General features: G+C 37.4%; 1 protein-coding gene and 1 long non-coding RNA gene across 5 annotated transcripts; one reads left to right on the top strand and one right to left on the bottom strand.

Moving 5' to 3' along the window:
• The first annotated feature begins 31,675 nt into the window (after positions 1-31,675).
• Positions 31,676-211,345, top strand: Arap2 (ArfGAP with RhoGAP domain, ankyrin repeat and PH domain 2). Of its 2 annotated transcripts, XM_059275891.1 has the most exons (33): positions 31,676-31,798; positions 48,051-49,105; positions 63,623-63,681; positions 64,913-64,989; positions 67,675-67,766; positions 69,347-69,697; positions 86,006-86,075; positions 94,420-94,540; positions 105,429-105,607; positions 119,892-120,007; positions 122,033-122,232; positions 125,869-125,954; positions 126,617-126,799; positions 127,283-127,457; positions 127,858-127,992; positions 137,097-137,241; positions 139,484-139,586; positions 140,237-140,435; positions 140,610-140,673; positions 153,995-154,158; positions 158,295-158,507; positions 162,706-162,811; positions 166,068-166,215; positions 169,096-169,164; positions 171,526-171,600; positions 174,446-174,563; positions 181,251-181,379; positions 190,592-190,719; positions 198,044-198,126; positions 199,064-199,099; positions 200,791-200,854; positions 205,995-206,129; positions 210,946-211,345. In XM_059275891.1, the coding sequence occupies exons 2-33, from the start codon at positions 48,210-48,212 to the stop codon at positions 211,327-211,329; spliced, it is 5,103 nt and encodes a 1,700-aa protein (XP_059131874.1). In that variant the 5' UTR covers positions 31,676-31,798; positions 48,051-48,209; the 3' UTR covers positions 211,330-211,345. The 2 variants fall into 2 exon arrangements, with proteins under 2 accessions (XP_059131874.1, XP_059131875.1); XM_059275892.1 differs by lacking the exon at positions 169,096-169,164.
• LOC131921196 (uncharacterized) lies at positions 165,058-175,097 on the bottom strand. 3 transcript variants are annotated; one of them, XR_009381887.1, is made up of 5 exons: positions 174,958-175,097; positions 173,250-173,459; positions 171,495-171,607; positions 169,683-169,769; positions 165,058-165,236 (listed from the first exon to the last, which is right to left on the bottom strand). It is a non-coding gene; the product is annotated as an uncharacterized LOC131921196 (long non-coding RNA). The 3 variants fall into 3 exon arrangements; XR_009381889.1 differs by having other exon boundaries at positions 169,683-169,740; XR_009381888.1 differs by lacking the exon at positions 173,250-173,459.
• Positions 211,346-256,067: the final 44,722 nt, after the last annotated feature.

Raw genomic sequence — 256,067 nt, 5'->3', positions numbered from 1 at the left:
GGGCATCATCTGAGAGCCACTAAGAGCACAAAGAGCAAGACAAGATTATTGAGAATCACCCACTCCAGAGAAATCAGGTGCTTATCACCAAATTTCTGTCATCAAAAACTAAGGAAAAACTGTCCTGTATACCTACACATTTATAGAGAACAGTTCTCCTAAAGTGGGACATTTTGAGTGACTAAAACTGCATTTTTTAAAGAACAGAAGAAACCAAAATATTGGCATTAAAAAACAAAAACAAAAACAGAAAGTAGTCACATGTTTCAGTTGCGAAGCAATACCTAGACTAGATTAAGCAAGGACAGTAAAGGAAAGGGCACATTTAATGATAGGGCCACTGAGTAGTACAGTAACAGATGTTGAAATATAAACAACCTAATACATTCTCACCAGCAGCTTCAACCAGTAAGGAAGTCCCAGATTTATGGAAAGAACAGTGAAACCACAGATGGAGTAACTATGTAACTCCGAGGAAAAGCCTTACAGCAAAACAGCCTCTGCCCTCCCCTTGGGATTCAGCCCCCATGAATGAACTGTGAAAGAGCTGAGTCCCTTCTCATATGTTACAGCTTGTAAGAAGCACACCCTGTTTCCATGGGAACCATAGCCATGAGGCAGCTACATCTTAAACTTAAGACAAAAGAGTCCTCCAGGTTATCTACCAACCTAACTTTTTATGACAATATTCTTCTGCTTGATCCTGAAACTCAGCTTGTTAGACATCATTCAGCTTGCCTGGTCCAGAAAATGTTTCATGGATATGAGTTTGAACAAAATTCTAATCGCATTTTCTGTGACCTACAACATGTCAGTCATTGAGAGGTTTTTTTCCTTACTCATACCTCTTCCATCTTAGATTCTACTAGAATTTCTATTTCTCTCCTGTTAAGTGCTCATGTGACTTTTCTTCCCATGTTCACCCTGTAGTGATTTGGTGTAATACAGAAATGCAAAAGCAATATTATCAGATAATCATCTGCATAGCATTTGAGACAAATGCTGAAACTCACAGTATTGGGATGTCTTTATAAGCCTTCAGTCAAATATTGTGTCTGTTTCTATTACATAAAAATACCCTTTTCTTCACAGGTCTGGGGAACATATCTTTTGGAAAACCTAAGCATCAAGATATATAGCAGAGTTTATAGTGCTTCCTAAGTTCAGGGAAAATGTATTTCCCACGATTAAAGAATTCCCTTTATAAGCTTTCAGATAAAACATCAGTAACCACATCAACTCGACTTTGATTAGAGCTGATAAATCCAATTTTTGACACTAAATTGAGCAAAAGAACATAAGGCATTTTTATTCCTTTAACATATTTTACTAAAAATTAGCCTTTTGTTTACTTTGACTTACCTGTTAGGCACTGAATAAAACGCCCATTCCTCATGTGTACTCTATTATATGCGTCATGTATCCTGTTTGTGTTTAGTCTACAAGGAAGAGCTAGCTAGCTAACAATGCAAGACTGACTTAAACAGATTTCAAATGTTATATAAGCTTGCCTGTGTATATATACTTGTCTTTAGAGTCCTTTAGTACTACTGGCAAATGAGTAGTTCTTAGCCTGTAGGGGCATGTTTAAAGATAATTCTGTATTTCACAATGAAGTTAATAGTGAATTCTTTCATGCGTAGTAGTTTTGTTTATCTTGACTGTTAGAATAATCGTGAACAATTATGCTTGAAACAATGTGAATTGCTATAGGGTAACTATGGTTAAATAGTTACTAAGACTGTTTTCTCTTATTATCAAGCTTAATATGAGTTTTCCACAGGATATACAAAAGGCATGATTTTAAACTAGTAATAGTTTAAACATGAAATTATTGTGATGATGAAAAATAGTAGATATTCTTGGTCATGATCTCCCATAATGTATTAGCTCTTTTGACTGCTTAAGGGTTTATATTCATAATACCCGATACTTGAATGGAAATTTGAGTTCTTAGAACTCAAAAACATTATTGTGTGAAATAATATTCCAGTTTATTTTGGAAGGAAATGCTTTAGTCCAGTCTATTTCCTGAGAATGTCTTTGTAAATACATAGGACTTTTTGAAACTCCCTCATGGCAATACCATGTCTTATTGCCCTTCCTGGCTGTGCTCTCCCGGGATAATTAGGTGTTTAAATGGCAAGATCAAAAAAGCCTAAATTTAGAAGGAATCACACAGTTCCAAAACTAGAAATAATCCTTTAGGGCTACCTAGTGCTGCTTCCTTGTTTTATGAATGATGATGCTGAAGACAAAATGATGCCTTTTCTGAATGAGGACTCACTACAGACCTCATCATAGCCAGTCAGTTCCATATGCCTGTGCTAGTCAAAGAGCGGGTGTTCATTGTTAAAAAAAAAAAAAAAAAAAAATCTGTGCTGTAAACTCACAAGGTTAGTTAAACTGAAACTATTGACTTACTTACCACTCCCTTGAGTTGTTTCTTTACGTTTGTATATCTGTTTATGGTGCTGAGAATGGAACTCGGGGCCTCGTGGATGCCTGTTAGCAAGGGCTTTGCCAATGAGCTACAATCTCAGGCAAGTATTAATTCATTGTAAAACATTTTTTAGTGGTGTCTAATTGTGGTGTGTACAGAATAAACATTATTATAATGCCCATATATAATTTACTTAAAAGTTTACAGTCTACCTCTTACCCTGCATTTCCAAACAATCCAAATACCTAAGTATGTTTAAACTCACAAACAATTTGACTATTGCAAATGAAATGACAAAGATCAGAAATCATACATAACAAAGGGAAAGATAATACTGGAATTGAGAAAATAACGTTTTTAGGCATGGAAATTGGCCCTGAGGTTTTTTTGGCCAATAAGGCAGAAGATGTTAATTTTTTTTGGTAGTGATAATTTTACCTTCTAGATCTGTATCAAAAAATATTAATATAATGGTCACCAAAAGAAGGTATGAAATGTATCATAATTTTTGCATGTTCCTTGTACTGATTTAAGTGAAAGCATTTGAGCTTTATATTATATTCCTGTGGGGGAGAATTTCAACTGAAAGGACTATTAATTGAGATATATTATGATAATGTCAACTAATGCAGGGATAGGAGTAGTATAATTGAAGAATGAATAGTTACTGATTCCTTACAGTTCTACTTAAATATTAAAAGATCTATGCCTGAGGCCAGAATAGACCTGATGTGGTCCATTCATTGTTCCCTGGAAAATAGTGGGCTGAGGCAGATTTCTACCAAATTGAAATTTATTTTTATTTAATTATTTATTTTATTAATTCATTTAATTAACCATATTCAATTTAATTCAGTTGAATTTGGTTAAAGTCAAAATACTTCCTTGGATATTCTCCCAGTGATATCATCTCTCTAAAGATCCAGTGCAGTGAGGAAGCTTGAAAGTTTCTACAGGGCTCTATCAGCATGGGCTCAAAACAGCAGGATGTTCCTCTCCTAAGTATAGAACTAACTGGCTAGACTGGCATCTGTGAGGGAGAACAGGATGTGCGAACTAGAAGTGTAAACTGAATTTCCAAAAAAAAAAAAAAAACCTATCATTTAAATTCTGCATAAAGAATGAAGTCTACAATCAAGAATCCATTGTTGGTAGACTAAGGGCAGTGTTTCATTAGTTTCATGTTTATTAATTTTCCCTTTAATAGCATTTTGCTTCTCCTCTTGGTTTCTGGTCTTCTTTCCTTTTTCCTTTTTAGTTGTTTTTGTTTTTGAGATAAGGTCTCGGGTAGCCCAGGGTGACTTCAAATTCTCTATGTAGCCAAGGCTGTCCTTGAACTCCTGATCTACTTATCTCTCCCTTTCACATGCTAGACTTACAATTGTGTTCCAATGCCGTCTGCTCTACCGTATTTTCTTAGGCTATAACCATTTTCTTTGCACGTGTGTTTATCTGTATACTCTGAGAAACAAACACCTTACCAGGTTAAATATAGTAGGCAAATTACAAGTGGGAGAAAGAGGAGGGAGTAGGAAGAACCTTGGCCTGATGTTAGATGAAGAAAAAACAAGAAGATAGATGGTGAAGGAAGAAAGGTATAGAAACATGATATACAGATACTGCCAAAAGTTTCTTCCTGGTAAGACTAGGCAAAGTCTACACATCTCCTTGTAAGGTCATAATGACAAACCAAAGTTCAATTCCACCATAGTTCACCCTGGGGAATCGATGAGTTTATTGGCTTGGCTTACAGAGTACGGGTAAGCAGCCACAGTGGAAAATTTTCACGCAGCATGGCTGCTGATTCCTCCATGGCTGTACAGAATGAGCCCTCTTCTCAGTTAATTTCCCCCATTCTATGCACAGCAGTATCTCCTGGAAACCAAGCGGCCACATGTAGTGAGGGCAGAATGGCACACTACTGTTTGAGAATGAACTGGCTGGATACTCAGATGACATCCAATGCTACTCACCCTCCTATCCTTTTCTGAGGGGATCTCAGCAGTCAAGAAGCCTAGTTGTGATTTTTACAAGTAGACATAGCTGCTCTTTGGAAGAAGGCTGTTGTTTGGCTTGGAGGTTAGTGCTATACAATGGTAGGCCTTTCGGTTTTAGAGATGTTTCCACATGAGTATTTGTGCTCAGGAACACACTTGCCAAACTTTCACCACAATACCCAGACCTTGACCTGGGCACCGAGCTGAAGAAGGAGTTCTGACACAATTGTGGCAGTGGGTTCCAGAGTTTAGGGACTGGGACCCTTGGTTAATTTTTCTCTCAGTAGTCAGAAAGCTAAGAGGTAACGTCTTGTGGCATTTACACATTTTAGCCGTGATCTATCTTGAGGAGAATTAATTATAAATTTTCCCTCTTTAATCTGATATATATACATATATATATACACATATGTATATATATATATATATATATATATATATATATATATATATATGCATATATACTATGTAGCCTACACTGTTAAAAGCTTTACAGGTTTACAAGTATTTTATTATTCTGCCACTACCCTGTAGCTGGAAGTTTTCCTGTGTCCGGCTGGCCGGCAGTTGGGATAAATCTCTCCCACTCGCATCCCTCAAGTAAGCACACAGAGGCTTATATTAATTATAACTGCTTGATCCTTAGTTCAGGCTTCGTATCGACTAGCTTTTACACTTAAATTCAGCTCATTTCTGTTAATCTATATGTTGCCTTGTGTTCCGTGGCTTTACCTGTGTGCCATTACATGCTGCTCCCTGGATGTCAGCCTTCCTCTTCCTAGAATTCTCCTCATCTGCTTATCCCGCCTATACTTCCTGCCTGGCTACTGGCCAATCAGTGTTTTATTAAACCTGTGTACAAAATCGTTATCCCACAGCACTACCGCATTATGATTTACATCTTAAAATTTATGTAGTCTAGTGTCTCTCACAGTCTGTGACAGGCTACTTAGTTACCTTGATTAAGCTAAGAACAGTGGTTCCTTTACTTGTGGTGAATAGAAAAAAAGAATGTCCAAGGGATTTGGAAATTGGAAATTATATTAGCTGCTTTTTTTGTTGCTGTGAAAAACTGCACTGACAAAAGCAACTTAAAGAAGAAAGGGTTTATTTTGACTTATCATCAAAAAGGGATAGAGTCCATCATGGCAAGGAAGGCATGGAAACAGTTAGGGAAAACAGAACAGTTAGGGAAAGAGCTGGATGGTGGCTGACCACATTTCAATACACACACACACACACACACACACACACACACACACACACACACACACAGGAAACAACAGAGATAAAACAGGAAGTTCAGCAATGCTATTAACCTTCAGAACCCACCCAAAGTGATGTTCTACCCACACCAAGGCTCTATCTTCCAAAGGTTCTATAACCTTCCCAAACAGTACCACCAATTGGGGATCATGTGTTCAAATACATGTAACTATCAGGGACATTTCTCATTCAAAGCACCACAGAAGGGATGCTGCAGATTGTCATCTCTAAAAGTTGATTGGCAGGCAAGTAAAGGGACGGAAAGATGAAGTGTCACTCAGTTGATTTCCACAATAACTTCGTTCTCCCTTGCTTGCACATCAAGTCTTCTTCCAGTCTATTGGTTGTCATGGTCCATGGTAGTCTCAGACTTTCATCAGATACTTGCCTCCTCAAAGGGAACAAGTGCCCATGACTTCTCATTTATGGATCCAATTTGGCACCTGGATTACCTGTTTCTCTTAGATTAACTACTTTCTAACTTCTAAGTCCCCTCTCAAAGCTGTCCTTTTCCACTTGTGAGTCCTGTCTGTTCTATTGTCTTAAGCACAAGATGACTCTTCTCCCCTGTCTAGTCCCTGAGTCAGTCCAATTATCTAGTGAATGAGACCTGTGTGGGTTGGCTTCAGACTTGAAAACCCTGTTTTGTCTTGCTAAACCATGCACAAATAATAATATCAAATATGAGAAGAAAACTTGGCCAGCTCTTACTGAAATTTCAGTCCCTCTTTTGATAAAGTGTCTCACTCATAATTTTTAGCACAACTGTTCTTTCTGTCATTTCATAGTGCATGGTACACACCAGAATTTTGTCAAAACAGAGTAAGACCTTCCTCACGTGTACTAGAGCTCTATGTTTTCATGCCCTAGAAATGTAATAACATCTTATTCCCAGTAAATTGTAGGAGTAAACTCTATCAGTCAAGCATAGTACTTCTGGATTTTAAGTGTAGATACTTAATATTTTGGTATGTAAAACCATATATTGAAAAACATTTTCTGAAAAGATGGAATGGCTACAGTTCGTGTATTTTTTTTTTCTGAGAGTAATTGTGTAACTCATTTAAATCTTCTGATTTCATACTTTAAAATTTGAATACAGAATTAGGGATAGAAAAATATTACTAACAGCATCTGGGTGAAAAATTTTAGGGCCATACTGAGAGTCATACACTTTGTGGGGCCAGCCCCCACCTTTTACAGGGTTCCTATGAGAAAGAGAGAGGAATAAGAAACTTGTAGATAGAATGATAGGCCTAGCCGAGAAGAAGAAAGAAACAGAGGATAGCTTTCTGGAGGACCTGGGTCAATACCCAACGACCCAAAATTTTATTCAAAAGGGCTTTTTTATAATAATGCCAAGGGGCGAGGCAAAAGACCTCCCCCTTGCTAGATACAGCCAAGTGCAGACCCTTCCAAATACCTGGTATCCAGGCCCATGGTCCAGTCATCCTCTTTTGCAATCCTACTGGGTAAAGCAAGCTCAGATTTCACTAGGAAACCTCTGTGGGCTCCCACAATACATGTAACTTATCTGTGAGGACTCACTCTGCTTATATGTGAAGCTTTAAATCCATCCTCTGTGTGCCTCTGTGTGTTATGTTTAGTCATATGATGTTCCACTAGTTTTTGCTATAAGAACACCGAAGAGTCTAGAGGTTAGAGAAAGCATAACACCATTCTCCTGTCTGATCTGTGCTACACAGCAATGGTATTTTTTTTTCACACTTTGAAAATTCTGTTTATTGACTTTATGTGTATATTATTGTTATCTTTTATTACAGAGAAGTATCTTGTCCTAATTGAAATATAACATGCTGCCATTCAAAATGTTAACTTTAAACTGGTCACGCTGTATTAAATACTCCTCAAACCATAAAGCAATTTGATTTTCAAGTTTGTAAATGGCTAGATGTTTAACATTTGGGTAAGCAGTGCTGAATACACAAATCTCAGTTACATGTCTCTACAGCTAGCTTTAGGCAAGTTAGGTTGCATCATTTAGGGGGATAGAATCCCCCTCCCATTGTGTACATACTGGGTAAAATGATTTTGAAATCACTCTAAGGCAACCAGGAAAGGGTCCGTTCTCCCATTTGCTTGTTTCTATAGTCACCCTGAGACCTAGTTAAAAATCTTTTTTTTTATTGAAAATAGATTCCTTCTCACACAATCTCCTGATTATAGCTTCCCATTCCTCTACTCTGCCCAGCTCCTCCTTCATCTTAATATAATTTATTTTGTCATCTTTGGCTGTTATCTCTCAGAAGCCTGTTCTTTTCTAAAGAGAGACAGAAAGAGAGTGGGTCTAGAAGTGAGCGAGGGTGGGGTGGTGATACTTTTACTGTAAGATTGCCCATTCATCCTTATTCACTGTGGTATCTGCAGAACACTTGAATTAGACAGTACTGAATACACAAGCATCAGGCATGAGGGATGAGGCCTTTCCTTCTAGATGCTGCTCTGACAAGAGATGGAATCTCTTACCCATTGTTCCCACAGTCCTGGGGGTAACTGGTTCTGCTCTTAGTCACTCTGGGTTTACTCAGTTTTCGCCCACAGACTCCAATACCTATTTCACCATTTCTTACATAAACTCTTTTCTGTCAAAGACCTCAATAGGATAGTTTTCCTCTATACATCCTGTCTAATACATCCAGCATTTTAGGATTTCTACCATATGAAAAGGGTCTTAGATCTATTTACACATCTTGTTCTTCTCTCCAAATACTTTTTAGTGCTTCTGTGATCTGTTTTAATTGTCCTCAAGAAGTTTCCTTTCAGCTGTCAAGAACTAAAAAGCCATGAAACTTCTGTGTGTACAGCTTCTTCCTGCTGACTCGGCAGGTACTGTCAGAATTTCCTGACAGATAGACATCAGTGATATTCCACACAGTTGCTCATTTTGCTGTCCTTACGCGGCTCTGAAAGTATCCTTTGTGATAGATATCATCTCTCCATCCTGGGCTGTTTTGTTCAATAGACTTCGCAAATTATGTTTCTGTTGAGTTTTCGTGTCTTTCAGGCATGTAGGGGACCCATTTCTCCTTTGCAATCTACTTAATTGAAGTTCTTATTCTATTACAGAGACCTGAGTCACGGGGATACCCTGGAAGACAAACTGTATCTGACAGACCTTAGTGTTTTGTACTACTCACATGACAGGAAGGTGCGACACGCCAGCCTACCATCCTCTTCTTCTGCTACGTTATCAATCTCACTTCACTTCCACTTTATCTGAAGACTTTATTTGAACAAAGAACTCTTCTGACACAAAACACATTAAAAACTAGTAGCATAAATTCTCCTCCACATGTGCAGGTTTCCTCTGAATCCAAGGATAAAATGTCTGCATTTTAAGGAGAGACATTCTTTAAAAATATGTAAAACGCTACGTGACCCATAACTCAGAATTCAGTGTACAATTTTCTCTCAGGTGTTACAATATTTTGAGAAGAAAACTATTTCCCCTTTATGTATTTAAGAGTATTGCTATTTGCCTGTAAAGTACACAGAAATTCAAAGTCTATACTCCTTGAAATTGCCCTTGTGGTTTCAAATAATTTATTTAAAAAGGTACATTCAGCGAAACTTCATAACGCCAGAGTACAAGATAAGTTCTTCACTATAAAAAATGATATGTTTAATTCCCTGGATTTAATTAGCCAAACAAGAATAAATTAAGAGACATATTGAGCTCCCAAGATTCTAAGTCATTACATTTTACATTAATATGTATTAGTTCCAAGCAGTAAATGAAAATTATATGTGAAAGGATTTGAAAGTTATAAAGTATTAAAAGGAATGAATTGCATATATTTGAAGCTGTCTTCTCAATATAAGTGAATTCCTCAGAAAAAAAAACCCTGAAAAACATAAAAATGCAAGAAAGTTAATGACAATGTAGAAACGACACTGAAAGTGTGAGTGTAAACCATTTAAAAGCAGGATTCAATTCACTTACCATTCTCAAAGTGGCAAATTCATATTACTGGTTATTAGTTAAGATAAGCAAATATAAGAGCATTATTCTTTAAGCATATTATGTTTGTAATACTTTCTCATAGTATTATATTTAATATATATGCTCCTTTTTACAAAAGTATAAATTTCCACAATATCCTTTATTATCTTATGATATTTTATTCACTCTTTAATAATTTATTACATGTATGCAATGTATTTTGATCATATCCACCACCCTCTTCAATTCCCCTTAGATTACACCCCCCCACCCCACCCCCACCCCCGGCCACAAAGTCATGTCAACTTTCTTTGTTCTTAGTAACTCCCTGAGTTCAAATAGCACACATGGATATGGGGCCATCCATTGTAGCATGGGCAACCTACCATGACCATACCACTAAAACAATTCTCCTCCCCGCAGCATTCATCAACAACCAATAGCCCTCAGTTAAAGGTAGAGCCTCATAAGGCTCCACTTCATGCTTGTGGGAATTCTGACTGCCTTGATCTTTTTAGGTTGTTATGAAGGTAACAACAGCTACGGTAAATTGATGAGAGAAATGCTCATGTAATGTCCATAAGGCAGCATTTTTGCAGCATTCTTTCGAATCCTCCAGATCCTATATTTCCCCCCTCCCTTTCTGTAGTGTTTCCTGAGAGACAATGATATAGATGCCCGATTTAGGGCTAAACAGTCAACACCGAATTCTCAGCTCTTTGACTTGTTATAAGTCTTTGTGTTAACCACTTCCTACTGCAAAAAGCAATTTCTCTGAGCAAGGTTTACAGCAATACAAATCTAAGGATATAAGCATAAAACTTAGATGGCAATTTGGCAACATGAATATTTGGTAAAATTATAATAGTTGTAATAGTGTGTTCTGTCCTAGGGTCCATGACTCACTAGTCATGAGCTTTTGAGCAGATTTCTAGTACCAAGTTTGAATTCCCTCCTGTGTAGCAGGCCACAAACACAGTCAGAAAGCAGTTGATTACTCCTGTACCAAGAACGCCATTATTGCACCACGTTGTACATCCTGCCTAATAGGTTGGTTTTGTAGGATGCAGGCTTCAGTGCTATGTAAGACCATCGATGGCTTTTCTCTCCCATCTAACTGAATAGCACTTTCTGGTATTTTGAAAGCTACCAGCAGGAAGGAAGTTTCCCAGTCAATTCAAGAGGGATTTCTACTATGCCTTACATTCAATGTGACTGGTGTCTTCAATAGAGTTTTGCCATCTAGTTACTGTGTGTAACAGAAAGGGATGCCAATAGGTTATATTGTATTGATGGACTCTGGGACATCCTTGACCAATAACTTGTAGAGTAGTAGCCCAGGCCTGATACTGAGTTTTGTTTAATAATCCATGTCTTATAACAGCCTTGTTCACCTATGCAGGGCTCCTCTGTTCAAAATTATTTTTCATTTTAAGCTGTGTTTTAAATTTCTCTTACAAAAGTGTAGTTTCCATATGGCTTTTTCATATCTTAGTTTTAAGGAGCCCAGCTCCTATCTTCTCCTCTCCTCTGTCCCCTTACCCCAATACTCACTTCAACTTTTAATCTACAGTGTTTCTACCCTTTCCTTCTTTCATGTCATTTGTGTTCTAAAAACCCTTTTAATTATGCTTTTTAATTGGGTTGTAAGATGTATCTTTCCATGTGGCTTTTTTACACACTCATCACTTTTGTTAACCTTTCCTCCTGCCTTCTTTTCCCCCATCCACACATCCCCTATCTGGTCCCAATATTCCCCATCTCCACTTTCATTTCATCTACAGTCTATGCTCCTTCCTGCTTTAGTGAATCATCACCAATGGCTCATTTCTAGTTTGTTGCTCCCCCATATATACTCTACATTTAATGCAAGATACAAAAAATTTGAGCTAGGAACCACATATAACAAAGAAAATGTGACATTTGTTTTATTTTTTAAGCCCTAAATGAAGTTCTGTTGTGAATATGTATATTTTTTCTTATTCATTCAAAAGTTGATAGATATATAGGTTAGTTTTACTTCCTAAATATTGTGAATAAAGCTCTGTGAACATGAGTATGCAAGTATATCTACAGAAACTACTTGATGTGCGTATCTTCTTGGATTAAGAAAGAATTGCTCTAACAGATTTTTCTCACACATACGTTGTACAAATTGACAGGGATGTCCACAAGTTCAGTGACAATCCTCTTCGCTTTATAGATAGACAACCAAAGATATATCTGAAAGGGTTTTGGTTTAATGTAGATCTTTTGTAATTAAATACAATCTACAATTTAATAGCCCTATAGTAATACCATGGATGTTTGTGATCTTTAAATGAATCACATAATAACTTCCAAGTCTCTATAAAGTTTTTATTCTCTCCCATCATCCTTAGAAAGCACAAATTTGTGTTGACACAGACTTCATGCTCTTCAACTTGACTGGTATTGCTCATTAAATCTCTAACAGCTTCTCTGACTCTGAATTTAAATATTGGGTATAGATTTCTGTAACTAACCTGTAGTTCATGTGTATGTAATTAAAACTACTAGTTGTTGCACATAGAGAACCTCTTGTAAGTGACAGAACCTGAGATGTTAACATAAAACCTGAAGACCCAGAATTAAGATCTCACTTTACAAAACAATTGAAGGTAGGTGCGGCTGCTCAATTAAGCCCTAATGTGAAGACTATGGGTAAAAGTAAGAGGCCACTTCTTGGTCTAGTCTATGGACCTGTGGACTGCTCCCTCTTTATTTTCCTTTCGGTATACCAGTGAGGATGTGGATGTGAGGGTGAGAGGAAGAGCGGCCACATTTGTGAGGTTTACCTCATGCTGATAAAGACAGTGCCTTTGTTTTGGTTACTTGGTTGCTATAAAAAGTTATCATAGATTGGGGTGGGGGTGGGGGCTAAACAACAGAAATGTCTCATAGTCTGGAGCTGGAAGTTTAAAATCACCATGGCAGCAAAGTTAACATCTGGTAAGAAGATTGCTCACCCCATCCTTTAGATGGTAGATACCGGGTTTGAGAGCTCTCTGGGCTCTATTTGAGGAAGACAATAGCTCATTCCTAAGCTCCTTAGCCTTATGACTTACTCACTTTCAAAAGTTCCACTTCACATTCAATCCTATCATATTTCTTGTGATAGATTCAACAAGTTAGTTTTGGCAAGGGGCATAGTTAATCTCTAACAGATGTGATGAGTCTGATGCTATCCTGGGCTATACATATGGGAATTAAGAGGGCAACATTCTATCTATTTAGATGACCAAAATTTTGACTTTCTCTACTGTATCTAAACAAGAATCCTAACTCATACAATCAACATATACGAAAGTCCTGTGCTGAGCTATTTAATACAGTGGATGATTCTGATTCACTTGTTTACTTGCTGTCTGAATTTAAACAAATTAATTAAAATTGTGTAAATTCAATTCCTTTACCCAGTGTAAAATGTGGTTTGCTATAAGGAAGAGATAGTTAACCCACATATGTGCTTGCCTCTGTACTTGACAAAAAAAAAAAAAAAAAAAAAAAGCAAACAAAAAAGCCTTCAAAAGTTTTTTTGTTTTTTTGTTTGTTTGTTTGTTTTTTGTTTTTTTTCAAGACAATATTTCTCTGCGTAGCTTTGTGCCTTTCCTGGAACTTGCTTTGTAGACCAGGCTGGCCTCAAACTCACAGAGATCTGCCTGCCTCTGCCTCCCGAGGGCTGGGATTAAAGGCGTGTGCCACCATTTGCTAGTGTTATAATTAAAGCTATATGTCAACTCTTTCTATTGTGTAGATAAACTCTTAGCAAATAATAATCTCAAGTGTTTCTTGGAAGTTACACTTGGTCTGATGACAGCTCTTTAGAATACCCACCCCACCCCCATTACCCTTTTACTAAAAATATTTTTTACGTGATATATCCTGATGACAGTTTCCCTTCCCAGTTCCTCCTCTCCTCCCCTCCCATTTGGATCCAGCCCCTCTCTGTCTCTCATTAGAAAACAAACAGCCTTCTAAGGGATAATAATAAAGTAAATTAATAAAAACAAAAACAAACACATAGGAATAGGACAGAACAAACAAATAGAAGGAAAAGAGCACATGGAAAGACACACATACACACACACACACACACACACACACACACACACAAACAAAACCAAACCAAAATAAAAACAAACAGACATAGGTGCAGGACACACTTCTTTGTTCACTCAGGAATCCCATAAGAACACTAAATTGGAAACCATAACGTATATGCAAAGGACCTGTAGGGTAAAAAAGAGAGGAAATATATAAATAAAAAATTAAAAATAAGATAAAATTGAAATACATACACACACACACACACACACACACACACACACACACACACACACACAATACCCTGACAGGACATTTTGAGACAAGGAACCTCCCAAGATGCCTTTTAGTGGTTTTCTGTCAGACCTCTACTGCTGGGCATGGAGCCTAGCCTTAAGAACACTTTGTTTCCCTCGTAATGCTCCCTTGGGAAAATCTAATTTTTCATACGCAAGTGGTTATCAATTGGAGATAGCTCCTTGGTTAAGGGTGGGGGCATGGACCCACTTCTCCTTTCATCTATAAGACCCCATCTGGTGCAGACTCATGCAGGAACTGTGCATGTTATCTCAGTCTCTGTGAGTTCAAATATGCCTCAGTCCTGTTGTATTTAGAAGGCCTCTTTCTCCTGGTGCCCTCCATACCTTCTGGATCTTACACTCTTTCCATCCCCTGTTCTGTAGTTTTCCCTGAGCCCTGAGAGGAGGGGGAATTTGATGGAGACATTCCTTTTAAGGCTGAATGTTTGAAGATCTCTCACTCTCTGAATATTGTTGTTTGGCTGTGGATCTCTGTATTTGTTTCCATCTGCTGCAGGAAGAAGTTTCTCTGATGATGGCCGAGCAAGACACTGACTTATGAGTGGAGCAGAACATCATTAGGAGTCATTTTATTGCTACATTCCTCTTGTAGAACAGTAGTGTTTAGTCATCCTAGGTCCCTGAGCTGTTTAGTCTCAGGTCCTTGGTCACTGGAGCTGTGTTGGGTATGAGCTCCAACTTGTGAAATGGGCCTTAAAGTCAAAGGAGATACTCTTTAGCTTATTAGTCAGGGTTCTCTAGAGGAACAAAACTGATAGAATCTCTCTTTCTCTCCCTCTCTTCATCTCTATCTGTCTGTCTGTTTCTGTGTGTGTGTGTGTGTGTGTGTGTGTGTGTGTGTGTGTGTGTGTGAGAGAGAGAGAGAGAGAGAGAGAGAGAGAGAGAGACAGAGAGAGGGAGAGAGACAGAGAGAGACAGAGAGAGACACAGAGAGAGACAGAGGGAGAGAGAGAGAGAAGGAGATTGACTAGAATGGCTGTCTACCAATGGAAAGTCTAAGAATCTGGGTGTTGTTCAGTCCACAAAGCTGGGTGTCTCAGCTGGTCTTCAGTATATTCCAGAATCCCCAAGAAGTAGGCTCTTACGCTAGTGAATATTCAGACTTGCCAGTGAGAGCAACAACAAGCAAGGAGAGCAAGCTTCCTTTCCTGCATCTTCTATAAAGGCTGCCAGCAGAAGGTGTGGCCCAGATCAAATGTGGTTGTTCCCACCTCAAAAAATGTGAATTAAAGGTGGGCCTTCCCACTTTAAAGAATCCAGATGAAAGGTAGGCGTTCCCACTTCAAAAGATTTAATTAAGGAAAAATCCCTCACAGGTATACTCATCTGCTTGGGTTTTATTTAATTGCAGATATAGTCTAGTTGACAAGCAAGAATAGCCATCACAAGTCCACCTCTTGTCAAATTGACACACAATCATATCTCTCTATGATATGCTTAATTTCCACATATAACAATAAGCTGGTCATCATTATAACTAACATGATATAACTATCACAAATACAATTATAGACAAATTATATATTCAACCAGGTGGTAATTACACCTAACATGATATAACTACTCCCACACAACCACAAATATATTACCGATTTTAGAATAGGTGACAGGGGACATTCTTTTAGTATTTCAAACTTAAATATGATAACCAATGATATTCTTATTTATTTATTTTTTAATTTTATAATTTAATTTAATTTTACATATCAGCCACGGATTTCCTTGTTCTCCCCCCTCCCGCCACCCCCCCACCCCACCCCCCACCCCCCACCATCCCCCCCGCCTTCCCTCCAGCCCACCCCACATTCCCATCTCCTCCAGGGCAAAGACTCCCCTGGGGATTGAGTTCAACCTGGTAGATTCAGTCTAAGCAGGTCCAGTCCCCTCCTCCCAGGCTAAGCCAAGTGTCCCTGTATAAGCCCCAGGTTCCAAACAGCCAGGTGGAGCTCCAGGAGTCCAATTGGTGAGAAAGAGAAGGGCTTATAGGAGTGAGAATTGTTGAGACCAAGATTGGAAAAAGCACAGGGACAAATAGCCAAACGAATGGAAACATATGAACTATGAACCAATCGCTGAGGAGCCCCCAACTGGATCAGGCCCTCTGGATAAGCGAGACAGTTGATTAGCATAATCTGTTTGGGAGGCATCCAGGCACTGGGACCGGGACCTGTCCTCAGTGCATGAGCTGGCTGTTTGGAACTAATGATATTCTTTTAACTGATGTTACATTGCGTGATAAAGAACTCAAGGAAAGAAAATACAAATATCTGTACAAATACGTTCTTAACAACACATGACAGAAAACTTCATGTCAATTATAATCATTATTTATGCAACTGGTCATGTGGCAGTAGCTGGTATTTATAACTACCTTTCTCTACTATCTAGTTTGTATTTCCTCCAACCTCAGCAAGCCGTGTTTTGCTGTGGATATTGCTCTGTATAAGTAAACACTGATTGGCCAGTGGCCAGGTAGGAAGTATAGGCGGGACTAACAGAGAGGAGAAAAGAGGAAACAGGAAGGGAGAGGAGGGACTGCTTGGAGTCGCCACCAGGACAAGCAAGATGTAAGGTACCAGTAAGCCATGAGCCACATGGCAACTTATAGATTAATAGAAATGGGTTAATTTAACATAGAAGAACAGTTAGCAAGAAGCCTGCCACAGCCATACAGTTTATAAGTAATATAAGCATCTGAGTGATTATTTTATACGTGGGTTGTGATACTGCAGGGGCTTGGTGGGACCTGGGGAGAAGCTCTCCAGCTATAAATGGCGCCCAACGTGGGGCACGAACCCACAACCCTGAGATTAAGAGTCTCATGCTCTACCTACTGAAAATGGCGCCGAGAACTACAGTGTTTCTTTTCTTAGGGGAGTGATCCATACCCTCATTCTTGAAGGGACTGTGCCCTTTGTCATCCTGCCTAGATTTAGTTGTATTTTTCCATTGACTTTAATCACAGGACATGGTAGCACCAAGATCCTAAAAGATCTCTTCTACTCCAGGCACAGTCTTTCTTATTTCCATTGTGGAGAAGCAATGCAGTTTCTCCTGGTAATCTGGATCAATCATCCCTCCTAATACTGCTATTTCTTTCTTAGCCTGGTGCCTTATGGGCATTAGTAGCCCAAAGTGGGCAGGTGGGAGTCTGACCTTCCAGTTCAATGGAATGTTTATTGTGGTTCCTGGCAGGGGCACTCCTCTCTGGAACCAAAACTTCTAGGCCAGCAGAACTTAAGTGCATGGGAACGGGAAGCAAACATTTTCCTGGTAGGTCACTAGGGGTGATTCCTGGACCTGTGAATCCTGGCTATGGGAGAAACCATGTCATATATTGGATGCTGATTTGAAGCATATAGCACCTTCTGTAGAAGTCTGCCCCAGCCCTTCAAGCTGCCGCCACTTAATCGGTGCTGTAACTTGGTCTTCAAAAGGCCATCCCACCTTTCTGTTTGTCCAGGTGCTTCAGGACATTGGAAAACATGGTAAGACCAGCGGATTTTATGATTGTGGGCTCACTGTTGCACACCTCTAGCTGTGAAGTGAATTACTTGGTCAGAAGCAATACTGTGTGGCATACCATGATGGTGGATATGACATTCTGTAGGTCCACAGAGGGTGGTTTTGGCAGAAGCATTAGGTTCTGCAAAGGCAAATCCATTACCAGAATAAGTATCTACTCCAGTAAGGACAAAGTGTTCTCCTTTCCATAGAGGAAGTGGTTCAATGTCGTCAATCTGCCACCACGTTGCTGGGTGGTCACCCCCAAAGAATGGAGTCATATTTGGGGTCAATGTTGGTCTCTGCTGTTAGCAGATCTGGCACTCAGCAGCCTTGGTGAGTGTAAATCCATGTTGTTGAGTCTGCTCATAACTTCCATTTTTTCCATCATGTCTATTTTGTTTATGGGTCCACTGAGCAATGACACAGATGGCTGTGGAAAGGGGCTGACTTTCCTCAGAACAGGTCTGATCTACTTCATTTCTGAACTCCTTCTCTGTTTATGAAGTCACTTTTGATCAGCATTTACATGAGATACATATATCTTTACATCCATCACCCATTTAGAACCAGCTCTTTAGAAGTGATATTGCTATAGAGTTTCCTGTATGAAGTCACCTTTGATCAGCATTTATATGAGATACATATATCTTTATATCCATCACCCAGTTAGAATCAACTTTTTAGAAGTGATATTGCTGTAGCGTTTCCTGGTATGTCTAAACCTGATATCTGAAACAAACAAAATTTTTTAAGTGTGTGAGTGTTTTTTTGTTGTTGTTGCTGTTGTTGTTTTTTCTGCAGTAGGTACATGCACCACATGCATGCCTGGTATCTATGGAAGGCAAAAGAGAGTGATAGATCCTCTGGAACTGGAGCTATAGATGGTAGTGAGGCTCTATGTAGGCCTTGGGAACTGAACCCTGATCCTCTGCAAAAGTAGTAAGTGTACTTGACAGGGAATCAGCAGTTTTGAGCATGTGGTTCAGTACTGTAAGTTTGGTATCTGGATGAAATGAATCTAGAAAGTGCTAAATTAAGTGGGATTCCAGGAGGATTGTTCTCTGCATGGTTCCCTTGAAGACTTTCATACAGCATGTGTCATTAAACCTTCAGGAGAGAGTTTTAATTGAAGAATTTTCCAGGATTATTTAACCAAGTAGCTCCTCTCTTCCTAAAGCCTCAAACACAAATCTGAAATGAGACTCTGGTTTGGAAATTCTACTTGATGTTGCCATCAGGGTCAGGAGAAAGAGCTCTGTGACTCTCTGCTAACATAGCTGTCTTATTCTCTTAAACTGTTAATACAATGCTTTCATGACTCAGTCTCTCTTGCTCCTTAAACTTATCTCAGTATTCTACATAAATAATAACAACTATTACCAGGGTCTGTCCTTGAGCCAAGTTCTCTTTTCTCTACTGTTCCTGACACCCCGGTAGCTAAGGAACTTCATATGTTCAATGCCTGGACATACTATCTTGCTTACTTAGCAAGTATATTTACTTTGAAGTTACCACAATACCAGTGTGGTTTGTGGATGACCTTCCTGGTAATGGAATTGACTCATTCTATTTTCTTTCTCATAAGATAATGTGAGTAATGATGTTATTTCTAATGCTCAGAGAAAGGAATCTGTAAACTAGTATTCAAAATTTGTAGCTTGACTCAAAGAAATCATAGCTAAATAAAGTATGATCAACAGGAATTTCAATCAGGATGTGCTTAACTGTATTATGGATACAATATGTGAAAATTTGTATAATGTGCTGGCTAGAATTCTTTGAAGACCAGAATACTTTGAAGACTTGGCTCTTGTCATTGTTTCCTATTATTTAATAAGAAGATGATAGTCATGTATAGGCCTGTACAAAGGACATGTTTCACTCAGTGGGAGATGGCTATCAATAAAAGAGATCAAAGCTGCAGTTAAAGTCTGTTATCTGGGCAACATCGGTAATAGATGCAAAAATAAAATAAAATAAAATTTAATAGCCAGTTCCAGTCACTAGTTAAGCTAATAACACTCTATCTACAGGGAGATAGGCTGATGTAGTAATTATAGTGAACGAGCTTCTGTATTCACAGTGCTACTCATCTTCAGTTGCAGCTCTACTATTTACAAGTCAGGTGACTTTGCCGAAGTTACTTAAACTCTTATCCCTTTAGGAACCACCAGCTAGAAAATGAGACCAGTAGTACAGTGCAATCCCTGAAGCTGAGGATTAAAGAAATAGTTTGTCTACTGGGTTGGGTTGGGGATTGGGTAGACTTTAGAAAATAAGACTCCCTACAAGAACACACATGAACACATGCCTACATGAATGAAAAACTTCTGTCTTGGCAGAATGTTATGTTGCTATTCTAATTCATATATACCAAATAGTACATTTAGCTAAAAGATCTTTCGGTCACCAACCAGCTCCCAAATAAATACAGAGAGACTTATTATTAATTATGAATGCTTGGCCTTAGCTTAGGCTTGACCCCTAGCTCTTTTAGCTTAATTTAACCTGTTTTTATTAATCTATGTTTTTGCCTGGGGCTTTTTACCTTTCTTTCATTCTGTATGTCCTACTTTCCTGCTTCCTCTGTGTTAGCTGGCCCCTGGTGTCTCCCTGTCATTTCCTTTTCTTATTAGCCCTAGGCTAAACTCTTCCTTCTACTTGCTCTCCCTGTTCAGAAGCCCCACTTATACCTCCTCCCTCACTATTGGCCATTCAACTTTTTATTAGGCCAATCAGGTGCCTCAGGCAGGCAAGGTAAAACAGCAACACATCCTTACAAAATTAAACAAATGCAACACATCTTTGTATAGTTAAATAAATATTCTACAACAGATCTTATCTGTTTTTCTTAATCATGCTATCTAGGTAGTCTTAGGAGCTTTAAGGCTCAACTCCAAAGAAAGTAAGAGGGACAGTTCACCCCCTTAAAGTAAAAACCAGTCTTGTATGTAGAACTTATGCTAGGGCTATGGAGAATGTGAGAGTAGCTTGGGGAGCCCTCCAGAGACAGTGGATTTATTAAACAAAGAACATTTAAAAGGGATGTCAAAGGCTGCTGACAGAGTATTCCCAGCATCTCCACATCACAGCAGGAGTTAAAGGGTGTGTGTGGGGAGATGGTATGGAGAGTTGAAAGTGAAAGTACCAAAGAATCACTATTACACTCACAACCCAAAACATTGACTTGTTTCTCAATCTCCTCCTCCCCTTGACCTGAGCAGAGGGAAAGGAAATATGTTGCTTTTCCTGTCCTACCCATTATCCTATGGCTGGCTTCAGCACTGAAGCAGGCTTGTGGGAAAAGGATGCTGACAGGGGACCAATGAGTTTCATGCACAATTAACTGATGCTCGTCTTGTATGCTAGTTCAGACTAAATATTTTTATCACATGGGTTAGGATATTTTCATCGTTGACACAAGATGGAAAGTCAGGGGGACACATATATTCTAAAACAGAGGCAGGAGTTAGTTCAAAGGCAAACTGGAAGTGGGACTGGATAAAATACTGATGAAGCATTTGCTCATCCATCTGATGACATTTGCGTTGCACTGCTTCTTATGTGTCCTGTGTACTTCATGAAGATGATAGGATGAATTAAACTGGTGGTTTTAAAACACATTGCTTAGTTAAAAACTGTCTTGATCCAGAGCACAGAGAGAAGGAACTAGTTCAATGCCACTTCATTTTGCTGTCTATACCTTGAATAAATCAGTGAAAAACAAAAATATCCATTTCTGGTGCCCTAGAAACTGCATTGAGAAAATCCAGGCATTTACAGCTCAGTGAATGTATAAGTAGTAGTTCCTTCATGGATAGAAGTAACAATTCAATAGGCAGGACTACAGTGGTTTTCTTAAAAGGCTTGCAAAACCTACTGGGCAGATGTTGTGTTTTGAGTGCTAAACCAGACGGAAGCTACAGTAGTGGGGGTGTAAGCACTTCCACAGGAAAAAATATAAAACCATCACACCGGATGCTACGGAAACCATGTGGAGTGAAGGAAATGCAAGCCCGTGAGTTAGGCCTTTGAAGGTCTGCACCTGCTCTTAGATGACTTGAGATGGTGTGTCAGACTTCTCTCACACAGAAGTGGTACCACGTGGGTTTTTAGGAGAATAAGACTACTACCTCTCCAGACAGAGAAACACTCTTACATGGGCATCTGTTTCCTAAAGTAAGAACATAGGAAAGGCTGGTGTGTGAGTAACAGCAACTAACGTACTAAGTTGGTGACTGAAGAACTTCTCAACCCATGTTCCAATTTCTGGAACTCTTAGCTATAAAGAAATTAACTGAGTTAGCATCTCTATTCCCAGATCAACCAAAACTTTCATGAACGACTGGGACATTTTTATCCATTTTTTTTCTCTTCTAAACTAATTTTTGGGACTAGGTTTGGGGATGGCAGTTGAATTTATTTCTACAAAACACACAAAAAAAGCATCTCAGACTTAAAACATAAATATTTATTAGAATTTTACTGTAGAAACTGGAAGTATATATACACTTGCTGGAATCTCTACAGGAATATCAAATATGAAATCTTTTTTTCAAAAGGCTGAAGTGCCTCTGACTTGTTCATACATAAACCCTGTTTTTAAGTTACAACCTGTAAATCACAAATGTCCTTCGATTTCTGCATAGACCTTAGACTTCTGTACACATGAAATAGCCCACAGACTCATGTCCATACTGTAGCTATTATTAATACATTTGCAATCCAACCTCCATGTATTGAAATTCATCCCCCCCTGAAATACTACCAGGAATTGAAAATTATATAAAGTGCAAAAACTAAAGTAACTATGATTTTCCCTCTTAAATCTCTCCAATAGCTTTCCATTTCCTTCTTATAAACCCCACACCCTGTATGTGGCCTGCAAGAACCTATTTATTGTAGCAACCTGCTCTTCCACCTTGTTATGTTTTATATTCCCTACTTCACTGGGAGAGACATTTTTGGTTTTTTTTTTTTTTCAGTTCCTCTAAGGTTCCTGCTTTTTGCTCCATCTAAGGTTTTCCAAATGTTCTTCTTTGCCTGAAACATGCCTTTGCCTCCCCCATGCACGCACAGTACAAATCTCCCACCCACTCCTTCATTTCTCGGCTTAAATGTCACTTGTTTAAAAAAAGACTTTTTTGAGTTACCAATCAAAACTGTTCCTTTTCCTGACTTTTCTCTAGCATAAAATATTGTTTGCAATACCATAAATGCATTACTTGGTTTGAAATGAATGGGCAGATTGAAAGGGATCAGGCAACATGATGACAAATACTACTTTTTTATTATTTTAGACAACATGTCAGACTTGGGAAATTGTGGACAGATTGAGATTTCCTAGGGTTTCTCAGCTAGGAGGAGCTTCATAGAACTCTTATTCCTAAACGGCAGCCCACAAGAAGAGAAAGCAGAGATGAAGGAGCATGGCCCGAGGCCAATGACTTGTGCACCAGATAAATTACCCCCAATCACTGGTCAGACAGTGTGAAATGGGTGGGTGGGTGGGGGCAGCAAGGTTATAATCTCCTACCACATGAGCACACAAGATTGGGGGGGTAGCAGAAAAGCCTTTTTTTTCCATTTCTAATTCAAATTTAATAATTTAAGCTAGACACAAGGAATGTCTATTTTAGACTTTAGAGATAAGTTATCAGCAAGTTCATATGTTTCAAATATCAAAATGCATGTATATGTTATAAACAAAAGAAACATATCAATATGTATGTATGAATGTGCTGTGGAAGAAGTATCATATATTTATTTATTAATATGTGTTATATGTATAGTATATATGCCATATGGGTTTATACATAGTGCACATACAGATGTCTCACATACCCCTGTATACATATCAAATACTATTATTATTTGGTACTGTCTGCCTCTGCAATCATATTGTAGGCCCCAAGAGTATAATAAAGATTGTCTACTTTCTTACGTTCTGCATTTGGGACCCTTCACATCCCAAAATACCCATTAAAATTGGTGGAATGCTCAAAATATTTACTGTGTGGTTTGATTTAAGACTCAATAATAGTGAAGTAGAAGTCATGAATTGTACTGCTGCTCATAATAAAATGATTGGTATTAAAAATTATCGTCTGGACTGTGTTTTTCTAAGATTTCCATTTTAGAAACCCTTAAGCTTACCTCACTGGAAGCTTATCTTTCACTGATAATTTCAGGGAAAAGAATTCACATTTGTAATCACCACAGCTCCTGAGTCATCAGCTCAGGGAGGACCTATGTTTGTGGAGAAAACAGCCAAAGAAAGAATGTCCTGACCAAATAAGAGCAGCCGGTTTTGCCATGCTGATTTGCTTCTTGTTAAAGCAAGGTCAGCAGGCCTTTGGATTCTACATGAGAAGTTAAAAAAAAAAAAAAAAAACCTATATCTTTTAGTGGAAAGCCTCATTTTTGAACCAATTAAAATTTGGTGAACTCTGTGGTCCAAGACTTACGGAGGACTTCCTGCTTTCTGGCTACCCCCAGGCGCCTACTTTGTGACCTCAGCCTTCATTAAAGATGCCTTGTGGTGCACTCTCTTATCAGTCCTTTTCTTGCATTTCATTTACTCCTTACACTGGTACTAGGAGAGCTTTCAAACGTGCTCTTGACAGTGCAGTTTCATTGGTTCGTAAGGAGTCTATTTCTAGCCACGGATTTTGTGTCATATCCCTTATCTTTTGTTTTGCCAAAATCCTAGTTTATTTGAAGCTTTCAGAGCTTTTATAAGGATACTGATTAGCAAAAAGAGGAAAAAATGGAGCCAAACAGCATTTTCAAGCTCTCATGCAGAAGACCAGATTTAAATATATATATGGTAAATTCAGCTTTGAAGATACAGAGAAAAGAACTGACACATCAAAATGATGTAATAATTGTCTGAATAGTAGATGCATCTCATCTACAAATTCTTGGGCCAACAGTAAGGTATTGTGAAGTTTCTCTTAGCCGTGATTTTTCATAAGAGGTGCTGTACCAGAAAACAGTAAAGTTAGATTTTATTTTTGTTAACAATTAAAAATTAGAGCATGTTAACAATTTTAAAATGTGATCTTTTTTTTGCCTATCTTCAACATACTCCTCAGGAAAAAATAACTGTGTCCTAAACTATGACATGTAGTTTTAACAATTATTTAATCTTTTTATTATATATAAGAAAACTCTTTTGAGGTTGTCTAGACACAGATGCATATCAATATCTCACTGTCCTGTTTCCTTGTTTTCTGCTGAAACCTGTTGTAAACTGTTTGAAAACGTCTTAACTGACAAGCTCAGTATCAGTAGAACTGTATGTGTAAATAATTCACAGGAAGTGCCGACAATATAAGTATCGATGTTCTAGTTCATTTGAATGTAAACAATAGCAATTCCATTTTAAGATGAAGTCCCGCTTCCAAAGCAGGAGAGTCTAGAAATATGTATATCATATAAAACTCTCAGCTCTTGGGCCTCAATGAGCTTCTAAAGTATTAGTTTTATGGGAAAACATTCATTACCCATTTTCTTGATATTTAATGGTTTTCTTTAAAATATGTTCTTTCCACAACACCATCACCCTTTGGTGAGTAGCTGAATTAGCTGAACATTGTCCGCAGCTGCCATGTCTATTGTGGTCTGGTGGTACCGACCACTTACTGTTTTCTTGTGGTGAGGAGTTAGATGACGCTTTCTAAGCAACTCTTACAATAACCAAGAGCCACAAGAATTCTACTTGAGGTGTCAACTTAATAAAGCAAACATTTATCCAAGGCCCCAGGATGGGTACTTCAGGAATTATGAACAGCAAGAAGAGGAGTGTCTCTGTAGCTAAAGTGAACAGCTGACTGACTAGGATTTTCCACTCAGTTAAAAACTGCAGGGAGAAACATGAGAGAATACTGCCAATGACTCGGCACCAGGCAGATCATTTCCTCCAGAAAATATTAGCCTCAGAGGAGAAGTCTGTATGGTTGAACTATTTTTTTTTTAAGTTTTTAAAAATTAGCATGCCAACCAATGGGTTTCTTTGGGGTATTTTCATACATACTTTGCTCTGGTTGGTCATCCCCTCCTGCTCCCCTCTCCTGTTCTGTCCCCTCCCCTTGCTTCCTTTCCCCAAGGAACTCCTTCTCATCTTATAGGTCACATTTACTCTGTTGTCTTCTTTCGTCATAGTTTTACTTTTCTTTATGGCTGAATACTTTTAAAGAACTTTCTATATCATCACAGAATGTGATGTGCAAGGCACAGGCTTTGAACTCATATCACGACGTGCTTTTGAATCCTAGCTCTGTTATATACAGATTGTGCATTCTTAGCTGAGATGACTTTCGGTTTCTAAAGGATTAAAGAGGGCATAATTGTAGAACCTAGTCTCAGTCCAATTGAGAGGTCTAAAAAATGTTAGTATGTCAAAATACTTGGATCACAACCATTAATATCCCACCGGGAGCCAGCATATTGTATGGTGCTGGGGATGTCTTTCTGTATGCTGTACATGTGTTGCTCTGATTGATTGATAAATAAAATGCTGATTGACCAGGAGCCAGGCAGGAAGTATAGTATAGGCAGGATAAGCAGAGAGGAGAATTCTGGGAAGTGGAAGGCTGAGTCAGGAGACACTGTCAGCTGCCGCCGCCATGAGAAGATGCAAAGTACCAGTAAGCCACAAGCCACGTGGCAATGTATAGATGAATGGAAATGGGTTAATTTAAGATGTAAGAACTAGATAGCAAAAAGCCTGCCATGACCATACATTTTATAAGTAATATAAGTCTCTGTGTGTTTAATTGGTTCTGAGTGGCTGCGGACCCCAGCAGGACTTGAGAAATCTCCAACTACAGTCTAGGCCCAGGCTGCCACTGAGGGCCATGTCTGGGTCCGTGGTCCTGGTGCAGCTGAGGTCTGTGTTGATGTCTGTGGCCTGTGTCATTTCATGGAGCCATGGAAACCATGAGTGATGGAATCAGAGGGCCATGCTAAGCAGGCCCTGCCCCTTGCTGGATGCTGCAGGAGAAGAGCTGGCATCAATTCTCATGGGAGACCTGGCCCCCAGCACTCAGGAGAACTGGCCTCACCCCTCACCATGGGCAGATGAGAGCTGACCCTGATAGCATGGGCATAGAGGCACTGGCTCCGCCCCTCACCTGAGAAGGGTGGCCACAGTGGCCTGGTCAGACCAGCTTAAGTATCACCCAGGCCCACTCTAAACATCTACTCCATCTAGGACCTGTTGGAGCTTGTAAAGGAACTGGTCCTGTGGAATAATACCCATGGGATCTCCATGACTCTGGGTCAGTTCTAAGAGGAATTTCAGTGAAGATCCAGTGATGATGGTGTACCAGAAACCAGAGGCCTTGAACCAGACCAGTGACTCACTGCAATGATTATTTGCAAGTAAAGCTGATTGGACAAAAGGGTATACTGTGTGACACATTGTGGCTTCTAATGCCACCAGGATGAATGAAGGAGTGTTAGAGAGGCCAGAAAGATGGAGGAGCAGAGGTTCTTTTTGTTGTTGTTTTTCTCTTTGTGTTTGTTTGTTTGCTTGTTTTGTTTCATTTCGATTTAAAAAAAAATTTTTCTTTTGGGAGGCCATTGCAGTGGGGAGCAGAGGATATGGAGGAACTGGGAGGTGAGCAGAACTGGGGTGCATAATGTGAAATTCCCAAAGATTCAATAAAGAAATCATGTTAAGCATAAGAAAACAAAACAAAAACAAAACCACATAAATAGCACAGTACCTCTTTGTTTCCTTCAGTTAATTAACCTGATCACTTCCAAGGCCCAAGGTGGCAAGTATGGCCCACAACATCTCCCGTCAGACTTAGTATGCACACAGAATTTGCTATGGTTTGAATTTGAAGTTTCTGTCACAGACTCACAAGTTGAATAGTTGGACCCCAGCTAGCAGTATGATTTTGGGAGGTGTCAGAACTTCGGTCATCATCTTTATCACAGCAGAAGAAAGTAAATTAGAATATCACCTTAGTATATTTTCCAGAGTAACCTTGAACTGCTGGGGGATAGGGAGTGAAATAATCTATATGCAGAAAAACAATACTGCATGAGCTTTCTTATACATAAAATCTAAAAAAAAAAAAAAAATAACTAGGGATGACACGGTGTTTTCAGAGTCTGAGAATACCTTGTGACCAAAAACAACTTGAGGAAGAAAGGGTTTCGTAGTCCATCACAGTCCATCATTGAGGGAAGCCAGGGCAGGAACTGAGGAGCTGAAGCAGAGACCATGGAGGAGGACTGCTTGGTGGCTTGCTCGCTATGGCTGTTCCATTTTCTTTCTTATATAACCCAACATCATGTGTCCAGGGATGGTACCACCTATAGAAGGCAGGGTCCTGCCACATCAATCTGTAAAGAAAATGGTCCACAGGCCTGCCATAGGCCAACTGGATGGAGACTATTCCAACCCAGGCTCCTTCTTCCCAGTTGACTTCAGCTTGTGTCAAAAGGAAAAAAATAATGGGACAGACAGACAGACTGACTCAATCTGCAGAGACCCTTTTCTGAAAGAGAGAGGGAGAGGGAGAGAGAGGAAGAGAATTCACAGAAGTACAGTGTAGAACAATGGTTACTGGAGAGGCTGGTGGGTAGGAAGGGTTGATGAGATGCTACTCAAAGGATACAAAGTTTCAAGTAGGTAAAAATGAACAAATAGGTTCATTGTATAATATAAAACCAAAGTTAATACCACTGTGTAATAGCAGAGCATCAGAGGGTGGAGTTAGGGAGGAGGGGCAAATATAAGATGATTTACATACAATTCTCCAGGTAAATTTTCATGTTAAATTGCATGTTTGATAATTTTACTTCATAAAATCTGAGTGGAAAGTATAGTACTGGTAAATGAATGTTATTTTGTTTACTCACAAATATTGTGAAATGTTTGCCTGCTGCATCTAGAACTCTAAGTTTTCTATCTGGCAAAATAACATTGGACATTTTATACAAAATGAAAGATTACTTTAAATTTCTTGTGTAAGCAATCCTGGCTACCAGAGATTTTTGCAAATACCTTAAGAAGAAAATGAAACTGTAACTTAGGTCTTGGAGAACCCTGGGAGAAAAACAAAACAAAACAAAACAAAAAACAATAGAGCTAGCTGCACTGAAGAGTTACTATTTCCCAGGTGCCTTAGATGTACAATCACACTGTGTTCTAACAGTCACTCTTATTACTGGTGGAGAAACCAGGGCCCAAATGTTAGTAGAGTGTACTCAAACTGCCTCAGCCCACATGGTACATTCGGCTCCCTCCCAAGAGACAATTCCTGAGCCGGGTGGTGGTGGCGCACGCCTTTAATCCCAGCACTCGGGAGGCAGAGCCAGGCGGATCTCTGTGAGTTCGAGGCCAGCCTGGGCTACCAAGTGAGTTCCAGGAAAGGCGCAAAGCTACACAGAGAAACCCTGTCTCGAAAAACCAAAAAAAAAAAAAAAAAAAAAAAAAGAGACAATTCCTGGAGAAGACTGGTTTGGAACTGTCCCCTCTTAAGGTCTAATGTGATTGTGTAAGTTACTCGTCTCCTATTTTCTTTAGATTTCTTATTGGTGGATAACGCCGCTATGTCTTCCTTCTTCAAAGAGCTGCTGACATCATTACATGTCAAGTAAAGGGCCTGGAGCAGCAGAGGTCATGCAAGTGGTCGGTGGATGCTAGTGCTGATGTGAGGTTAGAGAAAAAGGAAAGAGAGAGAAGAGAGCTAGGAAGCAGGGGTCTCCATTATCACCTCTTTCAAGCCAGTGCATCAAGGGTCAAAAAGGGACAGGGGCACCAAAGGCAGAAGAACAGGTTAAGCAGTTCCATTTGCTCTGTTATCAAAAACCTAGGAAGTAGGGGTAGGGGCAGGTCACCTTGGAATAACTCCAGCCTCCATGGAAAATACTGGGAACAGATATATATTTCAAGAGCTTGGCAGTCCACAGATCTCCATATCTTAATTCTTATAGAAAGTCAATTTCTTTGTCTACTTGGTCCTCTTAATGCCTCACTTAAATAATTGATGTAGTGCTAATACAGCCTAGATGTGCTCAATTTATCTGCTATTTACTACTTAGCCTCTATCAGCTTCAATTAAGCCTGCATTTATAAAACTGGAAGAATTATTTCAACTCAGAATTGCGGCATATAAAATATGTATTGGGTGTTTGGCTAGAGACTGGTGATTAACAAGCAATTAATAAGAGGTAGCTTTTACCATCTTTCCGGAGCCATCTTTTCTTTCCCTTCGTATACGAGGGTTCATCAGGCAGACTTGGCATTTATAAGCAGGGTATGCGGGCCATGGTGGAGGACAGTTTTCCTTCCCACTCCTGCTAGGAAACGAGTGTGCCTTGCAGCACTGAAATCCTTCCCCAGGGAGAGGGCAGCACCTAGAGATTGTTTGGTAGTTGTTTACCTTTGTATCTTCAGTGTTCTCTGTTCAAATTACCAACCAGAACAATGTCAGAAAACTCTAAGTACCCAAATAACAGAACCAAGGAACTAAGACATTGTAAGGAGGCCCCAGACCCTAATAATTTCGTAAAACCAATCACGAAAAGTAAATTGAAGACAAGTTAAGCTTGACCTCCTGAGACACCATAACTGATGTAAGAACACTTGTATATTTATAACCTCTTGTTCAGGGAAGGATTTAAGAAGGCTAATGAAGATTAGGGGGAAAATATGTAAGAACTGTTGAGAAAGAAAGAAAGAGACACCAAGAATACAGCACTAAGATGAATCCAGGAAAGAGTCACGCACAGAAAATTTGTTGTAAACACGGTGGAAAGCAAAAGGAAAATACAGACAAACAAACAAAAACAATTCTGCGGGCTTTGGACAAAGTCAAGGAAATTTGCCTAGGAAATGGGGCCTTTCGTGAAGCTTTTAGTGCGGAAAGAAACAGAACCGCCCTCACAAGGATGGGGGAGCTTTTGGCTGGGGCTGTAGTTTGAAAGCTCTTGGTGATGGGATTCACAAGAGGCCTGGGCTCCACGCTGCGAGTTTCACCCATTATCTTATTTTCATAATAAGGTCTGTGCTTCACTGTAATTGCATCACTTTCGTCAACAGATAGAGCGCAAAGATAAGGACTTTCATGTTTTAAGGGAGAGAGAAATTCAGGTAGGTAATCTATTAAAAACAAGCAAACAAAGCAAACCTCAAACAGTAAAACGAAGCAGATTAGGGATGACCCTACTTGCTCTCAGGTAGGTTTCTGGGATCCTCTCTTTTCATTTTATCACCAAGATCAGGCAAGGACCGGCTCAGAGAAGAGAAAGTCCTTCCAGGTTCTAACAACCCCACAGTCTGAGACCTTTGCCCAGGTGGAGATGTTTCTCTGGACACTGATATTAGGCTGCTCCTCAGATTCATCTTGAAAAGGGGATCTTAGTCTCTGGCCACAGCGGAGACTGGGAGAATCCTACTGAAGGGTTGGCCAATACGCTGATTCCGGGAACCTGGTAAAACCGGTGTCTTAGATGAGTATGAAGTTTGGGAAACGCTGAGGCAACAGGGAAAGTTCTCGGTGGGGTAAGCTTCTGCAATCAGAGGCGGCGGCAAGGTTCTGTCCCTTCAGCGGCCACCAGCCTAGATCAGCGCGCCCAACCCCGGGCACCGGGCAGTAGGAGCCCAGCAAGGGTCCCTACCGGAGGGTGGCAGCTCCGACGACCCCACACCCCGAGACGCGCCCTCCCCTGGTCCTCACTGGGCAAAGGCGCTCCAGGTGGCCTGGGCGGCAGGCGCGGCCAAGCGGTGGCAGGCTGACTCAGCCGCGCAGCAATGCTGCGGAACCGGGACGGCCTGCCCTGCCACCCCCGCCGCTGAGCTCGGGCCGCCCCCGCCGGCCGCGGATCCCCGCCCCCGGGGCCCGGGAGGAAGCACCCGGGCGCGGCGCCGAGCACCTGGGCGGCCCGGGCGGGCGCCGTTTCCGGGGCTGCGCGCTCGCCGAGCCCAGCCGCGCTCCCGCCTCCAGGTGCGGCGCGGGGTCCGCCCGCCGGTGACAGCGCCCCACGGGGACAAGCCGGCGCTGCGCTGCCCGGGCTCGGCGGCCGCGCGCGAGGCGAGTCCCCGGGGTGGGCTGCCGGCCGCGGTTACAGTCCCCGGGGGCGGGTGGCGGGTGGAGAGGACGCCTCGCCGCGCCGCGCTTTTGGGGCTCGCACAGTGCTCGGGCTCTTCTGGATTGCACCGCTTGGATCGCGCTCCCCCGCGAGTGGGCGTCCGGAAGAGAAACCAGAGCCGGTAAGTGATCTGAAGGCTGCACTTGCTTCTGAGATTTGACCCGCCCGGGTGACAATCCAGTCCACCGGCCTCCGCCTCGTCCCTTCCTCCACGCCCCACGCCCCCGACCAAAAGGCAGCCTGGGCGAGTTCCAGGCACCGAGTTATTTTCTTGGTAGAGGTAATGACTTGGGGCTCCGTGCTCCCCCGCACCCTGCTGGTTACACACTTAAGACGGCAGCCCTGTTAATTAACTTTAATTACAATCATTCGGCCTCCACCTGCCTGAACCCAGCACTGTACCCGGGGACCTCTCCAGAGTGCATTTACCAGGCAGCTCTTTCTCCTTTGGTGTGGGAAGCAGTTCTCGTGGGAGAATTGGTGTCCATCTATTAATTAAAGTAAGTTTTATTTTACTTCATTCTGTCTTTTTTTTTTTTTTTTTAAATCAGTCTTGGATTTCTTTGTGGTGATCTGGAGTTACTTTGGTTTGGAAGAAGGTTTGTGGAGTTGTCTTGTGAACCTTTGATAATTAGAGGAAAAATACGAAAAAGAAGTGACTAGCTACACTGTGTGGAAAACTGTCTCAGGCTCTTGGAAGTTGATAGAGCGACACCAAGTTTGTCCTTGAAGTATAGGAGGCTTAGGGGGCATATAAGTTGTTTTTAAAGTATTGAAATAAGCTATTTTTAAAAGTACATTTAATCGGATGTCATTGTTATTACCAATAATAGCGTTGTACTTACGAGCCCAGTATTGATTCTTCTCACTTAAGCGCTCTGCACCAGAAGTGTAGGGAGCATTGCCTGTTTGCAAGTGGTTATGAGTGCAGTAACTTTTGGAAGAAAAGGAATCTCTATAAGAGTGTTATTTATGACTTTTATACACTCACAAGAGAAATGTGGAGGGCGAAGGCACTTGGTATTCCACCATTTAACAATGTTTAAAAGAGAAAAAAAGTGGGTCGTGCAAGTAGGCTACATCCTAAAATGGAAATATCCCCTGGCTCCCATCCAAGGAGAGACTGAACACACATTTAAGGTGGGTCTTCACACCAAGAAGGTGTTATATTGCCTTTATGTGTCAGAGCCAAAGATTTTTTAAAAAATAAAATGTACCTAGAGGGTAAGTCAAATGGCTTGTTAAAACTGATTTATGTGGATCTGCTGTCTTGTATTTTTTCCTTCCTCCCTAAGCCTGTCAGATGGGTTTTATGGGTTGTCTGTGAAAGGAGAGGCTGATGGTCCACTTAAAAACAAATTCTTGTTTTCCTGACATCTCAAGTTCCCAGCTATGAGGCTCATGGGCACCAATGAATGCTTTTCAGATTAAACTGCTTTTAGTTACCATGGTTAAGTAGAACTCAGGTTATAATGAATTACAGTTTTGAAAACCTGCTTCTGGGGATTCTGGGCTGCAGATTTCATGAGGTCCAAGGAGACTGCCTTTTGTTTTGCTACTTTGTAACACACTTCCTTGCAACTCAGTGTGGTGAAGGTGATGTGAAATTCAAAGCATGAATGGCAGCAGATGCTTTAATAGCTCCTGTTCTCACATATCCCACCACCTCTTCAGATTTGTTTATTGATTCACTTATTGGCCTTTGCTTTTGTACGTGCTAGACAGTGGAGTGTTTTGGATTCTTTGTAAAACACTCATCAGGTGGATTACTTCTCATTACTGCTGGAAATATGCCTTTACTTGAACCAAACACAGTGAATATAAAAGTAGAGGGTATGGGATGCCATCTTAAATCATTTCTACTTTAGAGTGCATTATATTAGATTTCAAAATACTAGATTTCAAAAAAAATACTGGTCAGGGGCTGGCTTGATGGCTCAGGCAGTGAAGATGCTTTCCACCAAGCCTAATGACCTGAGCTTGATCCCCAAGACCCGGGGCCTTATGGTAGAAGGAGAGAACAGACTGTAGTAAGTTGTCACCTGACTGCCATACAAAGGCTGTGTCATCCCACACATGTACACACACACACACACACACACACACACACACACACACATAAATAAATAAATGTAGGTAAAATGTCACCCAAGTCAAATGTGTAATAGTAGTGAAGTCATTTGGTTCCCCCCTTTTTTTTCTTGATTGCAATAGCAGTGGTATTCTAATTGTTCTGTCTGTGCAGAAATTTTCTTGAAGTTTTGACTCAGCAGGGCAGACTTTTCTACCCATGCTCAATTGAGAACCACAGTGTTCTGATAGGGGGAAGGAAGGCATTTTGTTGAAAAGCATTGGTGAGAGGTGGAGAGAATTCTTTTCTGACTTAGACTTATGTAGAGGGACTAATCTGGGATGGGTTGTTTAAATGGCTTACCATTCCTGAAGGTTCTCAAAAAACAGAATGTAAAACAAAAACAAAAGCAAACAAACAGAAAGCCTCCACTGGCTATGCTGTGTAGCCCGATAGGAGGAGAGTAAGACTGGGTCTGTGCGCCAACAAGGGAGACTGGTCTTTTCCTGGTTGGTAGATGACTTGCACTACAGGGGTGGAGATCGTCGGAGGGCTGCGCAGAGCTTTTCACGGCATTCTCAAGGAGTGCAGACTCTTCAGTTTTCCAGGTCTTTGGCTAACACCACCTGCCTTTCTGACATCACAACTTGTTGAACTCTAGATCCATTGCACCTACTCTGTCTTCTTGCTGTGGCCTGATGTTTATCTTCTCTCGCTGTGCCTCCTTCATGGCCTTTGGTCTACTTTCAGGTGCTGGCCCTTGTTGTCTCCACCTGTGGCCTTTCTCCTGGAAACCTTCCTTATTCAATAGCACTTACTCTCATTGCAGTATTTGGAAAGCTCTGACTTACTACAGACTTTAAGTATACTCCTCAAGTTGATGGGAGACTTGTAGAATCCCTCATTCATCTTAAAGGATGGTGCCAGATCTCTGTGACTTAAATAAAGCGTTATATTGCAAACCCTGTAAAAGTCAAGGTCACAAACTCTGAGTTTTCCCATTGCCCCAGAGTAAGTGCTAGTTTTGCATGCATCTTCTCCAGAGAACATTGTTCCGTCTCCCCAGTTCTTCTTCACTTGTACTGAGCAATTTGTCCCAGGGCCGGTTGTTTGTGCCCATGCCATTTCCTTTGCGTATTTTCATGTCTAAGCCTGATCTTTTTTTAAACTACTGGAGGGAAGACATTGTATCTTCACTCTGTAGCCTCTGACACTGTTCGAAAAGTAAGATAAGAAGTACCGTTATCTTGCACTGAAAATATTTCCCACTATTCTCTTGGATAGAGCAGTGTTCCTTAAATATTTACTGAAGGCATAAATGTAAACAGAGGGGCATATGAGTTCAGAGACAGTTGGAGTACTTGTCTTTTCATAAGAACAAGAGACTTTAGGAATCACAGCATCAAGAGGAAGCTCTTGAATTCAGTTGGAAAAGAGGTCAGGGCGCTATTTATAAATGCAGAGAGGAAACATTCACAGTAGGCTATTTTGAAACATCTGGTTGTTGGTCTAAAAATGTGGCTCTTAAATTCACAGAGATGGTGAATAGATATTTGTACTACAACAGTGAGATGTAATGCACATATAAAAAAGTATGTTTATATCATAACTCTACATTTAAAGGACTTTGTACTGAACTGTAATATTGTTTCAGTTTTTGTCTGGGTTAATTGAACTTTAAAGCTGTGTTTAAACCAGCCTGCCTCCCAGTTCAAAGTTTCCAAAGCATCAGGTTCAGCTACAGAAGTGCTACAGACTAGTTAGGGCCAGGAAAGGGCCTTTTTCCAATAGAAGCAGTTCTAGGTATTGGAGCACATGGGTGGGCATTGACGTAGTGATGCGGGTTTCTGCTTGTCATTCCTCATGGAAACTGTGGAAGATAAACTCTTTCTTTGATTGTTCCCATATCATGGCTTTACTTCAAAGATTTCTCCATTATAATTTAAGAGAAATTTCAAACCTCAACTAATTAACTTAAATGTAGATGGGAACTTTGAGAGATGTATTGTGGCCAAGGAGATTATCAAGCACTTAACTATTAAGATGATATCTAAAACACACCAATGTAGGCATTTGACATGGCACAGTGCAATAACCCCTCATGCTAAGTAAAGGAGTTAACTTTCCTGGTTTTGACAGAGGTACTGAATTTTAGATTGCAGAGTTGTGTTTTTCTGATTGCACAGTAAGTAAAATAAAAATGTCTCAGAGTAATTTTTTCCCCCTTGATCCAAAAGCCAAATGATTTTGCTTAGAATCTGGCTATTTTAAGATCAAGTTTCACTTATTTTGCATCTAGCAGCTAGCTAATGACTAAATATTTGCTGTTTGCCAGAAACCATTGAAAGGGCCGTGTGCATACGCAAACATTTCCCCCTTAAAAGAGCCTTGAGTTGTATGCATTATTATGTTCCCTGCTCATCAGAAGACGATAGTGAGATTCAAGAGGGAAAGACATTGTTGAAGTCCACAAAGATTATGTGCAACAGAGCTTGGAGCTTTTGTAATCATTGTGGTCTGTGTCCTAAGTCTAAAGTCTTCCAGTCTCAAGACACTAATCATGTCCGTATCTCACTAGGTTAAGAAAGCTGTGCTTACTTCTTATTAAGTGCTTTGCAGTTTATTAGAAAAAAAATTTACAGTCTTCTTTTAAAGAAAGTTGATATTACCATGTAGGCCAAAGAGTAACACTCAGATCCAGAGCATTCATATCATATGATATAATTAAGTGCAATATTGATTATAATAGATGAATTAATAATAACCAGCACTCATCATTTGCTTGCAGTTCATGTTAGATCATTGTGTGTGTGTGTGTGTATACACACACACACTTATGTGTATATGTGTGTGTTTGTGTACGTGTGTATGTATGTATGTATATGCATATACATATTTACACACACACACATATATGTCCATGTAGCATGTATATATGTATGTATATAACTATATATTTCTTTGTACTTGTTTATTGGCATTTTATAATACAAGAGATAAGTTATGCTCATCTTAGAAGTAAGGACTCTTGTGTTTCAGGGAAGTTAAATAATTTTATGAAGATATTCAGTTAAAATGTAGAGAAACCTAGGTCAGGGATATGGTCAGTGGGTAAAAGCACTAGCCTTGAAGACTGATGACTTGAGTTCAATCCTAGGAACCCACATAAAATGTTGAGTGTAGTGGTGCCTTGCTAATCTCGGAACACCTGCTGCTATATAGGAGGTAAAGTACTGAAACCCCCCGACTCCAGAAACTCATGGGCCTGCAAACCTGGGGTATATATATATATATATATATATATATATATATATATTCAACGCAACAATAGAAACACATAAATGCACTCATATGCACTTCCATGTGTGCGCGCGTGTGCACGCACGCACACACACACACACAAACACAAACACACACACTTGCACCTGTGTGTGTACCCCAGTGATAAGGGGAATAAAAGGAGGAAGAATGGAGGGGGAGGGAGGGAGAGGATAAATAATATAAATAAAAATGTAGAGAAGCCTGGATTGGAATTCAGGCATTATGGTATCTAGTGTGGGTGGAATTAATAAGGGATTAAGGGCAGATGGAATAGGAAAATCTCACAGACTGATAGTACTGCACTTTCAAAATGGAACTGTCAAAGGAGGGGAAGAAAATGTACACAGAGTTCATTCTATTTCCCCTCTCCTCTCTGCTTTATCAAATTACCATTTCAACCATTTTGGAAGTGTACAGTTGAATAGTGTTACGCATGTTTACATTCTTGTAGAACAGATTTCTAGAACTTTTTCCTCTGACAAAAACTGAATCCTTATGCCCATTAAACTGCTCCTTACTTCTCTATCCCTCCTTGATGCTCACCAGTTTACTCTTGATTCCTATGAATTCAAGATAATTCTTCAAGTGTGTTCATATGGTGCTTTCCTTTCTAGGACTGGCTTGTTTTACTTAGCAGAAAGTGGTAACAATTCAACATTGCAATAGAATTTTCTTTCTCTTTCTGTCAGCATCTGTATGTGTTATGCATCCTTGTGTGCATACCTGCTTGTGTGTATGCAGGTGTGTGGGTGCACATGCATGTGGGGATCTCAGGGTAATCAGAAGGGACCTAAGTCACTTTTCTGTCTTACTTATTCATGTAGGGTCTTTCCTTTGAACCCAGAGCTTAACCTTCTGCTGCTCTAGCTAACCAGTCTGACCTCAGGATCTCCTGTCTTTTGTCTACTGAGTGCTGAGATTATGGGAAGGCTGCTACGCCCACCTAGTCATTTACATGGGTATTGGGGACCAGAACTCAAGTCCTTATGCTTGCACAGCATGTATTTTGCTGACAGCCAACTCTCCAGCTTTCATTTCTTTAAAAAAAAAAAAAAAAAAGACTATCTCTCCCATTGCTTGTGTACACATTTGGATTATTCCATTCATCTGTCTACATGCACTGGGTTGCTCCATTTGTTCTCAATGGAAGTTAAGTCTTTTTGTGTCAACGCTTTCTCTTGCAGTCCAGATGTATTCTTGCTCTCACCACTGCCTGCTTGTTTAATCAGTGGAAATGGTTTTGTTCTTAATTGATTGACTTTGGCTTAATATTTTGCCGGGGGAATTCTACCACAGTTACACATAAACTATCTTTGTGCAATGGTAGGTGCAAAATAAATGTTACTAAATTGTTTGTTACCATTGCTATATAAAAGGACATCAAAGATGTTTTCCATTAACTTGTTATTGGCTGTTAAATCTGGGGCAATTAACATGTAAATGAACTGAGGCTTTTATATTTAATGATCTATGTGGACACCCACACCCATGGTCAACCTAAGAGTTGTATAAGACTTGAGTGTGCCAACTATGGAATATAATAATATAAGTAGCACTCTTTAATACAGTGGTCTTCAACCTGTGGGTTGTTGACCCCTTTGGGGTTGCATATCAGATATTTACATTATGATTCATAACAGTAGCAAAATTACAGTTATGAAGTGGCAATGAAATGATTTTATGGTTAAGGGGTCCCCACAACGTGAGGAAGTGTATTAAAGAGTCTCAGCACTAGGAAGGTTGAGAACCACTGGTCTGGTGAATCTTCAGTGTTCAAGCACAGGACACAAATGAGAAGAAGGACATGACATGATCACCTTTCTACCATTTGATTAATTGGGCAGCTAAAATGAAGCATCAAGGCCAAAAGCGTGAGTTGTGAAATCCCATCTCTAGAATTTTGGCTTCACTGTTATCTCCTATTTTAAAAGCCTTTGGGTCTAGGACCTGTTTCCAAGAGAGCTGCAAAATAACAGGAGACCCTATACAGATGGTTCACAACAATGGGCTGCTGTTAACAATGTAAGTCCTAGGAAAAAGGGAAGAGAATAAGTGTGTCTGGAGAAATGGGGATGGGCTAGTGGTTTAAATTAAGAACATTAGGGTTGAGAAGATATAGCCTGTGGGTGATCACACTTAAGAAAGATGACCAGGTTGAGGAATTTGTCTTCCTATAAGGAGTTTAATTTTGCCAAATAATCAATTGAGTTGGTAAAGAAATGGCAGTGGGGATGGATAGCGAGCAGTCAACTTTTATCTTATGGCTAAATACACAAGGCCATGACAATAAGGGAGTTAGTTTAGAACTTCAGATTTCTAGTTTGCTTTAAACTATGGAATTAAGTAAAATGGGGAAAAACACATTTTCTCAGCATCACTTTCTCTTCTGCTTGGTTGTGTGGAACAAGATTTTGAATGTGTTGTCTTTATGGATACTTGGAGTTAGTATCTCAGTACTAAACAATAGACTTGCTTTTTGCACAAATATTGTGATACCCATTTCTTGAGACTATATTTTTCCCCAAAGCGAAGGTGAACTTCTTTACACTCCGTGGCATAAACTAGTTTGTGCAGCATCCTATTGACGTGATGCCTTTTAATCTTCCAAGAAATAAGCTGCGTGTCGTCTAAACATTTGCTGGAAAGTTGAAGGCAGAAACAATTTTCTCTTTGACCATCTATAGTTCCCACAACATATGGGGAACTGATTTGTTGTAGGGAGTGAAAATTGGTACCATGATAGGATATATTACATCACCTCTCTTGTCTGTGCTACTCAGTCATTGAGATGAGTAGAAACAGTTTCTAGTATCCTTTGGCTCTAACCCCAAGAGACAGTACCAATCTACTGGGAACTACTGTTCTGGAAGACAATAATCTTCCGTTGTTATTAGACTCTGTAAGACATGCATTGTAGGAAATTGAAAGTTACATTATTCACTTAGCACTCCATCTCTTCCCCCTTTTATTGCTATTTTCGAAAGTTCCTCTTAATCATGTGAGTTTATGATTATTAAGCTTATTATTTCATTAAAATTGCAGCTTCTAATTCACCTAGAGTTAAGGTGATGTGTTTTCATAATGGATTAAATATACACTGAAATTCAGTTCTGCAAATGCTCTTTTTTCCTCTCATAAGGAATTAGAATCCACAAAGGTGATTCCAGAACTTTCCTGACTGAGCAAGCTGTGCCCTTTTATTTAATGAAGTGGCTGAGGTGCCAACCAAAGTTGTCACTTGTTTCCGTTCCTGGTTCAAAGACGTCACCAAGTTCTACTGGGAAAGGTACAGACAGGTGAAGTGGCCTGGTTTTTCTTACATGAGGCAGGAGGAGAGGTTGTAGGTACCCAGCAGATGATTTGGAGTGGCTCCCACTGATTTTCTGCCATATTTGGCTCCTACCCCGAAGCACTCTTAGTAGTTCCATGGATGGGAGGAATTTGAATCCATTCTCTCTCTGGTCCTTAGTAGCTTCCTAACTTAGAAAGACTGAATTTTAAAACAATGAATACTTCCTATCTGTCATCCTGAATAGATAAGAGGTGTCAGGTAGTAAAAAAAAAAAAAAAAAAAAAAAAGTGCATTGGGCACGTTAAAGTAAAGAGTGGTGAGTAGTAAGGCATGCTTACCAGTGTAGCAGGTGGAGGAAGCCCTCCCAGAAAAAGGGACATTTGATGAGACCATGCAACTTATGGAGTGAGCCATGAACCATGGGAATGTGAAGTATACACTGGTGTAGTTTGTTTTTTCACTCTTTGGTATTTAGGGGCCCATCACCCAGCTCCAAAATAAATACACGGAGTCTTATTCTTACTTATAAATGGCCAGCTTTAGCTTGGCTTGTTTCTAGCCAGCTTTTCTTAAATTATGCTATCTACCTTTTTGCCTCTGGGTATTGGTGAAATTATTAAGGCCACTCCATGTAGTTAAAAGGGCGGTTTATTTTGTGGGGTAACTTACAAGTGAATAGATAGTTTACAGAGTCTGGGAAAGGCTTAGCGCAGTCCAGCGGTGTTCTCTGGAGAACTCTGCTTGGTCTACCTCCAGCGTCCAGGGTCCAGGAACCAAGAGAGCAGGCATATCCGGATCTGGGGTCTTCAGGGCCCTCTCTTGGCCCCGCCTTGTAGGTGTGACAGTTACCAAAGCCTCAATGGGGGTTGGAACTTCCAGATCAAAGCTGGAATGGCTACCCACTACATCTGGGCTTTTATCTTTCTCTATTCTATATACCTTTCTTTACTTCTTACTCTGTGGCTGGCAATCTAGCTGGGTGGCTGGCCCCTGGTGTCCTCTCTCCACCTTTTCTAACTCCCCATCTCTCTTCTCTGCTTTCTCTTCCTATTTATTCTCTCTGCCTGCCAGCCACACCCATCCTTTCTTCTGCCTAGCTATTGGCTATTCAGCTGTTTATTAGACCAATCAGGTGTTTTGGACAGGCACAGTAACACAGCTTTACAGTTAAACAAATGCAACATAAAAGAATGAAACACGTCTTTGCATCATTGGACAAATGTTCCACTACATAAACAAATGTAACACATCTTCAACTAATAGTCCACAACACACTGGAGATTGAGAGAGATGGAAGCTCAAGTGAGAAAGGGTCTATGTTAGGAACAGGCTGAGGCCAGTTGGTAGTTGCCAGTGGAGCCAGAAAGCCAGGGATAGTGAATTTGGGAAGTTGTGGGGAGTGTTTATGATGTGACTTTTGTTATAAAATTAACCATAATGCTTCAGGTATTAAGAATCTGGTGTGTGCAGGGAGGGCGCCAATACAGAGTTGGGGATATTGGTTCAGGAACCTACTGTAGTGGTCTAAGGTAAATAAGAAGGTAGATTGAGTGGTAGCCTCCTGTGGCAGCAGGGAATTAAGGATATGTAGTTGAATTCAGGGTGGAGCTTGGCAAGATGATAAAACTGTTTATTAAGTGACACATAGGTCAGGCTTATATCATATGAGTCTAAGTGGTGTTTCCCCTTCTGTGTGCTTCCTCATTGAAGTACATCAGGATAGTATGGTCATGTGCACAGTCATGTTTGTCATGCCCATCATTTGTACCATCCCTCAACATATGCTGTAGGATGTCTATAAACATATTCTTTGACTGGCGTTTATTGGGAAGCTTTAGAAGCTTTTAGAATCAACATCTTGACAGAATGTATTATGGTAAAATAATAATGGGAAATAATAAATAATAATGGGATACCCTGACTTAGCATTATGTGTCTTAGTTGGGTGTTATAAATACTTCAAATGTATTAAAGCATTAACTTCTCATAGCAGCCCAATGGGGGAGGTATAGGAACTGCTTATACCCATTTTCCTGTTGAGGAAACTGAAGTATAGAGAGACTAAATACCCACATGCACAAGGTTTGTATGTGGGGACCTGTTATCTGATCCAGGTCACTTTGGTTTAGACTTTCTGTTTTTATACTGAAGTATCCCATGGAATGTGCAGAATATGGCTAAGACTGGTCTGAATGTGTTCATCCTCTCAGATCATGTGTGTGTGAAAACAGGATCCCCTAGAGTAGCAGTCTTTAAATGTGGGACGTTTGGGAAGTGGTTAACATTTGTGGATAAGATTAGTGAGTTTATAAGATGGAAAGAGGGAGCGTTTTATTTCTTTTGCTCTTTTGCCAAATGTAAGAGCATATCTGGGAGGAGCATACCCTCCCCAGACACTGGAACTCCAGGTCCCTTCCTCTTGAATTGATTGTGTTCCAGAACTGAGAGCAATGCTATCTATTGTTTATAAATTATCTAGTCTAAGGTATTTTGTCGCAACAGCCTAACTAGCATGAAAAAAAAAAAAAAACTTTCTTAGTCTTTGAGATCTAACAGAAACATGGCTTTCTTGCTTCTTTTCTCTACAAAACAACAACAAACATCTTTCCTTCTCCATGTTCCTTCAATTACCCTTTAGGACAGTGATTCTCGACATGTGGATTGAGACCCCTTTGGTTGTCCAAAAACCCTTTCACAGGGGTTGCTTAAGACCAACAGAAAACACAGATGTTTGCATTAGGATTCATAACAGTAGCAATATTACAGTTACGAATTAGTGACAAAATAATTTTATGGTTGGTAGTCACAACAGCATGAGAAACAGTATGAAAGGGTCTCAGCATTTGGAAGGTTGAGAACCATTGCTTTAGGGTATTAAGAGATCAGGATAACCTTCAAATGGAGACTGAAATGTTCCTTTCTCCACATACATCTGTATCTAGCACCCCAGAACTTTATAAATGGTGTGGAACACATTTAAACGGTGGAGAGAAGTTGGTAGGGGTGGTAGAGATGGTGTCAAAGCTAGAATAAAAAAAGAAATAGGGGTGCGTGTGTGTGTGTGTGTGTGTGTGTGTGCGCGCGCGCACGCACACACACAGGCTTGTGTTGCGTTTTAATGCCTAGTTTTTACCTTTCTTTGTCATATGCATATATTCTTGTGGGTGGCTGAATCAAGGAAAGCAGGCCAAAGTCTATACTTGAAACTCTCTCTGTGCAATTTATCATACTGAGTAGGGCTAAAGAACCTGGTTCTTTTTCATGACATGGAATAAGATCTCCTTCCATGGAACCTAAACTCCTCTCTACAATTTTTAACTCTGGCCCTGTACTTTCTCGAAGAATAGAAAGGAATCAACAGTGGGTACTTACAAATAGTGAACATAAATCTTGTAATGGAGTTGAATGTATAGTATGGGTGACCACTAGGCAGTGTGTTAGTGGAATGGCTTCTGCCACTTGACCTATACCAAGGCTCGAGTACATCTGAGTGTTTGCATTTTACAGAAAACGAAACTGAATCATCGCATTGGACCTTTATTTGAGTTCATGCTTCTAGGAAGTGAAGGAGGCAAGACCTGAACATAGTTTGACCCCAGATTTGTGTGCATTGTATTGTGTGCAGAGTGTTAAGAAGGTTTTCCACTCAAGCGAAATGAGTGATAAGGTGCACTAGAGCACGCTTGAGAACTGTAGAGGATTTGGAACTCAAATTACCAAGTTTCAGTACACAACCCAATCATGTTTGGACGGGGTTAAGAGGCATTTCTAGTCCTGCTGTCCGTAGGTGTTGCTGTCTAGCAGATTCCTACACCAGTTCCTGGAGAGCCACTGAGTCATACCATGCCTCCCAATTACCCCTGGGAAGTCAAAGCACAGAGGGCTGCTGCTGTCTCATATTTAAGAGTGGTCCTGTCTCTTTGTATCTCATTACTTTTTTTGGAGCTAAAGTCTCCTAGGAAAAGATAAATGTGTGAACACCATTGGTTGCTCAGCCCTTGAAATCAGACTGTTAAAAAGTCAGGTGACTGGAATACAGATCTAGTATTAAAGTGTAAAGAACTGCAAGGTCTCTGGGTAGAGAGTCTCTTCCATGTCTCCAAAATTGTCCTGTAGTTATACTTAGCATGGTGAATGGTAGCAGAGAGATGGTTATGAGTAGAACATTGATGTATCTGTCCTTGATTCAGACACCCAGGAAATAAAGTATGTACTGTGAAAGGAAAGGCTGTGTACGAGAACAACACAGACGCACACACAACAAACAAATCTAGCAATACAAGTCCTTCAACCACTTCTATCCCTGACCAGTCCAGTTCTATAACTCATATTCTAAGCACTAGTTATAGATACATATGGAGAAAAGGGCATGCTGTTCTATTTTAGGGGTCCAACTGTTACCTACTTAGAGGAGGTAATACCTGCCTCCTCAGAACTGTACATGGTGCATAGACAAGCAGATGCAACATATGCTAAAGGAACAAAAATAACGAGCTTCCTGCCTCAGAGGAAAAACAGTTAACAATGAGGTGAAGTGAATAAGGGATGCTATCAGACTGTTTGAAATAGTTTGAATAAAATAGTAGAGTTCTTAACAGGATTGACTTCCTACAAGGAAACATTTATAAGGCATGATACTTGGCATATGCTTGCTGTTTTCATCAGTAGAATCTGCTGCTATTATTATTATTATTATTATTATTGCACAAGAGGCTAGCATGTGACATGGCACTATAAGAAAGTTCAATTTGACAATTTTGAGACCATGAATTTTGATAATTCACTGGTACGTGGAATGAGGGTTTTATTCAGAAATGGTTGCAGTTTTTTCAGGCAAAAGGTATTAGCAGGTCCTGGGCCATAGCACAGGCAGCAAGAATGGAAGAATATGTGAGTGAGACCAGTTGATACAACAAAATACTACAGTCCGTGTGGCTTAAAGAACAGAAATGCATTTTTCATAGTTCTAGAGGCTGAGTCAAGTTGCTGGCTTGCAGATTCTGATTCTATTCTTGTGGGAGCTCTCTTCTTGCCATGTCCTCAGTTGGGTGGAGTTGTTATGACCTGGTCAGGGAAATAACAAGCTCTGTGGTTTTTCTTATAAGGATCTAATCCTATTGTATCAGAACAGCATCATTTAAGTAATTAGTTCCCAGAAACCACTGTCTCCAAATCTAGTCCCATTGAAGGCTAAGGCTTTAGCATAGGGATTTTAGGGTGGAGGCCACAACTTAGTCTGTAGCAAAGAATAAAATCAGTAGTTTTCCTGTTCCTTGTATGTACTTAGACAAGGGTATGCTGGGGTTTTCAGATGTGGGTCTCAGATTTGGGTGACTGGGTGGTAGATGGATGACACTTATGGAAAGATCTGATATTTTCTTTTTTTTTTTTTTTTTTTGTTTGTTTGTTTTTTCGAGACAGGGTTTCTCTGTGTAGCTTTGCGCCTTTCCTGGGACTCACTTGGTAGCCCAGGCTGGCCTCGAACTCACAGAGATCCGCCTGCCTCTGCCTCCCGAGTGCTGGGATTAAAGGCGTGCGCCACCACCGCCCGGCAAGATCTGATATTTTCTTTGAATATGTATATCTTTTGTTAAAATTGTTTTTTTTGTGTGTGTGCTAATAGGTTTATTTTGAGGGCTGGTAACCATGACTGTGCCATTTGGAATTTATTTTTCCCAAAGGGACAGTGCTTCTGAGCCTTTAAAATTATTAAGCAATTCATTATGTTTATAACTTATAATGTGCTGGATTCTAAACTCACTTATTTTATACATTGTAGCAGTTAGTTCCAGCCAGTGTCCTGAAAAAAAAAAACAAAAAACAAAAAACAAATAAAGAAGAAGAAAGTTTGCACAATCAGCTGTATTGGTAGTGTGGGTTAGCTCCCTCCCCCATACCCGCCCTGACACAGGCATTTCCTGCTTTCCTCTCTGGCATCTGAATTTCTCTGCTTCTGTTGTAAGGCCTGATGAAGGTGGGTGTTCTCTGAAGCTCTATCTTTTGACAGTGTTTGCTGATCTTTTTAAATATTCAAGGCAATAGCTTGTTACATTTGTTCCCTGGAACATGCTGAGTCTATCCAGTGCCCTTTGGAGGGCAACAGCAGTTGTGGTTTCCAGACACACTGCAGAAAGGACATTGCTTAGGGAATTTTATCTTGTTTGTTTTATGTTGTGTTATAACTTTTATGCAGTTATTTTTTTTTTCCCTTGAAGCATGAGGTATAGATAGCTGCACATACTCAACACACCCATATATCTAGCACTGATACCAGTTGGCTTTTTAAAAGGCTGGTGATGCTACACCTGGTGGCACATACCTGTAATGATTTGCTACTCTTGGATGAGTTCAGTGCTTCATAGATTTGTCTAAAGAATCAGTTCAAGACCAGTGAGATCATTTTAAGCTTTATTTACAAAGTAGAAAGGGTAGGGAGTGTCACTCCGTGATAAGAGTGCTCACATAGCATGAATAGGGTCCTTGTCTCCATCCTTACTACTGAAAAAGAAAAAAAAAAAAAGAAAAGGAAAGGAAAGAAAGAAAAGAAAAGAAAATAAAGGAAGGAAGGAAGGAAGGAAGGAAGGAAGGAAGAAAATACAAGTAAGGTTGGAAAAATGCATAAAACTTTGGGAGAAAAATGTACTTGCTATGAACACGTTGAAGGAAAACATGACCTTTAAACTTTTACATTTCACCCTTGTATTACTATATTTCCTGCTAATTAATGTACTTAAGAATTACCTAAATTATCATTCAGCTGGTGTTCTCTTGCGTGTTAATATTGATTGTTAACACATAATGCCACCTGTTCTTTTGAAATGTAAGGTGCAAGAGGGTCTGCCTGCTTCTTAACAGCCAGAAACTAACAGAAGTTAGTGAAGAGAAATTACCAGGAACTTAGACATCAAGACTGTCAGTGTCTTGGGGGCTCTTGTTTAATACACCACCCTGTGAATATTTAATATTAATTCTAAGTCTTGTGTCTGACTGGCCGCTTACTATTTGACTAGAAAGTAAGCCTCGGGAAGTTCCTAGTAGCACCTGGAATTTTATTCAGGGAATTACTATCTTCAGATATTATTGTATTGCCCTGTATATAGAATATTAACCAGGTCTTTATCTTACCCAGCTGTGTGATTCTACTTTTTTGAATGCTTATTTTTTTATTTTTATTTTTTTTTATTTTTTATTTTTTGGTGACCAGTATAAAACTGTTTCACAAATGCTTTGAAAACTGGTCTTTCTTATCATTTTACTTGTGCTTTTATCAGTTAATGATAGAAATAAACTTGTTTTCACATGTATATACCTTATATTTGTGAGACTCATTTTTTTCTTTTTCTAAAATCTTTTTGTATTATCGTATCATTTCTGGTCTGCAACTTTGTGTTAAGCCTAGGGATTGGCTTTCAATGCACCAAAGAATCCAATCTCAGCAGGTAGCAAATGTACCCTTAATGTCTATTTTGTTTTCACAGGGTAAGTTTGGTGTAAAACTAGGCTTTACTAATTGAAGGATCCTGGGCTGAGAATGGAGTTTGGGGGTAAAGTGCTTGCTTAGCATGTCTGAAGATTTTGGCTTGATTCCTAGCACCACTGAAAGAAACTATTTATATAGTTTATATATAAATATATACATATATATTATATTTCATAATAATGAAAATATCCTAATTGTTTTTTTTTCAGGCTTCAGCATATGAACAGGAATGACATTCTAAAACTAGAAAATAACATTCTGAAAACATTATAAAAAGTGATAGAGAGAAAAAAAACATAAGAAGTACATCCTTGTGTGTGTATCATTGTGCTGCTTTTTAAAACTCAGGTAGTAATGAAGCCACCATTATGTCCTCAGTCAGTGAAGTAAATGTGGACATTAGAGATTTCCTAATGAGCATCAATTTGGAGCAGTACCTCTTACATTTCCGTGAATTTGGCTTTTATACTGTGAAGGACTGTACATCGATAAATGATAGTGTGCTACACCAGATTGGAATCTCACCAACAGGACACCGTAGGAGGATACTTAAACAGTTACAAATGATCTTTTCAAAAATGCAAGACATCCCAATATATGCAAATGTTCATAAAGCAAAGAATGGCAACACCCCAGAAGAGCCTCACAATCCTCCATCTTCCAGCAACAACACCTGTGTAGAATTTTCTGATTCCGTTAGTATTCCTAGACCAGGCCTGACACCGTTGGAGACGGTTACAATGAGTACCTTTGGTGTAGGAAATTGCCAGTCTCCTAAATCACAAGATAAGCTATCCCTTTCTCCACAAGACTTGCCCTTTCCAGAAGAAGAGCAACACCAGACTGTGGATTCTTCGCAAGATTCTTTATTTGGTGGTGTAAATGTTAAAATAGATTCTTTGATTACCCAGAAGGCTGTGGACTGTACAGCTGGAGAAGAACAAACAGGAAAAGTCAACTTGATATCAGAAAATTCCAGCAAGGCTCTTAGCACAAACCCTGAATGTCTTCCCTCTGTGGACTATCCAACATCAGAAACACATTCTGGAAATGGTACCAATGGCTCATTAGGAAGCTCCCCTCCAGCCTCGTTCTTTCAGTTTCAAGGAGAGATGGTTGTGAATGATCTGTATGTTCCCTCATCACCAGTCCACACACCCATGAGAAGCCGGAGCAAGCTGGTCTCCAGACCTTCTCGATCGTTTCTGCTGAGACATCGACCTGTACCAGAGATCCCAGGGCCAACAAAAGCAATTTCAGGGAGGTAAGAAGTGTTACAGAAACTTTCTGTATTCAGTATGGGAGATTTTATTCATGTTTAACAACAGTATTTTCAAAGTTTCTTCCTAAGGCTAACCTCTGTGTATTTGACCTCTGGATATTTGAACCAGCCTTTCTGTTGTTCTTTATTTTTCCAGATGTTTTACCCCCATGTTATTTGTACTACCTGTAACTCCCCAGAGTCTATTTCATAGCCACTGGGGAATGTAGCCTTTCCCTGTTTCACTGGGGCAACGTCCATTCCCCTTGCTTCCCCCACCCCCATATTCCTTCCTTCATCCTCTCTCCTCATCCAGTACTGTGTTCCATTAGCATAGGTCACGTGTTTGAATTGCTGACTCCGTCTCTCTACTTCATTATTTACTCTTTGGCAGGGAATGCACTTTTAATGCCAGTTTCTCATTGCCTGGCACAGTGCTTGGCACCGATCAATAATTCAACACAAATCTGTTGAACTTGGAAGTACGTGTGCTAGACAGGGGGCTATAGAAAAAAAAAAAAAAAAGGTTGCAGTCTAGTGCGGAAGACAAGAGTAAAAAGATGTTGGAACTACAGTAGGAAGCCATGTTCATGGGCCAGAGACCTCTGGAAGCCCAATGAGAGGGGCCCTATCAAATACAAATGGGTTGCAAATATTCTGAGATAGCTAGGCAATGTCAGAGAAGCTGCCTTACAACAAAGAGAACCTTTCACCATTTATCAGTTATACCTTAAGTAGTTGGGGTTTTCTCCAGGGATGGATCAGGTATGACTCACCCATCTTTCCACTGATAGCTAACACAGGTCTCTACTGGGCATGCAGATGAGATTCAGGCTTGATGGCTACTGTAGAGCTCTTCAGGCTTCCTGCACACACTCCAGGCCAGCAGGATTTCTGCAGAGGCTCTTTTGCAGCCTGAATCTGTGGCTGCTACTGATTCTTTTGCCCTGTGGGACCCTTAGTAATTGAAATTGTATTTGCAAGAGAAGAGGTAACAAGACATCATTGTAAAGTGTAGCAATGTATGACTTGGTTGAATTTAAGTACTTCTAATATATTAGAACATAGTCTTTGAGAGCAGAGACCCTAATTCATTTCTCTTTGTCATGATGGGCCTGATATCAGTGGCAAAGTCTGGTGCTTCCTGGGAATCAGCAGTAAAAATATCATGTATAAAATACACAGGCCCTAGCTTGCTCCATAATTTCCAGTTTGTTGTCCATTCTTCACAGAGGCCCTGGAAAGAGGGACAGTTCACATTGTGCATTACTCACTAAGTAGCAATCTGAGGTTAATTTTCTCAGGATCTCAGGGGCAGGGAACTGAAATTTTATTGCAGCAAAGTGTCAGTGACATCAGATAGGAAGAAACCTGGTGTTTACCAGAAATCAGTGGTAATAATGTCACAAGCAAGTGCTTAGCTTGCTCTATAATGCCTAGAACCCAACTTCTTTTCCCCTTCTCTTTTGCCATTCAGTATTTATTTTTAGAAATACTAGGCAACACACCCAAAGTAACTTGAGTTTAAAAATCTCCATAACTAGAGACCTGAGGAATATGAGTACTGTAGAAAAAAACAAAACAAAACAAAAAACCCTGAGCAAATAGCACATTCCTCCTTTTTTACAATTATTGGAATATGTTGCCTGAAAATTTAGCATATGAAATATATCTTGAGATCATAAAGGAAGATGTTAGTATATGGGTAAAAAAGATAATGCATTGTAAAACAAAAGTATAATAGTATTAAAATATTAAATAATTTCAATAAAGAAGGTGTTGGTTAATGGTTACACTGGTTGGGTCTGCTTGGTTACACTGCTGGGTCGATTTGGGATCATGACTGGAGCACTGGATGCTAGTGTGATGGCATGTAATTATAGAGCTGTCCTCCCCATAATTTCCAAATTAACAGCTCTAGTAGAGTTACATCTTTTATCTCTTCCCTTTCCTCTCTCCTAAACCTATGTATCCCTCCTTGCTTTCTTTCAAATTCATGGCCTCCTTTTTTCATTAATTGTTGCTACATGCATAAATGTATATGTATTCCTGAATACAACCTGCTCAGTCTGTATAATGTTAATGTATGTATTTTTTCAGGGCTGACCGTTTGGTGTGGGATGACAAATTGGTGTGCTCTTTCTTGGGAAGTCTATTTGTCTTACTCTCGGTATTCCTTAGTTGCCTGTATAGTTCTTTGTGTAGGGTGAGGCCTTGTGGAATGCCCCCCTTCTCCAGTTGACTTTGTCATGGGGACTGTTGTTTTCCTTGTTCAGATCATGTTTAGGCAGTCAAATCAGTGAGACTTTAGAGTATCGGTTCTGAAATTACAGTCTCACAGCAAACGTCCTAACCCTCGACTCTTCTAATCTTTCTGGCCCCTCTTCTGCAGTATTCCTTGAGCCTTAAGTATAGAATTTGTTTTGTAGATGTATCCAGGCATTGGATCCACACCTCTACATTTTGATTGGTTATAGTTTTCTGTAATAGTTTCTGTCTGTTGAACTGAGACTTTTCTTGAATGAGGGGTGAAGACTACACATATCTGGGTAGCACTATTCAGGGATTATGCTGGTTTAGTCAAGTGACAGTTGTAGGTTCTCATTCAAGATTCATGACTTCACTAGTCCTGGGTAGCTGGCTAGGTTTCCAGTACCAAATATGATTTCCCTCTCGTTGCATTACTTCCCTCTTAAGTCTAATTAGAAAGTTATTGGTTATCACCATGGTGTGCATGCCTGTATTACACCCTTAGGGTTATCATGGCATGGTGGCGTAGTGGAACTCAACTTCTTAATACTGATTTTTTTTAAAAAAAATATTGCATATATGTGAATTTGACTCCAGATTGTAGATCACTCATTATTGTGTAACCTTCTAGCTTTAAAATACTTGTGTGTGCGTCTTCCTATGTCAGCAGCTTTCTCTGTGAGAGAGGGGTCTACCGTGAGTGTATACAGCAAAACCAAATCCCTTGGTAGCCCTGGCAGATACTGTGAGATGAGAAACACTAGGTGTAAATCAGGTGGCATGTTCTACTTTCTGCAAGTTTTAGAAACCACTGATGCTCATAAGTAGCTGCACAGGACCTGTGGTGCTGCACCCTCATTCTCTGAGAGTCCATACAGGGTTTAGAATTAGATGGATGCCGGAATAAGAGGAGACAGCATCACTAGCAAGTATAAGATTTGCTGGCACAGGAACCCTTATAGAGAAGAGAAGGATAAGAAACAATGAGCACCCTTACAAATTGAATGGGGTAAAGGGTAGCCAGTTATAAAATTTCTGTGGAAAATGTAAACAAAAGCTAAGGGCTTTTTTTTTTTTAATGAAGTCTGTACAGATTACTCTGTCCTTGATGATAAGGATGCTCTTCTTTTCACTGGGAAATTTTATCTTTTGCTTTTAAGAAATAGTGCCAATGTTAAAGCAGTGCCCTACCACCTGCTGTTTTTAAACACTTACATGAAGTGCCTTTAATTTAAAATAGTTCAAATGCCAGAGTGGTATAGTTTTGACTCCTTTGGAAGGAAACAATCTCCATATCACATGAAAGCCTATTGATATTAAAACTGAGAACCTTTAACATTTAGAAGTAAAATAACATTAAGATTAGTTATAAATAATCTAATGCTGGCTGTCTGTGCATTGTTCACAGTGTGGTTTTTAGACTTGGTCATTGAAATCTCTCCTTTTTTTTTTCTATCTTGGAGTAAAGAGAAATATCCACATGCCTTAGGAATGGGGGAAACTGGGGATGTAGCCCAGTTGGGCATGTTTTCCTAGCATGCAGGTGGCCCTGGATTGGATGACCATCAGCACTGAATAAACCAGGTGTGGTGGTGCATGCTTGTTATCTGAGCTCTTGGGAGGTACTCAGATCATAAAAGGAACAAGCAAATGAAAATATTTCCTGAAGGCCACTATCTGTTTTTCCTTGTCGTCCTCTGCATTACAGATAGCACATGCACAGTTTCATAGTGCTATAATATTACCCTTCAAATACGTCTGTGGATTACAGAATGAGAATTTCTCTTTGGTCAAATAATAACATCTACAAAAGATATTGCATGATTTTATTGTACCAGATAACAATATTTCTTTGTCTCCTCTTTCTGTCCTCTCTTCTAACTTATCAGACATGGTTAACATTCTAGTTCAATGGATTGCTTCTCTTCTTGCCTTGACTTGTTCTGAATTCACACCTGTTCCTTTTCTCTGGGGAGCAGGTCTAGTGTGGTAGGGGAGGGCAGTGAATGTCAGGCTAGCTTCCTCCTTTACTATCTCTACTTTGAGTTGGTGCTGTTTCTTTGGATCCTAGAACAGAAAGTAACTAGCCTCTTGCTGTTTTCTTTACGAATTCTGGGAGTGTCTTGTGATCCCATGCAGGATAGTCCTGGTAGAGGAAGAACATGTGTCTTAAGCCACTAAAAGAAATACATTCCATTCCCTTTCCTCCTTTACTATGATTTAATGGTTTTTATGCATTGTTCATGTAACTGTTTGGTACTTGGCATGGCTTGCAGAAGCCTCTCGTTTGGATAAAGCATCTTTTGAGTGTTTCCAGAAGAACAGGAGGCCTCTGCAGTCATGGGAAGGGGATGGTGCACACCTATGCAATGAGGAGAGTTATCTGCCCTAGAACAGATACAAATCCAAACCTGCAGTCTCTAGCCCTCTTGGAGTTTCTTTAAAACCTTGGGTCTGACATGGTGATTCATGTCTATAATCCCATTAAGTCTGGAGGCAGAGGTAGGAGAATTGAAGGTTCCAAACCAGCCTGGGCTACACAGTAAGAGTGCATAGTAGATAAGCAGAAAAACAGACTTCTCGGAAGACCGTTGTATACATTTTGAGAGCAAATGTAAAGAAGGTATGAAGGAGAGTGATACGCGGTTACTGAATTGAATAAAGCATTAGTTTTGCAGCAAAGTTAAAAGTTGGTTGAGAAAAGGTTCTAATGTAGATTTATACACGACGAGCGAAGAGTGAGAGGAAGGTGAGAGGGAGTGGCAGGTGCCTGTGCACGCACACACACACCCCCCTAAAGGCAAATATGCAGGCATTTCAGAGAGAGAGAATCAAACCAGCCTCTGTGCACACTCGTACGTGCTTGTGTGTGTGTGTGTGTGTGTCTGTGTGTGTGTGTGTGTCTGTGTGTGTGTGTCTGTGTGTGCGTGTGTATGTGCTCATGTATGTGTTTTGTTTAGTTGGTGTTGAGGACTGAGCCCAGGGCCCACTGCAGGCTCTGCAAATGCTTTACCATAGAACCATCCTTTATTTATACCTTTTTATTTTGAGACAGACACCAAGTTGCCCAGCCTGGCCTTGATCTCACTCTACAGCTCAGGAGTCCTTGGATTTAGGATCCCCCTGCTTTACCCTCCTGAGCAGGTGATATAACAAACCTGTGGCACACTAGCAAGTGTGGTTGGTAAACCAACCTTAATGGAAGGGGTTAGGTATTGGTTAGGTAAAGGTAAGGGGGAAGGACAAGGAATTTGGGAATTCTAGGAATGGGTCCAGACTGCCCCAGAAGAGGTAATCCTCATTTTTGGTCCTAAATGAAGTTTTACAGATGTGTCATGCCATCATATACAGGGTAGCACAGGCTAATGACAATGGAAGTGTCACTGCCCTGAAGGATAGGAAAGTTAGCAGTCATCTTTGGTAGGTCCCGTTGGCCCTAGGAGAGTGGAGGTAGTTTTGCTGCAACACAACTCTATGATTGTGTCAATCTTCAGCCCCATGTGATTTGCACCCCCACACCCCTGTGCTGCCCCAGGCTTGTCTAGATCTAGGCTACTTCATTTTCCTACTCAGAGATTTTCGTATTAGGGAAACTGAAAAGTGAAGGAGATCTTTTTCCCATAACTACTCTAGCTGACCCCAGGATGTTGACCTTGCTGTGGAAGGAAAAGACATTTCTGACTGACCTGGGGGTGTCAGCACCACTGCCAGTAACCCTAGAGTTATGAGGGGCTGAAGATATTGCAGTAGTATCTTTCTAGCATAGGCTGTTGAAGTCAAGAAAACACAAATATTAGGTTAAAATGCAGGGATCAAGTGTAGGTTTTCAGTTTGTTGATAATGGCTCCCAGGGGATCCTAAGCATGGTTTCAGGAATGGGGTAGAGTGGGTAAAATCACTTTTACTGCAGTCTAAGTAGTGTTTGGACCCAGACAATAATATCTGTAGGGGAAATCTAGACAGCCTTGGAGCAAGAAGAATCAATGTCATATTTCATGTTGAAGGAAAGCTTTGCATTTTACAGAACAGCAGAAAAATTCTGATGAGTCCTAAAATTCAGCTTTTGTTCTTTTTAGTGCTTTATTTAAAACAATGTATTCTTTCAAAAATTATTTCAGTTTGTTTTATATGTAGAGACTAGAGGACAAATTGTAAGAATTTCTTCTCTCCTTCCATCCTGTAGGTCTTGGTAATCAAACTCAGGACCTCAGGCTTGGAAGAAAGCACCTTTACCTGCTGAGCCTTATTAGCCTTATGAAAAATAAAATAAAATGAAACAAAATCTGAAAAATATTTCAAGAGCTACAAATTTCTGAATTGAACACATAATTCAAATTTAAATAATAGATTTATCCTTAGAGGGTAAGAATGTGTATCCATATGCTTAGGACTTCATTAAATTAGAAGGTCATTAATTTATACTTTCCTGTAAACAAAAAAGCATTTTGCTTAAAATAAGTATATACTAAATCACAAGCTGAGCTAGTCAATTTAAAAGTTTCCATGATAATGTAATAGACTAGGGTGCAGCAGCCCTTCATAATGACCACTTGTTTCTAGTCTACGGGCATTTCTGAGATGCTCATAGGTAGAGATTGACTTGTGCATTATGAATTTTACATTACTGGTTTATGCTGTAGGTAAGCATAGTTTTCTGAACATAGATTTGCCTGTGTTAGATAGATATTATATAACCTCAGGGCACCTTGAAACGGCTGCCTAAGGAATGTGGTTGTTCCCCTTTTGGCTTCAAGTCTGCACTGATCATTGGTTATCATTGTAGTAACTGCAGTTTTAAAAACATTCTTTGAAATGAAGATCCATACAGGGTACGTGATTGATTATGTCTGGGGTTTGACTGCCTTGCCCAAATAGTATGTGTATCAGTGCATTTCTCAGCAATTATCCTGATTAAAAAATCTGTAGAAAAGGGGCTGGAAAGATGGTTCAGTGGGGGAGATCATTTGCTGTACAAGTCTGGAGAACTGAGTTTGAATCCCACCTACCCCTATACAAGCTAGGCATGGCACTGTAGACCTAGCTGAGATAGGTGGATCCCAAGAGTTTGTTGGTCTTTCAGCTGGTTTTTCTTTGCCCTTCACATGTAGATCGTGGGTAAGAACACCTGAACATTCATGCCCATGCTGCACACACACACACACACACACACACACACACACACACACGCACGTTTGCACGCACGCATGCACGCACACGCACACGCACACATACACACACCCCACCATGTAAAAATAACCTCTAGGGTGTACTGAATATTCACTTAATTAAGTTATTCTTTTTCCTTTTCTTTTTTATCTAAAACTTTCATAATCAACAAAATTATTCATAAGTTGGAAAATAACAAGCATCCCAAATCTATGTAAAACAGAGACAGTTACCACAAAACACCACGCAGAAAAAAAATAAATCACATCCTTTCATAGTAGGCCCAAACTTTAGTTGGTTGAGAAATCATCATGTCAGCCTGCTTGGTTCTTCCTGCCATGTCTGAAGTCATCTGTACTCAAGTTTGTGTTCATTCTTCGCTGCATGGTTTTCAGCCTTTGCCACAGATGCAGTAGCATGGCTATAGACCTCTTCAGTTTGGGGAAAGGTCTGGGTCTGTCTCCCTGTGTAACATGTCTGGCCTGTGAATCCCAGTAGTCCTACCATAGTTTCTTCAGTGCCAGACATTTGAGGCTGCCACCACTCCTGACCATTGCAGATGTTTAAATGTGGTGTTCTTCGGTAGCTTGGTGTCTCGGTACTAAAATGAAGACCTTGACATGTTGGTATGTATTGTATACAATAACTTCTATATAATATTATATTAAAAGATAATTTATTCCCCCAAGGCATTGTTGAAATGTTTTCACTATTACAAATGTTGAGAGTTCCTTTTAAAGACTTTCCAAAGCAAATGAACATCTCAGATTTACTCAAAGAACAAACCATTCTTTTCCCTAATAAATATAGTGACAGTTTTTTTTTTCCTGAGCTCTTACATAACCAAACACAATGGTGAATGGACTCATGAAGTATCTTTTTAAATTGCTTTTTTTTTTACTCCACAAAATAATTGAGGGCGGAGAAGGCCAGTCTTCAGAGGCCCTGGCTTCTGGAACCAAGAGAACTTATCTCTGAGAGCTGAGATAACAGAGTCCCACAGCTGCCTCTACACATGCATATTTCCTATCTTTTAATGTGCCTTTTCTATGAATTATATAATACAATGTAGGGAAAAGGGGACCTTGCTAAGTTTGGGCTTATTCCCCAGTTTTGGTCAAACTGTAATATAGTCATCTTTTCATTTTATGTATTTTATCATTTTCTCTTGATCTGAGCAGACAGCTGGAAAAGCGAGGCAGAGGCAGGCTTGAGGCTGGGCCAGGAGCTCTGATAACAATGAGTCACCTCTTGATGAGTGCAGAGCAGTAAGCACAACATGGAAAGAAAAGGGTGAAGGAGGATTCATTACTTTATACAAGTCAGGTGAGCAATGGGGATAACTCTCAAAGTGCCATCTCTCAGAACAAGGAAAACAAAGGCTTTTGTTATGGAGATCTCTTAGTTCTTAGCTTCTAGATGGAACAAATTTAGTTGAGAGATACAAAGGGCAAGGGCAAAGTTTATTTAGCAAAGCAAGCAAACACTCCAGGTGGAGATTGAGGCTTTCTCAAAGAAGGGCTATGAGCCTAGCAGCTTCTGTGTTTTGGATCTTAAATATTTTATGAACATCTACGAAGTGGATGGTGTATTTGTGAGATGAAGTGACCGTTTATTTCCTCCCAAATTATGGCAGACCTGATTTTCCTCGTTGGGTGTTTCATCCTATAATCATCAGGCAGACTCTGAGACTGCAGACCCAGGTCCAACAGTAGCACATGTGCACGGGGAAATGGTCTGGTACTTTATGTCTAACATATTGAAGACAACCTGCTGTGAGCCTCAAGGACAATGAACTAGAATGGGGTATTCCTGACCATCAGAAGAGGAGACAGCTGGCAGGAGAAGAGCTTTTTTGAGTGACGTCATGTGTCACTCCTTTATGAGACTGTCGAAGGTCCAGCGTTGATCACACGAGCATTGTTAAGACATTCTGGTACTTAGGATAAGCCATTTTGCTATTTTTTTTAATTGAGGGTTTTAATTGTTTCAAAATAAATTTTCAGTTTTTTAATGTTAACATACAAAACAAGATGTTTCCTCATGAAATCTTCATATATATCATACATTTTTTTCATATATATCATATAAATGATACATATAGATCATTTCCTTCCCTCTGCTAATACCATCTCCTTTGCCCCTTCCCCATCTCCAGCAGGTTGCCTTCATCTCTAGTTTCCAGGTCTACTCATTTTTGAAAAAGACATTTTATTTTTACTTATGTAGTGTGTGTGTGTGTGTGTGTGTGTGTGTGTGTGTGTGTGTGTGTGTGTGTATGCTTGTGAGTTCACACGTCCTCAGAGACCAGAAGAGAATGTTGGATATCAGGAGTTAGGGTAGAGGTAGTTGTGAACCACAACTGACTGTGTACTGGAAACTGAACCCTGGACCCCTGCAAAGTGCTTTAACCACTGAGCCATCTCTCCGGCCCACTTTTAAATTTCATATCACATATATTCCATTATTCTGTTAATCCTCTAAATATAAAAAACAACCTGCTCCGTCCATGTCTTACCTGTATGTACATGTTTTCAGGAATGACCAAGTGGTATTGGATAACCAGTTGGTATTCTCTTCCCAGATAAGACTATTTCTCTTGCTCTGAGCATTGTTTAGTTGACCATAGTTCTTTGTTTGGGGTTATTAGCATGCTTACTGCTGTCCTCCTTGTTGAGGTCATCTTTAGGCAGCCATGCTGTAGAGACTTCATGGGTATAGTTTTGCTGACATTTCTAGGAGACACAATCCCATAGAGAACTTGGTGTTCCTCTTGCTCTTACAGTATTTATATCCTCTCTTCCACAATGATCCCTCAGCCTTATGTGCCGGAATTGTTTTATAGATGTATCATTTGGGACTGAGTTCCACACTCTGTGTTATGATCAGTTGTAGTTGTTAGTAATGGTCTATGTCTCTTACAGAGAGTAGTTTCCTTGATGAGAGGGGAGAACCACTTGTATTTGTGGTATAAGGACACATAGTTAGAATGTAGTTAGGGATTGTACTCGTTTAGTAAAATGAAGATTGTAGGTTCCCCTTCCAGATGCATGACCTCACTTACCCTGGGTAGTTGCTTAAGTTTCCAGTATGAGACATGATTTCCTTCTTATTGAGTGGGTCTCTAAGACCAACTAGAGAGTTATGGCTAATGTCAAGGTATGCATACCCATATTGAACCCTCAGGGTCATGCGACTCTGGTTGTTGTTATGGTTCATAGGTGCCATAGCTGGGTAGGTTGTTTCCTTCTTTTGAAAACTTGCATAACTGTGCCTTCTGGTACCATGAAAGCTAGTCCTCAGAGAGGAAGCTTTCACGTCAGATCTATCCTAGATCCTTTGGGCCCTGTAGCTGAAGTGTGTGGAGTCTTCAGCAATAGGGACTTATGCTCCACTTCTGAAAGACAACCAAGGGTAATAGCAATAGCCTATAAAGTTTTAGGAGTCTCTTGGACAACCATGACCAACAACTTAAAAGAGGACTTCTCATGCCTGGTGATGGGATTTTTGTTAGTCTATGGCTCTTGGTGGAGCATTGTCAGTCCAGATCAGATAATTTCATTTAAACTATGTATGTATATTTATACACTGATGTGTGTGTTAGATATTTTTAGATACGTAGTTAATAGTTTGATTCCTTATGAGTTTTTCAGACATTTTACTGTTATTTTACCCTCTTCCTTCCTTCCTTCTGTATTTATCTCCCCCTCCCAATATAGAGCCCTCCCATTTTTTTTCTTATTTTTCCCCTCAGATCTCTTGTGTTCTGCTGTTCCCCTCTCTATTGCTCCTTCACCCCTCCAACCTCTACAATGGTCCCTTTTTACTTTCTAGATTTCTGTAGTTCTTCAAGGTTGCTTACTCATATCTGGATATTTGGAGCTAGAAACTTCAGAGAGAGAACATGGAATGTTTGTCCTTCTGGGTCTGGGTTACTTTGTTCAGTATGATGTTTTCTAGTTCCATCTGCTTACCTGCAAAATTCATGACTTCCTTTTTTCTTTCCAGCTCATGGTAAGAATTTGTATATATTTTAAACAAATAATTGGACCATAGATTGCGGAACTGTATCTGGACTGTTTCATTCATTTGGTGTATATCTAGTATTTATTATTGGTTTGCTGATTTGATTAATGTAGTTTTAGACTAAATATTGAAATTACAGAATATGTGTCTTCTAATCCTATTGTTCTTTGAAAATTTATGTTGACCATTCTAGCTCATTTGTATTGACATGTAAACTTTCAAGTCATCTTACTAACATATATTTTTAAATCCTGCTGGATTTTAAAGCCCATTGGAATATTATTTGGGGTTCTCTTTTAGAATTTACACACACACACACACACACACACACACACACACACACTCACACACGCACATGCGTGTACCATTTTGGGGAGAATTTAATTTTAATAACATTGAGTCTTCCAGTTTACAAATGTGATATATATGTTTAAGAATTCTTTTATTTTTTTCCTCAGTAATCCTTCAGTTTTATTGCCCAGGATTTATTCATTACAAAAATTAATTTAGTGTTATTTCATGTTGGCATGTACTATTATAAGAAAAATTAAATTTTAAAAGTTATTTTCCCAGTTAGTCATTGCTAATATGTTGAACTATCAGAGTTCTTAATATTAACTCTTTCTCCTGAGATTTTGTTATATTGAATTGTTTGAGAAGAACCTGTGCTGGCCCTTACCTATTATCCAAAGGCCTAAAGGGTAGCATCACGGCCACTAATTCAAGACCTGACTGGGATACAGTGTGAACTCAAGACTGACCTGAGCTATGTAATAAAACCCTGCCTTAAAACACCAGCTAATTTCCATAGTGGCTGGACTAGTTTTTACTCCCACCAGCAATGGAGGAGTGTTCCCCTTGCTCCAAATCCTTGCTAGCATGAGCTGTTGCTTGTGTTTTTGATCTTAGCCATTCTGACAGGTGTAAAATGGAACAGAGGAGGAAGTGATATGGAGGAGACAGAGGTGGGAGGAAGGACTGAGAGGAGTGAACGGGAGGAGAAATTGTGGTCAGGATGTAATATATGAGAGAAGAATAAAAGTTAAAAACAAAGTAAAACAACAGAAAACAAGCCAACCAAACATATACAGGATGATTCTTTTCATTTTCACATCCGCAGGCTTTAGGCATTTAATATTATTTTGCTCGTTTTGTTACTTAGGCTAAAACCACTGGAATACTATGAACATAAGTGATTGGAGCAGATCCCCTTCTGTCTAGGAAAACACTTAGTTTTCCGTTACTTCTTTTAGTATCTCTTTTATAAAATCCCTTTCTAGTTAAAGAGGCTTGCTTCTAGGTGTTGACAGTTTTTTTTTTATTACAAATGGTTGTGTTTTGTTATATCAATATATTGTATTTTTATTAGATTTTTTTCCACTGTCAAATAAACATTAATGTCTTAGTTGTAAATTTTACTTGCTTATATTATTCTTTTTATGTATTGTTTGACTTGATTTACTAATATTTTGCATTTATATCTTGAGCAATATTTATGTATATGTTTTTGATTAATTAGTTTTCATTAACATTGGGCTAGCAGGGTAAGTTGAGGAACAAAAATTTGTCATCTATTTCCCAATATATTTTTCAGGATTGATATTATTTCTTTAATTGTGTGTTGGAGTTTACTATTGAAATATTTGGGCCTGGAGTTTTTGTGAATGGATGATTCATTACTAAGTTTAACTTTTTTGGAAGAAATAGAACTATTAAGTTTTTGTTTAACCTTTGCAGATGTAATCATTTGAATACATGGGTAATGTCCAGTTCGTTAATGCTTTGGGCATAAACCTTTTCTTACTAACTTTTCTCTGTTATGTTCTTAGGTTCTGTAGTAAAAAAATTCTCTTTTCACTTCTGATATTGTTCATTTTTATCCTCTATCTCTCCATATTTTCTTTCACTGAAATGTATCCATTTTATTGATCCTATAAAAGCCAATTTTTGTAATAGCAAGTTTTAAATTTTGTCCATATTCTATTTCATTGATTCTGTTCTTTTGTTATTTCTTGGCCTCTAGCTCCTTGGGCAAATGTTTATCTAAGAGAAATTAAATATGCCTTGATCCTTCCTTTAGACGCTTCAACCAAACTTTCATGGTGCAGTAGATACTTCATACATCTTTTGTACACTGTCTGCCTCATCATTGCTGTTTTCATGCTATTCTCTCATTGTATTCATGTCATACTGACTTGCAAACTGTGAGCCATTTGAAGAAGAAGTATTTTCAAAATATGTTCTTGGAACATATATTTTTGATAAAATGTAATAAAGGTCATGTCAAGATAGCTACATAAATACTCACATCTATTCCATTCGTTTGTTTTTGACACATGATAACAATTTTGAAATCAAATGCATATGAACACGGACAAATACATTTTTAGAAATTTTGAGTATTGCCGGGCGGTGGTGGCGCACGCCTTTAATCCCAGCACTCGGGAGGCAGAGCCAGGCGGATCTCTGTGAGTTCGAGGCCAGCCTGGACTACCAAGTGAGTCCCAGGAAAGGCACAAAGCTACACAGAGAAACCCTGTCTCGAAAAACCAAACAAAAAAAAAAAAAAAAGAAATTTTGAGTATTACAGGGAAGGGATTTAAGTGACTTGTAATGTCTGATAAACTTTCTCCCTTGAATACTAAATACAAAACTAATTGGTCACAGTCCATCCTTGGTGCATGAACAGGCCTTTTGGAGCACACTTGTATGATGGGACACCTTGTACAGCCTTGGGACAGGGGGAGGGGATTGGACCTGCCTCTACTAAATGTACCTCCCCATGGTAGGCCTTACATTCTTGTAGGAGGGAATGGGGGTTAGGTTGGGAGGGGGAGGCTGTAGGGGTAAGAGGAGGGAAGAGGGGAATCATTGGTATATAAAATGAATAAAATTTTTTTTCTTACTTAAAAAAAAATCATATGGGTAGTATATGTCCTGGATGTATAATTCACGTCAGCTCTACATTTGAGTATTGCTGTTTCTACTTAAATTCTAAGTCTTAGAAGGTTGTATATCTTCAATATACATCCTAAATTCAATGTGGCATAATAACAAAACTTTTCCTTTTGTTTTCAGCTATTTCCGTGACAGAAGAAGTGCTACTACCTCAGCTGGAAAATCTTTGACACTGAAAAGTGAGTGTCTGTGTTAAACTTTCCATAAATTAGTTTAGCCTCATGTGATCATCTTAAAGTAAAGTTAGAGTTGTACATGACAGCAGCCTGCCTGTCGAACAGGGAATAATGCGGATGACTGTCCTCACTTCCGTACTATTTTACAACCTTAAAGATTAGTGAACACAAAAGAATTGAGCATTGAGATTCCTGGAAATTTGCACATGCTCACATCAAAATATGTTTTAAATACACTCTTCATTTATTATTAGTCAAAGGTATTTAGCAAATTTAAAAGTTTTGTGGTGATCTGAGCTGCAGAATAATTATGTCTAAAAATATTTTGCTACAGTGAAAAGTTTGACACGCTTGCTTTGGTGAATCGATCATTTATTGGACCTTCCTATTTGCTATTTGAAAATCTGCTTATACAAGTTCCAGAACATCATATATATATATATATATATATATATATATATATATGCACACATATATACACATATATACATGTATATGTGTGTGTATACACACACACACACACACACACACAGAGACAGACAGACAGACAGAGAGACAGAGAGACAGAGGAAGAGAGAGAGACAGAAAGACAGAGAGAGAGACACAGAGAGAGACAGAGAGAGAGAGAAGCTAGCAAATGACTGGCTACTGGTACTTTTGGAAAAAGTTGCCCTAGAAGAAATGCAAGTATTGAGGATTCTCTTCTGTAGATCAATGCAGTTTGAAGATACAGGACGTATTCTTGAAATTACTTCTCTATAGGTGTGTTAGTAGCTGTAGCTGAGAGGGGTTATGTCAAATGAGGTCTAAGGTTTTAAGTGATACATAGATACTATATTATTGAACTGTTTACATTTGTTTATTGAGTGTTAGATCCGTCTTTTAAAAATATTCTTGTTTTTTTGAACTAGCTTAAATGGCACTGTGGCCATTTTGTTGCACATAGGCAGTGTTCTTGGTTATATTCATGTGGATTTTGGAGGCTATCAGGGCCATATGTAACTGATTCTGATGTCAGTTAGTGACCTCATTGTCAAGTGAGTGATATGTATTAAGACCATGAGAAGAGTTGATTTGGGAGGTAAGAATTGGGCATATCATTTTGGACTCTTGTAGAATAATCTTTAAGTTGTGATATTGCTATAAAATGATTAAACAATGCTTTTATATTTATTTTTCTCACTATTCCACCTTATTCATCTTTTCCATTGTCATTCTGTAATTCCTCCAAAAGATTCAAATGAGGAAAATCCAACTTCCATCTTTCCTTATGGAGAGACATTTCTCTTCCAGAGGCTAGAGAGTTCCAAGGTTAGTCTCATTCATTTTATTTTATGTTCCATGAGCAGTTATTTGTTCTGTAGCTTATTCATGCTTTTTCATTTTCCTATAAACTATTGTAATGATGCTTTACTATGAGATTTGCCGGCAGTAAAACTTCAGCTTGGTCAATTAGGATAATCTATGCCTTTAGATATGGATCTAAATCTATAGGCCATGAAGACACATTTTCACTTTGACTTCAGCAGTCTAGAATAGTGCACTGAAGAACTTCCCACAATGTAGCTTACTACAGTAAAATGATTAAACATTGATAAAGCAATAAACCTCCTCAGACTTTTCTTGGCCTTATTCAAAGAGGCAGTCTTCCTGAGTCTGGAAGTTTGCATTTGTACATTTTGTTCAGGTTAATAACACGAGTTTTGTGTAACTTAAGTTTTCCTGCCTGGCCCACAGTCAGGATATATCTCTTTCACCTGCCAGTCCCACAGCCTCTCAGACCCGACCAAGTAAACACAGAGACTTATGTTGCTTACAAACTGTATGGCTGTGGCAGGCTTCTTGCTACTTTTCTTACAGCTTAAATTAATCCATTTCCTTTAATCTATACCTTGCCACATGGCTCGTGGCTTACTGGCATCTTCACAAGCAGCTTGTCATGGTGGCGGCTGGCAGTGTCTCTCTGACTCAGCCTTCCACTTCCCAGCTTTATTCTCCTCCTTGCCCCGCCTATACTTCCTGCCTAGCCAACGGCCAATCAGTGTTTTATTGATTAATCAGCAACACATTTGCCATACATCACACAGCACTTCCCCCCTTTTTTTTTTCAAAAAGGAAGGTTTTAACCTTAACAAAGTAAAATTACATATAATTTGGGAATTTGGGCATAGCTTCTCTTACTACTTCCTGCTGGAGGGGGGCGCTGTATCTTATGGGGAAACAAAGAAAATTTTAGGATTATGGAATAGTCCATGAGGCTGTATCGTCTGAGCCAGATGCCTTCAAACCATTCTGGATGTTGGATCATCTGGGCCATGGTGTCATTGGAGACCTTCAGGGGGTCTTGGCTGGTCAAACCTGATGTATCTTAATCTTGAACAAATCCATAGCCTCTGGCTTTCTGTGGGAACAAAAGCAGAGTCTCCTTTCCAAAGTAACATATCCTTATATCCAAATTTTGAAGTCAAGATACCTTTAAAATATACATTTTGGCATAACTCAACAGCTTTTACAATCAAATGTTTTTCTGCAGTTAAAAATCCCAAAGACAACACAATCCAGATTCTCTGTGTAATATCCATCTTTACGTGGCTTATTTTATATACTACCTTTACTGTCTCTTTAAAGACTTTACTTTTTAAAAACTATGTATTTGTTTCTATAACTCTATATATCACCTTTTTTGTCTCTTTCAAGCCTACGTATCTTTTACACACATTGTAAACTATTACATCTGAATCTGTCTTATTGTGAATCTATTGCTTTAAACTGCAGCAGCTGTGGCTGCTGGCTCCGCCCACCTCAGCTTCCCAACATGGCTATGTTTACCACCAGCTCTGGGAGCTATCGTGGGTCTATGCTTTTAGCCAAGCAGCATGTAGCCCAGAAACCTCCTTTTTTGTTTTGTACCAGCAAAGGCTAAATCCACCATGCAGCTTAATGTGCCACTTGCTGAGGCCTCATTCCCGCCATATGCAAGTCAAGCACGCACACCAGGAACCCACCAGTAGCTCAAACCAGCAGCTGCCGCTCATTTGAGAGAGACAATTAGGAACTGTTTTTAGCTCCGTTTTAGAATCTTTTTTCTCAGTTTTTAGGTGGAAACTCTTGCCACCACGTTGGACGCCATTTGTAGCTCAAGTTTTCCTGCCTGGCCCACAGTCAGGATATATCTCTTTCACCTGCCAGTCCCACAGCCTCTCAGACCCGACCAAGTAAACACAGAGACTTATGTTGCTTACAAACTGTATGGCCGTGGCAGGCTTCTTGCTACTTTTCTTACAGCTTAAATTAATCCATTTCCTTTAATCTATACCTTGCCACATGGCTCGTGGCTTACTGGCATCTTCACAAGCAGCTTGTCATGGTGGCGGCTGGCAGTGTCTCTCTGACTCAGCCTTCCACTTCCCAGCTTTATTCTCCTCCTTGCCCCGCCTATACTTCCTGCCTAGCCAACGACCAATCAGTGTTTTATTGATTAATCAGCAACACATTTGCCATACATCACACAGCAGTTTTGTTTCTAGTACTTCTCCTCATTTACTATTTTATTTCTTAGACTTCATAAAAAGAAACATGGGAGAAAGGTACATATCAGAAACAGCTAATGAAGTATAGCTCAATGACAATGCACTTTCCTGGCATGTAGAAGGCCTTGATTCTGATCCATAGCTGCTCTCCATAATATAAAACAGAAACAGCTAAAATCCACAGTCAAACAAATCATACAGGGGAATAAAAGTATGTAAGTTCTACTGTTAGTTAACATTGATTATTCTTAGTTAATATAATGAATTGATTTAAATTAAATACTGAGGACATCAGAAATTTTTTGATATTTTCCTTTAAATTGTTTTGAACTGAAAAATGATCTAAGCAATTAAATTTGTTTAATAAAAAAGTCAAATATTGTAGGTCTTGGTAAAGTGGGGTTACAGCATAAATAATTACCTAAACCAAACATGCAAAACAATGAATGTATTTATTTTTTAACAGAAGAGATCTATAAAGAATGAGTTTTGGGCCCATGAGGACTCAGTCAAAGAGGAAGCAGCCACTACAAGAAACTCCATCTTAACCAAGTCCAGGTATGCCTGTGAGTGCTGATGAGTCTCTTTACAGAATAAAAGGCTTTAAGATGTAGATGTTTTGCTCATTGTATAATGTTGCAGTTCTAAGAAAGTAGTTTATCTGGTTAAGTTTGAAACTTTCCTTTCTTTCCTGGATGTTTTCTGGACAGTATTCATTTTAATACCTGACCTGTCATGTGTAAATAAAGTAGCTGCTTTATTTCTAGAAGCTGAGTTGATATTCCATAGTGGGTTATTTTTGTCTCATACTAACTGTAATCATTCATCCTTGTCTAATGTGGTCTTTGGTGACTGTATTCACTTTTTTCCCCAGAGAAAATTGATTTGATATATATTAAACTTAGTTTCTTTAGCTCTGATTGGGCATTAAACAAAGCATCTTAAAGACACAGTAAGATTAAAAAAAATTTATACAGATTGAACTAGGATATTTTATTTATATAGATTGAAATAAAATATCCAAGTACTTTAACTGCAATGAATTTGCTTAAAAATATACATTAAATGCATATTTGACTATAAAGTTTCTGTAATCTGAGTACTACCAAATATGTATTATATGCATTGCAGACATGGGATAATCTTGTAAGCATGTAATAATTTATTCTCCATTAGGTCATTGTTCTCTAACATGGGCTATATATTGGTAGGAAGGAAAAAGAGACAGTGCAAAACCACATTGAGATTAGAATTGTACAAATGTATTATGTTCCTTGCGTTAGAAATCCACCGTTGAGAAGAGTAGATGACTCAGTTATTCTGGTAATATATAAAAATGAAGACCCAAACTTACATTTCATATTTCTCTGAGTTTTAGTTGAACTTAGTATGCTGGATTATTATTCATATTCACTTTACTTTCTACCTTCAATTTCCAAAGCTAATACTGTTGTGGATTTACTTGAGTTAAAAATAAATAATGCATCCTCAGTAAGTGATAAGAATCTTTTATGATATAAAATGGGCCAGGGCTACGTTGCATGACTATTTACAAAACAGTTTTAGAGCATTGTAACAGAAAGATGTATATGACCTATAGTCTGTCTCATCGATTAGCAAAAATCTTCTTTATAATGAGATTTATTTTCTATAAATTATTGAACTTATTTTGCCATTTCTTAAATCCATGGAAATATGCTGAGCAATTATAAGTGCATTCCAGTAACTATTACACCTGACTCAGCTTTTACCTTGTGATACACACGACCCCTCACTTGTTTGTTGGCTAGCAATGTGGTGCAGTGTTTGCCCTCTTGCATTGTAACCTAGTGCTCTCTGATTGGCTAATCCAGCTGGCCAACAAGCCCTGTCTCTGCCTCTCTGGCACTGGGATTATAGACACACATCATCATTTCTGACTTTTATAGGGGTTCAATGCATCTAAATTCAGATCCTCAGAGTTAGGTGGCAAGTCCCTAAAAGAGTTTCTTAAATCACCAGATTGGGTAATTGAACATTGAGGTCTTTTTTTGCCTTAACTTTCTGTGGTTGGTTAGTTTATAAATTTTGAAGATTTAACTGACAGCTTAAATTTACCACGTCATTTTTAATTTGATTACCGTTTGTTTTCTATCTAGCATATATGATAACAGCAAGGAAAAAGTCAATGAAGAGAAAGTGGAAGATATTTGGATACCCCGAGAGGATAAAAATAATCTTCCAAAGGACTCTGCTTCTGAGTCAGAATACTCAACAGTAGAAGAGTGCTTCCAGAGCTTAAGAAGAAAAAATTCAAAGGCATCTAAGTCTAGGACTCAAAAAGCCTTCTACTTGGACCCTTTTAATAGGCACAGTTACCCTTTAAGCTCCACGAGTGGGAACACTGAATCGTCGACCATCTCAAATGCCATCTCTCCCTATGCCTGCTTCTATGGATCTTCTGCAGCCAAAGATAAATCAGGCTGGCTGGACAAGCTGTCTCCTCAAGGGTATGCGTTGATACACTTTATTTCCTCTGTAGCCATTTTGATACATTCAAGCTTCCTCATGTCTAAATCTGCCAGCTTTCTGTACCCATCCCACATTCCCCAAGTTAAATGTTTTTAAAGCGATTTCCAGCACATATTGGCAAATACCGTGTCCGAGGCCTATAGGGCACATGAAGTACAGTGCTGCAGGAAGGTTTGGAATAGCAGAACTTTAAGTTACAAGTTCATCTCTAGATGCATAATATTAGTTTCTAACTTGATAATACAATGTACTTTCCAGTGTCGCACTTCACAGCAAAGCAAAACAGCACAGAGTTATCATTACTCAGCCCACACTGTTTGGATTTTGCTCATATCAGAGCAGTGTTTTGTTTGAGAATACAGTGCTTATTGTAGTTAGGGAAAAGAACATCATTGTTTAAAATTTAGGTCTTTGCTTTTATTGATCCAGTATCCAGTATTAAGAAAAAAATATCCAGTATTTTTTTTCTTAATGTGAGTAAATGATAAGTCAAGGAAACATGTTTTACTTAAAGCATTTTAATGTCTATTTTATATTTGAACACATATTACTAATATAGCTTTACTATGACATTTTTATATTTCAATTGAACAGATTTAGTTTTTATATGTTGCTCAGAATATCAGAACCCTTAAATATAATCTTAAAACAGATATATCATTTGAAATGTTTACAAATAAAATTCTTTCCCTTTTGTATTATATAGTACAGAGAAATCTTTGGGGATAAATGGCATTTTTAATTAGAATTATTTTTTGCTATCCCAACTTTTTGATTTAAAAATATTTATTTGTACTATTCTTTAAGAATTATTACATTAGTTTGGAGTCAAATCTCTTATGTTTAAGCAGCTAATGTGAGATCTGGTGATGTGCTGTTTTTCTCTACTGTTCCCCTGTGACTTTTCTGCAAAGCCTTAGTTTAATCCAAAATAATTTTAGGAGCAAAGATCTATTAGGATAGATCTATTAGGATAAAGATAATTTAGGGGCAAAAAACTGATGCATAGTAAGAGTAGGAATCATATTTCTTTTTTCTTTTTTCTTTTTTTTTCTGAGACAGAGTTTCTCTGTGTTAACAGTCCTGGCTGTCCTGGAACTTGCTTTGTAGACCAGGCTGGCCTTGAACTCACAAAGATCCATCTGCCTCTGCCTCACAAGTGCTGGGATTAAAGGCGTGCGCCGCCACCGCCGCCTGGTGGAATCATATTTCTTAAAAAGTAAAGCTGAACATAATTTGGGCATTAGTCAGGTAATTACTAGCCATGAAATGTGTCCTTGGAAAAGAACATTTTGAGTGAAGTGCAGTAGTGTATGTCTCACTGTTATTTATGTCATTCCTTTCTTCTGACATTGTGATGGCAAACTAGTTCCCTGTGTGAAGGCCAGTATATATATATCCATATAATAAAGTAGTAGAAAGAAAAGTGTGCTAGAATATTTTCCAATGTTTCATGTCTGTAAAGTGTAAATGGTTAAGGAGGTGTAGGTGTGATTGAAAATTGCCACAGGAAAAGTTGGAGGATGCTTGGTGTGGAACACTCTGCAGCTAAGGTTTCCTGGGTGGACCACAATGCCGTTTCACTTTATAGGCTTGATATGTTTATGCTCTAGGCACATTTAGAAAGGTGACCATTTTTGGCCACCTAGGATAATTAGAACATTTTCCTTTTACATTTTTTTTCCATTCTGTGAGAACATGCCTACAGGAAGATGATGTGATTTTAAACTTACATTTTTCTATTTTGGGGAAAATAATTGAGTTTTTTTTCTGGCTTAATCATTATCACTTGGTTACCAGTATGAATGAAGATAAGAAAGAGAAACAAAATGTTTTTTTTTATGCACTGCTTTAAAAACTCTTGTACATGTTAATATTTCTTTGACTTAAAAGAGATATTTGTAGCTGGCCAGAAGACATGTACTAGGGTCTAAGCGGAATCTGAAACTTGCCCTTTCCTGGTTGGACTTTGTGGGATCTTTGAGGCTGTTCATGATGCTCACTGATCTTACAAGGTGACCTTCCTCATTTCTTACACAGAGCTTGCTGAACTTTGACTCATGACCAGTTGACTCTGGTTCGTATTGTACTAATTGACATGACATTCTGAATTCCATAACAGCGACCAGTAAACTTTCCATACAGGGCCAAATGGTAACTATATTAAGCCCTATAGCTATATTCTTTCTATTGCAACTGTTCAACATAGTTGCTACAGCATAAACATAGATATCATGAAGATGTAATGCGGTATAGGAGGCTGCATTCCAACAAAACTTATTTGCAAATTTATTTGCGGGGCCAGATTTCCTTCAAGACCCTTAAAAGCATAAACTTGAGAGATGGTTGGCTCATATCTCATATATCCATTGTACTCTACCTCACTGTATTCCAGATAGGAAAAAAAACAACAGAATAAAAAGTAAAATAGCAAAGTAGGAAAGCTACTTTATGTTCTACTGAAGATAGAAATACTAAAAAGTATGAGATTTCATTGGAGGACTCTACTAGCTCATTTCTACCCAAAATGTACTCTCAGAAAGCATCATGCTCACACTCCTCACCTATGTCTTTCCTTAATGTCTCATTTGTATTTTACATTGCAACAGTATTTCTTGCATATTGACCTTGATCACTTAATTTTCTTCTGAAGGGTTCATATACTATAATCTCTTATTACCTCCTTAGCAAAAGTCATCTACATTACTTTGGCTCACCACATTTCCTTCTCAGTAATCACCTACCACCACATACGTGCTTAGTATTTGTCATTGGATGAGCCCCTGAAAAGCTTAGTGTTAAACATCATTTTCTTTTAATTTTTCTAGGACAGGAATGTTTTAAATCTACAGGGATTTTGTAATACAAGCAGATGAATTCAACGCTGTGTTAGTGTATGAAAATATGCAGGTGGCCTTGAAAACAATGGGTATACATTAGCAGGGCAGCGACCCTTTGGTGCTTTTGTAATTGGTTTCCCTTAAAGCCATGTATGTGAATGATCAAAATACAGTATTAGTAAGATAATAGTTAATACTTTTCCAAGTAGGATTTGCAAGTGTCCTCATTCAGGGGTGACTTTTGAGAAGATAATAAAATATAGAACATGGACTTACTTTATATGAGTGAATACATACTTCCTTTATAAATGGAAAACAGCAGTTTTGTAATCCCAGTGTAAAAATCATCCACAATTTTATAAAGAAAATAATTTGTTGTTATCACATAGCAGAAGAAACAATGAGACATTTCCAGTTGAATTGAAATTATAAGAAGTTGGGCAGACATGGTGGTATACATCTGCAATTGCAGTACTCTGGAGGAAGAGGCAAATGGATCAATCCAGTTTTGAGGTCAGATTTGTCTATACAACAAGCTTTGAGTTTGAGTGGCTTAAGTACAGTGCAGCCTAAGATTATTGGTTTAGGAAATTATGTAGCAAGTTGATTTGGGGATGTATCTTTTTGGTAGACTGTCTGCCTAGCATACACAGTCTTGGCTTCAATTCCCCAACACTGCAGGAAAAACAAAACAAAACAAAACAAAACAAAAAACATTTGGAAGAAGCTTTAGAAACAGGAGTCTAAGAGACTCATAAAACAGTGCTGGCTGTTGCCCTTGCCCTTAATTTCCCCCATTGATGGTAAGTCCTTATTGCTGAAGACACCACACACTTCAGGGACAGGACTTGGATGATTAGAGCATGAACTGACCTTGAAGTTTCCTTTCTGAGAACTGGTTCTCATCGTATCTGAAGGTGCTTTACAAGCTGTCAAGGGGAAAAAACATCAATAATCCTACCCAGCCTTAAAGCCTGTATACCACAACAATGACTAGCATGGCAAGATTTCCCCAAAGGAGCAATAATGCCACTTACATTTTGGAGGTGGGCACAGGGCACAGTTAACCAACAGGTGTCCAGTTGGACTTTCTGCCTGTTCAGTTGAAGGCAATTCATGTTTGTCTGTATCCCCAGCTACCTGTGGCTATGAGGTCATGTACCCTAGAGGAGCACCTACTATTGCATATTCCTAAACCAGCATAATTCCTAACTGTTCTGAATTTATATCCATAGCTAAATGCAGCTCTCACCCATTAACAAAGAAGCTACTTTATTAAGTAAAAAGAGTCCATTACAGAAAGCCATGACTGGTTACAATGTAAACAACTAATCATTGGTGCCCAGCTTCTGTACCTAAGGCTCAGAGAACACTGGAAAAAAAAGGAGCTAGAAAGATTGTAATAGCATCAACCCAGAATATCTATTGAAAGGTAGGATCTTCTCTATATGACAGGTGAGCTGCAACGATACAATCTCAAAAATGTGATTACCTAAATAAGAGCAGCACAGTGAGAGCACCAGTTGATATTCTAACATGGATAAGGGAAATCTCAGAAGTCCTCATATGTAGAAGAGTTATATGATATTAATGGCTGCTGAGAGAGGGAGAATCAATCTTGTCTAGAGACAGTCTCCTGGTTATCCAATCCCAAGTGGTCAGCCCTTAACACACATACACACACACACACACACACACACACACACACACACACACACACACATATTCAACAATGATTCCAGTTTTATTTTATTTATTTTATTTTTCTTTATTAAGAAATTTTCTACTCACTCCTCATGCTATCCACAAACCCCGCCTCCTCCCTTCCACCCCCCAGCTCTCTTTCCCAAGCCACCCTGAATCCCCACATCCCCCAAATTGAGGTCTCCAATGGGGAGTCAGCAGAGCCCAGCACACTGAGTCTAGGCAGGTCCAAGCCCCTTCCCACTGCACCAAGGCTGTGCAAGGTGTCACACCACAGGCACCAGACTCCATAAATAAAAGGAGAAATGTCCATTTTTTTTATCACCCCCCCAAAAAAAAATTACAATGATTCCAGAAGGGATCATGAGTTTTAGAGGGAGAGGAAGAGACAGGAGGAACTGAGGGAGAACAAGGGTTGAAAATAATGTAAATACAGTAGTTATATATTAATTCTTCGAGAAAGAAATAAAAGTACTGAGCAAATACCAGTGTTTCAAGTGAGACAAAACATGAAAAAAACGTATTTGGTGATACTTGGTTAAAAATATCCAATTGGGCTGTGAGGATCAACAGCTCCCCCACTCGTCATTAATCATCTCCACCTTTTCATATCTGTATAGGCACAGGTATGAAAGACTGCATGTCTTTTATTGTGCCATTTCTCCAACATTTCACTTGGAGGAGGAATCCTGAGAATTATAAAGGTCAGAGAACATGGCTGCATGTGCTATGCAGTTTCTAGGAGATGCATGTTGAAACCTTGAAGGCGATCCATAATAGAGAATTAAATTCTAATTTTTAAACATAATCTTTTATGAGTGTTTGTGTGTATAGAATTACAATTTGAGTGCATTTATAAAAACAAAGATTGTATATTAAGGAATTCACATTTCATTTGACAGGATCTTTTTTTTTTTTTTTTTTTTGGTTTTTCGAGACAGGGTTTCTCTGTGTAGCTTTGCGCCTTTCCTGGGACTCACTTGGTAGCCCAGGCTGGCCTCGAACTCACAGAGATCCGCCTGGCTCTGCCTCCCGAGTGCTGGGATTAAAGGTGTGCGCCACCACCGCCCGGCTTTGACAGGATCTTTTAAGGTTTTATTTTATTTTATTTTTTTAACTCTGATGACTGTTTTCAAAACTGTTTTTCAAACCATAGGACTGACTGCCTGACATGGTGTTAAGAGCCTGGGATGATAAAGACTGAGTATATGAGGATAGCATAGCAAGCAGTTTGCAAATATGATTGCTTAGGGATCAGTGGAGGTATACACACAGGATCAAGATGCCTCCTTGGCCTTTCTGTAGTCTCCACAAAGGGCAGAAAAAAATATATAAAATGTTAGACCATTGCCATAGAAAGGGTCAGAGAGTACAGTTGTAAGGTTGCAGGGCATTGAGTAATGCTTCTTCAGAGATGCCTGAGAGGGAGGGAACGCCATTTGTGTTGGACTCAGATAAAACTTTGAAGTGGCATTTTAGGAGAAGCACTTCTGTGGTTGCCAGGAGGGAAAAATGCCCTGAGGCGGGTGATGTGAGGAAATGCTGCACAGTAGGACAGACAGAGTAAGACCAAAGTGGTTGTTGATACCGCTTTATTATAGATGGAAAAAGAAAATGCTCCAGGGCTGGTGGGGAGAAGCGGTCAGTGAAATTAGACTTCCAGTGAAACGGGGAAATGTAAAACAAAAAGAAAAAACAAATAAACAAAAATCAGAGGTCAGATGTCAAGGGAAGGTCAGATCAAACATGCCTTGGGTAATACCAGGTGAGGCCAGCCTGTGATTTCTTGGGAGTTTAGAATCCATGATGTTATGCCTTTGTCTGTGAAGGACTTCTCAGCCCATATCCAGTCATCTGGACTGTTTTCGTAGGGCAGTTCCCCACCCCGATGCAGGAATGTGGTTATCTCAGATGTCCTTGTAATGTAGTGGAAAGAGACTGTAGGAATCTGGCACGTTTATTTTTCTGACCAAAATGTTAAGTAGCAATTACTTGGTTAAACCAAGAGTTGAATCAAAATCTCTGGTTATTATTATCTTTTTTATAGTAGTGAAACAACTGTGCATTTTACAAATCACTTATTACCTGTAAAGGCTGTGACAAGAAAACAAAACACTTTATTTGCAGTCTGATGGGGGAAATATTACTTTTAGTTTCCATTAAAGTAAACCGACTAATTCAGTCAGTCTGGATGCAGAAAAACACATAAGGTCATGGGAGCCAGACCGGTTAAATTAGAACTGCCAAGATGCCATTCTTTCAAAATGTCACTCAAACCTGCATAGAACTCAACACCTGTGTTTCCCACATACTAGTGTAAGGTCAAGAGCAAGATCAGCTGTGTAGGATCCTTAGAGCTGACTCTCAGTTGGTGCTCAGTAAAACTCAGTTTCCTTCTCTTCACAACACTTTTATTGCAGATGACTGTCAGTCCCTTTACTGGCAGAGAGTCCTGGTCATTTTCTTACCTTGGCAGACATAAGGTCAAGAAATCATCTGTTCACCTTGAACTTTGAGAGCCCAGCTATAGCAATAAGGTTTCTCTGGTCCCACCCAGCCCAACAGTCCTGCCCAGCCCCATGTCCCGCAGCTGCTTATAAAATAATCACTCAGAAGCTTAATATTATTTACAGACTGTATGGCCTATGGCTTAAGTTTCTTGCTAGCTAGCTCTTATAACTTAACCCATTCCTATTAATCCATAAGTTGACACATGGCCATGGCATTACCGGTCTGCTGACATCTTCCTGCTCCTTAGGTGAAGGCTGGTGTCTCTCTCTCTCCTCTCCTTTCTTTACTCCATATATCTGCTTGGATTTCCTGCCAGCCTCCAAGCTGCCTTGCCACAGGCCAATTCAGCTTTATTTTTCAAACAATCCGAGCAACACATATTCACAGCATACAGAAAGATATCCCACAGCACCCAGTCCCTTTGACTGCTCTGAAAGCATATTATTTAAGTCAGAAAGTTTTCTAAACAAGCAAATACACAGGCAGAAATACATGGCAACCCCTCTTCCTCTACAATTTATTCACAGGCCTCCTTCAACTTTTTCATGTATTTGTTTCTTTAAGAACTCTATGTATTGAATTTTCTTGGAGCTGGAAAATTGACTGAGTTTTCTTGAACCCAGGGCTTTGCACATGTTGATCATGTGCTGATTCGCTGAGTTACAACTATAGCCTAATTTTTAAACTGACACACAGAGGCATAACAAATGAATTAATGATAATATTATTTTTCCACACACATGTACATACTGTAATGCCTCTGTCAGGTTACAATTACCTGTACTCTGAAATGTTACTCAGCAACTTTTCAGTGGTTTGTTTTGACATTCATTGCCCCCTCTGCTGTGTATGTTAGTAGTACTTTGTTCTGACGTGCTTGGCCTTTTTGTTATTAGGAGTTAATTTTTGGTATGACACTGAGAAAGATCTGTTTATTGTTTTTATCACTATCCTCTCCTCCAGCATAAACACAATTGCTGTCATTCTCTTAATATGGTTATCTAAAAACTGTATCTGTAATTTAATTGAATCCTTGACTATGAAAGCTATTCATGTTTGAGTTATGTAGGATAATATCAATACTTTTTATTTCGCATGAAACTGCTATTTATTTGAAACCGGATCTCATATATTCCAGGTCCATTGTCAGTCCCTTGCCCTCCCCTTCACAACTCTTTTTGAGATATAGTAGCCCTTCTTCCAGTCACTGAGGATACTATGACCCTCAGTGGATACCCTAAACCTTGGAAAGAACAGAACTCTATGTATTCTGTATTTTTTTCTATCTATATCCATTAGAGTATCTGGAACTGGAATTATAGACTGCTTTTAGCCTCTATGTGGGTGCTGGGAATTAAATGTGGGTACTTTGGAAGACCAGGCAATACACTCAACCACTGAGCACTCACTCCATCCCCATTGTATATGTTGGGGTCTTATAAGGATGACCCAGAAAGTAATGTGGATTTTTAACATAGATTTTCATATATTCTATCCAATAACTACTAGTCTCTGAAAATTCAGGGTTCATGGGGCTGGGAGAGTGTCAATTGCTGTAGTGTTTACTGCACAAACTTGAGGAACTGAGTTTAGTCCCAATACCCACATAAGAAGCTGTGGCAGTGGTGTGAGCCTATTACCCCAGTGCATAGGAAAACAGACAGGAGAGCTCCTGAGGCTTTCTGGCCAGACAGCCTAGTCAAATTAGTAATTCATGTTCAGTGAGAGACCCTGTTTCAAAACTAAGATGGAATGAAACTGAGGAAGACCCCCTGACTTTGACCTCTGGTCTACACAGGTGTACAGTTGTGGACATGTGTATACACACATGTACGTACACATACAACTTGGGCTTCACATGAAGTTATGACATTTGTGACAACATGGATATACCTGGAAGGCACTGTGTGCAGTGAAACAGGCCGGCATTATTAGATGTGGAATCGAAAATCAATCTCACAGAAGATGAGTGTAGAATAGAGGCTACCAGAGGGAGAGAGCAGGAGAGGTGGTTTAAGGTTTCTTAAGCAGTACAAGGTTATACTTAGATCGGAGTAAGGCCTAGTGTTCCATGTCTCAACATTGTGAATTAAATCAGCAGTGATCCATTATATAGCTTGAGGAGAAGAATTTTAGGGACTCACCATAAAATGATAAATGTCTAAGGTGGCAGATACATTAATCACCTTGAGTTATTTAATGAAATATATACACGAATGAAAACATCCATTTTCTACCTTATAAATATGTACAAATAATAGTATACCAATAAAAATAAAGTTCAAAAACTTAATTGCGTTTTTGGAATGTTTTGCTAAACACTATTTTTTTTTCACTATGACTTAAATATAAGAACTGGAAGTTGAGTCTGAAGAGAAGTCTGTGTTTATTTTGTTGCCAAAGCATCTGGTGAGATACTCTCAGAAACTAGTGCTTGGATTTGCTTAAAAGTGAGGAAAGACACTTTGGAAAACTGCTGACATTTTATAGAAATACTGGAGAATCATTTTGCATCTACTTCTGTTGAAATTACTTCATTCTTAATACTGAGTCATTTAAAAGCTTCATACTTTAGAAAGGAATTAGAGACATGAATAGCAAACTACGATGAGTAATTAGGTAAATAAAAATGTAGATGTCGAGACTGTAGTGTTCCAGACAGACTGAACCTGTATAGTGTCAGAGCAGTGGCTAAGAGAGGATAGTGCATATTTTTAGTATTATGCAAAGGAGGCAGATGACCTCAGCAGATGCTGATGTTGTCTTTTTTTCCCTTTGATATTATTTAGAGTAAATGTAAAATACATATAAATGCCATGACTAATAAAAAACATATATTTGACCAGATGGCTTCAGGGTCATTCCTGTTGTGAATTTTAAATACAAGAGTTTGGTACCTCTCATTTTGTTAATGTTGTTGCTTAGCATGTTTATTAGGTTAAAAATCTTAAAAAAAAAAAAACAACAAAACTTAAAGATATAATCTTTAAAAAATTAAAGCAAAGCCAGATGTGGTGGCTCACATCTTTTGTCCCAGCTCTTGGGAGTCAGAGGGAGTTAGATCTTCATAAGTTCCAGACCAACCTGGTCCACATAGTGAGTTCTAGGCAAGCCACGATTACATGATGAGACCATGTATCAAAGACAAAACAAAACACAATGAAACAAAACCACTACCCTCACCACCACAAAGAGCAACAAAATTCCCAAACCCTGCTGCCCTTAAGAATGAATTTAGAGGAGAGTGCCTCTGTGTGACTCCCTCATGAATAGAGATTTAATTGCATGTATCTACACTGTTTTGAAAGAAAGCTTTCTAAGATCTACATTTTTGAGACAAAACCTGACAATAAGAGTTGAAGCTGTTTTTATGGAAGCAATTGAAGCTTCAAAACACCTGCCCTACCAGAGCTCACGGGAAGAGTTTATAGAAAACTGTATGGTGATACTTCACAAGCCTTATACATTATTCTGAAAAGGCTTCTTCGAGAAGTGTTTCCCTTTAGAACACTAAAAATGAAAGAAGCTGAGACCCAGGCTAATATACCTCTTGTCTGTGTTGCCTTTATTCCTGAGGGGACTCTGAAACAGTTTTCAAAATTGAGCTTATGTGTAAACCATGTAGAGGTCAAATGCTATCACTTACTACTAACTACTGTCATGGCTGGGCTGTTTGGCTGTTAGATGTCCTGGAGACTGTTATGGGTGTCTGTTAAGAAAGAAAGCAGTCTTCAGGAAGAGAGTATCTGTGTTGGTGGTATGACGAGGAGGGATTACATAACTAGCCTGTGGCTTTGTGCCTCAGTCTGTAAGGTAAGGCTAATATTCCTTTTCTCCTTTGGTTGTTTGGAGGATTAAATGTGTTAATGTTTGTAAGTGGTTTGGCACAGAGCCTGGAACAAAGCGTTATGTGTGTTACTGACTGGAACTTGAATATTTCTTCCCTGTAATGCATTATTATGTCCTATTTAACTTGCATTGCATCACACCAGGAACACTGCTAACATGGCATTGCCTTTCATAATTCCTTTTTATTGATTTTAGAATTCCATGAAGCCAACTAAGCTGTTGAATGCAAAGTTATGCTTGTGTGTGTGTGTGTGTGTGTGTGTGTGTGTGTGTGTATGTGTGAAATGCATGTGTATATTGCATGTGTGTATAGGTGCACATGCATGCTTGTGGGAGTTTGTGTGGAGGCCAGGGATTGACATTGGGAATCTTCCTTGATCTCTCTCTATCTATTATATTGAGGCAATGTTTCTCCCATGAACCCAGACATCAGTGATTTGGCTATTCCATCTATCCATCTTGCTCCGGAATCCTCCTGCCTCTACTTCCCAGTGCAAGGATTACAGACAAGCTTCCATACTAATGCGCCGTTTATGTGGGTGCCGTTAACTTGACTTCCAGTATTCATGCTTGAAGGCCAGACACTATTCATTGAGCAATCTCTCTAGTCGCTGTTAAATGAAGTTCAAAGGACAGATGTTACCACACAGAAATCCTTAAAGTATTTAAAATAAAAAAGAAAAAACAGACAGAGTGTGTCTTACTAGGCTATCTTCCAACTGATAAATCTTCTGCCTCAGCCTCCTTAGTGCTGTATTTACTTACCATGAACTGTTATGCCCAGCCATAATTAAATTAACTTAAATTAAATTTAGAAATAAAAATTTTACATTGGAATTTAGAAGTAAAATACTCCTCAAGAGCTTTCGTTTTTGTTTAGTTGACATTTGAGTTTGTAGGATTGTGATATTAAATTCAAGTTTATATTTGCTACAAAGTAGCCTAAAAGTATAAAAGAGGATGTAATTCCCTTTTATTATTTTGTCTTATCTTATATTATTATTAGAATTCAGTATTGACATTTACATGCAAAAAATAGATCATTGGGTATTGACACATTTAGTCAGCAACGTAGATTATTCAGTGTTAAGTTAACATACATCTTAGAGATATATCTTATATTGATTATTTTAATTTTAAATAAATATCAACAAATATATCATATAACTAACCATATTTAATTTTTCCTAGCTTTTTAAAAGTATAATTGATAAACATGGTACATAATATACATAACGGCACAATTTGGTACATGTACACATTGCGGACCATTCACCACAACAAGGATTATTTACATGTCTGTCATCTCACACAATTGAGACCTAATCTTTTATCCAGTTTTGACCTTCAGAGCTATTATTTTATCCAACTTTGTGTAAAAATATATCATTAACTATAATCACCACTCTGTATGTTAGGTACCAGGAACTTATTCTTCTTAAAATTGCTTAAAATTGCAAAGTTGTCCATTTATGTGTGGAAACTAAATAGTTGAATCTATGAAAACAGAAAGCCCAAAAGTGATTACTGCAGGCTGAAGACAGGAGGTACGGGGAGATTTTGGTTAAAGAAAATACTTAATTCTAAACTGTACCTGTAGTTACTTAGACTTAATAATGAGCTTTTAGAGCTTCCTGTAGGCTTTCCTCTTTTCCCTTTAATTACAGGGTAGTTTTATAAATTTTTTTTCATATAATCAAACTGATCCTTAGTATTAAAAAATAAAAATATAAAAGTTCAGTGAGTCATGTTTATAAAATGCAAATTTGAGTATACTTTTTTTTTGTGTGTGTGTGCAGTACACATTTACTCAGTAAACATTTGATGAGTATATTTGGGTACTAGGGAATCCTGTAATGACTGGGTTTCCATGGACAAATGGAACTGAAATGATTTTGTATGTAAGGATCTCAAATATAATATGGGAAATGAATGATGCAAAAAATGTAAATAAATATTTTGCTGAGTGTTATTATTAGTAAATTGAAGAGGAGAACAAGGGAGGAGGGTGAAGGACCCCTGCGATGGGCCAGGTTGACATTTGGCTGGAATGGCTTTTAAGCTGAGAACTTGAGGAAAAAAGGAATGAGCCATGTGAGGAGCCAGGTGGAAGTTTCTAAGCACTGAATATGTGTTACAGGAAGGCCAAGAAGCAGAGAAGATTCTGGGGGTAGACGGAGGTCATAGGACTGAGAATGAACGGTCCACAGAGTCAGCACCCAAAGATTTACTCCATGACAGAAGTGACATTTTTGTAATAAGATAGCAAAATGCCCCACTTCTGCTCTAGAAGGGTGTCCTTTTGCCTACATACCATATGATTCTCATTCTATTCTGTACAGGACCAGGACAACTTCTACTCCATATATTCTTAGATTTAGCAGTTTTAAAAAAAGCTTGATTTAAAATTGATGAGCACATGAAGTAGTTACCTACTGTTGAGAGTATTATAGTTGCTGGGAGACTCTGTCACACATTAAGGCTGTTATGAGACTAAAGTTTTCTTTTCCTTTTCTCAAAGCAAAGCCCTTAGTCTACTGGGCACTGAGCTGTCAGCCTGCCCCCAACAGCCTGCTGCCCTCCACATTTTCCTCCATTAGGCTCTTGCATGATACCTCTGGCACCCTACACAGGCAGCAAGACTGGCCTACAGTGCAGTGGAGGTCAGCTGTGAATTCAGTCCAACACAGAACCCTAAGCTGACTTTAAAACTAGGAAAGGTTTATTTTTGTTTGTTTATATGTTTATAACCCAAGGGCGTTGTGCTTGAGCTTGAATTGTATAGATGACAACATACATAGTCCAACGAACAGTTGGATACTCCTGGCTTTTGACAGAATCCAGGCTGGGAAGTGGCTTAGACTGTGAAGAGCTTGCATTTAGACTCATCAGCACCCATGTGAAAAGCTGGACATGGCCGTTCACATCTCTAAGCCCAGATCTGAGAATAAAAACAGGCAGGTCCCAGGGGCTCCTTAGCCCCCAGTTTAGCACAAATGGCAAAATTCCGCCTCAGTCAGAGACCCTGTCAAAAAAAAAAAAAAAATGAGATGAAGAACAATGGAAGATACTTGAGATTGACTTCTGGACTTTACAGGCCTGGACACATGTATATGTATACACACATACACATGCGCACACAAGCAAATTCTCTATAAACCTCCACATGTGAAAAAAAAAAAAGAATGAAAGCTTATGGGTCCAAATAGCTGCAACTAAATGATCCGAATTAAGGTGCATTAACATAGTTTTTGAGCCGTTTTCACTTGTTGCTCTTGCAGGCTGCGATTTAACTCTGAGTTTTCAGAAATTTAACTGCCCTTCCGCAACTGTTATTTTTATAAAGGAAGGTGATTGCATATGAGTGGGGTGTGGATGTTTTCTTTTTCTGTCTTTCTGCTGTGTTTTAAAAGGACTGTGCTTAGTCATATTACTTGTTCTTTCAACCATTTTAGTGTGTGTGTGTGTGCGTGTGTGTGGTTTTACTTGGGTCTTAGTGTTCATAGTTAATCATAAGTAGAGAATGAGACATTTTTGGACTTTGTCCCTGTAAAGCAGAGGTGGGGTTTGGGAGGTAAGTGAACACATACCTGAGAGAGATTGCAGGAACTGCTGTAGGGAAAATAGAGTTCACTTTGGGAGGAAAACTCTCTGGTTGGCTTTGTACTGGTTCATCAGGGAAGGAGTTTTTATGAAAGTGCCTTAGGGATAATTCTTAAAATTGGCAAGGGAAGAAAGATAGGATGGAGTAGGGCTTTAAGGAATGTCTCCCTAAAGATATTGATTGTTTATATTTTAAAATGGAAAATGACATGTTCTACTGAGCTCTCATATTCTCTTTCAATGTAAGGCAGGTGGGGCTCCCCACAGACCTCTTGAGTTCCCTGATGACTGTTGGGACTGTGTTGGGACTGAGAAGAAAGAAACTCATATGCTTGCCTTGTGAGAATGGGGGAAAGGAGGAAGAAAACAATGGATGCAGAGAGGCTAGGCTACTCAAGGAGTAAAGAATGCGTGTTGACTGATTTTTGCCTTTCCTTCCAATTGTTAGTGTTGGGAATCTGGGGATCCTTGGATTGTTGGAAGGGAAAAGCCAGATGACTAACTCTGCAGGGCATTGCTATGAAAAGAGAAGAGATAAAACAAGCCAAGGAGCTTTAGGAAGGAGCCCATAGATGAGGGGATCAGATGGAAAAAGGCCGGTAGTCAAAGTGGTTGTATGAGGTTAAGTGTCTGCATGTTCTTATTAATCATTAATTCATTCAGTGTTTATATGTGAAGTTGTTGTACACACTGGTGAACTTCATTTTTTTTCCTGTTTGGTTATTAGCACTGGTTGGCTGTCCAGATGCATACATTTGTTAATGATTAATGTGAGAATCTTTTTATATTTTACACAAGTAATAGCCCTTTGGCTGGGAAACAGTAAGAAGAAAAAACTCTCCCAGGGCCGGAAAGTTCTTTTTCTATCTTTAACTCATCTGAAAACCACAGGAAGTGATACCAACTCCTTAAATGTGTTTAAAAACTGCAAAGGAGGAGGGAGGGAGAAATGCTTGATGCTGACCTGTTTCACTTTCTGAAGTAAGAAGTTAGTTTGGGTATCTATTAAAAACAGATGATATCCCGATGGCATCAGTACAGACCGAAAGTGTGCAGAGGAGAGGGTATTGAAAATCTTATGGGCTTGAGTGTGTGAGTGTGTTGGGAGAGGGGACCAAAGTAATACAGAAACCAAGTGTGTGCACAAAGCTTCTTCAGCCAGAAAGAGTCTTCTTTAAAGTCTAAATGTCAAATGGGATTATTTTATTTTGGTGTCCAAATTTTATTTGCCTTTTATATGATCCTCTTTCAACTGTCTCCTGTTTAAAGAGGTTGTAAATGACTCTCTAATTTAGCAAGGATTTTTCAACATATTTACTTAGAACCAATAATTTATATGTATAAATTTAATTAACAAGGCCTTATTAGCTTAACAACATAGTATTCATTCTCCAAACATCAAAGCAAACTAGGATCCACACATATGCTTAATGAGGGGTGAAAGCATTGTGTTGTATGTTCAGTGAAGGATTATCTTCTTGATGGAATATGGGTTCAGCGATGGTACATGGACCCACATCTTGTTTAGTGGTGGCACTCACTGCTGTGTGTGATAGCCATGTTCACATTATTTTTCAAATACATGCTTTACATAGCTAGAAAATGGTTTTATACACATTTCCCTGTGTACTGTGGGTAGAAAGCTAGACTTGGGCTTTGTTGTAGCCTCTCATTACCTCTGTTGTCTGACAGAACAATGGAATGTACTCAACATAATGACATTACAAATACATTTCAAATCTGCTTTCTGTTAAAATAACAGTTTCGTATGTTTTCCAGAAAACGCATGTTTCAGAAGAGATGGGTGAAATTTGATGGCTTTAGCATTTCTTACTACAACAATGAAAGAGTAAGTATATTTACAGTCTTCAAGGATTATTTTACATACACTGAGTGCACTTTGGGAAACATGAGTTGATTGTTTAGCATTTTAAAGAACAGAAAATAGATTATCAAAACGAAAAGAGCTGGAATATGACAAAATCACTCCTTTAATAATTTAACTTTTCATAGACATGTACAATCAATTCTTAGCTCATACATCTAATAGCTATTTATGGATCATCTATAAACTGTAGGCGATGCTATGAGCAATGTAAAGGTGAATACAAAGTTTCATCCAGTAGAACATCAAGGGAGGTAAACAAATCATATTACAAATAGAAAATTGAGAAGCAAGGAGGGATTGCCTCATTCTTTGAGAGTGAAAAGTGTTTGGGTAAATCCCATTTGCTATGAGTTTGAAAAAAAAGAAGTTTGTATGTGCAGAAATGAGAGAGAATAGGAATCATTTACAGAAAAAAAATATGCAAGAAGCTCCCATGAGAAAGCATTGGCCATTTCACAAAACATGTAGTGTTTTCTGGTTATTTTGTGAATGAGCTTTGTGAATGGGAGATGCGGGAGATGATGCTAACAGGGTTGTGTAGAGACTACTGAAAATCTTGTCTGTTGGTGAAAGTAGCAGAGGGATATTCCTTGAGCAATTGAGTCTTAATGCATGGCAGAGTTCTAGGAATGTCTTCTTAAGCTTTGAGGATGTCATTTTAAGGAGACATAGGATGAAATATCTGTGGGGACCATGTTATTATATCTGAAAACAGTAAAAGAAATTTCCTGTGTATGTATTTATATTTGTCAATGTGTACATATGTTTATATGCATGCACAGTTAAAAATAGCAAATTCTGTGTCTTATACAGTTACATGGTACATGATCAACCCCCTGTGTCTTAGCTTGTGTATGGGTTTGGGCTGAACCTTCTATGCGTCAGAAATACGTAAGATGTTCCATTTGTATTGACTGTGTCCATCATTTTTCTTGTTATTCTCTAAATGATACAATAAATAATAGTTTACATAGATTTTCTATATGTAAGATATTATAAGTAACCAGGAGGTGATCAGGAATGCAGGAGGATATGTGGAAGTTATATGCATGTTACCATTTTGGTTACGAGCTCGAGTGTTTGTGAGTCTTGGTGTCTGAGGAGTTTCTGAAATCAATCTCTCTCAGATACTGTGGGACAGTGTGATCAGCTGTTAAACTTAGAAATTACATGAGTAACATCTGCATCACCCTTTTGACTTCTGTTTCGCCATTTTCTAAGTGTAAAGGTGAAACTGATAAATATACCATGTATTAACTTATTAAAATTAGACCCTTTTACTCCTAATTATATTTTATCTTTAAAGTTTTAATTTTAAGACATAACCACATTCTTTTATTTATATACCAATTTAACATTGTTATCTCATTAGAAGTTTATACTGCATAATATTTGTGATATTTTTGGCTTGGGGAGAGGTATCTCTTACTGCTGCAAGGCAGAGGAGTATGTATGTATACTTCTAGACAGACAATAACCTGGGCTACATCAAACACTTACAGCTGGGAACAGTAGAAGGCTTCAAGTGGTTTTTATAGTGACCCAGATAGAGTAACCACTTGGTTTAAACAAACATCCACATGGTTTGCAAAGTGGTGGGACAAAGGTTTTTCATCATTATTTGCTAATCAGCTATTTCTAGTTTGTTTGTATGTTTGACCATCTTGATGTTTCACCTGTGTCCGTGAAGTACACAGGGAATTCAGTGTCCCTAGACCTGAAGATAACTTTTTTGTCGTCATTATTTTTCTCTTTTATTATTATATTTTTCATACAATACATGAATCATGTTTGTTTGCCGCTTTTCCAATTCCTCACAGATCCTTCACACCTCTCTCACCACCTAACCTTGTGTTCATTCTCTCTCTTTCAAAAATAAAATGAATCCAAAAACAGTAAGACAAAAAAAAAAAAAGCCAAAATGAAACACAAAAACCCACAAAGAAAATGGTTTAGCTGTTAAAGATTATACTCATAACCAAAATGACAAAATGATGTCAGAGAAACTAATTGCCAGTTTCCTTCCACATCTGGGTCTTCTCTGTGGTTTTTATTGAACTACAGAAGAAATGTACTCAGGTGTGAGGAAGACTTCCTTGCCTGGTTTCTTTGTTGGCAGGATTTTCTCTACTCCCATTGAAGAAGGAATTTCTACTTTCTTTCCAAGTGGACGAGTTTCCTCTGTATCATCTCAGAGCCCATCACACCTGCAGTGGAGTGAGCCTATTGTCATTTCAGAAATTTATGCTACAAAATTCATTATTACAAGTTTATAGTCATGTGATTTCCTAGAAATCATTTAACCAAGCATCATTCTTTAAAAATACTCCAGGTATATATATCTCCAAACATTTCGTGACCTTGCATCCAGATGATTGATTTCATCTTGCCAAAACCTTCTACCATTTGAGAGTTGTTTCTTAAAAGATTGTACTGGGTCCCCTCTGAAAAGACGTGCACTTACGGATTACAGCTAGTGCTCTGGCTGGCTGTGCAGTTTAGCAGCTGTGTGGATGATGCCTCCGAGTCATTGAATACCTTGATGTGCCCCTAAGTGTATGATTGGGCATCAGAAGGTGGTGTGCAGAGGTTCCAATTTTCTGGTTTTCTTCTGTGTTCCTCAGTGTCGCCCAATGATACCTCCAAGAGGACTTCTTCATTTTATTACAGAAACAGTGTCATTCACACAGCCTTGATATCTGATCCCCTGCTAGTAAATCTAACTCACCCTGATTCCCACTCATCTGTGGGAAGAATTGCCCTGTGGTTGTTTCACCGTCTGAAAGTGGCAGATAAATGACAGAGTTGACCTAGATATCTGTGTAGTGTAACCTCCAGGGATGCTTTAAAATTTCTTTAAATAACATTTCACACTTTGGAAAACAGGCATTTCGAGCCTACTATCCATTGAGGATTTTTTCTTTTTACTTTGTATTGTCTTTATATTGTTGTTACAAGAAAAAATGTAAAATCAACTCTACAGTGTTGAAAGAACTCACAGTTTTACCCTGAGATCTCACAATGGGTTATAAATGAATAATTAGATAACCTCTGACTTCCTGAAGTTGAAGTGACACAGTAGTCAGTTTGCAGAGTATATTTTGATCACTTCCTTGCTTTCCCCATTTCTCTTCCAGAAGTCATTACCTGTTAAACATAATATCATTGTTATTTATAGGCATATAGTTTTTTTTTTCCTCTCTCTTTTTTTTCTAACTCCTCGGTGCTGTTTGGATTTTCTTCATTGACAGATGGGTTAAAGGTAGCACAGAACAAACTGTTAATTATCTCATTAGGGAGTTTTTTTTCCAAAGCTATTATAATTCTTAGTAAACTAAAGTTTTGGAGAAGGTCACCTAGGTAACAATGTGTAAATGTTTTTAGATATTTAAAAATTCCCACTGTCTGGCATTAGTCATGACATATGCATAATAGGTACACTCATAAGCCGTCCATAAAGATGCTCTGCTTCTTCCACCTCTGTATGTTGCCTGGCAGTGGGAAGATGTTCTCTCTGTCTTCACAGTCTCTTGATTTGACCACATATTTTTATTTTAACTTACTTTCATTTACAGAGTTTCCTTTAGTAAACCAATCAAATTATGTATTTCTTTGTAATGACCTTTATTAAAATTTGGGTGCATACTTTGGGCAACTTGAGTACCATTTCTCTGCCATATTTTACTCTTCATATATTCTTTCTTTTCTTCTATTTGAACTTCTTTAGCTATTGTTAGCCATTGAAACTACTGTTAGCCATTGAAACCTACATGAGGACCTGCAGGATGACTCACCAGGTAAAGGCAATTGCACGCCAGTCTGAGGACCTGAGTTCAATTCCTGGGGCCCACACAATAGAAGGATAGAACCAACTCCAGCAAGTTTTGCTCTAACCTGCACTTACATGCCCACAAGCATATACATAAATAAAAAAGTAAACCACGTGTAAATTTCAACCATCTTAGTATTGTGTCCATAAAGCTTTGCTTTATTTCCTCCAGCTGGATGACAGTTGGACTATAAATGTGTCAAGAAGTCTATAAGGAAAACAAATTGAAAGAAGGAAGGCAAATTAGGAGAGGGTGGTAATAAATGAGGCATTATGAATTATGAAGGTGTGTAGTAATATTTAGGTTCAGTAGACGTGATAAAAACAAATTTCAAAAATATTAAAAATGAGCTGTCAGAGTTTGGTATAATTGTGATTGATTGGACATGGGATTCAATCATTCAAAAATATTTCTTTAGCAATAACTCTAAGAAAGTTGGTAAGAGAAAGAGATGAATGATCTAACATCTACATGGAAGACATCATTAATCAGATTATCACATTCCATGACACTGTAGATCATATCTAAATTCCAATGTATAATTATTACAAAGCATATATACAAGTTGCTGTTAAATTGGAGTGCTTGCACTGATGAGTGTCAGTACTCTAGAAGTGAGTGGAGCTGAGAAACAAGGCCATTCAGAGCCTCAGACAGTTATGTACTCTGAGGATTAAGAAAGATCACTCGAGTAAAGTTCTAATGAGTTCAAACTGTATACAACCATAAGGACAAGTCACACATGGAAAAACGTGTTTTTCCATAGAAGCATATAAAGAACAGTTTAAACATTTAATTGAATAACATCTACAGGCAATAATGAGCAATCTGAAGTGAACTCACTCCTACTCACTATACCTGGGAGCACAAAAACATTCCAAGAACAATTCTGTGTTCCAAAGAAAATGAGGTCACAAGACTCTTGTCTATTTTCTTGGAGTGTTCTCACAAGCACTCAGAATTCTCTTCAACTGACTCCATTCCTGGACCATGTTCCCACAGTGAGGATCAAGGTTCCAGAGAAAAGTCCCAGCAGGAAGTATTTATTCAGTAGAGTAGAGTGTATTTATGCTGAACTGTGAAGGATTAACTATAAATGCAAAGACCGTTGGGCATTTAGGGGTAGGGATGGGAGCATATTGACACTATAGATGTAGGGAGAATTCATATTTTGTTTGTGGAAAGGATTTACTCGGGTCAAGGATTATTCAATCCTATTTCAGAGAGGAGGACTGGAAAAGTGATATTTTATTAGTTTTGTCTTTTATTTTATTTTTCATTATATGTATATGAGTGCTTTCCCCTCTACACACACACACACACACACACACACACCACACACATATATTCATTTTTGTGCACTATGTGCATGCAGTACACATGGAAGCCAAAAAAGGACATTGAGTTCTCTGTAACTGGAGCTGCAGACAGTTGGGAACAACCATTCAGGTGCTTGTTATTGAACCTGGCTCCTCTAGAAGAGTACCCAGTGCTCTTAACCACTGAGCCATCTCTCCAGTGATATCTCAGTGGACAAGTATGGAGTTGAGTATAAACGCTGTGGAATAATCCTTTTGTACACTGTAAAGAGAGTCATCTGTTTACAGATACTTTTTCAGCTATTGATGAATTAATTTGTAATTTGAGGAACCTAGGCAAAATTAAACATACTACTGATAACAAAATATTGGAGTCTGATTGAGTGAAGGTGAAGATGAGGAAGGGACAGAGGGAGGGAAGGAAGGAAGGAGGGTTGGCAGGTCAAGTGAAAGAGAACAACTTTAGGTTTGTTCACACAAAGGTGGTAGCTGAAATGTGAGACGGGATCTCTCTTCTTAAGGAAGAAGGATAAAAACAAGAAAGAAAAACAACAAGAAGAAAAAAAAAACCCTCAGTTATTTCATGAATACTTTTTCCTCTGATATTCTTCCTGTTGAGGTTATCCATTCACTTTCCTAAATCACATGTAAATGGCATGTTCATTGTTGCCTATATGAGAGGATGTAAGAAAGGAAGCATACATGTGTATATATTTGGAATGTTATTAGAGTGTGAATAGGATTTTGACAATTCAGGGGTGAGAGGTTAGAAGAGTGGAGGAGAAATTGTTATTGGAACCAAAGAAGATGCCAGGTAGATAAGGTGCATGGTGACAATCAGAGGGGGCCCGTCTTTCCTGAAGAGCATGGTGTTGCTGACAGCTATTCCTCTCCTGTCTGTAAGGGCAGAAGACTATTAAGGGTGGAGTGCTCCCTGCATGGAATGGCTTAGCATATTCATCTCCTAAGCCTTTATTTTGGTTATGAGTTTCTGCTCCTAACTGGAGTTTCTATGGTATGTTACTTTAGACGTTGTGTTTATGTGGCAAAATAATTGGCATAAATGGGATGAGATTTATATGGGGCCATGGTTTCAAAGTATTTGGTCCCATTGATTCTAAGGTAATGCAAAACATCATGGTAGCAGGCATATATAGCAGAACCTACTTCACAGTGGCCAACAAGCAGAGATCAAGAAAGGACTGAAGGCCTGATACAACCTTTCAAATATCCTAGTCACACACATGCAGAGGGCCTAAGTAGGTCCCATGAAAACTCCTTAACTGTTGGTCTAGATTCTATGTGCTCCCAGGAGCTCAGGCCAGCTGTCTCTGTGGGTTCCTTCATAATAACTTGACCACCTTCTGGCTCTTACAGTCCCTCCTTTTTTTTCTTAAGGAAGACTCCCAGAGCTTCACCCAGTGCTTGGCTGTGAATCTCTCCATCTGCTTCCATCAGTTACTGGGTACAATCTCTACATGTGTATGACACTTATGTAGCTTGGTCTGTTGGTAAGGCTCCTAGCAGTGAGATCAGGACCTATCCCCATGCTGAATTATCCAGTGCAGCCTTTATGCAGGTGGAGGAGCTCAGTTCTACCTCAACTTTATGGGCCAAGCTTTGTTTAAGCCCATGGGAGACCTGCCCCTTTAAGGAGGATTGGATGGGGAAGGGGGTAGATGGGAGTTGAAGGGGGGAGGGAACAGGAGGGGAGGAGGGAAGAGAAACTATGGCTGGTATCTAAAGTAAATGAAAAAAATATTACTAACTAAAATAAAATTAAAATAAAAAAAACACCCTAGTGATGATATCCATGTCCCCCAATTAGGCTGTACTTCTTAAAGTTCCTGCCACCTTCTACAATATTGTTACCAGCGGGGTCCCAAGTGCTTGACACATGACCTTGTAAGAAGACTTTCCTACTCAAACCATCAAATGTAGATACTACTATGGGAGAGAATGGAAGAAAAAGCCATTAAGGACAGCCTGTGGGAAAACTTCTGATATTCAGATGTGTGTGTTACAGCCTCATATTTCTTGACAACTCTGCATTCTTTATTATTTACTGTTTTTTTGAGGTCGGGCATCTATTTCTCATTATCCGGCTTCTGTTATTTTTATTTGATCTGTCTTGTCAGAGTTCTCCCTTTCCACTTAGCAATTTGATGAAAGTTAAGTTTTCGTAAAGTCAGGATCAAACCTCACCATGTTTATGAAATGCTTTAAAAGGAACTAAGGTTCTGCATCTTTTTACTTATGTGTCCTGAAGTTTGAATTCACTTCTGACCTTAAATTGCCTGGTTTTTAAGTGCATAGTGAGTCTGAAGTTTCTCACACATAGCACAAGAAATATTCCACTCTCAACAAATCATTGAGGTCATCTACCAAATGGTTTGGGAGTTCTAAGCAAACTGAAGATTGAGAGAAAGTGGTTAGACTCTTGATGTCCTTGAAAGCAAAATGATAATATGTGTGTGAATGCCGATTGGTAGCAGCAAATGTACCTTCCTTCATTTCTTGTTGTTTTTCAGGGACATAGTCTTACACTGTAGCACAAGGTAGCCTCTAACCTCCCATCTCAGCTTCTCCAATTTGGGGATTAGAGCTACAAATGACCATACCTGTTTTTCTTTTCTTACCCATTATTCATTAGGGAATGGAAAAAAAAAAGTGACTCAGTGTGAGATCAAGGTTCTCCTCATCAGACCATGGAGAATAAGGTGTATTAATGAATCTGGCAGGCTACTTTGGTATGCTTGTTCTCTCTATAAAGCAGCAGTATTTCGAGATGCTTCCCTGACAGTTCCTGTTGTGACCAGCAGATGCCTGCAAACACCGTGGAATCCTTGTGAACAGACCGATTTAGAGACTGTGATTCTGGGCTTAGGAAGTGGATATTGCTGGCCTCTTAGTGTTATTTTATTTTATTTGGTGCTCTGCCTTTTAAATCCAGGAGACCAGAAAATTGAAAAGGTCATTTCTCTTAAAAGCTTCTGACACTTCATAGTTTTCTTTTGCAGCATTGAAAATCAGTGTATTTGCTTGTCCCTTTAAAATTTTACATAGAAATCATGAGAGAAAAACAGTTGTGAATCCATCACCATTCTTACAGGATCTTCAGAAATTCATGTTCATCTTTTTCTCTAACTAATACAGGAGATGTACTCAAAAGGAATAATCCTGCTCACTGCGATATCCACAGTACGGGCTCAAGGAGACAACAAATTTGAAATTGTTACAACACAAAGGACTTTTGTTTTTAGAGTAGAAAAAGAAGGTAAGATTATTTTCCGCTACCCGCCCCCTTCTTCTCCTCCCCCCTTTCTTTTCTAAGATCTGGCTGTGTTACTCAGTCTGGTACAGAACTCACTATTCAGTCCACAGGCCTTGAACTCTGAAACCTCTGGCCTTATTTCCTCAAGCCCCAAGAATTCAAGCATGCACTACCCTACCTGTGTGTAACATAATTTTGTTATTGCTATCAAGATACTCAGAGTCCTTCATTTCTCACAAATCAGGTTAATAAAACGGGTAAAGAAAAATATAAGGCCACTTATAAGTCTAATATTTTTAAATAATCTACATTTTAAAAAGAGTTTTTGAATGTACAGTGGTAAAGCCTAAGTAAATTAACAAGTTGCTCCTTGTGTGGTTACTATTATATATAAAAAACATTTTTTTTCAGGAGCTATTAAGTATGAGAGATGTCTTTAAGCTGTAGCTAAAAAGCAGTGTAAAATGGACAAAAATATTCTCTCACAGAGACCACTTTAGTGTGTGGTTTTGATAATGCAAAATAGGCACTTAAATGTTAAAAAACCAAGGTCCTGATTGTAAACAGGTTGTTTTTTGAGAAGCTGACACAAGGAAGTTCTTAGCTAAATGAACTGACACAGTAATCTTTGGGTTAGAGACTTTGTACTGATTAAACTCACTGAGTTATTTTCATGGGAATCATCTACTGTGGGTCTCCTCATGCAAGGGTGACAGGTAGGGCAGAGAGATGATTCAGCAGAGAACGATGCATGCTGCTAGGAAAGATAACTCGAGGTTATCCCTGGGAACCATATTGTAGAAGGAGAGAATCGATTCTTGCACGTTGTCTGCAGACTTCCAACACACAAGACACAGGTGCACCTCCACTCCTAAGTGCCTGTGTTTGTGAGCATGCACTCTTATGTGTATGCTAGCACGCAGACACACACACACACACACACACACACACACACACACACACACACAGAGAGAGAGAGAGAGAGAGAGAGAGAGAGAGAGAGAGAGAGAGAGAGAGAGAGAGAGAGGCAGAAGCATAAATGTGAACACAAAGGAGAAATGTGATGTACTGGTTGGATTAGGCTAAAAGTGTACAGGAGAGTATTCTCTGAATTTGATAGTACAGGAGGAAGAGGTAATAGGAAATGCAAGTTCTGTATTGTGCATTTGATTGATTCTCAGGATATGTCATGGCGATAACCTTCTCTAGTTTCAAATAATACAGGTAAGGCAACTACTTGATTAAATATTAAGAGAATAACCTTACTTTAGGATCTATTTGGGGGTAGATTATAATTGACCCAATTTTTAACAAAGTGTCATCTTAGTGTGCCCTGTTTCAATAATAATTGCAAAGGAACTTACTGAATGCTGTGGATATACCAGACATTTTGCCAAATTCAGCTTCATAACACCTTTTAACGCAGTTTACATGATTGTTGCCTTCCTACTTTATACACAAGAGCATCTAGCTGTAGGTAGAAACTGCTGTAATGTTAAGCATTGTGCAGTACCATTGCCCTTTAAACTACTCAGCTCCCAGAACATGGGTTAGCCTATGGCACAAAGAAACTGTTCAATAAATATGTATTTCTAGAATGCTCTCATTATTACTGAAGGTAATCAGCAGTGAGTGTACCCAGCTCCCTGTCAGGGAACAATGTGTTCCAGACTTTGATTACTGATGATTTATGAAATCAAACTAGAAGCTTGTGTCGCTGCTGAAAACAAAAACACCACACTAAGCCTTCCCAGCAGCATAACAAATACCAAAGAGCAGTGCTTGAGGGCATGTTATACTGTGTAACCGATCAATGTAGATGTTCCCTATGGCTGATATAGAAAACATTTCATATTTCTATTGCTATACTTTATTTTAATTTTTAAATATATTTTAAACTAAAAGTTTATCACAATACTTTCATTCTGTTTCCTCTGTCCTTCTCACCCTCCAACCCCTTTCACATTCTCCCCTCAAGCTCAAGATAGTCTCCTTTTCCCCAAATATTATTGTTACACACACACACACACACACACACACACACACAAATTCAGTAATTTATAAATACAACCTGCTGAATTTTTATTGTTTGTGTGCATATGGTTTCAGGGATAACAACTTTCTATTGGATGACCAATTAGAGTGCTGATCCCTGGAAGAGGCTAATATTCTCTTTCATATCAATCATCCGTTGCCTATAGTTCCTGTCCAGTGGTATGGACCTGTGAGAATTTTCTCCCTTCCATGTAATATGTCTGTTGTTATTGCTATTGTTCAGATATTGTTTATGCAGACAATTCTAGAAGAGACAGTGTCAGAACAACAGATGTCCTGGTATTATGGCTCTTCAAAATCTTCCCTACCCCCTCTTCCACCATGTTACTGGAGCCATACATACAGGAGCTGTTATGTAGATGTATCCATTATGGCTGGGTTCTTCATCTTCCATTGATCTCTCTGGATTGTTTCTAGCTGAGGTTTGTGTGTGTGTGTGATGGTCTCCATTTACTATAAAGAGAAACTGCTTTGATGAAGGGTGGTAACTACACTTATGGGTGGATATAAGGATAAAATTTAGAGTGTAGTAAGAATTCTCTTAAGACCCATGACCTCATTAGCACTGGAAAACTGGCTACCTTTTAGTACCAAGCATTAGTCCCTCCGGTTGAGCTGATCTTGAGTCTGATTCGATAGCTCTTGGTTACCATCAACATGTGACTGCCATTTGCTATATATACGGTTATGGATATCTTACCACTTTTTGTCATTGTTGTGGTTCATAGATGTCACAGCTGAGTAGGGATTATTAATTGCTTCCCTCCTTGGGCAGTCTGCATAGTATTTTATGTTACTATGGAAACTATACTGCAGGACAATGACTCCCAAAACAGTATAGACTATGGCCGTTACCCCTAGTTCACTCTCAGAGGTTGAGGGTAAGCTCAGGTTGCTGAATAAACTGAGCACTTAGGACACAGGACTCGGATTATTTGAGTTGACTTGGTAATTATAAGAAAACAACACCAGAACAGAGATCATTAACCTGGCCTACAGCCTAAATCTGACCACAGAAGTCTTGGTGGCACACAGTCATTTTCATTCATTTATATGTCAGCCCAAGGTGCTTGCTAGCCTCTACTATGGAGTGTTTGTAGAGCATTGTATGTAAATAGCCACTTCTGCAAATCATAACTAAAATACCATTACAGTTTGGCATCTTTCACATTCCCGCTATCTAATGTTTTGTCATAAAAAAATATTGCCCTTTTCTTAAATAAATGTGAATTATATTAAAATAATATCGCTTTGAAAACTGTCTTCCTCAGAGAGAAATTTCATATTGGCTCCTCTTGTTCTGGGGCAGAAACACTGGCATGGGTGTGTAGTTCATGGCATTATGGTCTCCAGCCATAGCTATGAGTCAGAAATTTACAAACAGGTGATGCTATGGGGTCCTGCTTCTCAGGGTTAGCACAGAGCTTCATGATTCTGATGGGGGCGTTCCCTGTCCAGTACTGTTCTCAGAACCTGGTTGTCAATTGTAGGTGCTATGTTTCTGTTAATTTGAGCACATTGTAGGCCATGGGAAACAGACTAGTCAGTCACTCAATTCTAGGCACTAGAGAGTTCTCCTAGGTAGTTCTGAGTCGGATACCTAAGATGGTCTTAAATTCAAAGCATCTTCTTAGACCTACCATATGAAATATACCCCAGTTGCTTAGGGAAGTTACAACATGGTCTGAAGCAAATTATGAGATGTCTTCTAATTCTTCATTTTTCACCCTCCTCATTCTCATTCATGGTGACTGTCTGCTTCATTGATTGCTTCATAGTGTTACTGAAATCTCTTAAAGATGTTTTAGGACCATGCTATAATTCCAAGTTCCTTTTAAAAAATATTATACTACAAATAATGTCTTTTGTAAACATTAAACAAAGGAGTGCATAAATATGTATCTACTTTTCACCATAGCTATGGTGAGACTTTCCAATAATATTAATATTATACTGTAGATGAACAGTCTTATTAAATAAGAAACACAGAGCCAATTGCAGAGTTAAAAGCCCAAGAGGGTCAGAGCAGTAGCTGAGAGCTGAGTTTACCCTTCACTGCCGCTGCTGTCTTTCCTCTCAGCAAGAGCGCTACTTCCTGTGTATCTGTCTTTTTATAGACTTTCTGTTCTACCTTCTCATTGGTTGTAAACCCAACCACATGACCTCCTCATCACTGCCAATCTATACAGAACTTCAGGTCTTCTACAGTTGGTATTGAGATTGAAGGCATGTATCTCCATGATGGTGGTATCCTCGAACACATAGAGCTCTGCCTGTCATGTGATCGGATTAAGGGCCTGTGCTACCACTGCCAGACTTCTGCTATGGCTTGCTATCAGCTCTGATCCCCAGGCAACTTTATTTATTAATATACAAATAAAATCACATTTCAGTACAAATAAAATACCACCATATTATACTACTAGGGTTGGTGAAATAGTTCAGTGTTAAAACGCTTGCTGTGCAAGGGTGAGAACCTGAGTTCTTTCCCGAGTAGAGGCACATGTTTGTAATTCCAGTGCTGCTACAGCAAAATGGGGAGCAGAAAAAGGAGAACCCCCAAATATTCATGGAGCACCTACTCTGTCAGTGAATATGAGTCTGTCACAAACAAAATAGAAGGCAAACACTGACACTCAGACTATATTCTGATCTCCATACTCAGACCATGGCAGGCATATGTGCATACACACACACACACACACACACACACACACTCAATATAAAGGTGTCTACTACTCAGACATTTGCCCAGTTTTAAACTCTATATCTCTGTGAAGTTTTCTATAGTTTGAATGGCCATTCTGAAACAATTGGGTGGCTTTTGTAGCTGTGTGATATTCTTTTGTTGGTGAGTTTATTAGAATAAAGTGATTTTTTTAAAAAACAAAACAAAAAATACTATAGGCTACAGATTTGGTTTTGAAGAACTTATGGGTTTAAGTTACTGATTGTAATGTGTATTACCACCTGAGTCCTCTTCACACATCTTAGAATCATATATTCAGCTTCCTACTTCATATCTCAGTAGCACGATCTTCAATAGTGTCTCAGATGTCAGATGTCCAAATTCCTGTTTCTGCTCTTCCCACTAAACCTTCTTCTCTTCTAATCTTCCTCATCAACAGAATTGGAAGACTCCTGTGCTCACGCCATGAGCTCTTATTGTTTTGTTTTTCTTAAGTCTTTTCCTTTTTTTTTTTTATCATATATCATCTAATTGGTTATCTAATCCTGTCACTCGGTCATATTGACTTTGAAATTAAGACTAGAGGCTGACTAGTTCTTAATGCCTACAGTGTCATCTATTAGCTCAAAGCAATTGCTTTTATCTGGGATAGTCATTTCATTGATTCACTATGATCCTGTCATCATTTCTTTTGTCAGAAAAAACATTCAATAGGGAAGTCTGATCATATCAACTCATTTCTAAGGTCCCATTGTCTTCCTTTCTTACTGAGAGTAAAGCATAGTGTGTATAATGTCCCAAAGCCCTCTAGACTCTTGATCTGGTCTTGGTCTTTTTCCATTCCTTCCTTCCATGCCTACCCTTCTTTGCTACATTTCAACAGCAAGGGGTTCTTGGACCTGGATCTGAAAGTCTCAGTTGCCCTGGGACCACGACATGCACTGGTCTCCATCCTGCAGTATTTTCTTCCAGGCATCCTTCTTCTTGCTCCATTACTTCATTTCTTTAGGCATTGCTTGACCAGTCCTTTTCTTCTAAGGCTTTTTCTACTACTATATTTAAAGTAACTCTCCTGTTGCCCCTCATCCTGTGCATTATGCTGTCCCAACTCACTTGCCACTGTGTATTGTACTCCAGTGAATGTCTGTGTTTTTATGCCTTCTTCCTTTCAGTAGAGTATAATCTCTGGGAGAGAATGTTCCTGCTCCTGGTGTGCAGAATAAGCCCTGTAATATAGCAGTTAGTATTAGCACAGGTAGTGGTTATCAATTTGACAACACTTATGGCTCTCATGTTGATGGCTGATTACACTGAAGGGGCTTTCGTAGATCAGATCATATTAAAAGTAAAGTTCCTGACTGGGTATGATGGGTGCTTGAAAGTCTAGCACTCAGGAGGCAGAGAAAGGTGACTACTATAAGTTAGAGGTGAGCCTAGGCTACAGAGTGAAAGATCCGTCTAAAGAGAAAAAAAGAAAAGAAATAAAAACAAACCGAATAGGGAAGGTTGAGTTAGTTTATGGTTATTTTGGTGGTACTTGTTTGCATGTCCCTGCATGACATTCTCTGGTATCCTTTGTAACTAATGAATTATCTATGCTAAATTTTGAACTCAGAGAATGTGATCTTCTTGTTGACATTTTTAATTTTTCTGATTCTTTGGTGTTTCTGAAAACCACAAAAACTAATTTAAGAATGGTTGAAGAGATTGCTGTTTTATTTTGTCTACATTATAGCAAAACCACTTGTTCTTTTGTTTTTCCCACTTCTACCCCCCCCCCCCCCCGCCCCCAATTTGGGTTGCCATTCATGGAGAGAAGCCATAATAGAGAAAATTTCAGAAGGAATGATACTTAGTAAAGTGCTACTATTGAGATACAATCAGATCTTTATTTTTTGAAGGAGTCAACATGATAATCTGTCCCATTAGCCACTATAGGCTAATATATCCCATATGCCCCCAATACCCAGGGAATGTCTGAATCTGTGTACAGTATCAAATAACATATGCACTAATTCTTTCCTATATATGCATACATGTGATAAAATTTAATTCTTAAGTCAGACACAGTAAAAGATGATCAGCAATAGCTTATGATCAAGCAGAAGAGTTATGACAAAATATTTTTGTACAAGTTATACTAATGCAATCATTCTATCCAAAAAATAGCTTTTTCCCTGGAAGTACTACACAGACCTTCTTGGGCATCTTTCAAATTGTCCTGTATCAGTGTGACCTCACTTTAACACCATTACTAAGTAGTATAAAAGCTTAGGGAATACAGGTACTGCACAGCCGTGACGTTTTACTTGTTACCTGAGATGGGTACTTCATGCCTTGTGGAAGAACATTTCATACAAATGGCTTGTATACACTGGGATAGGATTGTGTCTTGAAGGAGAACAGGGTGGGTGGGGTGGCTTAAGGCTTTAGCACACTGCTAAGAATGGCATGCAATTTAAAGCTTATGAATTGTTTATTTCTAGAATTTCACACATTTTTTTAAAACCGTAGTTCACTGGCTCAGCTACAGTAGCACCTAGCTTGTCTCAAACCATTTATCAAATGGAAAATAATTATTTGGTTTGGAAATTGTCAAAGCATGTTTCCCTCATCTAAGGATGCACATATTGCACAGCCTAAGACAAATGACTCTTACAATCTGTTTTATTCTGTTTGCATTATCTGTTCAGTGCTTCTCTCTGTTTAGTGAACTGGATGTTCCTGTTATTTCTTGGTTTTTTTTTTAAGTGAATGATTTGTTTGTTGATAATTTCATATATGTTGTCAACAAACAAATTTCATGAATAAAAAGAATTCACACATACATTGCATTCTCTATACCCTCACTCCCTGCTCCTTTTTAGTTTCCTCCCACTCCTGTTACTACACCCTCCTCCTAAAAGTTCCCTTTCCAGATCCATGTCTTCACTGTGTTGTTTTATGACACACTGATTTTAGTCATGGCAATCTGTGTGTCCATGTGTATCCAAACATCCATTGGAGCCTGGTGGACTAACAGTTTTGTGTACAACTGAAGATGACTGTCTCTCTCCCAGAATCTAACAGTTTTCAAGAATTCAGCAGTCAAGGGTAGGGCTCCATGAGCCCCTCCTCAGTCTATTGACAGTCTTATTCAGACCCAGTTCAGGTAACTGCAGGTGTAATGAAATCCCATTTGCAATGGCTGTCTTTTGTAGAAGATAGCATTTCAAATCTCTTACACCCCCACTCCTTGCTTTTTGTCTCTTAAATTCTTATCATTTTTCTGAAATGTTCTTTGAGCTTTATGAAACTGATGACTGCTCCATATTAAGGAATGCATGCCTGGTAATGTAAAACTGGTCCAAACCCCATGTCTGGGAAGGTCATATACCCTCACTATAGTTGGATAGTTAAATAGCCTTGGCACTAAACTATAGTCTAATATATATATATATATATATATATATATAATATATAATATATAATATAATATATAATATAATATATAATATATATATCCATAGAAACTACTTTTTATCATTAAAGAAACTTGTCTTTGCAGTGAATGGTAGTGATGTGGAAACACATGAATCCTCAAGGTGCTTAGAATAAATAACAGATTAGTTCTCAGCCCCAAAGAGGACATTCATCTCTTATTCTTTATTTCCCATTACTATTTGAAGACTGGGGAGCTAAATAATCCTAGAGATAGATATATTTGTTTCAGCACTGCTCTAATATTGCAAAAGATGCAATTGCCAATTGTAAATTAATTGCTGAGAAACTAAGATGTATGCTAACTGTGACCTAAAAGCTACAAAGCTTTGGTTTACTTCATTACATTATATTTACATTTGAAACTATATTATGAATATTCAGAGAAGCAACCATCCTTTACCTTACTTAGCAGAAACATTTTGTGTGAAAACAACATTCACAAGTAATAACCACAGTAAGGTGGAAACGCTTACCAAAATAATAGCACATTTTTCTAGTGTAGGCTGGACCTGTTGCTGAAGATGTCACACTGGAGGAGTTGTTGCTTGTTGACATTGAAGATTCTGAAATGCTTTTGATGTATAACAGCACTGGGGTGTTTGAAAAGTACTTCATCCAGATAGATGATCTTTGATAGAACTCTTTTTTAGTACTTCAGCAGTTGAGTGCAAACGGTGATAATTTAGGAATTAAGATTTATTGTGAAGTAATTTTTCATCCTTAATTCAATATGAAAGTATCTCATAAGGAGACTTACTGTAATCCACAGTGAAGTTGTGGCTTCTCTAATAGGGAGTCCTATATCTGATGGTTTGGCTCTGGTTACCCTTTCTATGGAAAATTTTGCTACTTGAGATTCAGTCTGTTTTATTTTTTCTTTGTTCCTGATAATCCATCCCCTGTTTGGTTTGAGAGCTATAACAATAGTTTGACTCCTGGTTTGTGCATTTTTTTTCTCATTGTACATTTAACATTTATCTACATCTATGGGTCTTTTCTTGTAGAGGTTGTCTCTGCTCACATGTTTTTGTTAGTCTGCTGAGGTATGCCAGTGTCCTGAAAATGAACAGTGTTCTGTGAACTAGATTGTCCGGCCATCTTTCATGGTCATTTTATAACATCAAATTCCTTTTTATTTAGGGCTGCTTATTTTTGGGTTAATATCCATGAAAAAAATATGTCTTACTCTTTTTAATACACTGACACTTTGAATGTTCATGTATTTTTCTTTTTATTACACTTGATCTCTATGTTCCTATTCCTGAACTTCATGTTCCCAGGTTGGCCTACCGGTCATAAACATAGGCATCTCAATTCTGTCTCCTCCTTGCTAATTATCCTGAAGTGCTTTTCTTTTGTTTCTATAATCCAAAGCAGCCAGTGGCTGTCTATATTTCTCATCATTTCCTTGTGAGTTCAGAAGTATCAATATGCTCCTTTTGAACCAATGTTTGTTCCTGATACTTTTTTCTTGTGTTGTCCTTGCTCAGAATCTTGCTCTGCCCTTCAGGCTTCAGTTTGGTTTTCACATTGTTCCTCATTCTCAAGATCTATCACATGTCCCTCCTTTTTATGGTGCCAAATGCAGTTGTGTAGGAGTTGAAATAATTTTTATTATAATTTTAGTACTACCTTTCTCAGTGACCTTCAGCAAATCACTTACCTCAGTTGAATGGACTCATATATTATTTGATACCATTTGTATGACATTTATTCTAGTCTGTGCTCCATTATCTGTTCAAATCTAACTTGACTTATTGTCTTGATTGCTCTTTGGAGACTATATCACATTTCTATGTCCCCAATATAGTATGTGGTACATAATTGAAGGTCACTTGGCTTGTATGGAGGGAGTGTGAAGACCATGTTTTACTTTTCCAGCTGAGTTATAAAGCATTATTTTCTGACGATTTCTTCCACCGGTTGAGTACTGATGCTGTTTTCTTCTGTACTCATTATTTTAATGTAGCTCTGACAAAGTAACCTGACAGACAACTTAAGGTAAAAAGAGTTATATTGGCTCATGGTTTCAGAGAACACAGTACTTGGCAACTGAGCCTCTGGTCCTTGGGAAGATCTGGCTAGAAGAGTATGTAAAATAGGAGTTTCTTTACCTACTTCCCGAGAAAAAGCTGAGAGGAATAAATGCACTTTTCCATGGGTATAGCCTTCAAAAGCAATTCTCTTTGTATAGCTACTTCTTCCAGCTCTGATCCTCTACTCACTTTCCATAACTTCCCAAAATAGTACCACCAACTGCAGGGCCACAAGCTCAAAACAGAACCCTAATAGAAATATGTCATTGCAAAACTATGGCAAAGAGAAAACCCAATCTCCTTAATCATCTAAAAGTGTTTCTCAGACATGAATAAGGTTGTAAGTCTCCTGGAGTTCTTTGAAAAATGCTGAGCCTTCTTTGGGGTTGGAATAGAGCCAGAGATGTGGCATTTCTTGTATGATCCTAGAAGAAACTCATTGTGCTGGCTCCAGAGCATCTACGTAGTCTTTTGGTTCTGTTAAATTTGAACTCTTGCCTCTGCTGACAATGGAATTTAGGCTGCGGTTGTGGTAAAGAATTTGTATGTTACTTACTTTAAAACAAGAGGATCTCATGTTGATGTTTCTATGTCCAGATGTCTTATATGTTTTCTCCTCTAATTTCAGAAGAGAGAAATGATTGGGTCAGCATATTATTAAGTGCCCTGAAGTCACCATCCCTTACTTCACAGTTGCAAGCAGCTACAGCACCCGAGAAATGTGGATATCTTGAATTGAGAGGCTACAAATCCAAAATCTTTACTGTTTTAAAGGGAAACAGTGTGTGGCTTTGCAAAAATGAGCAGGTGAGCTTTGTTACATTAATTGTAATTACTGTTCTTTGGTGATAGCCACTGTGTTTAGCTTTTGAGAGCTACTTGAGTTTTTATTTATATTCTTACTGTTGCTTTAAATACTCCACTAACAATAACAAAGAAAATCTGATTGAATGCTTTGTTTTGGAAAAGTGATTCCATCAGACCAGAGGTTGCATGCCACCTTTTTAAAAAAATTTTATAATTAATTTATTTTTACATATCGGCCATGGATTCCCCTGTCCTCCCTCCTACCACCGCTCCCCCTCCCCCAATCTACCCCCCATTCCCATCTCCTCCAGGGCAAGGACTCCCCTGGGGATTTTTTAATGGACTGAGAAAGCAGCATTGTTGGAAAGAATTGTTGAAATGTATACCTTAGTTGAAGAAAATATAGCTGACAGAGAATAATTTAGAATAAGTACAGATATTGTTGAATGGGACTAATTCTGTATCTTTGTGATCGAAAATTAGAAGACACTAACAAGTAACCAGGTGTATTAGTTACCTTTCTGTTGACATAAAAATACCATGAGCAAGACAACCTATGGAAGAGGGAATTAATTTTATCATAAGGTTCTTGAATAAATAAGAATCTTTAGCAGGAATCGTTAATTGGTCTTAATAATAAAAACCCAGAGCCAGATATTGGGGTAAATGCTGAAAATTCAGAGAGACAAAAGAGCAAGCCGCAGCTTCCTCTTGCCTCACTAACTCCTCAGCCTAAAAGAGGTGACTTCCTGTGTCCTCCTACCTTATATTCCTCTCTCTGCCCAGGCATATCACTTCCTGTCTCTACCTCCCGAGTGCTAGGATTAAAGGTGTGTGCCTCCCAAGTACTGAGATCAAAGGTATGAGATTCCAAAATGCTAGGATTAAAGGTGTGTGCCACCACTACCTGGGCCCTCTGGTTAACTAGTGGCTAGCCCCATCCTCTGATCAGCAGGCAAGCTTTATTTGTTAGAGCACAAACAAAATATCACCACAAGAATCCATCATGGCAGGGAGGCATAGCAGTGAGAATAGGAAGCTGAGAGCACGCATCTTGAATCATAACCATAAGCACCAATCAGAGAAAGTGAATTAAAAGTTACAAGGATGAAAGGTCTCAAACCCCCAACCACAATGACATACTTCCTTCATAAATGCCACACCTCCTACACCTCTCCCAAGCAATGCTGCTAACTGAAGACCAAATATTCAAGAATCTGAGCCCGTGGGGGACATATCTCTTTGAGTCCACCACACCAGGTTTTATTGTCTTTATTTTTCTTTGAACAGATATTCTATTTATCATGAAACTGCTTTGGTAGTAGAGCCACATTAAAAGAGAGGTGGGTATAGAGATGTATAGGTATATATATTTACAACCATATAGATACAAACATCTACCTATATACACATGTCACCTATACATAAATATATGGGCTTTAACTGTTAGGTTATTGAATTTGGTTAATAGGAAAACACTAAAGAGATAGTTTAAAATTTTTGTGGAGGCTTGTGGATAATTAAACTGTTTTTTTAAATGTCTTGTAAGCTTTACACTTGATTTTGTAGTTATAGACTTACTTTTATTTACTCTTTCAGACTTTTATATATAAAAGAAAAAAATTCCTCTTTAGGTGACTAATTCTTATTTGAGGATGGAAGAGTGTATTTTGAAAGTCTAATCTAACATGAATTCATTTTATAATGGACTGTAGTAAGATATAGACATGGACTCTTTTCCCATCAAAGACAGTCATCAACTCAAAACAAGCAATAGTTACAAACTGAAACTATATCACTTAGGCGAGGTATTCTCAAACTTCAGTATGAATGTATTCATTATTATTTTTTTGTGGGAGGATACCTTACCCAGTTAGTTGTGGAAGACATCATTGAGTAACACGGGCAAACTACTAATGTGAATGTTTAGCATATTCCTAAAAGTAGTGACATACAGCTTAACAATGTATATGAAGTCTCTGAAGTTAGGTGATTAAAACTTTTCTCATTGGAATTCATGCTAAAAATTCATAATTTGCATGTATCTGCATTGCAGTTACTCTGCAAATTCAGGAATTCATTTTTTACTTGCACAGACCCAATACAATTCCTATTATTTGTTTCATTGCTCACATTAGCAAGATTATCTGAGTTTGTGTTATTTTTCTAGCAGCAATATGGTTTTTGAGTTTTATTAACCCTTTGGGAGAAATACTTTCTTTTTTTAAATACGAAATCATTGCTTTAGGAACGGTATTTGAAAACAAAAATCTAAAAATGCTTGCCACTGGTTGAGTGCCAGGTACTATGCTAATTAATTTATAAATACTCATTTTTAATCTCTCCTATAATTATAGGAAGAAGATCCTCTCATCTGTGAGTTAAAGATGAGTAAAATGAGGTTTACATAGTTTGTACAGGGCTAAGAGTTTCATCATGCCAAGCTTAATTTAAAACTAGAATTTTCTAACACTATGCTTGTCTTCTTACTAAAGGCTTAGTATCTTTTCTGAGTTCTTGTCTTTTAGAAATAGGCAAGAATTAGTTTTGTGACTAATTTCATTGCCTAGGGGTTTCAGGGCATGTACTCAGTTAATGTTGTATCAGGCTGTGCACTCTCAAAGGTGTGTGCTTATCTAGCAGGGCAGTTTTGTTTGCAAGGGTGAAATGCCAGTCAAGAGCAATTACAGGTAATAAGCTCAGTGCTTTTGCTGCCTGATTATTTGTTTGCTTTGCTTTTTTTGAGACAGCATCTCTTGTAGCCAATGATCTTGAACTCTTGGTCCTCCTGCCTCTACATCCCAAGTGTTGAAATTACAGTTGTGTTTCACTGTATCTGTCTCAATGCTGTATTCCATGGGTAGGCGTATGGACAGGTCCAAAACACAGGGCATCAAATAAATTGGCGAACTATAAATACTTCCATTTCCACAAGTAATGACTAAATTATTATTATTACTTTTTAAAAGCAGTAAAGCTGGAGTACACATCATCTTTAGATAAGTAAACGTATTTTTAATGTATGTTTATTCAGTTTTTTCCTCCTATACATTGAGGTGCTTATACTTTATCTTTAAAGATATAATTTAGAGTATGTATGCGTGTGTGTGTGTGTGTGTGTGTGTGTGTGTGTGTGTGTATGTATGTATGCATGTGTATGAGTGTGTGGTGTTTGCATCATATTACATAGAATCAACTTGACTAGTAGATAAGTTGAGCAAACCATAAATGTTTTGGTCCCAATAGTGCCATTCCAGCTCTTGATACCTTTCCATTTTGGTGAGTTCCTTATTCTCTCAAGGAAAGCTGTTTACTGCTGATCTCGTAGGGAAGCAGGTGATGGGAAGAATCTTGTGCCCTGCTGAGATAGGATAATCTTTTTCCTCAACACAAAGGGCTTCATGCAAGTGAGGGCATTGACCTGTTTTAGGAAAGCACTGAATGATGGGGATATATTTTAATGTAAAATCTAAACATTTGAGCCAGGTGGTGGTAACACATACCTTTAGTCTCAGCACTTGGGAGGCAGAGGCAAGAGGATCTCTGAGTTCGAGGTCAACCTGGTCTACAGAGCAGGTTCTAGGACAGTCAGGGCTACACAGAGAAATGCTGTCTCGAAAAACAAACAAAACAAAAACACCCCCTATAAGTTTGATACTTTCATACACACACTTGCATGTGCACACAAACACACATACACACACACACAACACTAATTTTCAAAGGTTATACAACAAACATGTTCATTTAAAAGTATGAGATTTTTTATATTTGAACTTTTATATCACAATTTGTGTTGGATCTATATAATAGCTATATATCAAAACATAATTGTTTTTATTATTTACAAGCAGTGAATTCATTGCACATGCAATCTCATAGCACATTTCTTAAAAAAGAAGTCGATGTATATCATCACTCTAACCCAAGAATTATCTTCTACTTTCTATCCAACAATAAATACATAGTTTCACTAATTTGTTGATTATTCCAGTGAGAGTAAACACAATGGACAGAGGTGAAGGTTGGCCATTATAGAGAAATCACATTTATCCTAACCACATGTGATGGGCCTAGGAGGTTGCAGCATGGGGTTTTTATTCCTGTTCTGCTGTAACTAACCATCTCTGGTAATGCAGTTATTCGCTTTAACTGTCACCATCATGCAGGGAGGAAGATCACTGTCTCCAAGGCAGTCATTACTTTGTTGGAATTTCAGATTTTTGTGCCTATTCCAGATGAGTTGACTTACCCTTTGGGATGTGTGTTGGATAAGCATTCATGAAAGTACCACATTTGGTTCAGTAGTATGTGAATCCCAAACCACACCCTATGAAATGCTGCTCAGATTTTTTTCTTCTTCTTTCTTTTTTTCCAAAGTGATAGGCATCCAGTGAAAGGGGGAATGAAAATCCTGGAAAATGTGTAAAACTTCCTTCACCCATGTGCCTTTCATTCACTTATTCACCACTGGATGGTATCTTTTTTTTATTATTATTAATCTTATTTTAGAATAACCTTTACTCAGTTGAACATTTTGAACAGTGATACAGTGATGTAGGAATCAACAAACATTTAGTAAAAATTAAGAAAGTCATTATTGTAGTATAGTTCCAGAATTTGAAGGATTCTTCATAGCACATTGAACATAATTCTGAAAGAGTCTGCAGCCTGCGCTTTGTTATTACTGCAGCCTTTCTGAAGTGTCAGTAATTTGTGTAAGGGTTTAAAATGTTCAGCCTTTCTTGAAATTTTGCCTTACCGCATTCTTTTCACTTAATACAGAATTGTATTAACAGAGTGACTTCTTCCAAGGGTTTAAAAGAATTCAGTTGCATCATTAGAATTTAGAAAACGAGAAAGCCATTCAAGATTGTTTTCATTTGCTTGATCCCATGGGTTTCTTTCACTGTGTATGCCCAGAAGTTACTTTCCTTTGAAGATTGTTGTTTCCAGAGCTTTCCTTCCAGTCCCCAAAGATGCTCTCATAGTGCCAGCCTGCCTGCAGGCACATCATCGGCAATCCTTTTCTTTAGTTCCTGAACCTGTCTCTAGGACTGAGACAAGAACATGCATTTCCTCACTTAAATTCACCGTGAACTCACTTTTCCCACAAACTCTTATGATTTTTGAAATTCCCTCTCATTCTTAAGAGCAGTAGTGTGAGCCTTCTGGCAGTCTTGCTGTTCATCTGTAGGTGTGAGCCGGCTGGCAGACTTGCTGTTCATCTGCATTATGTTCTCTGACTGGTATTAACACAGTGAATAATAGACATCAGCCTGTGTTGAACATGGGCTCCTGGTTTCCTGGCTGCTCGGTTCAAAGGCTCCCTTCTTCCTTTGCTTTGTGTTCTTTTACTTCATTAGTACACTGTTGGAGCTGAAACCCAGAGGGGCTCTCAGGCTGCCTAGCAGAAAGACTGGTAAGGACTTAAATTAAATATAGCCTGAGGCGTTTTTTTTTTTTTTTTTTTTTTTCTTTTTCCAGCTAGGCTCTATGGAGAAGTAAAGGGGGAAGAGATGAAGAATTAGAGAGGACCTTTGTTAGAGAGGCAAACAACATCTTGGATAACAACACTAAAATTCTTTGCCTAAATACTCTGTTGCAAAACAGTGCATTGCCCCCATCACGTAAATTAAATGTCACCCATTCCATATTTAGTTCCATCTCAAATGCCCTTTCTGTGGCAATTTTCGCACATTTTCTTCTACTCTTTCCACCTGCTTGTGTGTTATATACTTGCAGTGTATTATAATAGTGACAGCATTTTCATATTGTCGTTTCCACTCTGTGTAAAAGGACTTCTGTAATGGGATGTGTATAGGTTATACTATAGTCATTATTATGTTTCTAGATCCATCTGTCTATTTAGGAAGTACTTAGCAGGCACTTTTCCATTTTTGGCTGGTTTATGGAGGCATGATCCCCTTGTGGAAAGCTGACTGACCTCTGCTATCTGGAAACTTTAATTTGTGGTGGGAATAGCACTGCGACATATATCCTCAGGAAATTTCTGAGAGTCTTGCAACATTGTTATCTTTCACTTTTTTTTCTCATGTGTGTGGTGTGTATGTGTTCATACATGTGTGGTGTGTGGCTGCGTGTGTGTGGCTGTGTGTGTGTGTGTGTGTGTGTAATGCATGAGGAGACCAGAGGTTGACATCAAGAGTCTTCCTCATTCCTTTCGACTTTATGAATTGAGATAGGGTTTCTTAGTTGATCCAAGACCTTACCAGTTTGGCTTGTCTCACAAGCCAGATTGCTCTAGGGAGCTCCCATCTCTATATTCCCAGCACTAGCATCAGGGTTACAGGCAGGCTAGCACTTACATGTGTTCCGGGGTTCTTCATGCTCTCAGAATATCAGGTAATTTTAACCACTGAGGTGTCTCCCTGTTCTTACTCTAGCCTCAATCAATTCAAGTCAATTTGTTCTCTTTCTCTCCACCCCCTCCCAGTCTCTCTCCATCTCTATCTCCCCCTCTCTCTGTCTGCCCAACCCCAATACTTAATCCTACAGTCTTTTTAAGAACTGAGGAAATGAATCAGTAGGCAAAAGAGCTTCTTGGTAAGCAATCAAGAAAACTGTAGTTTGAAACCCTGGAACATGTATAAGAATGAAATACTTAATCTGAGCATCAGTATTCTAGTTTTCCTACAAGGAGATGGGACATGAAGACTGGAGAATCCTCGGAAACCTGTGAGATAAGTAGCCTGGTATGGAACATAAATGCAGTAAAGAGACCTTGTCTCAAACTAGGAGAAAGTGGAAGACTGGCAGCCGAGGTTGGCCCCTTGCTTCCACATCTTCACTGTGGGGTGATCAGGCCTGCATTCACAGTCACACATACATACAGAGAGATAGACACGATGACAAACCCAGAATTCCTCTGACACTTCTCATCAAGGGCCTTTTACATTTAAAATTCTGCCTACTGGGGTTTGGAAGGATGGCTCAGCAGTTAAGTGCAAGTACTTCTCTTCCAGAGGACCATGTGCTCTAGAGAGACTGAGATGGTTTCCAGGAGCCAAGTCTGGTAGTGCACAACTCCAGCTCCAGGGGGATCCAATGCCCTCTTCTGGCCGCATTCTTGTGATACTCATTCCACCAACCACCCCTTTCTCTCTGTCCCTCCATACTTTTTTCTCACACACACATAAATAAAACAAACCTTTAAAAAATAAAATACTGTCTACTGCAGTGGTTCTCAACATTCTCCATACTGTGACCCTTTAATGCAGTCCCCCAATTTCTGGTGACCCTCAACCACAAAAAATTTTGTTGTTACTATCATTTTGCTACTGTTATGAATCAAAGTGTAAATGTTTTTGGAGGTAGAGATTTGTCAATGGGGTCATGACCCACAGGTTGAAAACCTCTGTCCTAGAGGGTAATAGGTATCACTGACATTTTTCCTGAAAAGTAATTTCTGAAGATTTATTTATTTATTTATTTATTTATCTATCTATCTATCTATCTATCTATCTATTTATTTATTTATTTATTTATTTAGTGTGTGTGTGTGTGTGTGTGTGTGTGTGTGTGTGTGTGTATGTATGTATGTGTGTGTGTGTAAGTTTGTATGTGTGCATACACCAGGAAAGAAGCCAGAAGAGGATGTTGGATCTCCTGGAACTGGTGTTATAGACACTTGTGAGCTCCACTACATGGGTGCAGGGAACCAATCCTGAGTAGGTCCACAGCAAGAGCTGCAAGTGCCTTTAGCCACTGAGCCATCTCTCCAGCCCCTTAGCCTTCAAAGAGCTGTGAGCTTTTGTATTACTAAGCCTTAGTGAGAATGCATATTGTTTGCATTGTCTCATTTCTCACTGTGAGTTCCAGGCAAGAAGCTTCTACTCTGTTAGCATGTAGAATCAACTTGTTGAATTAGAATCAAGTCATTGAATTAATTGTCATTTATTTATAGTTGTCTCCTTGGCTTGAGAGTTTGTCTTTTTATAAAAAGTTTTTCTTTTAAATATATATTTTGCTGGAATTAATCTCATTGTATTTTTCTGTCTTCTTTGGAATTATATTTTTCCCCAATTCCTTTGAGCCCTTTATATAATTAAGAAATTAAACTTCATGACTTATTTTCATCATTTGGTTACATTTCATTTCTTGTTAATGTTATTATGTAGAAATTTTGTGCATAATTTAACTAAAGCATTTTTAATAAGCTTAAAGTATACAGGTCCTCTGTTTTCTTGACAAATTATTATTTTCTAAACCATTTACCTGGAAAAATGTAGATAACAACCCAGTATGTCTAAATGTCATATATTTTTCTGTCTCTGTGTGTGGTCTTTTGAGACAAGGCCTTACTAAGTAGTTTTGGTTTATCTCAAACTCATTGTGTATCCCAGCCTGGCCTTAAACTTGCTCCAGTCCTCCTGCCTCAGCCTCCCATGTACTGGGAGGTGTACACCACCACACCTAGTCAATAATCAAGTATAGTCATACTTTGAAATAGGTGTATTGTATTGTATTTGTTCCTGGTGTTTTTGTTGATTAGAATTTCAGCACATGGTCATGAAACAGATTTAAGAAAACTGGCCTTGGCTTCCATTTGTTATGATTCCCTGATAGTCTCCCATCTCTTTCTGATGAGTTTTTAAAATATCATGCTAATATTAGCCTGTTTATTACAACCAGATGTCTTGCTTGGTGGGTTTGGGCATCCATTTGATGCTGATTGTGGCACTGGGGTTTTAACTACATAAACTCATTTGATTAAATATCTTCAAATCAGAGTATAACAAGAGCCTCTTCCTCCTAATGTAAAGTCCCTTGATGCTTTGGCATGGGGATGGACTACTAATCGAATTTAAATAGGCCTCTAAAGGCTTGGTTTGTATGGCACAGAATGAAGCCACAGGATGTAGGTGGTGACCTCACATTCTCTGGGTTCTCTCTCTGGCCAAGCTCTGCATCTGGTGTTTCCTAGAAGTCTGGTGCCAATGTCATACAATGCCACATCTGTTTTCAACAAATGTTTAAGCACCAACTTCTTAAATTCCTGGCAGGGAAAACCTAATATTCACTATTTCTAAAAATAGGTTGAGATTTCAGCAGATTTGGGGTTAATAAACTCTGCTTTAATTTCTCTCTTTAGGGATCAGCATTTCATTTTGCTCTGACACCGTATGGTTTTAGCAATTCAGAATTACTCTCATTGAATAAATTTGTATAAATGACTCATTTCAGTATCTTGGTCAATATTTGTGATAAATTCTTTCTGAATATTTAGTACAGAGTAATTCTGTGATTACAGATGCAATGGAATATTTTATGAATAACAAATTCTGCCTGTAAAACTTTTAAGTGAAAGAGTTGTCTGAATATATCTTATTTCATTTAATTCTTATAACAATACTTTAAGGTAGAGTTACTCTATTTACAAATGATGTGGTTGAGGTCTAGACAGGCAGCTTGCTAGTGCTTCTCTAGCTAGGTTTCTTCCTTGAGTCTGTCAGTGCCAAGGTATTTATATAGTTGCAGTATCTGGAATCTGCTAAGCAGCACATGTGATCCTTGTTGCTAGTGGTAATTTCCTGCTTTCTGAAATTCTGTGTTGGCCACAGAAATTAAATATAGAACATTGCTTACTCTACAAGCCCTCCCTAGCCCTTTGTCTTTCATAGTATAGCATCTCTACCAGTTTTATTCTGTTGACAGCCTTTTAAAGATTGAAAGTTTGGCTTCTTTTGCTTTTCACTTATTTTTCAGACTGAAAATAAAACTCACAATCATACTGTAGTCACTGAGTGGGGGCCCCCAGAGGCTCCTTAGTAAGGCCTTACTCAAGGTCAGAAAGTCTGAGCTTGCTTTGCCCAGCAGGGCTGCATAACAGGATGATTTGGCCAAAGGCTTGGTTACCACGTGTTTTGAAGGTTCTACACTTGTTGGTACTTTATATCTTGACTTTGAAAGGGGGAGGTCTTTTGCCCTTCCCCTTGCTGATGTATAAAAAGCTCATCAGGAATAAACTCCGGATGTCTGTGGTCTTAACCCAGAGCCCTTTCAAAGCTATCCTGTGTCTCTTATCTCTTTTTCTTCGTCTAAATGTATATTTCTTCCTATTATTTCCAACTCCTCACTCTTCCGTTCAAGAACCCTTTGATAGGTCAGGGCTGGTCCCCCTACATTGAGTAATATAATTTAATTTCTTTCTTTCTTTTTTATTTAAAAGTTTTTTCCATTTTACATACCAACCACAATTCCTCCTCCCTCCCCTTCTCCCACTTACCCCCCACCTTGCCCTCACCCCACCCCCATCCACTCCTCTTTGGACATTTAACACTCACATTTTATTTTACTTAAAATAAAATCATGTCAGCTTGTTACTTTAGAATAAGTACTTTCTTGCAATTAACTTTAGTATTGCATTTCATTGATTTCAGATGGAAGTGATAGACAAAAGAGATAGAATTAATGATAGGTAACTAGACTTATATGCCACTCAGTGCAACTGAACATTCTTCTGAGCCTTCTTTAACTATGTGAACTTGCTCCTCTTCAAAATGATGCTGAAGAAGATGTGTCTGAACATTAGTTCATCTTGGTGGTGTCATTTGACTGATATCACCTCTTTTGAAAAAAAAAAACTTTTTATAAACACGAATCTCATATTTTCTGTCTGATTGTAAGTTGGTACAGGTGCTTAACCTACAACCAAGCATTCTCTTTCCCTGCATGTTACAACTTGCTGTCATCTTTCCTTAGACCATATGCTTCATGTACCTTGTAGTCTAATACTTTTGTAAGTCCTAGTATATAAGTACTAGTAAAATTCCTTGCATACTTCAGGTCCTAAATGAATATAGCTTTTTACTGGATGAGTTTACCTGCTTTGAAAAAATAGTAAGATGCATGCTTCCAACTTCAAAAATTTTCAGACAATTGCAGCTCATAGCCATTTGTAGACTCCTGAACCCTAGACAGTGATTTAAATAAGTATGGCTGCAGCAAGATGTTTTTTTTCAGCTCTACACATGACCAGAGCCCAGGGCAAATAGTAACTGAATTCTATTGTGTTCTTATGCTCGTTTGTAGCTAGTAGTCTTAACGGAATTTTGTATACTTGGATTGTACTCTGTATTTCACTCTACAGAAGGCAGAGGGAAGTATTTGGGTCCTGGTGTCTAGACAGTCTAGACTCAATGCTGTCTAAATTCTGTTAGCAGTTTTGCTCTGAGATTCAGTGGCACTTTGAGAATCTTAGGTTAGAGTTTTCTTTCTTAATTAAAGACTTTTATGGTTCTGCACTTTTTTTCATGCTGTTAATGCTCCAGATGTGCAAGATGGACACAAAAAATTTGCCAAATACCCAGAAATGGGACATAGTCTGGATGTGTTCTAATAGTCTGAAGGGGGGCTAAATATCACCAAAGTATTCTTAATAAGAAATGCAGTTATTTCACATTTAATCACTCTCAAGAGTGCTGACATTTATTTTGTGACTGTGCTCTGTATTTTACAGTCAATTGGTGCTAGTGAGCTGTGTGCATCCTCTAATTACTCAGAACCATATGGCCATGGCAGACAGTTGATAAATGGGTTACAATTTTCCAGGATAAGAAAATATCATCTTTGTCTTGCTGGGGAGAAATTTGGAGTGCTGAGCTGACCCTCACTTTACCAGGAGTTACAGCTTTAGATGTAGCGATTTTATGACTCATGTGTAGAGATGAGGGACCATCCATCCATGCGGGAACCATGATGAGTCTCATCAGTTTCCATAACAGGTTGTCATGCCCACCATCTGCTAGTCTGATGGTCAAAGCATGATGAGCCTCTGACCTTAGTATCACACAATACTTGCAGGGCACGCACCTCACAGAGTGCTGTGGAGTGGCCTGATATCCTCTTGTCACAAGCCTCATTGTGAGAAATTGTTAGAAGGCCATTCAGTGCAGGCACTCTCTTTTATCTAGAGTTTATCCCCCGACCAAGTTGAGACAGGTGCCTCATTTTGCTATTCTCATCTTACTTCCTCATTTATAAAAGAAGGCTTAAGTTTCGAGGCACACACTTGGGGAGTTCATCCAGTAGTTGCATTGTTCAACAGGGACATTTATATGGATAATTAGGAGTTGGTATTTTAATTTACAAAATAAAGTCAGCCCTGCACTGATATGTGGAAAAGTATTAAAACATGGCTACTTAGAATAGTTTGATGTCCCTTTTCACTTGGTATGCTCCTTGTCATCCGAAGCTAACTTTACAAAATGGAAATGGATCAACTCCCATTCTAATTATTTCACAGTAGTCAATATTTTATTGTGTTTTTGCTTTTACATTATTTTTAATTCTTTTGAGATTATAGTATAATGTTATATTCTTTATTCTCAAATTCTGCCTTTCTACCCTAACACTGTGAGTCATTTATTATCCTACCAGAAAACGTAATATTTTATTGATTTATTTCCTAAATACATCATTTTTCTGATTTTATCTATAAACCTTCACATTGAAAAATAACAAATAGGGCTGGAGAGATGGCTCAGTGTGTAGGAGCACTTGCTATGCTAGCATGAAGACCTGTGTTAGACTCCTAGAGCTCATATGATAGCCAGGCATGCCCATATTTGTGCCTGTGATGCCAGCCAGGCATGTCCACACATGTGAATGTAACTCCAGCACCATGGAGAATGGCAACAGGAAAATTGCTGGGGCTTCAATGACACCAGCTTGTCTATAGGTTCAGTGAGAGACTCTGTCTGAAGAGATTAAGGTGAAGAATGATAGAGCAGATCACCTGGCAACCTTCTCTGACCTCCCTCCATGCATAAAAACATGCATGCCCAGACCACAAATAAATACATCCAAAAAGTATCAACCCATATGAATGATATTATCAATAATAAATGCCTTTACACAATTATGACTGATGGCTCTTAATACCTACATATGTACATATATCATACATACATGCATACATATGGGAAATTTGGTTCTAAAATTGTTTTGTTGTAATTTTATCAACTAAGAATGCATTAGTTGTAACCACATAGACCTACAGGAAAGAAGACATAGTGACTTCTTAGAGCTGAACTCTGGTGAGAGCAGAGAAGCACTGATGTGGACAGGACCAGGTGTCTTCTCCATCATGTTCTGTAGTGACCTCTTTATTTCTAGATGACATTGCTAGACAATATTGAAAGGTAAGGGGTGAAAGGTTTTCTTATAATAGTTATCTGTTTGTCCTCATATATAGCATTTTATATCATACAGATAAAAAATGGGATATATAGGCAATGTGTAACAGAAATGCATAGTACTCTTCTTCCCCATGCAACAGTTACAATAGAAAAGGGCATTTGAATTATTTTTTCTTCTTATTAATTTTTCTAAATTGTCTTTGTTAAGTGTTCTTATTGAAAATGGAACAGTATTTTTGATTTTTCCTTTAGTATGGATGTGTTTTTATTGTCATAATTTAGTAGCTCCAGGAACATTTAATCTGAATCTATTTACACAGATCATTCCTTTCTTGAGGTAGTGATTGTGCAAAGTATTGAGCATATTTATTGCTAAGTTACCAGGCCCATAGGATTATGCAGCATATTGCCAACATTGTTGCTTTTAGGATGGGCTGTCCTATTTTTTAATTTCAGTGGGACACTGTGAACTCAGTTCCTATCAATGGTGAACAAAGGGTAGTTTTCGTATCACAGTGGCACTGGAGGAGGTTTTTAAGAGTCTGATTGGAATAATGGCAATGTAAACCTATACAATTGATAAAAACAGCAATGTCTTTGAATGTAAATGAGGAGGAACACATTTCCACAGCAGGGACAATGTAAGGAGATTAAGCAAAAGCCAACAGTCACATATTTAGTTCCTTTCCATCATGCACTTGTAACTATCTCTTTTAATCTCAGTTTGCCACCTTCTCATATTAAGTGTATTTATGCTGACTTCATAATGCTCTTTTGGATTTCCTAGCAAATAAATATTTGTCGCATGACAAAGGTTCTTAATTTGTTAATTTCTTTAATTGATTTGATACATGTAAATATAGTGCCCACTGTTCAAAGCAAGGCACATGTATCCATGGCCTTGTCAACTTAGCTCTGTTGCTCAGTGATGCTTAGGCTAGCATAGTGTTAGCATATACTGGAAAGGATTGCCTACTGCAAGAAGAGCTGGACTTTTCCTTTTCTGTTGACTCTGTTTAACTCCATACACATATGTAGCAATGTTTCTAGGAGTTTCTGAATTAAGAAAGACATTATAGTTGTGTTTTCAAAAGTGATTTTGTATTTTTGCTCCATACTAGGATTTTAAGAGTGGACTTGGTATTACTGTAATTCCTATGAATGTTGCAAATGTAAAGCAAGTAGATCGAGCTGTGAAACAGTCTTTTGAGATAATCACTCCCTACAGGAGTTTCAGGTAAGCTATTTAAAACATTTTTTTGTGTGAATATTTGTTTTTATGACTACGAAAAGGCCTGGGAAATTCATTTCATAATGCTGGCAGTTGTGTTACATTGTATAGAACAGTAAAAATAATCTGTTCTTGTCCACATTGTCTAACTTACTAGGCATGTAGGACGTCACTGTGAAAATGGCTTGGAGAACTATGCAAGTAGCCAAGATACTTTCTTCATGAGTCTTGAATTACCTCTTTTTGCAATACTTTGTTTATAAACTGAGCATAATGAATATGTTAACTCTTTCACATATAGAAGAAATAAAATAGTGTTGCATTGACTTCAGGTTGTGTTTACTTTCTTTAAGCCTAACTGAATGAATCCTACTTTAAGATTGGCTTTTAATTACAGTTGCTGAATGTGATTTCTTCCAGTAACTCAGCTTAGAATCATTCTGGGTTTAATGGCTCACATAAAGTTATTAATTCAAATATCTTAACATCTTGATATATATATATATGTGTGTATATATATATATATATATATATACATAATAAAATGTATTATGATATTTGAGGAATTGCATCACTATGACAATGAATAATACTTAATGTACTTAACATATTTTAATCATGTATAATGATTCCATATGTGCAGTATAGACACAGGCAATTTGTTGAGCGTAACTACATTAATACATTTGTCCCAAATGACACAGGTCAGGTTGTTTGTGAGTCAGAGGCAATTGTTCTAGGTTTTGGATGATGTAATTATTGCTGATACTCTTGAGTATCTCATACTTTGTTTCTCAAAATATGTCTGTGGACTCCAATTTTGATGAAAATTAACAAATAAAGAATAATAAGCTTTATTTTCACACTTGCAGATCTAGAGCTTAGATTGTAGATAAGTGGCATTGTGTTTGCCTAGCATGTGCAAAGCCTTGGTTTCCACCCTCAGCACATTGCATATCACACATACATACACACATACACATTACACACACACACACACACACAGAGAGAGAGAGAGAGAGAGAGAGAGAGAGAGAGAGAGAGAGAGAGAGATTCTAGCCTCCACTGAACAGAAATCCTGGCTGTAACTAACCTCTAGTACCTCTAGGAGAATTTGAAATCAATAATTAGTTACTATTGTAGGAATGATGTAATCAAAGAGTTCTTCAGAAAGTACAATTTCTATAAGCCACTTATTTTATGGACTGCTTAGAATGGTAAACTACCAATTATTTTCATTATACTTCAAGTCATTTTAGTTCATAGAACAAAAATTATAATGTGGCAATAACTTACAGTGGGTTTTGTTGTGAGTCATTTGTGGCATATGTGGCTATTACCTGTAATAAACAATCAATAAATCTTTCTTGAAGGGCAACATTGCTGTTTAATATTTTATCACTTTTTGTGAGACATCTAGCCAGTACTAAGAAATCAGACTGTGTCAGAGCTGGCTAAAATTGAGTTAGAAATCCTTTAAAATAGTAACCATTTAAAACTTTTCTTGTTTCTCAGTCTCTTAATGCCATCTGGAGAGTCTTCTAATTAAAAATTTCCATTTTTAAATCTGAAAAAAAAATCTAAATTTCTGGTGGGTGTTTTTTTTTTTTTTTGATAATTTTAGTTTTAGACTATGATGACATACTTTCCTGGCAAAATATTCCAAGCACTCATGAAACACTGCCTGTCTTTTTTTGATTATTATATAATCCACTGCTTCAGAGACATGACTCTCATTTGCTTTGACCTACCAAGGCAATTCCTATATGTCTTGATCAGAAATAATAAGTGTGCTAATTTTGGTTAAAGATCTGTGAGCAGGGCCATCAGCAGTATGGAAAATCAGAAGAAAAAGAAACTGATTTGTTAAATTAGATAACTTTTAATAGAAAAAGACAATCCAATACCACCCAGCAGGGTTCACTTTAGCTACTATTTAATTTGTGGCTGAAATGAATATGCAAACTGAACCCCCTGCTTAATTGGCCTGTATAAGGGAGATCAATAATGCAGAAATGTTCATTGTTCTAGCTTCACAGCAGAGTCTGAGAAAGAGAAACAGGACTGGATTGAAGCTGTGCAGCAGTCGATAGCAGAAACTCTCTCTGATTATGAAGTAGCTGAGAAGATTTGGTTCAATGAATCCAACAGGAGCTGTGCGGATTGTAAAGCCCCAGATCCTGACTGGGCATCCATCAATCTCTGTGTTGTCATTTGTAAGAAGTGTGCAGGTAATTAGTGATGCGCTTTGCTTATCCCTGCTTGGTTGCAAATTGGCACTGGCTGTTCATTGTCATCAAACATACTGTGTCCTAGGTAATGGCTGTGAAAAGTGAAATGAGATAAACCTTATTAAATAGAAGACCATTTAGAAATATCATATAATTCTATATTCAGTTCTATGTGGATTTGATAAAAATTAATTTTTAAGTATGTAATAATATTTTGAGTTTACTAGTCCATGCATAGATTTTTTTTTTTTTAAAAAAAAACATGTTTAAATTTTTTGGGATGTTTTAGAATACATCCAGAACAAGTTTGAATGCTTACATGAATATTTTCAATAGTGGTCTAATTATTTCTTTAAAGTGTATTTTTTTATATTGAAAATGTTCAGGCTCTATCCTTGTATGCTGGATCTGACATCTCCTATAGTATGATTTTGAACTGGAATGTTTCCCAACAGAACTGTTGCTTGTGAAAAGAGCTAGTGCCACAAATGCCTTCCTTCTTGTGACCTTAGACTTGGTTGTCTGGCATCTCAGTGTATCTATGAGCCCTGATCCATATCCAAGGGAGTGGATAGAAGTGAACTTTTATCTGTGAAATGCTTTATGGAGCACTTGGAGAAGCTTAGCCAACTTTAGTCTCCCAGACTCTCTGCCCCCCTTGCCTCCTACTCTACAGATACCCTCACTCCAACTTAAGAAGACACAGAGTTTACCAATAGTACCAGCTGTTCTGATGCGGGTTTGCAGAGGTAGAAACTTATGTGACGTAAAGTTCTTTAGACAGGCACAGAAATTGCTATTACAGTAGAAGATAAGGACAAGATTAGAGTTGACCACCAGGCCCAGGGACAGGACAGGAAAGGAGCTTCTGACTCAGTCAAGTAGAGACAATGAGCAACACCACTCCAGCAATTGTCGAGAAGTTTCGGCACTTTCTGGAGCTCTGTCCCATAGCATTTATTATGACACGGAGGTAGCTTTCTTGACCACTTAATTAACATCATAGTAGCAGAAAACATCAGTCTCCTATGATTCTCTACATAGTTTTTTTTTTTTTTTCTGCTTCCTCTTCTCTCCCATCTCATTAGGAGAGAGAGAACTTTATTTTGCTTCTTCCTATTCCTCTTGTGTTCCATTTCTTTCCTCCCTCCCTAGAATCAGTTCATCACTTACTTAGTCTCTTGAGTCTTTAAACTAGTTTCTTGTTTCATCATGCAAACTTGCCTCAGTCTACCTTCTTAAAACTGATCTTCCTAAGCTCTTCAGTTCCTTCTTTGCACTGCTCTCTGTTCGTTTTTCCCTTTTCAAACTTGAGTGTCTTTGTGATTGCACAGTCACCAGCACAGGTTTTCTTCATTTCTTTAACTTCCTTTTCCTTCAACATTTTGTAACCAGCCTTCGTTTCTCTCCATTGAGTACAAGTATTTACAGTATTCTTACCAGTGTATTTTGCCAGTCAGTCTCCATTCTTACTGTGTTTGTTTTCTCTGTAATATTTGAGATCTGTGGCTAGTATGTCTGTCTTTGATGTCGGCGCCCCCTCCACTTCAGTAAGCCATGCTATCTTGCTTTCTTAGTAGCTGTCATCCAGGCTTCGGTGACCTCACCACTTCATGCTGCTGAAGTACATGTGTGACTTGGGCTCTGTTTTCAATTCTCATTCTTTGTATCAATGTTACTTATCATTTGTATTGAGTGCTCACTAAGAAGATGAATTTTCTAACCCAATGAAAATCTTAGTTCATTTTTCCAAAGACACTTGAAAAATAGCACATCGGAAGTAGAGCCATCATTGCTGCCTCTAGCCTGCATATTGTCATCCTTGTCCTTATTGGTGAGAAGTTGTACTGCCTACCTTACACTAAGATCTAAAATGAAAGAGACACTCTTAAGCCATATGCTTTCCTTAAAGCCCATGTCATCTCACTGACATTTCTGTTTCTGAGCTGTCCCCTTTCTCCATTAGAGCCCATATATTCCATTTTTAAATTTTTATCAGTATTAGTATTTTCCCTGCAATCATAACTGTGTCTGTGTGTGTGCCTGGTACCCATGTAGGCCAGAAAAGGTCATAGGGTCCCTTGAAACTATAATTATAGATGATTGTCAGCTACACTGTGGGTTCTGGGAATTGAACCCTGGTCCTCTGGAAGAGCAGCCAGTTCTCTTAACTGCTAAGCCATATCTCTGGTTTTTTGAGCTTATCTGTTCTTACATAGACTGCTTTAGCATCTCCTTCTGCAACTCGCAGGCTTCTAATGTTGCTTTTAGGTTATAATTAAAAGTGCAAAGCAATGTGAACCCCTGCTATGGGACTTTGTGCCCTAAAGTATCTTTACCTCTTCAATAAAGAAGGAAAAGAGCCTCTGATTTAGTATACCACAAAGTGCAGAATCTTTACTGTTCCTAGGCAAAGTATCCGTCCTTAAGATCAATGAAAGTTCTTACATAAATGTTTTTCATTTTAGCTTACTTGAGACATATACTTGTGTATCAACTGTGTCTGAGAGTGGATTTATACTGTACTTGATTTAATTCTCTGCTTCCTTTCTTCAGAGGAAGCAGTAGCATAGGATATCAACATCGGGTCTCTATGCTCATTTTTACTACAATTGTCAGTATTTGATTGTCTGGTATTGGTAGCTGTATTTACATGCATGAGATTAAACTGAACATAAAGGTTTTCCTTGTTTATAAAAATAGCTCAGAAATAGAACATTTCTAGCAGGTACAAAGGCATGTGCTCATCCCCATACTGCCAAGGGGAAAAAAGTTTGGTAATCCCAGGCTATTTACACACACACACACACACACACACACACACACACACACACACAACATACGTGTGGGACTATGCACTTACATATGTATATACATACATGTATATTATTTTTGAAGTATAGTTTTATGGAAATACATGATTGTGGCAAAGCTAATAGTTGTTACCCATTTTGGTTCGTTATGCTTTTGATTTTGTATTACCACCATAAATACTGTTAGTGTTTTGGGCAGTTAGGAGAGTAGGTACTGGGATGCTTTAAATTGATGTTATGTATACACATATATACATGCATACATACCTGTACACATTTTATGTGCGTGCTTGTATTTAAGCATGTGCACACATCTATGCCACATGTATATGCATTCATGTGGATGTTTGGGGACAACCTTCAGTGTTGTTCCTCAGGTAGCATCCACATTTATTTATTTATTTACTTACTTTTTAGTTAGTTTGTTAGCTAGTTAATTTTGTCATAAAAGTTATCTCACTAACATAGAAATTATCTAGGCTGGTTGGCCATCAAACCCAAAGGATCCACTTGTAATCCCAATGTTGGGATTACAAGTACACACCACCATGCCTAGCTATTTTTATGTGGTTTCTGGGGATTGAGTTTAGGTCTTTACATGCAAGGCAAGTACTTTACTAACTTAACATCCCTCACATGCACACATATGTGTATGGTCTGGGAAGGGAAGGGATTGCTGGGAATTGAACGTAGGGTCTCACACAGGTGGGCAAGCTCTTAACCACTGAACTATATTTCTAGCCCTCCAATAAACATTTAAAAAACAAAGCAAAATAAATTCACATTCAAATTAAAATGGAAATGTAATTGTATCTTCCTTTAGGACAACATAGATCATTGGGCCCTAAAGACTCTAAGGTTAGAAGTCTGAAAATGGATGCTAGTATTTGGAGTAATGAGCTCATTGAGGTAAGTCCTGTTTGCTGGGCCATGTGAACCAAGAGTGGATGAGATTGGCAATAGGCAGTGATTGCTTTTATAAAGAAGTTCTTAGATGAAATTCCCCCTATGGTATAAAAATGACACTTAGCTTTTCAAATTAGATAGTTATTTTTAAAATAAAGACTACAAAGAACTTTAATGATACTCAGGATGTAAAGATGTGGCAACTCTGATGAAAGTGAGAACTCTGTTTCTTTTTTTTAACTCATATGAAAAAGTATTAGAAAAGGGAATGAAGCAATTTGGCAGAATTTATCTGTGCTGAGTTTGTCATTAACCCACCAGTTCGATCTCATTGTTTCTGTCTCTATTTCCTCTCCTGTTCCACTGTCTCTCCTTGAGATAGACTAGCTGCACAATCATTTAAGTGAATCTGTCTCAATATGTGTTCAAAGAGTAAGGCTGCTTTTGTTGCATTTGTGTGGTGTGTGCTTAGTTTCCCAGCTGATGCTGCAGTAGATGTAATGTCTGCTGCCCACTGTCTCTCATCATATGCCTTGAGAACACAGGCTTTCGTGCTCTCTCTTGTATTTTATATTGAATTAGGTTTTAGTTTAGGATGTGAATCAATTTTGAAGGTTCAAACACATTTAATGAAATACATTTTCTTTTTGCCTTTTCCATTTCAGCTATTTATTGTCATCGGAAACAAGAGAGCTAATGACTTTTGGGCTGGTAACCTTCAAAAAGAAGAAGAATTACACATGGATTCACCAGTTGAAAAGAGAAAAATCTTTATTACCCAGAAATACAAAGAAGGAAAATTTAGAAAGACTCTATTAGCATCTCTGACCAAAGAAGAGTTAAATAAGGTAAATTATATATAACACTATGCACAAATTGTAATGAGATATATATGTATATATGTGTGTGTGTGTGTGTGTGTGTGTGTGTATGTGTGTGTATATATATATGTTGATATATATCAACACTCTTAGTGTAGATCATTTAGTGTACACTTTATTACATTTGAAATGTATTAAATTTCTTAGCCCCAGCCATTACAGAATAATAGCAGAACAAGTCTTCCGGAGCATCCATGATAGTTTGGAAGATTCAGAAGGAGCATATTCTAGAACCAAGATAGTGGACCAAGACTTTGAAGCATTAACTTATGACCTTAACCCATACAGTGTAGACCTTTGATGCCCACTCACTGATTCAGGTCATTGATTTCATTAGTATAGGAAAAAAGAAATACATGCTTCATAAATACATCATCGAACTTGCATTCCTTTTAAGAGCTAGACTCACATTCACTTCCCATAAATGGTGTATGTTCTTTTAATGGCCAGGCTCTGTGTGCTGCGGTGGTAAAGCCAGATGTGCTGGAAACGATGGCCCTGCTGTTCAGTGGAGCAGATGTCATGTGTGCGACAGGAGATCCCATGCACAGTACCCCCTACCTGCTGGCCAAGAAGGCTGGGCAGAGTCTACAGATGGAATTTCTCTACCATAACAAGTTCTCAGGTTTGTCCCTCACCCTCTACTGACTGCTCTCTTCCACAAATATATTAATTTTTCGACCAAGAAAATTACATAATTACTAAAGTACTGCTTTACAGGGGAAAAAGTATAGGATTTGTATATCTTTTATGTCCTTTAATCTTATAAATGGAAGATTAAAATAGTTAATCCGACATAATCATTTCTTCCAAAATTAAATCTTGTTTTCATATTTGAATAATAAGTATGGCTTAAGTGCTTATTTGCAAATTTTATACAAAGCAAAATAAATCTGTCTGTATTTATTTGGTCATAAATCAGGAATTATTTTTGTTTTAGTTCAAAACTCCATCACAAATTCCTAAACAAAAGGGAACTTTATTATGTTTGGGGTTTAAATGTAAAATCTTTTTGCCTTTTCTAGACTTCCCTCAGCATGATGTTCATTCCGAGGGTGGGTCAAGTCAGGAGCCTGCCCAGTCCACCTTCCTCTGTGACTTCTTATATCAGGCCCCTGCTCCTGCTTCCAGAGTCTCTACAGAGAAAAAGCTACTTGAAGGTATCCTTCCTGCTCCTCTTAGATTTTGTTTCTGGCTAAAACCTTTTTACCTGATGTTTGCTCATTTGTAGTGACTATTCACTATAAGTTCTTTGCAGTATCTCTTATCAGAAATGCTTCAGATCAGAATTGTTTCAGATTTCAGGATTTAGTTTTTTTGTTTATGTTTTTTGTTTGTTTGTTGTTGTTTGGACTTGGGAGTATTTTCATAGCCTTTACTAATTAAATGTTCCTAATACAAAAAGAAAAAAGACTCTTAAATCTAAGAAATTATAAATTTGGGGGCTATTGGTTCTTGAATTGATTGTTTTCCGGATGTTTGTCACACTTTTAATTTCAGATTTATTAAGTATGCTTAAGCTTTTTTTTTGTAAGTTATATATCTCAAAGTAGAAATTAGGTTAAACTGTGTATCATTAGATTTTTTAAAACAAAAAAAATCTATCCTGTCACGATCTGCTTTAAGGACTTTGTGCTCAGGAATTGGCCACATAGAGTCTAGACCAAGCTAATGTTAAGTAGTTTTCCCAGGAAGGAGGAAGGAGTCAGTCGTGATTCAGTATTTCAATCCTGGCTGTGTTGTATGTTGTAGCCTTTTTACTGTGACTGCATTCTGATGGGGGATAGCAGGAATAAATACCGTTTTCTGCTTTAAGCTTATATGGTTGTTATTTTTTTAAAACAATGCAGTGATTTTTATTGTTTTCTTTTATTTGACCTAAGGGATAATAAAAGACAAGCTTCACCAAAGGTTTTTGAGGGTAAACCATGCATCTAATCAAACAATTACTAAACTTTGCATAATACCCAAAAAACAAAGTACTTGCCAATGCCTTTCCTGATTTCTAGAGTGTTCTAGAGCCATTCTTCAGTCTTGAATTTAGTACAGATCAATGCAAGAACATGAAACAGAAATGTTCCTTTCAATTTTTCAATATAATAAACTACTGTCCAGACTAATAATAGGCTCATCAGATCTCTATAAGGTCTTTTTTTCAAACATGCTTAAAAAATACCCTGGAATTGAGTAATGCACATTTGATGCTTTAAAAATTTATTACGGAATCTTCCCCTTTAGATTTCAGGAGTTAACTTTAAATATTTTGAATACATCTCACATCAAAACTGAAAGAAGTTCGTCTTGGTCCATGTGATTTAAGTTTTTATGGAGTGTTGGGTTCAAGACCTTTGTAGATTCTAAACTGACTACTCATACTTATGTCCCCTGCATAAAGTGGAGCAGTGTTCGCATGTTACTTAAAAATTTTTTCTCCCATACGTTTCTAATCATCTGTAGATTTATATTACATGATAGGAATGCGCTGAAAGAAGTTACTACCTAATATTGGTAGGAGATACTGGCAAGAAAAGAAATATGTGTACATTCAGTAAAGATGTAAAACATTTTGGGTGTTTTTCATTAGTAATTGGTTTAGATCTATGGGTTCGGCACCCATGGATATGCAGAGCTGGCTGACGATACATGGAAGTTAATTAGGATTTTTTTTCATTTGAAATGTTTTTCTATTTTTTTTTGTTTTTGTTTTTGTTTTTTTTTTTAATTTTTATTTTTGCAATACAATTAAGTTCTACATACAGGCACAGATTCCCTTGTTCTCCCCCCTCCCGCCCCCCTCACCTTCCCCCCAGCCCGCCTCCCATTCCAATCTCCTCCAGGGCAAAGCCTTCCCCACAGACTGAGATCAACCTGGTGGACTCAGTCCAGGTAGGTCCAGTCCCCTCCTCCCAGGCCGAGCCAAGCCACCCTGCATAGGCCCCAGGTTTCAAACAGCCGACTCATGCAATGAGCACAGGACCCAGTGCCAGTGCCTGGATGCCTCCCAAACAGATCAGGCCAATCAACTGTCTCACCCACTCAGAGGGCCTGATCCAGTTGGTGACCCCTCAGCCATTGGTTCATATTTCATGTGTTTCCGTTTGTTTGGCTATTTGTCTCTGTGCTTTATCCGACCTTGGTCTCAACAATTCTCTCTCATATAAACCCTCCTCATTCTCTCTAATTGGACTCCCAGAGATCCACCTGGGGCCTAGTCATGATCTCTGCATCCAGATCCCTCAGTAGTTGGATGAGGTTTCTAGCATGACAATTAGGGTGTTTGGCCATCCCATCACCAGAGTAGGTCAATTCGGACTGTCTCTCGACCATTGCCAGCAGTCTGTTGAAATGTTTTTCTAAAAGTAATTTCAAGCAGATATCTAAGATTTAGTTACATAGTGCACTAGAAATTATTTCATTTAAAAATTCCCTCCTGGTAAGATATTCTTTGGATGTCTTTTTCTATCTAATTTATTAGCACAGTTTATAGATTCACGCTCAAACCGAATCTGCTGACAGCAGCCCGGCTCTGCTTATCCCCATGCCCTGCCTATGCCACAGTACTGCCTTTATGTCCCTTTATATCCACCTTAGCTTCACTGTGATCTTAAAGAAAAACCCAAAACAGACTTAATTCCTTTCAGAATAGAACTCAGGTCCTGTTCATCCATTGCCGGGAAGACAGTAGGCTTCCCATGCCCATGAGCCCTGGTGCTTGTGTTTAAGACCTGGGAGTTGTCTCTGGCTGCAACTCTTCATTTGTGGGCGTTCCTTCTGCATGCCCATGCCTGCCTCCATAGCTTAGGCTATTTCTAAAAAGGCTGTATTCTTTCCTCCCGCCACATCTGGAAGTCCTGTCTCCAGTGTGATGCTGTCTTATTTTTCAGGGGTTGGCTCTTTGCCACATAGTAAGGTCTCTCTGTCACTTTATGCAAATGTCCTCTACACTGTTAGGTCATCATCTTCTGAGGATGCTGTGCAGTTCTAATATGGCGCTTACCATGTCCAAGACAACCCCTTGGTCATTTGTTTGTTTCTCCTTCCCTGAGGAGTGAAGGGTCAGTCGTGCTTTGATTCTCTCTGTTTTGTTCAGGTTCATTAAATATTTGGTGTCCAAATCAATGTTAACATTTAGTTACCCCATGAGAAATATTTGTGGAATGAACAACTATATCTTTAAGAAAGTTATTAGCTGCTTAAAAATATCAAAGTCACTTGTTAGTAGTCTTTGATTGTGTATGTGGTTTGATTGCTAGCCAGTGATTTCACTAAAGTTTGAACTGTCAGTAGTCAACTAAGATGAAAAAACGTTAACTGAATAAAATTCCAGAAAAATGTATGGATTTAAATTTTTTTATTAAAGTATTTTATAGTTATATTATTATGTATTGTTAATTTCCCACAACACCTAATTTATAATTTAAACTTTATGTATTCTTTGGAAAATATGAAATGCAGGGTTCAGTATCTCCTAAGTTTCAGGCAAGCATTGAGAGTCTTGTCATGGATATCGCCACTCCCGCACAGAAATGGGGAAACTTTCACATCAAAAGATACAGTTGCTGGCATAAAGCATATGTTGTTAAGAAAAAGCTCCTCCAAGAAGTAGAAGCGGAACTCTGAATAAGCATGTGTTTCTGGCCCTGTTATTGGCCCTCTCAAGATTCAGCAGCACTGCTACTATTGTTGGATGTCAGCTTTATGGGAAGAAAATGAATTGTTTGGAAAGATGTAGAGATTAAAGTGTGGCTGCCACCTTTGCCTCTGAAAGGCAAGCGCTGGACAGTACCACTCCATCAGCTCTTGTCAGCCCAGGCAGAAAACAAAGTGATTAAACATGAAGACAGGAGTCCGGGAATGAAATGCATGCATTCTTCGGAGTCACTGAGGTTTCACATTGTCAGCGCAGCTTTTCCAGATCTCAAGTTCTTGTAGCTCTTGCTTATGAAGACAGATCTGTATTTTGCTTTTTCTTTTCTCGGTTTAGTGTTCATGAAAGAAAGATTGATAGCCTTGTTATACCTCTGCACAGAGCTGAATAATAGCATCCTGGTTTTGTTTTCCGTCTCCCTTCCTCAACCCTGTGTGTTTCCCCTGGTGTCTGGCTTTGATTAGTTTGTGCAGCCTTTGGGTTTTAAAAAGAAAGTGGTTGATAGGGTTTTCTAGAGACTCCTATTCCATTCTGTTTATACTTAATTTCATACATTAACAAGGAATTTTTAAAGTTCTTTATTCTAGGAAAAGCCTAAGTTGTTTATATTTCTTTAAAAAATATGTTTCCAAGGCCGAAACATATTTATTTAAATGAGAAAAATTACTGGTGCATATTCCTCTCATAAGTGGGAGCTGAATATCATCATTTTAGGAAATTTAGGAAATGACTTCATGGTTTTGGAAAATAATAGCTTTGCCTTAACCACCTCAGATTCATTGTGCACACGCATATTAGAATATGAGACTTCTCTACTATGATGCTTTAAAAGTGGTCATATGGTCTGATCATGTAACATGCATACAGGTGTTTTGCTCAGTGGTTAAAGGGTAGCTTCCAGATGCTACCTGTTTGAAAGCTTCTCCCTTCTAATAGTAATTACTCATGTGACCTGAGGAAGCTTAGTAACCGTCTCTATGCCTACAAAAAAGGGTACAAGACAGTGGTTTGGGCACAGAACTGATGTCATTCTGTAGGCTCAGTGGATTCATACATATAAAATAGGTAGAACATGCTTGACCCGTGAACATGATCAAGACTGATGGAATTAGGGGTGAGAGAAGGAGCTGTTGAGGGCTCAATATAAACACAGCCATGTGATCGATATATTGTGCACCCCAATTATCTGGGGGTCAGAGAACAGAGCAGCCACAATATTAAACATAGAGGTTAGGCAGTGGTAGCACACGCCTTTAATCCTAGCATTCCAGAGGCAGAGATCCACCTGGATCTCTGTGAGTTCAAAGCCACACTGGAAACAGCCAGGTATGGTGACTCACGCCTTTAATCCCAGGAAGTGATGGCAGGGAGCAAAAAGGTTTATAAGGCGTGAAAACCAGGAACTAGAGCCTGGTTGGGCTTTCAGGCTTTTGAGCAGCAGTTCAGCTGAGATCCATTTGGATTTCTAGTCTGAGGAAACGAGGTCAGCTGAGGAACTGGCGCGGTGAGGTTAGCTGTGGTCCATTCTGTTTCTCTGATCTTCCAGCGTTCACCCCAATACCTGGCTCTGGGTTTCTTTTTATTAATAAAACATTTTAAGATTCGTGTTACACAGCGGCTTCTAGATTCCTGTTGGCTTCTTAGTTTAGGTGCATTGTCCTCCAGGCCTCATTTGACCTCCCCAGTTCTAAACTAGAACATCTATTTCATTCCATGGAATACTGAAATAGCGTGTCCGTGGAACTGCATATAGGGTTTGGATAAATCCTACATGAATGTTTGTCTTCCTTGTCCCAAACATCCAACTGAAGGGAAATTAAGAACTCCATCTTTCACTTTCACCTCACATACAGACCTTTCTCTGTTAAGCAGCTAAGTCTTTAAAGTCACCTATTATATGGCCCTGATTTCACTTTGGTGGACATTTTGCAAAAACTGCTTTTGGTTTCTGTAGCAGAGAAAAGTTCTTTGGGGGCAGTGACAACCACAATTTCATGGGTCTTCATTGCTTCCCCAATTAACAGGAATGTCAAGATTTCCTGTCTCACCTTTGTTATTCTACGACTTCGAAGACAAGAACCATGCCTAGCTTGTCTGACCTCTGGCCCATTTCCAAAGCAACTGATGTTATAGACAGGACAAAGCTACAGCACAGATTCTCTTCAAGCCCACACTTCTGTGGAGCCCCCTCTTTAAAGAGACCTGTCATTTGTTTCCCATTAGAAATTACCTAGTTAGACTCTGCATTCACATTTGTTCTGTGCCTCATTCCTTTGGGCACTGTGTGTTTAAGGCCTTTGAATGCTTGCTAGTTGTCTTCTGAGAGAGGAACATTCTCATGAGTCCTGAAGGACTATGAGGGGCTGACCTCTGCTGGGTAGGGTAGTTTTGTTTTCCATTTCCTGCATCCTGTTTAACCTGATCTCACCTGGCCAGGTAGGATATCTTCAGTATCCACTTCTGTGGCTGCCTCCTCCTGTTGTTTCTGAAGAGCCTGGGTGGTTGTAGCTCTGAATAGGTGTGCTGCTATAGAAACCTGCTCCCCAAACATGAAGAACTATTTTGTAGAAGCTGTAGGAAGGATGGAATTTTCTCTCATTGCTCTCCTCTGGGAATGTCCTGCTCCTCCTTGGCTCCTAATGGGAAGTGGGGGGAGGGCGGCTACCTGACTTTTATCATTCCAAACACATTTCCCATTAAGGGGATTGTAAACTGCAGTGAAGACTTGGTGTACAATAGGAATCTCTGGCACTGTGTGCCTTTATGACAGACATTGTCTCATCCTCGTTTTCTTCTTTTAGGAAGGTTATTCCCGTTTTCTGTCTTTTCAAATTAGTTCATGAACTGCTTTTGTTAATATATAGGCTTTCTTTTTTAAAATACTTTAGGGAAAATAATATTCATTTAAAAATTGCTGGTCTTTCAGGATGTTTTTCTTCTGTAGTGGCACAGGATATATAATGTGACTCAGAATTTTGAGTCCCTGGAATAACATATCGCCTTCCTCTAAGCACTGACCATGCCTCTGTTAACTCTCTTTTCCAGGGGCCACGGAGGGCTTATTCTGATGGTTGTTCCTGAGTCTCTTTTTCAGGTTTTCTGAGTATGTCAGTCCTGCCAGCCTCAGGGTTTCTGGCTGCTGTTTTTCCAAATGTTGTATCGACTTTTTCTTAGCTTCTTATTGCTGTTCTTTCCTAAGAGTCCAATGAAGGGATAAAAGAAGATTCAAGCATCAAGTCAATGGATTTTTTCTTTCATAGTTTTGACTTAATTTGAGACTTATGGAAACTTAGAAGAATGTATGAAGAATGTCCATGTGTATATAGCTCATACAATACAAATATTAGTGTTTTAATTTGTTTTATCCTCATATTTGTGTTTTTCTCTCTCTCTGTCTTTCTCTCACTCATGCTTTTTATTTTCTTATTATTTTCAGTAGTTTTCTTTATTTGAATTACCTCAGTGGGTATTTCTTTACAAAGGTCAACTTAAACTTCCAAATCAAACGTTGGAAGTCTTCTGATGTCTCGGCTTCTTTTTTTTCCCCTCAAAGTATTTTAGACTGGATGCTTTCTGTCAAGTTTAAAATTTTAAAAATAATATTAACATTTATTGATTATGTGATTATCGTGCTACTCTGAACTTAACATGTTCACCAATTATCACACCATTGGCATCCAACAACAGAAGTATAGCCCTTCATACTTCTGGTGTCAAGTGTTACATCAGCATCACTGGGTTAAAATCCAGGTGTCCTCAAGGCTCTCCTGAGGGCTCTGGGAGAACTAATGTCTCTATAGTTTTTTTAAATAGTTAGAGTCAGTCAGAAGGCTGAACCCAGCCTCTTGCAGACTAGTGAGTCCTGGCTCTAATCTTTTACTGAATGTGGCAAGATAATTGACAGCTACTACTCTGTTTCGTGAGCAGACTGTCATGTAGCCACTTTGTTCCTGTAGTAAGCTTTCCTGTGACTTCAGGCAGTGCTTAAGTCATAGTTTAGAATTTGACCGGTTTACTCTTTTTAGAGTAAGAGACCCAGTTTTCTTGTAGCTTAGGAATGATGTTGCTTAGCAACTTAGCATGAGGTGGGAGTGAGAATGGGGGATGGGAATGGGGCTTGGAGGTGGGTATGGGTGGTGAGGATGGGGGTTGGGGGAGTGGCCCTACCTGGACAAGTACAAATATAATTTCTTCCCTTCTCATTCTATACTCATGAAGTGTGAGCTCATCGACCCTTTCTGGAACCTTGTAGGACATTGCTTAATTCTTTGTGATTGCTTTCATTTGAATGTACCATCTGTCGTCTTTCAGAAGAATTCTTTTTGTTTGTTTGTTTTGTTTTTTTATGAACTGTAGGTCTTTTTTTCTGAGTGTGTGTGTGTGTGTGTGTGTGTGTGTGTGTGTGTGCTCCCTTTGAAATTAGATCTTGTATCCTACAGTACCATTGGCTTGGGGGTTAGGAGAGGGAATGGGAATGGATGAATCTTTGATATACTTTCTTTCTATCAAAATGTTTTTCTTTTGTAAATAACATTACAAAGTGACTTGTGATGGGTACAGTGCAGCTTTCCATCTGATAAAGGTATGCTGTGAAGACAAAAACATGGAACAAAAACTATGCAAGAAATTCTTAGTGCACCTTAAGCTTATATATTTTGATCCTAAGCATAGTTCATCAGCTGTTTTAATATTCTGGCTCAAGGTCTGTCTCAGGTCTCTAATCTCTGGGTACATATTCCTCTTGTGGAGGTTCAGTCAGCTGTACTGAATTGAGTCACTCTCAGGTAGCAAGAGACATAAATTGGATCCAGAAGAGTAAAGGGTTCCTTTACACTTTCACGTTGAATTAATTTTTCCTGTCTTCCTTTTTTGCTTATCTTTACTCACTCAAATATACTTATTAAAGTAATAAAAATGCACAAAACTCATACCTGAGTATCTTCCACAGCTAAAACCATTTCTGTGGCTCCTCTCTATAGGATTAGTAACCTTTTCTTAAAAGGGACTCGAAGCAAAATTTTAAACTTTGTGGGTCAGATAATTTCCGCGTTAGCTCAGTTCTTGTAGTGGCAAAGGAGACACAGGCCATCCATAAGGAACAAGTATCACTGTACCAATAAAACTTTATTGTATCAGGTGGTGGTGGTCGAATTTGGACCCTATCCATGTTGTGCTGACCCCTGTACAATAAGGACTTGAAAACTCCTAAATAAGACACTACGGATTTGGTAGATTTGGAGCATTTCGTTTACATCCTTCTGACTCAATAGATGTGCTTTTAGTTTTTGTTCTATTTGTCCTCTCCATATCCTCTGTGAAGACCACAGTCATTGTGGTTCCAGGGCTGTGTTGCAGCTTTTCACTTTATGAATTGGCCTGCTTCTCTGGTCATTAATGTCATATTCATTTTTTTTTTTGGTCTGGTATATCCTTTACTATTAGGTGAGAATGTATTTGCAAGGAAAAGTATCAACTTTATATCCTATGAAGTAGTCTGATGTTTCTTTTCTAAAATAGGGAATTTGTCCATTTCTTTATTGGAATACAGTCGTGATTTGTTTTTAAAAAGTTTATATTATAGTTCCATTTATTATTTGCTTTGTTTTAAATTCTTAGAGATAAATAAAAAGTGGTGTGTTTTGGAAGGCGGCTTCTTGAGTTACTACGAAAATGACAAGTGTACCACACCTAATGGCACCATTAACATCAGTGAAGTTATCTGCCTGGCTGTCCATAAAGAGGACTTCTATTTGAGTACTGGGTATGTCTACCCTTGAACATCTATCTGGGAGGTGAAAGGGATTGGTAGTCCTTGTACCAGGTGATGAGGATTTAGTTATCTTTCATATTCTTTCTTTGCTTCCTGTAAAAAGATTCTATGGTATCTTCAAGCCAGTTCATTTCATCTGAAACCTCCATATGAAATTCTCTAAAAAGTAGTTGATACACTACATTGTTGATCATTGAAATACTTTTGTTTCTCTGATAAATTTAAATAGTGGACTGAAAGCAGGAATCATATATTTGTTTAAAGGGTATCATATATAAAACAGAAGAAAACTGCCAGGCGGTGGTGGTGCACGCCTTCAATCCCAGCACTCAGGAGGCAGAGGCAGGCAGATCTCTGTGAGTTCAAGGCCAGCCTGGTCTACAGAGTGAGATCTAGGAAAGGCACAAAGCTACACTGTCACACATATGCAGAGGGCATCTAGGTTGGTCCCATGCAGGCTCCCGAACTGTTGGTCCAGAGTCAATGTACTCCCAGAATCCCAGTTCAACTGTCCCTGTGGGTTCCTAGTCATGACCTTGACTCCCCTGGCTCTTAGGATCCCTCCTCCCTTTCTTCAGGACTGCTCCCAGAGCTCTGCCCAGTGCTTGGCGTGAATCTCTGCATTTGATTCCATCAGTTACTGGATAAAGGCTCTCTGATGACAATTAGGGTAGTTATCAATCTGATTACACTAGATGGCCAGGTTAGGCACGCTCTCCACTGTTGTTAGGAGTCTTAGCTGGGGTCATTATTGTGGATTCTTGTGAGTTTCCCTGGCATCAGGTTTCTCCCTAGCCCTCCATTCTACCCCCAAATTGCCTCCTGCACCCAGCCCACCCAATGAACTTCCTCAAGTTTCCACCCCCCCAACCCGACTCCCATCCCCAGTTTACCCAGGAGATCTCTTCTATTTCCCCTTCCCAGGGAAATCCATGTACTCCTCTTTGGGCCCTCTTTGCTATCTAGCCGCTTTGGGGCTGTGGATTGTATGTTGCTTATCCTGTACTTTACTTCTGATATCCACTTATGAGTGAGTACATACCATGTTTGTCTTTCTGGATCTGAATTACCTCACTCGGAATTATTTTTTCTAGTTCCATCCATTTGCCTGCAAATTTTATGAGGTCATTGATTTTTACAGCTGAGTAATAGGCCATTGTGTAAATGTACCACATTTTCCTTATCCATTCTTTGGTTGAGGGGCATCTAGTTTTTTTTACAAGCTCTGGCTATTATGAATAATGCTGCTATGAACAGTTAGGGAGTCTGCATATGTGGGATAGTCCTGTAGCTTAGTCTGTTTGTAAGGCTTCTAGCAATGAGATCACAACCTGTCCCTGGCACTTAGCTGACTTTTGGGAACCTGTTCCCTATGCTGGATTACCTTGCCCAGCCTGTATAAAGAGGGAAAAGCTCAGTCCTACCACAACTTGATGTGCCATGCTGTGTTCAAGCATATGGGAGGCCTGCCCCTTTCTGAATGGAGATGGAGGAGTGAGGGATTGGAAGGGGAGTAGATGGGAGTCAGGAGGAGGAAACAGGAGAAGGTGAGGTAGGGGAATCTGTAGTCAATATGTAAAATAAAGGGAAAAATGTTAAAAAAAATTTAAAAAAATAAAACAGATGAGAAAAGAGAAAATAAAAAAGATGAGAAGAAAGAAAAGTGATTATTGGCTCATGTTAAAATAAACAAAATATCAGATGAACACTACCACTGAGCAACATCCACAACCCTTAAACATATTAAGTATCATATTAAAAGATAAATTTTGAGATATACTTGAATACTTTCATGATCTGAAAATGTTGAAATTACAGAGGATTAAGCATTATTTATATAACTTATTTTACTTATTTAAAAACTTGAATGAACCTGAGAAACACTGATGTGAAAGCTTCTTACTGTGTTTGTTTTATAGTATAGTTAATGAAAATGTATACAAATTAAAAAACAAACCAGTTTTGTGAACAGAGATTTTAGTAATTTTTATGATAAAAGAGATTTTGCAATGATGTTATTTATATTAAATTATAAGAACTCTATTGTCATTATTACATAATTACCAATCTATCCTACTTGAGAGTCAGTTGAAGGTGCTATTTTTCTATTAAATATTTGTCAATGTTGTAAAAACTGATTAATAACTAATTTGCTTTTCTTTTGATTTTTAAAGTTTTAAATTATATTTATTAATTCTGTGTGGTGGTGTCTTTTTATTTGTCCTTGCTGTAGGCCAATCTTTGTCTTTGAGATCTACTTACCCTCAGAACGTGTCTTTTTGTTTGGAGCTGAAACATCTCAGATTCAAAGAAAATGGACAGAGATAATAGCCAAGGTATTTAAATTTTATATTTGCTAGGTCCAGGAAAGATCCTTAATTTGAGGTCTATAGTTGAGTTTCAAAGATCCATGGACAATTTAACTACAATTCTAGGAAGAATTTTTTTTTTCATATTTTCAAAGATGGCCATCAAAAAAGGTTAAAAGCAGACTTTTAGGCCCTGCAAAAAACAAGTTCATATAGAACATTGATAAAAATCATTCTTATGAGTTAACTCTGTATTTTTGATGATTAAGATGGAGTATTCATATTGTAAAGTCATTTTTTTCTTGTACCTTCGCATGGGTATATTACTTACCCCAATGTACATGAGGAAAGGAACAGATTTAGCAAATGATATAAATGGAGCACTCATGGGAACCTGACCTTTTTTACGATTCCACAAACCAAGAAAGAATAGTTACTATTTTGCATATATAATAAGAAACAAGGCATATGGTGCTGCTGTTTGAAAATATATATTACCTGTTTACTTTGTGTCTCATAGCATTTTTTTAACTGACTATTTTGAATTTGGCACTTACTTAAGAGCCTTTAAAATAGGAAAAAGAAGATAAGTTTTCCATTTTCCCCTCTATCTGTAGATAGGGAAGGGCTTTCCTATTTTCACTGTCTTTCTTACTTTTCTGTATTTGTTTTAACAGCATTTTGTTCCCTTTGTTGCTGAAAACTTAACAGAAGCTGACTATGATTTGATTGGTCAACTCTTCTACAAAGACTGCCATGCCCTGGACCAGTGGAGAAAAGGCTGGTTTGCTATGGACAAGTCTAGTTTGTGTTTTTGCCTTCAAACACAAGAAGCTCAGGAAGAGAGAATGCACCTCAGAAGACTGCAGGAGCTAAGTAAGAGGACCCCCAAACCTTGTTGTTGGGACACACCTCCTGATTGCACGTGATAATGGCAGCTTCACATAGAATTTGGAAGCCTTAACCCCAAACTTGTGACTAAATTGTATTAATTGTGTATCTAAGCATATTTTAACATTAAAAGAAATATTCATCCTTTTATCTCTCCAGCAATCAGCACAATGATTCAAAATGGAGAAAAATTAGATGTGTTACTCTTAGTAGAAAAAGGGAGGTAAGTACCTTTTGGTATTTTTTTCCTTTCTATTTCTCAGTTAGCGAGTAGGATATTTTGGTAAAGCTCTTAAGGGAAAAACTATTATCTTAAAATTTGAGAAACTCTTATTTATATAAACTGTGTTAGGCTTTCATCACGGACAGATTATAGAAAAAAAAAGGTGCAATTTTTCATGTCTTAAAACAAAGTAGCATGATGGATTTCTACAGTTTCCTGTAGATCTGGGACATTCTCATTTATGTATATGATAGGAATTTGATGATTATAGGTGTATTTTTAGGGTCTGTAAGACTAGGAATGGCCTCTGCATGTGAGTCATTCATAGCTAGAACTTGATTTCTTGAATTAGTTTTTCAAAAACTATTAATTAAGCATCTCCTATGTATCAGGATACTTGGTTGTTAGGGCTAGAGTGATGAGAAAATAAACAAGATCCCTGTCCTCATAAGTATGCCCTCATAAAGCAAGTATTGTAGTTGGGGAAATGATACAAATTGACAACAGAACCCCAAAGCAAGCACACACACATACACACACACACACACACACACACACACACACACACACACACACACACAAACCCAAACAAACAAAAAACAAAACAAAACAAAAACCAAAAAAACTATTCTTCATCATTGCCTACCAATTATAAATCCTCTGAAGAAAAATAATCAAGTTTATGAGAGAGTGAATGAGAACACCGTGTTAGTGAGGGTGAGAGCAAAGATATTGTGATGAAATAAATGTCTGCATAAAGTGAGGAGTTGTGTGATCTAGCACATTAGATATTGTATTCCAGACGTGCAGGCACTAATAATTGAAAATCCTGTTAGAAGTCTGAGCTTGTTATGCAAAAGGGGTGTGGTAGTTCATGGGGGAAGGTAAAAGGGGAGAAAATGGGAAGAAATTATTTCAGACATATCCCTAGGGCCTGATCATATAGAACATTGCAGGTCACAGTATGCAAAGAAAAAAATATTTTTTTTTATTCTAAGTATGATGATAAATGACTCAAACTGGAAAGTGCAATTATCTCATTTATTTTCTTTTAAAGAAATCTTCTACTCTGACTCCTGATGAATGACTTTGGGGGACAGAACAGGAGTCAATTTTTGTGTCCAGTTAGAGTCTTGTCACAGAGTCAAGCAAGAGATAGGTTACCTGGGAACCTAAGTATTGACGAATGCTTGGATGTATCAGCAAAGAATATGATGTATTGATATAGATTAGATCAGTGTTCTTCTTAAGGATAGCTCTAGAGTTTTGATTATAACAACTACCTGGATTATGATACTGTTTTTAAGATAATAATACATTCAGAGTAGAGGTAGGATTTTAGTAAGATTGGAATAACTGATTAAGAACTCATCTAAGGAAATAGTATTATGGAGATATCTTTTAGATAGCAAGTTGAAAAGTAAGAAATATGGAAGAATTATAGTAAACAAAATATGGTGATACATTCATAGCTAACTCATTTTTCTTGACTCTCCCTGAGAAGTTACCATTGATAACATAGACAATTTAAAAGAAGCTGCATTTATTACAGCTCAGATCTTTTTTTTTGTTTGTTTGTTTTTTCGAGAGAAGGTTTCCCTGTGTAGCTTTGTGCCTTTCCTGGAACTCACTTGGTAGCCCAGGCTGGCCTCAAACTCACAGAGATCCGCCTGGCTCTGCCTCCTGAGTGCTGGGATTAAAGGCGTGCGCCACCACCGCCCGGCTACAGCGCAGATCTTAGTGAGGACAAACTTTCAAAGATGTCTAGATGATAATGAAATTAGACAGATAAGATATTTGACCTAGGAATTCAATATGTGCACAGTTTCTTTTATGGTGGCCTGGATTTGAATAAATTCAAAGGATAAAAGAGACCAGAAAAGGGAGGGATTAAAGCCATAAAGGGCCAAACATGAAACAATTATTCCCAATTGGGACAGTCTCTGAGGAGAGCAGGTGGATGATGTGGGATATTGAGCACAGGCTCCTTGATATTGGGGTGTTGCTTTGTGAACTGGAGGTAAGGGTGAGTCCTGGGCTTTCAGTCTGGGTGATTGCATGAAGAATGTACACATATTCAACTGTCTCACACTTGACTTGTTAATTATTGCCCTGAATGCTGAAATGCTGTTTTAATGCTCTGCTTAAATAGGAGAATTTTGTCACATTATAAACTTTTTTTTAATCTCCTTTGGTCTTTTAGATCTTTGGTAAGTAATGACTGTAAGCTAAAGCAGACTTTGGTTGTCTGATAAAATCATTGCTTTGGAAATAAAACAACTTCCAATTACTCATGTTGATATAGAGATAGTGTGGATAAGTCAGATTCAGGGAAACCAAGCAACTGCAAGTTTTAACCTTTAGTTTTTTTTTTTTTTTAATTTCTGTTGTTGTTGTTTTGCTATTAACACCTTCAAACAGAGACATGAATCATAAATAATGAATTAGTTTCACATATTCCCCATCCCTGTGTATCTTGGTTAAAATAAAGTGTATTAATCAATGAATATTTCTTAATATTTCTTAATGGCAGGATAAAAAAAGAATTCTCTGAACTAAAAAAACTTCATAAGTTGATAATCACCCACTACATATAGTCCCCATTGAAATGCATATCTCAGTCTTTTTGATAATTATCTCTATATGCATATCATGAGTGTGTTTAGAGAGAGGAATATTGCAATAATATTTTCTACACACAGAGCAATTTTGCTCTAAAAAGCTCTCAGCAGAAGGTATACCAGATGGCCTCCCTTTAATGTGTATTCTTTGTGTTTTTTAAAAATTACTATTTTGGAAAATAAAGCTTTCGTGATCACACTTAAGGGTTTTTGGTGTGCTGGTTGGTGCTATCTCTGGGACACAGAATCTGTGTCCTTTGCAATGCCTTGTTGGAATTTCTTTGTATAAAAACGTAACTATGATTTGAGTAGATTTTGTAAGTTAGTGAATATACAGACCAAAGAGTCAGAAGGCATTTTCCTAGACAGTTGATCCTGTCTCTACTTGATTGAAATACCCAGTGGATTATAACACCTCTTTCTCAAAATTAGAAACTGTCTGTGCTCTCTAACCCCCACACCCTGTGCATGTCTTTTAAATAAGGCACTTTCTTTGCTGCCTTTGTGTCCCAGAGCTGCATGCACACTTGCCAAAGACACCTATCACTGAGCCTTTGCTGAGAGGCCTTTGATTATATTAAACAAAGGAAATAATGCAGCTGTGTTATCAGACACAGGAGTGAAAGTGGTGTGTTTTATGTGTGTGTTTGTTTTTAGTCTCCTGAATGACCTATAGGAAAGCACATTGTACTTAATGGCTCCCAAGGCTGACTGCATTTCAGTTTTAATTGCAAATCTCAGACATAATGAATCTAACACTGGGGAATAAACATCATGTCAACATGTTCCACAATTTTGGAACGGAGGACTTTGTTCAGTCTGGGAGATTAGTACCCTAAATTTAAGATCCTTATTTTCTATTAAATTATTCTGTACGTGCTTCCTTTCCCCATGGAATTGTGCTTTATGGGAGAGGTTATGGTAGTGATCCTCCTGAGGGTAAATTATCTTAAAGTGGTTTCTAAATTGTGCATGTAATTGCAAATTAAACAGTAGCCCATTGCCCACAATATCAGCTTGACTGCTTTTACAAAATTTGTGATTTAATTCTCAGCAATGAGTTCATGGGAATTTTGCCCAGGAAAAAAGATGAGATTTTTTTTTTCTCTTACTACACCTATAGATTTTTTTAAAAATTATTATTTGGAAAAGGACTATGCTATTGTACATTTAAAATGATTTTATAGTAAAGAAAATTTAGATGGAGTGTGTTGTTTTAAGAGATGGATTTTGAGTATATATTGTATTTGCTTCAAAATTTGTTTTCATTCAGAAGTATTTCAATACACCATTATGTAAGGTTATGGAGAAAATCTGGCTGTATTGGTTCATGGCTATACTCTCAATACATGGAAGGATGAGATAGGGGGATTATAGTGAATTTAAGGCCAGACTGGGCAACATAGTGAGACAGACCTATAAGCATAAATAAATAAATAAATAAGTAATTGATGAGGAAAGAGTAGAAAATAACGAGTCTTTCTCTTTTCATGGTATATGTGAGCAGGATAATCTCCCCCACAAGGAAGAATACATTTTTACTAGTTCTTGATTCCAATAGAAATATAGTGATGGAACTGAGAGATCAAGGTTTTGAAGAGTTAGACACTACAGGCTTAAAGAATTTGTGTAGACTAGGAACAGAGGCAGTCCAAGTAGGATTTAACCTGGAGAATTTGAAGACAAACTCTGAGCCAGTGGTTTGGGAAGATAGGCGGATGACATATTGCATTTCCAGTTAAATTAATTCCTACGTATTGAAGGACCTTTTCAAGAATGCAGAAAGCATCCTTAAAAGAACATTTTAAAAGTTATTGTTAAATGTGAGGATGTGGATTCATTCTGTAGTCAGTGAAATATCAACAATGCTTTAAGCAGACTTGCCACATTTTTTTCTTACATTCCACATACAAGTGTTTGTCTGATAGTAGGTGGGGCAGGGGAGATGAGAGTGGAAAACTAGCTGAATCCTCCTTGAGGAATCAGGTGGCTGGAGGCTCTTTACTGAGCTCTAGGCTTCCAAATATTCAATTTATTTATAATAATATTTTTAATTCATTATTCTTTTCGACACCACCTCTACATCTGCATATTTTCTTAATAATTAGCATTTTTCTTTTTTCTTACTAAAATTTCATCTCTGTGTCCCAATTTCTTATCTTAAGTGTTAGAAATAAAAATCTCTGAGGAAAAATGTAGATGTTAGGGTCACACTGCTAAATACAGTGTGCCAGACACCTGTTTCTGGCATCATGGGATCACTCACATGGCACATGCTGTTCCTCTTTAAATAACTAGAAAGCTTGACAGGATAGAGGAAGCAACTGTTTTCAGATTTTGTAACAGTTGGTATTTCTGGAATGTGATTACAGAAAGAAAAGAATCAAATGAGGTGAGCCTTTAGGTGGTCTTGGCTTTCTCAGACACTTATGGCACAGAGAATGGGAAACCCGGGCACAATGTGGCAGATTTCAGAGACAGGCGTCCCATGATTCTGACTTCACAGGAGTGTCAAAGCAAGGGGAAATATGTAAAGCTCTGGTGTCTTTGTAGAAGTTTTCTTTGCGTCCTTTCCTTTGTACTTATCTGTACACTTGCAGTGTGGACATTTAATAAGTCAGGTGCACTTCTTGGAAAGTCACTAACCAATAAGCTTTAAGGCACAGATAGAAGTGGACTAGGTCCACTCCTCTCATCACCTGGATTACAATGATGCTGTTATATATACAGGACATTTAGTGAGGATCCACAAAAGACAGCATCCTAGTGTAGTGCCTAACTCAGCCTCAGACTAATGGGTGCTCTGTTTTTATTTTAAGCTGAAATAGACCTTCAAAAGACCAGTGGCTTCACAGATACTTTAGGTCTCTGGGTTGAACAGGAAATTGATGTGCAAACCAGCATTAAAAGGCAGTTGTATAGCTTGATCTGCTTAAGGGGCCCCCTGGCAGTAGGATCAGGATCCATTCCTGGTGTGTGAGCTGGCTTTTGGAGCCCACTGCCTATGGTGGGACATCTTGCACAGCCTTGATGCAGGGGGAGTTGCCTGGACCTGCCTCCACTGAGTGTACCAGGCTCTGCTGACTCCCCATGGGAAGCCTCACCTTGGAGGAGGAGGGAATGGAGGATGGGTTGCAGGGGGTGGAGGCTAGGAGGGGGAAGGAGGAGGACAGAGAGGGGGATCTGTCATTGGTATATAAAATGAATGAAAAAATTTCTTAATAAAAAGAATAAGAAATAAAGAGTCTCTGTGGGAAGGCATCACAATCCCTCTCAATAACTCAGTGTCCATGGTATTTAACATTAAGATAAAAGTATGAGTGATGTAGTAAAGGTACATCAAAAAACTTTATTATAAATATATTGTAAGATATCAAAGAAAACATATACATATTTACAAATATGTCTAATTGAGGGAAGAAAACAAATTAAATTCTTTTTTCGGGAGGTGGGGTTTCAGTGTAGCACAGTTCAGTCTTGAACTTACTATTCTTATCCTCTGCCTGCTGAGTGTTGAGACTGTAGGTGTACCAGATGTTATAAGCACACACGGGTCAAATACAACTTCCAGAGCTCAAGAATACAATATTTGAAACAATAATTTCAAAAGTCATATTCGGTACAAGTCTGGATTATTGGGAATTACCTAACATGTCTAGAGTTGTGTGCCTGACCCACCATACCAAAATGGAAAGAAAATTAATAAACTCTGTAAAGTAGCAGCAAGGACAGCAAATACACGTTACCAGTGGCAATGGCAAGAAGAAACTTTACTGTGGGCCATCTTACAGTTTAAAATAAAATGTAATTTTTATAAACAATTTTATGTCAATCACTTTAACACTTAAGATACAATTGAACCTTTCAGATACTTGAACTAGGGAGTCATGTTCACATATTCACACATGTTCAGCATTTTATTTGTAGATCAGTATGATAAATAAATTTGATAAGAAGTACCAATATTGGAATGATAACTGAAATAGAGTTGCAAATCTTGGAACTAGAGTGAAAATAAAATCTGTAATCTTTTTTTTTTTTTCAAATTTAGAAACTTCAATTAGAGATTGATGGCTTACCTCTGTTAGCCAGCACTTCAAAGGCTGAGGCAGAAAGACTGAGTTAGAGGCTAGTCTAGGTTATATATTAAGTTCTAGGCAATCCTTGTCTCAACCCCATGAACCCCCCAAATTAGAAATATTGTTCCACAAATAAGTTTATTAAAAAGAGAAAAAAAATCAATTGTTGGAAACTTGAAACATTAAGATTATAAAATAGCAATGAGAGGATTGGTTAAATATGGTAATATTATCATAAAATATAATAGTCTGTTTGGAAAATAATTTAGCCAGATTATTTTTGTGTATATATATTTGGTATACATGTATGTTTGTGTGAGCAATACACATACATATGTTTGTTGGTGTGTGTGTAGGACAAAAATTGGCTTTGGATGTCTTTTTTTAATCCCTCTTGACTTGATTTACTGAGGCAGGTTCTCGGGCTGAGCCTGGGACTCTAAGATTTGTTGAGCTTATCTAACTAATTTGCCATGGGATCCAAAAAAGCTACCTCTTCAGTGTCAGGCAGGCCACCATACCTACTGGCTTTTGCATGGTTGCTGAACTTGGTCCTCACACTTGTGTGGCAAACACTTTATCCACTGAGCCATCTCCCTAGTGACAGATTCATTTTTAAAATAAAGTTCAAGTATATTTACTCTATATTCTAGTGAGTGAGATTTAGCATATTTATACAGAATACATTACAACATATAGCCATAACAGTACAAAGGTCCAAGTCAGCTCAGTTTCTAAAACTAAAAAGTAGGAAGAGACTAGGTGTTTCCTAATGAGTGAATGTATAAACAAAGTATGTTGAACACTTATGTATAGAACACTAATTAATTACTTACTATTCTTAAGGTATCTGTATTAATATAACCAAACCTTAAGAATATTGTGTTGAATAAAGGAAACTGGATGCAAAAGCATAACAGCATGGCCTTTCATTTATAGGAAATGATCAGCTAGGAGTCAATATATAATGACAGAGAACTGACCAGATTATTTTCGTGGGTGATGGATACAAGAGAGGATTCGCTGCATAGACTTATGTAGGAGTTTTGTGAATGAAGGAAATATTTTGTACTGATTTTGGTAGGAGTCACACGGGAAAGGCATTTGTAAAAATGTTTTGAGCACACAATTAAAATGAGTGCCTTATAAATCTAATGAGCAAATGTCACTCACAGCAGTAAAATGTTTCATCTTTTCCCATTAGAAACAAAAAGCCTGCTGTGGTGATTAACATGCTCTTCCTCGAGAGCTTTCTTAGGAAGTGGAAAGAAAACCACAGTAAGCATTTCCAGACAGCTTAGAGCCATATCCTTTGCAGGTATAGAGCACTTTCCAAAGTGGAATGTATGCTTCCTTTGTCTCTGTCTGTCTGCCGGTCTCTGTTTCTGTCTGCCTGTCTCTGTCTCTCTGTCTCCCTCTTTCTGCCTGTCTCTGTCTGTCTCCCTCTTTCTGCCTGTCTCTGCCTCTCTGTCTCCCTCTTTCTGCCTGTCTCTGCCTCTCTGTCTCCCTCTTTCTGCCTGTCTCTGCCTCTCTGTCTCCCTCTTTCTGCCTGTCTCTGCCTCTCTGTCTCCCTCTTTCTGCCTGTCTCTGTCTCTCTGTCTCCCTCTTTCTGCCTGTCTCTGTCTCTCTTACTTGAAGACATGATATTCTTTATGCAGATGAGTGCAACTTTGAACTCACAGAGTTCTGTCTGCTTCTGTTTCCTGAATTCTGGGATTAAATGCTTACACAACCACATCCAGTTTTGATTCTCCTTTTAAAAGAAGTGACGTAGATCTTCTTGTGTTTCAATAGACCAACTCCCAGGCTTCTTCCAGTAATGTTTTTGATCCAGCTTCTTCAGGAAACCATGTTTTGTGATTCTGTCATAAGAAGACTAAGAAGATGAGACATTAGTGTCACTTATAGAGAAAACATTTCTTGGAAATTAATACCAAGAGTTCTTTTTTTTTTTTTTTTTTTTGAGTACAGTTACATGGTGTAGGTGATAGTTGGCAGACTTAGAGAAGAGTTCTTGAAAGTTGGTGGCTGCTAAGGGAAAAGGAGTCAATTTTTTTCTCAGAGACATGGCTCCTGAGACGCTAACCATCTCCAGTAGATGGCTCTATATCCATGCACATATGGGCAGCACTAAGTGGACTCTGGATTTCAATGAAAGAGCAGATGAAGTTGGAAGTGAACAGTGGTGGTGGGGGTGGGTAGGGGAGAAATTGTAGGGGAGAAAAAGAGACCAATTTGATCAAAACACATTATATGCATGTATAAAATCCTCAAAAATAAAAATAAATAGAAAAACCCTAGCTTCCCAGCCCTTCCTTATCCTTGGGCCTCAAACAAATATCTTCTATGCTTTAGTTTGCTTTTCACAAATGAAGACTTTGACAGACAGATTTCCCTTTCTCTGGTTCAAAGTTCAGTGCAGAACACAGGTGACATGCTTTCAAAGTCTGTCCCACATGCCTTGACTGCAAGGGATGAGTGACTACTTTGTAGATTTATATCATTTGTTTCTTATAGGTTTGTTAAACAGGGATATATAGAAAGAAAGAGACAAAATATTCAGGAGTTTTCTAACTAGAGTCAGTTTTGATGTTTTGGAAAATATGAGTTTATGCATGGGTATAGTGATATATTCTCTGTTCTGTATATATGTTATCCAGATGTATGGGATAATGTATTCCAAGTCAGCTGACCTTTCCCAAATCTGGCAGCTCTAAGCTTATGTCCGTTTTCAGATGCTCTAGTAAATATGCTTATTGCTAAGCACGTGTGCATGGCAGAGGGACAAAACATTTTTTTTTTGCCTTCACTTCAAATTATATGCTTGTTGCAGAGTCGTGCAGAATTGTCAAATTTTACATATACATGTTAAGTTTCTGTGTACATATTGGCAAATTCCTTCTCAGAATATTTGTGCAGTCTATAAAATACTTTATTTGTCTTGTTATATATTCTTTAGTTGCATCTTAAATGTTTGGAAAACTTCTGACATTGCTGTTTTCATCTACACACACACAAACACACACACACACACACACACACACACACACACACATATATATATATACACATATATACAAACATCACATATACATATATACCTATCTATTATTGTTAGACTAGTTTATGCATATTGTCTCTTTGCATTTTTACATGTATTATTCTTTAATGATTGATGACCAGATTTCTACTGAGGATGTAAAAATTTTCATTTTTCTATAAATGCTTAGGCTGTTCTGTTTTTAAGTCATATTTATGGTATATAATATTTGCTTCTCAGCTTTAGTTATTTATAAATTAAATTTATTTTTATACAGTCTGATTATTGATTAATTATTGATTCAAAGATTTCAGGTTTATTCAGTTGACTAGACTCAAACCATTATAAACAATAATTCATTGATATGGTTCAATTTTAAGAAATTTTTATGCATTAGCCCTTGGGCTTGGCTTCTAGATTTTATCAAACTGCCCTAATTAATAATAACTAATTAAATGTCTCTTTACTTGACTGAGATTTATTTTTTGGAAAGTGTCAATTACAATAGATAAATCTGCTATGATTAGAGTTCATCAAAAATAACTTTTTCAAATATTGAGTACACACTTGAATTTTTACTTGAAATTCTTATTTAAAATGTGAAATCTAGTTTAGTAACGCTGGAAGTTACAATGTTGGTCAGCATTTACATTGAAAATATCTTATGATGCTTTACGTGATGTGTCTAGAGTTTAAATAAGCAACAGAATTGAAGGTGGTTGAACTGATTTGGTTAAATGTCAGCCCTCCCATGGGCTGTAGTAGATGATATATTTTAAGATTCACTGTTTGACAAGTTGACACAGGAGTTGACTTGTCATTACTTCTTCTAGCCCTCACTAGTTCACAAGCAGACAGCTAACCTTCCGTTATGGGATTTCTTCTGACTAGAAGGAAAATTCAGAGTTTGAGATATTCACAGTTAGTGACAGGGCTATACTGGTCTTAAAGGACCACTGCTACATTTTGGATTTGTTTCATTTCACTGGCTACTAGAGTACTTACCCTTTGGATTTTCAAGGGTTTGAAGTCATATTGGCAATGAAATTATGAAGTAAAATCTATTAAAATTAAAATCAAGAAAATGTTATTGCTGTCTTTAGAAAAGAACAGAATTTTAACTAGGAGTATATATGAAAGGGTTTGCTGTTTTTGAAGGCAGTTTGCTGCACTATTTCATATAGACACAAACTCCCAGGTAGGATGCTTTGGATGATGTACAATAAATGGAAAAGTTAAAGCACTGTAGAACTATTGGCCCACTTGTCAGAATTCTTCAAAGAGAATATGACCAAATCTGTGGGTCCGGCAGTTGTGGGCGAGTGGAAATGAAAACAAGAGATGAAGACGTCAGAAAACAAGAGCCAAGGGTTAGTAAAAAGTAATTACAGCAACTGGAGAATGGTGTAAGAGTGCTGTTGTTGGCGTTGTCTTCCTGGAAAAGCATTGCAAGAAGAGAAAAATACATAAAATAGGAAAAGCTGGCAGATTTTCTTTTTCTTTTAAAGTCACAGTCAGTGATGTTCAGAAATGTAAAAGATTTCATTCTTCTCCCTGATTCCCCACAGAAGCCCTAAGGTTTCATCAGCTTGTTTTTCTCTTACTGTTGCTGAATCCAAAGTATCCAACTCATACTTAAAAAGCAAGATTTAGGGAGGAGAGGGGGGGTCTGTGATTGGTATATAAAATGAATTTTAAAAAATCCTTAATAAAAAAAGGAGAATAAAAAACAAATCAAGATTGAGTAGTGTGCCTTTAGAGTAAATATACTTGAGATGCATTGGCATTTAATGCTTTAAATTTTGTACTGAAGATAACATTTGGAGATACATACCAGTAAATGCCAGAGACCAGTCTTGGGCAGAGACCAAAGTGTCTTTTTTGCTTGTCTGTGCAAAGTTTGGTACCTGATCAGTAAGCTGCACAGAAACAGCAAATGGTACAAGAGAAGGTGGAGTGACTATTGATTAAGATGGGAACCTGTGGCCCATAGCCTGGAGACACACCAGAGAGCATCTGGGATCCTCACCTGGGTTACATCCTTGGCCAGGAGCAGGTATCTGTGTGGCCAAAGATGAGATGTTACAGAGTCATGGTGGAAAACACATGCCAAGTCATGAAGACCCTTCTCTTGAGAAAACAAAAGCTTTAAAGACATGACATTTATCCAAAACTGGTGTCATTAGCCTTATCTTGATGAAATAATATTCTGTTGAAGAATATTCTGATAGTAGTGAGGAGCAGAGACTTAAAATAGGGTATCAGGAAAAGAATTCTGCCAGGGGTTTTAGTGACCTCAAAGAGAGATGGAAAGTTCTGAAGACACACAGAAGAACTGCAGACAAAGTGAATATTTCAGATTACAGGAACCAAAAAAAGAAAGAAAAAAGAAAAAAAAAACATTCTATTTTTGTGGAAGTGATTGGCAGGAGATCTTAAGCTACAATAGTGAACTCTAAATTTCAGAAGAACCACAAGGAGTAGGATTAGTTGAGACTTTGGTTCCTAGAGAAGTTGGTTATCACAAGAGAGAAAACTTTCACATTATTGTTCCATGGTGGAGGTATCCAAAACCAGTGTTTCTTAACAGCATGCTTGAGGGCATAGTTATGATACCTATGAGGTGCTCAGCTATGTATGTGCTGAGCTGTGTTATTATCATCATTTCCCCAAAATGAAACTGAGAACTCATCTAAGTTATAAAGGAAGTAAGTGATGTAGCTGGGTATTGAGTTTGGTACATCTGTTTGCAACCCCTTACCATATTTTGTTTTGATTTCTTGGAGCATTATCTTGCTACACAGTTGCTGCCTGTCAGGAACTCCCAATGTACCATTAGCTTATCTTGAACTTGTGGTCCTCCTGCCTTTCCCTCCCCATGCCCCAAGGCTTGTATGTGGCATGTGCCACCAGACCTAGCTCTCCAGTTGCCCTTGATCTTAGCAAGGTGTCTTTTGTGAAGGCCAGTTCTAGCCCAGAGATCTGGAATAGAAGTCATTAATATTGAGGAGGAGATAAAGGCACTACCCTGATGACAGTACTCTGGATCATCCCTAGAGTCTGTAGAGGTCCTGAGACTACACATAACCAGACTATTCAGAAAGAGGAAGGGGATTGGGGTGGGAATGACTGACTTCAAAGAATGGAAATCTGAAAAGGAAAGGCAAATCATATGTTTGTTTTGCTTTTTCTCCTCTTTTAAAGGCAACTAAAAATTAACAACTATAAAACCTTTTTTGTTAGCCAGAAATGGATATTTGGAGGCACTGGTGATGTTTGCCACAGTGGTTTTCATTGAGTTATTTAGTGATTGAATTGGAGAGTTAGGGAGTTGGAAGAGGAAGACTGAATTGGTAGAGCTTCCACTGTGCTATGTGACCTTAACAGACAAAAGAGGGACTGAGAGACACCTGGTGGGTGGAAGGTAAAATAAAGGATCTTTTTTTTTTTGTTTGTTTGATTGGTTGGTTTTTTAATGTGTGAGACAAGATCACATTTATGGGAATTTTAGGGTAATCTGTGTTGAAAGTAATTTTAAGTAAAGTAAAATTATAATATGGAGTGCTTTTTAAACTTCACAGAACGCTATACATCCATGGGCATACCAAGTTGGATTTCACAGTCTGGCATACTGCAATTGAAAAAGCAGCAGGTACAGATGGTAACGCATTACAAGATCAGCAGCTCTGCAAAAATGACGTCCCCATTATTGTGAACAGCTGCATAGCATTTGTTACACAGTATGGTACGTATCACAGGATGTTTATTCAACTCCTAGAACTTAGGGTATCATTCTTACAGCTTCTAAGTGGTACCTCCATTGGAACGAATTAGTGCCTTTTCCCTTTGCAAGTACATCAGTGAAAACAAAAAGCACAGTCGCTGCTCAGCCTCTTCCCGCTCCTCCCAGCAACACTCATTGACACTGGGCAATGCTTTCCCACAGCTACCTTAATCCTTATGTCTATGAAAATGCTATGTAACCCATTAAATAAAATAGCATAAAATGTACATAAAAATAGTAAAGACTGTTTTTAGTGGTAAGACTCTGAGAACAAAGCCAAGGGTAACTCACCATGCTTAAGTGGTTTCTAGAAATAATAAAACCATGGAATAATATACAAAATGATGTCCTTTCTGTTAGCAAGCAAAAAATATGTGTGCATTTATTTCATGCATCATGCAATAGTCAGAAGTTTATTTTAAGGGTGATCATTCATTTTACTGATTGGATTATTGACCACAGATACTTTTATGAACAATTAGCGAACAAAAATGATTTCATCTATATCTACTTTGTTGTGATGGGGTAGGTTTTCAAAGTTTACCTAGAAAGTAATCTTTATCTTCATGTTTACTTTCAAATTATTTTGGATCCACAAATGACACATACATAATTCTTATGTCTAAAAGATAGAAAGTATGTACATATGTATGTATGTATGTATGTATGTATATATGTATGTATGTATTCACATTTTTATTTATGTGGCTTTTGGTTCAAATCCAGGGCCTTGTGCATGCCAGGCTAGTACTCTACTGCTCATAGACCTTGACATGTATTGTGAATATAATGTATTTTTGACCTTTTAACAGATGGATAATGTCATTTATGCAAAAGAAAGATGTAGAAAAGAATAAAATGATAGCATTTCTGAAGCTGTAATAGCTTTTTATCCTCTTAGTATGTTAGGTACTTGGGTGTTTTAACTTGAAAATAAGACATAAGTAGTGAGAAAAACATAGTAAAATATTGTGTTGTTAAGAAGCGTGCAGCCAGAGTGAGCAGTTCTCCTTGGGTCTCATATTCTATATATGAAGCTGACGACATGATAGATGACGGTATGTCAGAAATCAGCACTCCGATAAAAAGTTGTTTTCAGAAGTTCAATCTATAATGCTTTATATTTATTCATAACTTATTTACAATAAGCTCTTTTGGCAAGAGTGGTATCTTAATTATTTTACTTCAAATGCAAGACAAGTATGTTTTTTAAATTTTGAATTCATTGTGTTTTTGTTGTATGTATACTGAGACTATTAACATAATCATATGTGTGCGCCTTACTATGGGATTTTTTTTTTTTTACTAGTATAGTGCACTAAAATGTTTCTTATCAGCTGTAGTCCTCTTTATTTGAGAACTAGAAATGGTTGGCTTCATGTATTGTACTCATCCACGTTAGCTTGGCTACATTTCACAGGGATGTGAGGGGCACATACTGTGTTAGCAAGGGCATAAGCTCACAAGGAACTTTCACATCACATTAGTTTTTCAACGTGACAAATGATTAAAATAACACAGGTAGTTCCAATGTAACCAATTGTATGTTTCTCTGGGGAAATCACAAGTTTCCTGTGGTGTTTGTTTGAATTTTAAACCATTAAGCACTAGATTGTTTCAACTATATCTGTTATATTTTAAGAACTTTACAACTAACACAAAGTGTATCAACTTCTACTTTAAAGTAATAAAGCCAATAAATGATTGTTTATATTTTTAGTAGACTATGAAATAAAACTTTTATATTCTATGCACTAACATAAAGATTTGATAGGAACTTGGGTACTGAACACAGCTCGTAGGATGCAAGTGTTTGACTCAGAGTCTCTACAGTAGCAATTATTTTGAATAATTATTAAAATGTAAAGTCCAGTTTTCTGTGCTCCTCATGTTAATGTTTTGAACTTTACCAAGTTCAGATTGTATTATGGATTTAATCTTTAAATCAAGTATAGTAATTAATTCTTGGAGGAAAGTTATTTCAATTTATTTAAAAATATATTCAATAATTTTAAACATTATTGTGTATGTGTGTATATGAGTGCCACGGCATGAGTGTGTAGGTCAGAGGATAATTCGCAGGATTCAGTTCTCTTCTGTCTGTGGGTCCTTGGGATCAAATTCAAGGTTGCAAGCTTGGGAGCAAGAAGCCACTAAAGTTATTTACTTACCAGGCATTAGAAATACCCTCAGCAAAGGAATGTTGTCTCTCAGGCACATAGTTAAAATTACTTTGTAGCATTTACTTATCTTTGTAGTAAATAGTCATTCACCAAGTGCCTTTTGAGTTTTCCCATGGACTGTTCCTGACAGTTATGAAAAGAAACCGAGACTTAATTCTTGGTGCCCTGGCTTCTAGGGGCTCATAGATTTATGGCTCAGAAACAAGCACATGGACAGATAGTTACATCTTGGGGTATAACATTCTGTGGTAGAGAGGCTCACTGTTCTTCAGTGTGAATGGTAGAGTATGCACATGTGTGCATGGTAGGGTATGGAGTACTCTACTCCAGAGTAGAGAGTGATTAGATAGCTTTATGGCTGTCTGTTTAGGAAAATGTGTGTGTAGATCAATTTTTCCAGAGTGTAGTGTGCAAAGAATGGACACATACAAGAGGCAGGAGGTCAGGCCAGCTCTGGTATATTTTTAAAATCATTATAAAACTGCCTAAGTTTTCTCTACAGGCATGAAGAAGGTTACATCTAGATTTTTTGGCTTCTAACAGCACGACTACTATTTTGTTTATCACATCATCAACATTATAAGGATGCATTGGGCCTGCATAAGAACAGGGGCAGGGAGCTGTATAATGTAATGAGGAACCTAAGACATAAATAATAGTATATCAACAGAAAAAAGAGTGAATTTTTGACATATTTTTTAAATGAAATGAGTAACAAATCTTCTGACTTGGCCTAAGGTAAGGTAAAAGTAAAGCCGTCTATTGAGATTGGAGAGATAGGTCTTAAAATGTGATTGAAGGTAAGCTGATAAAAGGAGCAGAGAATCAATTCCTTTAGGAATTCATGATTCCCTATTAGTTTATGAGTGGTATATATATCTGTCTCTGTGTACGTATGATGGTGTGTGTGTATATATATATATATATATATATATATATATATATATATATATATAGTGTGTGTGTGTGTGTGTGTGTGTGTATGTGTGTATTGAATGAAATTTTAAGACAAAATCCAGATGAAAACAAGTACCCTATATATGGGATGATAAGGATGGGTGGGTTCGCCCAGGGAATTTTCTAATGCATCAAAAAGAGAATAGAAGTGAGGCTGGAAGAGCGAAAGAAACAGAACACTGGGGAGTCGTCCTGGCAGGAGAGAGAAATGGACACAAGATCACGATACATGAAAAGCCGTAAGATTAACAGAATATTGGCAGCAGCTTCTGGGGGCATGTCAAATGCTACAAGTGTTGTCATTGTCCCAAGACTGAAGCACATCTAGATAATACCATTTGAGATGCTTACCAACAGGGCTCCAAACTCTGGGAAGACTCTACAGGAATGTGAGCACACAGAAAAAGGACAGTGAATTGAGCATGGTTTCACAAGGAGAAAGATCTGGGGAGGAACCAAAGAATTTGTGTGGTTGTATCACCAACACCATCGTTTTGCACCCCCATTCTGCCACAAATCACTACTTTGACTTTTATGAGGTACCTGATGAGACAGTGAGTTGGAAACATTGGGAAAATGTGTAGATAGACACAGCAAAAACAACAGACAAATATATGTTAAGAATATGAGAAATATATAGCAAAATTTTATACTATTTGGTCCAAATATAGGCAAGTTGTTTTCTGAGAATGTGGGAAAATTCCTCTTGAGGTATAAATACCTCCAGAGATGTTAGTATTTAGAACTGGAGAGAGACCTGGGGGAAGTTAGCTGATGCTGAGGATCAGGTGGCTTATTCACAGCGGTGGAATTTAAAATCAAGGGGTGCAAGGTCTTTAACTTCTCGTCTGATGACTTATTTTGTTCATGATCCCCACAGAAGAATCTGTTCTGTTACTAACATATCAAAATAGATTATGAATACTTCTCTTATCACTGTCTACATTTTTATCACAGGGTTAGGATGCAAACACATTTATCAAAAGAATGGTGATCCTTCACACATAAATGAACTCCTGGAGAGTTTCAAAAAGGATGCAAGGAGTGTTAAGTTGCGAGCTGGAAAACATCAACTTGAAGATGTGACAAGCGTGCTGAAGAGTTTTCTATCTGACATTGATGATGCGCTTCTCACGAAGGAGCTCTATCCATACTGGGTCTCTGCACTAGGTAATGCCCTTGGGCTAAGCCATCATGCCTGTCTTCTAATTTAATACTTAGGGTTTTCTTTTAAGTTTTTGGTCATCTGAAAATTACTAAACAGCTTTTGTTTCTCTTGTCATTTATCCTACCTCTTATTAATATAACTGACAAAATTTTTATTCATTTTCTAAAGATTCCATGTAATAAGGGAAAGTTATGTTATACACATGGAAACTTAGAGTTTGAATCTATTAATAGATCAGTGGTTAATTAAAATCCTTATTAGGTCATGTTTCTTTTACTAAAAGTTGTTTTACACACATTAATTAGAACTAGCTCCTTTGCTGAACAGCACAACAATAAGAACATTTTAATATTTTTACCTTTTTCTGTTTATAGTTTTTATTCCACACTTGTAAGAAATTACAAGTGTAGTATTTTTCATAATCTACTAACATTTCTCATGTTTCTAAAGTGTTTTCAGAATGCCTATCTTCAGTCTTTATAGTTCCAGTTTTTTACTTTTGGTTCTTTATATACTGTAATAATAAATATATTTCCTATATATACAATCTATTTTGAAAAATTTTTGGAAAATTGTTCTTGAATTTGACTATCTTGTTCAATCTTAAACTGAACTAATACTTTTTAAGGGGTTGGCTTTGAAATCGTATCACAAAATAATGGCAGTTTTTAAATTTTCCCCAGTAGCCCTTAATAATATTAGCAAGAAGAGAATAGAATTGTCACTAAAAATGTAGTGTATGGTAATTTAACAATCTAATTCAGAAGGTGGTCTTTGATTTGCTTCCAAGTGTTTCTGTAGTCAAGAGGGTTTTACTCTAATCCCAAGGAGAGATGAGAATATAATTTCCTGGGATGTAAACTATGTCATTACATAATATGTTTCCTAAGGCCAGTTTTCTGTGATACTTATTTCAAAGGGTTTTAGTATGAATAAAAGTGAAATTTTAATATGTATAGTTTATGAATAAATAAAATTTGTCTTCATATGAAATTATTCATCAAAAAATAGACAGCCAATAAATTTTTTGCTAAAATTGTCAAGTGACAGAGAAGTCTTTACTGTTGTCACTTGTTCCAGAAGAGGTGTTTAAAAAGTGTCAAGACTGTTTCAAAAGGTAAAGTTTTCAATTTTGATTTGGGGATGAATGTTTGAGAATTTTCTTGGTGACTTCTTTGAAAAACCCTTAGGTCTTTCACTTTTAGATGCAATATGCCTCTTCTAGCCATTTCTGAATGCATACTGTTGGATGTCACCTTAAACCATGACTTTGTGTGACCTCATAACATCTGGCTCAACTGAAGCTAAGAATTCTTGTAGTAAGCCAGGCATGGTGGTGCAGGCCTTTAATCCCAGTACTCTGGAGGGAGAGGCAGGTGACACTCTATGGGTTCGAGCCCAGCCTACAAAGAGAGTTCCAGGACTGCTAGGGCTACACAGAGAAACCCTGTCATGAAAAACAAACAATCAACAGAAAACAGCAGGAAAACCCAAAGAATTCTTGTAGTAGCACACCAATTATTTATGCATGAATGTCATCACATAATACACAGGAGCTGGCAACCCTGCCAAACACTCTTGTCCATGTGTTGATAGTCACCTTGGGCTTAGGTACTACACAAAAATTATAATCCCAAGATTTCCTTACTATTGATAATTGAATGATTTAGACATTGTATTTTGATCATCTTTTCCCTCTCCCAATTTTTCCCAGGTCCTCTCTATCTCCCTACTCACCCAACTTCATGTATTCTCCTGTCTCAGTGGAAACAACAATAACAACAAAACTGATACCCAGAGTAATTCACCGAGACTCTGGACTGTGATAGCATGCATAATACTTGCACATGTTCAAACCAGACAAATTCCCAGCACTGAGATAGGGTAGTACACAAAAGGTCCCACCCCTGTAGCTAGAGTTTTCCTGCCTGGCCCACAGTCAGGGCAAATCTCTCTCACCCACCAGTCCCACAGCTTCTCAGACCTGACCAAGTAAACACAGAGACTTATATTGGTTACAAACTGTATGGCCGTGGCAGGCTTCTTGCTAACTGTTCTTATATCTTAAATTAATCCATTTCCATTAATCTACACCTTGCCACATGGCTTGTGGCTTACCGGTACTTTACATCTTCCTTGTCCTGATGGCGGCTGGCAGTGTCTCTCTCACTCAGCCTTCCACTTCCCAGAATTCTTCTCTTTGTCCCGCCTATACTTCCTGCCTGGCCAATGGCCAATCAGTGATTTATTTACTGACCAATCAGCAACACACTTGACATACAGACCATCCCACAGCACACCCCTAACCTAGAACTGTTTGTAATTGATACCTTTTGGGAAAGGGAAAGGGAATATAGACTTTCTCCAATAGAGTGTCACTGGCTGTATCAACCAAACTCCAGGGCAGGTCACAACTAAATTGCTCATTGTATACTTCTGCCCCTTGTGCGTGTATGTGTATGTGTGTATATGATATATGCATACTTATGCATGTGTGTGAGGGGGTGTGCATACCAGAAGTTGATGTCAGGCCACTTTTCCAATCACTTTCCACCGAATTGTTTTGAAACATTTTCTCTCACTGAACTTGAAGCTTTGTAATTGACTATATTGGCTACCCAGAAATCCCCAGGGATCTTGTATCTCTGGCTGCCCATTCTGGAGTTACAGGCATACATTACCATGCCTGGTTTTCTACTTAAATGCTGAGAATATAAACTCAGGTATTCATGCTTGCATAACAGGCCTTCTACCCACCAAGACATCTCCTCTGCCCACTCATCATATTTTCTATATGACTTGAAATCTTCCCCAATTTTTCTTTCTAATTGCATTATTTTGAGAGTATCTGTTTATTTTTATAAAGTACATGAAATGTGCTCTCCTAGATTTGTTGCTTGATCTAAGTGTTATAATGTTAATTAGATTTTATTGAATGCATGAGATTGCTTCTAAAATCATAAGCTAGATGACATGGGGAGATTATGTTTGGATTATCCTGGGATAACAAATAATTCTGAACTCATGGGGTGATTTGGATATTTTCCCTTCCTGCATTCCCAGAGTCCTGTCTAGGTACCACACTTCCTTTTCTAGACCTCAGGTGCAGCTGAAATGAGCACAGAGACAACACTTGCAATTTTGAACAGGGACATACTTGGAAAGTATGTCACAGTTCCTACATCCCTGGGGGATCTTACAGCACTTTTCAAGGAACTGTATACATTTAAAGACTCTTTGGAATGTCCCTGGCTCTTCTTGTGTAGTAGCTAGGTAGGGCTAGTCAGGAAATGGAAATGCCTTCCTTCTAGATGTCCCTGGGCCTTGATCCAGAAGAGTAAGTGCAAAGTCAGCAAAAATTGTTGCTATGAAGAGTAGTTGGTACTTCCTACATCAGCTCATAGTTTGGATTGCACTGCCAATAAAATCCACCTGAATTCTACCATGTGGAAAAGTTCCCAGTTCTTAGCTACTCCAGAGGTTTGTCTTCTGTGATTAAGAGGAGAGGGGGCGATCCTTTCTCATTTGTCTTTTGATGGACCAATTAATTTCTTTTCATGACAAAAGCACAAGGCCCATGATCTTCTAAATCTGAATTATGGTACTAAGACCTGTACATCACCTCTTCCACACTGTCCTTTTTCTTTTTCTGAGACTTGAAGGCAGCCTGGCTGGTAACAAGCCCCTTATGTAGATCAAAGGAATAGTACAGTTTATAGTTCTGGGATGTCTCATAGCTTAGGGAATATATTTAGGATTTCATAAGGAAAAAGGTTCACAAATATCATTTTCAAATGAAATTGATGAAGTCCCACTATAGCTGGATATAATATACCTTTGGCTTAGATTTTCAATGTATAATGAAGTTTGAATAATTTATTGACTGTATTCCTGTTAAGATGTAGAAGTCTATACAATAGGCTATATAAAAGGGAAAAAAAATCCCTTTTCCTCTCATTTTGAAAGTGCCTAATTTACAATTACAGATTATAAGAACTATAATATATGACTGTGTGATGCCGTGTAAATAGTTGCTTTTTTATTTTTAGAATTATAGGCAATTGTGTTAAAAACTTGAATGCTTTCTCCTGAAACCTGATTGTATCCTTTATATGCTTGTAACTATTAATTAAAAAATAATATTGAAAGGTAAATTTACAATATGCACGGCTGCTTTAAATGTAAAGAATTTCTCCCTAGATACACAAGACGAAAAGGAAAGGACTGAAAAATACAGAGCCTTCATCCGTACTCTTCCAGGGGTCAACAGAGCGACACTGGCAGCTGTAATTGAGCACCTTTACAGGTAGGTGGACTCCTGAAACTTTGGAGCATTTTAAAGCATGACCACTGTCAAGATGTTAGTTTCTTTGAAACTTGAACTTGTGTCGCTGAACTTCCCTGTCTTACGTGAAAACTTACAAATCCAAGGAACTGTTACTTTACCCTACATTTTTTGTAATTAAGTATATTTACAGTTGAGTGTGTTGGGGATGTTCTTAAATAAGTAAGAAATGATTGTATACAGCACTCCTCGGCATTCTGTTAATAAGCAGGACATTTAAAACTTTTTTGAGCCCGAAATTGGAGAAGAAATTGATTTTCTCGTGATACTCTATAAACATAGATAAATTACACAGACCTGTTTCTGTCTATACTATGTGAGGACAAATGTTTAAATACAGAACTTTGTAACATGATGCAGGGAGCTATGGAGGAATGATTGAATGACTTCATACTGAAGGGCTGGAGTCCTATATTAGGGAGAATTCTGAGAATACAATATTTTCATTTGTGAACTTTATAAACTTGTGATATAGCTTTTTTTTTTTAGTAAAAGTAGCTGATTTATAGATAAGATTTAGAAATATTCCACAATGCTTTATCTTTGCCAGCCAGATATTCTCTTGTAACATGTAAATTATTACTATAAAATGATTTTTAGGGTTTTTGTTTAGCTCCCAATTTTGTTTTTCTTTATTTGGTGGTTGGGATTGTGAATGTTATGCATGGTTCCATAGTGAGCTGTAGGCAAAACCTATAAAACATATATTCATATTGTATCACACACATAACTATATGAGATGCTAGGATAAAATTAAATATATAATTTTAGAATTAAGTAAGAGAAAATGAAGGAGTCAATATGTGCCAAAGTCCAAGGAATGTCGGCAGTTCAGGCAATTCTTCAGCATTAAAGAAATATATGAACTGGATATAAAACAAAGTGGTCACAGCTACTAGGGAGCTTGTAAAGAAGAATTGCTTGAGCCCAGGAGTTCAGGGACATCCTGAGAACTAGAGACATTGTATAAACAAGCAAGCAAGCAAGCAAGCAAGCAAGCAAGCAAGCAAGCAAGCAAGCAAGCAAAAGACTAAAGAGAAACCCAATGCATAGGTAGAATGTATCTTCTGAGGCATAGGAGTACTAGGTAACCAGAACAGTTTCCTGGCAGGAAGTTATGAAAGACTTTGTCAGTTGTATACACTGTTCGGACTTTATAAGAAATGACTGATATAATCTGGCTTAGCACAGTATCTCCTGGGAAGGGAGCATCTGGGAAGAGACAGAGAAGTCTAATTGGGAAACATTTCCCTGGGCTCTGATGAGAAGGTCAGGGTAAGACTCTGAGAAGACTGGTTATGAAATACCAGGTAACAACAACATCTCAGTATCAAGAAGTAAAGAAAACAATCTGCCATGTACACAGTTTATTCCAGACATTAAGGTAATCAGAGAAACTAAGTGCATTGACAGCTAAAGAGGTCCACAGAGGGATGGTATTACTGAAGAAGGCTCAAGAATGTCAGGAATTGGGTAATGTCATCAAAAGTGTGAGTCACCTTGGATGCAGTTCAATACCTGCCCAAGATAACAACTCAACTTCTGCCATCGGTAGCAGCCACTTCCTCTCACCGTGTATTCATTATGTGCCACGGAGTGATTAAAGCAAGAGTCTCTTCCTGAGATGCTGGTATTCTAGGAACAGGGATAAATTTTCTAGATATTTACAGTCTAGTGTGATAAAAGTGCAGAAGTGGTGTGGAGGAGCGCTTGCAATTGTTACCTCTTCCTTTATTAAATTCTAGTTCCTTTTTCATCTTGTAAATCATCTGTGATGACTGCAGTTTCTTTATCCAATCTCTGCTGTGAAGTTTTGCATTTTATTATGGATTTCTGACATTATCATATATATTACTACCGTGTTTACTCCTTTTTGCATGCATCTAGTAGACTCTATAGTCTATATACACAGGAGCACCTCTCTCAATCAGGAATAGTTTGCTCTTTCTTGGTGTGTGTGTGTCCCCATCCATGTCCAATGTAATTAAGTTAAGAGTCATGCAGCTGCTCTATATTCAGTTAGTGAAAATTCAATAGAGATCATGAACAGGCACTTGTACTTGTATTTCTCCTCGACATTTTTATCCTTGTAAGTGTCCCTTGTGGAGGTTACTGCTGTTATGAAGCACTTTTAACTTATAAGGGTGAATATTTAAAATGCCCTTTCTGGTACCCAAAGGTTGTAGCTGACTGATTAGAAGAATTAATTATCTTGTCAATATATATTTATTTTAGAAAGGCATTTTCGGGGGCTGAAGAGATAGCTCAGCAATTAAAATCACATATTGATCATTCAGATGACTCAGGTTCCATTACCAGCACACACATGACAGCTCAGAATCATCTGTAACTCCGGTTCCTGGAGATTCAATGCCTCTTCTGCTCTCTGTGGGCACCAGATACACAAATGGTGCACATAGATACATGTAGGCAAACACCCATAAAGGAAAACACATTAATAAATAATAATGGCATTCTTACTAGTATCTAAGATAAGGATAGCTGTATTTATTAATTATGCTTTTGCTCTTTTAGAGTTAATGATAACCTTCTTTGAATAACTGGATGAATACCTGTTGTGAAAGGACTTGAGAAGTCATAAAGAACCATTTAGATTTTATTCTGTTAAAGGGAACGTTGTTGTCTCATCAAGTCTAGTTTATCATAGCAGCCCCTCTGATGGGATTCACTGGTTAATGAAAAATAAATAACCAGGAAACGGTTTCTTTGGCTCTGATGTGAAGCTAAAAGTATATGTACTTAGCTGATGGTGCACTTTGTGGAAAAATGTAACCTTTGCCTGTGAACTGGAAACTGTCATTACAAGTCCAGCAAGTCCCTGTAGAGCCTGTATTATCCTGACTTCCTGCGCTTCCTCTTCTCTCGTTTATGATGCAGCCACATACGTCGTTTCAAACTGGGACTTACACATGTTTGTGCTCTGGGCATGGGTTGTTCATTGGTTGCAACTGTTTGTATACAGTCGTCAGTCTCTGAACACCAGGCACTGGTCCTTTTAACAGTAATTTTGCTTCTGTTCTTAACTAGGCTGTAAATGTCTTTTAATCCCCACTGCACCTTTTATTTCAAAGAGCTTCATACTGTGTGTGTATGTGTGTGTATAAGTTTAAAAATGATAACTGAGGATTTTAGCTTATGTTTCTATGAAGTTCTTGAATACAAGTATGTCATAATGAGATATACTTTCCCCTAACAGGGTTCAGAAATGCTCAGAAATCAATCACATGAATGCCCATAACTTGGCATTGGTCTTTTCATCCTGCTTATTTCAAACTAAGGGACAAACTAGCGAAGAAGTCAATGTAATTGAAGATCTAATTAATAATTACGTTGAAATATTTGAGGTAAGAATTCTAAACCCTCCCCTTGTTACAATGGGTTAGGCATCACAGCTTGCCGAACATGGTGCCTATTTCAGGACGTTACTCACAGGTCCTTGTGAATATTTAAAAAATAGGGACCTTGAAGGATAGTTTGGTTTGAAGGTTTTAGATATAACTGAATTTGAAAACAGTAACCATTTATTTAAATGTAGCAGCTTTTAAATATTTTCACCATCTGTTGTCTGTTGGACAGCATACTATTTACAGGGTTTGTGTGTGTGTTTTCTTTTCACTGTGTATATGCATTAAGTATGTCTACTGAGAGGTGTGAAGTTATGTGTTTAACAAATTCAGTGATCAACAAAAGCCTGTTAAATGCTGCTATTGAAATCACTCTGTTTTTTTTTCTCTTTTTCTTTTTTCTTTTTTTTAATGTGCTCCAATTGGAGGACAAGTATGACACATTGTCTTATGGCTTTTACTGAGTCCTCACTTGTATTTATTTCACTTTTCAGTTTGCGGTTCTCTGGAGTGAGTATTCTTATTTTATTTTATTTTTTTTAGTAAACTATTAGAATAGTAATGTTTTTATGGTCTAAGGAAGATAAAATATGGGAAATAAGGATAGGCTTCAGTAATTTAGTAATGGAAGGTAAGAGTCCCTTCCACTGTATAAATAACACTCACACTCCCTTTTTGGTCTAGAGTGGTTCAGAGCTTGCTCAAATGATATTTTCTTGTATTCTGTGGGTACAGATGTGCCAGATGAAACCAGATGAGTTGGAGTGGCCATTTAGTAATCTTAAGAATTTTATATTTTTGTTACTATTTTTTAATTAATTTATTCTTCTCTCATATATTATATCCTGACCACAGTTTCCCCTCCCTTCTCTCCTTCAGACCCACCCCTCCTCTATTTCCCTTCAGAAAAGAACAGGCTTCCCATGGCTATCAACCGAACATGGCAGAACAAGATACAATAAGTCTAGGCACATACCCTCATATCCATCCTGGACGAGGCAATCCAGTAGGAGGAAAAGGATCCCAAGCATAGGAAGAAGAGCCAAAGACAGCCCTACTCCCTTGTGGGAGTCCCACAAGAACAAGCTCCACAACCATAGCGTATATGCAGAGGACCTAGGTCAGACCCATACTAGCTCCCTGATTGGTTGCTTCAGTCCCTATGAATGCCTATGAGCTCTGGATAGTTGATTTTCTGAGCCATATTCTTGTGTTGTTCTGGACCCCTCTGGCTCCTATAATTCTTCTTCCCCTCTTCTGTAGAATCTCCTCAGTTCTGTCTAATATTTCACTGTGGGTCTCTGCATCTGCTTCATCAGTTGCTGGATGAAGCCTCTCTGATGACAATTATGCTAGGTTCTAGTCCACTAATATAGCAGAATATCATTAGGAATCATTTCATTAACTTTTTTCCCCCACCAGTCATGTTTGGTTCCATCCTAGGCCTCTGGGCTATCCTCCAGCCTCTGGTTTGTGGCCCTTCAGGCAATGTTAGCCATGGGTCTCAGGTTGGATCCGTCAGTGGTTAGCCACTCCAACAATTTCTGTGCCACTTTTACCCCAGCACATCCTGCAGGCAGGACAAATTGTAGGTTAAAGGTTTTGTGTCTGGCTTGGTATCCCAGTCCCTCCACTGGAACCCTTGCTTATTGAGGCAAGGTTCAGGCTCGATATCCCCTATTACTAGGCATCTTCCTGGGGGCACTGTCATATATTCCAGGGAGTTTCCATTGCACTAGATTTCTACATCACCCCCAAGATACCCTCCCCCAAGTTCTAGTTATCACTCCCAGTATCCTCTCCTTTTCTATCTCCCCTGACACCTGATCACTTCTGTTTCTATCCCCACCTCCATGAAATCTATTCTATTTCCCCTTCCCAGGGAGATTCATGCATCCCCCTTGAGCCCTCCTTGTTATCTAGCCTTTCTGGGTCTGGGGATTATAACATAATTGTACATTACTTTACAGCTAATAGACTTATAAGTGAGTATATAACATGTTTGTACCATTCATTCGCCTGCAAATTTCATATCTTTTTTTTTTTAATAGCTGAGTAATAGTCGATTGGGTAAATGTATCACATTTTCTTTATCCAGTCTTCAGTTGAGGGGCATCTAGGTTGTTTTCATTTTCTGGCTATTATGAATAAAGCTGCTATGAGCAGAGTTGTGCATGTGTCAGTGTGGTAGGGTGGAGTGTCCTTGGGGTATATGCCCAGAAGTGAGACAGTTTTCCTTATTACAGGAAGACGAATGATTTTTACTAATATAACAGTTTGTACTGTAATTTCTAGGAGAGTTCATACCAGAATTGCCTTTTCATTGCTCTTTGGTCTCTTTTTCATTTCTTGCTGTTTGTCTATTGTTTTTGTTTTTTTGATCAACAACACCTTCTTTGAAATGATTTGATGCTGAGATAAACAAAAATAAATGTGGCTTTACATGCTCTCTTTATTATGTTAATAAAGCTAAATGGTTACCTTCATAGTGTTGTTGAACTTAAGTTTTTACTGAAAGTTTAATAAGCCCTTAAAGAGTATTTATATTTGAGTGATGAGTCTTGTTTCTCACCTGCAAGCAATTTCAGAAACTGTCCATGGGAACCTTTACCTATAAATCTCTATGGTTTTCCATGAGTAAACTCTACAGTCTGATGGGACATCATCAAAGCATGTTCTGAGCCCTATGAGGCTCTGTCCAGTTGGCTTCATGTTGCCCAAATTGTGGGGCACATGTGATTAAGATGATGATAATGATGGCCATCCTGGTCTTTTTGCAGTTTGTTGTTTATTTACATTCCTGAGGAGCTAGGTGAGAAAGAGCACCCTCGCTCTGTGTATTCTACATTATTAGAATATCCCAAATTATATTTTAAACAGGTTAAAGAAGACCAAGTCAAACAAATGGACATAGAAAATAGCTTTATAACCAAGTGGAAAGACACTCAAGTGAGTAGTAAGAGTTAGTCTCTAAAGACTTGAAAACAAAATGTTCGTAAATACATTTGTGGTGTGTGTTCAAGTTCCTATGCAAAGCCAAGTAACAGAGACTGAGGGAAGATTGGGGCAGGTCTGAAACTTGATGCATACATACAGAACGCATTAATATAACCTTAGATATTGAGGAAGCAATGGTTAATATTTACTAAAAACAAAACACCATTGGCTATGCCAGTGGCTTTCAAAAGAAGCATTTAAAGCCAAAGTAATACTAGACTAAATTGCAAAATCCTACAGCATAATGGTTTTTTCCCTTATGATTAGGGAAATATAAATGATTTCTCACATGCCTCTGCTCTGCATGCTCTCAGATGATTGTATTAATGAGACCGTTTCTAAGGTGACCTGTGCAATGCATACTAACTTTTGTCTTAAGTCTGCTTTTCTAAATCCTGTCTTGCTTTCCTAGTTACATTACTTTGGACTTGTGTGTTCAGGATGCACCAGGCTTTTTCTGGGTACCTTACCTTGTTTGATGAATTCCCTGGAACGTCTTAAGGTTGATCATTAATCATCTTCTGGTAACTAGGAATGATAATGGATTCAGGGTTTCACTGTGAATAATAGAAATGGGTCAAATGTACTCTGTTCATAATTGCACTCAGATAATGAGGCAAATTCCTGCTTATTAGTCAGACCCAAAGTTTGCTTAGTCCTGAAATGTCTGCTTCTAATTAAAGGAATCATTGCAGCTATCGTTCTACATGAAGCAAATGAGCACATGCTTAGATTCCCTTCAAACTAATACTGTGATATTAATTACTTAACAAATGATTCCCTCCATTTTGGCTGAAAGTAATTAATAAAACTTCCAGAGGAGTTAGGTATAACGCTAAACTAAAAATAATCTGGCTTATTATCAGTGCTTATAATGCTCACTTGGTGTGGATGTAAATCGGTCCTGAAATGAAGGATTTTGAGCTCGAAAGGAAATCTTTGACAATCTAATCTATATTGTTATTGCCCAAGTATCTGCTTCTTGTACTTTACAACAAAGAAAAAAAAAATCTTGGATGTCTTGGCATTGCCATAAGTAAAACAACCATATACAAAATAAGTTAATTGAGAAAGACAATAAAAATAATGTGGAAAATGGTTATTTCTGCTTGAGTCTTGCTTCAGTCTATCTCAAGTCCTGCTTGGAGCTCTTTTCTGAATGCTTCTGTCTTCCTCTTATTTTAATTCTTAGCTACTTAACTATTTAAGTACTTAGCGACTGGTTGGTCCACTTTGTATGTTCTGTGTGTTTGCCTTTTTAATTTTTAAAATATTTTCTTCTTGCTATGATGTTTATAAAAACAGTGAAAAGCAAAAATGTCAGCTATTTCTTTCTCCCTTGAAATTTTATGTAGAATCAAAACTGAGAAAGAAAAATTGGAAATAAGCTTTTCTATGCATATAGTGACAAAATAAGCAAGAGTATTCCTTCAAAGTACATTGTAATCTTTCTCTCTCAGTACATTTTAACCTTTCTTACTCATTAGATTTTAGATTTTTATGCTAAGGAAAATTTAACATCAGAATGATTATGTCTCAGAATATTTTTAAATTATTGGTGATAGATGTTTTCAGCGGTTATACAGTGGCATTCTGAAAAAAAAACAGTATACAAATTATTTTTTATATATTGATTTGATTATTTAGGTCTATTTTATTCCATTGGTCTACACTGTGCTGTCTTGTCCTTTTCTTTTTTAGTTCTAACTTCGCTTAGTCTCTGTTTGGGCAGGTAATGACCCAACAAAATGTTCTTAAATGCTTCCGTGAGGATAATAAAAACTAAGGCTTATCTTGCTTGTCTACCTTATTCTATTATTTTACTTTCCCTGTTTATAATTTCAGTGCAGCTTTGAGATAAAGTACTTCACCATTTCAGTGTTAGAATGTGTCAGCTGCATGAAAATTTACCAAGGTTTATTTTGTCTTTTGAGATGATGTCCACATGGATTAAGAGCTTTGCATATTCTGTGGCTCCTAGATGTTTGTTGTCAAAAGCAGCCTGTGTCCTTCCTAGAGTCATTGCTTCAGTATTTGAAGCTACTAAGGCCTTGACCATGGCATAAAAAACTCATACTGTGAATGTTGTTGCTAGCTATATCATTTGTTTAGAGTTTAAACTAGAAACTCTTGTCTGTAATCAAACACGTTTTGAAATAAATACCTAATAATGGTGAACAGAGGAATTGAGCCAATTTCAATGCTGTACATTTTTGAGAAGTGTGACAGGTATTTTGTAACTCTCTTAGGTGCTGTGTCTGTGATTTTTGTGACATACTTACATGTGCTATCTTCACTTCTGCCCTTTTCTAGGTGTCCCAGGCTGGAGACTTGTTAATCGAAGTATTTGTAGAAAGGAAGGAACCTGACTGTAGTATTATAATTCGGGTGAGTCCTAAGGAACAATATAAAGGGTTCTTTTGGAATCCTAAGAGCTGGTGTTCACTGACAAATTTTCTGGCATATTTTGATTTTTAGGTTCTCTTCAGTTCAAACAGTGACTGACAACAAGATTGATCTTTCCTATCAGTATCCTCTAGGAATTTGGTATTTTAATTATTTAGAATAGAGCATCGCCTGTGCATTAGTTAAGATTTTTCTATAGATGCCAGAAAATAAACTGAGCTCAAGTACTTGCTTCTGCCCTTTCTAAAATTTTAACATGAAGCAAATTATTTACCCTGATTTATCCTTCATCTTCTTAACTATAAAATGAGGAAAAATTACAGGATTAATATTAATATTTTATTAATATAAAAGTATGTAAACACATAGCAAATTATTTTCCAAATTACTGTTTAATAAGTACCTATTTTAGTATTATTAATGCCCAGTCTCATTTCCACTACTTCAACATTTAAACTTAAATATTAGGTAACTCTTCCTTTTCTTTGAGCTAAACTAAAAATAGATATTTTTCATAGTATTGTCATCTGTGACAATATTTCTTCTTTAGGGACAGGAGCAGTACTTTTTCATGTGCTTTCTTGCTAAGATGATTTTTCCTCTGTAAAGAGTGCACATTCTTCTGTGTAACAGAAATTCACTTTATTATATCTTTTAAAATCTAAGATGTTAAATATCCTGGAACTACTAACTTAGGTAATTCCAATGCTTATGTATTGTGACTATATGTCATGAGCTGCCTTGCATAGGACATGGAGCTGGAACATGATCATAGAGTCTATGATCAGATCTCAAGGGAGGCATTTTCTCTTCATTAGTCACATCGTAGTTCTTATGCTGAATGTGTAACTGTCATAATAATGAGTATTAAAAACTATTACAGATTAAATTACAGACTCAATCACTCAGGAAAAGTCTATTGTTTAATGCTAGAAGAGATAGAATACATGATTTAACTCTGCATATATATTATAAGAATATATATATATATATATACTCTTTAAAAGCATGTTTTAATTTTGTCTTTCTAATGAAGTCATATTCATTATTACAGTTATGCAAAGTTCTCCCATATTTCCTCATTGTCTTATAATAAAAAACTATGTAATTCCAAACAATCTCAAAAAGCAGAACAGAAGTAACTAACTACACAACAATAATCAAATAATCAGTACCATTTGCATATAACTTTGAGTGAAAAACCACATTGCTGTATTTATACCCTTGATTTTGACCTCAGGCCCTGGAGGCTGACGATATACCAAGTTTTGGGGAATGGAAAATGGGAATTGAAAGGCATCAGGGCACAGTGCAGAGACTTGGATCAGCATAAGCTAACCCTGATGTTCATTACACTGCTGTTTGCATTCTATAAATCAATGCTTTCCTGAGTGTGGAGTTCAAGGCATTTCTGCTGCTTATTTCACACATTTCATTTCTCACTAATTTTTAGTCCTTGAAGAAAGGGCTATATTTCTTTAAGAGAATCTTTTCAAGGCTGAAGAAATTGCTCATCAGTTAGGAGAAGTGACTGTTCTTCTTTAAGACCCTAGTTTGATTTCCAGAACCCACATGGTGACTCACACCATCTGTAACTCCAGTTCTGGGGAATCTGAAAACCCTCTTCTTACCTCAGAGGGCATCAGATGTTCCAGTGGTATGCAAGCATACATGGAGGAAAAGCATCCAAACCCATAACATAATAAAGTCACATTTAAAATATTTTAGAGCAAGGCAGATTGGAAGCATCATGGAATTTTCACCTGCTATTTCCATTGCTACATGTTCTCCACTTTTACTGGATGCTGAGATCCAATGGAAGTTGACAATTCTTTGTGAACCTCCAAATAGAAAAGAAATATACTTCATCGTGTAATTAATATAGTTCATAAATTAAACCCCAAATTTCATGAAGATAGAATAAGTGAGTTACCTATAATGGTACACACACACACACACACACACACACACACACACACACACACACGCATGCACAAAATATGGACAGATGAGCAAATCTAAGAAATTTTTAAGTTAGGATATTCATCCAAACTAAGTTATAGTTGCAGTGTTCTAATTATTAATATGTCTGCTGCTTAACATTATCTCTAAATTCTAACTAAAGAAACCTCTGTTGTTTTTTTAATAATATACAGTCAGGATTGGCAACATCCCAGAAATCCTAAGTCCCTGAAAAGGTGATATGCTCATAGAGTGGCCTCTAACTTTGAGATGCTTGTGGATCTGTGCCCCAGGCCGGCACTGCAGATTCTACTGGATCCTGAAATACTAGCTTGAATGTACTCTGTATGTTGGTATGCCACCATCTGTCACTTGGCATTGCAGTGAACACCACAGGCACTAAAACCCCTGGGCTTCTTGGCATGGCAGATACTGTTTAATCATCTTCATATTATTTAGGGTTCAGACTGAATAATACAAGTAACTATACACTCTTGATTATGGAAAGAAAAACGAAAAGTTTTCCTGTGAGAAAATTATCAGACTTATCTGATGAGGTGTTTGTGTATGTGTAAGTGTGTGTGTGTGTGTGTGTGTGTGTGTGTGTGTAGAGAGAGAGAGAGAGAAAGAGATTGACGATGTATATCTTGTTTGAGTGCCTAGTTGCTTACTAAAAAAAATAATTCTCCCCAATGTTTCTATATTACAATATATCTTTGACTTGACATTACAGTGTGTTTTCTGGAGAAAAAAATATAACTGTTTTCTTTTCTATGTTCTTGGAGAATCATCAGATGGGGAACCTGATTAGCACAAGACTACTTCTGTGTCAGACATCTTTGAAGACATATTCCTTCTCTTACAGATATCTCCTGTAATGGAAGCTGAAGAATTAACTAATGATATATTAGCAATAAAAAACATTGTTCCTACTAAAGGTGATATTTGGGCCACATTTGAAGTCATTGAAAATGAAGAGCTAGGTGAGTGGCTTTCTTACTAGAGATTCTTAAATTCCTTACAGAATGAAGTATACTTCGTGACAAGCCATTACTAACATTTGCTGTTTTCCTAAAGATTCGTATCTCATTGTGAATTCATTTCTACCTCTGTGCCCATTGACATATGTTATCACCACTTGAGGTTGACATCCTATGATGTTGCTCATCAGAATAATTAATTCTTCCATTAATTATATAAATCAGTATAAAGCCTTAGGTATCTTTGTTGCTGCCTTATCAAATAATGGTTTTGTTCATAAGGACAAGCAGTTTGATTAATAACAATATTCTACATGTCACCTCCCCAACACTTCATCTCTGTATGGTCTATATTTAGTAAGAACAAAGGATACATTTTTAAAAGATTATTGCTCACTCCAAATCAAATTTTTTAGCTCTAGCAGAAACCTCTCTTTTGGCTGTTTCAGTCTCTTCTGTCATCAATGTATCACTTTGTCATCTTTCCTCCCAAATAAGCTGAAGAGTAAAGAAACCATTTCAAACACCTTGACTCCCTGGTTGCCAAGTGCTGAATAAGCTTAACATTCTAATGACACCATTTGGTTTTAAAGACCTCTAGGAGACAAAATAAGGTGCAGAATTTCATTGTACCTTGACCATCTGTCTAGCTGATACCTACTAAGGTCTTGGGACCCTTTCAAGTATAGCTGTCAAACTGCCAAAAGGAAAACCTTGCCACCCACAAGCTCAAGATAAAAATTAAAATTCAATGTTGAACTACCCCAGGGTGCATTGTTTGGAATATTGAAGTCAGCATTAAAATGGAAGGGGATTAGTATGCATTCCTTCATCACTCCATCTTGATATTTTTATTCATCTGACTTTTTTCATGCATAATTCCTTAAAAATTAATGGGACTTACAATATGATATTGTCAATATGTCAGGTCAAGATACCGTATCCCCTAGTGTTTGGGTGTCAGTTCTCAGTATCTCCCTTCCTTAGACTCTATCCCCACCGGACAGAACTTCTCTGGCAAGTGACTCCTGTGACCCCCAACTATGAGACTCAGCAGACCTGCTTCCAGCCTCACTCTAGCTGACATTCTGTGCCATCGATTGCTACTGACCTTTCCTTTTTCCTGTGGTGATATCCAGTCTATTTTCGGTGCCGCTTCCGTGTTCTTCTTGGTTCTTCAATTGTTCCATCAAATTTATACTTTCTTTCTCTTCTGTCAGTTGTTACAAATTGTATTTGTTGTTATGAATTTTCTTCCGTTATCCTATTTTTACATATTCTTTGTGCTTGACTAGCATTGGGAGATGGCAGTTTTCACGTGTGTCTTTGTTATTGTCCACCGCAGCCCACCATCGGCCTCCTGATTGTCTCCTTTAGAGTCTAGACCTAGAGAGTCTCTACATTGATGCTCACACTACCTGGCTTAATAAATGTTTTGTGGGGGAGGTAGATAATATATCTTTGGTTTAATTTGGTTTTGCCTCTATTTTCCAACACTGTGCATTAAAAAATAATAGCCTTAATTTTAAAATTTAAAATTTAAATTTAAAATCTTGACTAAATAAAGCATAGTATATAACCATATGATCTATATGTTGCTGGTTGGTCTTTGGTCTGTTTGGGGGGGGCTGCCACCCAGCTCCCAAATAAACCACACATGGAAGCTTATTATTAATTATGAACACCTGGCCTTAGCTTGGCTTAGTTTCTAGCCAGCTTTCTTTATCTTAAATTATCCTGACTACCTTTCTTCTCTGGGCTTTTCCGGTTCTCTTACTTCTGTAAATCTTAGTCTTACTCTGTGGCTTGCTGTGTAGCTGGGTGGCTGGCCCCTAGAGCCCCCCTCCTTCTCTGGCTGCTATATCATAGATCTCCTCCCAGTTTTCTCCTTCTATGTATACTCTGTGCCTGCCTGCCCTGCCTATCCTTTCTCCTGCCTTGCTATTGGCCAGTTCTTTATTAGAACATCAGGTGTTTTACACAGGCACAGTAACACAGCTTCACAGAGTTAAACAAATGCAACATAAACAAAAGTAGCACTCCTTAAAATAATATTCTACTACATCTAGATTCTTTTTTTCTTAAAGAAATCACTTTGATTCCCATCCTCATTATGTTTTTGGATAAAATATGTCTATTGACACTATTGCCAAGATTAACTGGATAAGTCACAAACCGGGTTGTATTGTTCCATTGTTAAAAATCATCTTTTCATCGCTTCCTCATTCCCTGATTATCCCATCATTTTGACCTTCCACGACATTTCCAGACATGGATAAAGTATGCACAAGTTCTTTGCCAGGATGAAGTATTAATACTCCCTGTTACTGTTATCAATGGAGTCCTCACTTCTATCCTGAACTTACAACCTTAACCTATATTATTGACATTTTAAAATATACTCTGGTCTTGTGTGATAGAGACCAAAATGCCTGTTAATTTCTGTTTATTGCATGATAGGTCTCTATTATCCTTCTCCAGACATTTCCAAATTCTCCCCACAAATCAATTCCACAGGCTTCTGACTCATGTGTGAGCTGTGATCATGCCTATGACCCATTTTTTCCCTGTTGAATTTCCATTCATCAGCTTTCTGGCATTATAACAAATGTCTGTGATAAACCATGTAAATGGAGAAGAGAGTTCTTTTGTCTCACCACTCAGATGTTTCAGTGTGTGTTTTGTTGACCTGTGGTCCTGTGTGGGATAAAACATCCTGGTGGGGAGTGTGAAGCAGGGAAAAGCTGCTTGTTACTTGATAGTGAGGAAGCAAAGAGATAAAGTCTAGGTCTCAATCTCTCCTTCAAGAACATGCCCCAATGAGCTAGCATCCTTCCCTTACAGAACACTGGACACAGGTTCCACTATACCCTCAGAGCACCATAGGCCCTGACCAAATCTTCAACATATGAACTTTGGAGTTCATTCAGAACTTAAACTGTACCAGAGAGGTTCTTTTTTTTTTTTTATTTGTTTGTTTTTGTTTTGTCTCCATCAGCAACTGCTCTGTTTTAAACAATGCTGTGTTTTTAGTACTTAACCACAAACTGATCTTACCCTCTCTGTATGTTCTGTAATTGTCAAAGAATTATCTGCTTGAGGAGCTCATTTAAGTAGACTTCACTGAGGATTTTGGTTTTATGAAGCAAGTACTTTCTGTGCAGCAATATGATAGCAAAATATTTCCTTTTCCCTTATAAATACTATGGTATGGAAGATCTATGTGGTTTTATTAATATGATTTCAAGCTCTTCGCCTCACCTATATGTTTCCTAAGTTTGGCCTAAAGAATTAGAGTGGAAATGCCATCATCATTTGTGAAAACCTCTGCTACCAATGGCAGACGTTTAATGACAGCAGCTGTTATTTCCAATGAAAATTCACTAGCTTTCCTATTGAACTAAGTAGATGAGGCTCATTCTCTGCACATGATTTTAAACAGTTGATGACATTTTAATTTTTACTTCCTTCCTTACCTGTTCTCTTTTTACACTGATTTTTTTGTCAATATACAGGAAGTAGACAGTATGAAGTGCTATTTCTAGATAATGACCTGCTTCCACATGTTACATGCCCTATCCTGTGTAATCTGCCATGACGTAAGGCTGCAAGCATCACCATCAACAAACATATATTTGTAACATTTATATTTTAACAGTGTTTGATACCTCAATCCATTTTTGATGCTTTTCATTCCTTTCTTAAATTGGAAATTTGTGTCATTTTACAATTGTAGTGTTTGACGGTCTGTAATATTTAATCTCTTCATTTACAACTCTGTTTTTTATCTAGAAAATTGAATTTGCAAGGTTATCCTCCTCCTCCATTATTTCATACAGTGATCCTGATCAGAAAAAATACACTTAAAGTTTTTGACAAGAATTAATTATCTACCCATTAACAAGCCTATGTGTCTGCTGTAACACATTTCAGTATAGTGAGAACACAGTTCCATCAATATGGAATCTACTTATAATTGAGTGTACTAGTAACCCTCTTTGGTATAAGTCTTCTGAAAATTGGAAATCTCATTACCAATTCTATTCCATGGCTCATACCCTAGTCTAGTAACTCTGTTATACCTGCCTTGTCATGCCTACTGCTTAATCATCATTTTCCTTGGATGTAATGTTGAAACTACTGCTGCTATTTCTTTACCAGTGAAAGGAAGAAAGGCAAACTTTTTTTTTTTGCTTATATTGTATTATTTTGGACTCAAAAACATCTTTATTCCCTCTTACCACCCAAAAATTACATATGAGAAACCATCATGGGAGATTTACATAATTGATGGAAATCAACCTAAAGATTGAACTTAAAATATCAGGGCTTAAAGTGCAGTAGGTTTAGGATTCAAATCTCTGGTTCTCGCCTTAACTCCTTAGATGACTAGGCAAAAGGAGTAAGTTCTGTGAAATGTCATTTTACATATAAAGTAAGAAGATTAATAATGGATACTGATGTTGTTGGTTGGTCTTTGGTCTTTTTTGGGGAACCCTCCAACCAGCTCCCAAATAAGAACACACGGAGGCTTATCAATACTTAACGAATGCCTGGCTTTAGTTTGGCCTAGTGTCCAGACAGCTTTCCTTATCTTATTCCATCTACCTTTTGCCTCTGGGCTTTTCCTGTTCTCTTACTTCCATACATCTTACTCTTACTCCATGGCTAGCTGGTTGTGTAGCTGTGTGGCTGGCCCCTGGAGTCCTCCTCCTTCTCCAGCTCTCAGCTCTCTCCTCCCAATTTTCTCCTTCTATATATACTCTCTTGCCTTGCTATTAGCCAGTTCTTTATTAGACCTTCAGGTGTTTTACACAGGCTCAGTAACACAGCTTCATAGAGTTAAACAAACAACATAAGCAAAAGTAACACACCTTAAAATAATATTCTACTACATACTTGAAGAGTGCAGTTGGGAGGATGTAGGCAATAATTGATATATTGTACATGATACATACACTAGGTGCACAGTGGTTATTCTGGAAATTGACAACTTCTAATGGGATCAGTACTATCAGCCTGCATGTGGTTGAATCAACCGTTGTGTAAACAGAGTACTTACTATGATTAGTTTTATATTTGGATGTATATTTGGATGTATCTATTTTCAACTATATGAGGATTTACTTGTGAGTCCATCTCTTTAATTAGTAATTGAATTGTGACATAGACAAATTATGAGCTATTTAGACCTTTGTCCAATTTTTCAGAAAAGATTTGTAAAAAGCAAAATTAATCTATTGCAATATTCACTTTTCTATCCTTTGTCTGGTTTTACAAAGACAAATGTTTTGTTTATCTGATAAATATTTTCTATTAATTTATGGATTATAAAATAAACTCACAATGGACTTCAGTCCTGGTATAGTTATTGAGAATCTACTATGTAGTCAGCATTGTGCTGTGTGCATGTATATCTTTATGTTACATAGTTAATAGCCATTATTATAACAAGTAGGCATGCTTTAATGGGCACAGAAGGAAGGAAGCATTTTCATGTATGGATAGGAAGCCAAAATATTAATTGCTCTTTTGGGGACCTTAGTTTACTAATGACTTCTCTCGTCTTAAATAATGTAGTCATAGCAGAAGAGGGGTTGATGTCTTTATTGCACAGTGTGCTCATGATTCTATCATCAGTTTCAGTAGGAGGAGTAACAGATAGGTAGGTACCCTTGGCATTCTCTTCTTCATTGGTTGTTAGCATTAGTACTTTAACTACAAACATATTCCAGGGTGTTATGGTCTGTACATTTGGGGACTGAAATAACTGACTGAATACACAGCTGCAGAGTTGGGAAAGAGCTGGGGCATCTTCATATCAGACCTTCTGTTCCATCTGCTTCTTTATTTGCCACTAGTCCACTATGAAAAAGTTTACATATCTCCAGAATATGCTTTTGTGCACACATCTTTATTAACCAATTAACATATTTTAATTCACAAATAGAACTTCCTTATGAAATTTCAATTTTTGTTGAAATTTTTGTGAATGCCATGCTAAGAATATATAATTCAGTTTTCTAAAGCAAAATATATATGGATTAAGAGTCATCAAGGAGATTTGCTTCAGACATCATTTAATTCCTCACTTATAAGCTTCTAATATAGATTAATTTATAATATTGCTACAAGGTTCATATATTTCATATTCTACAGTAGAATAAGAAATGTACTATTCTTATTTTCAAAGATTCTCTGCAACCATATTTTCTGATTTGATATTGATTTGCTATGAGAATACTACCTATAAATTATTCACTATTATTGATTGGAAATTATAAGATTGTAATCTTATCAAGATAAACAAAGGAGTAATTTGTGCCTGTTAGTATTGGAGAAGATTAATCTGCTAGTCCTCTTAAAGTTATTTAATTGCATATGCTAATAGGAATGTTATCTACATTAAAAACAGACTAAGACCCATGGTCATTGTTGTAAATGAGATTTTATCTTAAAGGGAGCACATCTAAATTTTGAAACAATAGTTGGATAGATTATATAATAATTTTGACTGAGTGTGTTATCTGTCTTGTGTATTTGGGTCTCTTGTTTGGAATCCTAGTACTATTACTGTTTAATGAAAAATGTTCATGCCATCACATATCTTTCCATGGGATGTTTTAAAACCTGTAATTATTAACTACATTTCTCAATTTGGTTCAGTTTAACTTTGGTTTGTGTTTGCAGAGCGTCCTCTTCACTACACAGAGAATGTGTTGGAGCAGGTGCTTCAGTGGAGTTCATTAGCCGAACCTGGTTCTGCTTATCTTGTGGTGAAGAGATTCTTAACCGTTGACACAATTAAACACTGCAGAGGTAGGCACGCATCCTTCACGTTGCAGAGGTGGTTAAAAGTTCAAGTAGCTGAAGAGGAGTTATTAAGACACAAGTGGTGTCTGAAAATGGGGAAACGGGAATAGAAAAATACAGAAGTTGATTGCAGAGTATTGTGAAGAAGTTTAGTGTGTGTCACTGTGGCAGTAGCTGACTCATCTGATGGTACACATTCATGTTCCTGAAGTAATGGATTGTGTTTCTAAGGGTCGTTTGTGCATATGCATGTTCTAGTTTTATTTTATGGTGTCTTCTTTAATTAGGTTGACATTCATTTCTGGCCATTTGACAACCACAAACATCTAGCCTCTGAGTTTGAGTGTGTAGTATAAATCTCACTGTTCTTTTGATGATGTTTAGAAATAAAATAGGCACAAATGCAAGGACACAACATTTAACTGGAAGGACTAGAAAAACACTGCAATGTTCAACAAGAAGTCAGCTAGCTTAGCAAACCATAGAACATGGTCTCTCAACATATATGAGATGTCAAAACCTTGGTCTTGAAACTTCTCTCCGATTGTGTTGTCATCCACTGACAATTTAGAACAACATTTCATCTGTCTTATCCATAAAGCAATCTTCAGAGCTGGGCATTAAGGACTGTTAATATAAAGTTGTATGTTACTTTGATAAGTAAGGTCAATAATAACCATTATTACTTTTTATTCATATACAATTAACCAGGCACTAGAGATACCATAGGTCATTTAAACTTCTAAATATTTTTTATTTATCATTGAAGTATGAGTATGTTTGGCTCAAGTCCATCTACCATTTCACCTCCTTCAATATATCTCCTTTCTCATATACCACTTATGGTAGTTTGAGTGAGAACTTTTTTTTTTTTTTTTTGAATGCTTGGTCCCAGTTGATGAACTGTTTGGAAAGGATTATGTTGAGTAGCCTTGGAGGAGGTGTGTCATTGAGAGTAGGTTTTGAGGTTTCAAAAGCCCATGTCAGGCCAAGTTTCTCTCTGCCTGCTGCATATGTAGAATGTATATGCAGAATGTAGCTCAAAGATACTTACTTCTCCAACAACATGCCTGCCTGTCTGACACCATACTTCCTGCCATAATGATTATGGACTAGCCCTTTGAAACTGTATGCAAGCCCCTAGTTATGTGCTTTCTTTTATAGCTGCCTTGATCATGGTGTCTCTTCACAGAAATTGAAAAGTAATTAAGACTGCTTTTCCCTCCTTGCTTTATATGCTCTCCATCTGTCTGACTCTGTCTCTGTCTCTGTCTCTCTCTCTCTGTTAATATTCACTATGTCCATTTAGTGACTGTCTGCATGTATGTAGACATAGGACCATTTATTAAATCATAGGTAGCCTCTCAGGGCCTGCATCCCTGAAGAAAACCAGCTCTCCTCTGCCAGCAGTCATGACTTGCCAATAGTTACTTAGGCAGAGGTAGGACTTGATGAACTCCTCCCTCACCCATACTGGGATTTTGTCTGGTTTGATCTTGTGCAATTATTCTGTCCCAGCCATTGTGAGCCCATGTGTGCAAATATGTTGTCATGTCCAGAAAACATTTGCTGCTGACATCCGCTTATTTTCTTTCTGCTCCAGTCTACCACTGATCCCTGATCCCTGACCCCGGAGAGGAGGGAATATGACATGACACTCTCATGCAGAGTTGCACCCTCCACAGATCTTATTCTCTGTACAGCCACCTGTTGTTAGATCTCTGTGTTGATTGGCTTTACTGCAAAAAGAAGCTTCTCTGATGAGCTTTGAGAGATGCACTAGTCTATGGGCATAAAGATAAGAACTCAGGTGCCATTTATTCCTTTGTCCATTTAACATCATAATAATACTAGGTTCAGCTCTAGGGCCTTTTAAAAAAAGTATTTTAGAACGCCTTGTCAATTTTCATATTAATTTAATTTACAGGTGAAAATTAGAGAAAGTGATTTTTCTCACATCCCACAGTTAGTAAATGTTAGTTTTGAAAACACATTGTTCTATTGTTTAATCATTTTAAAAATTAAAATTATAAGGGGTGGTGGTAGAAGAGCTCTAACATGTTGTGGATGTTCTCATTTGGATTGTAACCTCAAACTTGCTCATCAGTGAGTTAGTTCTTAATTCCACCAAAATTTAATATGATAGTTTCTAATTTCATAGTACTGTCTTTTATATTTTATACTATCTCAAGTTATTTTATCAAATACATTTTTTATTATCAATCACCTAAATAAACAAATATATACTATTTTTAGTATAGGAACTTGGCCTTTCACAAGCTCCACCTTTCTGTAAATCTCTTTACTACCCCCATGTTCAGTTTAATGACATCCTTCCCACATCTGATCATGCAAATGCACCAGGCATCCATGTTATAGACCATTGTTCTAAACTAGAGGAGGGTGTGCCCCCTAGGAACACGAGGGGATATCTATAGATCTTTGTGAGCATCACAACATGGGGAAGTGTGGGAAACTGGGAGTTCCTAATATTTAGATGTCAGGTTCTGCTAATGTTTCTGAAAAGCACAGAGCAGGTCTGTATGTAGAGTTGATATTCCAGAGCAAATGTCAGGGGTGCCAATTTATACCCTCTATGCAGTATCTATCTTTTAGCTTTTTGTATATCTTTCTTCTTAAACGTGGAGTAAAGAAAATATGTTAGGAAATGCTTGGGTTAGCTTTAGCATTAAAAGCAGGCATTTGCAAGGCCATGCATTCTATTTCCAGTTCCACCCAAATATAAATATCAGATAAGAAGTATTTTCCTTATGAACCATCTCCTTTTAAAATCATGGCATGTACCTGATCACTTCGTGTTTTACATAGAAATAAAATTTATTTTGTATCCAGTGTTGTCCTTTCAGTGATAATATTATTCTAATATTGTCTAATTATACACATTTAAAATTTACACCTACATATAATATCTTAGCTGTTGATTGACTCTTGTGTCATGACAATGTGGTTAAAAAATACAAGGCATTGAAACATAAAAGGTTATGACAGGAAATAAGCTTTTGAGCACATAGGGATGAGTCTCCCAAACAGGAATACCTTTAATGGTTGTTCAATTGTGAAAAACAAAACAGGAAGATACGGATTGAGTGAATTAAGAGAAATGGGAGAAACTGTTGTGATCTGCTCTTACAGCACTGGTAGCAAACTGGGTATTGACTTAGTGCCCCAGATATTCCGCAGTATCCTCCTGATGTATATGAGTCAGTGCTTGTGTGAAGGTCTCTGTATACATCCCCTGCAATCATTGCAGAACTCAAGCAGAGAAAAGACAGCATCCCTGAGGTGGCATTTTTTATTATTTAAAATAATTTCTTAATTTAAATATATTTTGCTCTTATTCTTCCCCTCCCCTAAGTCTTTCAGGTCTTCTCCCCTTCTCTGCTCACCCAACTTTAAATTCTCTCAAAAAACAAATAAATCTGAATACAACAACAACCCTCCCAAAACAAGAAAACAAAATAAAACGTCACCACCACTCCCCTCAAAACCTATTGTAAACTGTGACCAAATAAAAGGACGAACACACACACACACACACACACACACACACACACACACCAAAAAAAAAAAAAAAAAAAAAAAAAACCTGTGGTGTCCATTATATGTTGGTCAACTACTCTTGAACATGAGACCTGTCCTGGTTTGTTTGATAGATACACCCAGTGTCACTACATTGAGGAAAAAGATATCCCCTTGCCAGTCAATACAGGTGACAGTTCAGTTATTAACTTTTACCCCAGTAGCTAAGTTTTCATTAATTCACAGTTTTTCCAGACAATTGGCTGAAATATTCTTTCAGAGTACAATGTTACAAACTTTGGTGTTCGTCTTTTATTTCCTACACTCATCTTAGGATGGAAGCCACAAAACAAGTCTCTACTTCTGTACTGTCCCTAGTTCATTTGTCAGTATGACTGCAGCTGTCCATGATTATACTGTGTGTAGCTCATTCTTCCAGGAATTAATATATATCCCACAAAGTGAGTGAGACCCTAGAAAAGTACCAGCACTAAATATTCTGACTGAAGCATTTTCTGGTAGTAGTAGTTGTTATTTTGAGCCCCAAATGGGAATTATAACCTGCTTAAAAACTTAACTCTTTATTGCATAAATTTTCCATTAATGTTATAGAAGAGTTTGATACTCAGATTGTAAAAGCAAAATAGGCTATTTTGTTATAGTTATTTTTACATGTATTACAAGTTGAGATTGTCTTTTTAAATTAGCTATCATATATATTTGAATGCCACACTGAAACTCCAGCTCCTGATTTAGATCATGTGGAAGGTGAGAAATAAATGTATAGAGAAATATAGTTGAGGATATTAATTACAGTTCTTAAAGTATGACTCTGTGGCTTATAAGGAACCAAGCTGTACAGTTTAATTTATGATGGCAGCATCTATGCCTCTCCAGAAAGTACATATTATGCATAGTGGTAAAAAGTATATATATATATATATATATATATATATATATATATATATATATATATATATAATATTCTTATGTCATCTATGGCATTTTTATCTGTATACTTTTTGATGTGATTGTTTTTAACATGCTAAAAGTAATACACATAAAAATATCAGTGTCTTAAATAATGATTTTCACCAATGAGTATGTTTTTCTGTAATCTTAACTTTCTTAATGTCTTCTATATATTGTCATAGATTTTGAATGTGTTAAGTATTCCATTTCATTTGTGTCTGCTAGCAAATGCATTTTTAGTCAGAGTAGCAGCCTATTCTAGGATTATTGTTCCATTTGTGATATCCATTACACCCTACAATTTGTATATAAAAAGTATAAGCATAGCTGATGTGATTTCACTAATAATTTATTAATAGAAAACTTTCATTTAAGAAAAAACATTCTTAAAAGCAGTAAAGGAATGATATTAAAAATCTTTTTTCCCATTCCTAATATTTTAAAAATTCTAATGACCAAGCAGATAGCAGTGCTTTATGAACAAGATGAATTAGATATGACCACATTTTCTCTAAGTAACAGAGAACTGCTCTTTTTAACATCTCATAAAAACAAAGTTGCCACAGTGTATGCTTAGCAAGTGTGAGATTCTGGCTTCAGTCTACAGCAGTTTTAAGGGGTTGCACTAAAGCATCCTTTGCTGACTGTCTCCTCTGCCCTAAGTATTTGACCTATTTTTTTGTCACTGTCTATCTCTTCTGTAACGTTCATTCATTCCTAGATGTATGTATGCATTTGCCTTGCATTTTATTGATTTGCTAGCAGTTTTTTTTCTCATGTGGAATAAGTAAACGAATATGTTTGAAATCATGCTTCTATCGCTTCCTAAGTTTAGACCCTATTGTACAATATTTGCTCTGTTATAAGGATTTTAATATCCTCAGCTGTCCTACTTTACCCAAACCATTTAAAATGTAGATATCATAAGTAGGAATAGATTTTAGATCATGCAGCATTTAATTACTGCTCATTCATTTAAAGAAATGAGATAATGCAATTTACTTTTATACATGGAATAAATAGTTCTTGTCATTACATAAAACTCAGCATGCATTTGTTCAGAAACAGCATTTCATTTCTGAGAATCATTTAGTGTCATGGGCATTGTTGTTATGAGTTAATTAACTTGAAAAGAAAGATAATAATAGTCCTTAGATTTCATTTCTCCCCTATGCGTTAAAAGTTGAAACACTGAGATAAAGAAAGTGAAACATCATTTAAGTTGCTATTTAGACTTTATCATAGCTACTATTCTAAGACTATCTTTTATTTCATTTCATTTGTACTGTTTCTACATCTGTATCACAGGTAAATTTTAAATTTATCCTTCTTTAAGTTTCCAGATTAAATAATTTTATATTGCTGAATCATATTTTAATAAAAATTATTTCAAATTGCCCCAATAAAATTTTACTCATAGAATCAAATCTTAATGATATGAACAGAGAAGAAATACTTTAAACATGTAACATGTAGCTCAACTGCAGATCTCTTTGTGTTTGTTGATTTATATTGCTGTATATGGCAGATGCTTTAGTTTCAATTGATCTTAAAACTAATCAGTCCAAGTCCAATAACTTTTGAAAAATTCACATTTGGACACTTAAAAACTTTACTGTTAGAAGACTTAAGTAAATCAAAGCAAAATTAGGAATATGAATCATAATATAGTTGAAATTATTTGTATTCCACTCTCCACGGAGTCTTGCTGAATCCATATATGTACAAAAGTTTGAGGGTTTGACCTAGTCCACTTCCAGGGGAAGTATTGCCTTGAAGATGTATGATAATGGTCCTTGTAGTTACTGTAGACTGTGAGTGTCCAGATATTTTCTGATAGACTAATTCTGTAGGGAGGAAACCAATTGGTAAGTTTGATTAGCTTTCGTTTCATGCAGGAATCTATAACAGGAAATTTAAAGGATTGTTAAACATCATCTTTACCCAGAGGGAAGAAAAAATCAAAATGTCCAAAACCTATTTAATATAGAACTACAAATATAGAGTGCATTGAACGATTATTGTGGGTCAAAATTCTTATGTAGTGCTTTCAAGCACATAAAATAGTCTCACTGTATCACCATTGACATCTACTCTAACAAGGAATATCTTCTGGTGAGGAAAATGTCATTCCCCTTTGCTTATTCTTGTCTCCACATAGAAAATAGAATTCTATGTTAGATGCTAACATATCTAAATTCTAACTGTAGGTTTATTTATTTTAACTTGTCAGAGAACCATAGTATGCCACAACTTTCTCATTTATGAATTTGATAACATTATATCCACTTTTCTTTTTATATTAATTAAAATTTTTCATTTATTTTACATCCCAACTGCAGTTTTTTCTTCCTCCCCTCCTCCTGTTCCCTCCCCCTGTCTCCCCTCTGCCCCTTCCCATACACTCCTCCTTGTTTCTGTTTAGAAAGGAGCTTGAGACTCACAGGAGGTACAATATATAACACTTTCAAAATACGAAGGGACTATTTATACCTTTATGCTTGTTAAGAGTGTGTTGAAAACTATATCCTGATTTAATATTAAAAAATGCATCTCTTACCATGCTAGGTGTATTTTGGAAAGAGTTTATTGTGATTCTGTAATAATAAACACAGCATAGAACAGTAATTATTTGCTTTCTGCAGTCATAACTTCTAGTATAAATTGGAAAAATCTCTCTGGTACAAATAGCCTAGCCACTTATATTACCATACTGTTTTATTTATAATTTAGGTATTTATATATAATATCATTATAGAGTAATACCATTTCCAGGCAATTAGCAGGTGGGAGAATAGATTCTAGGCATGGCAGCATGTTCCTGCTGTCACAGGTCTTTAAGACTTATGCAGGAGTGTCATAGACTTCAGAACTGACTAGAAGAGTGAGACCTTGTCTCAAAATAATTCAAACATGATGTGAAACATATGCTTGTTTCTACAGCAGTGAGCAACTCTGCCTTCAGAGCAGAAGTTCTGCCTCTGCTCTTATACATGTGATTCTCACCCCCTCTCAACCCATCCCCTAAAAGTAACAGCTTAGGCAGGAAACCCCCAAAGAGAACTCTTTAAAAATTGTGATAAGGATGCTGAAGTGTAGCTCTTCACAGTTAAGGGCTTCTGGTAGGGGTACAGGTAGGGAAGGACTCAGTTTTTTTTAAGGGGCTGGCTACTAGGAGTTTGGACATGGTCCAGTGAGTGAGTACATAGGCAACACAAATTAGACTTTTTTTTTTTTGTTTGTTTTCTTTGTCTTCTTCTATTCGGGGGATGGTCATAAGGGTGGAGATCAGATTTGGGAGGCCTGGAAAGTGCATGTGATCAGGATGCATGATGTAAAATTCCCAAATAATCAATAAAAATACTATGTTGGGGGGGAAAAGTGTTTTTCTAATTGTAAAATAGTAGCTCAATAGAATAAGGGGAATGCATTTGTTTTCGTATCTGAAGTGCTAACCAAACAACTTTCACTAAGCTACAAATAGCCATGCTTGAGTGGCAGGGAAGGTAGGTCATCAGGTGTTGGGATTTGATTAGAGGAAAGCCAATACTAAATGAAGTAGTGCCTGTTAGTGTACGGTCTGGATCGTTCCGTGGGAGACTTAGTGTCTTGGAGAGTGCTTTGTCTGTTCAGACCTGATGCACTAACAAAGGTGAGTTAGATGATTTCCCCAAGTTTACCGCTAAACAATTTCCTCCATTAGAGCAATTCTGCAAAAGAGCTCCTCTTTCCCAGTTGAAAGTAGGTGTGTAGTTAATACTTCTTTCTTTCCAAGTCCCTTTTCCCTGTTCCTCCTTCATGTAACGCTTTCTGTACTTAGACATTTACAGAGCATCATGCCGCCCGTGTATTGATATCCTTGGTCACATTAGCTGTGAAATCCAACTTCTGATTAGGTAAACAGAAGCCAATGAAAATTGAATGATTATCCAGTGAGGGGTGTGGTGACCCTGATCCTCTATGTATCATTAGAAACTTTAGTGCCTGGGCATAAGTGATTAGCATCAAGGATCATTATGCTATGAAGGAATCTAAGGGTCACAGACCTAGTCTAGAGAACCCACATTGGAAAAAAATATGAATGGGTGGATTTCATTTCACTATTGTGTTAGTATATTTTATTTAACATCATGTATTCAAAATATAATTATTTCAGCATGCAGCCAACATTTAGAAATATGATCTTGAGGCTATCACAATGGCCCAGGAACTTAAACTCTCATCTCTAAACCTAAGGGTCCAAGTTTGATCTCTAGAATGCACACAAATAGGAGAGAACTAATTCTGAAAGTTTTCCTCTGACCTCCGTGTATGTTCTATGTCCCCAATATCAATAAATGTAAATTTTGAAAAAGAAATGACATTTTCCCTTTTTCAAACAAAATGGTGAAGATTTTAAAATATATGAGACTAGAGAGATGCTTCTGTGGTTAAGAGCACTTCCAACTTTTGGATTTCAGGTCCCAGCGCCCACAGTAGGGAGCTGACAGCCATCTGTAACTCCTGCTCTAGGAGTTCTAATGACCATACTGGCCCCCAATGGCACCCATACTCATATGCCATACATTCAGACACATGCATGCATAGGCACATGCACACAAATAAATAAAAATAAGTCTTTAAAGCGTGAAAATACAAATGATTTATATTGTGTCCCCAATAAGTGAAAATGGACCCAATTTCCAGAAGTCTGTTCTGTCTTACAGAGAAAAGTATCAAAGAAGGTGCCTTAAAACTCAAAGAAGAGCCATCTAAAATACTATCAGGAAACAAGTTTCAAGACCGTTATGTTGTTTTGCGAGATGGACATCTCTTTCTTTACAAGGATCCAAAGGTAATTGAATAAGTGGGATTTGAGCATGCACGTTATTATTTTGTGTAGATATTTGTCTTTGTCTGACACTGGTCCTGGCCATCTCTCTTCAAAACAATGCTTGAAGTAAAGTGATGACTTCCTTCAGCTTCTGAAAAGTAACACCAAAACATTCAGTAACTTAGTCTAGAACTTACTGTGGCTTTTCTGTGAACCTCAGGTTTTGTTGTTGTTGGAAGAAAATTACTTCATCACTGAAGAGACTTTAAGTATGTTAATATAAACTATCGCATAAATCAGCATCATGGCTAGGAGTGTGTTATATTCTAAAGGCAAAAAGAGGCTTTGAATGAGCTAGTGGAGAGTTAATGAAGAGGAGTGTATGAAAGACAAAACTCAGATTCTATAATGAATGTTAACATCTTCCCTGTACATTTAAATAAATTCACCACCATATCATATTTATTAGCCTCTATTCCCTGTAAGTTTTGAATTTATTAAAGAAATGTGAAGTGGCACGGGAACTAGATATTATAAAAGCAGAGTTAGATAAATAATGTAGCTATAAAATGCTGAATTTGACATCAGAAAATCAAATCTCTGCTAAGAGTTACTGATTGAGTAAGTAACTTAATATCTCTGCCTCTCTTATGAATGTGATGATTATAATGTGATTCCTATAGAGCAATCACATTAATGTTTAAACAAGAGTATGCATGAGTGTTTTTTGAAATGTGAAACACTTGTAAATATATATCATCATAACAGTGTGCTTACAAAGATACCCATAAGAATAGGATTAGGTAAGTTGCAGAATGAACAAATATATTCAAAATATCTATGTCTGAAACAAAAAGATTCATCTAGAATATTATGAGCCATTCCATATCAATAGGAAAGACATCCCAGTAGACATTTGATAATAGGGTTGAGCAGATAGTACATGAAGGAAGCTATAGAAATTACTCATGAGCCACTAAACCAAGTGTTCAACATTATTGGTCATCATTAGTATACCATTTCACAAACCAGTTGTTTTGATGAAAATCATGAGTTATAACTCCAGTTTGGAGAAGGATGTAGAGTAACTGGGGGTCCAATAAACAGTTAGTGGAAAGGTAAAACCCCAGTATTATGTAGGACTCTTTAAGAATTTCAAAATATTTATTCATCCACCTGCCAATTATAACCCCCAAGCACTTGTAAATGAATGTTCTTCGGCAGCTTCATTCACAGATGTGTCCATAAATAGGAGAATAATATATTCATCAATAGAATAATCCTTATGAGATTTCCAGTAGATGTCATAACATGAATGAACAACAGAAGCACAGCAATCAATATAGAACCATATGCCAAACCATTCTGTCCACTCTAAGGGGAAAGAACTGAGAAAGGGTCTGCTTGGCCTGGGGAGAAGAATAGCCGTAGACTTCCCAGGGGGCAGGAAGAAGATGGAGTAGTAGCTAGGGAGAAGCATTGTCCATCTCCTCATTCCACCTGACACACTCAAAAGGAAGCCTTACTGAGTATCACATGGTTGCTCTTTGGTGCTGTGATTCTATTCTCTCTGCAGAAGAAAACTAGACTTTTTAGAAATAAACCACCTACATGTTTTGCGTTATGTGAACAGATTTTAAGGTTCTTGAACCTTAGATTTGCACTTGTGAAAATCAAATCTAAACTTTACAGTTGACTATTTTAGTGATCTAAAATATAACTTGGTTAACCTTGTCTACTTTTCCATAATGAGCCATCCACCTTGTTCTGATCTACCTGATCATTGATCTTTTTATACTTGTAACATGTTAGTGAAGTGGTGTGTTTTCAATTGGATATCACCCTAGGGCTTTTCATAATCAAATTGAATATTTTTGTTCATTCAAGGCCCAGACTCTTTCTGCCATATACCAACAGAAGGCCCATAAAACAATTTATCTTTTAGTATTAATTTCATGAAGGAACAGCAATGTGGCCACACTATCCCAAAATAACAATAGTGTGGCTATTGCATGGCAGCAGAATATGTGGATTGACTGGCTTCATGGCATTTTCTAAAAGCTCCCTGGAATAGGGACTGTTACTATTCCTTCTTGATACATGAAGAAATTGAGCCACAAAGACTTTACATAAATGTCCAGAAAATTTATATCCAATAAGCAATGTAGACAGAATCCATTCCTCCCAGATGTCAGATTACAAAGGGTCTATGAAAGTATTACCTAAGGACAATTAATTAATATTACTGTAGCTCGGTATTTTGGCTGACAATTTATTTGAAGATGATTTGACCTTTTTATCCAGATATTACCAAGTGTGCTTAAATGTGGTTATGCAGGGGTTGGAGAGAGGGCTGAACAGTTAAGAGCACTGATGACTTTTACATTGGACCAAGATTTTATTCCCAGCACCAACGTGGAAGTTCACGAACACCTGTATCTCCAGTTCTAAGGGATCAGACACCCTCATCTGGTGTAGGTTGGTGCCAGGCACTCACATGGTAGACAGACATACATGTAGGGTCATCTGCAATATCTTATAAGCACCATAAGGGCCACAGTTATAGAATATAGTCTGATGTTTAAAATCCATTTATCCCACCAAAATAAATCCATCCAGCTCATGCCTTGTCATCAAGGACAGCAGATGAGAGATTCTTTTTTCTGAACCAAAAACTGCAATTGTTTTCACCCCATGATTTTATTTTGCTCCTTATTTTTTCATACCATAGGCCTGTTAATATTGATTATTATGCCATTGCCAATGCTAACTTTTCAAATGATTTCACATTAAATAATCAATAGCAAAATCCTTATATTTATTTGAATAAAGATTTGGCTCTGGGACAGCTTTCACTAAATGTGAAATGTATGTGCCCTGTATACCATTTGGAAAATTATTTCCTGAGAAGGAAGTAGAAAGTATAAACTGAGAAGTATATTTAAAGCAACTGTTAATTAGAAATAATTTATGAATGTTCATTAACAACAAATTAGGGTAATACACAAGGGAAGATAGATTTTGTTTTCACAGATTTTCCAAGCACAGAAAATGTTAATTAAAATATGTTCAGAACTGATTTACATAAAAGGTGAGAGGTTTCAGAGAATATTGCCATTAGACTGTTAATGGTGTGAAAAACTGAGTAAGAAAAGGTAGAAAGGCAAATGAGTAAGGGAGTGTCCTTAACAGTTGCCTGAACTAATAAGAAGACTCCTTTTAGCCTCAGGAATAATTTTGAAGCTCACTTATTTAATTGACTTAGTTAATGACTTCACTTTGAAATGTAGTAACTCAAGCAACACATTATAGATTTCATAAAAGTTTAGTTTGTTGAATTTTTGGAGGCATTCACCAGGAATAAGGCAAACCAGAGAGAGGGGGGGGAGGGAGAGAAGGAGGGAGGGAGAGGGGGAGGGAGGGAGGGAGGGAGGGAGAGAGAGAGAGAGAGAGAGAGAGAGAGAGAGAGAGAGAGGGATCATGCCAACTGAGATTTACATTTATAGAACTTTCCATTGGGACTTTTACAGTTCCTTGTTATGCACGTTCAGTTAAAATGTCAAAATGCAGAAGAGATTTCTTTTCCTTGCTTCGGAGTTGCCTCTCTACTTGTGACTTTAGGGTGTATGAAGTGATAAACTCGTATACCAGGAGTTTTGTGGGGAATTTCATTACTTTATACTCTTTATCTGCAAGCAGAAAGTCTTTGAAATGCAAGCAGTATTGGACTTACCAATATCCTGGACATGTAAAGACCAGCAACATTGGGCATGGGGATTCTAAGACATGCAAATGCCCTCATTCCTATGGCATTAGGATTGCTGCCTTTCACTCTACTTTGTAGCAAGCATGGTATTGTGTAACAGGCATTAGCCAACTAATCTGCTGGGGAGGATGTTAGCCTCAGTTGCAGTATGATTTAACCTCCTACAAAGGTAACCAGGAATCACCTTATAGCATGAAGGCTTAATGGCCAGCTTCTTCAGTAAAGCCTATGGAGGGTTCCATAGCTGCCATACCTCATGATCACACAAAAGACTTTCAATTTTTAAAAAAAATGTTTGTTCCTTGAAATTCAACAAGTTAGCAAGTCATAAGATCAATATAAAAAATCAATCCTCAGTTGGATTTAGAAGAGAAAATATGTCAAGTATTTTTAAAGGCCCTTAACAAGAAATAGGAGCTAAAAAGGAAACTATAGAACTTCCCTGATAAAAACTGATTTAACCTCACTGATATTGATTTCTAACTCTATTATAATTCTCAAATGTTCAGAGTTATATTTTTAGAACTGTGTTAAAAATAATAGTTTACCTCCAAAGGAAAATAGGTAAGGAAACTAGCAAATACTTTTGGCGATAAAAAAATGAAATAGTCTTGAAGTATTTTTCTAACTATTAATATGTGCAATACGTCAGAGAAACCTCAAGTAATACAACTTAAAATAAAAGTGAGCATAGAGGAATGACACTGTAAAGTCCAGGAAAAGAATTATTTATCCAGATTTAATTTTTAAAACTATGTCATAAAAATTGCATGTATTAACTGTGAATCTTTGTTAAATAAATTGGAATGAAATAATTATTTAATTTAAATTTTCACTTATATTGAAATCTAGAATATTTCAGGTTGATAAAATAATTGAATATTTTAAAATATCAACCATCAAAATTCACAAGACCAAGAAAACAAGTCAACTGTACTGGAATATCTTGAATTAACAAATGTTAAGGATGACTAAACCCAGTGTTGTGGTCCATTTTTGTAATCATAGCACTTGAGAAATGGAAGCATATGGATATAGTTATACTCAGCTACACAGTGAGTTTGGAGTTTGAGTCCGCCTGAGAGCTTTACTGAAAAAAAAAAAATAACCAGTTTGTTTGACCTCATAAAAGAGCAAAATTAAGGCAAACAGCAACTGAAATTGAACATTCTATTTAAAAGAGACCTTATTGCCACATCAATATTTTAAGTGCTAATAAAAATAAATAAGCAAAGACAAGGATGTACATTGTTTGGGATCAAAGTTTTGTCTTGGATTAGTAAAAACAACTTATTCATAATCTGTGCTTCTGTTACTGTTACTGACCCATAATGGCCAATTAATTAATGAAATGTGCCTGCATATGTCTTCAATGATAATGAGAAACAGTGCTAATACTGTGTAGATGGAAGTTCCCTATGTAAATTGTAGGGCTCAGTCACTGCCAGAGGCCACTTGTCAGCAAGGCATTAAGTTCTTGCTTCCCTCTTTGTTACTTTTCCTATAAGTATCTCCTCTGAATTCTCCTGAAATCAGCTTTTAACTTTATAAACATAGCCATAACTCCCACCTTTTACTTTGCAAGTTTGATTTGTGATAAAGAAATGCCATCACAATGACACTTTAATATAGAACACATAGTTGAGTTAGGCATTTGAGATTTGATGCATTTCCTTGCATCCTAGCAAATCGCTGTACTGGAATTTTCACGAGGCTGTATGTTCTATGTTTACGCAAGTAGCTACTTCCTGTGAGTTCGTTTTATGCCAATCCCTAGACTAAGCTTGATAGGCATTTTTGTTGTTATTGAACCATTACAATAACCTTTCACAATAACATTCTGGTTACACATTCACTTTTCTCCCTACACAATCCAGATGGTGAGTAATTTTATTTTCTCAACTTACAAAGGGAAATAGTACAAAATCACAAAACTACAAGAAGCAAAACAGATCTATACTAGGTCTCTCTGACCTCAAACTCCTTGTTCTTATTTATGAATCCTATCTTCCTATCAGTTTAAAACCATTTCTTTGAGAAATTTTAGGATATGGAGAATGGTTCATGATAAATTATTTCAATAGTTATTATTTTTATAAAAATTTTAAAATTTAAATTTTTTTTTTTTTTTTTTTTTTGGTTTTTCGAGACAGGGTTTCTCTTGTGTAGCTTTGTGCCTTTCCTGGAACTCGCTTTGGAGACCAGGCTGGCCTAGAACTCACAGAGATCTGCCTGGCTCTGCCTCCCGAGTGCTGGGATTAAAGGCGTGCGCCACCACTGCCCGGCTAAAATTTAAAATTTTTATAAAATTATTTTTATAAAAGTGTTGGTATCCATGGAATAGGATATTTAAATCAAGTTTAAATTAGAACGTGATACAATCTTAGCCCTGCCAAACAAATGACATGTGAAAAATATATGTAAGCAGCCATGGGGTTCTTTTTTTTATTTTAAAAATATCTTTTTTTTGATTTAAAATTTTTATATATTATTTTGATTATATTTTTCCTCTCCACTTCCTACTGACCAAACTTCATGTTCATTTCTCTCTCACTAAATAAATAAATAAACCCGGAAAAATAACGTGCAAAGAAAGCCCTAAATTAAACAGAAAAGCTCACTTAAAAGTAGGAGGGGGCCAGGTGGCAGTGGCGCACACCTTTAATCCCAGCATTCAGGAGGCAGAACCAGGTGGATCTCTGAGTTCAAGGCCAGCCTGGTCTAGAGAGCGAGATTCAGAACAGGCACCAAAACTACACAGAGAAACCCTGTCTCAGGGGGAAAAAAAAAGTGGGGAGGGGATAAAAAATCTTTAGAGGAAAAAAGAAAACAAAAATAGGATAATCATTGGAAAAAATGATATTCCTTTCCCAGCAGGTATCATTGCAAATAGATTTTTGGTGAGAGGTTGGCCCCTGTGTCTGAAGGCTAGGCGTTTGTCTGGTTTGTTCCTATGCAGGTCTCCTTTGTGCTGCCCCAGTCTGGGAGTGCATGCCTGCATCGATCCTGTTGGATCTAGAAGATGCCGTTCCCTTCAGTCCTCCACTACCTCTCGCTTTTGCTATCACATCCCTTCTACAAGCAACATTTAGCATCCTTTGGTCACTTACTGAAGCACAGATACTTACTTTCAATGGGGTGTGGAGAACATGTCAATGATCCAGAGAAAGCATAAATTCCTTTCAGAATGTGTTTTAACAAGTCATTCTTGATCATTTTCTTCAATGTAACTACTTAGAATCATTTAATATGAGCCCGTGAGTGCACATGGTCTGTTTTCCCTAATTGTAAAATCCATAATTTATAAAATTCTTTTTTTTATTCAGTGATAAAATCTTAACCAAGGCAATCTGACATCTAGACAGATATTTGTACCAATTATGATGTTATACAGTTTCTACTTAAATTTATTTATTTGATCATATTACAATCAAATCAGTCTTTATTTGCTAAACCTTGTAGTATGGTCATAAATGTGGGACAAAATAAAGAATTCTGAATGCATTTATTCATTTCTACAGAAATGTTAAGAATATGTAAAATCTACTTAATTCCAGATTATACTTTCTTCCCTTTCAGAGCAGCAAGCATGAGAAGATGTTTTCTCTCAACTTGATGAAGTTTTATCTTGGTGTGAAGAAGAAAATGAAGCCCCCAACCAGGTAAAGAAAGGGGTAAGAGGGAAGTAAAACAAAACAAGAAATAAGTCTCTTGAAGGGCTTAGGGATAAGTGGCATTAGTTTAAAACCTGTAAATCCTGAATCCTTCATCTGTACCTGGGATCCTTGGGTGGACTGAGTGGCTTTTTGAGTATATGAGAGAGGTGATATTCCTACTGCGGGAAAAGGTTAAGCTCCTTACAGACTGTACTCTGCCTTGGATGAGTCAGGAAATCCTCAGAAGATGTCAGCAACTTCCAGAACAGGATTCCTTGGCCTCCCATTCCTTGACAGCACACAGCAGTGTCTGGGGTATAAGGAGGAATGCTCCAAACCACTAAATAAAAGAGATCTCACACTGCCCGTCCAGCTTTCTGATGCTTCACTTTTAGAGTGTTCTGATCCTGGCTCTGTAATTTTTCTTAGCTCCACAAACATAAACCCTCTTAAATATTGCCTCCTTTAATATTTGATGAACACAGCATTCATTTATACTGTAATTTGTTATCACAGACACTTTGATTATCTATGTAATACTATTATATTATTCCAGAAAACTCTTTAATGACCTGTGGTTCTCAGATTCCATTACTGAAATTTTTTCTTACTTTTCCCTCCATAATTAATTATTAAGCTTAAGACATATACATGTATTATACATGCACACACCTGAATTCAGCTATTTGCATAGATATTTGTCCTTAATATATTCATCATATATGTGTTGCTATTAAAAATACCTGAGACAGACTACTTAATGATAGCACAAAATTTGTTAGTGCACCAAATAAAAGCATTAAAGATTAAGTTTCAGAGACTCAAGGTTGTGGTACCTTATTGGCTGAGTTCTGTTAATGGGCCTTCTCTAGATGTCTTACATCATGACTTATGACAATGGCGGGGATGTGTTTAACATATTGTTTGTGTTTCTCTGATGCAGTTGGGGATTGACCGCATATTCTGAAAAACACCATTGGTAAGTGAACTGGCAGCTTTTTGATTTTGTAGAATATTGACAACTTTGAGTAAAGAATGACGTCATGGCATAGGCAGAACTACAGATAAGAACAAGGAAATAAACTTGTATTCAGTTCAGTTAAATATAATCTCACATACTTGCCAATGTCTCTTTCAAGAAACTACATTGGATTTCTTTCATAGACAGTAGATAGTATTGGAATCTAGCTTTTAGGAAATAGACAAAGTTAAGGTTTGCATTTTTTTTAAAGATAAAACCTAAGTTGAAACTTTAAAAAAAATCCATAGCCTATTTTCAAACCTGTTTTCTCCTTGTATTTTTTCCCATTCTCTCCCTTCTCCTGCTTGTCTCCCAGATCATATCGAAAGCCTTCTCCTCCTTAACCTTCTGTATCTAGCTAGTCCCCAGGTTGTGTTAGGTTGGACACTTCCTCGGCCCTTCTTCACCCCACTCCTAGGGGCCAGAGCTTCTTAATCTGCCTGGTTTATGGGGAGTACATCTACTCTTACACTTGTGACTCTGCTTTTCTACTGTGCTCTCTACTCAAACACTGCTGATGTCTCTCAAGTGACCACATAAGATGATTTCACATTTGCCTGGAGATGAAAAAAGACAATGTCTTAACAAGACTAATGAAAAAGAAAACAAGCTTTAGAAATGTCTTTTTTTCATGTTTTGGTTGAGAGCCTAGCCTTTAACGGCTGAGCCATCTCTCCATACCTGTCCTTAGTGGATGAACTGGCTTTCTGGAACCTAGGGCCTATGCTGAGACATTTTGCTCAGCCTTGGTGTAGGGAGGAGGGGACTGGACCTGCCTCAACTGAATCTACCAGGCCATGCTGAATCCCCAGAGGAGACCTTGCCTTGGAGGAGGTGGGAATGGGAGGAGGATTGAAGGGAAGGCTGAGGGGTGGGAGGAGGGAGGACAGGGGAATCCGTGGCTGATATGTAAAATTAAATTAATTATAAAAAAACAACGAAATGTCTTTTTTTCCAATTTTTTTCAAATTAATTATTTTTACTTATTATTTGTAAGTCCAAGAATATGAAGAATATAAGTTCATTGAAATGTCCATTATTTCATTCTAACATCAGGTACAAAATCTACCTCTTAAAAACTGAACTCTTCTCATCCCCTCCAGACTCCCTGTACCTGCATCTGCTATTTCTGTGTTTTTCTATAGCAGGTCTCTTGGTTCTCTTCCTGTGCTATTTATTTGTTTGCACGGCCAGCTTCCCTATTGTCCTCTGCAAAGCTTGAGAGCAAGAGCTGCTTTATTTAGGGTTTTAGTAAAACATTACTGAGTGACTGCCAACAGACCCATAGTGATATTTATCTGACGAGACCTTGTCTAAGCCCTTAAAAAAAAAGTCTCCACCCCATGAATGCACACATATGTTCCAATCTAAGTCTCTGGAGAAAAGTTGTGTTACTGCCATATGCATGGAATCACCCAATGACACTGACTTTGCCTTCCCAAAATATTGCTGATCATTGGCCTTGGGCCAATTTGAGGTTTACTTCCCAGAAGATTGAAACCACTTCTACTAACATAGTCTGAGTTTGATTTCATTAAACCATAAGTTTGGAAGAGTTCAGAAATATTTCTGACTATTAATATTACTGCCCACAGTGTGGAAGAGCAACTGTCTTTACAAGTATTTATTATATAAACATTGTTTTGTAGGCACTTGTGTTGTGACAGTTTACAAGCCCAGATGGAGTGGATGGCCAGTATCTTTATTGCCCAGGTATGATATCTGTTATAACCATCTAATTTACTGTTTAAAGGAAATGCAAACGTGCTTATAATTTTCATTGATTTTTTGTTTGTAGTGTACACAATTGGCACACTTTCACTTGAATGTATTTTTACATATATGGAAATCCAAATTTTCCATTGCTCTTTGAAAGAGGAGATTATGGTGACTGTCTAGCCTTCTTGTTCCCGCCAGCACAGCGGCCCTTAAGCTTAGGGAGAAGTGCTGGTCCAGATAATAGCCTTGCCTGGGTTCTCACTGCTCTGCAATAGCATGCAGATCTTCATACAGAAGTGTATACTCTGTCTTCTTCTCTCATCCTTCCTCCTCTGTCGTTGCAGAAGGAAGGCTAGGAAAATACATTTCTTTGATACCTCATCTATGGTAAATACTTTGTAAGAATCAAGTTTTGTATCCCATAGGATGCACAGTAGAGCCTGAGTTTTCTTGAAACTGTTCATTAACATAGTGCACGCTTCTCAGTTCACTGAGACCTATAGACCCAGCTTCACACTCAGTCTTCCACTTGAAGACAAGTTCTTTTGACAAAGGGTTAATAAGCCTATTAATTGAATTTTTTTAACCTTTTCTAGCTGAATTAGCAATACTGCTTCTCACAGAGCATTGGAATTCATGGCTAATGAATAAGTTGTCTCTATTGCTGTTCAGATCTGTTCACATTTCTTACAATGAAAATGTTAACTCACTCCCTCACTGCCAAATCTAGACCTTATTTGTTTTGAAAAGCATTTCTCTGTGATTTAGTTTCCTAATTTTCCACAGATGAATATAGATGCCACTTTTAACCTCTTTCACTTTATCAGCAGTCTCTTGCTCTGTAATGCATTGTAGGGAGGAAAAAAAAATGGTGAATTGCTAACATTTGAGTCCTTTCTTCATTTTGAAACATCAGATACCCATACTGTACTTAAAAACCAAAACTCTAGACATGAAGTGCTTTGTTTATAGTTGGGAGCATACGGTCAAAAGCTACTACAATATCTGTTTACAGCTCAATTAAACTGATGTTTTTGTTTTCAGATTTGGAGTCAATAGACCTTCATGTTGACAGTCATGGAATGAATAGCACTTCTCCATTGTAGCACTAATTAAAAGCATATGTATAATTAGTTGTTTTGTTTGTGCCTTTTCTGCTATAGTGTAAACTCAATAAGAACGACTCTTCCTTATTTGGCTCTCATGTATATCTGCCTCCTTGAAGCCTATTGTGCTTCCCAAAATATATACTGAGTGTTTCCAAAATATGAAAACAATGACTAAAATAAACAGGTAATTGGATCAGAGCTGAAATGAAAAGTGTGTTAAAACAAAGCAAATGTCAGGAATTGGGAAAGGAGGTGGAATACATGAGGTAAGGGAGGACACAGGTTGAGAGTAGTTCTCAGGGAATGGATCTCTGAGAAGGTGATAGGTGAGCTGAAGTCTGTGTAAAGGAGGGAGAAGGATGTTCCAGGTATTCGAGGGTGGGGTTCTGTGGATAGGACCCACAGCTTCAAGACTTGAGGTGGCACCACAATCCATTCATTTCGCAAGTATCCTAAAGGTCTCACTGGGAAGACAGGAGACAAGGTGTGAGAGCCCTGTTGAGAGCTTGGAACAAGGAAGGATATAACTGTAGTGTTTTTAACTGGAAAACAATTATTGAGACACCACTATAGAGTCAAAGGAGGAAGCGGGAAGAACAGCTGTGTGGCAGATGTTTGCCCAGGCTTGGGCAGAGGCAATGTGCAGAACAGAAAGACTGAGGAATCTTCTTGAGATAAAATGAAGGGTTTTTTTTGTTGTTGTTGTTGTTGTTGCATGGGCTGTTTAGTTTGAAAGAAAGAGTAGAAATTAAAGAAGACCCTGATCCTTGTGTTTGTTTGTAACAAGACTTTTATTTCTTCTGTTGAAGTAGGCTTTATTGTTTTTTTTTTTTTTTCATTTTCATTTGAGTTTCTTTCTAAAGCATATGTCTGAAGCCAACTTCCCATTTTCTGAGATGTTGTGCTTTATACTAAAGATAAGTACAAGGGTACCATGTCCATGAAATTGGCTTCTCTTTGCTGTATATCTATAGAGAGGTCTGTCTACCTTCTATTAAGTTCACTGGAGAGCCTCCTAGTGGGTCAGAATAGCTCAATCTTTAAGTACAATATCAGTAAATTACAATTTTGTTCTATTTTAAAGTCTGAATACTTCATGGTTTCAGTTTCAATAATTACGAAAATTTGCTGCATTTGGAATAGTGATATTATAGGTTCATATTTTTAAGTAAGTGAAATTTTAACACTTCCTACAAAACTTGAGGGTGTAAATAAACACAAGACTAGGTGTGCCTTTTGCGGATAATCGGTTTTTCAGTGTGTGTTTCTTATGTTTTTTTTTTCTCTTTTTTTTAATCTTTATTTAAAATAATGTTAAGGACCTAGGCAATTGATGATTGTACAGAATGTTACCAGAGCTATAGAAGGAAGCCAAGAGTTCTGTTAGATCTATGAAATACACAAGTGAACATGCTGAGTTGTAAATCTGACTTTAAAAATTCAGGCAAAAGTTTGAGGTTAAAATGTGTATGTGGGACAAGTTGGCATTTGGATTGCATTGAATGCTGTAGAAGTGCATGGGATGTTAAAATAGAAGATGTAAGAAGGAATGACAAGAGAAAACACAGGTAGAGTTTGTGACTAGTGTGATTAGTTAGGGATATGAGGCCAACATAGATTTCGTGGTTTCAATTGGATTGACTGTAAGACAGGATAGCATATATTTTTTCAAATATGCCAATGGAGATAACCCAGGCCATGGCCAGACACAAGGAAGCACTGTTGTTCATCATTGCTTGAAGTCATTATACATCAGAGAGAATTGTAGATTTTTCTTTTCCTCAGATGATTGGCTGCAGCCTACTGCACCATTTAAGATATCATGGAGAATGGTTGCTTGCAATCAGAACAATTGCTGATAGCAAAGAAAAAGGAAAACTCAGTTACATTGCTATGGATATAGGGAAATTAGTATATCTTACTATGTAAAATTATGTATTGAAGTGATTAGTGATTTAGATCAGTGGGTTGAGCACTTGTGAGGCAGGAAAGGCTGTTAGAAGTTTTAGGATGAAGGAGTAAGTAAGAAATAATACTCAAATAATGAGGAAACAAGTTGTCCTATGGCAGTGTTTGCTAATCACTATTAAGTTTAAAGTTAACTTTAAAGTGAAATGGATCTACAGAAAAGTCCTCTGTATTTTTAATCCACCAATTAGTAGGTTCTATTGAAACAGGCAAATTATAATGAAGTCCAGGGCCTCGAAGGAAAAAAAATGTAATAGAAGGAAAAGAAGCACAGGTCTTGAGGAGAATTATAAGGAAGTAAATTTACTAATTCACCATGAAACCTAAGCCAGGGTTTGAAGAACAGGAAAAAAGGAAAACTTAGAAGAATGATGAGGGTAAATAACTTCAAGATTCAAAAGTCAAAAAAATATCTACAATGGGTGAAATGAAGTCAGCAGAAAAGATAGAAAGGACTAGGTAAGAAAGTGAGAGGCAGAATTGGAGATTGGCAGTGTGATCATCGGCCATGATGTCCATAGTACAATCCCCAGTTAGATAATCCCTGTTATATGACTTCTGAGATCACTTACCAATAGCTTATAAATGGTAAGGGAAAACACTCACTTAGACCTCAAACACCTCTCACTTATAAACTTGTACACCATATATATATAACATATCCATTTATCTCAAGAATTTGCAGACCTAATTTACAAAAATTACTGAGTTCCTGCTCAGCCTGTTTTCTCTCGACTTTACTTGTTGAGAATATCCCAGTTATAAAACATCAAAGGTACTTTAACTGTGTTTGGAACTTTTTCAGTGATTAAATATTATGTAATCTACCATTACAGCTTTTATTAATTGAGATAAATCCTTCCATAATTTCAAGGGATATTTATCAAGTCTGATAATAACTGCACTTTTACTGTAGAATTCTTGAGGATTAAATAAATGTATGTATATTAGTAAAAACAAAATATGCCCCTCATTATAAATTAGCAGTACATTATAGTCACAGGGTCAATACTTCTGGAAATGAATTATTTGCAATAAAGCAATATATTAAAATACTAACTACCCATAAAATTTTGCTGATGTATCTTAAAATTTGAACAAAATAAAGAGTGGTGTTTTAGTTACATATAATTACCATTTGTTTTTATTTCATCCAACATCTGTGAACTCATTTTAGTTTGGTATTCACTGTTTGTTTCTTTGATAGATTGCTGTCTGAAAATCAATTTGCCTTTCCCCACTTCTAAAATGTTAATCTACCCTAGGAAATAGAATTCTTTAAATAACTTTTATATATGTGTATTCTGAGGATTAAGCACTTAGAGCTTACATTTTTACCTGTGGGCACTTATCCTCCATTGCAAAATTAAGTTTTTTTTTTTTTTTTCTGGGCATGGCTATGATGGTTTGGTGGACTAGAATTCCGCCAATAATTTGAGGAAAAATGCACCACTCTTCCTGTTATAGAGTGATTTTCATTATAAATGTGTGTGTAAAAGGGTAACATTTCTTTGAAATTAAATTAGATGAAAAAGTTTTATTTTTCAAAAGGTCACAACATAGGGCTAATTTTTTTTTCAGATATCCATGCCTTAGGTCATTTTGGGATATATATATATATATATATATATATATATATATATATATATATAATTAAATTATTTTCATATTAAAAATCACCTTGGATATAAGCAAGAAATAAATGTTTAGTTACTATGATTACAGAGCCTAGAAAATATAGACAAGTACATTATTTTTATTTTACAGAGAGACTTGCCATTTTCCTCCAATATTTTCTACCATTTGGTTTGATAAGTAGTACAGAAGGCATGTGTTTCAAACTTAGAAATTGAACTGAGACCTCAAAGCTCTGTTCACTTAAGAGTTTCACGTCCTGGAGCCATGTGCCTGCCAGAGTCAATGTCTAAGTAATTACAAATGGCATTCTCACAGAAAGTAGCTTATTTGGTGTGGATATGTGGGGGAGCCAAGTGACTAATGTGGTGTAGCGCATAATGAAATCACACACCAATGGCACTAAACTGTTTTTCCCGCAGCATGAGAATGATATATGGCCACCAGCTGGAAAAGAAAGAAAACGTTCAATAACCAAGAATCCCAAGATTGGGGGTTTACCTCTGATTCCCATCCAACATGAGAGAAATGTAACCCTGGCCCGGAAGAATATTGAGGTTGGTTATGATTTCATTGTTCTTATGGTAACCTCCACCATTTATTTTCCTACCACTTAACATGGCTGAGTAAATCAATTACCTCACTGGCTTCAGCTACATAGCAGTAATCACTTCGCACAGCTCAATAATGTCCATAATACATGAAGAAAACCGTGACTGTAACCCTCTGCCACTTATGTGAGTACCACTGACCACATGTTACATATCCATGACACCATTCACAGTCTCTCAAGGAGCCAAGCAATTTTACGTATTTATCTAGACACCCTGGTTGCAAAGCCGGCCTCAAATCAATTTCACAAGGTTACTCATAATGTCCTCTGAGTGAATATGGAGTGAAAAAAAAATGCCCAGATCATGTCAAAGATACCCACCTCTAGTGTCACAATCACAATCCAGGCTTGGAAACCTGAGAGATTTTAGAGTAACCACAAGATGACCTCTGAATATTAATATTAGTGATTTCACATTTTTCAAAAAAGTGACTTTTTTTTTCCTTTGCCATCAATTGTGACATGAAGTTCAGTCTCTTAGGAAAGAACATGGTTGCTTACTCTCAAAACTCACTTTGGAATGACCCTTGGCATAGTACCTTAACTGAATTTTTCAAAGACAAAAATTAAGAAAAAAAATAAAACCTATGTAAAAGATGATATAGATTACATATTCTTTGGACTTTGATTTGGGCTAAGCTGTTAGAATCATTCTTTGTAAACACTGTAGTGAGCATATCTTATACAACATTTTTCTCGTGTCGGAGTGTACTTGAATATTGGCCTACACGATATTGCCTAACTGATGTAATAAGAGGAAAAGTTGTCTCTAAGAATCTATGACTGCACCTCTGTCCATTCTGCCCCTACAGCTTTTGACAGGAGCCCACTTTGCAGGTCTTTGGATACCTTAGCCAATCAAGAATTTTAAAATTCCAAAGTTGTTTCTCATAGGCACTTGCGCCAGGGAATCACAGTTTGATCCAATGAACCCATTATAAGTGGGCATTTGCCTTTCAGTGACCACAGCGTCGCCTGACACTGCCTGTGACCAGTGGAGGAACAAACAAAAGATACAATTTTAAGATAAAAATACATTAACCAGTATCAACTATAGATAAATAAACCTACAACATATTTCTTAATCCAAAAATCACAGTTTTAAGTATGATTTTTAACATGCCTAAGATAAAAAACAAAACAAAACAAACAACAACAAAAAAACCCAGATGAACTAAAACTGGGAAGAAGTGTTAAAGGCTTTTATAATGATTCTAAGAAATATTAATTGCTAGAAAATATATTTTTTATAAGCCAAACATTTTTGTAAAGATAATATCATTCAATAAATTTGGCAAAGGGATTTTTAAATGTTCCAATGCTTTAAAAATACTAAAACTGACTTTAAATTGTATAAAAGCAACAATAATTAAAAATAAAGTTTTTCATAGGAATAATTAAGAATTTTATTGTAGAATTAGAGTAACTTAATTACATAAGAAAATATAGTCATAAAATGCCTAAACACTTCTTACTTTTGGTTTAAAAATGAAAACAATTTAAATTTACCATGTAGGATGTGTTGTTGAGAAATAATGCAATCATATCATGACACATGGTCAGGAAACATTGCTTTTCAAAGTAGTTGGCATTCTGAGATATGCTGACTTGATTTTTTTATGTTCTCTTGGAAGCTGTATGAGTGCCTGATTCGGGCAGGGAAGGCTTCCAGGAGCCTTCTAACATTAAATTGGTAAATTAGTTGTAAGACAACTGAAGAAACATAGAAATGAAAATTGTTGGCAATGGAAACTTCCCAGGAAAAGGCACATATAATACTTAAGATTTTATAAGCTCAGTACTACCTGTGGCACACCCACTTCCAATAGATGGTGAACTCCTTTCTCAACATTATGTCCTCAATTCCTTTCCCTATATGGAACTAGTAATCCCTTCTTTGCAGGGTTATCAATGGTGACTAAGTTCTACTGCACATCAGAATTTATTAGGATGATGTCTGCCTCGCGGCTAATACACATCAAGACAAAGTCACAAGGAGCATGGAGAGCACAGTGGGACGATTCATTCATTCCCAATACTGCATTCATAGCTGTACATGGTAGTGTGGACCTGTATTTCCAGCTATTCAAAGGGGTGTATAGGAGGAGACTTGAGCCCACACGTATAGGCCCATCTGAGCAGCTTAGCAAGATCTTGTCTCAAAAGAAAAAAGATCTTTGAATAACATCTGTAAAATAAAAATAACAAAGAGAAATTACTCACTTATAATGGAGATTTTTTGTCTGACTCTGACAAATGTTAATGGAATAGATATAGGTTAATGTAATTCTTGACTGTATATATTATATATACTTATTGTATATACTTTATATTAGTTATAAGCTTCTTTTATTATTTAGACAAATAATAAACAACAAAATGAGTGGTAAATTAGAATCCCAGACTGTCTCCCTGTCGTCACCCTGCAGCCCTTTGATGTGATGGAAGAGAACACAGGCCAACCTAACATCCTGTTCCCCTCACCTAAGTGTTCCTGTGCAAGCCACTTGATTCTTGAGTTTTTGTTTGTGCACCTTAGAAAATAAGCAGTGAGTAATCATAGAAGCTCAATCATAGAAGCTCAAACATTATTTCAGGACTTAAACTTCATGGTGTGACTATCCATTTTAAAATGTGGATATTATTCATTAATGTAGGAGTTCAGCAGGGAAGTCACTTAGGAGTTTCCCACAATTGTATTTATACGTGTTGGTCACTTGATTTTTTGGCATCATTCGACCATGTCAGTGAGCCCCATATCCGTAACCCCCATGTTTGACTTCAGGGTGAAATCTATGAACACCAGACTAAAGATTTGCTCTGAGAACCTGTTCCCCATCTGTTGCTCTGGCTGTGACAGTCGGAGCTGCTGTCTGAAGCTGGGGGAAGAGCTCTATTTCTGTTAAACTAAGGTGACACAGACTGCCCTGCCTGTGACACGCTACTTCCTGTTTACCTTTGCCTCCTTTGTCTCTCTTTTGAAATAATGACCTCATCATTTAACACCAGCACACCAACCCCCTTTTCCTCATGTCTTTCTTTCTTCACATCATGCAGCATGCAGGGCACATAGTACATGCCCTATGAGTTATGCAAAGCACATGTGATCTCCTGTTTTTGCTTTCCTATTCTTTGACTTTGAACGTGTTCCTTCCATCCCATGTTCCTGTCTTCATAAACAATGATAAATCATTAATGCTGTCATAGGTTTGAATACTTTGCCCTTAAATTATGCATCTAAGAGAGCCAAAGTTTTTGTCTATTTTGTTTTGGTGTTTTTACTGTTTGATAGTTGAAAGAGTGTATGAATGATTACCGTAAGAGAGATGATGGTTGGATGGATAGATAAATATTAGACAATAGATACAGATAGATAGATAGATAGATAGATAGATAGATAGATAGATAGATAGATAGATAGATTGATGATAGATGATGGATAGATAATAGAAAAAGAGATAGATGATAGAAGATAGATAATAGAGATATAGATGATAGATGAGAGATAGGTGGAGAGATTGATTGATTGATTGATGATAGAGAGATGATAGATGGAAAGATAATAGAAAAAGAGATGATAGAAGATAGATAATAGAGATATAGATGATAGATGGAGAGATGGATAGATAATAAAAAGGATAGATGATAGAAATATAGATGATAGATGGAGATATAGATGATAGAGATATAGATGATAGGTGGAAAGAGATAGATAGATAGATAGATAGATAGATAGATAGATAGATAGATAGAGCTGTATCCTATACTTATTGAGTTGTAATACTCTGAGAATCTGAGGCAGTTTCCCTCAGATAGATATTGCCAGCCAATAGAGATCATGCAGTCCACCTTTCAGAATCCATCCTTTATTCATTGCAGGTGATTTACAGTCTGCTTCCAGGACCTGCCAGTCCTTTCTGTACACTTAGTAAATGTATACTCTAACCCACTGATACAAAAGTGGGTATTAACACACACATACACCATAGTCCAGTGACTTTAAAAGTTGACTAGGAAATCAGACCAAGTGTTATATGGGGAAAACTTCCACTGGTTAAATATGCTGGGAGATAAGTCAACCAGCAAAACAAGTTTAACAGATTTCTGTGCAACACTTCCTCTCAATTTCTTTATTATACTGACTTACATTGTGACTCTAAAATCAGGGGCTATAGCTCCAAGACATGGACATAAATCCAGACATGCAAAGGTCAACAATAGAACTGTCATTTCTACCTGCTGGGACAGGGAGAAATCACTTTTCTCCAATGGAATGGCACTGTGTATATCAACTACTCTGGGGCAGATCTCATGCTCAGGAGTAGTTGACCAACAAATGATAGACTACACAGTTTTTATATGTGTGTGGTTATTTGATTATAGTATGGTGTTTGTTTTATCATTGGGTGATGTACTTCGTTTTCTAGGTTTTGTATGTTTTGTTGTTATATTGTATTTTGGGTTTGCTTTTTGAGAAAGAACTTAAAATTTAATTTGCATGAACTTGGGGAAGGAGAAGAATATGAATAAAATATATTTAAATTTAAAAATGGTTTTATATAATAAAAATTAATAAGAGTATTAAAAGGAAAAATTCAGACATGTAAGCTGCTTAAAGCAAAGTAAAACTAGAGCATGCATCATAGATAAAATAAACTATAGAATGGGAAGCATCAACTGTTTGCTTAGTGTATTTTCTAAATATCAATTGTCTCAAGTATTGTTTTACTCTGACATATTCTGTTTTCCACTACTTTTAGAGTGCAAGAGCAGAACTTGAAAGGCTGCGGCTGGGTGAAAAGCAGGATCGAGACTTCATGGATTCCAGCTTAAAAGACAGAGCCTCCATCATAGCCCACTGCTTGGAGCACAAAGATGATAAACTTCGAAATCGTGCCAGAAAACATCGCAGTTTCAACTGCTTGGAGGACACAGAGGCGGAGGTCCCACACAGCCTACCAAAGGGCTTTAAAGGTCCAAAGACGCTGAAGAAGACTGAAGACAGAAACAACAAGACTACTTTAGACCCTGATCACAAGCTGCCATCAAAAGTCATCGAGGAACTCAGTGTGGTTCTCCAGAGGTCAAGAACTCTTCCTAAAGAGTTACAGGATGAACAGACGTTACAGAAAGAAATAAAATAAATCATCACACAAGTTATTTTTTTCAACATTGTATACAATGTATGCAAACCAGAAATCAAACTGTAATTCTTGAGTTCCTCTATCTAGACAAATTTGTCTGTATTTAAGAAATTTGTTTATCTATATCTAAGCATTTAAGAACATTTTAAAATATGTATATATGTGGTTAAGTGTAAGATCAACTTTATTTTGGTCTGGAAACTTGTAAAATTCAATTGTATTAACTGTAATAAATTTTTGGGTTACTGTAAGTGGCCAGAACTTTGAAAATAGATGTGTAAGTGGGGGTAATTTATGAGCAGAAATCTGTACTGTATTGTATAAAATGCTGTGTGTACATGAAACCTATGAAATTGTATCATATTTTGCACTTTGAGAAGGCTTGTATATTAAGTTGCCATGTGTTTTTAGGTTTACATAAGGTCCATCTTAAGGAAAAGAAAGGGAAGTGAGTTCAAAAGGGGAAAGACATTGCAGTAGCTGTTTAACCAACATTGGGAAGAAAGGCAAGAAGTTAAAATATATTCTACTACCCATGGAGGTGACCCAGAGTTCATTCTAATTCACCAAGAAACAAAGCATGTTATGGAGAAACTGCTTGTTATGAAAAAACTGTCAGTGTCTGGAGTGTTTCCAATAGTTATATACAGCCAGCACACATCAGTGGTGGCACTGGCCACTGTCATTTATGGTGTCAGTAGACAAGCCCCAAGACATATTAGTACACCAGAACTGTCTGTCAGTGTCTGCTCAGAGGAACTTACATTGCACTGAAGAGTGTGTGCATGGACCCAGAATGGATGTCATTTGCACTGTTACTGTATACAGGCAATTCTTTAGGGCTCCCAACTGTATTTCTGGTACGAACAAAATTCAACACCACATCTTTTGCTATTTTTTTCCTTTATTCTGTGTTTGTTGCTGTTGTTATTTCCATTTTTAATGTAACATTATAATGCTTATTAATGTAACATTATAATGATTACTTCTGTATCATCAGTATCAACTGGAAGTATGCAATATGTGGCCACTTGAAGGAGCCAATGGCTGCTTGTACAACACATTTGCAAGCAGGCATGTCACATTCCATTTAATCTTTCTTTCTACCTGTAGAAATGACATATCTCTGTATTTTCGTTGCCACATAAGGATCACGTACAGATTTAACAGTTTTTCATTAGTCAGACTACACTAGCTTATAAATCATTCGTGTCAAGGACAGTGCTTTATATTAATTCTTTTCCAAGTTAAGTTGCGTTGATGTGTCTTACAACAGGAAGTTATATACTGGATCTTTATTCCCAACGCTTCTTTGTCCTGTCCTGTATTTGGGGTCTTTTCTATTTAAGACAAGTCTATGTGCTAAAACCCTTGTTTCAGTCACTCTTTCACAGGTAAGCAACATGCTGTGAAGTACGAGGGCTGTCTTCCCTCAGATATGCTAACCAGTTACATTTGCTGAAGATAGCAGAGTTTATTAGGAGTAAGTGGCATTTAGTCTTTAAATCCAAGTAAAATGTTAACTGAAATAGTAAGTAAAACTGCAGGGCAGTTTTATGAGTTGGTGGCACTATTGAAGATGCTCCCTTCAAAGCAAGATATTGTGTTGTTTGGGAAGAAAAAATTAATTTTAGTAAACTTATTTCTGATAAGTAATGATATTTATATTTTTTATGAAATAAAGAGATATATGGCCTTGTTGAGGAAGTGTCACGCTGTTGGACCTACCTTACTGGAATTTCTCCTGAAAGTTGAGATTAAATCTGATCACTTCTGTTTTTCTTCTTTTTTTCCATGAATAATTGTCTCCATTTTTAAAATGTAACATAAGGGCTAATGGTTACATCTCACCGATTTTGAGTAAAAATTAAAATAGTTTTACAAGTCCACTAGAACACGACTCTTCTCTTTTTTCATGACTCTCAGAAGTTTAAAGTTATTCTGGTGAAATGAATCAAGTGCTTTATTTATTCTTTTTTTTCTGTTTAAAAAATCAAATAGGATGCATCTAACTGTCCTTTTTGTAAAAACACATCAAAATAAATCTTACTTTATGCCAAAGGCTGAATACAGGCAGGTTTTTCCTAAAAGGACTGATGGCACTCAGTTTCATCTGCTCCCATAAACTCAGTTATCGGCCACCATCTATAACGCCATTACCTGGTGGTTCATCAAAATGGTTCTGAGAACCACAAGCAGGAGCAGTGGAGGCAAGACTCTGACTTGTGTACAGATCGGCTGCTGATTGGCACTGCTCCAAAGACAAATTTTAATTCTAAAGTACTCAGAAATTGCGTATTGCAGAAGGGGATGCTTTGGAAAATGAGGGTTGCTCTTTAACATCTGATTATCATGTATGGAGATGACTCACACTCTTACCAGCTTATCTGAATTTCCTTCAGGATACATCACTCAACAGAAGTGAGACTTAGGTTTAAAATGTGAACATTTTGCCATCACGTGCATCTATATTTATCTCTAATTGGAAACCACACACTAATGAGTCCTACAGATTACTAAAGTGTATCTTTTTAAAGCATATGGTTATTTTAGCTTAGTAAACTTTAAAGTGTTCATAACTACATTGCCTTCACATTCTCTACCATGACTGCATATGTAGAATGTCAACTTTTAATAACTCATGGTGTCTCCAAGTTAAAGACTTTAAAGTTATTTGATTAAAATATCTTTATTTAAGTCACAGTAATGACTACTTTGTACATAGTCATTTCGTGATTGCTATTCTATACATATAAATTTATCCATGTACATACATGCATTATGAGTCAAGTATATAAGGCAAATAGGTAAATAATATTAATAGAATGTGGATAAATCACTATTAGTTATTAATGTGTCTGTGTAGTTCTCATTTTATCTAAATAGATATTGCTGGCTTTCAAAGTGCTTCTAGCTGTTTTCTTTTCCTTTTATGCTAAATTACGTACTAATGAAATCGATTTCCACATTGTATTGGTTGAATTGTCCTAACAGCTCACACTTAGCCTTAACCTTCAAAATTTCAAAAAGTGACTTACTTTGAGATATGTTCTTTTAAGGGTTGTTTGCGTTAATAGGAGACCATGAGAGTGAGCTCTGTTCTGTTCTGAGAAGTGCCCTAGGAGGACACTAGGACATGCAAAAAAAAAAAAAAAAAGTGTGGATTCATAGCCAACAGAGGACCACTGCGTCTCCCTCCCATCCATGCCCCCACTGACAACTCCAATATATCTCAAACTCCTTGTTTCTTTTTCTTTTCACACGACCTCTTCTTATTGCTTACCAGGTCAAAAACTTAGGGGAGAAAGATGAAGCGAGTCATTTAGCTCATGAGTGACATACTATCTGTATCCTTCCAGTCTAGCACAAGAATGCTATTAAACCTTCTAAAGTTGCAATTAGTGGAGAAAATGAGTGTAAAACTTGTAAGACACTGTCGTAAAGCAAGGATGCATATAATATCTACACAACACCTGCTTAAAAAATAAAAATGGAATATATATATATATCATGTGTATATGTATATAATATATATACATACTGTATGTTATGTTACTATTATACATATTACATGTTATGTTATTAACATATGCTATATATTTATATAAAATAAACATTAAAACAGATGAAACTGTAAACAACCCCTTCAATACAAAATAAATACTCAATTCACCACCAATTTTTTTTCTGCACTTTAGACATATGCTTTTAGTTTAAAATGGGAGTTTAAGAACTTGAAGTGAATATACGCATGCTATAGAGACACTAATTTACAACAAAGCTGATATCACCAAACTCCCATAATACAACACTCTTTACAGTCAGAAGCTGTGTTTCAGACAAACACATTTTTTTTCCTATGAGAGAGGTCAGTCCTCCAGAGAGATATAAATGAATAAGTTCTTTTATCTCCAATATAAATAATTATAAGCTTCATGATGCCAAACCCAAATACGCAATCATAGGGGAAAATGTCACCACCCTGGACAGGTGGAGGTGCTGAAAAGCATAAACCAAATTTATAAATATGGCACAGCAAACTATGGACCACCCCACGGTTTCTACCAAGGACTCTCCTGATGAAATGGTTTTTATATTCATACACATAATCCTACAGGACAATGGACATAACCAGTATTCTTGAATAAATCTGAATCAATCCTGTTTTTTAAAGGTTTTTTATTCCCCAGCTACTCTTGCCATATAAAAACAGTGAGCCACCTTTAAAGAAATATTTCTTCTCTAATTAATGAACTTAGGCTCTGGTCTCAAGGAATAGTATGCTAAATTAAAAACTTTTCTCTTTCTCTGAAATAAAAGTGTGGAATTACAATATGGTTTTGCAGAATGTGTTGGTATAGGTTATACATAACCATGAAAGTTGTATATATTTAAAAGCAAAGTATATACACTTGTGGTTATATTTTATTTGTGCTCTAACAAATAAAACTTATCTGGGGATCAGAGGACAGAGCCAGCCAGTGCATTAGACATTGAGGCTAGACAGTGGTGGCACATGTCTTTAATCCTATCACTCAGGAGGCAGAGATCTGTCTGGATTTCTGTGAGTTCAAGGCCACAGTCAAAACAGAGCCAGGCATGGTGGCACATATTTTTAAGCCCAGCACTTTAATCTCATGTCTTTTCTTGGGAAGGACACAAGCCTTTAACCCCAGGAAGTGATAGCAGGAAGCAGAAAGGTATATAAGGCTGAGGACCAGGAACTAGAGGCTTTTAAGCACTTCAGCTGAGATCCCTTCCAGGTGAGGATTCAGAGGCTTTCAGTCTGAGGAAACAGAATCAGCTGAGGAGTTGGTGAGGTGAGATTGGCTGTGGCTTGTTCTGTCTCTCTGATCTTTCAGCTTTAACCCCAATATCTGGCTCTGGGCTTTTTATTAATAAGACCATTTAGCAATTCATGTTACATACACCCGACAGGTAAATAAGAAATTATTCCAGATTTTTAAATCATTACATATTAGACTAAGCCTCAGTCAGTGATACATGATGTGCCCATGACTCCAGAAGGCTTCAGTAATATTAAAAAATATTGTAAAATACTTCAAACAATATAATTCAAACACTAGAAATGCTTAATTTTTAGTACAGTTAACTTCAAATGACAGTCAAAACTAGGAGTTATTACATATGTTAAAAATGTGATCCATAATCACTTAATTTCATTAAACAGAAACAGCCTATTTCTATTAATATATATTTCAAATTACTACTGCAAACCAACTCCTGTAACCAATCATTTTAAATGTGTTATAGGCACCCTACAGGCCTTCAGAGTTGTGGTTTTTTTTTGTCTCAGGACATAGTACATAAATATTTCTTCTGTAACAGTATAGACATGAGCAACTACCAGTTTTACGCATAGTGGGATAATACTTCTATATTTTCATAAATGCTGTTTATATGCTACACTGTGGTAGTGGAATGATACTTTTGTTTAATGTTGTATGTGTTTTCATGCTCTTGGTGTAGCTTTTTTTTCCCTTTTCCCATAATATTTAAGTAAAAGATTGGGAAAGTCTTTCTTAGTTTCTCTATGTATGTCATTTTATCCTGGATTCCAGATCTGGTATCTTTCCATTCAGACTAGTACTCATTTTTCAGCTTGATTTTGGAGATGTGTGTTTTTATAAATTCTACATGTCATTTCCAAAATTGATTAAATCCAAATGCCTTTAGTGAGCAGCACTAGAAATACCTACATTTCACTTAGGAGTACTGGTTGCCTTTCTACTTACCAATGTTGGTAGAAAAAAAATCATCCTGAAATAAAGTTGGAATATTTGTAGTTGAGAACTCATTGGGTACTAACTGACCAGCAAACTGCAATGGTATACCATTATAAAATACATTTTTAATGGTTTACTTTTAAATTTTACAGCTTTGTGGTTTTTTTCATATTCCCTTCCTCCATTTAATATCAATAAAGTTACTTTAGTATGGACATTTTAATGACTATTTTTTCTTTCTCATTTTCATATGGGAATGTATTGAAGTCTTATTGCTCTCACCATATAGTTGTGAATTGAGAAACTATACTATAACAAAGAAACTGTACTACATAACAAAGAGGCAACTCTGTTTTCATGCAGTACTAGACCTTAGAGGATCATTGGGTCCATTCTAACAAGAAAGGAGAGCACCAATTAGTAAAAAAAGAAAAACAAAACAAAACAAAACACAAGTGGGGCACTAAATAACTTTAGAAAACCTTGCAAAACAATGTTCCCCAAGATATCCCTGCATATACTACCTTGATGAATGAGTCAAGAACTGGCTATTTATATTCAAAAGCATAAATACTCTAGATATTAAGAAATATAAAATTTGCAGATAAATGGATAAAGCTAGAAAAATTCATCCTGAGCGAGGTAAACCAGACCTCAAAAGGACAAATGTAGTATGCATTTACATATATATATATATATATATATATATATATATATATATATAATTACATATAATATATGTAATTATAACATTACATATGTGAATGTTATATGTTAAGTCTTTGATAAGAAGACTACATATAACCATGGAGGCTAGATATAAAGTAAGGGACTAGTGTGGAGGAAAGGACCTCCTAGGAAGGGAATTAGAATAGGTATTTATAGATGTATGGAGTGAGTGAGGAAAACTGGAATGGGAGGAAGAAATAAGGACTTGGAAGGAGGAGGGGATAAAGGAGCGAATAGAGGGAGGGACAGCTTAATTTAAGGGCATTTGAGGGGTCATGTGTAAACCTCTTACAGAAGAGTCTTAAATATATACACATATGATAGAAATCTAAATAGAATCACCAAATAATGGAGCAAACATAGCTACAACTAGACATCTCTCAACACCAAATGAAACCTTCACTGCTGGGAATGGGTTGCATCTATTTGAGTTGCTGAACAGAGGAAACCCCCCCAAATAAGCCAGGCTATTAGTTGCTTTTTACAAGCTAATGGAGACAGCTTCCAACATCTTCAGGTATCTCCTTATATCTGAAGACAACATCTACATAATTCATTGAAAACAGAGAAAATGAGCTGGTACCTACATAGAGCTGTTACCCCCTACAGAATAGTGTTTGTGGTACTAGAAGATTCTCTGCTTTCTACCAGAGAAGAAAGATAACACTAATCCAGCAAAAATCTTTCATCAATGATGTGACCTGCCTATAAGATACACCAGTGCAATAAGTGGCACAAAAGTTGTGGGAATAACCAACCACTATCTGATTGGATTTAAGGTCCTGTCTTAGGATTTCTATTGTTGTGAAGTGACACCATGACACAGCAACTCTTATAAAGGGAAACATTTAATTGGGGTGGCTTTCCAGATTTAGTCCCTTATCATCAAGGTGGGACATGGTGGCATGAAGACAGACATAGTGCTGGAGAAGGAGCTGAGAGTTCTACATCTTGATCTGTAGGCAACAGGACGTGAATGTGTCACTAGGCATACCCTGACCATAGGAGACCTCAAAGCCCAACTCCACTGACATACTTCCTCTAACAAGGCCATATCTACTCCAACAAAGCCACAACTCTTAATAGTGCCACTCCCTATGGGGGCCATTTTCTTTCAAACCAACACACACAGGCTTATAGCCATATCATAATGAAAAAATGCATTCAGTACAACTTCAAAAGTCCCCATAATCTATTACAGTCTCAAACTTATTTAAAAGTCTAAAAAGTTCAAAGTTTCTTCTAGGAATCATGTGATATGTTAACTGTAATCTCCTGTAAAATCAAAAAGTAGATCATATACTTCCAATACATAATGACATAGGATATACATTACCATTCTAAAACAAAGGGAAGAGAGCATAGTGAGGAAATACTGGACCAAAACAAGACTAAAAACTAGCTGGATGAACTCCAAACTCTATCTCCATGTCTGATGTCAAAGGTATTTCAGATCTCCAAATCTTTTCAGCTTTGTTGGATGCAACATGCTGAAAAGTCTTGGGCTGGTTCCACTCCCTGTTAGCAGCTCTCTGTTGGCAGGTATTTCATGACTCTGGCATCTCCAACATCCTGGGATTTCCAAGGCAATCAAGGCTTCATCTTCACAGCTTCACAGAGTGGCCTTTCTAAGCCTCCATTCATAAATACCTTTGACATATGCCTGGCCTCAATGACTTTCCTTAGTCATGAAGGGGGATTCCATATGCCCTTTCTTCTATCTTTGACCATAAAGCTATAACTACCTGACCAAAGATGCCAAGTTCTGTGGCTTGCTGGGGCTAGAACATGGCCCCTTCATTCAATGACATCTTCACCAGCTTTCTGTTTTCCATGGTTTCCTTCACTGCCTAAGCTTGGTTGTCCTGAAACTGGATCTGAATACGAGGCTGTCTTTAAATTTAGAGATCTGCCTGCCTCTGTCTGGTTCTAAGCTTTTCTTTAATTCCTTTTCACAATTTGGCAACTTAGATGGGTGTGATCTTGCCCTGAGTTTACTAGTCCCTCTATTCCAATTTGTAATTTCCTTAAACACAGGACTTAGCTCCCTGCAATTTCCTGGTGCTCTTTTTCTCCTCAAATTATACATTTTATAATTTTCCTTGTAGCTTGCTCCTTTTCATTATATATGCTCATTAGAGTTAACACTAAAAACCACATGACAAAACAGACTAGGCTGTTTTGAGATTTTCTCTACCAACAGAATTAATCCAAATCACTTCACTTATCCTCAAGCAGACTCTTCTGACAATGGCAAAAAAGCAGCTATATTCTTCACCAAAATATCACAAGAATTATCTCTAGGTAACATACTAAAATTTTTTTCTTCTGAAAACACTTGAGCTAGACCCCCACAGTTCAAATCTTCCATGCTCCCACAAGTATGGCTCATTCAGCAGTGCTTAAAGCATTCTACTGCTTTCCTAACCCAAAGTACCAAAGTCCAAATTCCTCCAAACAAAAACAAGGTCAGGTTTATCATGGCAATACCCAAGTCCCTGGTACCAACTTCTGTCTTACGGTTTCTACTGTTGTGGAGAGACACCATGGCCATGGCAACTCTTATAAATAAAACATTTAATTGGGGAGGTCTTACAGTTTCAGAGGTTTAGTCCATTATCATCATGGTGAGATATGGCAGCATTCAGGCAGAAATGGTGCTGGAGAAGGAGCTGAGAGTTCTACATCTGGATCCATAGGCAGCAGAAAGAGTCCATCTCCATACTGGACATAGCTTGATCATAGGAGACCCCTCAAAGCCAACCCCACAGTGACACACTTTCTCTAACAAGCGCATATCTACTCCAACAAGGCCACATTTCCTCATAGTGCCATTCTCCATGTGTTTATGGGAGCTAATTACATTTAAACAACCAAAGGTCCATTCCATGGGATGGAATCCACACTGTTCAGGTAACCAAGAACCTGAGTCTAGACAGGACATATGCCAAAGGAAAACCAAATACTATTGTTCTGCTAAAGGAAGCAATAATATGACTCCTAACAACATATTGCTATACTTATAGATCAGTGTCTTGCTTAGCCATCATCAGAGAAGTTTCTTCCCGTAGTAAATGGGAAATACAGGGACCCACAACTGGACAATATAAAAAAAAATTGAGAGATCTTGGAAAACTAAATCTTAAATGGGATGTCTCCATCAATCCCTACCCAACCTACCACTCTAGACTCAGGGAACTCTTTGGAAGAGGAGGCAAAAATATTGCAAAAAGCCAATGGGGATATAAGACACCAAGGAAACAAAGTCTTTATGACACAGCAGAGCTGATGTATATTTGAACTCATAGAGAGACTATGGTAACATGCACAGGGTTTGCATAGGTCTAAGTCAGCTGTCCCAGTGTTGAGAGTAGATGTGGACACAAAACCCCATCCCTAATCTAGAAGCTATTTCCAATTGATGAATTCTCATGAAGGAAAAATTAGTTATTCTGAAGGAGTCTCACTGAGTATACCAATCACACTTAAGGGCACCATGCATAGCAGTAAATGGCCATAAATAAACAAACTCAATGGTATTTTGGGGGTTTATTTGTTTGTTTATTATTTATTTATTTGGTTTCATAAAATTTTTCTGGACATTTTTGTTTGTTTATTTTTCACCTACAGTTTCTTTTTACTTGTATGTTATGGATTCAAACGTTTTGTTTTTGTGGTTTTTCTGTGTTTGCAAATGTGTCTGTTTTACATCTGTATGTGTTTCTTCTGCTTTAGTTCATTCCTTTACTTGTTTTTTTTTTTTTGTACATTTGTATGTTTTGTCTTATTCAGGGTTGTTTTTATTTTATTTTGTTTCTTTTTTTCTACCTGTTTTCGAAAGGGAGAGGGCAAGAAAAGGTGTAAATTCTGGTGGGTGGGGAAGATTGGGGACACGTTAGGAAAGGGAAACCTTAATCAGAATATATTGTATGAAGAATAAAACTATTTTCAAAGAAAAAGAAAGAAAGAAATGCTAAACCATAGATGTGACTCATTTGATTCAGTGCTTGCCTAGCATGTTTGAGGGCCTAAGTTCAACCCTTAGAACCACAAATTGCAGGTGTGGTGATTCATATCTGTAAATCAACACTCAAGAAGTGGAGGCAGTTCAAAGTATTCCTCAGCTACATAATGTGCTCAAAGCCAATCTAGGATGTTGAGATCTTCTCTCTCCCCCGTCCCTCCATCTTTCCCTCCCTTTCTCTCTCTCCCTCTCCCTCTCTCTCTCACAGACACACACACACACACAAGAAATACTAAATATATAGGACATAACAATTAAGAAAACCACTTACTGATAGTAGTAGAAAATTCTATAAGAACAGTTCTCTCTCTCTCTCTCTCTCTCTCTCTCTCTCTCTCTCTCTCTCTCTCTCTCCCTCTCCCTTCCCCATGTGTGTGTAAGAAGAAAATGACTAGAGTTTTCTTAAGCTATTCCTTTGTAGAATAGGCAGGTACAACATGAGGATGTAAAATGACTAAGACTATGTCAGGTGATTAAACCAACTTTCGTTGTACTGTGCTTGATGATGAAAATATTAAAGCTAATATTTACAGTGCATAATACACTTAAGTGGTTGTAATAATGTATTGAGCACTTACAGTGTGCAGTTATTACCAAAGCATGCAATACATTGGAAAAGATAATTAATATAACATATAGAATTCTAATAGTATTGGGTCTTAAGCACACAGAAAATGTTAATTTCTTTCTTCGCTCTATTGTTCTTTCATTTTCTCTTTATTCCAAGTGACACATCTTTGCTGTGTTGCTGATTAGTCAATAAATAAAACACTAATTGGCCATTGGCTAGGCAGGAAGTATAGGCGGGACAAGGAGGAGAATAAAGCTGGGAAGTGGGAGGCTGAGTCAGAGAGACACTGCCAGCCGCCACCATGACAAGCCGCATGTGAAGATGCCGGTAAGTCACGAGCCATGTGGCAAGGTATAGATGAATAGAAATGGATTAATTTAAGCTGTAAGAACAGTTAGCAAGAAGCCTGCCACTGCCATACAGTTTGTAACCAATATAAGTCTCTGTGTTTACTTGGTTGGGTCTGAATGGCTGTGGGACTGGTGCGTGAGAGAGATTTGCCCTGACCATGGGCCAGGCAGGAAAACTCTAGCTACACATCTTTTGTTGTGTATCTACTATGTAGTCAGTATTGATCTACTACGATATTTTATAATTGTATCTAAATTTGTAAGATTATCAACCGATTCTAGATTAAACTTGGTTGTTATTCATTCAAAATGTAAATAATTTGCCAACATGTAGATCTGATTGGAAGTTTCAAAATCCAGTGCCCAAGTAAATAGACCTTCCTTTTAATAGATTATTATTTTAAAAGTGCTCAGATCTTATTCAGCTGTTTCAAAGGTGTATAAGTACTTTTCATGAACAATTTGAAATATTGTTTTCTTTAATGATTAACATATCATTATTAATGTCTTTGGAAACTAGTATGCCTAGTAGTTGAGTATGCAAGGAATGCCTTTTCCTTAAATCATCTGTTTTAGAGAAGTGCAGCATTGTGATTGGAAACATCAAAAGAGAAATTGCCTAACGAAGATGGGATGTGCTGCTCAGAATTCATATCAACTTGACACAGAGAAGGGAAGGGAATCTCAATTGAGAAAATGCCTCCATAAGATTCGGCTATAGGCAGGCAAACCTTACCACATATTTTTGACTGGTGAGTGATGTGAAATGGTCCAGCCCCTTGTGGGTGAGGACTCCCATAGGTCCTGGGAGCAGTAAGAAAGAAGGCTGAACAAGCCCTGGGTAGCAAGCCCATAAGTAGCATTCCTTCATGGTCTCTGCATCAGCTTCTCCTTCCAGGTTCTTGACATGAGTTACTACTCTAAGTGCAGTGATAGAATGTAGTGTGGAAATGTAAGTAAAATAAGTCCCTTGCTCCCTGTGCTGCTTATGGACACGATGTTACCACAGAATTAGAAACACTAACATAGAAATTAGCACTAGGGGTGGGCTATTGCCCTGACAGACCAGACCTTGTTTGGGGAGAATTGTGAATGTACTTTTGAACTTTGGGCTGGAGAATCCATAGACAATCCAGAGATCAGCAGGCTGTTCTGTGGGATCTTAGAATATAATGCTGAGATCAGTGCAAACAATGGGGAGCTTCTGAAGGAAACTTTCGCTCTCTGCCTGCTTGCCTTCGCTCTCTTTGTCAAGTTCATGCATGTTGCTGCTGAAGTATTATCCTTCTTCTTTGGGATTTCAACCTAGACTAAAGACCAGCTAAAATATCCATCCTCATGGACTGAACAACTACTGGATTCTTGCCTTTTCTGTGAAAAAACAGCTATTGTTGAACTAGCCAGGCCACAGTCTGTAAGCCACTCTAATGAATCCATTTTAATGTATATAGATTCATTCTATCAGTTCTGATTCTCTAGAGAAACCTGACTAATAAGGACTGTGGTAGAATATACAATATATTACAAACTTTAAAAGTCATATAGTCATCAAAAATTCAAACACCTCCAAGGTTCAGTCTCTTTAATATATTCAGTGACTCTCTAAACTATGCATAGTCACTTATCTGTGTGCTCCTATAAAATCAAAATTATTAAGTACTTATTTTTATTCCAAGAGGGAAAAACCAGTACAAAGTCACAATCAAATCAAAGCAAAACCAAAATTCAACAGAGTAAATAACTCAGTGTCCAATATCTAGGGTTCACTCACAATTTTCTGGGTTCCACCAAAGAGCTTGGATAGTCACCCACAGCAAATATAGCTTTTCTCCTAGAGTCAGGCCAGCTCTAGTCCATAGATGCCCTTGGAGATCAGCACATAGGACTGGAACCTCCAAAATGCTCACATCTCCACTGCAACTTGAACCTTAGCCTCTCCTGGGCTCCCTTCACTGACCCTGAAGCATGATGCCAAGGCTCAGCCTCTCTTCTTGACACCTTCAATTTTGTGACTTACACTGCTTTTGAGACTGCACCTTCACCAATGGCCTGACTTGGCCTCTCACAGTGATGGACTATCATATGGAAGCATAAGCAAAATAAACCCTTTCCTCCTCATGCTGCTTATGGACCTCGTATTTTATCACAACAATAGTAACCCTAAGTAAAATAAGGATATTAACTAGTAGGATAATGACATATTTCTCTGGAGTGGATATTTGTATTCAGTACTTTGATCAAATTTTATGCTGTACAGACATATGAATATATCATCATTTGAGGTGGACACAACCGTGATGTATATATTTCATTTTATGTAAATTTTATTTTCAAAGAACTGCATTCTGAAATATTGGGGACATTTTGAGGATAGTTGCATTGCACCTTAAGTGGGTAGAAACAAGGTGAATTTGCTGACAGAGAGACAGGATAAGAGAGAGAGCATGATGGAGCTAGCACAGTAAAATGGCTGCTAGAATCTGAGTGGTGGACTCCGGCTGATTAACTAAAAGTTTCATTCAACTTGGCTGCGTCTTGAATTGTTTACATAATAAAAATTGGGGAAGAAGAAGAAGAAAGCATTAAGGGCATACCTAATTTATTCTATTTTGTGTCAGTAGATGTATTCGGCACTAAATTACATTATGTACTTTACAGCTGCCTTTTCACATGTCCTCACTGTTCATAACAGGACAAGTTGTTTTTTCCATGTGTTTCTTTTATAATTCAATTAACTTGATTTGTCCACTGCTGCAAATTGCATTAACAGTAACAACGTAGAATAATTTAGTGTTTGCACTTTATGAATAATTTCAATAACTTGCTGTCTTCGTTTCTTTTTTGTTGTTGATATGCTCTAATTAAAAGCTATTAATGCCTGTGTTTCCTAGCAATATGGTTTCAATATTCATATTTAAATTACTACATTACTGATATGCATATTTTTTCCTAATAAATATCACATTTTATTGTTTGTTATTTCTGTTTAAGAGTTTAATGACCATGCTTGGATGTACAACATTTAACTTCCAAAAATTTTTATTACACTTCACACATTTAACATACACTGTTTTCAGTATTTTAATGGTAAACACCAGAGTAGGGGTCCAGAAACTGCTCAGATTCAACAAAAATATTATAAGAATAAATAAATATTATCTACATATACTTTATTTTTATAAATATTTAGCACAGATTTATGAAAACATTTTTGGGTAGTATTTTTTTATTATTTGTTTTTTTTTTTTTTTTTTTGAGACAGGGTTTCTCTATGTAGCTTTGGAGCTTTTCCTGGAACTCACTTTGTAGCCCAGGCTGGCCTCATCGGTAGTTTTTATCAGTCATATTTTACACAGACAATTGAATTTCTGAAAGTAATAGTGGTAGTTTTGCAATGGTATTGAGTTAAAAATTATCCTATACATTATTTTAATATTACACTATGTTCTATTATAATAAATATATTGTTTTCTTGACTGAGATTTATAGCTAGTTTTCAGTTTTAACTCTTAGAAAGTGAAACTATTTGATTTAGTTTTATGCTTTTAAGTTCATGCCTTGAGACATAGATTTATAAATATTTATTTTAATTAACTCTCAAAAAAGTACTTCATTTAAAAGATGTTTCAATTAGACAAGAAAAGAAAGGAAAACAAAATGAAGGAAGGAGAGAAGGAAGAGAAAAAGAAAGACAGAGTTTAATGAGTCATAAGGATGTGAACTAAGAGAACAAGGGAATTACAAAATAGGATTTACTCCTGACCACAAAAGTTTAAAGTCTTTGAGCCTTGCTGTCTCTTCAAAAGAATGATTTTCTGAAATGATACTCTCAAAATACTCACCTAAAATCAGACTCATCAAAATTAATTGAAATTTTATTCATTAGCCTTGTCTCATAGTGGTGAAAATAAATTCTTCATGGTCAATGACAAATTTTAAAGGCATCGACAAATTAAGACATATCTTCCATGTGAAAGTAGAGACCTAAACATATGGATAATATTCCAATCCATGCAGTTTTGACCAAATAAATAGTACTTAAAATTAATTTTGAGTTATAGTTGTGAAAATAAAAAAAAATAATTGTGTAAAAGCTTACTCTTGCTTCAAATGTATAAGATACCTGAATTTCTCAGAAAGACAAAAGGCATTTGCTGGGAAAAGTGTGAAGGATGAAGTGCTTTGCAGGAAGTGTCATATTCATCTGATTAGAGTACCTAAGCAAGTCCCAATTAATGACATTTTCTTACTTCCATATCAGAGCTATCTTGATGTGTCTCATAAAATGTTAGGAGAAAGTAGATTTTCAACAACTTCTTCAACAAAATCAGCATTGACTTCAGACTTGTTTAAATCAAATGCTCTTGAATTCTGATTTGACAGAAGCAGAGAGAGAGTTCTAGTTTGAGAGCTGACCCTGAGGAGTCATTCTGTTGGCATTCAGGGTCAGGGTTTCCCCAGATTTGCTTCATTGACAAAAGTCATTCTTTCATGGAAGATATCAAAAGCTTTACTAAGGAGTTACATAATGTAGAATGTACACCTATTGTGAGGGTGAAAGTTAAGCATCACCAGTTGAGAGTGTCAGGAGATGAAGGTCTTGAGGTTTTTGTTTCAGCCCTTTACCTAGATCCTGGCTTCAGTCAGTATGAGAACATCAATTCTGTGTCCAGAGCTCAAAGTCAATGGTTGCATGTAGCTAGAGTTTTCCTGCCTGGCCCACAGTCAGGGCAAATCTCTCTCACCTGCCAGTCCCACAGCCGCTCAGACCCGACCAAGTAAACACAGAGACTTATATTGGTTACAAACTGTATGGCCGTGGCAGGCTTCTTGCTAACTTTTCTTACAGCTTAAATTAATCCATTTCTATAAATCTATACCTTGCCACATGGCTTGTGGCTTACCCGCATCTTCACATGCTGTTTCTCATCATGGCAGCTGGCAGTGTCTCTCTGACTCAGCCTTCCACTTCCCAGCTTTATTCTCCTCCTTGTCCCGCCTATACTTCCTGCCTGGCCACTGGCCAATCAGTGATTTATTTATTGACCAATCAGCAACACACTTGACATACAGACCATCCCACAGCAGTTGCATAAGTACATCATAGTGGTAGTTAAAGTTTTTATATAAAGGATCTCTAAAATAAAACAAGTTTTATTAGTATAAACATCTAAACATGAGACCCCTTTCTGTGTATATACAGGTTTACTTCCATACAGCTAAAAAATTTTCTGTAGAGTTACTTTTAAAATATGTGCTGAATAAGTTACATTAATGCACAAATATTTCATATATTCCAACACAAGCTCAATGTTCTATAATTTGCTTTCCATTAATATTGTTTTAATAATGCATAATTAATTTTAACAAGAGCAAGATAACCATGAAATAATTGAAACCAGGATATTTGTCTATATGTTTGTGTATACTCAAATGAAATATCAATAATTATGTTCTCTGTCTTAGGCTTTTAGTATATTTTTCTACAACAAAATTTTTTTATTCTACATTTATTGAGTTCCTAATGTATACTAGATTATATGTTACATTCATATATTTTTCTCATTTTAATCAGATAAAATGCTTCAATTAGACTAATTGCTAGGTCTATCACTTTGTATGCTTATCTCCCCTTTAGAGAGGGAATATTTAAAATTTGTTATTCTGCAGTTCAAAATATATACTGCATTGTTATTGAAAATAGTCACTATTTTGTGCACAAAGTGGCTAGAATTTACTTCTCTCACCAACAAAACATATTTTCCTGCTAACATTGCTAACATCTCTCCTTCCCTTGCTCTTCTTCTGGCTGCCAGACTCTGCTAGTTAAAATCTGCTCTGTATTTCTGTAAGGACACTTTTTTATGCTTTGTATATAAGTGATATCTTGCACTATATGTCTTTTCTGTGCCTGGCTGACTTCAGTCAGTATTCTTTATCTAAATTTATGCAATGATTAAATAAATGACAGTATATATATAGTGGAAACCATTTATATCACTTTCATATGTTGGCTAATGTCAAATTGTTGCAATAACTATGAACATGCAAATTTCTCTTCAAAATAGAGATTTCAATATCCTTTTGGGGGGTTTCTGGAACATTTTGTAATTCTTCGCGCACTTTTCTGAGAAGCCTGTACCCTCCATCCCATTATAGCTTCAGTAATTTCTGTTCTAACTATGAGATAACAAGGTGCCCCTTTTCTCTATATCCTTGTCAATGTCTTCCATCTTTCATCTTATCCATAACACCCTTCAGAATTCATAAGATGCAGCATCTTATTATGGAATTGATTTGCATTTCTTGAGTGATTGGCAGTGATGGGTATTTTTTTTTCCTCATGGAACAGTTGGTAGTTTCTATGTCTTCTTTTGAGAAATGGCTATTCAGTTCATTTGCCCAATTTTAAAAGTAGGAGAATTTTTTTTTTTAATTTTTATTTTGCAATACAATTCAGTTCTACATATCAGCCACAGATTCCCTTGTTCTCCCCCCTCCCGCCCCCCTCACCTTCCCCCCAGCCCGCCCCCCATTCCAATCTCCTCCAGGGTAAAGCCTTCCCCACAGACTGAGATCAACCTGGTGGACTCAGTCCAGGTAGGTCCAGTCCCCTCCTCCCATGCCGAGCCAAGGGACCCTGCATAGGCCCCAGGTTTCAAACAGCCAACTCATGCAATGAGCACAGGACCCGGTCCCACTGCCTGGATGCCTCCCAAACAGATCAGGCCAATCAACTGTCTCACCCACTCAGAGGGCCTGATCCAGTTGGTGACCCCTCAGCCATTGGTTCATATTTCATGTGTTTCCGTTTGTTTGGCTATTTGTCTCTGTGCTTTATCCGACCTTGGTCTCAACAATTCTCGCTCATATAAACCCTCCTCGTTCTCGCTAATTGGACTCCCAGAGATCCACCTGGGGCCTAGTCATGGATCTCTGCATCCAGATCCCTCAGTAGTTGGATGAGGTTTCTAGCACGACAATTAGGGTGTTTGGCCATCCCATCACCAGAGTAGGTCAGTTCGGACTGTCTCTCGACCATTGCCAGCAGTCTGTTGTGGGGGTATCTTTGTGGATTTCTGTGGGCCTCTCTAGCACTTTGTTTCTTCCTATTCTCATGTGGTCTTCATTTACCATGGTCTCCTATTCATGCTCGCCTTATATTTAAGGCAACTTTTATAGCGCGGCTCGCCCATCGGTTTGCGTCGAGGAGAATATTTTTATTGAGAAGTTTTAATTCCTAATATTTTAATTTAATTCCAAATATTTTCTTCTAATCAGCCCCTTGTATTTTCAAGCTATTAACCATTTCTTATGTGTGAAACTTTCTAGTCTGGTGAAAACTCAATTATCTATTTTTGTTTGTGTTGCCTGTGGCTTTGGTGTCATTACTGTGAAATATTTATAAGCCTTTCCCTCTGTTGTCATCAAGTAATTTTAGTTTTTGATGTTTAAGGTAAAGATTTAATACATTTTATGTCAACTTTTATATGTGGATTATGAATAATGTCCATATAGTCTTTTGTAAGAGGACAGTCAGTTGTCGCCAAAGTACAAATATGTTCTGGAAGCTTCTGTCTTTACAAAGTAATAGTGAAATATAGAAAGTACACTATTAATACTTCACTGTCCTCTTGTTCCCCCGATATAGCAAGAACAAAGTCTTCAGAAACTTTGCTTTTCTGTACCCCGTTTACTGAACTTTCCTTTGGATTGACTTCAGTCAGATTTTCCACACATAGCTTAACCGAGTCTAGGCAAGGTCAGGAATTACACACCTCAGATAACAAATTGGCTGGACATAAATTTGACAATGTAGCATAAGATTATTTCCTTTCCAAACTCTGTCCCTCTTACAAAATGAGGCCTTGCATGCTACTTAAATGTAAACATTAACCAATAAATGCTTATTTGATCACTCTTCTAGACTCTTATATGAATTTCTTGAGTTATTTCATCCAGTATAAATACCTTAACCATACTGCATATTTGCTAGTTAGTCCATTGTTGTATCTCATATGTTTCTTTATCTTCAAATATAATTTTTAGTTAGCTTCTAAGAACATTATATCTACCCACATTTTAACTTTATAAGATAGTTTCTGTTAGTGTAAACTCAAAGTCTGAGCATGCTGGCCTAACGGGCTTTATGAGAGTATTGAAATATAGGAAAACTAGTTTTAATGAAAACCCAATAATTAATATGTACAAATGAAATGTGCGGATGAAAATGAAATTTTCTAAGTGTTCTTTTACATGTTTCATATTAGCAACAAGAAGTGAATCACAATAATGATTATTTCATTGATATGCAGAGATCCCTTTGGGACATATCAACATAAAGGGGCTGCATATCTCTTTGTCTGGTTAGATTTCAAGATCAGACAGAGGATATCAGCATCTGGGAATCCATAAAACATTGTGATTGAAAGGTTTCACTGAAGGCAATGTATCCATGACTGTACACATGAATGGCCAGCGCACTGCAGACTAGGATAAGCCAAAATGAGTAAGTAGGTGTCTACTGAACTGCGTGGGGAAAGTACTCTAGCAAGAAAAACAGTTCTGTTTAATTTTAAGTACTTTCACCAAGCATCTGAGCAACAGAAAGAATGTAAGAAGTGATAACAAGACATTGCAATGCATTTAATAGGCCGGAATGAACTTAAAGCAGTTCAAATACCCAATCTCTTAAGAAAATGAATGCAAGAGTACAAAGTAGATTGGAGCAGTCCCATAATTGTGTTAAATCCCTCAAGGTTAATGTCCAGTAGATTAAACATGTTATAATTGAACTGTTGAGAAACAAATTAAAATTTTAATGATCTTTTCTCCCTTTGGAAGTAAATGCAGTTCCCTATTACCAGTGCTACTAAAACACCAAATATCATAGTCTAATCATCACTTAATAACCCACTCTTAGTGCATCCAATTATACATAATTAATATGTATGTAAGGAGACCTTTAAGTGATTTATTTTTATGTACTATATGTTGGAAATATAAGCACCATTATTTGGAATTACTCAAGAACTTGTTTGGTGTTTTATTTTATTGATATGGGCAACATATGTGTTCTCTATCTGCATCGACAGATTTTCAAACTCTAATTGTTTTCTCCTGTGTACCTCAATCCTCACCCAAGCCTGTTGTTCATTTATATCATTGAAAGGATAAACAAAGCAAACAAAATGAAAATCTAATCTATGAGAATAATATGTGTTAACTTGAAAATGTTAAAAACCACCAGGCTTACCTATATGACATTATTTTTTCATTGTTCTGAGTAATCACAGAAAAATTATATATATTATATTATATATATTTCACACATATGTGTATATTCTTCTTATCTTCCTTCTTAAATGAAACACCTCTATTATCTATAATGTCTTTGAAAATGGCTTTCTCCTTAAACAACTTACTGTAAACGGAAGAAAATTTCCTTCATAACTTTGTTTTCTCTCCTGGCTTTCATCTCCTGGCTACATATAATTCCTCCTACACAGACTTCTCCTTTTAAACTAGTAAATGAGTGAATTTTAGAATGTACTATTCATCCTCTGGTCTCCTCTGTTCTTATTTGGACTTAGACTTTCTGCCTTTCTTGAAGAAGATTCCTCATATGAGCTCTATAGTTTTCTTCATGGTCACGAGCAGCCAAGTCAAGCATGCTTGCAAAAGCTTAGCATAACTTCAGTCTAAAGGACCCAGGCATAGATTCGTTATACACTGGCTCAAGAAAAGGAGGTTATTATGAAGCATGGAATGAAGCAGAATAAAGTGTGTTGAGAGTCCAGCTTGGAAACATGAGTCAGATTTTTTTTCAGGCTCAGTGTTCAGGCCAGGGATGACTTCCAAAAGCCCAAGCCAAACAGGGCATGCAGTAGCAGGGGAGGACTATGTAGACCATGGTTGCACCAGTAGCCCGACTCAAAATGAAGTTCTAGGCAGGGACTTGCCAAGCATGTGGGAACAAATCCAGTATTCAAGATATGCCTACAAAGCAGGTGGCTGTTATCCAGATGACTGTGATAGATGTACAGAATATGGAGGCAATGTGTGGAGTTACACAAATTCTGTGGGACAGAAACTCTGCAGCGGGGATGTACTTATTCTTGTCATCACAACCAGGTTGTGCTTTGTTTTGTTTTTTAAGTGTGTGAATAAGACATGGTAGGTCATGATGCTTCCAGGAGAAGGCAGTGCTGCTGTGAACGTAGCTGAACTGTTTGTAACAGTGAATGGAATCTTCAGAATTTTTTTCTCCCTTATTTGTCTGTCCTTGACAAATGTCTTGAATCCCTCTTTTTCTTCTTTACTTGATTTTTCTTTTTCATATCTCTACTGAAAAAGACAGAGTGATAATTATTTAAATAACATGACTATTTGTCAAATGCATTTACACATAGTAATTTTCCTCTTTAATGAGGTAGGAGTGATATCGGGGAAATTTTACATTTAGTTGGCATAAATGTTCCCAGAAAATTAAAATAAATGCAAAAGATGACATTTTACAAGATTGCTTTCCATTCTTAACATAATGAACAATTCAGTCACTGTTGAATAGCCCAATCTACTTTATTTCTTTGAACAAACCCATTGTAAGAGCCAACATCATCCCTGTACTTCCAAAGCAGAATGTAATTATCATCACAATTAGCTTTTAAAATGATACACATTTTCCTTATAGTGTTGCTACTCATCTTCACCTTCCTCTCCAATTTGTATTCATATATTGAAAATGGCTGCATTAAAAAGATTGCGCCTTCTGCATCTCCTTATATTGTTCTGTCAAGAAAATCTGTAGAGATGTTATAATACACATAACTGTTACCCAAGTGAGTTATGGAAGGCACAATTTAACCAATATGTAAGGTCAAGTCATATTGTCATTTTTTTTAAGTTTCCAAAGAAACTTTAGAAATGTAGGTGTTATTTTACACCAAGGGGGAATGTTCAGAGAAATTCCTCTTTCAATATTTGCAAAAAATATGAGACTTTTAAAGCACTTCTCTGCCCTTCATTAATCCTTTGTTCTTGATAGTCTTTAGAGACAAATGCTTTAATTATAATGAATTATATCTTAGAAAATAGGAATTTTGAGAGATAAGACCATTTTGTCTTAGCTATAAAGATTTGTGGGCAGGGAGGTCCCCATCTGAGATCTCAGTGGCTCCCTGTGGAATGTCAGGTCAGCCAAAAGGTTAAAGTAATCCACTTGACTCCTATTATCCAAGTATCTAGAATCTATCATGTCTTCCTTAAATGATGACAGAGAATGAAGTAAGAAAGTTCACTGCAAGGGTGGAGCATATGAATATGATCATATTGTCCCAAGTTTCATTGTCGCTGGCCACATAAATTCATGGGGTGGTAAAGAGAAGCTCTCTCAAAGTTTGCAAACCAAATAGATAGGATTATTCTCTAAAAGTTGAATAAAGATCTCTTTTTAGAGCACACTATTTGTGAATCTAACCAGAATGGTTTGTAAGACTAAGAAATTGAGAATCATATAATACAACATGGGGGGGGGGAAACAGCATGGACTACTAGACAACCAGTGAGAAACTTCCTTCCTCCATACATTTCTAGGGAAAGAGTATGTGCATTAGTAGAGAGATTTGGTCTGCCTATTTCTTATGACATATATATATATATATATATATATATACTCGTTGGCAAAGTATCTGTTAAAATCCAGAATGAATTAAATATTAAAATGCTGAACTAATTCTCCTTTTCCTAATTCTATGCTAACCATTCAATTTTATGAGACTAATTTTAATTTGCTAGAGTAAGCTTTCCTTCAGGGAAATCAAACCAGGTAGAGAGCATGTAGGGCTAATCTTCTCCTTCAAGCTTAGTTAGTCTGATTACACACCTAAAATACAGGTCTCTATTGCTGCCAAAGTCAAGCCACAATCCTGGAAAAAAATTAAAGAATTACAGTAGTTAAATCAACAAGGCAAACAACAGTTTGAAAGCTGCCCTATGCCTACCTACCCAGCACAGAGATGATGATGATTGACTGCAGCTCCCCCTTTGTATTGATGGGGGTAGGAAAATAAAATCAACCTGAACCTCAAATGACAGGTAGTACCTTGCTGAGTGTGAACCACAGGTGAAACTCTTGGTGCACTATGCTGAGTGGCCAGAAACCACTTTTAATGGAACACAGGGTAAGACACTGAACCCAGAGACAAGAGGTGGAAGTAAATAAGGACATTAGATCTGCCTTTGTAATCCAAGTACTTATCATATAGGAAAGATATGAATCGGTTCTATATGGGTATTAGCTAAAAATAAAAGCCAAAGTACAAGTTATACACAGAGAGAAATTTGTGGATAATTATTAATCTTTAATAGAGAGTACTTCTCTTTGGTCTGTACAAGAGCAAATTAATTTTCTGGATTTTCCACATTCTAGCCAAGCTATGGTCCAACAACTTGTTAAGGATATTGAAAAGATGTTAAGAATATTTGGGTACAAAAAAACAATATTCTTCTTCTTACTTTAAAATTGTGGTTTATTAGGCTGAGCTCAGGGAATCTTGCTGAAGAGAGGGAGGAGGGATTGCAGGGGCCAGAAGTGTCAAGGACACCACAAGAAAACTCACAGAATCAACTAACCTGGCCTTATAGGAGCTTACAGAAACTGAACTGACAACCAGGGAGCCTGCATGGAACTGACCTAGCCCATCTGCATATTTTTGACAGTTGTGTAGCTCGGTCTTCTTGCAGGACTCAACAGTGGGGGCAGGGGCTGTCTCTGATTCTTTTGCTGGCTTTTGGGGCACTGTTCTTCATTCTGGATTGCCTTGCCCAGCTTTAATACAAGACAAGGTGCTTAAATACTTAAATTAAATACTACAACTTGGTATGTCATGTTTTCTTTACATCATGAGAGGCCTGCCCTTTTTTGAATAGAAACAGGGTAGGAGTGAATCTGTGGTAGGGGAGGCAGGGGAGGAGTTGGGGAAGGGAGTGGGGGGAGAGGAGGGAGGGAAAACTGTGGTTGGAATGTAAAATAAATAAATAAATGAGTAACAAATTTAAAAAATTGTGTTTCCTACAATCTCACAATTGCTCACTTCTATTCTTATAAATAAAACTGATAAATTAAATTTTAAATAATTAGAATATTTAATACATTATTAATGAGAATTAGTTTTAAATATTTTATATGAAATGATGAATTTGAATAAGCTGCAACCATAACATGAAAAAAAACCTCCAGATAACTGGGAATAAATCTACAGGAAATATAACACTACTACATAGAAAACAGTAAAACCTAGAAAATTAGTGAGGAGTGAAATAAGAAAAGAATATACCAGTTTCATAGATTGCAAAGTCAAAATAGTGAACACACAAATTTTCTCAAAATTACTGAGTGTCCCTTGAACTGTACATAAGATCCCCTTATCTGACGATTAATTATGGACCAATGTGCATGTGTGTGGTGGGGTCAAGTTCTTGAACTTTTGGAATCTCAAAAAGCAAAATTTAATAGTTCAATTTTAAAGATAAGCCTAAAGATGAAGGACTTATAAAGATAGTGTGCTTAAGGTAATGTGGTATTTTAACCTGAGAAGAATAACAAACAAATGGAGTGCACAGTTCAAAAATGGACTTCCAAAGGTTTGCCATCTGATGTAATAAAACCAATATTGTGTAGTATTAGAAAAGGATGGTTGACAGGTGGTTTGAGTCAAACTGTCCACCCCATCCCCACGATTTTAGTAAGTCTCTATAAATATTAGCAAGTGATAAAACAACAGAACATATTTAGAACACTATTATCATATAGACAGAGAAAATAAAAAAAATTAAACAGGGAAATAAAAATTGCTGTTAGTGAACAAGTAGGTGAGTTGGACTCAATGTATGTACAATGAAAACCCCTGAAAGTACTGTGCTGGGATTCGTGAAGCACACTCCAGAGGTTGAAATTAGCCTGTGACAAGGCCAAACACATTTTATGTGACATGGTAAATAATTAAATAAGGTATCTATCATTATTGCTGTAGTGATGGTGTTGGTAGAGTGCATATCTGCCTTTTCCCCTCCATAGCTATGGTATTTATGGTATGATATTTATGGAAAGGAGGATCAGGAAAGTCTGACTTTTTTACTGTTAGAGGTTGCTTTGTAAGAAAGTAATTTTTCAATGAAATCTTGAAGTCTGAGTTCAATTAACTTTGAAGAAGTATCTTGAGGGTGGAAGAAATGGCAGATGAAGAGGCATGGAGGGAGACCTGCAGTTGCCTGTGGATTTTCAGGAGCAAGCATGGAGGTTAGATGCATTAGTTCAGATGGACTCCAGTTAGAGTCTCACATCAAGAGCTAAATAACCAAAATAAATAAACAAATAATAAATAAATAAATAAAGAAAGAAAGAAAGAAAGAAAACCCGAACAAACAAAACAGTCTTCTCCCATTGTTTTGATTCCTTTTTTTTTAAAAAAAATTTAATCTTTAAAAAGTTGAAATGTGCTGGTGTGTAGCTTGGTTGGTAGAATGCATGACTATCCTATGCAAAGCCCTGTATCTGATGTCAAAGACTGAATCATCAGGTAAGGTAAGCTCAATTCTCAGGAGTTAGAGGCAGGAAGATAAGAATTTTAACATTATACATGCCTACATAGTGAGACTGAGTTCAGCCTGAGATAGAAGAGACCCTGTCTCAAACGAAAACCAACGAACCAACACAACCAGACATGGTGATATGTTAAAAAGTTTGTGTATCTTCATTAGTGATTTAGATTTCAAATTCTTTTATGCTTTTGAAATATTTGCCTATACATAATGAGCTATCCTGGGGATGAGACCTAAGTCTAGATAGGAAGCTAATTTGTGTTTCATATATACATAAAAGTATAGCATGAAAATAATTTTACAGTTATTGTGCTCCCTTGTTTTCATGGAGAGCCCTCACATGATGTTGGCGGGGGGCGGGGGTGGGGCGGGATTTTTCTGTATATGATGTCGTTGGTGCTCATAAAGTTTTAATGTTTAAAGTTTTGAGGATGTCAGACTTTAAGATTAGGAATGCACCAACTGTGCCTACTGCCTACATAGGTACATGAAATAAATTAATGTACATAAAGTATATGGAAAACTACTTAACAGAATGCAAATGACAAATAAGTGATATATTATTTTCTGTAAAACCATGTCAGATAAAGATTTAGAAAAAGTGGACAGGGAGCCATCCTCTGAAGGCTGAATCTGCTGTGCTGAATGCCCTGCCCATGATCCTTTAGGCAGTGGAAGACCATTAAAAGTATGCAAGCAGAATTGTGACACAATCTGACCTGCTCTCTAGAAAACTGTTATGACAGTGTCAGAGAGACATGAAGAATTGTGAACTAAAAGCTGACTTCCCATTGCTGTCATCTACCCCATGGCACACCTGACAAGACAATTTCAGTTTCTACTGTGAGCAATACTCAGTGCAAAGCAGATAATTTTTAGCTCAAGAAAGCACCTTCTGGTCAGAGCCTCTTTCCCAGAACTGTACTCTAGTGAGGCTTGGGCATAATTCCCATCACAAACAGGGTTTCCACATGCACTAACAGTGGACATATACTCTAGACCGACATCTTTCATCATTTCTTTCCCAAACAAACTCCAGTCTTGTGAAGCCACAGCTAATCTCCCATGAAGCGTACTCATGGCAATGCCCTTACCCTTTCTGAGATCTGCCAGGGCATCTCTGGATGCAGGCCTGTCAGAATCATTGTCATTCACAGGAGATGTAATGACAGTCAACAATGTTTATTGAAACCCTACTGTGCTCGGAGCACATGAATAAGGCTACAGAAAACTGCCACGGCAAGCAAAGTAAGAGGAGAAAGTGTACACACTTCTTGTGTAGTACCTGACATTCCTGTCAATAACATCAACTTTTCTAGGCCATTAGAGATTGCTCAATACCACCAGAAATGTGACAGTTTTCCTCTCTGCCAGTTTCTAGAGTGTCTGAGAGACAAGAACTCCCTAGACATTGAACAACTCTATTAGAAAATTTTGAATTGTCTTTGTAAATAATCTCTCAATTTTCATGCGTGATCTCTAGATTGCAATTATCTTAATTTACTCACTGGAGTCAGTGTCAAGGCAAATACTACTTAAAATACTTGAGAAATAGTTTCTCAGGTATTATACTTCATTTAAGAATCAATGCTTAATATATTATTTTCTCCAGAAGCTTGGACTATTTTGCTTATGTTCTGAACAGAAACCATTTTGAATTTTCACAGAGGGAAAAATTATAAAAGCATGCATATCATAAAAGTACAGTTGGAAAATTTACTTTAATATAATTTTCTTGGAACCTCTTTTTCATCATTTAAGTTGTATTTAGAGAAAAAAAGAAATCAATGCCCTAAACACTTAAAAACAATCATCATTATCTTTATTGTAATTTTCCCTGTGCGTCTCAAAGCCCTTTCACGTATCATCTTCTTCCTGTCAGTTACTAAATAATACTGAGCTGTTGTGGGTGGTTACCTTCTGCATCTTGAGTTTTATTTTTTTTCTGTAAAATATAATTCTCCATAGCTACTTTGTGTTTACAAAGATAGATGAAGGGTCCTGCTAGAATCCCAATGCCATCCAAGAACTAAATTGAACGAAGTGTCAGCTTGTTTGACTCCTCAGAAAGAAAAACATTTTGAAGATCCAGTTTGTGTGTCAACAACATGCATTTAACAAAACAAAAATTAATCAGATCCATTCCAGTGACAGGAGGTGATTCAGTTAGCTGGCTGGCAGTAAAGGTTGCTTAACAGGTTTCAGATTCCTAATTGGGTGTCTAGCTTGCTAAGTAGCAGCTGGTCTTTAATTAGTTGAAAAATTATTACCACTAAGAGTTGCTTTAAAAAGAAAAAGAACAAAATAATTAAAATGTTAGAATCCATATGGTGAGAGCTTATCCTCACTTGTCAATAGCTGTTTGCCTAATAAGTTTTAAAATATTCCTATACCACTTATAGTTAAAAATATAACACGTGCAAATGTAAAAATCTCAAAATATTCCCAGAATGCAATAGTGAAAAACAAGAACCTACTTGCCATTTCATAATTTTTGATTATGAAATGATCTCTAATACCCCCTCCAGACAGAATATGTGATTGCTAAGTAAGTCTTTCAACAGACCTCATTATTGAAAGGCTTACCGAATTCTCTGACTTGATTTGTCATAAATACAAAGACACTACTGAGAATATCAGTTACCTTACAGATGAGAGGAAAATTGCTCTTGTACATTATCTCCTTTTAAAGAGTAGCAAGAAGTTAATTTTATCTATAATTTCATGAAATCCATTTTGCCATGATTGAGTTTAAGTTAAAGTTTTATAAACTTTTGATACATCTTATTGTGGTAAACAAGTTGATACATGAAATAGGCCATGAAATTCTAAATAGAGATAAATGATAGATAGATAGATACATAGAGAGGAGAGTGAACAAATTATAGAGATATATCCATATCCGTGTAGACATGGATATATAGAGATATAAGACAGTGCTCTTACCTCCCATGTGAAAAAGCTAGTGTTCCATAGATCCAATACCATTCTAAGAAGCATTTACTTCTACATGTTTTGAGTTGGGAGTGGTAGAAAATGCATGAGTTTTGGTGCTAGCAGGATAGAAGCCAAATAAAAGCTCTGTTTTTACTAGCCTAATATGCTTTAACTCACTTTTGCTCATTGCTTTCTTTTATTAGATAATAACAATAAAATCCAACTCATGAGTGTTGTTGTGAATGCTGCAAAACAACCAGTATGATTTCTTCAGTGCATCACTAATTCAGTATTTGCTTTTTATACCTATTTAAGTAGACTGTCAGTGATGTACTTTGTCTGGGAAAATCAACTATTGGTTAGATATTATGCCTTTATAGCACAGTATTAATAACTAATGCTTTTTTTGCATTCATCACTATTCTTAATAAATAAATATGTTATTTGTTCATGAATCCTGGAGACTTGGACAACTGTTTGAAGTAATAACTATCTAAAGTATATAATATTCACCTTTCAGTGTGTAGAGTCAGTGAGATACTTACATAAATGAATTTTTCAATAGGATAGTTACTTACCCAATATTCTTCCGACGATTCTAATTCCATGAAGATGAAGCATTCTTACATGCATTTCTATATGTCTTTCCCTTTATACTGTGTTGCCATATAGGTATTTCACAAAAAGAATAACAGTCACACCTATCCCCACTACTTATGTGACCTCCTTAGGACACCATGCCTTCTCTCCTGAAAGAATTAGAAACTAGTCTATTATTTAGGTGTGTGTAAGTGTACATGTGTATTCATTTGTATTCATGTATATGCAGGTGTGACTATGTATGCTTTTTGATTTGTACATACATATACATATGCTTATACATTTGTAGTGTGGATGCAAGGAGTTACGTGCCTTCACCTACTCTCTTGAGACAGTGTTTGCTTACCTCCTATTGATTAAGCAGTGAGAACCTGAGAATCTGCTTGTCTCCATTTCCCAGGCACTGAGATTTGAGCATGTGACATGATGCCTGGCTTTTTACATGGGTTCTGAGGATTGAATCCAGGTTCAACTAAGCTATCTCAGCCTCGACTATTCATTTTTAAACTTTAACTATGTTAAATCATTATATTTCCATATTTTAACATTGGTTCTGAGAATTCATCTTAGGATAATAAAATAAATACTTCATAATTAATTTCTACATTCACCTTTGTCATACTGTCCTGCTTAATTTTGAACACTAAGGTCTGTGCTGATGAACTCTACAATACATCATTATGTTTTGCACATTATAATATTTACTGTCAATATTAAGTAAATATAAAATTATCCTGATCAGGCAATGCCAATTGAGAAAAACACTAGCATGTGGTATAGTAAGATGCAAATCAGCTAATATATATTCATAACAAACATTTGGTCGGCATTTCTCTTTCACATGGGTGGAAATAAATTCTAGTGCACTTCTGTATGGTCTTCTATCTTGCCTGCTGCTTTTGCTACAGATGCTCTCAACATCTGAGGAGCTGTGTGAGCATCAACCCCCTGCTGTATATGAACAAGATGCTGATGGTCTCATGATGATATTTTCTCTTTGCAAGACCCAGCAGTTGATAGAGCATGATAGAAATCCTCATTGTTATACACTGTTAACAAATATCTGTAATTACCACTGCTGACCAAATAAATGGCTCTGCTCACCCATTTCATAATACAGAAGGGTACCCCAATGACATTTTATTTTCCCTGGCCTTGTTTTTCAGCGTTTCATGACAGATGGAAAACTCCTTGGCCTGATCATGGATGGCCTAACTATGATACTTAACATTTTTTTTTGTCTTGTCAATGAGTGACATTGCATTTGAGCAAATTAAGAAGAAACTATAAACAATAAAGGGGAGTACTATAGGAACTCTCCAGAATAAATCAGGGAGTACAGGAACCTACAGCACTGTGCTAAATGCAATCCTAAACAACTGTGGAAAAAGAGGCCTAGCAGAGAAGCAGGTAGTGACCCTCCTTTGAAGACAGTTCTTTCTGCAGCTTTCTTGAGAAAAGGCATCTTTCTACAGTACATTTTGAGATGTTTACTAGGTGGCTTTGTGATTCTCATATTAAGTCTAAATTGTTTTGCCTCTACTTTCTTGTGAGTGTATTTGTTATTTTGAGTCCACATCAGGTTCCCTTTCATACTTTCATGCCTTTTTGTTTCATGTTATGCCCCTCTCCTTTTAGTCAGGACCATCCATGTAGCTTTGAGTTCAGAAATATCCACTGGATCTGGCAGGCTCACTATCTGATATACTACTGAAAGCAGTCCGTCAGTTGCCAGTAGTTCAGCAAGGAGAAATGATTCCCTTAAATGCCCTCTCTGATCTGTGATTGGCTGTTGACAGGTTCACTCCTGCACAGGTCCAGAAGAAACAACTACAGTTGCTTTGAGATTATGTTTTCAATGGTGATGCCATTCTCTGGACATAGCATTTAACATCCCTTCTCCATATTTTTTGGACTCTCAAATGTCATTCAATTCTTTTGCAGTGTTCCTCAAGCATTAGAGATGATGTTATAAATGTCTTGTTGAGGGAAGAGTGCTCATGAGTCTCTGGGTATCTGTGAGTTTCTGCATTCACTACTTTTCACTGCAAAAAGAAATTTCTCTACTAAATACCAAGAGTAGCTTTTGTTTGTGAGTATAAACATGAACAATGAGAATGTAATTTGGTGCCATAACGATTTAGCTAAACCACAGTAGTGATGTCCCTGCAAGGGTCTATAACCTCCCATTCATGGGGTTTTGACCACGTTTACAGAACCAATCATGTATTCTCTGATGTATATCAGGCCTCAATTTCAATCACAGAGCAGTCAGTTTACCTCCATAACAGTCGTACCACTATTTTAGCAGTGGGCACTATCTGTCTGACAGGCTGGCGTTGTAGTTTCCAGGGTTCCAGCTGGTTGAGATTATTGATGTTGTGTCTTCCCAGCAGCTTGTGTAGCACCTTTTGTCATCACAAAGCTAGCTAGTGGGGAGATAGCTTCCTTCTCCTTCCAACTTTCATTCTCTGTCTCCAAGACATGATGTATGGTGCCTTCACAAATAGGGCTTCATCATCTAGTTTCAGAATGACCAAGAAAAAATGGCATGAGTGTCGGCCCTTTGGAGGGCCTATGGTGCTTCCCTGACCAAACACTCACAAGGAAGTACTCCTTACCTTGTATTGAGAGTTTTGTTTGATAAACAATGGTTTCCTGGAGTACCATCATTCAGTCATGCAAGATATCTTCCTTTTAATTTTTAAACATATATTTTTATGAGCTTGCAAAATAATGAGTTTTGATATAGCTTTTTTATATATGCTTCATTTTGGTTCACTTTTTCCTTTTCCCTTTTCTTTCATCCTTTTTTTCATCATGCCTGCTTGAACCTTTCTATCCCTAATGTTCCTTATTTCTGCTTCTATTTACCAGTGTTCTACTGTGTCCCTTCCCTTAAGACATCCCCTAGCATTGGCCCCTTTCTAGTTTCCAAGCTTCTACAGATGCTCAAAGTAAATACATAAAACTAAAGCTTTGAAGGGTGCAAATGTGCTGTGTTTATCTCCCTGGGATTGTGTCACCTCACTAAATACTAATTCACACACACACACACACACACACACACACACACACACACACACACACACGTGCATGCATGTATGTATATGTGTATATTATATGTGTGTGTAACTGAACAGAGATTTCTCAGAACAAAATATATTAATTGCTAATAAACACTTTTTAAAAACCTGTTTGACATCCTTAACCTTCATCCAAATGCAAAGTAAAACCACTTGAGACTCCTCACCCAATAAGATTTCTTGTTACAAAAATAATCCAATAAAATAGATACTAGCATGATTTTGGGAAAAGAGGAATTCTTTCTCATTGTTAGTGGGAGTATAAACTTTTGCAGTCATAATGGAATCAATGTGGTGGTTCTTCAAAAAGCTAGAAATAGGCTTCATTTTCTCTGTATTGTTCACCACAATCTGACACATCGAATGTTGTAGTGACTGTCTCTGTTAATAGTGTATAAGATGCAGAAATAAAGGAAAGATCTTTGTTTTGTTTAACCAAGTCTCACAAATGCCAAGAAGAGTGCTTGGCAAACAGGAAGTTCTTGCGGTATTTGTTAGCTGTGTAAATGAATGATTCATTTCATTTAAGATGCACCAAGGATTCCATAAGAAATGAGTATCAAGTTTTCATGCTAACTGCAACACGACATTAAATATATATTAGAACATAAGTTTCATAAAATTATGCATTTTTTCCTCTAAGTTTTCAACTGTTGCTTTCTGTCCTGAGCTTAAGGCATTTCAGACTTGTGTGATTTCGAATCGCACATGGTAAAACAAATGAGCATGGCATTGACACAGCCTGACCTTTAAATGACAATGAGAGCGAAAGGGCAGAATGGATGTGGCCTTGTCAGACTCTTATGAGAATAGAAATTTCTAGCAGCCCCAGAGAAGGTCAAAAAAAGTGTACCATAAATGGAATGAAGAGGCAGCTGAAAGTTTTTTATTGAATGAGGGTGACAGGCAGAGGTCTCTCAAAGAATATGTAATGAGGATCATCTAAGTCATTCAAACTGAACAGTGACCAAGAGGTTATCTGATTTATTGCACATTTTAAACAAGGCATGATCATTAAGGAGAAATAATATATTTTTAAAGGCAACATGTGATCATCTTATAAAAATTCAAAAGGTATCAAATGGCAGGACAAAAACAAAATTCTGTATCGTATGTTCTCCTTAACTCTCTAATTCCCTTTCTCAAAATTATCATTTAAAATTAATTAGATTTTATACATTTGCAGAGATAGTCAATACAGATATAATCTGAGTAATATTTCATTTAAATTTTTGTAATGGTGAAGAATTTCAAGTCAGTAAGAATTACAATAAAACTATGGATGAAATTTATGTATTTGATGTATATGGTTAATATTTGAACAAAATTCCTTGGATACATTGGGTTCAAACCAGAACCAATCAGTGCACCGAGAGTGGCAATTGGACACGGGGTGCCACCCCTAAACAAGAATCTATTTGTAGCTGATATCTGCCAGCAATGGGAAATTAGTTTCTCCAATGAAGTGACGTTGGATATATCACTCACACACCAAGGCAGGCCCTATGCCCAGGAGTAGTTCGCCAGCACAAATGAATGTCATGTTTTGTGTCTCTGTTTGTTCTTGTTGTTGCTGTTTGTTTGTTTAGGTTTTTTTATATTTTTTGTTTTCTGAGGTTTTTTTGTTGTTGTTGGGGTGTATTTTATTTTGGCTGGGAATTTTGGCTTATTTATTTTTTGTTTGTTTTGATTTTCATTTTTGTGAGTTTCATTTATTTTGAGAGTGAGATAGAGAGAATATAAATTTTCAAAGGAAGGGAGGTGGGGAAGATTAAGAGGAGTTGGGAACAGGGAAAACATATCAAAATATATTGTATGGAAATAAAATTGTAAAAGAAGAAAAAGATTGAAAAAAAAACAGCAATTTCTCCAATGCACAACACAAGGTACCTTTTATTATTCAGTTTACTAATATTTGAATTATTGAGTTTACAAAGGTTAAAGAGTAAATCTAATAAATATAGTTTTGGCTCATTTTTTGTTAGTTCTTATCATATATATATATATATATATATATATATATAAATTCATTGACTAATGTGATTGTTAATCTTGATTAGCAACTTGATTGTATTCAGGAACAACTAACAGGGTAACAGGGCACCCATTTCAGTGCAAGTGTGAAGCTATTAGGTCATGGAATTTTCTATCAAATTAGCAGTGTGTCTTGTTGGTGGACTAAATAGAACACACGATTAGGAAGTGGTGGAACTGTAGAAGATCAGTCTGATGCGGAAGGAGGAGGTTACTGGGAATGTGTCCTTGAGGTCTACGTCTTTTATTTGTTTATTTTTTAAATCTTTTACTATGATGGCTTTCTTCTGCTACTTGTGTGCCATAAGCCAGCACCCTCTATCATCTGCTCCTACTGTCATGACCTACTGCCACTATATAGGCTCAGAAACAGTGGGACCAAGTGACCATGGACTAAACCTTCTGCCTTAATCGTGAAATTCAATCCTTGCATTAAAGCATTTCATCAAGCATTTTCGATATAGGTATGCAAATGTAGCTAGCATAGCTAATAATGCCATTATAACCTTAAACACACACACAAACACACACACATACACACACACACACACACACACACACAATTTTCCCCCTTTAAAATGTGAAGTATAGAGTCCCTAGGAAATATTTCATGACAATCCCTTCAAGATCTGTAAAAATGAACTGATGAACTGCTTTCTCCAGCATTTTCATATATAGAATTATTATTTTGAGTGAATTTTTATTACAAAAAAAAGTGTAAATTTTGGCTTAAGAAAACTGTCACAGATAATTTCCACTTCAAATATTTTTCTCTCCCTTCAAAGTCTAATACTGGTAGGTAATTAAAATAATATGGCTTAGAGGGAGGAGAGAGAAAAAGAAATGCTGTGATGATATAATAATCCCAGAAAAAAAACCTAATAATATCATTTGTGGAGAAAGTGTCATTAAACCACAAATGTTTCTAATGCATAATACGATATATAGGTACTGATACTTTTCAATCCTAACATGGATCTACACATTCTGTTGCTTTTAAATGCTTTATACTCACAAAACTATAGTATATGTTTATTCTATATTTTAATTTTTTACAGAGATCTTGCATAAAATTTGGTAAAGCAAGGCATTACTGTAGTGCACTAGTGATATATCAAAGCTTGGTATATATAACATGACAGAACTCTCTGTGTCCCCCACAACACAGTGCTAGGATCGTAATGAGTAAAAGAAAATCTCCAAAGAGCTGTGAGCATCTCAAACATGAGTTACTTGGCACCTTCTCTGTTATGCAGGCCTGGAATCTCCTTTATGTGGAGGGCACTGGGTGAGTAGCATAAGGAAGCATACCCTTTGAAACTGAGAAGGGTACAGGGGAGGACATCCTTTGAAATGGGTCTCTGATCTCTGGAGCTGGGTACTTTGAAAAAAATATGAGTTAAAGAGAACTTAGTGTGGACTTCCTGTCCTTGAACTATAAATGTTGTGGGTTTATATCAGTCTAATCAAGGTACACAGGAAAAACCAGTCAGAAAGTTTGTCCTGTATGTTCCAATAGAAATATATGGGTTCATTTAATTGCATATGGACAAAGCAAAGGTTATTAAACACCAATAAAAGATGAAAAAATGATCAGCTTTAGAAAGACTGCAACGCAGACAGCTGTGTAAATGGTGTACTTGAGACAACATACTTAGCTATGAAAAAAAAAGTATTGCAGCAGTCCAAGACGTAAGTTTCACCTGCTAAAAATGGAATTCCTTGAGATCATGTGATTAGCACCATTTTACTTCTCAATCTGCAGAAAATTCTTAAATAAAAACAGTGACAGTTTCTACTAAAAAATAACCTTAAATATAGCAATTCCCACATTCTAAAGTTGGGAACTCATGCCCCGTACATAAACTGTTTAATAATGATAAGTATCTTGAAAATTTACTCCAGACATATTTCACATAGAATCAATCACACTACCATCATTTGGATATTCAGAGTGACTGAGACACATAATACAGAATTTCTGTAAGTCATGGAAAATATAATATATTTGTGTAATTGATAGAATCAACAATGCATTAAATTTCATTTATTTAGTTTATTTTGGTGGGTGTTATAAACTTGATGCCCATTTATTTTTCTCTTAGAAATAGAGAAATTCAGTTCCCTTATGCTTACTTAATATTGTTCCATTCCACCAACATATCATAGTTACAATTTTTTAAAAATCTAAAACTTGTCATTTAGTCTAAAGGGATGTGTGAAGTTATGATACAGTTCAAAGTATATTATAGTAATATCTGTTCAGTAGTTCCCAATATAAGACAGACAGTAACTGTATAGTTGAAGATCCTATATCTTCCTAATTATACTACATTTTCTGCCTTCCTGAAATGATTCCTAGCACCTGAAATTAAGATCCTATCAATAGGGGGCTCTGTGGATGTGTCTAAGTGTGTTCCATGGTAAGACGGGACTGCGAAACTGAGTTTGGAAACTAGGTTTTAAGGCAGAAGAGACTGCTTGCTGAGGCAATTCACAGAGTTTTGCTGTGCAGGCATTTGTATCTACATGCAATCTTATTTTCTATAATCGTACAATAGAACACATTTTAGGAATATTGAACTAGGTAATTTATCAAATTTTTGCATAACTCATAATGAACCAAAAATCAGATGAACACAGGTATCTTAATAGGACATGAGGGATCTTTAGTGTTGACTGAGCACAGGTATAAGAGCAAGGTGATATCTCACTAACAAATCAAATCTAAGTAGCAAGCAGAAACAAACGTTCATTTCTACATATAATATATGTCCATCATAGGTTTGCTAAGTAATTGTAATGGCTTTTCTTGGTTGTCAACTTGACTATATCTGGAATTAACTAAAATCCAAGCTTCTGGATACACCTGTGAGGGATTTTCTTAATTGAATTATTTGAAGTGGGAAGATCCACCTTTAATCTGGGCCACACATTCTGGTGGCAGCCTATGTAAAGAATATGGAAGAAGAGAGCTTCTGCTCTTCGTTGCTTGTGCTCACTCTCACCGGGAAGTTCATTCCTTCACTGGTATTAGAGTCTGTTTCCTCTGCATTCCAGCATCTACTGAAGGTCAGCTGAGACATCCTGTCTCATGGACTGAGCAGCTTCTGAATTCTTAGACTTTTCGTTGGACTAGCTGGACTATGACATGTAAGTCACTCTAATGCATCCCGTACACACATACACGCACACACACACACACACACACACACACACACGTATAGCATTTCCTCTGGAAAGCGATAACATAGCTCAGTTATTGAAATATGCTATTTGTGTATAATGTACACCACGTATATTTGACAAATCCACATTGCATAGAGAAATTTTTTTTCTCTGAAAATTGTCCCTTCTTAAATGCTAAGATATAAGCCCTTGTCAACCTTTGGAAAGGGAGCAAGGAGACTTAAGGATGATGCACACAAGAAAACTGATTGGATGACAGATGTCAAATTGATAGAAAAGGATAAACAATTCTCAAAGTATAGAAACATAATAGAGGGACAATCCAGAATAATTTATGAATAAAAATAATAGCAATGATAATAACAGTAATTAACAATAATGATAATAATAGAATATATGTATGTTATTACCTCTACAGAGTCACTACAGCTACTATGGCACATTTTGGTTCTCTATTTGATTGTGTTAAGAGATGTGTAGGACTGCTGATAGGTACTGTTGTGTCCATGAAGTATTTCTAGGAAAGACTGACCTGAGGGAAGGTAATATGTATAACTGGAGGGACCTGGCCTGAATGTGGGTGATACTTCCAATGGAATGCTGGGATTTAAGAAAATTGAAGGAAGGCAGTGTGCACATGCATGAAAGCTTCATTTTCTTGTTATGTCTGTGACCATTGACATTGCTTCCTAGGGTTCTGGTAGATCTTCAGTACTTAACTGCATGGCTGAGATATCGAGCTTCTTGTATTGATTCTGACCCTAATATGCCATCTCTCTTTTGGATCCATGAGAGTACCATGTAAGACTCTCAGTAAGTAGAAAATTATCTGCCTTAAGATAATCCTCTTTAAAGTTATTATTCCCAGTAAGTTAACTTCTATACTTTCATTATTACATTTTCAATTAAACAATAGTAATACTTTATCCATATGTTCTTATGTACAAACATTACTTTTTCTCATTTCAGCCTTTTTATTCCTGCTTACTAAGTGAACAGAGTATTTCTGACCTCTAATAAAATTTCATTTTTTATTGAGATTCACTTGTGAGTTGAAATTGACCTTTTATCAGAATATTGAAATATCTGTGTAGACAGGTACTATGTTAGCCTAGGGCTGCTCAAACAAATTAACCTTAAACTTGATAGTTTTAAACAACAGAAATTCATTCAATCATGCTTCTGGAGGCCAGAGGCCCTAAGTCAAGATTGGCAAGACTTTGCCCTCTCTCTCCAAGGAACCAAGAGACATTTTTCATTGTTCTTCTCATTTTCTAATAGTTGAGGGGATTAGCTTGTGGAGATGAATAAAATTCTGATTTCTGACCTCATCGTGTGGGAACTTTTGCTCTTCCTGTCATGCCTTCTTTTCCTAGGAAGACAATTTTCTTTGGATTAAAGGACCATCTACAAAATCCAGGAAAATTGAGTCTCAAGTTACTCAAAGTAGGTAATTCTAAAGTGATAGTGTCAACATCTCTTTGCTTGAGTCAAATCACATATAACTGTGTTCGAAGTGGACTATTCACTTGGAGCCCAACTATTGCCACTATAGATACCAACTATCTCCACTGTACTTTGACATTGTCCCTTTATATTTAAATAGTTTATTCAATTTCTATTGACATAACATGTATCATGTATATGATGTATATGTAACATGAATTGCTAAACGGTCTTATTAATAAAAAACTCAGAGCCAGATATTGGGGTAAAAGCTGAAAGATCAGAGAGGCAGAGCAGCAAGCCACTAATTCTTATCCCTACGAAATCCTCTGCCAAAAGAGAGCAAGCTCCCCTCTCCACCCCACCTTATCACTTCCTCTCTCCACCCAGCTCTATCACTTCCTGTCTGTCTGTACAGACCTCCAGATCTCTATGGTTAACTAGTGGTTAGCTCCTCCTTCTGATTTTCAGGCAAGTTTTATTTGTTAGAGCACAAATAAAATATTACCATGTAGCTATAGTTTTCCTGCCTTGCCCACAGTCAGGACAAATCTTTGTCACCCGCCAGTCCCACAGCTGCTCAGACCCAACCAAGTAAACACAGAGACTTATATTGGTTACAAACTGTATGGCCGTGGCAGGCTTCTTGCTAACTCTTCTTACAGCTTAAATTAATCCATTTCCATAAATCTATACCTTGCCACATGGCTCGTGGCTTACTGGCATCTTCACATGTGGCTTGTCATGGTGGCGGCTGGCAGTGTCTCCCCACCCAATTTCTGTTCTCTCAATTCTCCTCTCTGTTAGTCCCGCCTATACTTCCTGCCTGGCCACTGGCCAATCAGTGATGTATTTATTGACCAATCAACAACACATTTGACATACAGACCATCCCACAGCATTACCACATAACACCAATTTTATTTTTATATTATTCAGTAATTTAAACTTTTATGGCTCTGAATTTTAATAATGAACATTATGATATACATGCAAAAATCAGTTAATACAGTTTGTCTGTATGCTTACTATATTTTGTTATTGTTAAATAGTCAAGGCCACTTTCTTTTCTACTTGCTAAAGAATTCTGTTTCCTTGCAAGTGATAGGTTATATGACTGCTCAAATATTCTCCTCTATATAGGTCAACTAACTTTTCTCAGGCATATAAGAGTAATTCTAAATTATCCTTTTTATGCATTTGCAAATATGTTCATTTTGTGAATTCTAAGAATCACTTTACAATACTTCATTTTTATACAGAGAGCACTGCACTCTGAATCCCATTCAGAATTTGCAGCCAAGAATTCTGAATTTCATTGTTAGTCTCAGTACTTACTAGCCATATGACTTTGGACTTCTTTCTTTTCCTTTGGCAAGACTATATAACCTTGGCTAGCCTCAACTTTACTATGCAAACCAGACTGGCCTCAAATGCACAGAGATCCATCTGTCTCTGTTTCCTGAATTCCAGAATTAAGAGTATGCAACACAATGTCAGGCCAATATGTTCATTTTCAACCTGTAAAATTCCACAACACTGTCAGTCCAAGAGTAGGTGCCCCTCATGTGTTCAGGAAGGTGTGACATGCTAAAAGTTTCTCATTAAATGTTCATCATAATGACCATCACTGTTATTAAAGATGGTATTTCATAAGAAGCAAGACAGTATAAACTTCCTCTTTTCCTCTATAGTTTAGAGTTCAAACAGTCCATTTCTCTGTTAAGTAAGACTCAAAGTTCTTGTGTAATGAATCTGAATCCCAATGTAAGGTGAATCACTCAATTTCCCTGTCAGGTGGATGAGTATGGCCCTCCCCTCAGATCACACCCACACTTGCTCCTCGGCTTACTAACTCTTTTCATCTGTCAGCTAACATTTGCTCTTAGCAGCTAACAGGAGTGTTTTGTTTCTAAATTTCACTTGGTATTGCATTTTTTATTTCCTGGTACATTCTTGTCCTCAAAAGGTCATCAAAGCTACTCAGCAAGTGTCACCTGTTGCAGGAAAGTCTGCTCTGCCAATGTTGGCTCTTTCGTTTGCTTGGATTTTGTTTTGTTTTTATAAATGCTCTTGTATAACAGGAGGAAAGAAATCCTGGAGAACTGAATGTGCCCATTCTAGCACACACACTTCTTGTTGTTGCTTTTCCTGGAGACTCTTAGGAAATATTATTATACTGATAATATTTAAAATTATTTTTTATTTTTCTGGGTAGTTGGCTTAGTGTCTATCTTAATGGAGATTTCAAATATAGATTGCCTGGGATTCCTGCCTCTGTTATCTGTTAAAGACCTGGTAGTTGACATTATATTCAAACTGTGGCAAATTTGTGTAACAAATTTATGGTGTGATATTTTTATTGACTTCATATTATACTTGATTTTGGTATTTATACATGTCTTGTAATCATTTTGTTCAACTTATATTTTATATTTTACTATATTTTTTTGAAAATTATTTGAAATTTTGGGATGACCAATTCACTTATTAATGACTAACTATGTACTATTGATAGCCAAGTATAAGACCGATTTATAGTGTTGTAATAGTCATTAAACACCATCATATAAGACAGGTAAAAAGTTAATGACTCACATAAAAGTATTAAGCTGACAAGAGAGGGAAATTTTAAGGTGTGTTGGGGAATAACGCAATTCTAACTCATTAGTTATATCATAAAATATAAACATAACACTTTTTTATTATCATAATAATTTTAATATGCACTGAATGATAAAAATTTTAAATAAACATACTAAAATGTTTTGGAATATAGGGGGAAAGAAAACATATATTAATGACACTGGGATTTTACTTTGATAAAATTTTGTTTCTTCAGGCTACATACACTTTAAGCATATAGCTGAGCATATTTTTTTCTATAGTTTTCTTAGGAAAAATTCTAAATGTCAAATGATAAAAATAGGTGAGGCAAATCAAACATAATCTACTAGAAAACTGCTCTTCTTTCATAAAGTATGTTTCTTTAATTAAATTTTATGGTACAGGATTTTGAGTTAATATCAGGTGAAAGGCTAAAATTTGCATATTAATAGGGAGATTTTATAGTAAAATTGAGACTATACAATTTCATGACGTTTCTTACCCGTTTTGACAAAACACTAAATTAAGAAATTCAAAGATATATGCCCCTTCAAAACAACATTTACCTGAAGTAATGATATAATCTTCCTCTTTATGTTATGGGAAAGTATTAATTTTTAAAAATTATGACAAGCAAATGAGAGAAAGAGGTAGTTTCTTATGTTGACATATTTTTGTCAAAAGAAGCCATCTCTCTTGTAGATCTTGCCCTTTGAGCACTCCAAAATGACAAGCATTTGTTACCCATGTTCTGCCGACAACGAAGGTGCGTTTTGTAAAAGACAAATGGAAAGAACTGGATTAATTCCGTTATAAAGCGATTTGCATTTTGCTGTTTCCAACATGTCTTTTCGAGATTGATGAATAAGAAATGAGCTAAGAAAGCCCCTCTGAAGCCGCTATTGCTGAATATGGTAGAAAAATTGCTGTGGCTGAAAGATGGATCAAGTTCCTGTCAGGTAAAGCCAGAGAAAATTCTCTTGTGTTATCAGCAAATCTTACCCGAGAGGGAATATTACACAAGATGCATGGTCTAGCTTTCCCCTTCTCCTGGAATCCAGGTCCCTGTGCACTGGAGCAATCTAACAGAGTTTCTGCATCTTCATTTTATTAATTTACCAGTTAAACCATGAATCTGAAACACATAGTATCTCATCTACCCTGTGGATTGAATTTCCTCTGCAAAAATTCACCCTTTAAAATTAATCATTAAATCTTTCGTGATGACGATAAAGCCCAATTAGTGGAAATTATTTGGTTTGCTCTTTTTCATTTTGAAAAAAAATCTTTATTAAATTTCTACCATTAGGGATAAAATAATCAATGCAAATTCAATGAACACATGTTTTTGGTTTTGGGTTTGCCTGCTTACAGTTTTTGAATTTCTTATTCTTCTGTTAACTATATTCTCAATTTCTTTTTTTCAGTGGCCCTTATAGTCACTATTTATAACAATGCAAAACAGTAATAACAAAATCACAAGGTGTAATTCTTCATAATTCTAATAGTCTATGGATTTCACTACTGTTTTTGCCAAACACTAGTATTGTAATGAAAATCAACTTGGTGTGAAAACTCATTCTAAGAAAAATATGTAAGACCCCTAGGTATAGGTATTCTAGAACAAACAAATATGAGACAAAAATTGTCTATTGTGAATATCTAGAAGATTTCTTGAGAACTATCCACTGCCATACCTTAGTGTCCTGACATAATGTCCTTTGAGACCATGTGGCAAAATGTGGATACTTGTAACAATTTATCCAAAAATGGTACATTGGTTGGGACTGTATGTTCAAATAATTTTTTAAACTTAAAAACATAAAAATGATTGTGATTACATCATGTAATTCGTTGTTAGATAGCATTGAAAGATTCTTTCAGAATAGAGCCCATGTTGGTAACAAGGATATCTCCCCTGCCATTATCTCCTAGTCACCGTCCATTCAGTCTTCACTCCAAAGCTTCTTAGCCTAGTTCAAGGCATGCTAGACCTATTCATATTTCTTTAATATGCCAAGTACCAGTTTTTATGCCTTTGTATAAGATGTTCTTCCTGCCTAGAATGTTCTACATTGAGATTCTGTACCTCACTTGCCACTTTCAAAGTTACAATCAATTAAAATATCATCTCTTCAGACAGTTATTTGATCTTTAGATTTAAATTAGATTTTCAACAGATCTTGCTGATATTTGCCTTTTTTATTTATTTGTATGTTTATTTCTTTTTAAGGAAGGAAAGGTTTATTCTGGCTTACAGTTTGAGGGAATATATTCTATCATGGCAGGGAAGGCAGGATGGCATGAACAGAAGGCTAGCTGTTCATGTTGCATAGGCAATGATGAACCTTAGAGGTATGGATGGCTCTGCTTGGCCTGCTTGCTTCTTGTGACAGAGTTCAAGACCAGCCCATGGAATGGTGCTCCACATACGTAAAGTGTATGTTCTCATTTCAGGTAATTTAATTTAGGCAAGTCTTCAGAGATATCCCAGAGTATGTTTCAAAAGTGATTCTAGTTCTTATAAAGTTGGCAACCAATATTAACTGTCACAGTTCCCTAGTACACTTATAAAAACCCTAACCCTGTCTATTTACAAATCTATTCTTAGCTCTTGCCCTGCTGTTTACTCTGTACTTTAAACAGATAGAAAGCTACATTTTAAAAATTAAAGAGACAGTACCGTATTGGACAAATATTATTCACATAAAGTCTAACTGGAAAATTAAGCTTGTTATCAGAAAGCAATAAGGCAAATTTCTTAATGGAAGGATTATTAGAATGAAGGAAAAAGAAAACGCCATGAAAGAACAGTCT

The sequence above is a fragment of the Peromyscus eremicus genome, chromosome 10, assembly GCF_949786415.1.
Source record: "Peromyscus eremicus chromosome 10, PerEre_H2_v1, whole genome shotgun sequence".
Lineage (NCBI taxonomy): Eukaryota > Metazoa > Chordata > Mammalia > Rodentia > Cricetidae > Peromyscus > Peromyscus eremicus.
This window is presented reverse-complemented; position numbering and strand designations above follow the sequence as displayed.

What these genes read in the sequence shown, in the direction of transcription:
- Arap2 (XM_059275891.1), top strand. Translation starts at nt 48,210, where the DNA reads ATGTCCTCAGTCAGTGAAGTAAATGTGGACATTAGAGATTTCCTAATG. An exon ending in TCCATCTTAACCAAGTCCAG is followed by an intron (nt 67,767 to 69,346) that starts GTATGCCTGTGA and finishes TTTTCTATCTAG; the next exon opens with CATATATGATAACAGCAAGG. An exon ending in AGAGAAAAAGCTACTTGAAG is followed by an intron (nt 127,993 to 137,096) that starts GTATCCTTCCTG and finishes TTAAATTCTTAG; the next exon opens with AGATAAATAAAAAGTGGTGT.